This window comes from Bos mutus, chromosome 11 (genome assembly GCF_027580195.1).
Source record: "Bos mutus isolate GX-2022 chromosome 11, NWIPB_WYAK_1.1, whole genome shotgun sequence".
Lineage (NCBI taxonomy): Eukaryota > Metazoa > Chordata > Mammalia > Artiodactyla > Bovidae > Bos > Bos mutus.
The window spans coordinates 96,543,026-96,757,878 of NC_091627.1; the positions used below are offsets into that span (position 1 = coordinate 96,543,026).

Below are 214,853 nucleotides of genomic sequence, written 5' to 3' on the forward strand. Positions count from 1 at the left end.
AATGCTGGGCTGGATGAAGCACAAGCTGGAATCAAGATTTCTGGGAGAAATATCAATAACCTCAGATATGCAGATGACACCACCCTTATGGCAGAAAGTGAAGAGGCACTAAAGAGGCTCTTGATGAAAATGAAAGAGGAGAGTGAAAAAGCTGGCTTAAAACTCAACATTCAGAAAACTAAGATCATGGCATCTGGTCCTATTATTTCATGACAAATAGATCGGGAAACAATGGAAACAGTGAGAGACTTTATTTTGAGGGGCTCCAAAATCACTGCAGATGGTGACTACAGCCATGAAATTAAAAGATGCTTGCTCCTTGGAAGAAAAGCTATGACCAACCTAAAAGCAGAGATATTAGCTTGCCAACAAAAGTTCGGCTAGCCAAAGCTATGGTTTTTCCGGTAGTCATGTATGGATGTGAGAATTGGATGATAAAGCAAGCTGAATGCTGAGGAATGATGCTTTTGAACTGTGGTGTTGGAGAAGACTCTTGAGAGCTCCTTGGACTGCAAGAAGATCAAACCAGTCAATCCTAAAGGAAATCAGTCCTGAATATTCATTGGAAGGACTGATGCTGAAGTTGAAGTTCCAATACTTTGGCCACCTGATGGGAAGAACTGACTAACTGGAAAAGACCCTGATGCTTGGAAAGATTGAAGGCAGAAGGAGAAGGGGATGACAGAGGATGAGATGGTTGGATGGCATCACCAACTCGATGGACATGAGTTTGAGTAAGCTCCGGGAGTTGGCAATGGACAGGGAAGCCTGGAGTGCTGCAGCCCATGGGGTCACAAAGAGTCAGACACGACTGAACTGAACTGAACTTTTAGATCCCTTCATGATATGGCCTCTGGGGGGTCTTGACCTCATTCTCATCTGTAGCACATTCCCTCCTCTCCTGCTTCCTGACTGTTCTTTCTGAACACTTTCCTCAGGAAACCCTTCCCTCTCTCCTTGCTGCAGGAATCCTCTTCCCTTGAGGGTGAAGTCTCCCTCAGCAGGTGTTCTTGGTCCTGCAGTGAGCCTTTCTCTGAGTGTTTTCCATGGACCTCCTGAATTGGAAGAATTCTCTGTTGACCCTGAGAGTTCTTGCCCCATATCAGACCTGGGGGAGGGACCCTGTAATCTGCTTGTCAACAAGGTCTCCTCTTGTCCCTCTGCATCTGGGAGCTGGGAAACTCTTTTTTCTATTGCATCTGAAGTTCCTCAGAACTTTAGCCTCTCAGAATCCTCATCTTCTTTCCCTCCTTTGTTGTACTTGCTTTTCCTCAAGTCCTGTAGAGGTGTTCAGTTTTCCATTGACTTCCACTATGGATGTTCAGTATGTGATAGTTGGTTTTTATAGTCTGCCAAAGATATGGCAGACTAGAACCAGATATGACAGGAAAATGAGCTTGGAATTCTAAACAACCTTTGAAAAATTAACAAAAAAAAATCTTGAGACCAGAAGCCGTGAATCGTCTGGGGCTACTTGTGCAGTTATTGTTGAAATTACTGGAGCTGTTGATTATTTGGAAATCAAATCCCATAAACAAATTGGCTGTGCCATCAGTCATAAAAAGATCTGGCTCTGGGAGATCCTGATGGGCAGGAACAAACAGGGACATGGGAAGAGAATGGGGAGGCTCAGAACTGCATGAATTGAGTAGAAATGTTTGGCGAGCTGCAAGGAGCAGCTGCTCCCTGTGAGCTGGGCCCTAGGGACTTGTGGAAGGAAAGACAAGTTCTGGGAGGGCTGATGTCATCGAAACCACTCTCTGGAGACATAGGTGCTGTTCACTGGGAAGGCGAGTAGCCCTTTGTCACATGAAGGGCTTTGCTGATCTCTGACACTGGATATTCCCCCCAGCCCTGCTGCCAGGAACTAGGGGAGAGAGTGCTTTGGGGCATGAGTCAGGGCCAGGAATGCCAGGCACAACCAGGGAAGGAGCCAAAGAAGATGACTCTGGTATAAACCCTGGCCACTTGGGTGGAAAATAAATCAAAGAGAAGGAGCGGAGACGGTTGTGGTAGGGAGTGTGCACTCACTCCCTCAATCTGTTGCTCCACACGAGTCAGCTTCCCTGTGCAAGCCTGGCAGCAGATGCCCTGCTCCTTCTTGGGGGGCAGGCCAGGCAGAGGGTAGAGCCTCTTCTCTCACTGTTAGACAGACCTGGGTTCAAGTTCCTTTTCTGCTACTTTACTTACTAGTTGTGTGATGCTGGTAAACCCAAGTTCTTCTCAGACTGCTTCTTTATCAGTAAAATGAGGATAACTAAAGTGCCTGTATGCAGGGTTGCTGCAGAATGTGGATGGAGCTTACACATGTAACATGCTTAGTTTAGTGCCTGCTCATGGTTGACATTTGATAATTGTTCAGTTATTATTACATTACTAACCAGGAAAGAAAGATCTTCAATGAAGTATTTGGCCCCCAATTATTAAATCTATCCTTAATCTCTTTCCCTATAGACTGGGATGGACCTGCTATTGAGAGTTAAAGAAATTTCATCTTGTTTCCTGACTCCTTTCAGTGAAAAGGGTTTCTTCTCTGCATTTCTTTTTTACAGAAAGAAAATTGAACCAACATGGTCAGTCTTGAGTTTCACAGAGCTCTCAGTCTGCAGGGAAGAAAGAAGAAGAAAGAAGCAATTTCAGCTCTGTAGGGGAGCATTTCAAAAAGGGAGTGTGAGGGGATTGGGCTCAATTATTAATAATATACGTATTTCTCTCAATTTCCTTAAAATCTGGAGGTCTGGTTTTAGGAAGTTACTAAAACTTGAAAAACTGCAGGCACTGCATAGATATTTGATGGACAGTTATAACATAATATATGTACTCATCACATTTAGAAGAATTATAAAGGCAAGAGTGATATAGTAGGTAGAGCCCTGGTCTTGGGGAGAGAAGAGCTGGGTGTGCATTCTGGCCTACTTGCTGTATAACATAGGGTATGTCACTAAACCACTCTGAGCCTCAGTTTATTCATCTAAAAATGGGGATGAGGACATCTACCACCCAAGGCAATGGAAAGAATACATACAATTGTACTGAAGACAACTGTAAAATGATGAACAAATGGGAAATTGTTTATCTGGGAATTTAAAAACCAGAATCTTCCAAGCAACAAAATGCTGAATATAGCAAAATCTAGTTCAGGTTTAACAGACTGACATTTGAGTTCTTACTGTGTAAGAGCCAAAGTAGACCTATTTAATTTAATTCTCATAAATAACTTGTGAGATAATGCTGTTATCATATCTATTTTACAGATGATAAACCCAAGGCACAGAGAAGTGAGGTAACTCATCCCATATCCCCCAAACTAGCAAGTGTCAAAGCCTGAACACACACTTGGGTGATTTGAGCTTAGAGCACATCCTCTTTTTTAGTAGACTCACTGCATGCACTCATGATCTCATCTCTGGAGTTTCAGCTTTAGCGTCATTCCTTCCAAAGAACACCCAGGACTGATCTCCTTTAGAATGGACCGGTTGGATCTCCTTGCAGTCCAAGGGACTCTCAAGAGTCTTCTCTAACACCACCACTCTAATAGAATGGCTCTAAAATTATTTTTAAAATAAGCATTCACTTTCAAAATCATACTATCAGGTTGCCTGAAGAAAGAGTCAGTATAGCCCAAGAATACAGGGCAATGAGATAACCCACTGGGCTGTAAAGTACCTAGATGATGACCATTGGTATGTCACAGGGGGCATCCTGAGCAATTTAGGCAGGGCAGAGCCAACTGTGATGGAAATCACAGTGACATCATGGTGGTGGCATTAGTAACACACCAGCTCTGACCTATGTGGATCCATTATGTGCTTTGGTGGTGAACATCTGTTTTATTGCACTAAACTGCACTTGTGCAAATATCAATCCCCTTGGAAAAAGAAACCAAAGAGAAACTTCCAGAGGACCCGTGGAGCCTAGACCAAGTCTTCTGTCAACTGTTGTACTCTTTGGAAATAATACGTTTAAACGTCAGTAGCTCCAGTAATCTGGAATATATCCTGTCTTGAAATCCCCCTTCCAGTCACTGGCCACCCGACGGCAGTCGGTTGGCCGCTCGAGTTTTTTCACCAGCAGGTGGCAGCACGAGCGCCGGTCTTGGCCTGGTCAGGACGCTCCGGGCTGCGGAGTTCATGACACAGAAAACTGGAAGATGAGACGGGAGTTAGATACAGAAATAAGACCCATTAATTCTGACTTTGGAAGAAACATGTCATTCATTTAAACCCCTCCGTCTGGCTGAGCTTGAAACTCCCGGTGAGCAGGCCTGGTGGGCCCAGGAGACGTGCAGTGCGGGGCGGGCCCAGGGAGGGCAGGCGCAGCATCATCCTCTGCCCGGCCCACAAGGAAGCCTTTGCGAAAGTCGTGGTGGGAAGGAGCCAAGTCAGTCTCTCCGCGGCCAAACTGCAGCGCCAAGGCCGGCCATTCCCAATTCGTAAGACCGGGCAGAAATGCATCCTCTGCTACCCGGACCAGGGCGGGCCAGCCGCCCTCTCACGTGCCGCCCAGGGCTGAGGCTGCCGCTCGGCGCATCTGAGGGCTGGGCGCCGGCGGGCTCGGCCGCCAGGCCTCCCCACTTACTGCAGGCGCCCGCACAGCGGAGGAAGCGCCCCGGGCCCAGTCGTCTCGGGACAGGAGGCTTTTCCCTTTACCAAGTTATTTTCCCCTTTTCCCAGTTATTTTGTTCCCAATTTTCCTGTCAGGGACTCATCCTCAGTCTCTATGTCCTCTTTCCTCCTCTCAAATGAATGCTAATCACATCCAAACCAAAAGATTGGAGACTAAATGTGGCCCTCCTTAGGAAGGAAAGAACTGGATACAACTGCATGGTGTATAATGGTGTTGCTTCAGGCTTGTGGACAGGCTTTTGGGGGAGATCTTTTAGGGCAATAGTTTTCTTTCTAGGATTCCTCACCTTGCATGTCCTAATTCACAACTGTCTCAAGCTTTTGAGTGTGTGAGTGAAAGCTGCTCAGTCATGTCTGACTCTTTGCAGCCCCATGGACTATACAGTTCATGGAATTCTCCAGGCCAGAATCCTGGAGTGGCTAGCCTTTCCCTTCTCCAGGGCATCTTCCCAACCCAGGGATCAAACCCAGGTCTCCTGCAATGCAGGAGGATTCTTTACCAGCTGAACTCTCAGGGAAGCCCACCTTTACTTAGGACCATATGTATGTGATGTAGAGGGAAGTCTGACTTCCCTGCAAACCTTTTTCTCTTGGATGAAGCATGGGTGACTTTAGAGCCTCAAAATAAAAAAGGCAAAAAACTCAAAAACTTCTTCAATCCAAGTTGACTCCTCAGAAACTGTAGCTACTTTTATTCTGCTACAGGCTTGGGAAATGCCCATTACTCACATGGACTTCTGACAGGTAAATGCTAATCCCTGATGTCTATAGTTATGATAATTACTGTATGTGAACACTGTAGTTGGTATCCATTGTCATCTACTGATACTTCATAGCAAAGAATCCTTAACTTAGTAGGTATCGTATTCCAATTAGCTTATCTCCCTCCCCAATAAAGCAGGTATAATAATAATTCTGTTGTAAAATTATTCCTCCCTCTACTTTCTCTGTCTAAATTCATCTGCCTTCCAGTGAGCTCAACCTTCTAGTGAAGATTTCTGTCTTTGTCTCTCCCCTCCCCACTTTCTGACTCCTTCAAAGACTCCTTTCTAGCTTGACCACCCAGGAAACTGTCTGGATTATATGTTGTGAAATTTGATTACAGTTGATTAAACACATTGCTAAATATTGCCTTGACTTGTTCTCAGTTTTACTTCTGAAAGCATAATCTTCTGAACTAGGCTGTAAGTTTTGATAGGGCAAGAACCATATTCATTAATCCTAGACTTAATAAGAGGTATTAATAAGATTAATAGGATGCTTAATAAATATTTGATTAATAAACAGGTATCAGGATGCAACTTTATTGTTGAGAAACAGGAAATATCATCCACTTAAACTTTTGATTAAAGTTTCCTAAGTTTCAGCTCTGTGACAGACCTTGTGCTGGGCTGCGTAGAGGTTATTAAATATAAAGAGGACATGCACTGTCTTAATTTGTAGGAAGATAAAGCATTCACATAGCTTACCAGAAGGTGGTGTAAATGCCTTAGAAGTATTGTAAGCAAAGCTGAGAGGGGTGAGGATAAAGCTCTTAAAGCTTGTGGTTGAGGAAAAGCTCAGAGAAAGAGCATCTGAGCAGGGCCTTGAATAGGATTTCAGAAGGTGAAGATGGTGGGTAAAAACTGCAGGCAGGGGAACAGTATGAGCAAAAGTAGGGGGATGAAAAATAAACCTCAAAACTTGTATGGGGAGACCAAGAGATTCAGTTTGATTGCAGTGATGTCATAATAGTAACAGTGTCTGATGTTTGTTTATGCCTGATTTTATGTTTTGTGTACTGTATCTCATCCTATCCTCCCAATAACACATGAGGTAAGTGCTGCAAATACTCCTGTTTTATGGATGGTGAAGCAGAGGCTTAAGATAATTTACCCAAGGCCAAAGCACTAGGTTGGATTCTGACTCTGGAGCTATACTATTCGCCATCCAAGATGTGTGTGGGAGGAAGTGAAAAATAAGATTGGGGATGTTATTTGGCATGTCATATTAAATTGGGCCTTAAACATCAAAACTCAGTTTGGTAAGTCATGTGGAGCTGCTGGAGATTATTGAACAGGTAAGCCACGCACTGAAAGCCAAACTTTAGGAAGGTTAATATGGTGATTGGATGTAACATAGATTGGAGAGGACAGAAATAGAAGATAAAAGATCAAGTAGGTGGTGAATGCAAATGGGAGATGAAAATTCAAAGTCTGAGTGGAGCAGTGAGAATGAGACATAAGAAACTGTTGTGGGAAATATCTCAGAAATAGATTTCTGCAGGGCTTGTCACTCGGTGAAGTGGAGGGTAAAGGAAGAGTGGATGGTGACTCTGAGACATCAAGCTGAACCCTGAGGAAGTGGCAGCCACGTGGGCAGGTGCAAGGAGGCAAGCAGGGCTGGTTGAAGATGGCTCCCTGAGGTTGGCCAGTGGAGTTGGTGATTCTATAATGGACTATATTTTGGTGGTCATGCACAATAGACAGGGGAGATGCAGGTCTGGAACCCTGGAAAGAGGTTAGGGCTGAGGGTGGAGGGCCAGAGAAAGAGGCTTTTGGAGAAAACAACCCTGATGACCCCTTGATGTCAGCCTTCTAGCCTCCTGAATTGTGAAAGACATTTCTGTTGTTGATGCCTCCCAGTCTGTGGTATTCTGTTACGGCAGTCCTAGAAAACTGCCAACAGTGATAAAGAGCAGATGTCTTTCAAAGCCAATCTCTAGCCAACAGCTAGGATAAAGCCTCTCTCCCTGACTTGAAGAAGGGCTTCAGTGAGAAGGGAGACCAAGGGGACTCAACAAGAGCAAATGGAGGAAATTTTCAAGGCAGAAGGATGATCAGTAGTGTCATGTACTGTGGAAAGTCAAAGAGAAAGAGGACTGAAGGCTTTGGCAACTAAGGGATCACCGGATCTAGCATAAGAATGGGATAAATACATATAGTAGAGTACTCTGTGGACATGAAAAAATCCAGGTTTTCTAAGAATACTCAAGGATTTGGAAAAGTGCTTATAATATTAAGCAGTAAATACATAGATAAAATAAGATTGAGAGAGAGGACACAAACTATATATAACATCCTAATCTTATTTAGTCTTCACTCCTTTTTTACATGAACAAAATACTAACATATATTGGAGTGCTTTCTGGTATTTTCTGCCAGACTCTTCTGCTCTTGTTGAGCTAAGCAGGGTTATATGTAGCAGTGAGAATTGGAAGGAGTTCAGAAGACTAGATTGAAAAGGGCTTGGAGCTACTTGCATGAAGGATCAGGGAAGATCAGGAAGAGGGCAGGAAGAGGCAAGAGGGAAAGGGTGGTGAAAAAGGCAGATGAGTCTAGGTAGGCCAGAGAGTTTGAGAGGGAATCAGAGAAGAGAGACATGGCCTGAGTTAGTGGGACTTGGAGGAGACACAAGAGTCTTCAGATTTTTGCGCTGATATTTCCAGGTCTCAAACAATGTAATTCCTTGTGTACTTTTTTGACAAATGAAGCAAAAGTTGAAATTCATTTTTAATGAATTTTGAATGTTGTATAGACGAATCTTTTCTTAAAAAGCATTTAATGATGGAAAACTTCCAAGCATTCACAAAAGTTGAGAAAATACTTTAATGAACCTGATTCACTCAGCTTCAACAATTATTAGTACATGGCCAATCTGTTTCATATATACCCGCACATGCTCCTCCTACTTCATTACTTTGAAGCAGTCATATCATCTATAAATATTTCAACAGGTATCTCTAAAATAAATGTCCTTTAAACATAAACATTATCATACTTAGAAACCATTAATAATTCCTTAGATTACCAAATATTCAGCGTTCACAATTTGTCAATTGTCTTATAATAATTTTTTTTTAGTTCATTTAAATTGGGATCCATAGTTTACACACTGCAGTTGGTTACTGTACCTCATAAATCTTTTTAAAGCTACCTCTTCTGTTGTTCCTTGAATTTCTTTTCTGAAGAAATCCACAGTATGGATTTTGCTGATGATATTTCCATGATGCAAGGTCTGGGAGAGAAGCAACAGGAAGTCGATTTCAGGTGGATAGCTGTGAAAGCAGGGAGGGCCCAGATGTGGTTGGGAAGTGGAATGTTTAGCAGGTCCTGTGGAATGGTTGTAATACTTTCTCTAGCAAAACTTGGCAGCTCTGAAGAGAGCAGATGTCCAGTGACCTACAGTGAGGGTTGGTGTTGAGAACACTGGCAGGTAAAAGGGCCAAGGGGGCCAACGATGTTAGCAATGGCAGCACTGATTGGCTTGACGCCAAGATCTCTCTGTAGACTTGCCTGTCCCTGGTCATCATGCCATTGACCTTGATATATAGAGTTCTTGGAAATTCTTTGTCTAGCCAAGGGGGATAGTTATTTCAGCAAAGGCCAAGTTATAAAATTACAGAGCCAGGGTTTACCTTTTTTTGTAGGTTGTTCCACCTTTGCAGCTCTGATTCTTTCTGAATGAGCCACCAGTGAGATGTTAATGGCTCCACAGAGATGAGTTTCCTTTCTCCTCTGTGGTTTACCCACTATCTGAGATTCTTGGCACTGATTACTTTCTCATGTGGGGAGAATGGGCATTTCTGCCTAGCAATTTCCAATCACTAGAGTTGGTTCTTTGACTTTTCAGGTGGGTTCTGGGAACAATTGATCAGTGACCCAGAAAAGTCACCCCCATTCACTCTTTAGGTAGAAGAGGATCTTGTACATGGAACCACTGCTTCTAGTCTTCTCTGCATGTGGCTTTGGGGAATCATTGCTCATGAAAAGTGAAGAAGAAGTACCTTGAATTCAGGAATATGTTTCCAAAAAGATGGTGTATTTTACTTTTCTAGTACTGCCATAACCAAGTAAAACAAACTGGGCGGCTTAAACAGAAATTTACTGTCTCATAGATCTGGAAGCTAAAAGACCAAGATCATGGTGTTGGCAGGATTGGTTCCTTACAAGGGCTGAAGGAAGAATGTGTTCTAGGCCTCTCTCCTTGGTCTGTAATTAGCCATCTTTTCCCTGTTTCTCTTCACACCATCTTCCCTCTATGTGTGTCTGTGCCAGTGACCATATTTCCCCTTTTTATAAGAACACATCATGTTAGATTAGGCCCCACCCTAATAATACCATCCTGACTTAACTAATAACATCTGCAATGACCCTAATTCCAAATGAGGTCACATTCTGAGGTACCAGGGGTTAGGACATCAACATGTGAATTGGGGTGGGGGTTGGACAAAGTTTATCATAACAGATAAATTGGTACACTCCCTTTTTTCTCTCTCCCTACCCACCTCCCTTCTCTAGGCCCTCGTGACCCTCTGCTGGGGGAATTGAAATTGTTTCCAATGATTAGTTGTCTCCTGTTCCTCAACTCCAGTCTACATTGCATATGGTTCATCAAATTCATCTTTTCTAGAATCCCCAATCATGATTCTTGATTCCAAATCATCCATGGCCCATTGCCTAAAGAAGTGGTTCCAAACTTTCTGGTTTGGCAGAGTCAAGTGGCAGGTTTATAGAAATACAGGTTCTTGGGCTTGACTCTCTAACATTTTGATTTATAAGGTCTAGACTGTATATTGTCACCCTGCTTATTTAACTTATATGCAGAGTACATCATGAGAAACACTGGGCTGGAGGAAGCACAAGCTGGAATCAAGATTGCTGGGAGACTTATCAATGACCTCAGGTATGCAGATGACACCACCCTTATGGCAGAAAGTGAAGAGGAACTAAAGAGCCTCTTGATGAAAGTGAAAGAGGAGAGTGAAAAAGTTGGCTTAAAGCTCAACATTCAGAAAATTAAGATCACGGCATCCAGTTCCATCACTTCATGGCAAATAGATGGGGAAACAGTGGCTGATTTTATTTTTCTGGGCTCCAAAATCACTGCAGATGGAGATTGCCACATGAAATTACTCCTTTGAAAGAAAGTTATGGCTAACCTAGACAGCATATTACAAAGCAGAGACATTACTTTGTTAACAAAGGTCCGTCTAGTCAAGGCTATGGTTTTTCCAGTGGTCATGTATGGATGTGAGAGTTGGATTATAAAGAAAGCTGAGAGTCGAAGAATGATGCTTTTGAACTGTGGTGTTGGAGAAGACTCTTGAGAGTCCCTTGGACTGCAAGGAGATCCAACCAGTCCATCCCAAAGGAGATCAGTCCTGGGTGTTCATTGGAAGGACTCATGTTGAAGCTGAAACTCCAATACTTTGGCCACCTGATGTGAAGAGCTGACTCATTTGAAAAGACCCTAATGCTGGGAAAGATTGAAGGCAGGAGGAGAAGGGGACAACAGAGGATGAGATGGTTGGATGGCATCACCGACTTAATGGACATGGGTTTGGGTAGACTCCAGCAGTTGGTGATGGACAGGGAGGCCTGGCGTGCTGTGATTCATGGGGTCACAAAGAGTCAGACACGACTGAGCGACTGAACTGAACTGGGCATTTTTTTCAAAGATCTCCAGATAATTTTAATCATCAGAACAACTGATTTAGAGAAGAGAATCAAATCCGTCACAATCTGATCAAAATTTACTCTCCAACTTCACAATCCTCTATAATCCTCTATTTACCAGGCTCTAAAATTGCTGACAATTCTGCCCCAATATATCTTCATGTTGAACCACCTGAGGAGGTTCTCTCTCCTGACCTACTTCTCCAACTGTCTCTAGTCCTTCTCAAGTCCCATCTTTTCTTTGATGTCTTCCTACAACTCTGTCTTACTGTTACCACCCCTTTCTTGACTTCCTATATATTCTTATCTGTGCTACTTGCTAGGCAGAGAGCTCTACCTTGTGAAGGTTCATAGGCTAGGGTTGAGAAGGCCAGGGCTGAGAAGACCTTAGAGAATACATGTGTCTCAAAGGTCCTCAGAGTTCAGAGGAAAAAATGGAGGCCTCAACATGATATGCTCAGAGACACACAGTAGTATAAAACAAGAAATGGTTCAGGGTATGACTTCAAACAAAATGACTGAGTAAAATCCTTAGGCTTCATATCCTTTTCCCTACTACACACAACCAAGCAGTTATTGACTGACAAGGAAATGGGGCAAATATATTTTCTGCAGAGACTGTGGCAAAGAAGCTCTGGAGTTGAGAACTCAGGTGCAACAGAGGGCAGAGCAGAGTGCCATATTGAGAAGAGTGCCATTAAGTGAGAATCCATATACTTAGCAGGCTCTCCAATCATCAGAAATACCTAAAATAGAAAACTAAATTATTTCTATCTGGAGAAACTGACCAGTCCAAAAATAAATACTGACAGAATGGATTTATTTTAAAAAAAATTGGCTAGTTTTCAACATGCTCCATCCATACACACTGATCAGCCTTTTGGTTTCTTATTTTCACATGTGAGTAAATAGTCATGATCATCAGAGACACAAAGAACCAACCAACCAAAGCTTTTCCGGAGAGGAGTACAAGAAGGAAAAATAGGTTACATATAAAGGACTGGGAGATGGAATGACGTAGGACGTTTCAACTGCAACTTGGAAAATAGAAGATAATGGAGCATTACCTTCATTATTCTGGGGAAAATAGTTTTCAACTTAAATTTTCTTACCCAGACAAACTATCTATAAAGACCGAGACTAGGCCAATTCAGACAAACACTTATCTCCCATGCCATACTTTCTCAGGAAGATACTGCAAGATGTGAGTCTCAAAAAACAATTAAACCAAGAAGAAGAAGCCTAGAATTTAAAATATAGAGGATTCAACATAAGTGAGAAGACATTCAGGATGATAGAAAAGGAAAGTTCCAGCACAACAACCAAGCAACAGGCCTCAAGAAGAAACAGCCAACCTGGAGCAGGCTATAGAGCTCTGGGAGGAAAGAAATTTAAAGAACTAATGGATCATCTGATACATTTGATTTTGTGGACTATTGTATTAAAAGCCTCTCTCTCTCTCTCTCTCACACACACACACACACACACACAGGCTCTTATGGAATATGGGAAGATTTAACCATAGAAATAAAGAAACAAATAGATGAAAATATAAAGTAGGAGGACAAGAAGGATGTGGTCAAGAAAAGAACTGGGCTCATAGACTCTTGATGTGTTTGTTTTGAGAAGAGTTTTATATAGTTCTATGAAAGAATTTTGGGGATAAAATTGAGAACACAGAAAGATAAGACAATTATTAAATTCAAGAAAAAGAGAACGTCATGTAAGAAAGGAAATGTTATCATGTTCAGAACATGACTCAGCTGTAAACAATAGTACATACAAACCATAACATAATTGATAAACATTGATTTAACCAAAAATAGAAATGTATGCTATATTGTAATCATTAGGGCAAGATAAGTGTGTGTGTGTGTGTGTGTGTGTGTGTGTACATGCCAGTTATTACATGATTGTGTCTTAGCTTCGAACCCACCCTTCTGCACTTTGCTCTGTAATGCTGGGACTAGAACCCTGCACACCACAATTTTCCCTTGCCAGCTGGCTCCCTGTTAGTCTCTGTCAAATGGGAACAAGAAGAATATTGCAGAACTGGAGGAGAAACAAGCTTATATCTCCCCCACTTGCTTCCTTTTCTCTCAGTACTCATTTATTCATTCAATTATTGAACGAAGATTTGAGTGACTACTGCAGGCCAAGCACTGTTCTAGGGTGTTTAAAATTCATCAGTGACAATATTTCTGCCTTCTAGTAGAGACAGAGCTTATCTTCTAGTAGAGAGAGAGATAATAAACAATGTGCGTAATAAACAACAGTGTTGTAGGAAAAAAGAAAGAACAAAGCAAAGTAAGAGTGATTGGGAGTGCATGAGTGTTACAATTTTAAATAGGGCGGTCATGATAGAGTTCTTTGGGAAGAAGATATTTGAGTAAAGACTTGGCCTTAAAATGAAAGTAGGCTTGGCATGTTCAAGGAACAGTCCAGGGGTCAGTGAGAACGGATTGAAGGAAGGGAGGATCAAAGAGAGAGAAAGATAAAATTGTTTACCTTTGGGAGAAAGGAACTTGAGGTGAGGAAGGTTTGGGCAGATTGCTTTTCTTTGTTTTAAGTGGTATACAATCTTTTGACTTTTTAAACCATGAATAAGTGTCAATTTTATACAATTAAAATTTAAAACAATGAATTACAAATTGCGATATGGAAAATCCCGTGGACAGAGGAGCCTGGTAGGCTGCAGTCCATGGGGTCGCTAAGAGTCGGATACCACTGAGCGACTTCACTTTCACTTTTCACTTTCATGCACTAGAGAAGGAAATGGCAACCCACTCCAGTGTTCTTGCCTGGAGAATCCCAGGGACGGGGAAGCCTGGTGGGCTGCTGTCTATGGGGTCACACAGAGTCGGACACGACTGAAGCGACTTAGCAGCAGCAGCATCCTGAATTGGATCCTGGAACAGAAAAATGACATTAGAGGAAAAGCTGGTAAAATCGGAATAAAGTCTATTCAACCAAAATGTGCTAATACTATTTTCTTAGCTTTGACAAATATATCATGTACTATAAAATGTTAACATTAGGTAAAACTGGATGAAAGGTATATATTAATTCTCTGTATTATGTTTGCAACTTTTTGGTACATCTAAAATTATTCCAGGATAAAAAGTTTATGTAAGAAAAATTTGAAACAACCAGAAAACTGAATCAGGTGGTAAGATCTTGCCCTTTCTTTACCCCCAACTCCCAGCCCTGCAGCCTTTTCTGGGTTTGAGCAGTGAGTTATTTACCTGGCAGAAAGATATGATTTACTCATGGCCTGGGCTAATCCCCAGATGGAAGGGAAAAGGCTGGTAGGGAAGAATTTTGGATCACACCTATGGAACATCCAGCTCACTGATCCTTGGTGAATGACATCCAGAAGCTGAAAAGAAGAAACCAGGACAGACCTTTTACACATAAAAAATATGAACGTGCCAATTCCCTTAAGCTTTTAAGAAAGCAGAGTACTAAAAATATCTTCACAGAACTTTACTCCTTGTTTCATCTCTGTCTCTAGAGAGCTTTAAAATTAAAGGAGTGGCTTAAAAGTAGGAAAACTCCAGATCCTTGATTCAATGACTTTTCCCTCACTTCAGACTTTCTAAAAGCTTTTGGTGGAGGTGCCTGTTTAGGTGAGTCTTGTTGATGTTAAATATTGTCTTATGTTAGTACTTTCCACCTCTACTTTTATATTCATTGGTGTATGAATTATTTAAAAAAGTTGTTTTAAAATTTTTAGATAATTATTTGATGTTAGAAAAAAAAGCTTACTCTTTGGTGTCATTACTCTGAGACTATCAACTTGCTACTCTTCTCCCTGGTGAGTCTTTTCTTAGTATTGAGGAGATCATTTTCTGTTCATGGTTCTTCCACATATTCTGCTTCTACCCACAATTCCTCTTCTCTTTCTGGCCCTTACCTTTTTGGAAATAAAAGCCAGAAAGAAAGTATTTTGCATACTATTTTTATTTTCTGTCCTTCCTACCACATACCTCCCTTGAAGTAGAGCAGGTTACCCCTTAAGTTGGGGTGAAAGAAAAAGGGGAAGAGAAAATGAGAGAGAGAAAAATAATGGACATTTCAACATTTTATCCAGCCACATTTAAATCCACTTTTCTGGCATGTAGGAGTCTGTATATATATTTATATATATATATATATATATACATTTCTGGGATCATGAGCAATTAAGTGGTGATGAGTAATCAGCATTCAGAAGCTCCTTTTGATTTTGTTTTCCTCATACTTTTAAAAACCTATGTAAGAAACACATATTCAGTGTAGAAAAATAAAAAGACAAATATTAGACTAAATTAAAAATTACTTGAAATCTCAGAAATAATCCCCCTACTCTAACTTACCATCAACCAGTCAATGGAAGAAACCAAGAATAGAAATAAGGAATGAAGCACTGAAGCATGTGAAACTTCAGTTCCAGAAGATTCTGAGACTCAATGCCTGTCTTTCTTGGGGCTTGGTGGTTTCATGTTTTGCCACGGCTGATGTACAGTGTCACATTAACCATCCCTACTGGATAACACTCTTTGGTTGTAAGTGACAAAAAAACCCAACTCAGGTTTATTTATACAAAAATAAATAGAAATAGGATATCTGCTCAAACTGTATAAATCTGAATACCAGCACTACATGATCTTTAGCATGTTACTACCTCTTAAAGCCTCTGCTTCCTCATCTGGAAAATGGCACGTCTCTTCTTGTGAGATTGTTACAGGGAAATGAGGCATGTGCCTGGCAAATAGTAACCACTCCATGAATGGTAGCTAGTGTCTGCAGTAATTAAATAGTATTTGGTTTCTTGAAGAGTGGGGAAAGTTGTGTGGCTAGCATTTTACTGCTAGAGGAAGTTGAAAGGCAGGAAACGGGGAATGAGGCAGAGCTTTCCTTCTCATGTGTTCTTATCCTCATGAAGTCCACCATGACTATGCAAAGATTGCTGGTGTGGACAGCTGTATGCTGACATCCTATCTTACCCACAATGCCCTGAGTGACTATTTCCTGATTAACAGGCAGACTTCTGTAGCCAGAGTCCAGGAAAACTCCATATTTCATCAATCGTGAAGGGAGACTTTGCCAGAGCTTATCTGGAGAGCTGAGAACTCTGCAGTTTGAGATGGTGATTTCTACATCTCAAAAGGATGCGAAACCTGTGTCAGACACCTCTGACAGCTTAAAGCTGCTCCTCCTACCCAGGGTACCATCAGGAAGAAATAAGTTTCCCCCTCTATCCCTCTTGAGTTCTTGTGGCTGAACGAACAATAAAATTGACACAAGAGAGATTAACAGAAGAAGAAAAGATGAGTTTAATTCATGTTCATGGAGGTCTCATTGAAATGGGACCTAAGAAGTAGCCAAAGAAGACAGCTTTTATACTTTCTAGAAAAGAAACAATAATTTTGAGAGGAATTGGCAGGAAGAAGAAACTTAGGTTTGGGTGCTTAATTAGTTAGGAATTTAAGCAAAGTTTGGGTTTGGTTGGAAGATTAGTAAATAAATAATAAATTTTGTCTACATAGGCTTCTTGGCTTTGAATTCCCTGTCTCTGGTCATAAGGATGTCCTACCTTTTGGAGAAGGAAATGACAACCCACTCCAGTACTCTTGCCTGGAGGATTCCATGGATGGAGGAGTCTGGTAGGCTGCAGTCCATGGGGCCACAAAGAGTCAGACATGACTGAGCGACTTCACTTTCACTTTCTACCTCTTAGTATAGGGAGGGCACTTTTCACATGGGAGATTTATTTCCTACTTTCAGGGAGACAGAAAGGAAGGTCAAAGTGTCCCTCTTGCGTAAACCATTTCTTAAGTAACTTTAATTCAAAAATAATATGCCATTGAGACATGTTTTAGGGTGGCCTGCCCTGGGCCCCAACAGCACACTCACACTTGCTGATTATGTCCTATGTCTATCTTTTTGTCTGCTGCTGCTACTGCTGCTAAGTCGCTTCAGTCGTGTCCGACTCTGTGCGACCCCATAGATGGCAGCCCACCAGGCTCCCCGGTCCCTGGGATTCTCCAGGCAAGAACACTGGAGTGGGTTGCCATTTCCTTCTCCAATGCATGAAAGTGAAAAGTTAAAGTGAAATCGCTCAGTCGTGTCCGACTCTTAGTGACCCCATGGACTGCAGCCTACCAGGGTCCTCCATCAATGGGATTTTCCAGGCAAGAGTACTGGAGTGGGGTGTCATTGCCTTCTCTGTTTTGTCTTTAGGGTCTACTTAATAAACCAACCAGAACTTTGTAAAAACATTTTCAGAAATGATTGACTAAAATCTCTAACTCGTAGGTTTTTCAACTTCTCTTACTAAAAATTCAAAGTTTCTTAATGGAATACTTATTAAAGTACACTGGGATATAGTCCATTCTTATCTCGGAACCAAATCAATGTCAATGCCTCAATCAGAATTTGTGATGAACCAACATGTACAAATCTTCAGATCTGCCTTGAAGTGGGCTATAGGCCCCAAAAGGAAAGTACCATTTCTCATGAAGTCCCAGAAACAGGATGGTGAGACCATAAGATGCTGTCTCTTTTCACACACCAGTTCTGTAGTCCAGGTAGAGCTGCCACCCACTTGAATCATGGCAGACAGGTTTTTCCTAAGTATGGCTAACTGAGTTACAAACTATAGCACCCCACTCAGTCCATTTGTGTGTCTTTTTTTCCTACCAAAATAAAACTCTCCATTAAAACTGAACAGCGATTGGACAATTTCTAATCTTAAATCTCTAATCTTATGCATGAAAGGCAACCTGCTATTTAGAGCAAGATTTAAAGAGGTAGACACATCTCTTAGACTTTTTTCTTACCAATCTGCTTCAATAGATGGGAATCTTTGTTTAAACTGACTCCAGGTCTTTCTCTGTGTTTGAAGAAAACACTAGTCTTTTGTGGTTTCTCCATGTCCCAGTTGCAACTTCCGGAACCCTGATAAGTGTCACCAAAGTTGTAATTTATAACTTTTGGGAGGCCCAGGCTTCCTCTGAGTGAGACATTTATCAGTCTTTGTTATCAAACCACTCGTTTCTTTGCTCTATGTGGTAAAGAAAGCATTTTTCTGCTCCTGGCGACTTGGCAAAACTCTGAATAAGAGAGCAGGATTATGGTCATAGCAGGTGCGTACAGCAGGGTTCTTCCCAAACTCCTTCCCTGTGGTCCTTTTCTAAACAGGAGTCACTGATTTCCCTATTCAAAGAGGCTGATCTATTTTGCCCCGTCATGAGACAGAGAGTAGCTTAAGGAATAAATTTAGTGTCCGAATGCAGCAGATTCTACTTTCAAAAGTTTCCAGGACTTCTCTGATGGTCCAGTGGTTAACAATCCACCTGCCAATGCAGGGGACACTGGTTCAGTCCCTGGTCTGAGAAAATTTCACACGCTGAGGAGCAACTAAGCCTGTGTACTGCCAACTACTGAGCCCCTGAGTCTGGAGCCTGTGTTCCTGAACAGGAGAAGCCATTGCAAATAGAAGCCTGCACATCACAAGGAAAAGTAGCTGCCCCCCTGCCCAATCCCCTCCGAAAGCCTGGGCAGCACCCAAGACCAGCACAGAAAAAAAGAGACAAAACCCAAAAACCCACACAGAACGAAACAAAAACGTTTCCAGATTATTATTATTTTTTAATTATCCGTTTTATTTTATTCTGGCTGCTGCACAGGCTTTCTCTAGCTGCGGCGAGCAGGTTGAGTGGTTGTGGCTTGTGGTCCCCAGAGCTTGTGCTCTGTAGTTGTGATGCACAGGCTCAGCTGTCCCATGGCATGTGGGAAGTCCTCCCCACACTAGGGAAGGAACCCATGTTCCCTGCACTGACACGGGGATTCTTAACCACCAGACCACCAGGGAAGTCCTCCAGACTACTTCTACCACAGCCATATTAATTTCTTGAAATTAATTTTTACTTTTGTATAGAAACATATAGCTTTAAATATTAAATTATTCCAAAAGTCTCATAAGGAAAAACAGCTACCCTTGTCCAGTTAACTTTATTTTTTAGTTCTTTCTTTTCTTTAGTATTTATCTCTATTTTTCTATGGATATGCATATATGTAATTGGTTGGATGACTTAACTATGGGCTTTCTCACTAGTTAAATGGATATTGCTTTCTTGCTACTTCCTTCTTTTTTCCAGTACTCAAATTCTTGGTTAAATCCATTTCCAGTATTGTAATTATTATGATTATATAAATACTGTTCATTGCAAAGCCAAAAACTATTCCTCCTTTCCTGTAAACATTTTGATATTATTAGGGTTAATAATTGCTCCTCCACCCCTCTGCCCTCTTTTGCTTAAATGTCTTGTTTCTAATGGTCGGATTCTTAACACAGTTGTTCACATAGTTAAATGTATCAGATAACTTCTCAGATAACTTTCAGACAACTTTTCTGCCTCCATTATCTAGATCCAAGCAAATGTCTTACTCTCTGGGCCAGTTATGTAGCTACAGCTCTGGAACTTCCCTTCATAAACCTGGAAATTGCCTGTGCCTGAGTCTGATACCTAGATGACATGACTTTCTCTTTTGGGGTGTATTAACTGCCTCATTTTTCATGGATCACATTTTCAAATAGCTTCTTGAGAAAAAAATACATGGGAGAAAAGTCTTTTGAGACTTTTCAAGCCTGAATTTTCCTTCATCTTCATAGCTGATAGATAATTCAACCGAGTATAGAATGGACTGAAAATGTTTTTTTTTCCCTTAGAATTTTGAACACATTCTTCCATATTTTCTAGTTCCTTATATTACAGTGGAGGAATGGCCCTTCTTATTCATAGTTATTTTGATATAACTTTTTCTTTCACTTTAGAAACCTCTATTCATCCCTGGTGTTCTGAAATGTTAGCATGATGTGGACCTGTATTCTTTGTACTGGCACTCAATGAGGTCTTTTAATCTTGAAACTCAAGTCTTTTGGTACAAAGAATTGTTCGTAAATTATTTGCTTGATGAATATCTTCCTTTCTCAATTATCTGTTTTCTTTTCTAGAATTCCACTTGTTCTCATCGTTGTTTTTCACCTTGAGGATCTTTTTCAAATGTCTGTGAATCTTTAGCTGTTTGTTAAGGTTTGATTCGATCACTAAAAAGTTAATCAGGGCTCTGTGTGCATATGTAGGATTCTTCTGGTGATCTTCACTGTAGGACTGTGGTTCTCAATAGGGACAGATCCCATAAAAGGCATTTTGGAAGTTGTGAGAATTTTTAAAAGAGTTATTGGGGTTCTGTGACATAAAAAGAGATATACATATTTGGTCTTTGCTCCTGGTTCCTGACACAAAGCTCCAAAAACCTTTCCAATTTCCTGAGTAATAAGCATGCTAGGAGTGTCTTACTCACGATGCAGGATGGTCACCAGAAGGTCCAAGTCATGATTAGAGGCTTGGAAATTTCCTCACCTCCTATCCTCTGGGGAGAGAAGAGGGGTTAGATATTGAATTAATAATCAATCATGTCTACATGCTGAAGTTGCTATAAAAATTCCTAAACTATAGTGTTCAGAATGTTTCTGGGTTGGCAAACAACACTGAGGTGTTGGGAAGCTGTGCGTGTGTGTTAGTTGCTCAGTTGTGTCCTACCCCATGGACTGTAGCTTATGGATGTAACCCTCCCAGCTCCTCTGTTCTTGGAATTCTCCAGGCAAGAATACTGGAGTGGGTAGCCATTCCCTTCTCCAAGGGTTGGGAGGGTGACGCATCCCAAATTCCTTGGGGACAGAAGCTCCAGCGTTCAGGACCCTTCCAGAATTCATCTTATGCACTTCTTCATCTTGCTGTTTGTCTGTATCCCTTATCATACTCTAAAAAATAAACTTTTAAATGTCAGCTAATGTTTCTCTGAGTTTTGTGAGTCACTACAGAAAATTATCAAACCTGACGAGGGGCTTGTGGGAATCCCGATTTGATCAGAAGTACAGGTGACAACCTAGGACTTGTGATCGGTGTTGAAACGGGGGCAGTCTGGTGAGACTGAGATATTAACCTGTGGGGCCTGCGCTAATTCTGAGTACTTAGTGTCAAACAGGGGCAGTCTGGTGAGACTGAGATATTAACCTGCGGGGCCTGCGCTAATTCTGAGTACTTAGTGTCAAACGGGGGCAGTCTGGTAAGACTGAGATATTAACCTGGGGGCCTGCGCTAATTCTGAGTACTTAGTGTCAAAGCTGAATTGTAGTATGACTAATTGGTGTTGGAGAAATTAGTAGGTGTGAGGAGGAACCTCACACATTTGTGACAGTGTTATGAATGTAGAGAAATGAAGCGGCCTGCTAGTACATAGTATATGGGGGACAAAATGCTAGCTGACTTGCCAAACAGTCCCATAAAACAAAGACTGCCATAGGTCTAGGGTTGCCAGATAAAATAAGGTCACTGCATTGAATTTCAAATGTCAGATAAGCAACAAATATATTTTTTGTATCAGTATGTCTCAAATATTGCCTTTTTATCTGGCAACTTCCTCTGTGTTCTATTTCACTCTTAATGTCCTCCTGGACAGTTATGAAGTCATTTTTAGTTATTTGATTCAGGATATCGACACTATTTAATATAAACACACCAAATTTTTTTTTTGCATAGATTTGCTGTACCTTGAGATTTCCATAGATTTTAATTTCTTCTTTTTTTTCATTTCTAAGAATATAGCTACCATATAAAACCAGGGTGACTGGACTTTGTCTTGTTTTGAACTTGATCAGAGGTTGTTGTTCACCATTTAGAGAGACATATCATGGACATAGCCCTACTTGTGATCAAATACACTGATATTAGTTTGCAGTTGTAGTTGTCTTACTCATGGGGATTCAAATATACGAAATACAAAGAATCATAAGAGACTACGAGTAATAGTTACACTCCAACAAATTGAACAACCTAGAAGAAATGAATAAATCCCTAAAAACAACAATCTGTCGGGACTGAACCATGATGCAATAGAAAATATGAACAGGGTAATTACTAGTAAGGAGATTGAGTGATTAATAAAAAAACCTCTTGAGGCTCAACTATTTGCTCCTGCTGAGACACTGGTGTGGCTCCAAGGCTCTACCAGCTCATGATTTCTATGGATTCCAGCAACAGAGAGGACAGGATTGAGGGGATATGGGACTGATGGTGCTGGTCGCCTGACCTTCAGCCTGCTGGGAACAAGACTTCTAAAACAATAAATGTGTCTGGAAGGCTGTGGTCCAAGGCTATTGTTGCTGGTTTTAATCAGGGTCTATGGAACCAGAGGGAGCACACAGCTCTCCTGAAAACTGAAGGTGTGTATGTCCAAGATGAAATTGAATTCTATCTGGGCAGGAGATGTGCTTATGTGTACAAAGCAAAGAACAACACAGTAACTCCTGGCAGAAAATCCAACAAAACCAGAGTTATCTGGGAAAAGACAACTCACACTCAGGAACAGTGGCAGAGTTCATGCCAAATTCGGAAGCAACTTTTGTGCTAAGGCCATTAAACACAGAATTCATGTGATGCTTTTTCCTTCAAAGATTTAAATTTATTGAAAAGTGAATAAAAATGTAGATTAAAAAAAAAGCAAATCTCTTAACAAAAGAAAGTCCAGGGCCAGATGTCTTCACTGGTAAATTCAACCAAATATTCAAAGAAGAATTAGCACCAATCTTTCTCAAACTTGTCACAAAATAGAAGAGGAAGGACTCTTACAATCTCATTTTATGAGGCCAGCATTACCCTGATGTCAAAATAAGACAAGGATTCCAGAAGAAAAGAGAATTACATGCCAATATCCCCGATGTACATAGAGGCAAAATCCTCAACAAAATATTAGCAAATCAAATTCAGCAAAACATTAAAATGATCATTCACCATTATTAAGTGGGGTTTATCCCAGGAATGCAAAGATGGCTCATCATCCACAAATCAGTCAGTGTGATATACTACATTGACAAAATGCAGGGTAAACATTGTATGATCATCTCGATAGATGCAGGAAAAGCATTTAACAAAATTCAATTTATGATTAAAAACTCTCAACAAAGTCAGTATAGAGGAAACATGCCTTAACATGAAAAGGCCATATATGAAAAGTCCATAACTAGCACCATACTTAATGGTGAAAGCTGAAAACTTTTCATCTAAGATCAGGAACAAGACAAGAATTTACCCTCATCACTTTTATTTGACATAGTATTGAAAGTCTTAGCCAGAGCAATTAGGCAAGAATAAGAAATAAAAGTTGTCCAAATTGGAAAGGAAGAAATAAAACCATCACTAGTCGACATGATATTATATGTAGAAAACTCTAAAGACTCCATCAAAAAATTGTTATCTAATGAACAAAAAATTAGTTATCTGATGAACAAATTCGTGAAATTTGTAGGATACAAAATCAGTACACAAAAATATGTTGCATTTCTAACACAGTAATAATGAGCAATTGGAAAGGGAAATTAATAAAACAATGCCATTTGCAATTGCACCAAAAAAAATAAAATATCTAGGAGTAAATTTAGCTAAGGAGGTAGAAGACCTATGTATGGAAAAGCACAAGACATTAATGAAAGAAATTAAAGAAGGTTCAAATAAATGGAAAGATATTTCATGCTCATGGACAGAAATAATTAATAATGTTAAAATGTCCCTAATACTCAAAGCAATCTGGCACAATCTAGCAATCAAGCACATTCAGTGCAATGCTTATCAAAATTCCAATGACATTTTCCATAGAAACTGAACAAACAATCCTAAAATTTGTATGGAACTATGAAATCCTCTAAATAGCCAAAGTAACCTTGAGAAAGAAGAACAAAGCTGGAAGCATCATGCTTCCTGATTTCAAATTATATTACAAGCTGCCGCTGCTAAGTCACTTCAGTCGTGTCTGACTCTGTGTGACCCCATAGAAGGCAGCCCACCAGGCTCCCCTGTCCCTGGGATTCTCCAGGCAAGAACACTGGAGTGGGTTGCCATTTCCTTCTCCAAAGCAATAGTAATCAAAGTAGTATGGTATTGGCATAAAAACTGACACACAGATCCATGGATCAGAATTCTGATAAAGGATCAGAATAGGAGCCCGGTTTATAGCCATACCACCTTGAATGGACCTGATCTTATCAGAATAGGGAATCCAGAAATAAACCATATATTAATTTATGACAAAGGAGCCAAGAATACACAATTGAAAAATTGGACAGTCACATGGAAAAGAATGAAAATGGACCAGTCTTACACCACATACAAAATTAATTCAAAATAGATTAAAGACTTAAATATAAGACCTGAAACCATAAAACTCCCAAAAGAAAACATAAGTGGTAAACTCCTTGACATTGGTCTTGATGATGATTTTTGAATCTGACACTACCAACAACAACAAAAAAAATGAAAGCAAAAATAAATAAGTGAGGTAACATCAAGTTAAAAAGCTTCTGCACAGTAGAAGAAATCATCAACAAATTAAAGTAAACCTACTGAACAGGAAAAAATATTTGCAAATCATGTATCTGATAAAGGACTAATATCCAGAGTGTATAAAGACCTTATAAAACTCAATATAAAACTCCCCACAAACAATCCAATTAAAAAATGAGCAGAAGATCTGAATAGACATATTTTCCAAAGACATACTGATGATCATCATGTACATGATAAGAAGATACTCTACATCATTAATCATCAGGAAGATGCCAATCAAAACTGCCTACCCATGTCACCTTATACTTGTCAGAATAGATATTACCAGAAAAAATCAGAGATAACAAGTTTCATTGAGGATGTGGATAAAAATGATCCCTTTTGTGCTGTTGGGAATATAAATTGATACAGCCACTGTGAAAGTTCTTCAAAAAATTAAAAATACAGCTACCATATTGTCCAGCAATTACACTTATGGATATTAATCTGAAGAAGATGAAAACATTAACTCAAAAGGATATAGGCACCTCCATTTTCACTGAAGCATTGTTTCCAATAACAAAGATAGAGAAACAACCTAAGTGTCCACCAATAGAGGAATAGATAAGTAAATTGTGGTATATAAATGCAATGCAATATCATTCAGCCATAAAAAATGAGTGAAATCTTGCTATTCGTGACAACATAGATTGACCTTGTGGGCGTTATGTTAAGTGAAATAAGTCAGAAAGAGCAAGTTTTTTTCTCTCTTATATGTGAAATCTAAAAAAGAAAAGAACCCACCCCCACCAACCCAAACACATTTATAGAGAACAAATTGGTGGTTGCCAGAGGTGGGGATTGGGGAGCGGGAGAAATGAGCAAACTGTTTGTATTTTAGGTTAAATAAATTGAACTTAGAAATAGAGGAGAGAACTGCCTTCCCCTGAGATAAGAGAAGTGAAGTGAGAAGTGTATGTGCAGCCCATGCTTCTCCACATAGCCGGAGATAGGTAAGCCACTGATTGGAGAAATGATTTGGGAATGAGAACATGAGGAGAGAAGAGTAGATCTGAAATAAATGCTCTGGGAAGTATGAAAGGAAGAAATCATTAAGAAGTGAGAGGCCCATCAGCAAGGGCCAACTTGAGTCTGCAACCTCTTATAAGAATCCTCTACAACAAAGGAGAAGCAGCAGAGAAAGTTGAGTGACCATGAGTTAGGAATTGACATGGTAAGCCTGGCCAAAGATTTTCAGGAGGTGAAGAAATACCAAAAACAGTACTGAGGAGTTTTCAGTGGACTCTGTTTAGCTAGAAAGTAATGAATAGACTGGGTTGGAAGTTGTCCACTCTAAGAGAATCCCCATGGACAGAGGAGCCTGGCGGGTTACAGCCCATGCAGTTGCAGAGTCAGATACGACTGAGCGACTAAGCACAGGTCAGCACATGTTCTTTGCATCCAAATATGGTGAAGCTCTATACAGTTAGTACAAACAAGACCTGGAGCTGACTGTGGCTCAGATTATGAGCTCCTGATTGCAAAATTCAGACTTAAATTGAAGAAAGTAGGGAAAATCACTAGGCCATTCAAGTATGAACTAAATCAAAGTCCTTATGATTATACAGTGGAGGTGATGAATAGATTCAAGGGATTAGATCTGGTAGACAGAGTGCCTGAAGAACTATGGACAGAGGTTCATAACCTTGTACAGGAGGCAGTGACCAAAACCATCCCAAAGAAGAAGAAATGCAAGAAGGCAAAGTGGTTGTCTGAGGAGCTTTTACAAATAGCTGAGGAAAGAAATGTGAAAGGCAAGGGAGAAAGGGAAAGATATATCCAACTGAATGCAGACTTCCAGAGAATTGCAAGAAGAGATAAGGCCTTAAATGAACAATGCAAAGAAATAGAAGAAAACAATAGAATGGGAAATACTAGAGATCTCTTCAAGAAAACTGGAGATATCAAGGGACCATTTCATGCAAATTTGGGTACCATAAAGGACAAAAAAGATTAGCTTAGGGCCCAACAGAAGCAGGAGAGATTAAGAAGACGTGGCAAGAATACACAAAAGAACTATACAAAAAAAGCTGTTAATGACCAGGATAACCATGATGGTGTGGTCACTCACCTAGAGCTGGACATTCTGGAGTGTGAAGTCAAGTGGGCCTTAGGAAGCGTTACTCTGAAGAAGGCTAGTGAAGGTGATGCACTTCCAGCTGAGCTGCTTAAAGTCCTAAAAGATGATGCTCTTAAAGTGCTGCACTCAATATGTCAGCAAATTGGGAACACTCAGCAGTTGTCACAGGACTGGAAAAGGTCAGTTTTCACTCCAATCCCAAAGAAGGGCAATACCAAAGAATGTACAAACTATTGTACAATTGCACTTATTTCACATTCTGGTTATGCCCAAAATCCTTCAAGCTAGGCTTTAGTAGTACACGAACCAAGAACTTCCAGATGTACAAGCTGGGTTTCAAAGAGGCAGAGGAATCAGAGATCAAATTGCCAACATTTGTTGGATCATGGAGAAAGCAAGGGAGTTCCAGAAAAACATCTACTTCTGCATCATTGACTATGCTAAAGCCTTTGGTTGCATGGATCACAACAAACTGTAGAAAATTCTTCAAGAGATGGAAGTAACAGACCACCTCACCTGTCTCCTGAAAAACCTGTATGTGGGTCAAGAAGCAACAGTGGCAACTGGACCATGGAACAACTGTCTGGTCAAACTGGGAGAGGAGTAAACAAGGCTGTGTATTGTCACCCTGCTTATTTAACTTCTATGCAGTGTACATCACGTGAAATGCTGGGCTGGATCAATCACAAGCTGGAATCAAGACTGTCGGGAGAAATATCAACAACCTCAGATATGCAGCTGATACCACTCTAACAGGAGAGAGTGAAGAGGAACTAAAAAGCCTCTTGATGAAAGTGAAAGAGGACAGTGAAAAAGTTGGCTTAAAACTCAACATTCAAAAACTAAGATCATGTCATCTGGTCCCATCACTTCATGGCAAAGAGATGTGGAAAAAGCGGAAGCAGTTGCAGATTTTTCTTTCCCAAATCACTGCAGACAGTGACTATAGCCATAAAATTAAACTATGTTTGCTCTTTGGAAGGAAAGCTATGACAAACCTAGACAATGCATTAAAAAGCAGAGACCTCAGTTTGCTGACAAAGGTCTGTTTAGTCAAAGCTATGATTTTTCCAGTAGCTATGTACGGATGTAAGAGTTGTACCATAAAGAAGGCTGAGCGCCAAAGAATTGATGGTTGCAAATTGCAGTGCTGGAGAAGGCTCTCACTGAGAGTCCCTTGGACTGTAAGGAGATCAAGTCAGTCAAACCTAAAAGAAATCAATCTTGAATATTCACTGGAAGGACTGATGCTGAAGCCAAAACTCCAATACTTTGGCCACCTGATGTGAAGCGCGAACTCACTAGAATAAAGACCCTGATTCTGGGAAAGATTGAAGGCAAAAGGATAAGAGAGCAGCAGAGGATGAGATGTTTAGATAGCATCGCTGATTCAGTGGATACGAATTTGAGCAAACTTAGGGAGATAGTGGAGGACAGAGGAGCTTGATATGCTATTGTCCATGGGGTGCTGAGCACTCCTATTGTTCAGTAGGATTCATGTGAAGTAACTGAAACAATTTATGAAAAGTGCTTAGCAAGGTGCCTCAGTTCAGTTCAGTTCAGTTCAGTTCAGTCGCTCAGTCTTGTCCGACGCTTTGCGACCCCATGAATTGCAGCAAGCCAGGGCACAGAATAATTGCTTAGCAAATGGTTGTTGATATTGTTCAGTTGCTAAGTTGAGTCCAGCTCTTTTTGATCCCAAGGACTATAGCATATCAGTCTCCTCTGTCCTCCAGTATCTCCCTGGATTTGTGGCTAGGCTTCCCTTGTGCCTGCAATGAATCTACCTGCAATGCTGGAGACCTGGGTTTGATCCCTGGTTTGGGAAGATCCCCTGGAGAAGGGAAAGGCTACCCACTCCAATATTCTGGCCTGGAGAATTCCACGGACTGTATAGTCTATGGGGTCGCAAAGAGTTGGACATGACTTTCACTTCATTTCACTTCACAGATGAGGCTACTGAGACTCAAAGATGTGCAGATGACACCACCCTTATGGCAGAAAGCGAAGAACTAAAGAGCCTCTTGATGAAAGTGAAAGAGGAGAATGAAAAAGTTGGCTTAAAGCTCAACATTCGGAAAACGAAGATCATGGCATCCGGTCCCATCACTGCATGGAGAATAGTTGGGAAAACAGTGGAAACAGTGGCTGACTTTTTTTGGGGGGGGCTCCAAAATCACTGCAGATGGTGACTGCAGCCATGAAATTAAAAGACGCTTACTCCTTGGAAGGAAAGTTATGACCAACCTAGACAGCATATTAAAAAGCAGAGACGTTACTTTGCCAACAAAGGTCCATCTAGTCAAGGCTATGGTTTTTCCAGTAGTCATCTCTGAATGTGAGAGTTGGACTATAAAGAAAGCTGAGTGCCGAAGAATTGATGCTTTTGAACTGTGGTGTTGGAGAAGACTCTTGAGAGTCCCTTGGACTGCAAGGAGATCCAACCAGTCCATCCCAAAGGAGATCAGTCCTGGGTGTTCATTGTAAGGACTGATGTTGAAACTCCAATACTTTGGCCACCTGATGCGAAGAGCTGAGACATTTGAAAAGACCCTGATGCTGGGAAAGATTGAGGGCAGGAGAAGGGGACAACAGAGGATGAGATGGTTGGATGACATCACTGACTCAATGGACATGAGTTTGGGTAAACTCCGGGAGTTGGTGATAGACAGGGAGGCCTGGCGTGCTGCGTTTCATGGGGTTGCAAAGAGTCAGACATGGCTGAGTGACTGAACTGAACTGAATGTGCCCAAAGTCACTGAGAAAGAACCATATCCTGACAGACAGGCTCCAAAGCTGGGGATTCCACCTGAATTCAAATACTATGCCCTTAAAAACTGTGAGAATTTTAAGTAGAATTGGGCATTAAGGGAAACCTCTCTGGAGGTCATCCTGGCTAGGGCTGTATGAGGAAAGCAGGCCTGCAGAGGCAACAGTGGGGCCGGAAGCACCTGGCTCCCTGCCCAGGAAGCACTCAGGCAGGAGTCTCCCTGGATTGGTGTGTCTGTCGCATCATGGGCTTGCCATCAGGCGACCCAGGTTCAAGTTCCTGGTCTGCTACAATTTCCCTGTGTGGCTTTGAGTGGTGGCTAATTTCTTACTGCACACTGAGGGGGAAGATTTGACTAGACAGGCCGAGTTTTTCTCAACTTTAAAATGCTGGGATTCCATGTATTACTTCCCCGGGGGTATTTGTGATGTGGAATTAAAGGCCTTTTCCTGATGTCTCAGGGAGGTATTTTTAGGTCAGTGGTCCCTTCCTAATGCCCTGTATTTGAGCATCTTAAGTTTCTGTCTACCCAAGGGCAGGCCTCTCCTGTGCTAGGCCATGGAAACAGAAAGGTTAAGTAATACTCCCTGCTCTGCTTCAGGCTGAGGGGTTCTAAGGACCGACTCTGGTTTCAGCTTTGCTGGCTGGCAATTGTGACTCACTGTGATTAAGTAAACACCCGGGAACAGGCAGCCCCAGACTTCTCACATGAGATTCACTACTAATTTTTTTTTTTAATCCTTTGTTTGGACACAAGCTTCTTTGAGCTCATCTTTGGAATGGAAATGAAAGCATTACTGTGGAACAGGCAGAACAGGAATTGCCCATCAATTGACCTACAACTAGAATATGGAATCCCTGGGCCTTGAGCCCGTGTTGTTTCACCCTGGCTTACTGGTCTCCTTGCCTCCCTGTCTTCTTCCCTCCCTCTCACTCGTGTGGTCTACCCTCCCTCATTGACCCCTGCGAGGTACCCCCACTCCCCCAGGAGCCTCAGAAAAATGAGACCCCACCCCCGCCCCAAGAAGTGACCATCCCTGGGGACAAGAAGTGAGTGAGTACGTGTGTGGACGGGAAGGAACAGGAGCTGGAACGGTGCTGATGGGGCAATGACTGCAACAATATGTCTTCTTTGGTCCCTCCGATCAGATTGCACTTCAACCTCAGCTGTCGTTCCAAGTGAACGCTGTAGCTTAGATTTTAGCTTTCTCCCCATCTCCATGGTCTGACGTCTTTTTTGGGGGGAAGGTCAAAGATTCATCTTACCTCTGGATTTATTTCTCTTTGTGTCTCTTCACCTATCTGAAGCTCATCTTCCTCATCCACTCCCTACAAACTACAAGAAAACAAACAAATGAAAAAGCAAATATGAGTCTCCTCCCCCCCTTAACCGTCACTTTCTTTGCCTCTCCTTTTGCAAATTTCTTGAATGCATGAGTCCGGCCTTGCTCTCTTCACTTCATCATCCCCTGTTTGTATCTGACTCTACAGGGCACTGAACTGTCCTCATGGTCCCCCGTGACCTTCTCATCACTCAATCCCAAGACCTTTTTTTAGTCCTCATCCAATTTAACCTTTTGACAGCATGTGACATGCCGACAGCTGTGCTTTCTCTCCCCTTGGCTTCTGTGACCAATCTTTTTACTGCTTCACCTACCCCTGAGAAATAATCACCTCTTTCTCAGTCTCTCTTGCCATTTTTTCTTCCCTGGCATGGACACAACATATATGTGTACCTACACATGTGTGTTCGTTGCTCAGTTGTGTCCGACTCTTTGCGACCCTATGGACTGTAGCCCACCAGGCTCCTCTGTCCATGGTATTCTTGTCCAGGCAAGAATACCATTCCCTTCCCCAGGGGATCTTCCTGACCCAGGGATTGAACTCAGATCTCCTCATTTGTAAGCAGGGAAGTACTGAGCCCCTGTCTTCTCCTGAAAATAATTTAAACAGACTACAGACATATACACTTCATTAGAATAGCAAAAAAGGGAATGAAATGGAAGTGGTGGGGAAGAGTAAATTGTAGCCATAATAAATGAGGAATGCAAAACTTTATCCAAAAGGTACTATAACAGCCTTAGTCTACCCAACAAATCTGATTGTGTAACTCGCCCATTAAAAAGTCCTTGAGTACCCATTATTGCCTAACTCCTTAGCTTAGCCTTTTATTTGTTTATTTATTTGGTTGCCTTGGGTCTTAGTTACGACACACAGGATCTTCGCTGTGCCACGCAGGATCTTTTGTTGTGGCCCACAAGCTCTCTAGTGGTGGTGTGAGGGCTCCAGAGGGTGTGGGCTTCGGTGGTTGTGGCATGCAGGCTTATTTGCTCCACAGCATGTGGGATCTTAGTTCCCTGATCAGGGATTGAACCTCCTGCATCCCTTGCATTGTTAGACAGATTCTTAACCACTAGACCACCAGGGAAGTCCCCATAGCCTTTCATACTTGGATCCTAGCTTGCTTTTCCAGCTCATTTACTACTCTCGGACCTTGGTACAGCTGATTCCTCTGCTTAGAATATACTGTGCTCAACAAACAGAAAAAGAGCAACCCTAAACCAACTATACGAAAAAGATACTAAACTTCATCAACCATCAAGGAAATATAAATTACAGCCACAATGTACCACTGCACACCCACTAAAATGGCTTAAAAAGACAATGGAAAGTTCCAAATCAAGCCTAGTGAGAATTCAGAGCAAAATGAATTCTCCTGAACTGCTGATAGAAGTGTAAATTGGTACAATTATTTTGGTAAATTGTTTGTCAGTGTTTAGTAAACCTGAACATATGCATACAAAAACTAAAATTGTTTCTGAGGATAAGCATTTCTATGTAGGAACCTTCATGTAGAATACGTGCGTGTCTTTCCTTACCAGGGCTCAGATTCTCCCTGGACCATCTGCTGTTTAAAAATCACAAAACAAATATTGATACAACATGGTGGAATGAAACTTGACAAAAAAACTTTCTGGAAGCTACATTGTGAAGTAAATTTCAACTCTCTGCTTTGTTTCCATTTACTTCAAGTGGTGAATTATTTTAAAAGAGAGTTAATGTTTTCTTAATCATATACTGCAAAACAAAAGACTTTGGAAAACATGTCTTAACAAACTAATAAATCTCTGAAAAGATTTTATTCCATAAAAAAGAATATACTGGGCTCTCTCCCTCTCCCTCACGTTGCCCACTCAATGAACATCAACTCAGGTTTAAAGACAGTTCCAACATCACCTCTTCTGTGAAGCCTCCCCCAGCAACTCCTGTGATAACTTATTACTCTTTTTTGGTAGCAAATAAACTTCCACAAGCTTCAGTTTCTGCATCTGGACAATGGGAATGATAATGGAACCTACTTCATTGTAAGGATTAAATGAGACACACACGAAAAGTGCTTAACACACATCCTGGCATATCGTATGCCTTTACTAGATGTTCACAAGTAGGTATTTTACCCTTTCTGTAAGTGGAGAAGACGATAGCCAACAAGACTAGGCTATTTTCTTAAGCTAATTAGGACCCAAGGACAGAGTTTGGAATAAGTCCCTGATTCCTCTTGCCTGGGCCATACACTATTCAATTCTTGCCCACAAAGTCTTGCAAACATTGCTCTTCATCAGTACCTGGCTGTTCCTCTCTGGAAAATCTCTCCTACCCTGAATGTCAGACTCTTCAAGTTTAGCACTATTAGGGTGTGTGACTTTATCTGTAAGTGTGAGTAGGATCGCTGTTTAGTTCTAATCTAGTTGCCTTGGTCTTGCTGAGATCATTGTCTCTGCAATTCACTGGTAAAATAATCTGGTCTCGGGGTGCACTGGAATTGTCAAATGGATTCAGAAGTCAAGGAGAAGGCATCCCAGTGCCAGTGGTTAGCCAGGTACAGGGGCCACCAGACCCAGTCACACAAGGCATTTGCTGCCCCTGGTGCCAAGAAAGCCTGGATGACCTCATGTCTGGCTTGGCTGCTGGGGGTGGGTTCTCAAGGGCCACCTCCTCAGCAGCCCTCTGACTGTGGGCACGGCTGTGCCTGTACACTTACGCTTGTGTGTGCTTGGTTGTGTCTCTCTGTGTGTAACTATCCCTAGGACTCAGGGACTTTGTGGTTCCCCTAGAGGAATCTCATAATAATTAAGCCAGTACTAAGTGGAAGCTGGTATCCATGCATATCCAGAGAGAGGAAATAGGAGGCTTTGGGAGGCCAACTGCCTCACCCAGAGTCACTTGAATTTTAAATGATGTTCATAAGTGATCTGCCTCACCCTGAGCCCGGGCTGTTTCTGGCATGCTTTATACCCCTTTCAGAAAAGCAGAAGAACACACGAGGGTTCTCAGGTAACCACATGAGACACCCTACTGTATCGTTACCTTCCTTCCCATGGCTCCAGGGCTACCCCGCACTGGCAGTGGGCTCCCAGTGAACATTCCCGGAGTGCCCTGTATGTGAGGCACCCTGAGGAAGGGGGATCACAGGCCTTGGAAAGCAGGAATTGCATATTACAGTTGGAAGAGTGGGCTTAGTGAGCATGTGGGGAGTGGCTTGTTGGTGCTGAGAGGCTGCGAGCCAGCTCTGGGATCTTGGGCAGCTTTCTCTCCATTTGTCCATTTTGGGAGAGATGACTTTAAGGTTCCCTTCTTTAATGAGAGGTTTTCATATGGTATTGAACCTCTCCCTTGAGACAAGCATTATTAAAAATTTACTGTGAGCACGCAGTAGCTTGCATGTGTGTGGAGCTTCATTTATGCTTTCCTTTGCTTGTTTGCATTTGGAAGTGCATTTTAGCTTATTTTACACAGCACAATTTTTCTTTTCATATTATCTGGTAACTGAGTAATGAATTTTTCTGGCACCTTGTGGCAGAACCTCTATTACTTTGAAAGCAAAAATTTTACCACCTATGGGCCTCAAGGAGCAAAACAGGCAGGTGGTATCCACCAAGGGGACAGGCAAGAACAGGCCTGAAGAGGGGCATGTGGTGAGCAGGCATTGAGGACTCCAAGGGGTCACAGTCAGACAGCCCAGAGAGCCAGCGCAAGCGGCTGGTCTGCTTGTGGGTCTGGTCGGGACCACACAGCGTTTTAAAGAAACTAAAAATTGCTGCTAAAATTGAAAATTAGGATATTCCACGTTAAACGTCAGTGCTTTGGAGTTCTGTTGAAAATTAGGAAGGGGCGTATCCCTGTATTCCTACTTGGCCATCTTTTGTCAGATGCCCCTCCGTTAGGGGGTCACACTGTCCAGTCCATCCCAGGGTCTGCTCCTCACGCTTCCCTCTTCCTGTCACTTGCATTTGTGGGCATGTTACCCTCAAATTCAGCCCACCGTGTCCATCTCTGCAGGAACTGAGTCATGATCAACAAACTTACGGACAATTAAAATTCCTAAATATGATTGCAATCTGACTCAATATTAATTGTACCACAAATGAGCTTCCACAAGATGTGAGATTTTGTTCGTATCGGTGGATCTTATTTCCCAGAATTGACTATGAAATCAGGCCCTCTATGCTGGGATCGCTTGTTCCATGTTCTAAGTATTTTAACTGCCACAACCACCACCTACATGAGGTAGCTACCAATAGCCCCCTTTCATCATGGAGAAACTGAGGCACAGAAAGGTGAAGCAACTTGCTCTGTGTCCAGGGAATGGCAGGACTGGGATGGAAGCCGTCAGCAGTCTTACTCCAGAGAGTATCTTCCCACCTAACCCCCCGCCCTGCCCCCAGCCACCTCTTGTCATCTGTGAGAGGCTGCCAGTCATCGTTGCCTCAAGAAGGGAGCAAGTGAGATCATGTGTGGTAAATTGCATCATGCTCTATAAATGTTAGTTGTTGCTAATAATTACTCTAACCTGCAGGTCAGGAGTCAAGCCATCAGCCTGTGGTGGAGGCTACCAGTTTGCCAGTCTCTCTCCAGCTATGACTCTGGTGGCCTCTAGATGGGGAGCGGTTGTCACTAGCACTGATTCTTGACATTCCAATATGATCTGAACAAAGAATCATTTAGACAACACAGCAGGGTGGTAACTGAGGTGTGGGGCCAGTTTTCAAACGCACAGACTAGTTTATTTCAACACTCCCTCCTCTCATCGTGGAGTAAAACCCACCCACGGCCTCTGCTCCTGTTGGGAGGTCCAGGCTTACTCTGTACCATGGAGAACCAAAGGGTCTGTCACCCTCTCCCTGAGCAGTTTCTGAGACATTCATGTTCAAGACACGCAGTTTGTAGACTGCACACAGATGCTGACCAAAGGAGTAAGCAGGCCTACAAGGGTGCCGTCTGAGTCCCTCTGGTTCATCAACCCAATTGGTCTTCCTAGACGTACATCATTTTCAGTTTATATGGGGGCACCATGTAGGCTAGAGGGGCCCTGGTTTTGTAACCCAGGAGCTCAACCTGTATCTCCAGCTCCCAATTCTCCTCCTTGGGCCCCTGAGTCCCCTCCCTGGCAGGCTCATCCCTTGCATATTCTCCCATGGCTCCCAATCTCCTGCCCTCCCCCATCTGATCATAGACAAGGTGATCCAGGGCCAACTCCCAAGGTCCAAGGTCGGAACCCCATTTCCTTCACCTCTGGCCTCTGTTCCTGGGTTCCTTTTTGGGTAACCTCCTAGGACTCCTGCTTATACCTTCCAGTTCCCCAGCCCCAAGACTGGAGAATTCTCTTAAATCTGCAGCTTAGCCACAGACTCCTGGCTGTGGACAACCTGTCTGACCAGACTTCCAAATGTGGCTCTGCTGATATTGCCTGCACCCCACACACCTGTGAGGCTACCCCCTGCTTGCTTCTACATGATTCACAGTCTGCTCCCACCAGAGCTGGGGACTACCCGTGACAGTGACACTGGACCTCATCTGCCTGGCTGAGCGTGTGGGGTCAGGTTGGGCCAAGAGGTCACTTCCCGAAGCACACATACCACCCCAGCAGTGAACTTGTGCTGGTTCAGACCCTCCCTGCAGGACTGATCTGTGAGTAAAAAAGTGCCACGTTCAGACAAGTCAGAGTGATGATCCAGCAGAGCAATAGTTCTTTACCTGTGTCTTCCCAGTGCCCTGAGGGACCCACACAGGGCACCAGCACACAGGAGGTGCTCAGTGAATAGTTACTGAAGCATTTTGGCTGCAGATACTGTAGCCATTCTTACCTGGAAGATGATTCAGAATTTCTGTGGGTGGGTGTGGTGGTGCTTGGAGGAATTCAGAAATTCTCCCCTCCTCCTACTGAGAATCACAAATACCCCTATGTCCCCTTAGAGGCATGTCCTCTTGGAATCACTGCACTAGAGTTTCTTTGGTGACTTTAGCACCAAGGTGACAAGCTCTAGATACGAGAAGGGGTAGGTTCCTCTGTTTCCAACTTGCTGCTTTCTCTAGTACTATATGCTTTTATGTCTATCAGCTTGGTTCCTTGCCTTTGGTCAGCGGATGGTTTTGGAGGACTGAGGTGTTTGTACCCTGAACTTGCCACAAGCTTGGGCTGGTTCTTAAGTCCCCAACATTGAGCTGAATTGGATTAGAGATTCAGCATCCCTCATCTTCCTCGCCTCAGACCCAAGCTGGCCTAGGAACTGAAGGGCAGTGGTATTCAGAAGGGTGCCCTATTCCACTCTGCCAGAGGCTTGTGGAAGCCCCCCTGAGATGTAATGACCTCAGTCTCCAACTAAGGAGTGCCCAGTGCCAGCCAGTGGGACAGGAAGTCAAGCTTGGGATGTCAGGGGTGCTGGCTCTAACACCTTCTAGGCCCTCCCCTTACCCACAGGGGCAGACAGAATCAGGACACATTATCCCTGTTAATGCTCTGGTCTGGGAAGTGATAGGGCACATAAGAGGTTCAACCCAGAAGAGAAGCCAGAAATCCTACTGCCCGGCGGCCCCCCTCTCCAAGGCCTTAAAGGGGCCGCTCTGGGGCTTCTCCCGCAGCCAGGCTTTCTCCAGTGACCTCAGTGCTTTGGGGTTGTGCAAGTCTCTCTGCTTCCTCCCACCCACATCCTACTCAGACCGGCAGGACCCTGACTCATGGCCACGTGATTGGGCAATCGGTTTTTGGAGACTGACCTTGGCAAGAGGAATGGTGAGACGTGACTCAGGGCTGACTGGGTGCAGCACCCATCAGGTGCTCACCCAGGAGGGTGTATGCATGAAATAAGAGACTATAGATGATGTTTTCTTTTCCCTCTTACTCCTCTGACCCACCCCTCCCCCACCCTCTGGAACCCAGGGCCACACATTGCTGCCTCCTTCTCCCCAGTGGTCAGACCTTCTACCTAGTCCCCACCCGGGGCTGAAAACCGTGTGTCCAGCTCTCCTCTTCTCAACTTCCTCACTTGGCCCCGCCCTTCCTTACACTTTCTCTGTGCATCTCACCTCTTTCCAAGCCCTGCTTACCCCATACCTGTCCGTGTCTTCCTTACACGTCTCCTCTTGGCCTACTCACAGGCACACGGGCACACACTTTTCTGGTGTCCTGATTATCAGTATTTCCTCTCAGGCAGCCGTTGGGTTGGAAGGGCACTGACGAACTAGGTCACTCTACCCGGGAAGAAAATCATTGTTGTGTATTGCTATCATTCCCAGCAACATCTGCGTCCCCTAACTGAAAGAGCCGAGAAAGCTCTACGAAGTAGGGTCTCCGTTGTCGATGGGTCAGTTGCGAGAAAGTCTGCAGTTAGAGGAGTCTTCCTCTATTCACTATCACATCAGGCTTTGCACCAAGAGAATTACCCGGATTGCCTAGAGAATTACCCAGATTCCCTGTACTCGGGCTTATCTCTCCAGGCTTCGGAAACCCTGAGCTCAGAAATGCATGTGTTCAAACAGGGTGCTTTTGCAATACTGGCTAATGTGTGTTTGAGGTCTGGTAAAATTCTCAGCATATTCACCCATCTGTTGAAACTGGTGTAGGTCCAACTTTGTCGTTTCAGTCAGATGCTCTCAATCTGACTGTTTAACAGATTGTGAGTGAGAAAGTAAAAAGGGAAAAACAACACTTTTCTGTAAGCATAATAATATTTTAACATGAAGTTGACTAAGAAAGGGCTGTAACACATTAAATGAATATATACATAAATGTCCCAGAGAATCTGGTAATTTCTTAGGAATGAAAGAAATTATTACTCTGTCATGAACTGTGAATGTAATAGAGTTGCAGATAGAAAAACTGGAAATGTTTTTCTGGAATGTTTGATATACACAAATGATCTGAACACATGTACCTAACTGTGTTACTAGTATGATAGAAACACTAAAGAATTGTTAATACGTAATTTTTAGAACTGTTCTGCTTCCATTTTACTTGGGGAAAAAATTGAGATTTTGTCAAAGGGTGACTTATACTGCAAGATTCCTGACTAGGATGTGAATGTGGAGCCACGGCTGGGATGCCTGAAGGCGGTGTGAGGCCCGGCACCGGGATGCAGCAGTGCCCGTGAACCCCACCCAAGAGTTCAGCTCAGTCTGTACAGCAGGTTGTCAGTTTGGAGTTTTGTCGACATTTGTAATCTGATGTTTAGAAAAGTCAGAGACAGTCATGCAAGACACAAAGAAGCCTGGAAACTACCCAGCTCAAGTTGTTGGGCCTGCAGTTGTCCAACTGCAGGGCGCAGTGTATTTTCTGAGCCATTTTTGTTGCTTGAAGTGGGATGTTAGAGGCAGTCAGTATGTGGATAAGAGTGCAGATTTTGGAGCCTTGCTTGGAATCAGCTTCTTATGTCTATACTTGCTAGCTGTGTGAACTTGGGCAGGTTACTTAAGCATTCTGATCTGGATTTCCTTACTTGTGCAGCAAGATAATAATGTTGCTATGAGGAGGAAAGGAATTAATATCACTAAAAGAGTACCCAGCATCTAGCAGGCACTTAACAAGCATTAGTTTTTTAACTTACTTTTACTATTTAAAAAAAGGTCTCAGAAATCACACTGGACTGCTAGCAAAGTCTGTAACTGTGATATGATAACATGAGCTTTATTATTATTCTCATTCTTCTTCTTTGTATTTGGTGGTAAAAAAAGTCTGGAGGTATGAAGTCCAAAATTGGTAAGTGGAACCCATAATAGTCACTGTGTCCATCTGCTCTGCCATCCATAGTGGATGGCTTCCATCTCAGTGTTGTTCATGGTCTACGGAGCTGCTGAAGATTCAGCCATCATATTAATGTTCCAGGAAGGAAGCAGAAGGAAGTGTGGAAAAGAAAAAGAGAGAAGCAATCTCTAGCTGCCTGTTTCCCTTTAGCTTTTTTTTTTTTTTTTCTGTGCACTGCAAGGACTGATGCTTAAGCTGAAGCTCCAATACTTTGGCCACCTGATGCAAAGAGCTGACTCATTGGAAAAGACCCTGATGCTGGGAAAGATTGAAGGCAGGAGGAGAAGGGGACAACAGAGGATGAAATAGTTGGATGGCATCACCGACTCAGTGGACATAAGTTTGAGCAAATTCCCGGAGATAGTGAAGGCAGGGAAGACTGGTGTGCTGCAGTCCGTGGGGTCGCAAGAAGTCAGACATGACTGAGGGACTGAACGAAACTGCCTCCGCAACAGCTTCTACTCCCGTTTCCTTAGCTAACATAGTGTCACACAGCCATATGGTTTTAAAGAGGCTAAAAACAGTCATTTTAAATAATTAAAGTGGGGTTGCTTTACCCAGGAAGAAGAGGAGAGTCACACTGGTGTGTAGACAAACAGTAGTTGTTGCCTAGTTATAGCCAACACAATACGGTTTACTTTTAGATAGTCTTGATTAGTTATCTTCGTATGTTGAGAATTTGGGAAAATGCTGAGATGAAACGTATCTGTAGATACATGAAGGCCACTGATGAAACGGTACTCAGGTGCAGAAACTAATAGGGCTCTTCAAGACTTTATGAATTCTTTTGACAATTGATCTGCTCTGTTTGGTAAGTGTTAAAAACAACAACTGAGGGGAATTTTGGATTAACAGCCCCAGTACAGCATCTCTCGCCTTTTCAATAAAGTGTGGAGCCATGGCTGGAAGTCATGATGGGAAAGCTTATATCTACCCCAGAAATGAAATCTAACGGGCAGCACAAACCTAAAATTTCAAAGGAATCTTTAACATAGACATTAGACAAATGAAAGTTAAGACAAATCTTCATGTTGTTTGGACCATGAAACAGCAGAGGTGAAAACGATAACCTCTTGACTCAAAGACCCAGCTGGCCCTCAACTGTGGGGTTGCTGTGAGGCAATGAAGCGTGATTCTCTTCCTCTCTCCTTGTTGCCTTTCTGTCTGTATTTAAAGACAACACCACCACAGAAGTTAACTAGCAGTTGGTAGTGGGATTGTGTGTGTGTGTGGAGGGGGAACACACTGGGGTGAGGGGCTGCCATAGTGCCTACATTCAGGGGGATATAATCCTTACAAGTAAAGAGCTATTAGAGTTGGCACTGAGAGGAAGAACTCTGTTGGAACCAATCAGAATTGTTGGAACCAATTCTTGTAGCTTCTCAAGAATCACATTGGTTGGAGTGTGCTAGGTTTAAATGGATGAATACCCACTGGAAATCAGAACTGGGCCAGATGTTATGTACGCCAACATGTCTCTCAGCCATGGAGTTTGACCTTCACACGAAATGGAGCCAGGGAAAATCTACACACATTATCTGTTGTTAAATACCAAGTTTAAATAGCATTTACCTTTAAAGATGATCTAAATATGACTGAGAGACAGGATGGCATCGACACTCTGGAGCCAGACTGTCTGTGTCCAAATCCTGATCCAGCATTTATAACTCTGTGACCTTGGGCAAATTACCTAACCTTGGTGTCTCAGCATTCACGGCTATAAAATGAGGTTAGCAACATTTCCTTCTTCACTGTTGTTGTGAGGATTGCATGAGTCAATATATGAGAAATGTTTAGGACAGTACATAGTAACCACTCAATAAATGTGACCTATATTATAATGATGAAGGTTATGATTAAAGAGAAAAAGAATTTAGTATAGAACTTGTAAATAAATTACAGAAACAAGCAAAAGGAAATAGATGGCTGAAGATTCAGAGGTCAAATATATCTTCAGAAATAATGTACTGCAGGCTCTAAAAGAAAATTTCAGGGAGCTCTTTAGTATCTTCAGCAGGGTAAAAGAAGATGTGCTCTTTACAAAACAGGACAGAAACCTGCAATGAGAGATAACAAAGCTTTAAAATATGTGTGGAGCCAATGAGCAGAACTGATAACATAGAAGACGAAAGCAGGAATTTGTGGAGAAAAAGCTTGAGGAACTCTTCCAGAACACAGAGGAAAACAGAAAAAAATCATGTGGGAGAACATGATGGCTGTAGAGAACAGAAATTTGAGACATGACCTATAAACAATTGACTCTGAAGCAGAGAACAGAACAAATGGGACAGAATACTTCACTGTGAGGTAAAAGAATATCTTCTGACTGCCAGAAAGAGAGACCTCTATGTTGATTAAAACAGTTTGCTCCTTCTATACCAAATCAATGATAAGAGACTTAGAATTAGGCACACACCAGCAAAATTTTCAAAGCATCCAGGACGAGGAGGTATGCTTAAAAATTAGACTAGCTACGCACATCACCTTTGTAGCACTAAAAGCTTAGACAAAAGCATGACAGTTTGTCAATGACGTTATTATCTATCTGGAAAATTAAATTCTGTTCATACAGAAGTCGCAGAAAAATTTTTCCAGAATTTATAACCGAGTTTAGCACCATGATCATCTTTTAAACTACTTTGCAAAAATAACAATTTCTTATTTTCCAGCAATAAACAGTTTACTGGAGTGCTTGCCTGTCCTGGAGTGGGTGTTCAGTCTCACAGGACTATAGAACAAGGCCTGGGTTCCAGAACAACCAAAAGGAAGTCTGACGAACACACCTCCCTTTAGGTTGAGACCTCAAGGTCCCTGGGCTGGGCAGATCCCTTGGAGAAGGAAATGGCAACCCACTTCAGTACTCTTGCCTGGACAATGCCATGGATGGAGGAACCTGGTGGACTACTGTCCATGGGACCACAAAGAGTTGGACACGACTGAACGACTTTACTTCACAGTTGATGTACAATATTATATGTTACAGGTGTAAAACACAGTGATTCACAATTTTTAAAGGTTATATTCCATTTGTAATTATTACAAAATATTGATTATATTCTCTGTTTTACAATATATTTTTGAGCTTATTTTATACATAATAGTTTTTATAAATACTCTTAATCCTCTACCCCTATGGTGCCCGTCTTCCTTCTCCCCAGTAACCACTGGTTTGTTCTCTATACCAAACAGGTGGTTTCTAATGAAATTAAATATACCCTTACCATATGACCCAGCAATTCTATCCACTCCCGGGTATTTACCAGAATAAATGAAAACATATGTCCACATAAAGGCCTCCGTATAAGTGCTCATAACAGATATAGGGGCTTGACAAAATAATCCTGTACTTCATTCAAAGAAAAAAGATAATAAAGTTTTCAAAGTGATAATGGAAGAACTTTAACCATTAGCATTTTAAATATATTTTAAAACTACCTGTTTCTAAAACAGTATGATACTGTTTTAGGAATATGTCAGTAGATTAGCAGAACGAAACAGGCAGCCTATAATGTGTATGTGTTTCGTTAAATTGAGATATAGTTGACTTGGCAATATTATATTAGTTTCAGGTACACAACATAGTAATTTGATATTCTCATAGATTATACTTCATTGAAAGTATAAGATATTACTTATATTCCTTGCACAGTGCATCCTTGTAACTTATCTATGTTGTGCTTAGTAGCTTGCACCTCTTAATCCTCCCCGCATTTGGCTCCTCTTCCATCCTCTCCCCACTGGCAAACACTAGTTTGTCTTCTAACCCTGTGAGTCTGTTTCTGTTTTGTTATGTTAATTATTTGTTTTATGTTTTAGATTCAAAAAATGTGTGACTACATATAATATTTGTCTTTCTCTGTCTTACTTCAATAAACATAATGCCCGCCAGATCTATCCATGTTATATAAATAGCAAAACTTGATTCTTTTCATGGCTGAGTATATCTACCACATCATCTTTATTCATTCATCTGTTGATGGATGCTTAGGTTACTTCCGTATTTGGGCTATTATAACACACCGCTATGAGTACCGGAGTGCAGGTGCATACGTACTGTCAAATTAGTGCTTTTGTTTTCTTTGGATATATACCCAGTACTAGAATTGCTGGATAATATGGCGATTCTATTTTCAGCTTGTTGGGAACCCTCCACACTGTTTCCATGGTGGCTGCATCGATTTCCTTTCCCAATAATGGTGAACCTAATTTCCTCTTCTCCATATCCTCAACAACACTTGTTACTTGTTCTTTTTGATGATAGCCATCTGACAGGAGCAGTATCTCATGATTCTGATTTGCCTTTCTCTGATGATTAGTGATGTTGAGCATCTTTTCATGTGTCTGGTAGTCATCTGTATGTCTTCTTCGGAAAAATGTCTTCAGGCCTTCTGTCCATTTTTAAATTGGATTATTTTTCAATTGAGTTTTATGAGTTTTTCATATATTTCAGATATTACTCCCTATCAGACATATCATTTTGCAAATATCATCTCCCATTCAGAAGACTGTCTTTTCATTTTGTTGATGGTTTCCTTCCTGTGCAAAAGCTTGTAAGTTTGATGCAGTCCCATTTAAAATTTTTTTACTTTCATTTCCCTTGTCTAAGGAGATAGATTAAAAAAAAAAAATACATATATAGCTAAAACTGATGTCAAAGAGTGTACTGCAGATGTTTTCTTCTGGGAGTTTTATGGTTTTCAGGTCCTACATTTATTTAGGGATTTAATCCATTTTTTTTTTTTAATATGGTGTGAGAAAATGTTCTAATTTCATTCTTTTACATGAAGCCATGCAGTTTTCCTAATGGCACTTATTACTTATTGAAAACTGTCTTTTCTCCATCATTCAGTCTTGCTTTCTTTGTTATATGTGTGTATGTGCTTTTATACCTAATAAGTATGAGACTTAAATCAGTAGGAAAAAGTATTGGTTATTTAATACCTAGAACTAGAATAAGTTTTAATGCCAAAAGTTGACAGAAATTTTCAGTAAAAATATCAGATAGTAAGTATTTTAGGTTATGTGAGCCATACCATCTCTCTTAAAACTTCTTAGCTGAAACTGTAGAGTGAGAGCAGACACGGATAATACATATACAAATGAGGGTGGCTGCATCCCAATAAATCTTTACTTATAGAAATAAGCAGCTGCCGGATTTAACCCAAGGGCTATAGTTTGTTGACTATATATGCCATATACAAACATATGTTTGCCATATACAAACATATATGACTACATATGCCATATACAAACATAAATAAAACAATAAACATACTAGAAGAAAATTTAGATGGATAATTTCACAATCTTAGGGTGAAGGAGACTATTGATGTAAAGGCAAAAAATAAAGTAAAAGATTGATAATCTAATTTTTTAAGAGCTAAAGCCTTTTTCACATTAATACATAAGAATTTTTTCCCCTCCTTAAGTTAAACCTTCAAACTGTATTTGAAGAAGCAAATCTTACAAAATCCTGGGAGATTTTGGTAATTATGTTGATAATTTCAGGGAAATCAATCAAGTACCTATTTGATTTAAAAGTGTATTATATTCAAGAATTTTGATATCTCACCATGGAAGATACTAGCCCAGTTCGGCAGAAAAGTGCAATATTTATAGCATATTTTGACATTTAAAAATTATATTAATTCCATAACCATTTTAAAGTGCTGGGAAAACTTTAAAAAATCCTGTATGAAGTTATTTGCATTTAATTCAATTAATCAGGCATTTTGAAACCTCATTGAATAAAACACTATAAATAATATTGTTAAATTTGGTAACATTTTAATGTTATTTTTACTCTCCTTTGAGAAGTTTATTATATGACACATCCTCGTTTGTTTTTGTGTCTTATTTTGGGCTTATGAATTTACTATGGATATCCTGAGCCAAGAACACAATTAGGTTTCAGGCCAGTTTGACACTGTCTATTGTTAATTCTCATATGAGAATAGGACTTCAGACTTCAAGTGGGACTGTGCTGTCTGTGGAACTTAACAAATTATGTAATTGTTTCTTTCAGACTTGAGGGAGAATGATAAAATTTGGAGTCATGGAATATTGGTATACAATTTATGGACTAAAATATTTCCCTAAAATTTAAAAACATTGACAAACGTTAAAAGCAAATGAAAAACTGAAGAAAGATCAGTGTATAAAAAGAGCTTTGATAAATCGGGTTTCCACTGAGTCGAAAATTGAACATAAACATTTTGTAGAAGAAAGTTTATAACTGACTTCAAATTCACACTAACATCTTGGAAACATCAGAACACAGAGAATAGCATCAAACACCTGAAATTAATATCCTAACAAACATGGCAGCTTGCCTTTATTCAACTGGTACCTGATGGTAGAATTAAATTGACCAAAAGAAGTCTCCAAAAATATACTTTAAAAGTTTAATGAGCAGGTGAAGTCAAAGCTATGGTTTTTCTAGTAGTCATGTATGGATGTGAGAGCTGGACTATAAAGAAAGCTGAGCACCGAAGAATTGATGCTTTTGAACTGTGGTGTTGGAGAAGACTCTTGAGAGTCCCTTGGACTGCAAGGAGATCCAGCCAGTCCATCCTAAAGGAAATCAGGATGAATCAGAATTCTGAATATTCATTGGAAGGACTGATACTACAGCTGAAACTCCAATACTCTGGCCACCCGATGCGAAGAACTGACTAATTGGAAAAAACCCTGATGCTGAGAAAGATTGAAAGTGGGAGGAGACTAATTGGAAAAAACCCTGATGCTGAGAAAGATTGAAAGTGGGAGGAGAAGGGGATGACAGAGGATGAGGTGGTTGGATGGTGTCACCGACGTGATGGACATGAGTTTGAGCAGGCTCTGGGAGTTGGTGATGGACAGGGAGGCCTGGCGTGCTGCAGTCCATGGGGTTGCAAAGAGTTGGACATGACTGAGCGACTGAACTGAACTGAACTGAAGTCAACTCATGAAAAACCTTTTAAGAAATCCTGCCGGGAATAAGCCACAAAACCAGAACAATGTGTTTGAATTTTATTTTTAAAATAATGGTATCCTATACAAGAAAAAGAATGCATTCTTTGTTTATAACTCAGGCAGGAACAATTTTTAATGTAACATTTGATAAATATGAAATTCACACATCTGTACAAAATAAAGCATGGTGATCATAAATCTGTGAGGCCACCACCCAGTTTATAAACTAGATTATCACCCTTTCTGTTAATGATCTGTGCATGCTGCTTTCATTCTCCTGACTTCGTCCTACCAAGAGAGAACCTCTATCCAATTTTGTGTTTTTCATTTCCTTGCTTTTTCTCCCCCTTAAAGTCAGAGTAGTATTTATTTAGTTTAAGATTAAATCTGATAATTAACAGTTTTGTTTCATGACTCCTACTAAGAGTGAAAGAAGAAACATGATTTGGAAAATAGTTATGTTTAAAATTTTAAAACTCTATATAGCCTAGAAAGAGTTTATGTATACACAACCATGCACTTTCCGATGTTCAAGCTGGTTTTAGAAAAGGCAGAGGAACCAGAGATCAAATTGCCAACATCCGCTGGATCATGGAAAAAGCAAGAGAGTTCCAGAAAAACATCTATTTCTGCTTTATTGACTATGCCAAAGCCTTTGACTGTGTGGATCACAATAAACTGTGGAAAATTCTGAAAGAGATGGGAATATCAGACCACCTGATCTGCCTCTTGAGAAACCTGTATGCAGGTCAGGAAGCAACAGTTAGAACTGGACATGAAACAACAGACTGGTTCCTAATAGGAAAAGGAGTATGTCAAGGCTGTATATTGTCACCCTGCTTATTTAACTTATATGCAGAGTACATCATGAGAAACGCTGGGCTGGAAGAAGCACAAGCTGGAATCAAGATTGCTGGGAGAAATATCAATAACCTCAGATATGCAGATGACACCACCCTTATGGCAGAAAGTGAAGAGGAACGAAAAAGCCTCTTGATAAAAGGGAAAGTGGAGAGTGAAAAAGTTGGCTTAAAGCTCAACATTCAGAAAACAAAGATCATGGCATCCAGTCCCATCACTTCATGGGAAATAGATGGAAACAGTGGAAACAGTGTCAGACTTTGTATCTTTGGGCTCCAAAATCACTGCAGATGGTGACTGCAGCCATGAAATTAAAAGACGCTTACTCCTTGGAAGGAAAGTTATGACCAACATAGATACCATATTCAAAAGCAGAGACATTCCTTTGCCAACAAAGGTCTGTCTAGTCAAGGCTATGGTTTTTCCTGTGGTCATGTATGGATGTGAGAGTTGGACTGTGAAGAAGGCTGAGTGCTGAAGAATTGATGCTTTTGAACTGTGGTGTTGGAGAAGACTCTTGAGAGTCCCTTGGACTGCAAGGAGATCCAACCAATCCATTCTGAAGGAGATCAGCCCTGGGATATCTTTGGAAGGAATGATGTTAAAGCTGAAACTCCATTACTTTGGCCACCTCATGCGAAGAGTTGACTCTGATGCTGGGAGGGATTGGGGGCAGGAGGAGAAGGGGATGACAGAGGATGGGATGGCTGGATGGCATCACTGACTCAATGGACGTGAGTCTGAGTGAACTCTGGGAGTTGGTGATGGACAAGGAGGCCTGGCGTGCTGCGATTCATGGGGTCACAAAGAGTCGGACACGACTGAGCGACTGAACTGAACTGATATACACACACACATATATATATAACTTCCCTGGTGGCTCAGATGGTAAAGAATTGCAGGAGACCTGGGTTTGATCACTGGGTAAGAAAGATCCCCCGGAGAAGGGAATGGCTCACCACTTCAGAATTCTTTCCTGGAGACTTCTATGGACAGATAAGCCTGGAGAGCTACAGTCCATGGGGTCACAAAGAGTCAGCCACGACTGAGTGACTAACAACTTCATATATATATATATATATATATATATATATATATACATATATATACACACATACATATAAATATATACACACATACATACATGTACATCCTTAATGTGTTTTCTAATGCTGAGGAACATCTCCTTGAATTAATATGGGGTAGATCATGATGTCAAAATTTGTTTGATAAGAATGGGATAGTTTTGGTTGTGATTTTTTTTTACTTGGTCCTTTTTGAACATGCTTAAGAAGGACACGACTAAAGCGACTTAGCAGCAGCAGTAAGAAGGATTTGAAACTAATCCACTGACAAATATGCTGGCCAGCTTTAATTTAACTGCCATCTGCTTGTAGAGATAATTGACTGACAGAGGTCACCAAAAATAGAGTCTACCTGAAACTATTAATTAATATGGGTTAAGGTTAAGGATAGGATGTGAAGAAATAAAAGTTATGCTTTGGGGTATGAGAATTTAAACATTGCATATGTATTTGTCCAGTTGCTCAGTCGTGTCTGACTCTGCGACCCTTTGGTCTGTAGCCCTCCAGATGCCTCTGTCCATGGGATTTCTCAGGGAAGAATACTGGAGTGGGTTGCCATTTCCTCCCCCAGGGGCTCCTTCAGATCCAAGGATCAAACCTGTGTCTCCTGCATTGCAGGTGGATTCTTTACCACTGAGCCGTTGGAGAAGCCCTTGGGGGCGGGGGGCGGGGGGTGGCGCGTGCAGAGAGAACAAATTAGCCAAGATGGAGTGTTCAGGCTCTCTCGCCCCATGTTTTGCAAATAATGACTATGTAACAGCTGAGGTCAACAAAGGTCCGTCTAGTCAAGGCTATGGTTTTTCCAGCAGTCATGAATGGATGTGAAAGTTGGACTGTGAAGAAGGCTGAGCACCGAAAAATTGATGCTTTTGAACTGTGGTGTTGGAGAAGACTCTTGAGAGTCCCTTGGACTGCAAGGAGATCCAACCAGTCCATTCTAAAGGAGATCAGCCCAGGGTGTTCTTTGGAAGGATTGATGCTAAAGCTGAAACTCCAATACTTTGGCCACCTCATGCGAAGAGTTGACTCATTGGAAAAGACTCTGATGCTGGGAGGGATTTGGGGCAGGAGAAGAGGATGACATAAGATGAGATGGCTGGATGGCATCACTGACTCGATGGATGTGAATTTGGGTGAACTCCGGGAGTTGGTGATGGACAGGGAGGCCTGGCGTGCTGTGATTCAGGGGGTCGCAAAGAGTCGGAGATGACTGAGCGACTGAACTGAACTGAACTGAACAGCTGAGGTCATTCGTAGCACCGTGCACGTGCATCACGAAGTACTCGCTTGGTCTTTGTGCGGTACACATGTCTGAACTCCACCTAGAAAGAGGTGGCATTGTACTGCTGCATCACGGCTGTGTCCATTGGGTCAGTCATGAGAGGAGAGAATATAGTGTGTCTACCGCTACGGCGCTGAGCCAGCCAGGAGAGAGGCTGTGTTGTGTTATGCTATGGTATGCTGCTATGGTTGCTATGCCAGCCAGAAGAGAATAAATGTGTCTGCAGTTCCTATGGCTCCTCAAATCTCCTTCCAGTCTCTTAGCTTGCACCTTGCCTACTCTGGGTTCAGCGAACACTGTGGACAGTGTGAACAGTGAGACAACTGGCGTCATGAACAGGATCACTGACGCATTCCTCCATTAATGAATCCAAACAAATGCCATGTGGTGTGATGCAGGTCTCAGGGCATGTGTGTGTGCTCAGTTGTGTCTGATTTTTTGCAACCCCATGGCCTGTAGCCCACCAGGCTCCTTGGTCCATGGGATCTTCCAGGCAAGAATACCAGAATGGGTTGCCATTTCCTCCTCCAGGGGATCTTCCCAACCCAGGGATCAAACCAAGGTCTCCTGTATCTCCTGCATTGCTGGAGGATTCTTTACTGCTTGAGCCATTGGGGAACTCCCACAGGTTTCAGGGATCCAGGTCATAGTCTTATATGTAGAAAGTAAGGGCAAAAAAATGTAAAGACCCCTTTGGGAGTAGTTACTAAAGTTGGAAATTTGATTGTCTTAGTAGCAAAATGTCAGCTTTATGTTTATGGCATGCTGAAATCTCTCAGTTCAGTTCAGTCACTCAGTCGTGTCCAACTCTTTGCGACCCCGTGAATCGCAGCACGCCAGGCCTCCCAGTCCATCACCAATTCCTGGAGTTCACTCAAACTCATGTCCATCGAGTCAGTGATGCCATCCAGCCATCCCATCCTCTGTCATCCCCTTCTCCTCCTGCCCCCAATCCCTCCCAGCATCAGAGTCTTTTCCAATGAGTCAACTCTTCGCATGAGGTAGCCAAAGTACTGGAGTTTCAGCTTTAGCATCATTCCTTCCAAAGAAATCCCAGGGCTGATCTCCTTCAGAATGGACTGGTTGGATCTCCTTGCAGTCCAAGGGACTCTCAAGAGTCTTCTCCAACACCACAGTTCAAAAGCATCAATTCTTCAGTGCTCAGCTTTCTTCACAGTCCAACTCTCACATCCATACATGACCACTGGAAAAACCATAGCCTTGACTAGACGGACATTTGTCGGCAAAGTAATGTCTTTGCTTTTGCATATGCTATCTAGGTTGGTCATAATTTTCCTTCCAAGGAGTAAGCGTCTCTAGTAAGGGCCAATGAATCTCCATGCCAGAACTTTCATATACACATTGGAGGGGAGAAAGAAAGCATAGAAGAAAGAGGAAAAGAGGAATTTTGAAGTAAGTCGAAGTCGAGGAAACAATTGGGCCACAGTGGTAGAATCAGTAAAGGATTAAAAGTTTCCTGCATTAGTTCTTTTACCTCTTGCTACTTATTTAGATTCTTTCTTTTGGGACCTCTTGGCTCTTGGTCCTCTTCCTTTAGAGCAGCTGGCTTAATTAAAGACTTTCTGCTCTGGGACAGGCCTTGGCTGGTTCTGTTTTAGAAGTTAGAAAAAAACACTGCTACTTGGGTTAAGACTAAGTTTGGTCCAGGATTAATTTTGGCCCTGTATTTAGTCTGGGCTTTGGACTAAGGGATTCAAAATCTTTATTGTGTCTATGAATGGCCTGGCTGAGTTCACAAAGTTTAGGAAATCCATGTGGCAATTAGCAGGACAAAATCCTCTCATAATACACTATATATATTTTATTTTCTCAGAAACTTATGGAAAGATGAGTAGCTGAACATACATTTGGAGATTTGGTGTTACAGGAATGTCTCTCACTTTCTATTGGGAAAGATTAACATTATATGACCAAAATAGTTTGCTGAGAATTTTTTTGTTGTTGTTGCTGCCCAAAATAGGATTATTTGACAGACAGGATCAAGGAATGGATTCTCTTGAAGAAATATGATGGAGAGAAACCAATCCTTGATGCCAGCACCCTAGACAGTTGAATTGACTTAAATAACACAAGTGAATCCAAAGAGTAAAAAAAATACCCAAATCTGTATGAAAATACTTGAATCATGGCTATCTCAGGCTGTCATGCATGACTTTCTTTGGGAAGCTGATGGTCATGGCATATATGATGGAAAACAACCCTGGAAGCACAGAGAGGCTGATGCTCACAGACTATAAAGGAGAGAGAAAAACTGATCTGCTTAGGTAAACAAAGTGCATGCAGAAGAGAAGGGAACGTTCACATAGTTCTTATTCCTTTTGTCCCCTGCATCATCAACTTCTCTTTCTATACAGACATTCTCCCGATGTCATACAAGCATGCCATAGTGTATCTCTCATTTTAAACACATAAAATCTTCAAGTCACTCTTTATCACATTGGTATGTTCAGTTTCTTTAAAGCACTTGTTATCTGAATGTTCTTATGTATGTATTTGCTTATTATTTTCCTTCCTAACCTAGGAAATTAGCTGCATGAAGGGAGAGATCTTGTCTTTCTTGTTCACTGTTATTTCATCATAGTCCTAGAATAGTATTTGACATATGCTGCTAAGTCGCTTCAGTCATGTCCGACTCTGTGCGACCCCATAGATGGCAGCCCACCAGGCTCCCCCATCCCTGGGATTCTCCAGGCAAGAACACTGGAGTGGGTTGCCATTTCCTTCTCCAATGCATGAAAGTGAAAAGTGAAAGTGAAGTTGCTTAGTCGTGTCCGACTCTTAGCGACCCCATGGACTGCAGCCCACCAGGCTCCTCCATCCATGGGATTTTCCAGGCAAGAGTACTGGAGTGGGGTGCCATTGCCTTCTCCATTTGGTACATAGCTAGGGCTCAATAAGTACTTCTTGACTGACTGCAAGAGGTTGAGTGGCATGAAAATATGGGATATAATTTCGAATGTAAAAACAGATTTCTTTCAAAGGTGATTATAGATCCTAAGGACAGAGGCTAAACTGTAATCCTAGGAATAATAGGAAAGGCAATTCTATAATCTAGTTGGTTATAGACCAAGGATGGCCAACACACGGCATACCACGCTCTGTCACTTCCCCATTCTGATTCTAAGACAGACATCACTAACATATCATGGTTCATTTTCTTACATAGAGTGTCTACCTCCTCTCTGATGAATGAATCCATAGTTCAAGTGGACAGATGAGATTTTTCCCTAGAAAAACAGTTGGGGGAAAACCATATTAATACAGAAGGCGAAAGTCCTTTATAAATAATGCTGCCTGATTATCAACTCTAGATTGCAAATAAGGAAAAGAAAGAAATAGTTTCATGACTTTACTTTTACTTTTTTTCCTTCCTAAATAAACCAAAGGACACCACAGTGCATTCACTACACACGCACGGATCAAGGGGAGCAGTTAGGCAGCGCAGCATTTAGCCAAGGGCAGATGCCAAAACCAAGTGAAGAAAACCTGCTTGGTGACTTCCAAAAGTACTGGACAGAAATATGCCCCACTGGCTATGACTGGCAGCCGTAACTCACCTATTTGAAGAGCTGCTGGCTTCAGAGACGTGCTTGGATAGAACAGGGAGAATGAAAAGAAAGCATGGGTGAGACTCAGAACAGGCAACTCTATGCCAGTTTCTGAATGTTTTTATTGGGTTGGCCAAAAAGTTCCTTTGTTTTTTTAATGTAAAAACTAAAGACACATGTTTTCATTTTTGTCAAGAACTTTATTGAACAACATATTTACCACTTTGTTCCACTGCCTTCTGCCATTTTTCAGGCAACTTCATAATTACATCTCCCCAAAACTTTTGACCTTTCTGAACAAAGAAGTGTTCCAAGTGCCTACTACAGTCTTCCAGGAAATTGAAATTTTTTCCATTAAGAAATTTTGTAAAGACTGAAATAAATGGACATCCAAAGGTGCAATGTCTGGGGAATAAAGAGCTTCCCAGTCAGAAGCATGTGCTCTTGCATTACCCTAATGGAAAATTATGCTTTTTATGTTTAGTTCTGGATGCTTTTTGTCAAGTGCTGCTTTCAGTTAGTCTAATTGGGAGCAGTACTTGCTGGAATGAATCACTTGGTTTTCTGGAAGGAGCTCATATAATAGAGAACTCCCTTCCAATCCTACCATAAACACAGCATCACCTTCTTTGGCTGAGGACTGGTCTTTGGGTGGTTGGTGGTGGTTCATTGCAGGTGCTCCACAATCTCCTCCATTCCACATTAGTGGACAGTATCTTCTTTTCATCACCCATCACAATTTGTTTTAAAGAGGGGATGTTTTTGTTACACTTCAGTAGAGAATCGCATGCAGAAATACAGTCAAGTAGCTTTTGTTTTACTTATGTGGAGCCCAAACATCAAAGCAATGAACATAACCAAACTGGTGCAAATGATTTTAAGCACTTGATTTGGATACTTTGAGTACATTGATTATCTCCTGTATGGTTTAAGATTGATTGTTCTCAATCAATGTCTCGATTTGATCCCTATCAACCTCAACTGGTCTGAGGTTGACCATGGTGTATCATCCAGTGAGAAATCTCTAGCATGAAACTTCACAAAGCACTTTTAACCTGTAAGACCAGTTACAGCACCTTCTCCTTACACTGCACAAATTTGTTTTTGCATTTCAGTTGTGTTTTTACCTTTCTTGAAATAGTACAGCCAAAATATTGATTTTTTTCTTCTATCCTTACTATTACAGTGGCCATACAAAAATTCACCAATATTAAGTTTTTTATTTAAATGCATGCTGATATGACAGCTCTCCCAATACAGTCTAACAAAATTATTTCACGTGAAGTTAAGAACAACTAAGCACTACTAGGGCCATTTTACAGAAAAAAACCAAATGAACATTTTGGCCAACACAATATTTGGGGAAGGAGGCAAATGGGGTAGGGATAGCAGCTGGGATATTGCCTTTCATTAAAGAGTGGGCACTAACACTTAAATTGTAAAGTGGGGCTTCCTGCAACAAGCAAGAGCCACCCAGCATTTAAAACTTACAAGGGCCTGCATGGGAATCAATGTCAAGAAGCAGAGTCCCTCCTATTGTTCTGCTGCCTCCTCCACCACATACCCAAAGCACTGCCCAAGAACATGCAACTGATACATGAGTGCCTCCAGAGCAGAACACTGCTCACGGCCAGTGGAGGAAAGTCTTTGGCAAAGAAGCAGAATTCTGCCCAACAGAAGTGATCTGAAGGAACATCGCAGAAATCTTGTCAAGATAGTTAACATGTCAAGCAAACAAAGAAGCAGAACTATAGAGTAGAAGTAAACTCTCCATTTGCTTGAATTCCCTGCTCTTGTCCCTGCTCTTGACCTCATAATCCAGTGATGGGGCCCTTAGATGAACTTCCAAGAGAGGTTAGGCAAATGGCTCAGTTAGACACTGCTGAGATTCTGCTGTCTCCCTCCAATAGGTCTCTCTGTGGATGAATCATCTGAGGCAGGACCACCAAGGGAATAGGTCTGCAAGTCTCCTCTGGAGTTTGGCACTAGATTCACTAAACAGGTGAAGGTAAAAGTAGGGTGAGGTATCATGAAGGATGTGTTTGCTTAGGGGAATCTGTGTAGGAAATGAATCGCACTTTGGGTATGCCATGAACTAGGAATAGCATCTGTGTGTATCTTCTTGCCTGGATCATTTCCCTTTTGTCCTCTGCTTCACCTACTGTGCCTTCTTCTCCCCTTCTCATTCCTCAGTACCCTTTACTTATTCTTCAAGAAGCCATTTTCTTTTCCCAAGTCACCCTACATCATCTTTTTCCACGCTCAAACTGCTTGGACTATGTTGTCTACACTGACCATCTCTTTTTAATATCCAGATTTTCAGACACTCTGCAAGGCAATATCTAGAATCACTGCATTTAGTCCTCTCAACAATCCAGCAATACCTCAGTGAGCTAGCTATTATTTACCTCATGTTAGGAAGCTCAGAGTTGTTGAGCTTTCTCATGGTCCAAACAGCAAGGTGGTAATAGCTGGCATTCAAACCTAGGAGTGTCTACTGTTAGCCTCTATTCTTGTGTTTCCTAAAGTATGTCATTTAGAAAATAAGTATCCAGTGACATTTAAATAGGGATGCTACAAAGGCATTTGAAAATTTTGGGCTTTGAAAATGAACATTATGTACTGTGCCTTGTTATCATGAAAAAAAAATCTGCCTCTAAAAATGGTGTCATATTTAACACTACTAGTATTTCCTGATGGGGGTGCTTTGGATGTGGAGTTAGAGAGCGTACAATGGCCAGTGGGGTCCTTAGTATGCAACTAAGAGTGCTCCCCTAAATCCAGGTGTCCCCTGGGGATATGAATGCTACTGCCTCCAGTAGAGGATAACTGATCCTGGGCTATAATTACCAAGAAGGCAGGGTCTGTGTCTTTTTACTCATCACTGCATCCCTAGCATTTGGCTCATTGTAGGCCTTTAGTAGACACCAGGAAGTGGGCTAATACATGAATGAATAATAGATGGGCAGCATTTAGCCATGATGTTGGATGTTATCTTATCTGATCTCGCTGGATATCTGGTTTAAATAACCTGAGTATGCCTATGATATTATTTGATGTTTGTTATATATGCTATGTATGAATCAAGTCTTAAGTTGTTTCTTGCAGCAATTAAATCATATGACTACTTTAATCTAAGTGTTGACATTTTCTATCATGTGAGTTTTTTTGTTGGCCCATCCATATACCTTAAAGTACAACACTGTTTCATTTTAGCCATTTTTTTGTTTTTTAGTTATGAAAGTACGACAACACATTTGTGGGAGACTTGGAAAACACAGAACAAAGTTACATTTAGTTCTACTCTGCTGTTGTTCAGTTGCTAAATCCGTTCCAACTCTTTGCGACCCATGGACTGCAGCATGCCAGGCTCACCTGTCTTTCACTATCTCCTGGAGTTTTCTCAAATTCATGTCTGTTGATTGGTGATGCTAATCTAACCATCTCATCCTCTACAACCCCCTTCTTTTGCCTTCAATCTTTCCCAGCACCAGGGTCTTTTCCAATAAGTCAGCTATTCTCATCAGTTGGCCAAAGTATTGGAGCTTCAACAACAGTTCTTCCAATGAATATTCAGGGTTGATTTCCTTTAGGATTGACTGGTATGATCTCTTTGCAGTCCAAAGGACTCTCAAGTTCTACTATATATTACAATTAGTTTTTAAGTAGACAAATTAAGATTTTTAGTTGGAGTTTTAATACCAAACTCTAAAAAATTAATAGAATAAATAGACAGAAAGAAGGATACAGAAGACCTGAAAAGCACTATGAACCAATTCAACATAATTAAGATTTATTTATTTTCATATAACAGCAGGATACAAATTCTATTCAAGTTCCTATAGACTATAAACCTGGAGACACTGGAACATATCCAGGGACATAAAGTGAGATGCAAAAGTTTCATGGACTAAGGGTACTGAAATCAAAAGAATCTGTTCTCTTATCACTGTGGAATTATGTTAGAAATCAATATCAAAAGGTAATTGAAAATATTCCACATATTTTCAAGTGCAATGTGACATATGCCAAAAGAGATCTTTGATTTAGCCATTGAAAGTCTCAATAAAGTTAAAAGACTGAAAAAACCACAGAGGGTGATTGCAGAGAAGAAAGTAATTAAATGAGAAATTAATATCAAGAATACTTTAAAAAAACCCATATATTAGAAAGTTAAATGTCCACTTTTAAATGATGGGTGTATCTTAGAAGCCATAGCAAGGAGAATTAGAAAATATTTGTAACAAAACAAAAATGAAAAGTGTATTTATCAGAATTTGTTGCATGCAGCTGAAGCTGCTCAATGCAACTAAATCCAAAGTGGAACCTTGACTAAAGTATGAAAACAAATAATGTACACTAGCATAAATTTTTGTGAAATTTGAGAAAAATCTTACTTTAGTTAATGATACTGTAGCACATGTTAATTTCTTGGGGTTGTTGTTATTGTTGTTGTTTATCCTTTATTTCCTGCTTTGTTTTCCAGGTTTCCTGCTTTATTTTCTTACAATGTATTATTTCTTTATAGTCTCAGAATTGGATTAGAAGTTTCAAGACTCATTCAAAAAATTTTTTTAAAAATCACTAAGATAATAAGCTTTTGAGATTTTTAAGTTATACTAGATCCCAGAAAAAAGGGAACTATATCAAAGTTTTGAGTGAATATGAATTAGAAATCTAGTATTCTATTCTACTTAAATAAGTGAAACCAAAATGTCACAGTTTTTAGCTAAGCAAAAATTCATAAGTTTTGAAAAAAAAATGTACATATATATGTGTGTGTGTGTGTATATATATATATATATATATATATATATATATGATAGGCATACAGGCAACTTCACTGTAGCTCAAACGTTAAAGAATCTGCCTGTGATTCTTGACCAGGGTTCGATCCCTCCTGGGTCATAAAGATCTTCTGGAGAAGGGAATGGCAATCCATTCCAGTATTCTTGCCTGGAGAATTCCATGGACAGAGAAGCCTGGTGGGATACAGTCCGTGGGGTTGCAAACAGTCAGACAGGACTGAGCGATTAACACAGTTCAGTTCACTCGCTCAGTCCTATCCTACTCTTTGTGATCTCATGGACTGTAGCATACCAGGCCTCCCTATCCATCACAAGCTCCCGGAGTTTACCCAAACTCATGTCCATTGACTCGGTGATGCTATCCAACCATCTCTTCCTTGTCGTCCCCTTCTTCTCCTGCCTGAGTCCTTCCCAGCATCACGGTCTTTTCCAGTGAGTCGGCTCTTCACATCAGGCGGCCAAAGTATTGGACTTTTAGCTTCAACATCAGTCCTTCCAATGAACACTCAGGACTGATCTCCTTTAGGATGGACTGGTTGGATCACCTTGCAGTCCAAGGGACGCTCAAGAGTCTTCTCCAACACCACAGTTCAAAAGCATCAATTCCTCAGCGCTCAGCCCTCTTTATAGTCCAACTCTCACATCCATACATGACTACTGGAAAAACCATAGCTTTGACTATATAGACCTTTGTTGGCAAAATAATGTCTCTGCTTTTTAATAGGTTGTCTAGGTTGTACTCATCTCACTCGCTAGTAAATTAATGCTCAAAATTCTCCAAGTCAGGCTTCAGCAATACATGAACCGTGAACTTCCAGATGTTCAAGCTGGTTTTAGAAAAGGCAGAGGAACCAGAGATCAAATTGCCAACATTCATTGGATAATTGAAAAAGCAAGAGAGTTCCAGAAAAAACATCTATTTCCGCTTTATTGACTATGCCAAAGCCTTTGATTGTGTGGATCGCAATAAATTGTGGAAAATTCTGAAAGAAATGGGAATGCCAGACCATTTGACCTGCCTCTTGAGAAACCTGTATACAGGTCAGGAAGCAACAGCTAGAACTGGACATGGAACAACAGACTGGTTCCAAATAGGAAAAGGAGTACGTCAAGGCTGTATATTGTCACCCTGCTTATTTAACTTCTATGCAGAGTACATCATGAGAAACACTGGGCTGGAAGAAGCACAAGCTGGAATCAAGATTACCAGGAGAAATATCAATAACCTCAGATACGCAGATGACACCACCCTTATGGCAGAAGTGAAGAGGAACTAAAGAGCCCCTTGATGAAAGTGAAAGAGGAGAGTGAAAAAGTTGGCTTAAAGCTCAACATTCAGAAAACAAATATCATGGCATCCGGTCCCATCACTTCCTGGCAAATAGATGGGGAAACAATGGAAACAGTGTCAGACTTTATTTTGGGGGGCTTCAAAATCACTGCAGATGGTGATTGCAGCCCTGAAATTAAAAGATGCTTATTCCTTGGAAGGAAAGTTATGATCAACCTAGACAGCATATTAAAAAGCAGAGACTTTTTTGTCAACAAAGGTCCGCCTAGTCAAGGCTATGGTTTTTCCAGTAGTCATGTATGAAAGTGAGAGTTGGACTGTGAAGAGGGCTGAGCGCAGAAGAATTGATGCTTTTGAACTGTGGTGTTGGAGAAGACTCTTGAGAGTCCCTTGGACTGCAAGGAGATCCAACCAGTCCATTCTAAAGGAGATCAGCCCAGGGTGTTCATTGGAAGGACTGATGTTAAAGCTGAAACTCCAGTATTTTGGCGACCTGATGTGAAGGGCTGACTCACTGTAAAAGAGCCTGATATTCGGAAAGATTGAAGGCAGTAGGAGAAGGGGACGACAGAGGATGAGATACTTAGATGGCATCACTGAGTCAATGGACATGAGTTTGGGTAAACTCTGGGAGTTGGTGATGGACAAGGAGGCCTGGCATACTGCGGTTCATGAGGTCACAATGAGTCGGACACGACTGAGCGACTGAACTGAACTGAACTGAACTAGGTTGGTCATGACTTTCCCTTCAAGCAGTAAATGTCTTTTAATTTCATAGCTTCAGTCACCATCTGCAGTGATTTTGGAGCCCAAAGAAATAAAGTCTGCCACTGTTTCCACTGTTTTCCCATCTATTTGCTATGAAGTGATGGGACCAGATGCCATGATCTTCGTTTTCTGAATGTTGAGCTTTAAGCCAACTTTTTCACTCTCCTCTTTCACTTTCATCAAGAGGCTCTTTAGTTCCTCTTCACTTTTTGCCATAAGGGTGGTGTCATCTGCGTATCTGAGGTTATTGATATTTCTCCTTGCAATCTTGATTCCAGTTTGTGCTTCATTCAGCCCAGTGTTTCTCATGATGTACTCTGCATATAAGTTAAATAAGCAGGGTGACAATATACAGCCTTGATGTACTCCTTTTCCTATTTGGAACCAGTCTGTTGTTCCATGTCCAGTTCTAACTGTTGCTTCCTGACCTGCATACAGATTTCTCAAGAGGCAGGTCAGGTGGTCTGGTATTCCCATCTCTTTCAGAATTTTCCACAGTTTCTTGTGATCCACACAGTCAAAAATAGATGTTTTTCTGGAACTCTCTTGCTTTTTCGATGATCTAGTGGACGTTGCAGTTTGATTTCTGATTCCTCTGCCTTTTCTAAAACCAGCTTGAACATCTGGAAGTTCACAGTTCACATACTGTTGAAGCCTGGCTTGGAGAATTTTGAGCATTGCTTTGCTAGCGTGCAAGATGAGTGCAATTGTGAGGTAGTTTGAGCATTCTTTGGCATTGCCTTTCTTTGCGATTGGGATGAAGACCGACCTTTCCCAGTCCCGTGGCCACTGCTGCCTTTTCTAAATTTGCTGGCATATTGAGTGCAGCACTTTCACAGAATCATCTTTTAGGATTTGAAATAGCTCCACTGGAATTCCATCACCTTCACAAGCTTTGTTCATAGTGATGTTTCCTAAGGCCCACTTGACTTCACTTTCCAGGATGTCTGGCTCTGGGTGAGTGATCACACCATCGTGATTACCTGGGTCGTGAAGATCTTTTTTGTACAGTTCTTCTGTGTATTCTTGCCACCTCTTCTTAATATCTTCTGCTTCTGTTAGGTCCATACGATTTCTGTCCTTTATTGAGCCCATGTTTGCATGAAATATTCCCTTGATATCTCTAATTTTCTAGAAGAGATCTCTAGGCTTTCCCATTCTGTTGTTTTCCTCTATTTCTTTGCATTGATCACTCAGGAAGGCTTTCTTATCTCTCCTTGCTATTCTTTGGAACTCTGCATTCAAATGGGTATATCTTTCCTCTTCTCCTTTGCTTTTCACTTCTCTTCTTTTCACAGCTATTTGTAAGACCTCCCCAGACAGCCATTTTGCTTTTTTACATTTTTTTTCTTGGAGATGGTCTTGATCCCTGTCTCCTGTACAATGTCATGAACCTCCATCCATAGTTCATTAGGCACTCTGTTTATCAGATCTAGTCCCTTAAATCTATTTATCACTTCCACTGTATAGTTGTAAAGGATTTGATTTAGGTTGTACCTGAATGGTCTACTGATTTTCCCTATTTTCTTCAATTTAAGCCTGAATTTGGCAATAAGAAATTCATGATCTGAGCCACAGACAGCTCATGTGTGTGCTGACTTGTTTTTGCTGACTGTATAGAGCTTCTCCATCTTTCACTGCAAAGAGTATAATCAATCTGATTTTGGTATTGACCACCTGGTGATGTCCACGTGTAGAGTCTTCTCTTGTGTTGTTGGAAGAGGGTGTTTGCTATGACCAGTGCATTTTCTTGGCAAAACTCTATTAGCCTTTGCCCTGCTTCATTCTGTACTCCAAGGCCAAATTTGCCTGTTACCCCAGGTGTTTTCTTGACTTCCTATTTTTGAATTCCAGTCCCCTATAATGAAAAGGACGTTCTTTTTTTTTGGGGGGGGGGTGTTACCTCTAGAAGATCTTGTAGCTTTTCATAGAGCCATTCAATTTCAGCTTCTTCAGCATTACTGGTCAGGGCATAGACTTGGATTACTGTGGTATTGAATGGTTTGCCTTGGAAACGAGGCAAATGCTCTGGTGGCTGAGGACTTTAGGCAAATCATTCTGTCATTTTGAGATTGCATCCAAGTACTGCATTTTGGACTGTTTCATTGACTATGATGTCTACTCCATTTCTTCTAAGGGATTCTTGCCCACAGAAGTAGATGCAATGGTCATCTGAATTAAATTCACCCTATCCAGTCCATTTTAGTTCGCTGATTCCTATAATGTCAATGTTCATTCTTGCCATCTCCTGTTTGACCACTTCCAATTTGCCTTGATTCATGGATCCCACATTCCAGATTCCTATGCAATATTGCTCTTTACAGCATTGAACTTTACTTCCATCTCCAGTCACATCCACAATTGGGTGTTGTTTTTGCTTTGGCTCCATCTCTTTATTGTTTCTAGAGTTATTTCTCCACTGAGCTCCAGTAGCATACTGGGCACCAACTGACCTGGGGAGTTCATTTTTCTGTGTTCTATCTTTTTGCCTTTTCCTGCTGTTCATGGGGTTTTCAAGGCAAGAATACTGAAGTGGTTTGCCATTCCCTTCTCTAGTGGACCACATTTTGTCAGAACTCCCGACCATGACCTGTCTTGGGTGACCTGTGTGTCTACATGACATTGCTCATAGTTTCATTGAGTTAGACAAGGCTGTGGTCCATGTGATCAGATTGGTTAGTTTTCTGTGATTGTGGTTATCATTCTGTGTGCCCTCTGATGGAGAAGGATAAAAGGCTTATGGAAGCTTCCCATGGCACAGACTGACTCAGGGGGAAACTGGGTCTTGTTCTGATGGGCGGGGTCATGCTCAGTAAATCTTTAATCCAATTTTCTGTTGATGGGTGGAGCTGTGTTCCCTCCCTGCTGTTTACCTGGGGCCAAACTATGGTGGAGGTAATGAAGATAATGGTGACCTCCTTCAGAAGGTCCCATGCATGCACTGCTACGCTCAGTGCCCCCAACCCTGCAGCAGGCCACCACCGACCCATGCCTCTGCTGGAGACTCCCGGACACTCACAGGCGAGTCTGGGTCAGTCTCTTGTGGGGTCACTGCTCCTTTTTCCTGGGTCCTTGTGCACAATGATTAACACACACGTAGGCATATATATGTATATAGGCTTCCCTGGTGACTCATATGGTAAAGAATTCTGCCTGCAACATGGGAGACCTTTGTTCAACCCCTGGGTTGGGACGTTACCCTGGGCAAGGCCACCCACTCCAGTATTCTTGGTTGGAGAATCCCCATGGAGAGGAGCCTGGTGGGCTACAGTCCATGGGGTCACAGAGAGTCAGACAGGACTGAGGACCTTTCACTTTCACTTTCAAGGGACAAAAGAACACAGAAATTGTTATGGCAAGCAAGAGAACTAAAGATAGCAAAGATAACATATCAGTTCTAAAGACTCCCAGTTCTGTTTCAGTGATAAAGATTAGCCTAAAGTCCTCAACCACCAGAGCAACTGGAACCCAAGGGATAATGATGTTGACCTTCTCTGACCCAGTGACTTCCATCAACTAAAGCTTAGACTGTCCTGCCCAAGTCCCTTCATGAATATGCATGTCTCCATAAACTTTCCTCAAAGGGAGAAAAATAAATTAAAAACAAGCAAGAAAACTTCCTCAATTTGCTGTGCAGGTAGACACTGCTTTGGGAAAGATCCATGGTGTTCTCCTTATTTGCTGCAACTAATAAATCCTTCTCCTGATAGTAGGCTTGGTTGTATCTTTTGCTCTGACATCCATTAAGAGGCAAATCCAGTTTTTAGGTAACATAACCCTGGCTAATATGTTGGTGTATTTTTTTGCTCTACTTAATGTATACTGATTTTTATCTGGTTAAGTTAACTTTATATTCTCTTTTCACTGAAACTGAACTCTTTAAGTCTGATTTTTAATGATTAGGGATTCCCTGGTGGCTCAGACAGAAAAAGTGTCTGCCCATAATGCAGGAGACCTGGGTTCGATCCCTGGGTCGGGAAGATCCCCTGGAGAAGGGAATGGCAACCCACTCCAGTACTCTGGCCTGGAAAATCCCATGGACGGAGGAGCCTGGTAGGCTGCAGTCCATGGGGTCGCAAAGAGTCGGACACGACTGAGCGACTTCACTTTCACTTTGTAATGATTATGCAACGTTACATGATATCTGTGTTGGCCCTGCATGTGTTCATTTGTTGAACTGAAACAAATAATAACAATGTTAACAGTGCCCTATCAGAACTTCTCTGGTTCAGTGACTAAGATTCCCTGTTTCCAATACACAGAGCCTGGAATCAATTCCTATTAAGAGTTCATGTGCTGCAACTAAGAGTCTGTATGTCACAACTAAAGATCCCGTGTGCTGTAACTAAGTCCGGATGCAGCCAAATAAATATATAAACATTTTTTTAAAAAAGTTTTTAAAAGTGGCATATTGATATGGTAGTTTACTAAGGCCTAGATATTGTTCTAAGTGCTTTAAATTTATGAACTTTTGAAATCCTCAAAGCAACTCTATTATTATTATCCCCATTTTATAGCTGAAGAAAATGAGGCAGAGAACATTTCATTTGCCCCAAATCACCCAAATATTAATTGGTGGGAGCAGGAATTTCTCTCTTTTTTGAAGTCAGTTTTGATAGTTCATATTTATTAAATGGTATTGGAATAACTGAATAATCATTTGGAAAAAATGAGGTTGGCTTTCACATCAAACTTTACCTTAAAATTACATATAAACCAAAGGCGTAAACATAGAAGATGAAATTGTAAACATGCGAAAACAGTAGTTCTCAATCTTGGCTGAGCTTTAGAATCATGTTATTGGAAAAGACCCTGATACTGGGAAAGATTAAGGGCAGGAGGAGAAGAGGGGCTATAGGGGATGAGATGGTTGGATGGCATCACCGACTCAATGGACACGAGTTTGAGCAAACTCTGGGAGATAGTGAAGGACAGGGAAGCCTGGTGTGTTGCAGTTCATGAAGTCACAAAGAATTGGCCACAACTTAGCAAATGAATAACAACAACTGGAATTTAAGAAAAACCATAAAGAGAATACAATTTTGCCATTTTCAAAATGAATAGATTTGGAGGGCATTATGTAAATGAGGGCTTCCCTGGTAGTTCAGCTGGTAAAGAATCCGCCTGCAATTCAATTCTTGGGTCAGGAAGATCCCCTGGAGAAGGGATAGGCTACCCACTTCAGTATTCGTGAGCTTCCTTGGTGGCTCATATGGTAAAGAATCTGCCTGCAATGCGGGAGACCTGGGTTTGATCCTTGAGTTGGGAAGATCCCCTGGAGGAGGACTTGGCAACCCACTCCAGTATCCTTGCCTGGAGAATCCCCATGGACAAAGGAGCCTGGTGGGCTACAATCCATGGGGTTGAAAAGAGTCAGACACGACTGAGTGACTAAGCACAGCACAGCATGCTAAATGAAATTAGTCAAAGAAAGACAAATACTGTATGATATCACTTATATGTGGAATTTAAAAATACAACAAACTAGTGAATCTAACCAAAAAAGAAGCAGACTCATAGATATGGAGAACCTATAGTAGTTACTAGGGGAGAGATGGAAGGGGGAGAGGCAGAAAAGGGGCAGGGGACTAAGAGGGGCAAGCCGGTAGTATAAAATACGTTACAAGGACAGGCTTTATTGTACAATATGGGAAATATAGCCAGTACTTTATAATAACTATAAATGAAGTATAACCTTTAAAAATTGTGAATCACTGTATTGTACATCTGTACCTTATACAACATTGTATATCAACTATACTTAAAACAAAAAAAAAGAATTATAAGAGCTTGGGTCCCATCCCAAGCTATTTAAATTAAAATCTCTAGAGGGGAAGCCTAGGCACTTGTATTTTTCAAAAGTTCCCCTGGTAATTGGAATGCAGTCAGGACTAAGAAGCACTGACCAAGAGAAAAAAATATGTAGATTAAAACATATATATCTGGGAAAAGAGAAATCTTTTCTATGTGTTATATAAAATTCAAAAGTTCAAAAGCAAAGGTGAGTAGAGGGGAGTTACTGTTTAATGGACGTGGAGCTTCAGGTTGGGGAGATGCGAAGTTTTGGAGATGGATGGTGACGATGGTCGCACAACGTGAATGTATCTAATGCCATTGAATTGTACACTTAAACGTAGTTAAAATGACAAACTGCATGTTGTATATACATTTCCACAATAAAAATTGCATTACAAAACCTCATAGGCACAGTCAAGCTACAAACAACAAATTGGAAAAAATAAGGTAACTCATGCTAAAAAGGGACTTACAAAGAACTTCCACAAACCAATAAGAGCAACCCAATGTAAAAACTGGTAAAAGAGATGAACAGAAGTTTACAGAAAAGGAAATAGAAAATATTCTTAAACACACGAAAAAAAAAGATTATTTTCACTAATTGTAAGAGAAAATAAAATTAAACCTACACTGAAATATCATTTTCACTTAGACTGAGAAAGGTAAAAAAATGTTGGACAGCTCGTTTGTTGGTAAGGACCTTAGGAAACAGTCATTCTTATTCCTTGCCGGGAATACTCCTTGGTGGGAGCGTAAATTGGTATATTTTCTAGAGTGGGCTTATTTGGCAACATCTATTGAAATCCCCAATGTGCATACAATTTGATCCCATAATTTCACTTCTAGGAATTTATGCTATAGAAACATTCATATTCAAAATAACATAAATAAAACTGCAATATTGTTTGAAATAGCAAAAGACAGATCCAAACATCTAGCGATGGAAGACATGTCAAATAAATGTTGAGACGTCTGTTTTGTGTACTTTGAAGTACTCCGTGGGATGTTAGGAAAAATAAGGCAGCTCTATACATACTATTACGAATGATTGTCATGTGAAAACAGCAAGAAAAAAGGTAAAGATAGATGTAAATCTATGCTTGTAAGGAAATGGTTTAAAAAAAAAAAAAATAGCCTCTGGGAAGAAGACTGGGATATAAAGAAGACATTTTGTACTTTAAAAAAATATTGATTTAAAAAAATGCTTATAAATATTTAACCTTTTTTCTTTAAAATTTTTTAAAAATTTAATTATTTATTGTTTTTGGCTGTGGTGGATCTTTGTTGCTGTGAGGGCTTTTCTCTAGTTGCAGTGAGTGGAGGCCACTCTCCAGTTGCAGCATGCGGCCTCCCATTGCGTGGCTTCTCTTGCTGCGGAGCTCAGGCTCCAGGGCGTGCGGGCTTCTGCAGCTGTGGCACGCGGCCTCAGTAGTCGCAGCTCCTGGTCTCTAGGGCACAGGCTCAGTAGTTGTGGCACACGGACTTCGTTGCTCCTCAGCATGTGGGATCTTCCCAGACCATGGATCAAACCCACATCTCTTGCATGGGCAGGCAGATTCTTTAACACTGAGCCACCAGGGAGGCCCCTAACTTTTTTTTTCTTTAAATAAAACTTCACTGAGGAGCGAAAGTGCAATATACAACAGCATCTAGAAATGACAAAGGGTCAGGCGTCTGTCTTTGCCCATCGTTTTTAAACAGCTGGGAAGACGGCGGCATGTTCATGTGATGCAGGGATAACACCAATCAACAGGAAAAGTCTCCGGGAGCCCGTTATTGGAGGAGTGAAATTAAGATCAGGCAGGAGGCCTTAGCTTTGGGCAGGAGCAGACACACCTCCTTCCCTGGGCCAAGTGAGACAGGGAAGGACTGGTACTTAAAAAGATGAAACTGGGTGCACGGAGTGGGGTTGAAGGAGCTCCAGCCTCAAGGTCTCTATTTTCTCTGAAAAATATAAGATATCTGTTGCTAGTGAGGGAGGAGATGGTGGCCCCAGGGGCATGAGGAGAGTAGTTAAACTTTACAGCAGTTTGTGAAAGCTAGCAAGCCTTGAGGAGGCTCAGAAGATAGCAGTGGGCATAGTGGACTGCTTTGAGGGCCTCATAAACCGTCAGTGACGGCAGTCTGAGGGGCTAAGTTTCCTCTAGCAGTTTTGAACAGCCTGGGACACCCGGCAGAGGGCCAGCAGGGTGAAGAGCAAAGGGGATGGCAGTTTTGGGGTGTCAGAGTGGATGAGGTCTGAGGCCAAGGAGGGGAGCCGATGGGTTAGGTACTTCTCGTCTGTTCTATGGACTGGGACCCCATTTATCCTTAGGGCAGTGAGCCCCATCCTATCCCAGGCCTATTTTTCATTGTCCCCAGGGTCTGATAGGGTACCCGATCATGGGACACATCTACAGAATGTTTCCTGCATTATTCATTGACTTTGCAAAAATAAAAACAAACAAAATCCAAGTCTCACTTTATTAAACCTGTAAAGAGGCTTTTATCCCAAATGGCATTATCCCATTTATTCACCTACTTTATGCACCAGAGTTTGCTGTCTTCAAATATGAAAACCACTCTCAAAGATATTGAAGATCCATGTTTTTACATATGCTCCACTGAACAACAGGCTACAATAATGATGACAAATAATTTGTGGGACTCCAAACGTCCCCTCGCCTTTGCTAAAAACATTTTCATCATTGAGCTTAATATTCCACTCTGATGATTCATTGCTGCCTACCTCTCTCCCAAAGTGTGTGTGTATGATTTTAGGGGGCAGAGGGGGCTGGTATGGGAGGAGGGTTCTGCAGAGGGAGGGGAGCCCATACCCCTGAGAGGGGGAACACTTTGGTACTGACTCAGTATTGGTGGGTTGCAGCTCATAGGGGTCAACAGGCACTCGATTTGTGAGAAGTGAAGCGGGGAGGTCCTTAGGGCTGATCTGGAGACCAAAATGTGTCTTCTGTAATTGGAGAGGGCCAAGCTTCCTCTCCTCCAGCCTTTGGTTTTCTCTCACTTCTATAAGCAGAAGAGCTTAGACTCAGAGCAACTGATTTGTTCAGCCCTTCATTCAATAGTTTTTAAGCAGCTGCTACATGCCAGCTCCGTGGCAGGAGTAGAAAGGGAGAGGTGCCCACGTCCTGGACACTACCGAGATGGCCTGCAGACACGTGCGTCCAGCTCCGGATGGTTCAAGGGCCCACAAATACCTTTAGAATACCAGTATTAGAAACTCACTGCGGAACCGTGAGCGAGCGAGAGACAGCAGTGCCCTCCAGGGGCCGGCAAAGTGCACGTGCCAGGCAGCACGTAGCTGCTAGGGCACAATGGAGGCGTTGCCACGGAAACGGCCCTGGCAGCCTTTCCTTTCCAGCACCTCTAGGTTCCTTTCTTCGAAACCCTTTATTCCAAAGAGATACTTGCACAGCTGTCTCTCCTCCTTTTTCTCATCTCTGGGAAGCAACAAAGTTGAGGAGGGGTTGTTGGCAAGAGGCCTGGGGAGAGGTTGAACACAGCCTGGGTAGGAAAACAGCTGTGGGGCGGGGGGCGGGGACCGGGGCAGTGCTCCCAGCAGCCCAGTGGGATGGTGGCTCGCTCCAGGTTTACAGCTCTGCCACAGAGTTTGGAGAAACCCCTCAGAGCTGATCACATTACATCACACCCACTGCCCGCCCCTCTCCCTGCCCCCACAGGCTGCATGGCGTTTGGGAACAAGGCCAGGCAGAGCAGGATTGCTGTGATTAAGCCTTGCGCAGCTTCCCAGAAGCCAAGCACAAGGGTCCGGGAGCCTCTGGGGCAGAGCACTATAGTTGAGAGAACACTGGAACTGGAGTCGGGAGGCCTGTATTCTGGCCCTAATCCTGGCACAGTGTGACAATGTCTTAACTTTTCCACCCTCCCTGGCTGTTTGCTCATTTGGAAAATGAGAGGACTGGAGTAGAGCAATGATTCTGGAGTGTGATACCAGATCCCTCCAAGAATCTTTATGAAGAAATGATTATTTCTAGGCTCCAGGAATTTGTATTAAATATGTCTGGGGGTGGGCCCTGGGAATCTGTCTTAAGATAAACATAAATTCAAATCATTTGGAGAATCTGTTAATATACTTAAGACAGGACACCTTGAGAGCAATCACATCAGGACTGTGAGTCAAAGAGATAAATATCAAAGATACTCAGAAAACTGCAGAGAGTATATACACTAAGAGTATGTTATTTGATTAGTCCCAGGCTTTTATGGCAGTGATTCCACCTACCTCATTATGTAGTATCTTTTGGTACAAGACAAAAAGACCAAACCTGAAACCCTCTTAGGCAGGAGTAACTTCAAGGGAGTACTTTGCCTCAGGAATGATGACCTTCACTCACCAACTGGCATACCAGAGCTTCAAGAAGGGAGGGGCAAAGAATAGAATTACTAATAATTTCTTGAAACTTTCCTTATTTCACTTTAGTAAGTCAGTTTCCTCTGAGTCTTTCCTGAGGAAAGGACTTTTTTCATTTATTTATTCAACAAATATTGATTGAATGCCTATCTGCAGTTAGACTCTGCTGAGAACTGGAGAGACAAAGAAAGACAGGGCTGTAGGTCAAATATAACATAATGTCATGAGTGCCATGAAGGTACCTACAGGGGTTCTCAACCCAGGCAGACCCCAAGTATCTTTTTGCCCTTCTCCTGCCTCTGAGCATTCTCCAAAGCTCAGCTTTACTCAGACATTATGGCATTTACTGGCAGAGAGATGGAGCAGAACAAGGTTGGCCATGACCAGTACACTGGATAGACTGAGGAAAAGAAGGTGGCCCAGCAGGAAAAATCTCAGAATTGGTGGCAAGAAATTCAGATTGGAGGGCAATCAGCATCCAGATACTCCAAAGAGCTTGAAACAGATGGATTATCCTGATATGCAGATAAAAACTAGAGAGGTAGGTATGTATTCCATGCATCCAGCAGTGGTCCTATGGATAGTATCAGGGTCCTAGGGCATAAACTAGAATGGTGTCTTGGGCAGGGAAACTGGGAGACTGAATAGGACATCAGGCATGAACAGAGACAAGGATTGTCACAAAGGAAGTAGCACAGACTTTCCTAGCCCCAAGGCCTAAGATAAACACCTCCTGGGGTGCTCAGAAATAGTTTTGTAGAATGACTTGAAACTGCTCAGTGAGAGCCGTAATAGGAGCGGTTAAAACAATGTAGACTTACCTTGAACTCCAGGATCTCTTGGTGATTTCCAAACTCTCCTGCCAGAGTACCATTATATCTAGATGAATGGGTGATTTGCATACCTTCAAGCGAGGGTGACAAACGTCTGTAAAGGGCAAGATAGTAAATATTTTAGACTTTAGGGCCCTTAGGTCTCTATTGTGTGTTAGCCACTCAGTTGTGTCCGACTCTTTGCAACCCCATGGACTGTAGCCCGCCAGTCTCCCCTGTCCATGGGATTCTCCAGACAAGAATACTGGAGTGGGTAGCCATCCCCTTCTCCAGGGGATCTTCCTGACCCAGGGATGGAACCTGGGTCTCCTGCATTTCAGGCAGATTCTTTACTGTCTGAGCCACCAGGGAAGCCCTAGATCTCTATTACAACTACTCAATACTGTCATAGGGTAAAAGCAGCCATAAAGAATCTGTGAACAAATGAGTGTGGTTGGATTCTAATAAGACTTTATTATGTTATGGAACATTGAAATTTGCATTTCTTATAATTTCCATATGTCACAAAATATTATTTGGAAGTTTTTCATTTTTTTCCACAGCCATTTAAATGTGTTAAAAGCCATTCTTAGCTTGTGGACTGTAGGTATACAAAAACAGGCAGAAGGCTGATTCGGTTCATGTGCTGTTGTTTGCTGACCTTTGCTTCAGGTGTTCCTCCATAAAGAGTATTTTTTTTAATTAAAAAATGTTACTTAATTATTTTTGGCTGTGCTGGGTCTTTGTTGCTGTGTGAGGGCTTTCTCTCATTTCATTGAGCAAGAGCTACTCTTTGTTGTGGAGAATGGGCTTCTCACTGTGGTGGCTTCTCTTATTGCAGAGCACTGGCTCTAGGTGCTGGCTTAAGTAGTTGTGGCCCACAGGCTTAGTTGTCCCTCAGCATGTAGGATTTTCCCGGACCAGGAATCAAACCCAGGTCCCTGAATTGGTAGGTAGATTCTTTACCACTGGACCACCAGTGAAGGCCAAAGAGTAATTCTTATATCTGATTAAGAAATCAGGTGGTGAAGAGTTTGGATACCATTAGCTACTGTTACAAACTTCAGAATCTCAGTGGCTTACCATGAGTGTATTTCTGCTTATGTAGAGTCCAAACAGGTATTCCTAAAGGGTAGGCAGCTTTCCTCCAAAGGGTGACTCAGAGACTTGGGCTCCATACACTTTCTGGCTCTCCTCCCCGTCAGCAGATGGGGAAAAACAAGTTGAAGATGGGGCTGCTTCTCAATCATTTCAGCCCAGAAGTGGCACAAACAACCACGCCATGTGTAGGTGCAAAAGGGTGGATGGTGGAAATGCTGAGAAAGACAGTCACTGGCCATGTCTGGTAATGATGCTCCCCTATGGAAGAGAGTGTAAATTTGTTGGGTTACTAGCTGCCCTACCACAGTGACGTTCTTAGGTAAGAACTTGAGTATTGATTGTGATGCTGATTAAAGGTGGTTCTGTGTCCAGCAGACGAATGGATAAGAAAGCTGTGGTACATATACACAATGGAGTATTAGCCATTAAAAAGTATACATTTGAATCAGTTCTAATGAGGTGGATGAAACTGGAGCCTATTATACAGAGTGAAGTAAGCCAGAAAGAAAAACACCAATACAGTATAATAATGCATATATATGGAATTTAGAAAGATGGTAATGATGATCCTACCTGTGAGACAGCAAAAGAGACACAGATGTATAGAACAGTCTTTTGGACTCTGTGGGAGAGGGCAAGGGTGGGATGATTTGGGAGAATGGCATTGAAACATGTATATTATCATATGTGAAACGAATCGCCAGTCCAGGTTCAATGCGTGATACAGGATGCTCGGGGCTGGTGCACTGGGATGACCCAGAGGGATGGTATGGGCAGGGAGGTGGGAGAGGGGTTCAGGATGGGGAACACATGTATACCTGTGGAGGATTCATGTCAATGTATGGCAAAACCAATACAATATTGTAAAGTAATTAGCATCCAATTAAAATAAATAAATTTATATTAAAAAAATAAAGGTGGTTCTGTGAACCAAGTTGAGTATAAAGAGCACATTCTTTTATGAAAGTTAAAGCTATTGACCAGGCCACGGTGTGCCTGAAGTACATGGAGGGCCAAGATTTTTCTCTGAAAACCACTTTGGGTGTGCCCAATACAAATTCTAACATGCCGATGGTGGAAGTCTCAACATTCTTCACACAGAATCATGACTATAACATATTTTGTCTGGAAAAGCTTCAAAGAGTGGTAACCTATTATCAAATATGGCCATAAAAAATCATCAACAAAGAATTCAGAGAACCTATAATATTAAGCAATATAACCTCCTGTTGAACCTTCCAAAATGCAGTCATCTTAAAATGCATTTCCAGGTAACTCAAGGATTCTCAGCTTTGGTATTCTTTACCTTTTGGACTAGATAATTCTTTGTTGTGGGCTTACCTGTGCACTATAGGATATTAACTAGATGCCAACGGCATCCTCTGCCACCCTTCCTCAGTTGTGAGAACCAAAAATGTCCTTGGCATTGCCAAGTGTCCCTGAAGGCAAAACTGTCCTGAGTTGAGAACCACTGTGTAACTAAATGATAGAACTTATTGAATGAAATTATTTAAAATGAGCCAACTAGATATCAGAGGTGTAAATGTGAATAAAAATGTTAATTCTAGAATGGTTGGTCTTGTGTTATGCTTTCTGACAATGACTAGGACTTAGGCTAAGACCTCTCTTGGTAAGAGATGACACTCCATCAGCAGCATAGACAAGAATAGCTGCCTGCAATATGTCACGCGAGTGTATGTTCCTCAGTTCTTTGTCTCATCACAACAAAGATTTGGAGCAACGGACATTAAAGCCTTTGGCGCGTCATAGCTCTTGGGTCTTGAACAAACCGTGCTACAGCTCTTAGGCAAATCAGTGTTACAGCTCTATTTTATTTAGAAGATAGCAGGAGAGTGAGAGAGAGAAAGAGAGAGAAAGAAAAGAGCGCACGCAAGCAGGAGAGAGAGTCTGAGAGAAAGCACTTTGGCTCCTCCTTTTATATGTTTTTTCCTCCACCTGGGCCTGCCCTATGCAAATTGGGCTTAGCCAGGAGTACTGTTTGTTCTGCCTGAAGTCTTCACTCTGGTCCTTGGACCTTCCTTGTCTTTTAGCCACCACAATTTTGGACTCCTTTTCCCTATTCTACCTACCTAACATTCCCCCCTCAAGAGATGGGAGGCCCAATTCTTTGGGAATAGGGGCGTCGAGGTCTTTCTGGCTACTTCCTGCTGAACTGGGGCGGCGAGGGGTATTGGGCCTCCGCCTCTTGCTAGTCTCAATCCTCAGAATCCTTATAGTGGTGTCCAAGGGTGTGTGATATTTTCCGTGGTCAGCTGTAGTTTTATATCTTTGTTGAACTGGCACTGCATGTTGTAGCTGGTTGACCTGGTGGCAAAGGCTTAGCCTCTATGGTCTCAAAATTGGAGACTACTGCATACCCGGCTCTTCTTTTTCCATCCAAGACAAAGCTGCTTCCATCAGTGTACCAGATTTCCTCAGGATTGGTCAGAGGATCTTCTGACAGTCCCTCTCAGGGTTTTGTCCAGTGGTCCAAGGTTTCTAGACAAGAGTGAAACGGGAGAGAGCCCTTGGGGGTAGGTAGGAGGGTGGCTGGGTTAAGGACCTCACAAGGGGATATAGTGAGGCCTGGATTTTCCATCAGCATTACTTGATATCTGAGGATTCTTTGATCAGACATCCATACGTGGCCTCTCCCATTTAGGAGTTGTTTTACTTGGTGGCTGGTAAAAATAGTTAGTTTGCCCCCAAAGGAGAGTTTTAAAGCATCTTCTATCATGATTGCAATAGCTGCAAGATTTCGAAGGCAGGGGGGCCAATCTTGGGTAGTTGGATCGAGCCTCTTGGATAAGTAAGCTACAGGCTGGGGCTCAGATCTCAACCTTTGAGTTAACACTCCCAAGGCTATTCCCTCTCTTTCATGGACATAAAGTTGGAATGCTTTTTCTGGGTCTGGCAACCTCAAGGCAGGTGCCTGAGTTAAGACCTGTTTTAGTGTAGCCTCTGCCTCCTTTTGAGGAGTTCCCCGCATCAGTGGGATTGAACCATCTCGTCCCTTTAAGCTTTCATATAAGGGCTGGGCAATTAGACCATAGTTGGGTATCCAGATTCTACAATAACCAGTTAGCCCCAGGAAAGCTCGCAATTGTTTTCGAGTCGTGGGGGAGGGCAACTGGAGGATTCCTTGTACCCGATCAGAGGACAGCCTCCTGGACCCGTGTGTAATCTGAACTCCCAGGTAAGTGACCTTTGTCTCGACCATCTGTGCCTTAGCACGGGAGACTTTATATCCCCTTTCTGCCAAGAAGTTTAGAACCTGAATTGCATGTTGTTGGGCACTTTTCTCATCTGGAGAGCAGATTAGTAGGTCATCTACATATTGTAATATTTTCCCATTAGGTCCCAGGTCCAGATCTAGGAGATCCCGGCTAAGGGCCTGTCCAAACAGGTGGGGGCTATCTCTGAACCCCTGAGGTAATACTGTCCAAGTCATCTGTTGGTGTTTTTCTCCTGGGGCCTCCCACTCAAAGGCAAAAAGGTATTGGGATTCTTTAGCCAGTGGTATGCAAAAAAATGCATCTTTGAGATCCAAGACTGTAAACCACTTGTCACTGGGTGGGATTTCTCCCAAGATTACATAGGGATTGCGTACTGTGGGATGGAGGGGGACTACAGCTTCATTTATGATCCAGAGATCTTGAACCATTCGCCAGGTTCTGTCTTTTTTCTTTACTGAGAGGATTGGGGTGTTACATGGCGAACTGGTGGGGACCAATAGCCCACACGCAAGGAATTTATTTATTAAAGGCTGTAGTCCCTCCCGAGCCTCTCTTTTGAAAGGATATTGTTTCTGGTTAGGAAACCGAGTGGGATCTCGGAGGACAATGATGACCGATTCAGCTTGGTGGGCTCGTCCAGGAATCCCCTGCTCCCACACCTGGGGGTTAATTTTGTCTTCCCATAGTTTTTGGTCCTTCTCTATTGAAGGTGTAATGGGTTCTTCAGTAGTAACCAAGAGCTGTAGAGCTCTAGGTGCTGAAAAACTTCCCATCACAAGGGTGGTCCCCAGTTTAGTGAGTATATCTCTTCCCAATAAGGGGGTAGGACCCTCAGGGACCACCAGAAACTGGTGGGAAAATATTTATCCATCCCAGCAACAAAGAAGTGCTCAGGTGAATCTTTTAGTAGTTGCTATTCCTGTAGCACCCAAAATTGTACAGGTTTGGGAGGAGAAGGCTCCGGAGTAGGAGATCAAGACAGAGTAGGTAGCCTCTGTGTTAACCAAGAAATTCTCAGACCTACCTGCCACATCCAGCTGCACCCTTGGCTCCAGCCCCGTGATGGTTATCTGTGACAGGCGGGCTGGCTCTGGAGCGGGCTGCTTCAGTCCTCTTGAACCATCGTGAGAGTAGGCTTGGCGCTTGACCTTGAGGCTCTTGAGTCCCGAGGGCAGAGTGCCACCCAATGTCCAAGTTGATGGCATTTGTGGCAAGCTGTTCTAGGAGACTTGTCATGGTTTGGACACTCTTTGGCCCAATGCCCCGCCTGTCTACAGATCAGGCATCTGTCTCGTGCCTTGTCCCTCAAGGACTCGGGGTTTGCCATAGGGCTTCTCTGGAGGGCGGCCAGCATCTGGGCATGCCTTGTCTCTTTCTTTCTCTCCTTCTCCTGGGCCTTGGCCTCCTTCTCCTGTTCTGTTATAAAAGGTATTGGTGGCTGTCTGGACCATCTCATCTAAAGAGGCAGCAGGGTCCTGCTGTTGTAGCTGCTGTAACTTAATTCTGATATCTGATGCACATTGGGACAGGAATTTGTCCTTTAAAATCGCCCGTCCCTCGTAAGAGTCTAAGTCCAGGTTGGTAAACTTGCCTCTTTTAGCCTCTCCAGAAAGGCAACGGAGTTCTCATTGGGCTCCTGAGTTATTGCTGAGACTGGGCACAGTCCCACAAGTAATAGGCTTCTTTATGTTTCCATGGGTGGACTTCCTTAGGGGTGAGTCTTTCTAAAGCTTGTCCTACCCAGAACTGTTACAACCTGAGAGCCAGGTGTCCCCGGGTCAGGGTGCAGATCCCCAGGCAGACTGAGGCGTGACAGCCTCCTAGAGATCGAATCCCTGGGCAGGTCGAGGCGTGACAGCCTCCTGGGACCTCTGGGACTAGAGGATCCCCGAACAGGTTGAGGCGTGACAACCTTTTGAAGACCGATCCCTAGGCAGGTCAAGGCGTGATGACCTCCTGGGACCCCCCGGACTGGAGTTTGGGCGTCCTCAAGATCTCCAGTGTGACCAGTATTGGGTAGGATTAGGGGTTGGATATTATAGAGTTTTTCCCTCCCAAGGCCAGCTATTTTCTGGTTGTCTCTTCAGAAGATTGTAGAGGCAACCTTGTGGGTCTGGATGGGGCTCAGGAAAAGAGCATGAAACAGGAGGGAAGGGGGCAGAGCACAACCTTTGAAAGAATGACATAGCACAAGGGTACAATGTAAACAAATTAAAATCAATTGGGTCCAAGATGATAAGTCAAATTCAAGTAAACCTTAATCCCCAATCTATAAGCCAACAGACCCACCCAGAGGTGGCAGGACAGCTTCAAGGCACAAGGTCAAAAGAGGGAGGAGTGGGTGGTTCCCCAATGGCTGGGATGATCCTCTCACTCATTAGCATATGAATTCCATCCCCTCACAAAACCTAGCCAGGCCTAATACCATGGCCGCAGCCCTTGCCCTTGCAATGGTTCACACCCTGGAGGGTGGCTTCTCTCTGGATCCTAACAAATCTACCTCTTATCGCTTTGTCTCTCAATGAATTTTTGCAATGAGACATCAGAGCCTGAGTTTCATTAGTTTTGGCCGGGCTTGAGTCCCAGAAGAGAGCTGAAGACAGGAGGAAAAAGCAGTGGGAAAAACATGCCAAGGAATCCCCTTCATAGCCCGCTGGAAAATTTGTTATATATCTGACTGGTGCTCACAGTTTCATTGGTCTGATCCTTCGCACAGAGAAGAAAAAGGACAGAAGAACCCCCACCGGCTTGGGTAACAGCTACTGGGGCTCAGCAGATAGCGCCTTTGGGAGATGCTGAGGAGTAGCCTCTCCAGAGTCCCTCAATTGTGCCCCTGCGGCCCGCCTGTTTGCAGGAGGTTCGAGGAAACAAGAAACGAGAGATTGTAAAGGTCCCTCCAGCCATAGAAGCAAGGACCTCTTACCTTAACCGGAGGTCTTCTGGAATCTGAGACTGGGCCGCGTGAGCTTTCTGCTGAGTTCGTTTTTCGCTGTCCCAGTTTCCAGCCTATGGGCCTTGCCCTGCACTGGGTCTCTTTGCCTTCTGCTTCTAGCGCGGGAGCTTCACTGAGCTGGACTCCTGCTGTGTTTGGCCTCTTTCATGCAGAGACTGTTTCAGCCAGGTTATATCCAAGTCATGGCACCATAGATGTCACGCGAGTGTATGTTCCTCGGTTCTTTGTCTCGTCACAACAAAGATTTGGAGCAATGGACATTAAAGCCTTCGGCGCGTCACAGCTCTTGGGTCTTGGACAAACCGTGCTACAGCTCTTAGGCAAATCAGTGTTACAGCTCTATTTTATTTAGAAGATAGCAGGAGAGTGAGAGAGAGAGAGAAAGAGAGAAAGAAAAGAGCGCACGCACGGAGGAGAGAGAGTCCGAGAGAAAGTGCTTTGGCTCCTCCTTTTATATGTTTTTTCCTCCACCTGGGCCTGCCCTATGCAAATTGGGCTTAGCCAGGAGTGCTGTTTGTTCTGCCTGAAGTCTTCACTCTGGTCCTCAGACCTTCTTTTGACCTTCCTTGTCTTTTAGCCACTGCCATTTTGGACTCCTTTTCCCTATTCTACCTACCTAACAAGTACATTCCTTATTCTCAGTAGCAAGAGGGTATTTAGCTACACTTCTCAAAATGGTTTCATGTCAAGGATATGGACTGGGGCTAAAACGTGCCAGAATTAACTTATTTAACTTAAGAGTTTTAAACTATTCTCTGATCTTCCAGGTTGTTCCTACCAACTCTGACCCTGGAGATGGCTCTAAATCACAGGTTTCAAATACATGAATATTGCTCAGAGCCCTGAGCTTTACTATTTTCTGGCTGCAGTATCCAAGGTCAAGATATAATCAATAAAGGCTGAAAACTGAATCCATTTCTGAGCATGTGCTCCACAGTGTGATGGAGAATGCATTTAGCCTTAAGGCTGAAACAAAACAAACGACAAATTGTTAGTTCTGTCATTATTAATGGTAGGCACTGGGGTGGTGGCTGTGTAGTGCTGGAACAGCGGCTGCATGGCACTGGAACAACTTTGAGGAGATAGCCCATGTCCAAGGGCAAAGGGGAAGCCCCAAGAAGATGGTAGGAGAGGTGAAATCGTGTTTAGAATCAAACCCCATATCTGCCAGAGACGCTCAGAGGGCTCAAACAAACCCTGTGTGCACCAAGACCCAGAGACCCCATAGAGACTGAGCTAGAACTGTGTGTGAGTGTCTCCTATGGAGGTACGAGTCAGCAGTGGAGTGCTGCAGGGACAGGGCTCTGGGTACAGGAGACCTGGGTATGGCATAAGCCCTCTTGGAGGAGGTTGTCATTAACCCCAACATAGAGCTACCAGAACTTACACAGGACTGGGAAACAGACACATGAAGGGCACAAACAGAACTTTGTATACACCAGAACCCAGGAGAAAGGAGCAGTGACCCCACAACAGCCTGACCCAGACTTGCCTGTGAGTGTCCAGTGTCTCTGGTGGAGGCGTGGGCCGATGGTGGCCCACTGCAGGGTGGGGGGCACTGAGAGCAGCAGTGCCTGCATGGGACCTTCTGAAGGAGGTCACCATTATCTTCATTACCTCCACCATAGTTTGGCCTCAGGTCAAATAACAGGGAGGGAACACAGCCCCATCCATCAACATAACATTCCATTAAAGATTTACTGAGCACGGCCGCCCATCAGAACAAGACCTAGTTTTCCCCTGAGTCAGTCTGTCCCATTAGGAAGCTTCCATAAGCCTCTTATCCTTTTCCATCAGTGGGCAGACAGAATGAAAACCACAATCACAGAAAATTATCCAATCTGATCACATGGACCACAGCCTTGTCTAACTCAATGAAACTATGAGCCATGCCATGTAGGGGCACTCAAGACAAATGGGTCATGGTGGAGAGTTCTGACAAAACGTGGTCCACTGGAGAAGGGAATGGCAAACCACTTCACTATTCTTGCCTTGAGACCCCATGAACAGTATGAAAAGGCAAAAAGATAGGACACTGAAAGATGAACTCCTCAGGTCGGTAGGTGCTCAATATGCTACTGGAGATTAGTGGAGAAATAACTCCAGAAAGAATGAAGAGATGGAGCCAAAACAAAAACAACACCTAGTTGTGGATGTGACTGGTGATGGAAGTAAAGTTCGACACTGTAAAGAGTGATATTGCATAGGAATCTGGAATATTAGGTCCATGAATCAAGGCAAATTGGAAGTGGTCAAACAGAAGATGGCAAGAGTGAACATCAACGTTCTAGGAATCAGTGAACTAAGATAGACTGGAATGGGTGAATTTAATTCAGATGACCATTGCATCTACTTCTGTGGGCAAGAAGCCCTTAGAAGAAATGGAGGAGCCATCATAGTCAACGAGAGTCTGAAATGCAGTACTTGGATGCAATCTCAAAAATGACAAAATGATCTCTGTTCATTTCCAAGGCAAACCATTCTATATCATGGTAATCCAAGTCTATGCCCTGACCAGTAATGCTGAAGAAGCTGAAGTTGAACGGTTCTATGAAGACATAGAAGACCTTCTAGAGGTAACAGTCCCAAAAAGATGTCCTTTTCATTATAGGGGACCGGAATGCAAAAGTAGGAAGTCAGGAAACACCTGGAGTAATAGACCTTGGAGTACAGAATGAAGCAGGGCAAAGGCTAATAGAGTTTTGCCAAGAGAACACATTGGTCATAGCAAACATCCTCTTCCAACAACACAAGAGAAGACTCTACACATGGACATCACCAGATGGTCAACACCGAAATCAGATTGATTATATTCTTTACAGCCAAAGATGGAGAAGCTCTATACAGTCAGCAAAAACAAGACCAGGAGCTGACTGTGGCTCAGATCATGAACTCTTTATTGCCAAATTCAGGCTTAAATTGAAGAAAGTAGGGAAAACCACTAGACCATTCAGGTATGACCTAAATCAAATTCCTTACAATTATACATTGAAAGTGAGAAATAAATTTAAGGGACTATATCTGATAGACAGAGTGCCTGATGGACTATGGATGGAGGTTCATGACATTGTACAGGGGGCGGGGATCAAGACCATCCCCAAGAAAAAGAAATGCAAAAAAGCAAAATGGCTGTCTGAGGAGATCTTACAAATACCTGTGAAAAGAAGAGAAGCAAAAAGCAAAGGAGAAAAGGAAAGATATAAGCATCTGAATGCAGAGTTCCAAAGAATAGCAAGGAGAGATAAGAAAGCCTTCCATAGTGATCAATGCAAAGAAATAGAGGAAAACAATAGAATGGGAAAGACTAGAGATCTTTTCAAGAAAATTAGAGATACAAAGGGAACATTTCATGCAAAGACGGGCTCAATAAAGGACAGAATGGTATGGACCTAACAGAAGCAGAAGATATTAAGAAAAGGTGGCAAAAATACACAGAAGAACTGTACAAAAAAGATCATCACGACCCAGATAATCATGATGGTGTGATCACTCACCCAGAGCCAGACATCCTGGAAGGTGAAGTCAAGTGGGCCTTAGGAAGCATCACTATGAACAAAGCTAGTGGAGGTGATGGAATGCCAGTTGAGCTATTTCAAATCCTAAAAGATGATGCTGTGAAAGTGCTGCACTCAGTATGTCAGCAAATTTGGAAAACTCAGCAGTGACCACAGGAAAAAGTTGGTTTTCATCCCAAAGAAAGGCAATGCCAAAGAATGCTCAAACTACTGCACAATTGCACTCATCTTGCACGCTAGCAAAGTAATGCTCAAAATGCTCCAAGCCACGCTTCAACAGTACATGAACTGTGAATTTCCAGATGTTCAAGTTGGATTTAGAAAAGGCAGAGGAACCAGAGATCAAATTGCCAACATCCTCTGGATCATGGAAAAAGTAAGAGAGTTCCAGAAAAACATCTACTTTTGCTTTATTGACTATACCAAAGCCTTTGACTGTGTGGATCACAATAAACTACAAAATTCTGAAAGAGATTGGAATACCAGACCACCTTACCCAGCTCTTGAGAAATCTGTGTGCAGCTCAAGAATCAAATGTTAGAAGTGGACATGGAACAATAGACTGGTTCCAAATCAGGAAAGGAGTGAGTCAATGCTGTATTTTGTCACCCTGCTTATTTAACTTATATGCAGAGTACCTCGTGTGAAATGCTGTGCTCGATGAAGCACAAGCTGGAATCAAGATTGCCGGGAGAAATATCAATAACCTCAGATATGCAGATGGCACCACCCTTATGGCACAAAGTGAAGAGGAACTGAAGGGCCTGTTGATGAAAGTGAAAGAGGAGAGTGAAAAAGTTGGCTTAAAGCTCAACATTCAGAAAACGAAGATCATGGCATCTGGTCCCATCACTTCCTGGAAAATAGATGGGGAAACAGTGGAAATAGTGTCAGACTTTATTTTTTTGGGGTTCCAAAATCATTGCAGATGGTGACTGCAGCCATCAAATTAAAAGACGCTTGCTCCTTGGAAGAAAAGCTATGACCAACCTAGACGTCTAGCATATTAAAAAAGCAGAGACATTGCTTGGCCAACAAAGGTCCATCCAGTAAAGCTATGGTTTTTCCAGTAGTAATGTATGGATGTGAGAGTTGGACAATAAAGAAAGCCTAGTGCCAAGAATTGATGCTTTTGAACTGTGGTGTTGGAGGAGTCTCTTGAGAGTCCTTTGGACAGCAAGGAGATCCAACCAGTTCATCCTAAAGGAAATCAATCCTGAATATTCATTGGAAAGACTGATGCTGAAATTGAAACTCCCACACTTTGGCCACCTGATGTGAAGAACTGACTCATTGAAAATTACTCTGATGCTGGGAAAGATTGAAGGCAGAAGGAGAAGGGGATGACAGAGGATGAGATGGTTGGATGGCATCACCAACTCAGTGGACGTGAGTTTGAGTAGGCTCTGGAAGTTGGTGATGGACAAGGAAGCCTAACTTGCTGTAGTCCATGGGGTCGCAGAGAGTTGGACATGACTGAGCAACTGAATTGAACTGCTTATTACTATGTTTTAGTCACTCAGTCATGTCCGACTCTTTGTGACCCCATGGACTGTAGCCCATCAGGCTCCTCTGTTCATGGGGATTTTCCAGGCACGAATACTGGGGTAGGTTGCCATGCCCTCCTATAACAATGGGCAATGATAGAGTGGTTTGCCTTAAAGATATGCAAGCTGGTAAGTATAGAATATCTTGGTACCTTGTAGCTCATTAAAGAGGAAATTAGAGCAGAATGCAATCCAGGCTCTTTAATGTTGACTTCAAGACCCTGAGTGATCCAGCCCCTAACTTTCTAAGCTTATCTTGTCCCACCCTTCCCAGGGCTCACCCTCTTGGCTTTTAAAAGTTCCCCTCTACCCTGGCGATTTGGCTTCCATAGGTCCAGGAAGGGGTACTTTTTTAGAGTCTTCCAGTGGTTCTGACAGACTTGTGGCCTGTCAGTTGTGACAATTGTGGCCATGAGTGGTATGTGGCGCAAACTTGCATCAGCTCCAAAGTAGACAGTTGACCAGTGAAGTGAAAAGCAGGGACTCCGTGAAGTGAGGACTTCCTATCCATGGATGGGAAGATTGTTGTTTTAGTAGCAATGTAGGCTGAGATTGCCAGATGCCTGTGACTGTTTGAGGGTCTCCTGCAGAGGCACAGGTAAGCAACGGCCTGCCATGTGGACAGGGGCTCTGGTTGCAGCAGACCTGGGTGGTGCAGCATGTGGCATAAGTCGTCTTGGAGGAGGTCGCCATTAGCTCCACTGTAGAGTTGCTGAGCAGGAAATTCACAAACTGGAGAACAATTATACCAAAGAAATTCTCATTGCAAAAGTTCTAGGGCCCATAACAGATTTCCCAACCTGGGGATTTGGCAAAGGGACTGAGAACCCCCAGGGAATTTGACTTTGGCCACCTGATGCAAAGAGCTGACTCATTGTAAAAGACCTTGATGCTGGGAAAGATTGAAGGTGGGAGGAGAAGGGGACGACAGAGGATGAGATGGTTGGATGGCATCACTGACTCAAAGGACATGAGTTTGAGCATACTTTGGGAGATGGTGAAGGACAGGGAAGCCTGGCATGCCGCAGTCCATGGGGTTGCAAAGTTGGACATGACTGAGCGACTGAACAACAACAACCTCCCATCAAGAAGCTTACAGAAGCCTCTTAGCCTCATCCACCAGGGGGCAGACAGAAGACTCAGGAAGAACCACAATCCAACAGTGGAGGCTAGAACAAAAATTACATTACAGAAAGTTAGTCAGGATGAAAAAGCAGAGAGTTATGTCCCATACGAAGGGATGAGATAAAACCGCAGGACAACAACTAAATGAAGTAGAGATAGGCAACCTTCCAGAAAAAAGAATTCAGAATAATGATAGTGAAGATCCAGGATCTCTGAAACAGAATGGAGAAGATGCAAGAAATGTTTACCAAAGACCTAGAAGAACTAAAGAACAAACAAAGATGAACAATATACTAGGAGGAATCAGTAGAAAAGAATAACTGAGGCAAAAGAATGGATAAATGACCTGGAGGATAGAATGGTGGCAATCACTGCTGCAAAACAGAATATAGAAAAATGAATGAAAAAAAAAAAGTGCTGCTGCTGCTAAGTCGCTTCAGTCATGTCCGACTCTGTGTGACCCCATAGACGGCAGCCCACCAGGCGCTCCCATTCCTGGGATTCTCCAGGCAAGAACTCTGGAGTGGGTTGCCATTTCCTTCTCCAATGCATGAAAGTGAAAAGTGAAAGTGAAGTCGCTCAGTTGTGTCCGACTCTTCTCGACCCTGTGGACTGCAGCCCACCAGGTTCCTCTGTGCATGGGATTTTCCAGGCAATAGTACAGGAGTGGGGTGTCATCACCTTCTCTGGAAAAAAAAAATGAAGACAGCCTAAAAACCTCTGAGACAACATTAAATGCACCAACATTTGCCTTATAGGGGTCCCAGAAGGAGAAGAGAGAGAGAAAGGACTCAAGAAAATATTTGAAGAGATAGTAGCTGAAAACTCCTCTAACACGGGAAAGAAAATAGTCAACTAAGTCCAGGAAACACAGAGTCTCAGACAGGATAAACCCAAGGAGGAACACACCAAGACACATGATAATCAAACTGACAAAAATAAAGACAAATATAAAATATTAAAAGCAATAAGGGAAAAATAACAGATAACATACAAGGGAATACCCATCAGATTATCAGCTGATTTCTCAACAGAAACTGTACAAGCTAGAAGGGAATGGCACAATATATTTAAAGTGATGAAAGAGAAGAACCTATAATCAAGAATATTTTATCCAGTGAGAGAGTCAATTTCTAGGTAGGTTGATAAGATGTACAGGGTGCCCAAGGAGGAGAAAGGGGTCCGGAGCCCTTGAGAAGGAGAAAGGGGTCTGGGGCTCTCAAGGAGAAAAGGACAAACATTTTTTTCTACATTGCTTTGTCTTAATCAATATAAGAAGGTATCTTTCTGGAGGACATGTTTCACCTTAACAAGAACCTTCTGGCTAATCTTGTTATCTTAAGATATATTGTGGGAGTGGGTCTGGTAAGACCTTTATATTGTTAACTTTAATCTTGTTAATTTAAGATGTATGTTGTGGGAATGGGTCTGGTAAAAGTACATAGTCAGTTCAGTCACTCGGTCATGTCCGACTCTTTGCAATCCCATGGACTACAGCACGCCAGGCCTCCTTGTCCATCAACAACTCCTGGAGTTTACTCAAACTCATGTCCATTGAGTCAGTGATGCCATTTAACCATCTCATCCTCTGTTGTCCCCTTCTCCTCCCACCTTCAATCTTTCCCAGCATCAGGGTCTTTTACAATGAGTCAGCTCTTTGCATCAGCTTCAGCTTCAGCATCAGTCCTTCCAATGAATATTCAGGGCTGATTTCCTTTAGGATTGACTAGTTGGATCTCCTTGCAGTTCAAGGGACTCTCAAGAGTCTTCTCCAACACCACAGTTCAAAAGTATCAATTCTTTGGCACTCAGCTTTCTTTATAATCCAACTCTCATATCCATACATGACTATTGGGAAACCCATAGCCTTGACTAGATGGACCTTTGTTGGCAAAGTAATGTCTCTGCTTTTCAATATGCTGTCTAGGTTGGTCATAATTTTTCTCCCAAGGAGTAAGTGTCTTTTAATGTCATGGCTGCAGTCACCATCTGCGGTGATTTTGGAGCCCAAAGAAATAAAGTCTGTCACTGTTTCCACTGTTTCTCCATCTATTTTCCATGAAGTGATGGGACCGGATGCCATGATTTTTGTTTTCTGAATGTTGAGCTTTAAGCCAACTTTTTCACTCTCCTCTTTCACTTTCATCAAGAGGCTTTTTAGTTCTTCTTCACTTTCTGCCATAAGAGTGGTGTCATCTGCATATCTGAGGTTATTGATATTTCTCCCAGCAATCTTGATTCCAGCTTGTGCTTCATCAAGCATAGCATTTCACATGAGGTACTCTGCATATAAGGTAAATAAGCAGGGTGACAATATACAGCCTTGACTTACTCCTTTCCCTATTTGGAACCAGTCTATTGTTCCATGTCCACTTCTAACAGTTGCTTCTTGAGCTTCACACAGATTTCTCAAGAGGTGGGTAAGGTGGTTTGGTATTCCAATCTCTTTCAGAATTTTGCAGTTTGTTGTGATCCACACAGTCAAAGGCTTTGGTATAGTCAATAAAGCAAAAGTAGATGTTTTTTTCTGGAACTTTCTTGCTTTTTCGATGATCCAATGGATGTTGCATTGATCTCTGAGGAAGGCTTTCTTATCTCTCTTTGCTATTCTTTGGAACTCTGCATTCAGATGCTTATATCTTTCCTTTTCTCCTTTGCTTTTTCGCTTCTCTTCTTTTCACAGCTATTTGTAAGGCCACCTCAGACAGCCATTTTGCTTTTTTGCATTTCTTTTTCTTGGGAATGGTCTTGATCCCTGCCTCACGAACCTCCATCCATAGTTCATCAGGCACTCTGCCTATCAGATCTAGTCCCTGAAATCTATTTCTCACTTCCACTGTATAGTCATAAGGGATTTGATTTAGGCTATACCTGAATGGTCTAATGGTTTTCCCCACTTTCTTCAATTTAAGTCTGAATTTGGCAATAAGGAGCTCATGATCTGAGCCACAGTCAGATCCCAGTCTTATTTTTGCTGACTGTATAGAGCTTCTGTATCTTTGGCTGCAAAGAATATAATCAGTCTGATTTTGCTGTTGACCATCTGGTGATGTTCATGTGTAGAGTCTTCTCTTGTGTTGTTGGAAGAGGATGTTTGCTATGACCAGTGCCTTCTCTTGGCAAAACTCTGTTAGCCTTTGCCCTGCTTCATTCTGCACTCCAAGGTCAAATTTGCCTATTACTCCAGGTGTTTCTTGACTTCCTACTTTTGCATTCCAGTCCCCTATAATGAAAAGGACATCGTTTTTGGTTGTTAGTTCTAATAGGTCTTGTAGGTCTTCATAGAACCATTCAACTTCAGTTTCTTCAGTGTTACTGGTCAGGGCATCGACTTGGATTACCGTGATATTGGATGGTTTGCCTTGGAAATGAATAGAGATCATTTCGTCATTTTTGAGATTGCATCCAAGTACTGCATTTCAGACTCTTTTGTTGACTATGATGGCTACTCCATTTCTTCTAAGGGATTCCTGTCCACAGTAGTAGATATCTGAGTTAAATTCACACATTCCAGTCCATCTTGGTTCGCTGATTCCTAGAACATTGATGTTCACTCTTGTCATCTCCTGTTTGAGCACTTCTAATTTGCCTTGATTCATGGACCTGACATTCCAGGTTCCTATGCAATATTGCTCTTTACAGCATCGGACCTTGCTTCTATCACCAGTCCCATCCACAGCTGGGTGTTGTTTTTGCTTTGACTCCATCCCTTCATTCTTTCTGGAGTTATTTCTCCACTGATCTCCAGTAGCATATTGGGCACCTACTGACCTGGGGAGTTCATCTTTCAGTGTCCTGTCTTTTTGCCTTTTCATACTGTTCATGTGGTTCTCAAGGCAAGAATACTGAAGTGGTTTGCCATTCCTTTCTCCAGCGGACCACCTGTTTGTCTTGGGTGGCCCTGCTGCTGCTGCTGCTAAGTCGCTTCAGTCGTGTCTGACTCTGTGCGACCCCATAGATGGCAGCCCACCAGGCTCCCCCGTCCCTGGGGTTCTCCAGGCAAGAACTCTGGAGTAGGTTGCCATTTCCTTCTCCAACGCATGAAAGTGAAAAGTGAAAGTGAAGTTGCTCAGTCATGTCCGACTCCTAGCAACCCCATGGACTGCAGCCCACCAGGCCCCTCGGTCCATGGGATTTTCCAGGCAAGAGTACTGGAGTGGGGTGCCATTGCCTTACACAGCATCAAAAGTATAGACAGCCTTGGTAAGACTAGTGAGGGGGGCACTCTCCATCCCCCTTTTGATGTCTATGTCAGAATCTTTCTCTGTCCCTTTTTCACTTTAATAAAACTGTGCTACACAACAGTTCTTGAGTGATCGACATTGGTCCCTTGTCCCAAAGCTAAATCTTCTTTGGAGATCATGAATCCGACATCATTCACTGTAAGCTATCACCAGCAAGACTCTCATTTAGATTTGATGGAGAAATAAAAAACTTTCCAGACAAGTAAAAGTTAAGAGAATTCAGCACCACCAAACAAGCTTTACAACAAATGCTGAAGGAACTTGTCTGGGCAGGAAACACAAGGAAGTAAAAGATTTACAGAAAGTAAACCCCAAACAATTAAGAAAATGGTAATAGGATCATACATATTGATAATTACCTTAAATGTAAGTAGATTTAATGCACCAACAAAAACACATAGACTGGCTCGGCAAATGAAAACATGTGCATGAACACATTTCCACTTACCGCATCACTCCGCTTGACCACCCCTCCTCCCAGCCCCGTATTTTGTGTAATTATTCATATTGTAGGAATTGGGAAGGAGTTTTCCCTAGTGGCTCAGTTGGCAAAGAATCCACCTGCAATGCAGGAGACCCAGGTTCAATCCCTTGGAGGAGATGATCCCTGGAGAAGGAAAATGGCAACCCACCCCAGTATTCTTGCCTGGAAAATTCCATGGACAGAGTAGCCTGGTGGGCTACTGTCCATGGGGTCACAAAGAGTCGGACACGACTTAGTGACTAAACCAGCACCGTTTTGTGTTGTTAGGTTAATTGTGTTCCCATTATGGCTTGCAACTGTAATTATCCATTTATTTTTTGTCTGGCCATTGATTGTGAAAACTGGTAAACATCTTTTACTTTTTGATTATGTAATTATTACTCATTTAATACCATTGTATCATGATTGGTCAGCAGAAAAATAATAGAATTCTATATCACCAAAACTACCATTTAATAGAAAAACCTGTAATCACTTTTTAAAATCCAGATGCACTTCAGAATTATCTTGGAATTTTTGAAAAATACCAATGCTCAGGTATTGCTTTGTTTCTCCAAAGCTCCAGATATGTTTCTAATGATCAGCCATGTTTAAAAACTTCTGGGCTATATGGTGATCTTTTACTTTTATCTAGTTTTTTTTCACTTTTTCTATTTCATATTCAGTGCTCCCATTTCATTTAGTTTATGTTTTCCAATTTCTCCATCTCTTTTTTTGTTGTTGTTCTTTCTCAAGACTTTATCAAGTGTAGTGGAAAAGCTTTTGTATACATATATGTAAATAGTATGTATAATATGACATTTGATTCCATTTGTTTGACTTAGTATGAACAGAATGCTACACTTCTAATCAAAACAATAGATCTGCAACAAGCAACAAAGGTTTACTGTATAGCACAGGGAACTACAGTCAAGATCTTGTAATACCTTATAATGGAAAATAATCTCAAAAATAATATATGGTATGTGTATAACTGAATCACCTTGCTGTGTACCTGAAACATTGTAAGTCAACTGTACTTCAACAAAGTATATACACTGAGAAGAAAGTTCCTTTCAATGGCTTGGATCTGCCTGTGAAGTCCAACATCCAGGATAGGCATATCTCACTCTGCTCAGGAATTCATTTGTACACTAATGTTTAACACTTAAGAGCCACTAATGATGATGGTGCAGTCTTAGAAATGTAATGAATGCCACTGAATAGTACACTTAAAAATGATACATTTTATGTTATATGTATTTTACCACCTCCTGCTCCTCCCAAAAAGAACCACTCAACTGGACTAGAGTATGTGATAAAAGGCAAATCTGTATGTGGATGTGGGACATTTAAATAATTCCCTTTAACCTCCAGAAGGAGGATGGGTGGTCAATTTCAAAGAGTTCTTGGCTTGTCTGCAGGATTTATTACATTGTGACCTTTTTCTTATTGAACTTTTTATTATAAAAATTTTAAAACACATTTAAAAAGTGGAGAGGATTGAACAATGAACCCCCTTTGAATCTGGGTCCCAGCTTAAACAACCATCACCTTTTCCTGTTCTTAATTATATAGCCCTCTAGCATTCCTCTCTTTCTTTCTTTTGGAGTATTTTAAAGCATTTCACAGGCGTATTAATAGTTCATCCATAAACACTTCAATTTTCCTATTCTATTTTACCATTAAGTTTCATAGCTTAAATCTCATTAAAGGATTCACTTGCTGCTGTAAGGATTAAACAAAATAAGATTAGGTTCAAAGTCAGCTCAGTTTCTAAATTAGTATTCTACTTATTCCATGTGATATGTGGTCCGACCTTGAAAAACTTTACCTTCTACCTGAAAAAATGAACCATGGATATAAAATAAAATTGTGAAAAATTAAAGGCTACAATCACTGAGCCATAAATGTCAAAGGGCAGCCAGCACAAATTCTGTAATAAGACTTGAATCTTTTGCATGTCAGCAGTGCAAGAATTCAGGAGAGTGGGCTGGCTCTCCGAGCCAAGCAGTTGGAGAGGTCAAGATAAGAAGATACCAGGAATGGGTCTGGAATCTGTTGCCTTGGCACTCAACATTTGGTGTTCCTCACAAGATCATTTGTTAACTGTAAGGTTTACAGATCTAGATTGCTGGTCTTTTGCTTTCAAATCCTTTGCTAAATACATTCTGTTCATTTCTCCTATAAACCTCTCATGCCAGTGGTCCCCACAACAAACTCTATTTGGTTCTCTCCTTGCTTCTTCTACCCCAGACCTTCAAGACTCTGCTCACATTGAGCATCAGCTTTTCTCCAGCTTCCTGGTTCTTTAGTGAGGCTGTGGTGGAGCCCACCACTGCTGTTTGAAACTGGTGAACTTTACTTGTGTTTTGGACTTGACCTAGACCATGGACCCAGAGAGAGAACATGATGGGCAAATCCATGAAGGTCAGTTCAGTTCAGTTCAGTTCAGTTGCTCAGTCGTGTCCGACTCTTGCAACCTCATGAATCGCAGCACACCAGGCCTCCCTGTCCATCACCAACTCCCAGAGTTCACTCAGACTCACGTCCATCGAGTCAGTGATGCCATCCAGCCATCTCATCCTCTGTCGTCCCCTTCTCCTCCTGCCCCCAATCCCTCCCAGCATCAGAGTCTTTTCCAATGAGTCAACTCTTCGAATGAGGTGGCCAAAGTACTGGAGTTTCAGCTTTAGCATCATTCCTTCCAAAGAAATCCCAGGGCTGATCTCTTTCAGAATGGACTGGTTGGATCTCCTTGCATTCCAAGGGACTCTCAAGAGTCTTCTCCAACACCACAGTTCAAAAGCATCAATTCTTCAGCGCTCAGCCTTCTTCACAGTCCAACTCTCACATCCATACATGACCACAGGAAAAACCATAGCCTTGACTAGACGAACCTTTGTTGGCAAAGGAATGTCTCTGCTTTTGAATAAGCTATCTAGGTTGGTCATAACTTTCCTTCCAAGGAGTAACCATCTTTTAATTTCATGGCTGCAGTCACCATCTGCAGTGATTTTGGAGCCCAGAAAAATAAAGTCTGACACTGTTTCCACTGTTTCCCCATCTATTTGCCCGGAAGTGATGGGACTGGATGCCATGAACTTCGTTTTCTGAATGTTGAGCTTTAAGCCAACTTTTTCACTCTCCACTTTCCCTTTCATCAAGAGGCTTTTTAGTTCCTCTTCACTTTCTGCCATAAGGGTGGTGTCATCTGCATATCTGAGGTTATTAATATTTCTCCCGGCAATCTTGATTCCAGCTTGTGCTTCTTCCAGCCCAGCGTTTCTCATGATGTACTCTGCATATAAGTTAAATAAGCAGGGTGACAATATACAGCCTTGACGTACTCTTTTTCCTATTTGGAACCAGTCTGTTGCTCCATGTCCAGTTCTAACTGTTGTTTCCTGACCTGCATACAGATTTCTCAAGAGGCAGATCAGGTGGTCTGATATTCCCATCTCTTTCAGAATTTTCCACAGTTTATTGTGAGCCACACAGTCAAAGGCTTTGGCATAGTCAATAAAGCAGAAATAGATGTTTTTCTGGAACTCTCTTGCTTTTTCCATGAAGGTGGTGAGGGCTTTTTAGTGACTAAAAAGCAGTGGCAGGGGAAGGAAGAAAAGAAGGACCGGAGGAAAGGATGAATTTGGAGTCTAGCAGAGGGTGTAGAAGAGACTGCTGGCAGGAATCCAGTGCTCTGGGGGCCTGGGGCCCAGCTCAGTCAGAACTAAAGCAGGGCCTCATCATTACCACTTGATGGCCTCCTGGTCTGCCCAGGGCCTATCAGGGAACATTCAAGCTGAAATTTAAGGCAAGGCAGGGTGAACCGATTCTGGAGGGAGACTGATGAAAGGTAAACTGAGTTGGCAACAGGCTGGTGTCAGGTAGGAACTGTGCTGTGGGATTTAGGACCCCAGCACTTTGTAACATCTAGCTTCCTGTTCTAAACACTTGCTATTTACAGTATGATTTGGGGATTGAGAGCATCTGTATCACTCGGAGGTTGTTAGCAGTGCAGAACCTCAGTCCTGCTCAGACATACTGAATCAGACACTTTGGGGTGGGAATTCCCTGGCAGTCCAGTGATTTCACGTTTCTGCTGCAGCGGGGCCTGGTAGAATCCCTAATTGGGGAACTAAGATACTGCAAGCTGCATAGCATGGCCAGATTAAAAAAAAAAGAAATTCTGGGGGTGGCATTCCTTGGCTTATGGCTACATCACTCTAAACTTTGGTTCTATTGTCATCATATCATTCTCTGAATCTGACACTCCTGCCTCCTGCCTCTAAGAACACTTGTGATTACACTGGGTCCACCCAGATAATCCAAGATAATTTATCCATCTCAAGATTCTCAACTGCAGCACATCTACAACACCCCTTTTACCATGTAAGGTACTTTATTTGCAGGTTCTGGGAATTAGGATGTGACATTTTTTGGGGTCCACTATTCAGCCAACTTCACTTTCACTTTTCACTTTCATGCATTGGAGAAGGAAATGGCAACCCACTCCAGTGTTCTTGCCTGGAGAATCCCAGGGACGGAGGAGCCTAGTGGGCTGCCGTCTACGGGGTCGCACAGAGTCGGACACAACTGACGTGACTTAGCAGCAGCAGCATTCAGCCAACTATAGGAAGCCATTAGAGCTTTTGACACCCATTTGACACCCATTAAAAAAATAATTTTATTTGTTTATTTTTGGCTGTGCTGGGCCTTCGTTGCTGCTCAGGCTTTTCTCTAGTTGGGGCAAGTGCTGGCTTCCCTTGTTGTGAGACATGGGTTCCAGGGCACACGGACTTCAGTAGTTGTGGCATGCAGGCTCTAGATCACAAGCTCAATAATTGTGGCTCACGGGCTTAGCTGCTCCTTGGTATGTGGGATCTTCCCAGATCAGGGATTGAACCCATGTTTCTTGCATTGGCAGACAGATTCTTTATCACTGAGCCACCAGGGAAGCTCTTGACAAACATTTTAAGGGTAATTATAGCTGCTGCTTTAAAAAAATGTTTGTAATTTTTGGCTGTTCTGGGTCATCATTGCTGTGTTTAGGCTTTCCCTAGTTACAGAGGAGAGGAGCTGCTCTCTACTGGAGGCGTGCAGGCTTCCCATTACTGTGGCTTCTCTTGTGAAGCACAGGCTGCGGGCACACAGGCTTCCGCAGTTGTGGTGCCCGGGCTTTGGTGCTCTGCAGCATGTGGAACCTTTCTGAACAGGGATCAAACCCATGTCTAATGCATTGGCGGGTGGATTCTTAACCACGGGATCACCAGGGAAATCCTGGCTGCTGTTTTGAAAACAGTTTTGTGGTGGCAAGAATGGGAACAGGAAAATTAGTTATTGTGTCAGAGTCAATGTTTAACTTCTAAAGACCTTGTTGTCTGTTCCCACGAAAATGAGCATATAATTCTTTATGGGCTGAATTTTGGCCCCTTAAATTTCTATGTTGAAGCCTAATCCCTGATACCTCAGAATGTGGCCATATTTGAATATAGGGCCTTCAAAAATGTGATTAAGCTAAAATGAGCCTGTTAGACTGGGCCCTAACCCTTGTGACTGGTTTCTTTATGAGAAGTGGAAGCTTGGTTGAATGGAGAGACATCAGGGATGGATATGCACAGAGAAAAGCCCCTGTGAGGACACGGTGAGAAGGCGGCCATCCGTAACCAAGGACAGGCCTCAGGAGAAGCCAGCTGTGCCAAAACCAGGATCCTGAATTCCAGCTTCCAGAACTTAAAGAAATACATTGGTAAGCCCCCCAGTCTATGGTGTTTGGTTGTGGCAGCCCTAGCGAACTGATACAAATCCAAACTGTCTTCCTGAAACCAAGATACAGATCTCCTCCTAACCCCTCAGTTTATGATTCTTGTCAGAAAAGGAAATCACGTCAGAAAAGTAGTTGGCAGGTCCTTTCTGAAGTAACCCTACCTGTATACCAGGGGTGAACATTTAAAACAATCTTAGTTATTTAAAAGATGTTGTTCACAAAAGGGAAAGAAAAGCCAAAGACTTGGAGAAACAGTTTGTAAAACACTTATCTGATAGAGGCTTGTATCCAGAATACATAAACCATCTAAGGAAGACAGAGGCAAACGATTTGAACAGATACTTCACATTAGACAAGGTACAGATGACAAACAAGCACACAAAAGAACGTTCAACACCATTAGTAACTAAGAACGCAAATTAAAACCATAATGAGCCATCACTGTATACTTACCTACTAGACTGGCTTTTAAAAAACTGACAATACCAAGTGTGCGCAGGAATTCAGAGCAATAGAAATCTCATACACTGCTGGTTGGAATGGCCACCTGGGACAACAGTTTGATAGATATTTATAAGGTTTAAGCATACTCTTATCATATGATCCAGCAATCTTATTCTTAACTATTAAACTAAGAAAAGTAAAAATGCTTTACTGAAGCACCTGGGTAGGGATGTTTATAGAGGCTCTATTCATACTGTCTCAAGCTGGAAACAACCCAGTGTCTCTCGGTTGGTGAGCAGATGAACAAGCTATGGCATATCCACTCAGTGGAATACTACTCAGAAAAGAGAAGGGATTATCATTATATGCAACAAAATGGATGACTCTCAAAAGCATTATGCTAGTGAAAGAAACCAGAAAATAAAAATTACACACTGTATACCCCATGACTTTTTGAAAAGGCAAAACTATAAGGATGTAAATAGATTTGTGGTTGCCAAGGGCAACCCAGATACCTGGGTGAATTTTGGAGGGGTGATATATAATTCCATATGATTGTAGTAGTCCTTACATGACTGTATACTTTTGTCAAAATTCTTTAAATTGTACACTTAAAATTGGTAAATTTAACTTAATAGGGGAATCCCACGGACAGAGTAGACTGGCAGGCTCTGGGCCATAGGGTTGCAAAGAGTCAGACATGACTGAAATGACTCAGCATGCGCACACACACAGGACTGCTGTATCATATGGTAAGAGACTGTTTAAACCTTAAATTAGTAAAGCTGTTTTGATTTAAACCTTAAATCAGTAAAGCTGGACATGGGGAGAGGATAACTAAGCTGTAACTTGGGATAGACACGGTCCTTGTGTCTTGAGTTCTCATGGCTACTTCTGTGCAGGTCACTCTACCACAGTGGTGGAGCACTGAGCCCACGGCTGTCCTGGTCAGTGGAGGAGACACTGGGGTCACACACAGGCAGCTGCGACAGTATCTTTTTCCACGAGGTGACTGAAGAGCAGAGGAGTGATTTTCATGTATAAGAGAGTTTGAGAATCATTGGTTTAAAAGAGGGGTCTTTAGCAGTAATGTATGTGTGCACTCAGGAGGCACTATCTCTGTGTGTATGTGTGTACCTGTCTGTCTCTTCTGTTTGCAGGAAGGAGGCTGAGGGCGAAGGAGTGGGGACAAGTGCAAGTAGGGAGGAAATCTATGAGATTTTAATATCCTTAGATAATCTGGGCCCAAACAACTTTGGGAGAGTTTAGAATTTGTGGACAGCTGTTACCTTCGGCTTCAAGGCTTTTCCCCTGTGACTCCAAAGCCTCTCCCCCATTAGAGGCTTATCCTTTCACCTTGGGCTTTAGAGACCTTGCTGTTTTCATCGGCTGTTAATGAGAGTTGCTGAAATCTGCTGCTCAGTTTCTCAATGTTGTACCCGATTATCATCCACCTTGAATGGATACAAGAACCTACGAAGAAATAGGAGCCTTGCCCCAGTTTACCCAGTGAGTAAGTGGGTAGCTTTGAGGCCTCCAGCTCCAGCATCTCCTGGGCCAGATGGCTTCCATAATTTCCCACTACCCTTCACCATCCAAGAGTCTATTTCCTTTGTGACCACCATTCAAAATAAGGAGGGAAAAGGGTGGTGGGGTGAGGAGGACTGGGCAACAGGGCACAGAGGTGACCAGGAGAGAGTGACTTGGAGGGGAGGGTTGTGAGCTCCCTGCAGTTTCTGCCTTGGGGTATTTGGCTGGGGACTGTGAGGGGCAGAGCTGGGGAATTTATACCCATGTAAGAGAAAAAGCTGCTAGAAGTGGCAGACGGTGTGACTGTAATTGTCAGGAGACCACCTCAGGAAATGGACAACACATGGGGGTCACAGATGTGAGACCTTGGTAGAAAACCTCTGCATGTGGGAAGAGGAGAGCCCGGAGCTGGGAGACCAGGATTTCTGGCTGGACTTACACTTATTAAACCTTGAACAAGTAACAGACCCCCTTTCAGCAAGCAACACAAATAAAGCAACATATTCCAATGTGTTTTATAAAATGCTACACAGGAATGAGATTTGATTCCTAAAATTGGCAAACCTTCATCAGAAGAGCAGTCCTTGTGAAATGAAAGAAATGAATGAACGAAAGTCTTGTACCACCTTTCCTGAGGCAACGTGCTGCTGCTCTACACCTGAGCATTTAAAAACAGGCACTTGAAAGATTTATTTGTGATCTTTGATCCAAAGTAACTTGCTGCCAACTCATTGATTCTAACCAGGCCACACCCAGATGTCAGTGTCAGTCATCTCTTGGGTAGCAGAATTCTTATTTTACTTTTTATACAGTTTTGCGTTTAAGAAAACAAAGACATAGACATGTGAAATAGTGGGGAGGTTTGGAGGAACTACAAGAGGTCAGGTGTGTCTGGAAGTTGGGGTATTTGCAGAAGGAGATAGGGCGGGAGCTTGATGACAGCCATGCTAGGGACTGTGCTTATGACATCCTCTTTTCAAAAGCCCTTAGCCTACTCTGCTTTGGGTTTAAAGCTGTGGCCCTCAAAATGTGATCTCCAGACCAGCAGCATTTGCCTTGCCTGGGAACTTGTTAGAAATGCAAATCTTAGGCCCCAGCAAAGGTGTATTGCAGCTGAAACACTGGGGCTAGAGCTCAGCTCTGTTTTAATAAGCCTGCAAGTTGAAGCCTGAAAACCACTGGTTTAAAGTGAAAAAAGCTGACGAACTCAACATTCAAAAAAGCAAATATTATGGCATCTGGTCCCATCACCTCATAGCAAATATCAGATGGGAAACAATGGAAACAGTGACAGACTTTATTTTCTTGAGCTCCAAAATCACTGCAGATGGTGACTGCAGCCATGCAATTAAAAGACACTTGCTCCTTGGAAGGAAAGCTATGACAAACCAAGATAGCATATTGAAAAGCAGAGACATCACTTTTCTGACAAAGGTCTATATAGTCAAAGCTATAGTTTTTCCAGTAGTCATGTATGGATGTGAGAGTTGGACCATAAAGAAGGCTGAGCACTGAACTGATGCTTTCAAATTGTGGTGATGGAGAAGACTCTTGAGTCCCTTGGACAGTAAAGAGATCAAACCAGTTAATCCTAAAGGAAATCAACCCTGAATATTCATTGGAAGGACTGATGCTAAAGCTCAAGCTCCAATACTTTGGCCACCTGATGGGAAGAGACAACACATTGGAAAAGACCCTGATGCTTGGAAAGATTGAGAGCAGGATGAAAAGTGGGTGAGAGAGGATGAGATGGTTGGATGGCACCACCGACTCAATGGACATAAGTTTGAGCAAACTCTGGGAGTTAGTAAAAGAAGGGAAACCAGGCGTGCAGCAGTCCATGGCATCACAAAGGGTCGGACATGACTGAGCGACTGAACAAGAGCAACAAAACTAGGCCAGTGCTCCTTGCTCTTGGTGAACTGGTAAGAAAAAGTCAGTTGCCTCAATCATCTATTAGCCCACCCTATTGTGTGGGGTCCCTTGGATTGTTTTTCCAAGCCCTAGATAGGCCCTCTTCTCTGACATAATGGCAGTGTAGGTGAAACCTTGTTGTTGAATAATCAGCTGGGATTTTATTTACAGTCAGAGAAGTGTCTGGGAGGGACAGACTTCACAGTGCTTGCTCACATTTAGTTGCTTCTCACTCTGGGTTAAGGAAGGTCTGGAAAGAACCCAAAGGAGGTTCTCAGAGGCACTGGGTCAACTAGTTCTAGGGTGTTACAGTATGTTCCTCGCTGGTTTTTCAGCTGTTGTTCCCTACTTGTTCTAATTATCCAAGGACAGAGCCTCCCACCTGGGCCTCCTGGCTGAGAACAAAGAGGCCAGGGTGCATTGAATTTCCTATAAATCCCTCAGGGCCAACAGCTCCAACACCTTTGACTCTCAGATCCCTCCGCTGGAAACAATCTATGCTTTACTTGCACTTACTTTACTCTGAAACTCTTACCTAGAAATACAATTATCCCTGTGGATCTTATCTTCCTTATAGTCTAAAGTGCCTAGTATACAGTAAAGAGTTCAGTAAATAATAGTTACAATTATTGTTATTATTATTTTGTGTTAAACAGGGAGAGAAGAGGTGGAGGGCATCCCAGTCAGAGGAAATAGCAGGGTCGGCTGCATAATTTGTAGGCCTAGTGCAAAGTAGGAAGTCAAGAAACACCTGGAGTAACAGGCAAATTTGGCCTTGGAATACGGAATGAAGCAGGGCAAAGGCTAATAGAGTTTTGCCAAGAAAATGCACTGGTCATAGCAAACACCCTCTTCCAATAACACAAGAGAAGACTCTATACATGGACATCACCAGATGGTCAACACCGAAATAAGATTGATTATGTTCTTTGCAGCCAAAGATGGAGAAGCTCTATACAGTCAACAAAAACAAGACCGGGAGCTGACTATGGCTCAGATCATGAACTCCTTATTACCAAATTCAGACTTAAATTGAAGAAAGTAGGGAAAACCACTAGACCATTCAGGTATGACCTAAATCAAATCCCTTATGATTATACAATGGAAGTGAGAAATAGATTTCAGGGCCTAGATCTGATAGATAGAATGCCTGATGAACTATGGAATGAGGTTCGTGACATTGTACAGGAGACAGGGATCAAGACCATCCCTGTGGAAAAGAAATGCAAAAAAGCAAAATGGCTGTCTGGGGAGGCCTTAGAAATAGCTGTGAAAAGAAGAGAAGCGAAAAGCAAAGGAGAAAAGGAAAGATATAAGCATCTGAATGCAGAGTTCCAAAGAATAGCAAGGAGAGATAAGAAAGCCTTCCTCAGCGATCAATGCAAAGAAATAGAGGAAAACAATAGAATGGGAAAGACTAGAGATCTCTTCAAGAAAATTAAAGATACCAAGGGAACATTTCATGTAAAGATGGGCTCGATAAAGGACAGAAATGGTATGGACCTAACAGAAGCAGAAGATATTAAGAAGAGGTGGCAAGAATACACAGAAGAACTGTACAAAAAAGATCTTCATGACCCAGATAATCACAATGATGTGATCACTGACCTAGAGCCAGACATCCTGGAATGTGAAGTCAAGTGGGCCTTAGAAAGCATCACTACGAACAAAGCTAGTGGGGGTGATGGAATTCCAGTGGAACTATTTCAAATCCTGAAAGATGATGCTGTGAAAGTGCTGCACTCAATATGCCAGCAAATTTGGAAAACTCAGCAGTGGCCACAGGACTGGAAAAGGTCAGTTTTCATTCCAATCCCAAAGAAAGGCAATGCCAAAGAATGCTCAAACTACTGCACAATTGTACTCATCTCACATGCTAGTAAGTAACGCTCAAAATTCTCCAAGCCAGGCTTCAGCAATATGTGAACTGTGAACTTCCTGATGTTCAAGCTGGTTTTAGAAAAGGCAGAGGAACCAGAGATCAAATTGCCAACATCTGCTGGATCATGGAAAAAGCAAGAGAGTTCCAAAAAAACATCTATTTCTGCTTTATTGACTATGCCAAAGCCTTTGACTGTGTGGATCACAATAAACTGTGGGAAATTCTGAAGGAGATTGGAATACCAGACCACCTGATATGCCTCTTGAGAAATTTGTATGCAGGTCAGGAAGCAACAGTTAGAACTGGACATGGAACAACAGACTAGTTCCAAATAGGAAAAGGAGGACGTCAAGGCTGTATATTGTCATCCTGCTTATTTAACTCATATGCAGAGTACATCATGAGAAACGCTGGACTGGAAGAAGCACAAGCTGGAATCAAGATTGCCGGGAGATATATCAATAACCTCAGATATGCAGATGACACCACCCTTATGGCAGAAAGTGAAGAGGAACTAAAAAGCCTCTTGATGAAAGGGAAAGTGGAGAGTGAAAAAGTTGGCTTAAAGCTCAACATTCAGAAAACAAAGATCATGGCATCCGGTCCCATCACTTCATGGCAAATAGATGGGGAAACAGTGTCAGACTTTATTTTTCTGGGCTCCAAAATCACTGCAAATGGTGACTGCAGCCATGAAATTAAAAGATGCTTACTCCTTGGAAGGAAAGTTATGACTTTGTCAACAAAGGTCTGTCTAGTCAAGGCTATGGTTTTTCCTGTGGTCATGTATGGATGTGAGAGTTGGACTATGAAGAAGGCTGAGCGCTGAAGAATTGATGCTTTTGAACTGTGTTGGAGAAGACTCCTGAGAGTCCCTTGGACTGCAAGGAGATCCAACCAGTCCATTCTGAAGGAGATCAGCCCTGGGATTTCTTTGGAAGGAATGATGTTAAAGCTGAAACTCCAGTACTTTGGTCACCTCATGCAAAGAGTTGACTCATTGGAAAAGACTCTGATGCTGGGAGGGATTGGGGGCAGGAGGAGAAGGGGACGACAGAGGATGAGATGGCTGGATGGCATCACTGACTCGATGGACATGAGTCTGAGTGAACTCTGGGAGTTGGTGATGGACAGGGAGGCCTGGTGTGCTGCAATTCATGGGGTCACAAAGAGTTGGACACGACTGAGCGACTCAACTGAACTGAGTGCAAAGTGAAAACTTAAGCCCTAGCCAGAGGGCTGAGAAATCATCCTACAGGAGGAGTAGGGGATGACAGAGGATGAGATGGTTGGGTGGCATCACCGACTCAGTGGACATGAATTTGAGAAAACTCCAGGAGACAGTGAAGGACAGAGGAGCCTGGTGTGCTGCAGTCCATGAGGTCACAAAGAGTCAGACACAACTTAGCGACTGAACAAGAACAATTGAGAGGAGCATTGTGAGCCAGGCAAAAGTATTGGCAGTTGAATTTTAGAAAGATAATAACTTTAGAAATATAAGAAATATAAGACTTCCTTTTGGACCCAAGCCTAGCTAGTCTCTACAAGCTTCAAATGTCTTTCATGCTCAGAATTCAAGACCCATTCCAAGATGTCTCTGAAACCACTGGTTATGGTAAACAAACCTCCTTATAGCCTGGATTTCTTTAAAAATAAACAAAGAACAAACAACAAAACCTTCCCCCGCCTTTTGGAAATCTGATTCTCTCCGGAGAGCACTGGACTGTTCATTCACCAGCTGCCATCTGAGGAGCAGGGGCACATTGTCAAAAGTCTTCTGGCATTATGTTGCTCCCCAGCCCCCCAGTTTTTCTTTATCTTCTTCTAAAACCCTTTCTCCTTAGGAACAGTACCCGCCTGTCTTAGCAGTGTGCTCTGTGGTTCCTATTCCTAGCCCTTGAGGTTCTAGAGACCCAGATCATTGTGTTCCTGCCGAGCTCAAGTTCTGTGCCATCTTGCACTACCCTAACCGTAAAGTCGACAGACCTATATCTGGATTCAAAGTTTCCTGATCTAATGATATAGTCAATAGATATATTAATGTGTTAAATTTTGTACCCTATAAACAGAGAATACACTCTATTTTCCAGAATTCCTGTTTTTTTCTTTTTAAAAATTAAACAGGAAGCAAAACTTACCACTGCTCTCCAAAGTTTTTCCTAGGATCTTACTCCTCTGTTATCTTCTTTGTTTTTCAGAAACCAGCTCTTTTGAGAACCATGTATTTTGTCCCTTCGCTAACACTGATGGTTTGGACACCTGACCTGGATGGCCCCAACAGGGCTCCTTGCTCAGAGGGGCCCCATACTTGGCTTAATGGTCTGCTGTTGCCATCTTGAAATTCTTAATAATTTTATCTTTGAACTTGTGTTTAGTAAGTGATGTCCAATGAGATGATGGAGCATGAACATGAATAGAGAAGATACTCACAACATGTGTCCACCATTCCTTGCTGCCCATTCATATAGCATTCATGATGTGCACATAATTTTATTTTATAGCCCCAGAGGCCACAGTTTCCATTTCAGCTAGAACTTGCTTCAAATGCAGAAAAGAAGGCATTTTAAGAAACAGAAACAATTGAGGAACCCTTTCATATCCTTTCTTACTGCCCGCCACTTACTCTGAAAATGATGACATAGAAAGCAAAGATTGGTCAACCCATAGTTCCTTCTTCTAGTTCTCTCTTACTCGTCAGAAAGCCTAAGGTAAGTGGAATTGTATACATTACGAAGTTAAGTTAAAACAGGTGAGTTAGTTTTCTTCTGATAAGATGAAATACACATTCTGTAGCATGTACCAACTACAAAATACAGATTCTGTCATTTTAGTGACTCTGCATATGAGTTACATGAATTAAATGCACTTGTGTTCACCTTTAAATAATCATTGCACATAAAGATGAACAGTAAAACTCATACTAATAAGTTAAATTTTTTATTTTTTATTTAGAGTGACATTAAATAGCAAATGAAAAACATCATGGCAAGTCAAGAGAGAATGTGGGGGGAAAGGTAGCTTTATCAATTTAGGATCATGGCCCATATGATTCCTCTTCACCTAGCATCAGGCTCTGCAATTTCAACATTCATTTGGTTGAGTCACAGTCCAAAGATATATGTTTTAGAAAAAGACGGTGTGTTGTCTTAAGATATAAAGTTGTTTATTCATGAAAGAGTTAGAAAAATTGACCTATTTTATTTACTTATTTTTAATTTTATTTTCTTTTTAAACTTTACAATATTGATTGGTTCTGCCATATATAGAAATGAATCCACCACAGGCATACACATGTTCCCCATCCTGAACCCTCCTCCCTCCTCCCTCCCCGTACCATCCCTCTGGGTCATCCCAGTGCACCAGCCCCAAGCATCCAGTATCGCGCATCGAACCTGGACTGGCATCTCGTTTCATTTATGATATTATACATATTTCAACGCCATTCTCCCAAATCATCTCACCCTCTCCCTCTCCCACAGAGTCCAAAAGACTGTTCTATACATCAGTGTCTCTTTTGCTGTCTCGTATACAGGGTTATTGTTATCATCTTTCTAAATTTCATATATATGTGTTAGTATACTGTATTGGTGTTTTTCTTTCTGGCTTACTTCACTCTGTATAATAGGCTCCAGTTTCATCCACCTCATTAGAACTGATTCAAATGTATTCTTTTTAATGGCTGAGTAATACTCCATTGTGTATATGTACCACAGCTTTCTTATCCATTCATCTGCTGATGGATATCTAGGTTGCTTCCATGTCCTGGCTATTATAAACAGTTCTGCGATGAACATTGGGGTACACATGTCTCTTTCAATTCTGGTTTCCTCAGTATGTATGCCCAGCAGTGGGATTGCTGGATCATAAGGCAGTTCTCGACCTATTTTAGATAAGAATGTTTATTCCAATACTTCTTACTATAGTAAAAATTTGAAACAATGTATATGGAATATAAAGTATATGGAATGGAACATCAACTCTTCCCTGGGTCTCTGTCCTACAGATCTCAAATTTGCCTGTCCTAACAACCACATGAGCTGATTCCTTAAAATAAATCCCTCTCTTTATCCACAGACATCCTTTTGGTTCTGCTTCCCTGGAGAACCTTACTAACAGAAGTTTCTACGCTTTATTTGCTTGTGCATGTCTGTGACTAAATCTAGACCGTGCCATGATCAGAAGCAGCATGCTTACCCCTACCCATTCAGCACCCCAGGTGCCGCTCTTCTCTTACTCAAAGACCTGCGTCTGCACACCTGCTTCTTCCGTCGCATTGACATCTCTAGTCCTGTCATCCTTGCATTTTCTCACCATCCATCTACCCCACTCTGATTGACTCCTTTGTCCTTCCCACCTAGCTTGAGCTTCCACAACCCATTGTTTCAGTCACTCTCATGCCCCAGATTTCAATTCCCTTACCGTTGCCCTTTTGCTCCCACTGCCCTTGCTGTTGTTGTTGTTCAGTCACTCAGTTGTGTCTGACTCTTTGTGACCCCATGGACTGCAGCAGTCCAGGTTTCCCTGTCCTTCACTATCTCCTGGGGTTTGCTCAAAATCATGTTGGTGATGGACAGGGAGGCCTGGTGTGGTGCAGTTCATGGAGTTGCAAAGGGTTGGAGACTGAGCGACTGAACTGAACTGAACTAAAGTATAGGGCTTCTGAGGGTGGATTAGGAGACAAGGGCTTTGAATGAAAAGCTAAAGGTTTGAAGTTTATCTTTCAGGCTAGCACTTTTCAAGAATTTTGGAGCAGTGGAACTCTTTCATTTTTTCCCCTGAAAATAATCTTAACAGAGGTCCAATATTTCAAATGGATACAACATATCAAATATATCAGGTTTGCCTGGTTTGAAAGCCCCTGATGAAGGTGATGAAGATGTGAGGAGTTGTAAACTCTGATGTCCATATAGAACCACGTTGGAAGGGAAGAGGGTGAAAGCTGAGAGGAAGGTTAGAAAGAGAGGAGAGTGTGGACTATGGAGGAAGCAATAGAGATGAAAGGAGCAGGCAGATTTGAAGGATGTCGGAGGAATAAGCAATGAGTGGTGGAGGAGAGAGTCCAGTTTCATTCAGGAGGGGGGAAAGAGAGCTTTAGTGTGGTGGTGGGCTGAGGTTCTTGGCTGCCATCAGGGAGGAGAACTTAGAAACATCTGGCCCAGCTGTATGGCCACTGTTCCACGTGGTCATTATTTCTTGTCCCCCAAACTTTGTTCAGTGGTGGGACGTTTTGGAAGAACTTTTGAAAGAAGTTTTTGAATTTAGTCTCATGAAAAGTGCAGGACTATGTATTTGTTCATGCAGTTTGACAATCTGAAGAAGTAAAAGAACTACATCTGGGCTGTCAGGAAAGTTTTATTTGAAAGACCCAACGTAGTTCATGATATCGCTAACACTGCTGTCAAGTCCTGTGCTAAAATTGCTCTTACAGGTGCCCAATAGGCAAGAATACTTAAGGGTTTGAGATTTTACCTGACTTGAAAACTATAAGACTTCCTCATGGATGCTGGCATAAGACACAAGATTCCTGGGTCAGAGACAAAGGACAGCTTATTACTCACAGCAATAGTAGTAGCTACAATTATATCCTTTTGGGGTTGGTTAATCAAAACTCAATTTCCACAGGATGACATGAAAAAGCCAAGCAATGCCTGCAAATCAATGCCTGCACATGTAGTGGGTACATTTTAACAGAGGAACCCCGAGTTTGGGGAACTTGGATCTCTTATGGGGCTTTCCCGGTGGTTCAGCAGTAAAGCATCTGCCTACAATGCAAGAGATGTGGGTTCAATCCATGGGTGAGGAGATCCCCTGGAGGAGGAAATGGCAACCCACTTCAGTGTTCTTGCCAAGAGAATTGCATGAACAGAGGAGCTTGGCAGGATATAGTCCATGGGGTTACAAATAGTCAGACACAATGATCTTTTATAATGAATAGCAAGCCTACCTGAACTTTGTCCTGAAGGGAGACAATATCTTTTTTATTTATTTTTTTTTTTAATTTTTTTTAAAATACAAAATCTTTAATGCCATTCTCCCAAATCTTCTCACCCTCTCCCTCTCCCACAGAGTCCATAAGCCTGTTCTATACATCAGTGTCTCTTTTGCTGTCTCGTATACAGGGTTATTGTTTTCATCTTTCTAAATTCCATATATATGCGTTAGTATACTGTATTGGTGTTTTTCCTTCTGGCTTACTTCACTCTGTATAATAGGCTCCAGTTTCATCCACCTCATTAGAACTGATTCAAATGTATTCTTCTTAATGGCTGAGTAATACTCCATTGTGTATATGTACCACTGCTTTCTTATCCATTCATCTGCTGATGGACATCTAGGTTGCTTCCATGTCCTGGCTATTATAAACAGTTCTGCGATGAACATTGGGGTACACGTGTCTCTTTCCCTTCTGGTTTCCTCAGTGTGTATGCCCAGCAGTGGGATTGCTGGATCATAAGGCAGTTCTATTTCCAGTTTTTTAAGGAATCTCCACACTGTTCTCCATAGTGGCTGTACTAGTTCGCATTCCCACCAACAGTGTAAGAGGATTCCCTTTTCTCCACACCCTCTCCAGCATTTATTATTTTTTAAATTAAAAAAAAATTGTGTTGAAGTATAGTTGATTTACAATATTATGTTAGTTTCAAGTGTATAGCAAAGTGATTCAATTATTTTTTTTCAAATTGGTCCATTGTACTTTATTGCAAGATATTGAACATAATTCCCTGTGTCATACAATATATCCTTGTTGCTTACCTATTTTATGTATGCTGATTTGTATCTGTTAATCCCATACTCTTATTTTTCCCTCCCTCCCTCTCCCCTTTGGTAACCATAAGTTGTTTTCTGTGTCTATGAACCTGTTTCTGTGTATGTGGATTTATTTGTATATTTTCAGATCCCACAGATAAGTGACATCATTTGTCTGTCTGGCTTACTTCAACTAAGCAGGATATTTTCTGGGACCATCCATGTTGCTGCAAAAGGCAATATTTCATTCTTTTTAAAGCCTGAGTAATATTCCACTCTAGGTATATATACATCACATCTTAAGCCAATCATCTGTTAATGGACACTTTGGTTATTTCTATGTCTTGCCTATTACAAATAGTGCTGCTGTGAATATTGGGGTGCCCATATCTTTTCAAATTAGAGTTTTCCTTTTTTTTCCAGATGTATACCCAGTAGTGGAATCACTGGGTCAAATGGTAGCTCTATTTTAAGCATTTTTAAAAAGGAAACTCCATTCTGTTTTTCATAGTGGCTACATTTATTTACCAACAACATACAAATGTTCCCTTTAGGGAGACACTATCTTGATCATACTGGACAGTAAACAAATTTGCCTCATGCTCTTGAGGGAGACACCATCTCTGTCTTCAAGGCTGTTTGCTATATAGACATCCTTGAAAAGATATCTGGAATAAAGGCAAGTAGAGCTCTGATCCCAAGATACGCAGAAATGCCAGAGAATGTGTTAGACTTGTCCCCTAACAGGACAAGGCTCTGATAATGATCAGCTAATGGGGTGATTAATTTCCCTTCACTTTCTATCTCTTTCTCCAATTGCACCTATAATACACAGGTGACTTTTCCAGTTGTCCTAAAAGGTCAAACCTTCTTCTGTTACTGGCATTCTGTTGACCACTATGTATCTTCAGATACTATGTATCTGAAGTTGTCTCCTAAAGGGACTTTCAAATGATCCTTCACTGTTCAGTTCCTCAAGCTCCTTTGCTTCATCTTACTTCAAAGCTCTCAGGTCCTTTGCTAGCTTGAAATATGGTAAAACTTGGTCAGTTTTATTTGCTTAGACTCAAATCCTGAGCTTATAATTAAGAGATGTATACGGACTGTTCAAAAACACTTATAAAGGTTTTTTTCAAGTTGGAGAGAAATAAAATGCATATAGAACTTGGCAGAAGAAGAGTTGTAAAACAGAGCAATACACCCTGATGAAAGACTTTATGAGGTAGTTGGAGAGAGTAAGCTAACACCTGGAATATCTTTCTAAGTCACTGGTCTGGACACTTTACAATCTCACTGGAATGGAGGTTCTCACTCTGTCACCTTCAGATGAGGGTGAGTTACAGCAACAGCCCAGACCAATGCTCCAAAGGAAGGTATATCCTCAGCCTCTTTTGAGGCTAGAGGGCTAAAGCGGAGGCTGCATCCAGAATTGGTCAACAGCAAATGCACAATCTTCCATCAGGATAATGCAGGACTACATATTTGTTTGATGACCACACAAAAGCTGTTACAGCTTGGCTGGGGAGTTCTGATTCCTCTGCCATTGCACCTTCAGGTTTCCCTTTGTTTCTGTCTTTACAAATTTCTCTTGATGGAAAAAATTTCAATTCCCTGGAAGACTAAAAGGTACCTGGAATAGTTCTTTGCTCAAAAAGAAAAAGTTATGGGAAGATGGAATTATGAAGTTGCTTGAAGATGGCAGAAGGTAGTGGAACAAAATAGTGAACTTGTTGTTTAATAAAGTTCCTAGTGAAAATGAAGAATTTGTCTTTCATTTTTACTTAAAAACTGAAGAAACCTTTTGGCCAACCCCATATGTTGAATCATGTCACTCACTTGCTTAGTACCCTGTAGAACTCGGACAAAATTTCCTCTGTAGCCCTCCAGAGCCTCATCTCACACTCCGTCCTTCATGCTGCCCCTACTCTGTACTTCCCACAGGGACTTGTCATTGCCAAACTGTTTCCTATTCTGTTGCCTTTGAGCACACTGTTCCCTCTCCTGGCAGGCTCTTTGGCTCCACTCTGCCTGGTGGCATCTGAGACGCCATGCAGGTTATGCAGTGTCTGCTGAGGCTGTGCACCCAGGCAGCCCTCTTTCATTATCACACAATTCAGAATGGGCTGTCGGCTTCTCAGTCGCAGAGCACCACACTCTTCCCTCATAGCATGTCTCATCATTTGAATTATATACATATTTCAGTTTTTACTTTTTCTGTCTGGAGAAGGGGGTAAGTTCCATGAAGGTAGAAATCATATTTGACATGTTAACCACTGTCTCTGTGGGCTTAATACACTGCTTGGTATAGCAGGTACTCAATAAATTCCTGTCGAAGGGATGGATGAAAGCCGACAGGGTAAGGGCAACGGTGTCTTACAGTCTGGGTAATGAAGAATTCAGTGGCAGCATGGAACCAATACTGAGAGAACCTGAAGCATGAGGATGTGACATACCGGGTCCTTCTCTGAGAGTCCCATCTGTCAAAGCTCTTAGAATGCGTACTGATCATTCTCTAAATGGGGATAAGCATTAACACACCATTATTACACTGAATGTGAACTCAACCTGCACAATACTAGGCCTTGTCTCTTGAGATGATCACCAGATACAAATGAAGAGAGATGGGTATATCCCTGTTCTTTGTTTTTTAGCTGAGACAGTTATTTATCCAGTATCTCTCTGGCCTGAAAACAAAACCACTAATTACAAAGACTAACCTTTTAGGACACAGAGCAGGGTTGATATACCATCCTGGAAACTGTGTGTGTCTGTGTGTATTTCTGATTACTAAACCTCTGGAAATATCTTGAGAACTAGCTCATGCCTACAGAATGGGCACAAGCTTCTGGTGTCATCAGGACTCAGCCACCACCAGTGGATGGCGGCTGTTTTCCATGGCAACACGACTCTCTCCCAGAGCTCTGTTCTATAACTTACTTTTATTAAACCTAAAACTTCATCCACCCCATGGCTCACACCCCCACAAATTAGTCACTCTCTGTGGTAGTTCTAGTCACAAAATAGTTCTAGTTCTCCAAGTTCATGGTAGGATTGCATAACCTCCTCTCTTTAAATTTAGATGTGATCATGTGACTTGCTTTGGTCAATGAAAAATTCAGCAAGTGTACACCAAAAATTGAACATTGGCTATATCATGGAAACACAGAGACAGCTTCTGTCAACCTGGATGCCTAAGTGAAGATGACATGAAACAGAGGTAATGTCAACCTGTAATGTAGGAATTAAACACAAAGATAAAATTATTAAGAATTTCAAGATGACAACAGCAGATCATTCAGCCATGCCGAATCTGCCTTTTCTCCTCCTCTTACACCTCCATTCTGTACCCTGATATCTTTGTCCCTTCAAGCTGCTGTGTTCTGCCTTTACTATTTATTTATCTTTTTGGTACACTCCATACCCAGAAGGCTGCCCTCTCTTTTTGGCCCCTGCATTGCAGGAACATTCTGGCCCTTTCCTTGAGGATGACTGCTGAGTCAGCTCTGTGCTGAGACCTTCCCTCAGGGCTTGCTGACAGTCTTGGCTGGAGAGCCCCCACCTCTTGCCTGCCCTCACTGGCCAACACTACTCTCACCAACAGTATGTCAGCTTTGTGACCTGACACCCACTCTCTAAGGCTACATTGTAGCTGTCTCTGATCAGGGAGAGAGTGCTATTCCTTATGCTCTTGTGGATTAAAAAAAGCAGGTATTACTTTATCACTAAATGCCTAGAGAAACCAAATCCTAGAATACAAACAGAACTCTCTCTATAGTCTCTTTCTACTTCCTTAAAAAAAAAAAATTTTTTTTTAAATTTCTATTTCTTTTTTTCTACTTCCTTTTTAAACTTCCTTTTCTGTTTCTTTGTATCTACAGTCAGTGGACATCATAACTCAGTGGACATCAAAGTTTCTGCTGAAAAAACTGACAGCATTTGATAATTTATCATCATTTAAAATTTTAATTACATTTTATAATGATGTGCATGATATAAAATTCAGTGGGTGTGAAAAGGTAAACACAAAATGTTAAATCCCCCTCTCCTGCTCACACTGCCCCCACTTCCTCTCTGTGAGGTTCTGGCATAACCTTCTGCAGATCCTCTGCTGCTGCTAAGTCACTTCAGTTGTGTCCGACTCTGTGAGACCCCATAGACAGCAGCCCACCAGGCTCCCCCGTCCCTGGGATTTTCAAGGCAAGAACACTGGAGTGGGTTGCCATTTCCTTCTCCAATGCATGAAAGTGAAGAGTGAAAGTGAAGTCGCTCAGTTATGTCTGACTCTTAGCGACCCCATGGACTGCAGCCCACCAGGCTCCTCCATCCATGGGATTTTCCAGGCAAGAGTGCTGGAGTGGGGTGCCATTGCAGATCCTCTATGTACTTACAAATATACATGTATTTTCACTCTCCTTCCCCTCCCTCCACTCTTACATTGTTCTGCAGCTTTTTCTCTACTCTGAACATGTTCTGTAAATAATCCAAAATCTTTACAACTTTATAGTATTCCCTTATTTAGGCAAATCATAATTTGCACTAATAAAATGATGTATAATTTCATACATATTCAAACATATTAGTGAATACTTTCCTAGAAGTCAAAGGGTATGTTCAGTTTTGATTCGATATAATGTCAAATTGCTGTCTGCAGTAATTTACAAGAGTGCCTGTCCCCATACGTCTTTGTTAGTATAGTCTCTTAAATCTTTCAAAGTTGTCAATTGATGTGAGCTGAAAAATGTATCATCATTGTAACTCTAATTTGCATTTTTTATTATAAGTGATCTCAACTATGTTTCCATATATTTAGAGCATTTATGTTTTCTTTTCTATGAACTCTTCATATTCTTTCCCATTTTTCAAATAGGATAATGCTCGTCTTACTGATTTTTAAAGAAGTTTGTTTATAGAAGGTTTGGAAGAATTAAAAATTTTTTAATGTAGCTAAATTCATCTTTCTTTTAAGGCATCTGGGTTTTGTGTGATGCTTAGAAAAGTTTTAATTGGAGGTTACTGCAAAATTTTTCCCACAATTTTTCCTAATAATTTTTTAAAATATAAATCTTTGTTTTATCTGGGATTAATTTTGTTGTAAGCACTAAGCTAAGAATCCAAATTAATTTTTCTACACTGATCATCACCCTGATGTTCCAACACCATTTATATATTAGTTAATCCACCTTTTCCTCACCGACTTGAAAAACCACCTTTAACATATTAGTCTGTGGATCTGTTTCTGGATCTCTCTCTGGTCTGTCTAATCATGATTTAAACTCTATAACTTCTATTATTATGTCAAAGGGGTTAAACAGTATTTTAGGCTAGTGTGAGGGATGCTGCTAGTATATAGCAAAGCTAACTAGGCCATATGGAGACAATTCTTAATCCTGGCCTAAATCATTCATCATTTCGCTCTTTGCCAACTACAAGAGAGGGTCTGACACTTAAGGAGCAATGGGTTAGGGATGTCTAGACACCACATCCTGCTCTCCGTTAAGCTCATAACCACCCTGTGAGGTAGGGTGCTCCTTGAGTTATTTTGGTCACAAGAAATAGAGATTCTCTGGAGCTGATTCAAATAATAAGGGGGTCATTCTTTTCCTATATAAATAAGGGGGACATGAATCTCAGCCACCTCATCAGGAAAAGCCCACAACAAGATTTCCCAAGAAGATCTCGAACTTTTTTCTTTGTAAAGTGCACATCGTTTATGTAGTTTAAAAACACAAGCATACACAACTCACCTTCCAAGGTTGAATGCATGCATACTTAATGACCTATAGCAAACATACTAGAGTGCTGGCCTATGGCAAAAGCTGGGGAGGAAAAAGGTGCAAGTATCAAGATGGAAGGGTTAAAAAAATGAAAATGAAAAGAAATAAACTGCAAGTAATGGGACTTTTATGAGCTGATGTGAGTATGCTATGCATTGAAGAATTGTGAATCAATTGAGATTTTTTTAAAAATTAAAAGCCATAAGTCTGTTCTCTGTATCTGCATCTCCATTGCTGCTCTGCACATAAATTCATCAGTATCATCCTTCTAGATTCCACATATATGAGTTAATATATGATATCTCTTTTTCTTTTTCTGACTTACTTCCCTCTGTATAATAGGCTCCAGGTTCATACACCCTACTAGAACTGACTCAAATGCCTTCCTTTTCCCTTATGATTATACAGTGGAAGTGAGAAATAGATTTAAGGGCCTAGATCTGATAGATAGAATGCCTGATGAACTATGGAATGAGGTTCGTGACATTGTACAGGAGACAAGGATCAAGACCATCCCCATGGAAAAGAAATGAAAAAAAGCAAAATGGCTGTCTGGGGAGGCCTTACAAATAGCTGTGAAAAGAAGAGAAGTGAAAAAACAAAGGAGAAAAGGAAAGATATAAGCATCAGAATGCAGAGTTCCAAAGAATAGCAAGAAGAGATAAAGCCTTCTTCAGCAATCAATGCAAAGAAATAGAGGAAAACAACAGAATGGGAAAGACTAGAGATCTCTTCAAGAAACTTAGAGATATCAAGGGAACATTTCATGCAAAGATGGGCTCGATAAAGGACAGAAATGGTATGGACCTAACAGAAGCAGAAGATATTAAGAAGAGGTGGCAAGAATACACAGAAGAACTGTACAAAAAAGATCTTCACGACCCAGATAATCACGATGGTGCAATCACTGACCTCGAGCCAGACATCCTGGAATGTGAAGTCAAGTGGGCCTTAGAAAGCATCACTATGAACAAAGCTAGTGGGGGTGATGGAATTCCAGTGGAGCTATTTCAAATCCTCAAAGATGATGCTGTGAAAGTGCTGCACTCAATATGTCAGCAAATTTGGAAAACTCAGCAGTGGCCACAGGACTGGAAAAGGTCAGTTTTCATTCCAATCCCAAAGAAAGGTAATGCCAAAGAATGCTCAAACTACCGCACAATTGCACTCATCTCACATGCTAGTAAAGTAATGCTCAAAATTCTCCAAGCCAGGCTTCAGCAATATGTGAACCGTGAACTTCCTGATGTTCAAGCTGGTTTTAGAAAAGGTGGAGGAACCAGAGATCAAATTGCCAACATCCACTGGATCATGGAAAAAGCAAGAGAGTTCCAGAAAAAACATGTATTTCTGCTTTACTGACTATGCCAAAGCCTTTGACTGTGTGGATCACAATAAACTGTGGAGAATTCTGAAAGAGATGGGAATACCAGACCACCTGACCTGCCTCTTGAGAAATCTGTATGCAGGTCAGGAAGCAACAGTTAGAACTGGACATGGAACAACAGACTGGTTCCAAATAGGAAAAGGAGTTCGTCAAGGCTGTATATTGTCACCCTGCTTATTTAACTTATATGCAGAGTACATCATGAGAAACGCTGGGCTGGAAGGAGCACAAGCTGGAATCAAGATTGCCGGGAGAAATATCAATAACCTCAGATATGCAGATGACACTACCCTTATGGCAGAAAATGAAGAGGAACTAAAAAGCCTCTTGATGAAAGTGAAAGAGGAGAGTGAAAAAGTTGGCTTAAAGCTCAACATTCAGAAAACGAATATCATGGCATCCAGTCCCATCACTTCATGGGAAATAGATGGGGAAACAGTGGAAACAGTGTCAGACTTTGTTTTTGTGGGCTCCAAAATCACTGCAGATGGTGACTGCAGCCATGAAATTAAAAGATGCTTACTCCTTGGAAGGAAAGTTATAACCAACCTAGATAGCTTATTCAAAAGCAGAGACATTACTTTGCCAACAAAGGTCCATCTAGTCAGGGCTATGGCTTTTCCTGTGGTCATGTATGGATGTGAGAGTTGGACTGTGAAGAAGGCTGAGTGCCGAAGAATTGATGCTTTTGAACTGTGATGTTGGAGAAGACTCTTGAGAGTCCCTTGGACTGCAAGGAGATCCAACCAGTCCATTCTGAAGGAGATCAGCCCTGGGATTTCTTTGGAAGGAATGATGCTAAAGCTGAAACTCCAATACTTTGGCCACCTCATGCGAAGAGTTGACTCATTGGAAAAGACTCTGATGCTGGGAGGGATTGGGGGCAGGAGGAGAAGGGGACGACAGAGGATGAGATGGCTGGATGGCATCACTGACTCGATAGACGTGAGTCTGAGTGAACTCTGGGAGTTGGTGATGGACAGGGAGGCCTGGCGTGCTGCGATTCATGGGGTGGCAAAGAGTCGGACACTACTGAGTGACTGAACTGAACTGAGTATTCCATTGTATATATGTACCACAGCTTCTTTATCCATTCATCGGTTGATGGACATTTAGGTTGGTTCCATGTCTTGCTGCAATGAACACTGGGGTAAGGGTTGGGGAGCAGAAGGATAGGGTGAGATAAATGGAGAGAGTAGCATGGATGCATATACACTAACATATGTAAATAGATAGCCAGTGGGAATTTGCTGTATGACTCAGGGAACTCAAACCCAGGCTCTATAATAACCTAGGGGTAGGGGAAAGGGCGGAAGATAGGAGGGAGATTCAAGAGGGAGGGGACATATGTACACCTATGATTAATCCATGCTGATGTATGACAGAAATCAAACCAACATTGTAAACCAATCAGCAATTAAAAATAAATAAATATTAAAACAACAACAACAAATTAAAAGTCAAAATGTGAAACTCCAGGCAGTTCACTGGAGCCCTTAAGACAGGGCTCCATTTTGGGGGGCAGGTTATACAGGGATTGATTAGAACTCAAAGAAGCAGTGGTGAGCTCTTCTCATAGGAAGAATAGAAAGAACAGGGCAACCAGGTCTCATGGACACTTAGCTCCTTGGGACTCAAAGTAAGGTCCATGAACCAGAGGCATGGCTATCACCTGGGAGCTTGTTAGAAATGCAGAATCTCAGGTCTCACACCAGACCTGCTTAATCACAGTCTGCCTTTTAACAAGATACACAGGTAATGGGAAGAAATCATTAAAATTTGAGAACCTCTGCTCTAGGATATAGTTTGGAAGAGGAATGTTGCTTAGGATCCAGTACAACTCAACCTACTGAGCCATTTCCTTGTCCATCTGTGGTGGTCCTCACAGCTTTTACTGCAGAAGGGAAATAAGTTTGAGAGGGTTCAGGATGTGGCCTCAGAGAAAGTGATCAGAATACAAAGAAGATAGAGATCACTGGATTTGGTAAGGACTGGAAGCTATGAAGCCTGGAAGCTATGAGGCCAGGGTGTTTGGTAGTTGTCCTTAGGGCCGTTGAAGTCTCTCAGGAATTTGCAGGACTTGGCGAAGATAAGACTATATTCTAGGAGCCTAAAAGGGAAGGATGTCAATAAAATGAAAGACTGGGGGTGACCCAGCAGGAGGCCATGACTCTTAATGGTGTGGGACTTTTACTCAAGGATAGAGCCATCACCGGCCATGGGAATTCCAATGTCACTTACCCACCCTCATGTCTGAAGTGTGTGGGAAGAGAAGCCTCTAGAGGAGAGCTAGGATTCAGGTAAGGTCCAGCAGTAAAGGACACATTCTGTGGGGAAGTTGAGGATGCAGGAGAATCTCCTGGTACAAAATGGGGCTCCACAAGGCACATTGTAGATACTGAGATATGAAAAGAGAGGTAGAAAATTAGATGGAGGACAGCAAACTTGGAGTAATCCACGGAAAAGATGTAGGAGGAAATGGCTGGAGGGAACCCAATATTTGGGGAACAGTGTCAGTCAGGATAAAGTGGGTTACACTCCTTAACCCCAACATTACAGGTTGACATTACCTCTGTTTCATGTCACCTTCACTTAGGGATCCAGGTTGACAGAAGCTGTCTCTGTGTTTCCATGATAAAGCCAAAGTTCAATTTTTGGTGTACAACTGCTGAATTTTTCATTGACCAAAGCAAGTCACATGATCACATCTAAATTTAAAGGGATGAGGTTATGCAATCCTACCATGAACTTGGAGAACTAGTACTATTTTGTGACTAGAACTAATGACTACCACAGAGAGTGACTATAATTTGTGGGGATGTGAGCCATGGGGTGGATGAAGTTTTAGGTTTAATAAAAGTAAGTTATAGAACAGAGCTCTGGGAGAGAGTCATGTTGCCATGGAAAACAGCCGCCATCCACTGGTGGTGACTGAGTCTTGATGACACCGGAAGCTTGTGCCCATTCTGTAGGCATGAGCTAGTTCTCAAGATATTTCCAGAGGTTTAGTAATCAGAAATCTACACAGACACACACAGTTTCCAGGACGGTATATCAACCCTGCTCTGTGTCCTAAAAAGTTGGTCTTTGTAATTAGTGGTTTTGTTTTCAGGCCAAAGAGATACTGGATAAATATCTGTCTCAGCTAAAAAACAAAGAACAGTGATGTATTGTTCTGGATGTTTTAGCTGATACTTTAATCTCGACTCCCTGAATTCCCGTTTCTTCTTGAGACACCACCAGTGTTGCAAGTGGGAGCAGCCAGCCACGCACGTCCTCTAATGGCTAAAATCCTATCGAGTGATGTCACACTGACTTCTTTCATATGATTTCGAGAAGCAAAGTTTTAATGTTCTTGGATTGACCAATGAGCAAGGGTCCTGTGGCTGTTTTGAGTGCCAGCCTACTATAGTGAAGTCGCTCAGTCATGTCCTACTCTTTGCGACCCCATGGACAGTAGCCAACCAAGCTCCTCTGCCCATGGGATTTTCCAGGCAAGAATACTGGAGTGGGTTGCCATTACCTTCTCCAGGGGATCTTCCCAATCCAGGGATCAAACCCGAGTCTCCCGCATTGTAGGCAGACACTTTACTGTCTGAGCCAGCCTACTAGTTCTGCAAAAATATAAATATTAAATCACAAATGTTAGCCTTTCTGGGTTCTGGAACTACAGATCTATATAATCTGTTGTGATTAGGCCATCAGTTTATAAATTTCCTATTTGGATTACTTTGAAGGAAGCAGATGGTGGACCCCAAGACCTTTGAAGCAGTCATACAGGGGACATTGTTGGCTGCCTATCCTTAAAAAACCTGATATTGTTGGGATCCACCAAACGACTAGGGGAAGGTAACCCTGTCATTAGCTCCAGGGATGGGCCCTGATTGATCTAAGCCAGGTGTCTCAGTCTTGGTACTCTCGACGTATTGGATTGGATAATTCTTTGTTGTGGGGACTTTTGTGTGATTACATGATGTGGGCAGCATCTTTGCTAGTAGTATTTCCAATCCTAGTTGAAACAACCCCAAATGTCTTCTTCTGCTGCTGCTGCTGCTGCTGCTGCTCGCTTCAGTCGTGTCCGACTCTTCACGACCCCATGGACTACAGCCTACCAGGCTCCTCCATCCATGGGATTCTCCAGGCAAGAGTACTGGAGTGGGCTGCCATTGCCTTCTCCGAAATGTCTTCAGATATTGTCAGATGTCCGGTAGGAGGCAAAAATCACCCCCCTAGTAGAGAACCACTGATGTAAACCAGCCATGATAATCTTACCCTTCTTTTAAGATAACTGAGTTTAGAATGGGTATATGGCAATTTGATTAATGAAATTAAGGGAAAAGAAGGCTACTGGGGAGTTTCAGGATATGTTTTATTCCCTTATAAGAAAGAGACCCAGGAGGAGACAAGTCCTTTCTCTTTCTTTGGATTTTATAGTTTGTGGATGAAATCTGGATACGTTGCAGCATGAAGATGAAACAAACTCAGAGAGAAAGATAAACCAAGAGATTCTCCGAGAAGTGGGGCAAGAGCCCTGATACATCCATCCTGGAGCCCAGCCCACCACCAGGGAGATTTTTATTAGAAACAAGTATTTTTATTGTTAGAGCCAGAGCGTTTTGTTCCTTGCACCTGAAATCATCTGAACTGAAGTCATCAGGGGAGAGTGGCACAGAGAGAGGTAGGGCCCTCTCTCATTCCTGCTGGTACAGTTGCCTTCTTAATTAAAAGTAATAGATTTCCCATAATGGCAACCCACTTCAGTATTCTTGCCTGGGAAATCCCGTGGACAGAGGAACCTGGCAAGCTACAGTCCATGGGGTGGCAAAGAATCAGACATGACTTAGTGACTAAACCACCACCACATTTCCCATCATTGAAGCGATAGGATGTTAGGAAGTTTACTTGGATTTTTGGCAAGTTTATAAATAAACTGCGCTCCTGCTGTCTAGAGTACAGGGATAAGGCAGCTACAAAGATAAGGACTAGATGACGCTGGACCAGGAACAGATACAAAGATCAGAAAAGCGCAAACGGGTCAAGTTGTGCTTAGTGGGTGGAGGAGTCAGATTTCAATGCCAAGACTGACGCAGGCTCAGCGGATCCTGCAGCACTGAAGCCAAAACACCCAGGTTTGCTTATACCGTGCTTTTTTTTTTTTTTTTTTTTTGGCTGCACATTGGAATCACTCATGGAACTTTAAAAAATGTTGATGCCTGGGTTCCCTCCACCATCCCCGCAAGCTTCTTATATAATTGGACGGCTGTGTGGGCTAAGCATCATTTTTTTAAAACCTGAAACTTCACAGTTGGTGGATTCAGGTGTCTAACCCCAAGTGCTTTCCATTCTATTGTGTTGCCTTTGGACTCGTAGGTACGTTTCTTATTTCTATCTTTGTGTGTTTGTGCAAATAGATAATTCTTGCACCTGGTGCAAAAGAATACACAAACACACACAAAAAGACTACACAATATAGTTTCTCTCCCATGCCTGTCTCCCAATTACCTAGGTCCTCTACCTAGAGGAAAGTTTATGACTGTACTACACAGGTATATGTTTATTTTTGGTTCTTTTTTATACACTAATGATAATTTTGTACGCATACTGCTCTATATCTTGAGTTTTTGACTTAACTGTATCTCATAGATCATTCGATATTAATACCTAACCTCTTTGTTTTTTATTATGTGATGACTAAGTAGTTCCATTGTATGGATGTGCTTTAACTTACCTAGTGAAAGTGAAAGTGAAGTCGCTCAGTCATGTCCGACTCTTTGCGACCCCATGGACTGTAGCCTACCAGGCTCCTCAGTCCATGGAATTTTCCAGGCAAGAGTCCTAGAGTGGGTTGCCGTTTCCTTCTCCATTAATTTACCTAACCAGTCCACAGTTGATAGGGCTCAGGTTGGTCCCGGGCTTACTATGATAAATTATGCCTGAGTGTATAAACTTACTTGCATATGTAGGTACGTCTGTAAGAAAAATGGGATCTCAAGATCAATGGGTAGGAATGCTTGTAATTGAGGGACTGTGTTAAACTGACTTCATGGAGGCTGTGTTCCCCTGTCAGCAAATGTGCTGGAAGAAAGAGCACCTCCTAGACTTCCCTGCTGGCCCAGTAGTTAAGATTCTGTGCTTCCAATGCAGGGGGTTTGGGTTTGATCCCTGGTCAGGGAACCACAATTCTACATGCTACGGTCCATGCCGCTCCCCTCCCCACCAAAAAGAAAGAGTACCTCTGTCCTTGTGGTAAGGGGTATTATCATTATTTGATTTCTACTGAACTGATGGGTGAAAAAATGGTACAACGATATATTTAAAATTTGCATTTCACTACTCTGAGTGATGTTAATCATCTTTTCATACGCCAAATAGTCATTTGTTCCTTTCCTATGAACTTCTGTCTGTATCCTTTACCTAAGAGTTCTTGATTTCATTTTCTTATTAATTTTAAGAAGCTCTTTACATAGTCACCACTGTTTCCAAGAGCAGTCCAAGGGTGAGAATCACTGTCTTAAGAGTTTTTCCTGTCTCCATCCCTCACATTCAATCACTGATCATGTCCTGTTTGGGCTCCTTCATGCTTTTCTCACTAATTTCACATCTTTGTCTTCTGTCCTAAGCCTAGTAGTGGCAGTCAGCATCTTTCCCCAGGACTCTGGTCTTACTTCCCACCAATCTGTCCTCCACATTGCTTCCAGCCTTGGCACTATGCTTTTGCGTGCTGACGGGATTCTATTCCTTCCCTTTTGTCTGAGCCTTCCTTGCCTACCTGCCCAGCTTCCCTCCTGCCAATCCCCACTGAAATCTGCTCTCTAGACCAGAGCACTGCATGCCATTCAGAACAAACCAGGCCTTTCCATGACTCCAAGACTTGGCATTTGCTGTTTCTGACATGTGAAATTTTCTTTAATCACTGAGTTCTTATTAGATAGAAAACTTGATATTATGAGTGATGTGCTTAGGTAACTGGTATTCAAGATCCACCACGAATGAGGCTCTGAACTAAAGTCTTTGCATATTGTGTCTCATGATCTCCACTTTGCAGATAAGAAAAGCAGAGCTCAGAAAGGCTTGAGACCACACAGTGTTCCCATATCAGTTTCAGCATGCTGCCATGCTCTTCTCAGGCAAACTGTTTGGGGGATAAAAGCCCTGTGGCCTTCAGGATAAGGGGATTAAGACACAATAGCCCTCACATTTAGAGTGGCACTGCAGGAGGGCTTTCTGGCAATATTTCATAGTGGCCTTTTCCCCATTTACTGTTGACATGGACTATATCTGTGGACCTTGGACAAAGGGTATCTCCTCATGGCCGCCCCTTCTGACCTTGAACGTGGAGTAGCTTCTCTCGGCCGCGGCCCCTGACCTTGGGCGTCTGGTAGCTCCTCTAGGCCGTTCCTGTGCCATCGCAGCCTGGCACTCTCGGTCTCTGACCCTGACCTTGGGCAAGGGGTAGCTCCTCTCTGCCACGCTTCTGCGCGGTTCGTTGCAGCTGGCGCGCCAGCAAATTTGGAAAACTCAGCAGAGGCCACAGGACTGGAAAAGGTCAGTTTTCATTCCAATCCCAAAGAAAGGCAATGCCAAAGAATGCTCAAACTACCACACAATTGCACTCATCTCACAGGCTAGTAATGCTCAAAATTCTCCAAGCCAGACTCCAGCAATACATGAACCGTAAACTTCCAGATGTTCAAGCTGGTTTTAGAAAAGGCAGAGGAACCAGAGATCAAATTGCCAACATCCGCTGGATCATCAAAAAAGCAAGAGAGTTCCAGAAAAACATGTATTTCTGCTTTATTGACTATGCCAAAGCCTTTGACTATGTGGATCACAATAAACTGTGGAGAATTCTGAAAGAGATGGGAATACCAGACCACCTGACCTGCCTCTTGAGAAACCTATATGCAGGTCAGGAAGCAACAGTTAGAACTGGACATGGAACAACAGACTGGTTCCAAATAGGAAAAGGAGTACATCAAGGCTGTATATTGTCACCCTGCTTATTTAACTTATATGCAGAGTACATCATGAGAAACGCTGGACTGGAAGAAGCACAAGCTGGAATCAAGATTGCTGGGAGAAATATCAATCACCTCAGATATGCAGATGACACCACCTTTATGGCAAAAAGTGAAGAGGAACTAAAGAGCCTCTTGATGAAAGTGAAGGTGGAGAGTGAAAAAGTTGGCTTAAAGCTCAACATTCAGAAAATTAAGATCATGGCATCTGGTCCCATCACTTCATGGGAAATAGATGGGGAAACAGTGGAAACAGTGTCAGACTTTATTTTTGTGGGCTCCAAAATCACTGCAGATGGTGACTGCAGCCATGAAATTAAAAGACGCTTACTCCTTGGAAGGAAAGTTATGACCAACCTAGACAGCGTATTAAAAAGCAGAGACAGTACTTCTCCAACAAAGGTCCGTCTAGTCAAAGCTATGGTTTTTTCCAGTGGCCATGTATGGATGTGAGAGTTGGACTATGAAGAAAACTGAGCGCCGAAAAATGGATGCTTTTGAACTGTGGTGCTAGAGAGGACTCTTAAGAGTCCCTTGGATTGCAAGGAGATCCAACCAGTCCATCCTAAAGGAGATCAGTCCTGGGTGTTCACTGGAAGGACTGATGCTAAAGCTGAAACTCCAATACTTTGGCCACCTCATGGGTTTATGTCTGGGCTCTCTATTCTATTCCATTGATCTATGTTCTATTTCTGTTCCAGTACCATACTATTTTGAGGACTGATGTAGCTTGTGGTACAGTTTGAAATCAGGGAGTGTGATACCTCCAGTTTTGTTCTTTCTCAGGATCACTTTGGTTACTTAAGGTCTTTTGCGTTTCCATAGTTTTAGAATTTTAGAAAATTTTAGAATTTTTCATTCTATTTCTGTGAGAAATGCCATTTGTTTGATAGGCGTTTGATAGGGATTGCATGGAATCTGTAGATTGTTTTAAACTTTGGAATGCTGCACATTTAGTGGCTATTGGGTGTGGTGAATGTGTTGCCAAGCTTTGGGCCTGCCCAGCCCCTTTGAACACCCTTCTTAATTTAGGACTTCTCCAAGTTGTGACTCCTGACCCTGTGGGCCTGTTTCCCCAGCTTCCCTTGAATCTAGGGCATTAGTATGTGGCTCAGGTTCTGGCAGTCAGTTGTAAGATGTCAGTTCAGAGGCAAATACCATAAAGAAAGGGGTGCCATGCAGAATTCCTTCTAGCAAGGATGCTGACAGATAGCTAATCATCAAAGGTGGCTGTGGCATATACCAGCTGTAAAACCCTATGCTTAACATCAGGTGCTGGGCAAAGAGGCCTGAGCCTGGTAGCCACAGTAATAGCATATTCACCAGCAGAGTTTGATGATATAATTTGCACATATGCTTAGCTGGCTAGTCTCTGAATTTGATTCTCTGGTCCTCCTGAAGATCCTGAAAGGGGCCACAGATTCTTCAATAAACTCTTCTTCTGCTTAAGTTAGCTTGATGGTGTTCAGTTTGCAACTGTGACAGATAAAATTAGATTATTGTGTACCCTGTGGCTTCAATTTTTAAATTGTAACTGCTTTTAAATGACTCTTTTCCTCGATCTCTCAAATTCATATGTTACAATTGAACTATGAAACATAAGACATTTATGCATATCACTAGGGCCCAACATTAAAGACAACACAATGCAGGTGGTCCTAAACATTTATATTCAGGGCAGGCCCACTCTCAGTCTTAAAATTCTCTGAGTAATCCCATCACTTACAATGTGTTGCAAACTTGATAAATCCCCACTAGTAAAAGGAATATTTGGCAAATAGAGTAGCCTCTTGCCAAAGTGGTCTCTTCCCAGGGCAGCTCCCTGAAGCCTAATGGTCAGGCTCAGGTCAGCCCTGTGTGAGGCAAGAGGCAGCCTTGTGTAAAAGCTGGCATTGAATCTATCAGACATGCCTTGGCTGACTTTGGCCTGTGGCTCTGTCTCTTCCTCCTCCAAAACTCCATCACATATAAACACACACATGTTTTGCTCTTGAAAGTGAAAGTGAAGGTCACTCAGTCATGTCCGACTCTTTGCAACCCCATGGACCATACAGTCCATTAAATTCTCCAAGCCAGAATACTGGAGTGGGTAGCCTTTCCCTTCTCCAGGGTAATCTTCCCGACCCAGGGATTGAATCCAGGTTTCCCGCATTGCAGGCAGATTCTTTACCAGCTGAACCACAAGGGAAGCCCAAGAATACTGGAGTAGGTAGCCTATCCCTTCTCTAACGGATCTTCCCAACCCAGGAATCAAACCGGGGTCTGCTGCATTGCAGGTGGATTCTGTACCAACTGAGCTGTGAGGGAAGCCCATTTTGCTCTTAGTGATAGACTTTTCCATTCTGTAATAATGCTTTTATATCTTTGATTGAACAGTTAATCCCTCAGAGGTAAGAAACACATTTTGTCTTTCTTTTGTATTTCTCACAGCACTGAACAGACTATCCTGAACAAAGCAAGGTTTGTTAAAACGTATTTGCTGATTGATTTCTCTTTGGGTTATGGAATGTAAATTACATGGACGTGTCATGACTCCTCAACGTTTGTGTGTGTTTGTGTGTGTGTGGGGGCTCTGAGGATCAATAAATAATAAATCCCAGGTGTAGAGTTTGGAGCCAGAAAAGTCGAAGATGTAATTCCTGGCCTTGAGTGAGCAATACTCTTTATTTTGTCATGTACGTGCAGGGGCTTGTACCAATACCCACTCCAACCACCTCCCAGCATTGGGAGCTTTGTGAGATAACAGGCACTTGAAGTACCTTGTGACTGTTATCTGGTCCACATAAAATGGTTCGAAAGAGGGGAGTGGGGAAGAGGCTCTACAATTACCGTGTGGAGAAAGAATCATAGATGACATGACCTACTGGGCAGATGGTGACTGCAGCCATGAAATTAGAGACGCTAGCTCCTTGGAAGAAAAGCTATGACCAACCTAGACAGCATATTAAAAAGCAGAGACATTACTTTGCCAACAAAGATCTGTCTAGTCAAAGTGACGGTTTTTCCAGTGGTCATGTACGGATGTGAGAGTTGGACTATAAAGAAAACTGAGTGCCGAAGAATTGATGCTTTTGAACTGTGGTGTTGGAGAAGACTCTTGAGAGTCTCTTGGACTGCAAGGAGTTACAACTAGTCCATCTTAAAGGAAATCAGCCCTAATATTCCTTGGAAGGACTGATGCTGAAGCTGAAACTGCAATACTTTGGCCACCTGATGGGAAGAACTGACCCACTGGAAAAGACCCTGATGCTGGGAAAGATTGAAGGCAGGAGGAGAAGGGGACGACAGAGGATGAGATGGTTGGATGGCATCACCAACTCGATGGACATGAGTTTGAGCAAGCTCTGGGAGTTGTTGATGGACAGGGAAGCCTGGCGTGCTGCAGTCCATGGGGGTGCAAAGAGTCGGACTCGACTGAGCAACTGAACAAACTGACTGACTGGGTGTGGTCCCACCTGCCTGGGGCCAAAAGGTTTTGTAAGACTGTACTACTGGACAGTATTTCTAGACAGTATTTCTAGGCAGCAGGTATCCTCCTCTTCATCTCCCACTCCTAGCCAAAGCCATCAATACCACCTCAGACTTTAAAACACCTAACCCTATTGCCTGACTCCCTAACCTACCTTTACCTTGGTTCACGTCCTGATACTATCTTACAGCTTTAGCCTCCTTCTGTCTCTGGTCTCTGACCTCCTTCCCCTGTATCCACATGGAGGGCAATTATTGCTCTAAAAAAGCCAATAAGATCACATCACGTCTCTAAGAATCTCTGTTGGATAGCTAAACCTATTTATCTGTGGCGTTTCTATATCTAAAGAGGGAAACCCAGTTATGAGACTATTGTAGTCCGGTGAGAGATCTTGGGTGTGTGAATTGTTATACAAAATGTGGACAATGGTTATCTCTAAATTTTTTGTATTCATTTATCAAACAAATATTTATTACATGCCTACCATGTGACAGGCACCATTCTAGGCCCTGTGGAAATGAGGAAACAACACAGGTATAGATCCTGCCTTCTTGTGGTTCATAGTACATAGAATGGTTTGTACTTTATAGGTCACTTTGGCCCCTGAGTGAAGAACTGACTATAGGGATTGGGTGGAGATAGGCATGAATGGGAGCAGGGAGCAAGGCAGGAAAGCATGATATTGGCTCTGGCTGAGTTGCTGGTGGCTTGGGTATGGGTCAGATTGACTGCTCGCTGACAGACTGGCTGGAGATGAAGGTGAGTAGTAGGAAGGAATGGTGGATGATGATGCAATATGCTGAGACAACTGGGAGAGGAAGAGATTTGAAAAGACAAGTTGAGTTCGGCTTTGGACATGTTAGATGAGAGATGCTAGTCACTTCAGTGGGAGATGACAAATGGCAGTTGGAGAAATTAGTCTGGAACTCCGGGAGAGGTCCTCGCTGCGGATCTACATTTGTGAGTCATCAGCACGTAAATGATATAATAGTCATGGGGCTGGCAGGGAACACCAGGGAGAGAGTGTAACTAGATCAGAGAAGAGGGTGAAGGACAGCCCTTGAATATGCCAGCATTTACCAGTGGAGAAAACAGGGGCTAAGGAACCTGGAGTGAGGTTTGAGGGAAACCAGAAAGGTAGAGCTTCCCTGGCTCAGCAGAGGAAGGTGTGTCCAGATGAGGGATTTGGTCAGTTGTGCCCAACATCCCTGAGAGATGGAGTAAGACAAGGGTATAAAAGAGATAGGAATGGATAACCAACAAGGACCTACTGTATGGCACAGTATTCCAAATACTCCATATTTTGGAATAACCTATCAAAGAATCTGAAAAAATATACATATATATATATATATAATTGAATATATACACAGTTTTATAGATATATATGTATATCTATATACATATAGGGAGAAGGCAATGGCAACCCACTCCAGTACTCTTGCCTGGAAAATCTCATGGATGGAGGAGCCTGGTAGGCTGCAGTCCATGGGGTTGCTAAGACTCCGACACGACTGAGCGACTTCACTTTGACTTTTCACTTTCATGCATTGGAGAAGGAAATGGCAACCCACTCCAGTGTTCTTGCCTGGAGAATCCCCGGAACGGGGGAGCCTAGTGGGCTGCTGTCTGCAGGGTTGCACAGAGTTGGACATGACTGAAGCGACTTAGCAGCAGCAGCAGCAGCATATACATATACATATAGAGCCACTGTGCTGTACATTGGAAATGAACATGACACTGTAAATCTATTGTGCTGCAGTTGTTTAGTTGCTAAGTTATAGCCAGCTCGTTGTGACCCCATGGACCCACCAGGCTCCACTGTCCATGGGACTTCCCAGCAAGAATACTGGAGAGGGTTGCCATTTCCTTCTCCAGAGGATCTTCCTGACCCAGGGATTGAACCTATGTCTCCTGCATTGGCAGGCAGATTCTTTACTATAGAGCCACCAGGGAAGCCCATAAATCAAATACATGTCAATAAAACATTTTAAATGATAAAAAAAAAAAGAGATAGGAACAGAGGATTTGACAATATGTACATCATCATGGTGACTATGACCAAAACAGTTTTGGACCTAAGCCTGACTGGAGTATAGGGAGGGAAGGGTGAGAATGTGTAGTTGGCAAGAGTACATAGCTTCTGAGAAGTTTTGCTGAGAGGCTAGATCATCGATGTTTTTGTTTTTTCTGTATATTTGCATACAGAAATTTGTATATAAGTTTGTTTATTTCCCAAGAATGAGAGTTTAATACTTCTGTTTTATTATTATTATAGATTGCAGATAGTACTCCCCTGTTTATAAGAGAAGGACGAACTCCTCAGCAGAACACTGCAAACCCTCATCTTCCCTCCTCTGTGATCTTTCCAACCTCAGGCTTGCTGTTCTCCACAATCACGGATCTCCCATAGGCTGCAGTCACTCTTGCCGGCTTCTATCGTGAATCAAAGTCTGGTGCCAGCATATGAGCCAGCAGTCCCACTCCTGGGCACATACCCAGACAAAATTGTGGTTCGAAAAGATACACACACCCCTATTTACAATAGCTCAAACATGGAAACAATTTAAACACCCATCTACAAATGAATGGGTAAAGAAGACATGGTATGTATATATAATGGATTACTCAGTCATAAAAAGAATGAAATAATGCTATTTGCAGTAACATGGATAGACCTAGAGATTATCATACTAAGTGAAATAAGTCAGAGAAAGAGAGAGAGAGAAAGATCAATACCATATAATATCACAAATACCATATAATATCACTTATATGTGGAAGCTAAAATATGACACAAATGAAACAGAAACAGACTCACAGATACAAAGAATAGACTTGTGGTTGCTAAGCAGGAGGGCAAGGGGAGGGAAGTATTGGGAGTTCAGGATTAGCAGATGCAGACTGTTATATATAGTATGGATAAACAATGAAGTCCAACTGTGTAACACAGGGAACTGTATTCACTATCTTGTGATAAAGCATAATGGAAAAGAACAGGAAAAAGAATATACATGTATAACAGCATCACTGCCATACAGCAGAAATCTACACAACATGGTAAATCAAATATATTTCAATAAAATTTCTAGAAAAAGGAAAAAAAGTTTGATGCTGGACATTAGCTGTGGCTCCTATTTGTCTCAGAATCCCTAAGCCACCCCACTCCACACATGGCCAGGGTCATTTGGTTACACACTTACCACCCAGTTTCACTCACGCATCAGTCCCACAGTTGCAGACAAAAGTTCTTTTCTGCTTTCCACTTCCTGGCTCTTAGAATGGCAGGATGGAATAACTAATAGGGAAAAGAATAGGGCCTCAAAGTCAGAGAGGGAAGTGGGTTCCTTCCCTTATCTGCCACTCACTAACTGTGTGATCTTGGGCAAGTTTCTTAAGGGCTCTGTATCCTCATCTGTAAAACCAAGTTAGTAAAACTCACATTCATTCAGTTTTCTGAAGCTTGGCATAAAGTAAAGCAGTAGTTGTGGCGGCTAACTTTGCGTCAGAACTGCGCGGACGCCAGTAGGTGAAAACTAAGATGCTTCAGAAATGTGACCCAGTAGCAGGGGCCCCTCGCATGACCCCGAGATGCCAGACAGTGTCTCTCTCCCCGCCCAGGGCGTGTGCAGGTCCGCTGACCCGTCTTTCCAGTCACCCCACACTCCGGGTCTGTGATCATGCACCCCCCCACCCATAGCTGAGCCTGACGCGGCGTTGGCTCATGCGCCTTTCTGCCGCAGCCTCTTGCCACGGACCACACGTCTCATCCTCGGCTCCTGGCCCCGCCCCCCGCCCCAGGCGCGCCCCTTCAGCTTGCCCACTCCGTGTCTGAGCGGCCGCGCCCGCGGGCCGTAAGCTCCGACTGGCTGCGCCGCGGCGGCGGGCGGCCCCTAGGCGCACACACCCTCCCGGCGCAGCCAATGGGCGTGCGCGCGTCACTGACCCGGCGGCCCGCGAGCCGGCAATCCCTCAATAAGCCACATTGTTGCACGAAACTCCGGCACAGGAGTCCCAGGCCGCCGCTAGCACCGCCGTGACACCTAGCCGAGAAGATCCGCGGGCGAGCGCAGCCCACGAATGAGGCCGAGAGGTCCGGTCGCCCTAGTGAAGCCGCACTTCGATTCTTTCTCAAGTTGAGCCTTAGTGATCTTGTGGCTGAAGTTAGTACTTTGACAGTGGGACATCCCAACACGTCGCCGGGAGTGACTCTTGGTCTCCGTTCAGCAGTTGGGACTACCAAAACCTGTTTTTAGAGACCCGAAACCCTCCAGCCGGGCGCGCCATCGTGTGCTTTCTTTGTGTGCCTCCCGGACTCACCAATCCCGGCCGGGCCGCCAAGTCCAGGTACAAAGCGGTCCGACCGCGCCGCTCTCCTACCCCGCACGCGCTCCGGCCTCGGTTTCCCAACTCTGTTCCGTCGGGAGTTGGCAGGATGATTGCCTCACATCTGCTCGCCTACTTCTTTACGGAGCTCAACCACGACCAAGTGCAGAAGGTAAGTAAGCGCGGGAGGGGCGGCTGGCTCGCCTCTGAGAACCTTACTTTGTCCGTGGCTCTCTCTCCGGGGTCCCGGCCGACTAGGAATCTTCTCTTAGAACCGTACGGGGACCCGCTTTCTCCCCATTCTGGGCCGCAGACGCGGAAAATATCAGGACGGCGGGGAAAGCCCTGGGCTGGAGGAGCCACGTCCGCTAGGCACCGGCAGGCGTGTGCGCGCCTGCGAGGCTCCGGGGCTCGTGCACCGCGCGCCTCTCCCTCTCTGCTATCCCGAGCGCACTCGCGCTCCCGCTTCCCAACCCCGCCCCTGGAGGGGCGGGCCACCCTGCACGTAGTCTGTGACTGCTGGTTCCACGTGGGAGGAACCCCCCTTTCGCAGTCTGTGTTCCGGCCGGAGCACGTGGGGAGAATCGTGGCGGGGTTGGGGGAGAAGACTCGGCTGCCTGGGCTCCTCCAGGGTTAAAGACGGCATTTCGGCGTTACGATTCCCTCTAGCGTTCCTCACGGCCTCGTGGGAAAAGACCACACGGGAAAAAGCTGGGAAACGGGCAGAGGAACTTCGCCCGCCGCGCCCCTTTTCCGGAACTGAGGCGCCCCCCCTCCTCCCCTCATACCCAGCATCGGGCTCCGGACTGCCCCTCCTCGAGTACCCCACCTCCGGTCCCGCCTCCAAATGGGGGGCGGACTTTGGATATTACTTTTGGTGTTCCCAAAAGTTTCTCCAAGAGGACCAACTCCACAACCCCCTGGTTCCTTTGCCGTCTTCCTGGGGATTTTTGTCGTTCTGGAGCCTTTTTCAGTTGTAGGCCTCGACCAGTCTGCCCACTTTCTCTCTCAGCAGTGCCCCCAAATCCGAGCTCTTTTTCGGGCCAGGTCTTTTACGTAAGACAAGCCTCCTGCCTCGCCGGGGAGCCTCGCTCTCTGTGCCTCTGGGTATGGAGTGGGGGTGGGGCTAGCCAGGGCCCCAGGCGCTCTCTGGGGGAGAATTGAGTTTCTGAAATGCTCGAGATTGCGGGATTGGCTCCTGCCCTGGGCCTCAGCTAGGATTTGAGACGAAGGGGTGGGCGGGGGTAGAGGGTGTCCAGATCTGTGAGTCAAAGACGGAACGTTGCTCAATTACATGCTTGAAATTTCTGTCTTAGTAGGAACACATTTTGGGGAAAATGTTTTGACATTATCTTTCTGTGGGACGACCTGCTCATACTCTCTTTCTGGTTGATCGTGAGAGCGAAGGAGAGGATGATGGTGGGTTGCCATCACAGTGTTTTCAGAGCCGTGGCAGATGAATTCCAATATAACATGAAGTTTCCTAGCCTCAAACTGGAGTAGGGAGCAGACGGCAGCTGGTTTAGTTGTGTCAGAGGCAGGACCTTAGCTTTGGGCTTATTTGCCCGAGAAGTGAGTTAACCCTTGTGTAAGACTCATTTCTTGGCAAGTCCTAGAATTCAAAACTTGCTGTTGTTCAGTCACCCAGAGTCGTATCCGACTCTGCAACTGCAGGATGCCAGACTCCTCTGTCCTTCACTGTCTCCCGGAGTTTGCTGAAATTCGTGTCCATTAAATTGGTGATACTGGGGCTTCCCAGGTGGCTCAGTGGTAAAGAATCTGCCTGCCAATGCGGGAGATGCAGAAGATGTGTGATCTCTCTAAATTTAGGTAATTCCTCTAAATTACCTGAGTCGGGAAGACCCCCTGGAGGAGGAAATGGTAACCTGCTCCAGTATTCTTGCCTGGAAAATTCCATGGACAGAGGAGCCTGGTTGTAACCTCATGGGCTACAGTCCATGGGCTAGCAGAGTTGGACACGACTGAACAACTAAGCATGCACGAATTGGTGATGCTATCTTACCGTCTCATTCTCTGCCACTGCTTCTTTTGCCTTTAGACTTTCCCAGCATCAGGGTCTTTCTGATGAGTTGACTCTGCATCAGGTGGCCAAAGGTGTTGGAGCTTCAGGTTCAGCAGCCCGCCTTTTGATGAATATTGAGGGTTGATTTCCTTTAAGCTGGAGGGTTATTAATTCAGGGATGGCCTTCTCAGTTGGGTAAAGTATTGCCCCAGGACTTCTAAATTTACTCACTCCTTGTTCAGAGGATGGAACCTAGGTCCACAAGTTTACCCCCCCCCGACCCCCGCCGCCAAGCCACAGGATGAAAGCTAGGACTGGAAACTTACTGGCCTGGAATGGGGAGTGTCCGTTTAGTCCCAGATTGTAAAGAGAATTACCCAGGATATGTAGACATGAGTTCTAATCTCTGTTTTGTGCTTTATTAACCACAGGACCCTGAGCAAGTCACTGGCTTCTTTGGACCGCCAACCTTTTTTTTTATTTGTAAAACAAGAATCATAAACCTCAAGTTTCTCCGCTTTAGGAAGTTGTGATGATTAAGCACAACAATGTAAAAAGTTCTTTATTGTGAGATTGTCTGCACTTGCAGCTACCTTTCAGCCAGTGAAGTGCCTCAGGGACACTTGGGTGTATTTCCTCTAAATTACCAGTGGGGGCAGAATTGAGTCAGGCCTTAACTCAGCAGTTGCAGAAGCTGGAATTTCAGTTCAGTTCAGTTGCTCAGTTGTGTCCGACTCTTTGCGACCCCATGAATCGAAGCATGCCAGGCCTCCCTGTCCATCACCAACTCCCCGAGTTTACCCAAACTCATGTCCATCGAGTCGGTGATGCCATCCAGCCATCTCATCCTCTGTCGTCCCCTTCTCCTCCTGCCCCCAATCCCTCCCAGCATCAGAGTCTTCCAATGAGTCAACTCTTCGCATGAGATGGCCAAAGTACTGGAGTTTCGGCTTTAGCATCAGTCCTTCCAATGAACACCCAGGACCGATCTCCTTTAGAATGGACTGGTTGGATCTCCTTGCAGTCCAGGGGACTCTCAAGAGTCTTCTCCAACACCACAGTTCAAAAGCATCAATTCTTCGGCACTCAGCCTTCTTCACAGTCCAACTCTCACATCCATACATGACCACTGGAAAAACCATAGCCTTGACTAGATGGACCTTTGTTGGCAAAGTAATGTCTCTGCTTTTGAATATGCTATCTATGTTGGTCATGACTTTCCTTCCAAGGAGTAAGCGTCTTTTAAGTTCATGGCTGCAATCATCATCTGCAGTGATTTTGGAGCCCGGAAAAATAAAGTCTGACACTGTTTCCACTGTTTCCCATGAAGTGATGGGACGAGATGCCATGAGCTTCGTTTTCTGAATGTTGAGCTTTAAGCCAACTTTTTCTCTCTCCACTTTCCCTTTCATCAAGAGGCTTTTTAGTTCCTCTTCACTTTCTGCCATAAGGGTGGTGTCATCTGCAGATCTGAGGTTATTGATATTTCTCTCAGCAATCTTGATTCCAGCTTATGCTTCTTCCAGCCCAGCGTTTCTCATGATGTATTCTGCATATAAGTTAAATAAGCAGGGTGACAATATACAGCCTTGCCATACTCCTTTTCCTGTTTGGAACCAGTCTGTTGTTCAGTCTCCCAGTTTAGGTGAGCAGTAAAAAAGTTGGAGAAAAAAGATGAGAGTGAAAAAGTTGGCTTAAAACTCAACATTCAGAAAACTAAGATCATGGCATCCAGTCCCATCACTTCATGGCAAATAGATGGGGAAACGATAGAAACAGTGAGAGACTTTATTTTCTTGGGTTCCAAAATCACTGCAGATGGTGACTGCAGCCATCAAATTAAAAGACACTTGCTCCTTAGAAAAAAACCTATGACCCACCTAGACAGCATATTAAAAAGCAGAGACATTACTTTGTCAACAAGGGTCCATCTAGTCAAAGCTACGATTTTCCCAGTAGTCGTGTATGGATGTGAGAGTTGGACTGTGAAGAAGGCTGAGCGCCGAAGAATTGATGCTTTTGAACTGTGGTGTTGGAGGAGACTCTTGAGAGTCTCTTGGACTGCAAGGAGTTACAACCAGTCAATCCTAAAGGAAATTAGTCCTGAGTATTCATTGGAAGAACTGATGCTAAAACTGAAACTGCAATACTTTGGCCACCTGCTGCAAAGAACTGACTCATTGGAAAAGACCCTGATGCTGGGAAAGATTGAAGGCAGGAGGAGAAGGGGACGACAGAGGATGAGATAGTTGGATGGCATCACTGACTCGATGGACATGAGTTTGAGCAAGCTCTGGGAGTTGGTGATGGACAGGGAAACCTAGCATGCTATAGTTCATGGGGTTGCAAAGAGTTGAAATTGACTGAGCAACCTAACTGAACTGAACTTAGGTGAACAAAGCTGTTTGATTCCAGCTGCATTTGGGAAATAGGAAGAGAATCAGAAAGAATATTTTGGAAACATAAACCGTGTCTCTTACATCTCCAGTATTGTCAGGAAGGGTCTTTATCAGTAGTGCCACCTGGGAACATAGAGCAGTGACTCTTAAACTCTTAAAAGTTGATCCTTGAAGGAAGAATTAGGAGAGAAGGTTGAAGCTTGAATTTTAGAGTTTTTTGAAAAGGCCTTGGTTTGAACTCTTCTGAAATCTCTATCATTTTATATATTCTGGGTTGTAGTCTGAGGCAGGGAAAGTTTAGGTTCATCTGCCCAAAACTAGCTCCATTGGAATCACTTGTCTCCTGATAGACAAGTCCAGTGTTTTGTGCTGTTAGGAGAGTAAGGGTTATTTGCTCACTTTTGCTAATTTGACAGTTTGAAACTCAAGAGCAAACACATATAGCATCTACTGTGTACCAGTAGATCTTTACACCTGTTATTAGCATTTACTCTTTACAGCTGCTCATTAGCATTCACAACAACACCATGAAGTAGATATTATCAGCATCGCTGTTTTACTGGTAAGCAATTGAGGCACAGGTGACTTGTTCAAGGTCACTAACTTTTTTGTGAGAGCAGGGAATTGAATCCAAGCCAGTTGGGTTCCAGAGGCCCTTGCTCGTGACCACAGTCCTGCCTCTGGGACCAGTGGAAGACTCCATCTGGTCGGTGTCTGGCCACTTTTGGATGCTGGCGGCACCTGCATCCAGCACGTCTCTCCTCTTGGTCAGATTAATGGCACCAGTACTCTCTGACTTTTCTGGTTGGGATCCCTGGACTCATTTAATTGAATTTCCTTTCTGATTGCTATACCTTTGTCAGCTGGTCTCTGGGTTACTTCAGAGGCTTCGTGGGCTTTGTTTCTAGTCTCTTTCTAGAGTTGGACTAGATCATTTCAGAAGCCTTTTAAGCCCTTGTACTATCACTTTATATGTGGAATCTAAAATATGACACAAACGGACTTATGAAACAAACAGACTCACAGACAGAAAACGAACTTATGGTTACCAAGGGGGAAAGGGTGGGGAAGAGTAAATTAGGGGTTTGTGGTTAGCAGATACAAACTATATAAAATAGATAAGCAAGGTCCCATTGTATAGCACAGGAACTATATTCAATATTCTATAATAGGGCTTCTCTGGTGGCTCAGTGGTAAAGAATCCACCTGCCAATGTAGAGGACATGGGTTTGATCCCCGATTCCCGAAGATCCCACATGTGGCGGAGCAACTAGGCTCATTCACCCCAGCTATAGAGCCTGTGCTCTAGAGCCTGGGAGCTGCAACTGCTGAGCCCCTGTGCTGCAGCTACTGAAGCCTGCATGCCCTAGAGCCTGTGCTGCGCCACAGGAGAGGCCACAGTGATAAGTCCGCATGCTGCATCTAGAGAGTAACCCCTGGTCCCTGAACCTGGAGAAAAACCTGTGCAGTATCAAGCAGCCAGCATGACCAAAAATAAATAAATGAACAAATTTTTTAAAATGCTTTAAACAATATCCTATAATAAACCATAAAGGAAGAGAATATGAAAAAGCATATATATTTATCTGAATTACTTTGCCGTATACCAGAAACTAACACATTGTAAACAATTATACTTAAAAAAAGACTGCATGCTGATTGCCCTCTGACCCCAGCTCCCACATCAGCCTCATCTTCTCTATCTTCCATTCCCCAGAGACTTGCATCACCATTCCTCCTAAGTGTCACACCTGCTCACACTAGGTGCTTTTGTGTGGCGTTTGTGTCATCCCATTGTACACTGGAGTTGGTAGTTTCAGAGAATGGAGAATCCTAGCTGTCCACCTTTATAGCCCGTTTGTAGCCAGTAGTGAGGTACTCAGTGAATACAAGAATCAAGGAGTAGACCTTTCTGGGAAAAGAACCTGAGTAACTGCTGCAGGAAGCGGAGGAGGGTGAGAGGCAGCTGGGGGAAGTGCTGGCACTGGACTGAAGGGGTGAGTGGATGGGCGGACCATTGGATTGTGAGCTATTCCCTCATCAAGGCCTGAGGCATGGTGTGAGGCTGATCCTGAGAAAGGGTGGCCCGGAGACATGGAAGGAGAAAGAGGGTGTTTCCTATCTTCTACCCGTCAAAGGTTTTGTCCTGTCTGGAGACTTAGAGGATTCTTTTAATTAATTGAACTATAATTAATATACAAGATACAGGGTTTTTTTGTCTCTGAAGGATGAGAATCAGGATTTACCATGGAAGTGAAATGAAGGACGCATGCCTTAGTCATTAACCAGTTGTTTTAATACGCACAGACTGGTGACACAGTCTTGGAATACAGATAGTTAATTTAGGCTCTTCACTAGATTAATGAGGGTAGCTTTCAATTCTGAACTTAATGAGAGGGGGAAATATCTTGGAAGCAGAAAGGTTTAACAGAACCCCCAAGAGACAAGAGTTTAATGTTTTTTGAGAACCTGCTGTGTGTACAAGGCCCTCTAGATAGTATATCGAAAATTGAGACTAAGACACCTTTCAGCTCTCTGGTGAGATAAGACTCTAGGAATAGATACTTTACATCTGCTGAAGGGTTGTAGCAGTTATTCCCATGGGATGGGGAGTTGACTGGTAGTTTTTGAGCACCTACTCTGTGTCATTAATCTTCAGATAGGGGATGAAAGTGTGGGAGTAAAGGGATTGATTAAACTTTAATGGCTCAGCAGTAAAGAATCTGCTTGCAAAGCAGGAGACACAGGAGATGTGAGTTTCACCCCTGGGTCAGGAAGATCCCCTGGAGAAGGGAATGGCAACCCATTCCAGTATTCTTGCCTGGAGACTCCTGTGGACAGAGGAGCCTGGTGGGCCATAGTCCATGGAATCTTGGAGTCGGACACGACTGAGACAACTTAGCACAGGCACACACAAGATTACTTTTGGCTGAGGTAACTGACATTGACAGGGAGGTACAATTTGGCCCATTCAACTTTAACTTAGTTCTTAGTATCTTAATACTAAGCCCCTTTCCTGCTCAGAAGACAATTGATGCTAACAGGAATGTTTTGTAGCTTTTTTAATATGCTTTTTAAATTTATTTAAATATGTTTGGAAAACATTTTTACAATGTTATTTTGTAGCTTTTACTCATCATCCATTTGTTTTGTATTGTCAAATTGATATTTCAGAGAGTGGCCAAGAAGCACTTTTTTCTTTACCCCTGAATGAGTTAATATTCTCTCTGAGCTTCCTTAGACAAAGCCAATATATATTTTTATGTATCACTTTTCAAAGTTGAACTTTTCTATCACTCTGAAGAGTTTGAAGGCAAGCAGGGGCCATTTTCCAGGGGGCCTCAAAACAGCACAAGCCCTAACAGTTTTCTCAAAAACTAGCAGCCTTAGTAAGGAGATCTGGTACATTAAAAGAACTCAGGAACCCCAGAAAACTGGCTTCCTCTGTTCAGATACTTCCGGTTTAAAAGATGACTGCTGATAACTGGTTCCTCTTTATCATTGTTAAGTTTTGAAATCAGCAAGTTTGGTTTGTTTTCCAACACTGCATGTTATCTGTCTTTGACTTTCCAAAGCAGTTGGGTTGGAGACCTGGCAAAGCAAATCAGAGTTCATTGGCTGTGAGTTAATATCGCACACCATAGATCACAGGTGGCTATTTCTGCTTACTTTTAAAGCAATTCTCTCAGCCTCAGTGCTGTTGACATTTTGGGCTGGATAATCTTGTGAGGGGCTACCTAGTCTATCATAAAGAGCAAGAGTTTTTCTCCTGGTCCAATTTACAGGGGCAAAGACTGTGTTTTTTGTTTATTTGTTTTTAAAGTACTCCTTTAGAGCAATGGTTTTCAATGATTAGTGATTTTGTCCCCCAGGTGTACTTTGGTGGTGTCTGGAGACATTTTTGGTTGTCACAAGCAGGTGGATGAAGATGTGCTATTGCATCTGGTAAGCAGAGGCAAAGGATGATGCTAAACATCCTACAATGCCCAGGACAGATTCCCCTTCCCCACAAAAAAAAAAAAACTTTTCTGACCTCAAATATCTATGGACTGAGAAGCTACATCAATAGAAGCTGCATCAAATGGAATAGTCTGTCCCCCATTCTAGTATTACAGTGCATCACTAACTGGTCATAAAGCTACTTAGTAGTAGCTGTGATGAGGACCGTAGTTCTTCGCTCTCAGTGTCCATGTCGTGGGATAGTCATGGGGGGAAGTGGCCTTTTACAAAAGGTGAATTTACAGTGAGGTCTGCAGACCTCAATAATTAACAGATGTCCATGGCCCCTGGCTGAAGTGTGGGTTACCTGAGTTACTGTTTTTGTGTCTTCAGAAAAATATGGGCAAGGTAAGCACTCCAGAAAGCCATGGGAGAGAAGTTTGTTCAGCTGACCCCAGAAGAATCTCACCCTGACTTTTGTTGGGGTTTCCCTGAGGGCCAGGCATTGCCAGGCTTCTGAGCAAGGCAGGCACATGAGATGCTGAAACTTCTATTGCTGGGGACAGAGGAAAGGGGCTGTTGGTGCCACTGAGGGACAGTCCAGCAGCCTCTGGGAGGGTCTCCATGGTGACAAGTAGAGCCAGGCTTCCTGGGGTTGAATCCTGGCTCCTCACAAACCAGCGGTGTGAACTTGGGCCAGTTATTTAACCTCACTAGACCTCAGTTTCTTCTACTTGTGAAATGGAGAGTGGATAACACCTTAATAGGTTCTTTGTAAGGATTTAAGAGAGTGCATATATGTGGAGTTCTTAGAGCTGTACCTGCCAGAGTCAGCACTCAATGTGTCAGATATTGATGGTGGTGGTTTAGTGACTAAGTTGTGTCCTACTTATTGCTACCCCATGGACTGTAGCCCCCACCAGGTTCCTCTGTCTGTGGGATTTCCTAGACAGCTGTCAAATATGCATACATAAAGACATTCTCAGATACCCAACTGTGCTGCCCATCTGCGTGGGAGCAAAAGAGGCCCTGTTTCTAAGAGCTTTCAGGGCAGGGGGGTTCTGGCCCATTTATGTTCTCTGTCTGATGTCAGATTAGCGCAGAGGACAGGGAGGATAGAAGGATGGAAAGTTCCTAAAGCTGAGGAGTAAGGAAGCGTCCTCACTGCTCCCTCCAACTCCTAAAACCTTCTCTTTCCCGGGCAGAGGAGACCCGCTTTTGAACTCCTGTTCTAACTTGCTTTCCTCCTGATCCTCTGGGGAGGAGGTAGCAACCCCATCGGGTGGGTGGGTCTTTGGGATGCCTGGGCTGTTTTGGTGTGCCTTAGTTGAAGCGTCCTCCTTGGGAAGTCATGAGAGACACAGTTGCACTGAATAGTCATAGCATTAGTTCAAACCTCTTTTCGTTGTAGAAGCCTGGTCCTCTCTCCATTGGTACCTCCCCTGGAGGGCAGAACTGCAGACGCTCCAAGGGCAGTTGCTGAGGCCACTTATGCTGAAGTTGGCTTGTGAGACGCTTGCTCACACTTCCTCACATCTGCCGCAGTCTCTGGCTTCCCACTGGGGGAACCACTTGAGGTGCCTTGTGCTATTGAGTCATAGGGCTGGGTCATAGTAGGTTTTAGCCCCACTGACCCTGGAGTTTCCATGAAGTGAATGGTCTTTTTGTTTTTTTTTTTGCACATTGAGTGTAGAGTCCCTGGCCATCTTGGTTCTCAGCAGAGAGTGCTTTGCCCTTCATATACAGACTCTGGGCTGTCCAGTTTGGCCTCTTCTGACATTAGGGTGCCTGGGGTTCTTGACAAAGCCAGAGAGGACCCTCTGTGTGGGACCCGTGCTCTACTTCTCTTGTTCCTGTACAGCCTTTGTCTTGTCTAGATTGTCATGGCTAGAAAATCTCCTTTTCCCTGGAAGTGTCATGCTTTTTGCATTTTTGTCTGTGGATCTCTAAGCACTTCCTTAATAGTCCTTCCCTGGAGTGGCATTGTTGTCGTTGTTCAGTCGCCCAGTCATGTGTGACTCTTTGGGACCCCATGGACTGTAGCACGCCAGTCCTCCCTTTCCTCACCATCTCCCTAAGTTTGCCCGAGTTCATGTCCATTGCATCAGTGACGCCATCCAGCCATCTCATTCTCTGATGTGTCTTCTTCTGCTGTCAGTCTTTCCCAGCATCAGGGACTTTTCCAATGAATTGGCTATTTGCATCAGGTGACCAAAATACTGGAGCTTCAGCTTTAGCATCAGTCCTTCCAATGAGTATTCAGGGTTGATTTCCTTTTAAAATCAAAGATTTTGTTTGACTGGTTTGATCTTCTTGCTGTCCTAGGGACTCTCAAGTGTCTTCTCCAGCACCACAGTTCGAAGGCATCAATTCTTTGGCACTCTGCCTTCTTTATGGTCCAGCTCTCACAACCGTACCTGACCACTGGGAAGACTAAAGCCTTGACTATATGGACCTTTGTTGGCAGAGTAATCTTGGAGTAAATGAAGAGAGTGAGTCAGGTCTGAGGACCTGGCTCTGGGAAACCTTGGTACCTACCCACCCAGCCTATTTCCCTCTCCTCAGCTTAGCAGTGCTGTCCTGGAGGCTTGGATATGGTCTATGTTCTTGGAAGGCTTTATTCCCAACTTTTTCTTTCTGGCATCTCCATATTGTCTGATAAAGGAATGAAGCCAGATGAGCTATTGAACAGCTTTAATTTGGGCTGAATAAGGGAATTTGAAGCTGTCACTTTTCCTTTTTCCCATTTGAAGGACTTTTTCCTCCCAAATTTTCCTATTTCAACCCCTTCTAATGAAGTCTTCCTGCCATTTCCCATTAGTTCACTTTTCCCCTCAATTCCCAAAGGCCTTAAAATAGCAAATGTGTACCACTTACTAAGTGCTGGACTCTGTCTAGGAACTTGACCACAACACAGGCCACCTCAGGCAGCCCTCCAGGATAGCCATTATTGCTGCCTATTAGTCAGAGGAAGACACCAAGACACAGAAAGGGCAGTACCTTGCTCAAGGACAAGCCAGCATTCAAACCCATGCGGTCTGATTCCAGAGCCTTGGCCTCTGGCCCCAGCATGGGGCTGCCTGGGACAACTGGGGACGGCCAATTGTCTTTCAGTTTCATGGGGTTATGAGGCTGGTGTCCATTGAGAGAGATCTTTGAGCTCATCTGTTCATTTTGCAGTTGAGGAAAGCAGGTGTCTTGTCCTAAGGGACCAGCCAGGAACCCAGTCCCACGCCCTGCCCCGTCCTATCTCCTTTCAGCGCCGTTGGTGTAGCATGAGCTCTTCCCGTCGTTCAGATGTGGGCTCCCCAAGGACCACAAGCAGAATTTGCTCTGTGGCCTATTCCTATGATAACCCCATAATTTTTTTGTCCAAACTGGATCACTTGAGAGTAAAAGGGGACATTGTTAACAGTTATGCTACTATCACACTGGGCAGATTATCCTGGGCAAACTGGGATATATTAGATGGTTGCCCTGCTTATGGTGGGTGTGACAAGGGTGGGTGGGAAGGTCTGGGGCTGGACATGGTACAAAGGGACAGACCCAGAGGAGTTTGATCCAGCAGGTTACAGTGGGCAGCACACAGGAGTGGGAAGTTTAGATGCCCCTGTGGGACTCTGGGCTCAGGCGCAGAGTCTGGTCCCTGGTATAGGGCTGTCCAGAGGAGGCAGAGTAAAGGGATCTGGGGGACAGGCCAGGGCAGCCAGGTAGACGGAGAGGAAGCTCTGCTGCCAGGATCACATGCAGTGCAGGCCCAGGCCTGAAGAGCAAGGCCAGGCTCTGAGCACCTGGGCAGTCTGCGGTGGCCAGCGCTTGTTACTCTCTCACTCTTTCCTCGGTGTTCCCTTTGCCCCTTTATGTCCCCATAACAGATGTGTCTGGAGTGCCTGCTGTATCTCAATACTGCAATAACGCTGGTATCACAGACACAAATTTGGGAACAGTGCCTTCAGTCCTCTGGGACCAGTAAGAGCAAGAGACGCTTTTTAGTCAAAAGTGTGTTAATGTAACCAGCTGGGAACTTGGGGAAGATATTTGTGGAGAGGCTATTTGTATTGGGCCCCTGAAGAACAACTGGGAATTTGGTAGGCCAGAGTAGGAGAACATTCCAGGTATGGGTTCAACACACATCTCTAACCTTTTCAAGAAAAAAAAACAAAAAACAAAACTCAGAATTGTATTGATGTGTGCGATTTAAGTGATTGTGAATCTATATCTTATTGTAGTGAAAGAAACTGCTTACTATCTGTCCTTACTGCTTCAGTTGGTAATTAGTAATATATTTGCCTCCTACTGATAGTCTGAGCATTTGTAGGCAGAAGGGTCCCCTTTATCCCAGTATTCTAAGTGCCTGGCACACTCAATGTAGCAGCCAGTATGTGTGGGAAAAAGAACTGTCACAGGGTCATGCACACCTGGGACATATTATTCCTTTGAACTGATGTCCTATAGTCTGCGGATAGGAGGGTCCCAGGACAGGGGTCCCAAAGCCCTGTCTCCTGACCCCCTGACAGGTGCTGTTGCCTGCAGTCTGTCTGGCTGTAACTTGATGCAGCTGAGAGCAAGAACTGGAAGAACAGGAAACCCTGTGGCTCACGTGCAGCAAGATCCTGGAGGAGTGGCCTGTGAGCCTGGCTCCACACTCACCCTGCCCTCCAGGCTGTGAGTGTGTCAGCTGCCATCTCCCTGAGGTGGCATGATGACCCTAGTGGGGGTCTGCTTTGTCCCATCTGAAAAAAATGTCAAGGTAGATCTGTAGCTTTTGGTTAACTGCATTTCAGAGGACAGGAGCCTTAAAGAATCCAAAATCTACTGTGTCTTTCCTCCCTAACTCATCCTCTTTTTTTTTTTTTTTTGTTATCTTATCGGGAATATCTGGCTTTGGCTTGGCAACTTTACAGGATAAATCTGCTGCTGTTTGTACAAACTTGGTCTTCCCAGGAGGAGTCTGTGAAGACATTAGTATTAATGAGGTCACAGATAGCAGTTACCTAGCTTTCCCTGGATGAGCGCACACCTGTGCCCCGGGTCAGGGCATTCATCTGGCCTGGATGTTACGGGACCTGTTAGGAACTTGGCCTATGGTTTGCGGAAGCTTTTTCAGACTTTGGTTTCCTTGTCAAAGATTTGCAGTAAAACACTGGCAAAGGAATAATGTGAAAACATGAAATTCTTTCAAAACTAAGTTGCAGGCATATATTAGCAGATAGAGTCACCAGAAGGCTTTGTGTGGCTGCATTTAGGTTATGGCTTTCCCTTCCGATTTGACCTCTTTGGCCCTACCATGTGCCAAAGACTAGGACCTAGTCAGTACCTTGTCATTTTTCCTTCCTTTATTTTTAAAGTGAAGTATAATTTGCATAGAGAACTGAGAACACTAAGTAACTACCACCTAGATCCAGTAACAAATTATTACCAGCAATAGCAAGCATATGTGTGTGTGTGCGCGCTAAGTCACTTCAGTCATGTTGGGCTCTTTGCGACCCTACGGACTGTACCAGGCTCCTCTGTCCATGGGATTCTCCAGGCAAGAATACTGGAGTGGGTGGCCATTTCCTTCTCCAGGGATATTCCCGACCCAGGGATTGAACCCGCATCTTGTGCATCTCCTGCATTGGCAGGCAGGTTCTTTACCACCAGCACCACCTGCTGCTGCTGCTGCTAAGTCGCTTCAGTCATGTCCGACTCTGTGCGACCCTATAGACGGCAGCCCACCAGGCTCCCCGTCCCTGGGATTCTCCAGGCAAGAACACTGGAGTGGGTTGCCATTTCCTTCTCCAATGCATGAAAGTGAAAAGTGAAAGTGAAGTTGCTCAGTCGTGTCCGACTCTTCGGGACCCCATGGACTCCAGCCTATGAGGCTCCTCAGTCCAAGAGATTTTCCAGGCAAGAGTACTGGAGTGGCACCACCTAGGAATCCCTAATAGCAGCTATGTGTACTCCATGCTAAGTTGCTTTAGCTGTGTCTGACTCTGCAGTGGTATGGACTGTAGCCCGCCAGGCTCCTCTGTCCATGGGATTCTCCAGGCAAGAATACTGGAGTGGGTTGCCATGCCCTCCTCCAGGGGATCTTCCCAACCTAGGGATTGGACCCAGGGTTTGAACCGGAGTTTCTTACGTCTCCTGCATTGGCAGACAGGCTCTTTACCACTAGCGGCAGCTGGGAGGTCCCAACAGCAAGTATATCCCCCATTAAATGTAATTACTATCCTGACTTCTACTGGCGTAGATCTGTTTCTGTACTTATTATAAGTGGACTCATATGATCCGTTCCGTGCTGTATCTGGCTTCTTTTACTCAACTTTATGTTGTGAGATTCATCTACACAGGCGTGTAGTGACAGATGGGGCATTCTCATTGCTGTAGAGTACCCTGCCCCTGCCCCTCCAATCCTGTTTTAACTGTAGTTGAGTTAAAGCGGATGAAACTAGCCAAAGTCCTTCACTTCAAGGGGGTGTGGTCCTTCCTAACTTTCTTCCTAGGAGACTAGGTTATAGAGCCTTGGAGTCTGCCCTAACACAGTATTTAATATATATACACCTGATTGTATCTTTGGGACAAATACAAAAGTGCCAGGAAAGTTGAAATTCAGTCAGTTGGTTTGCTTGGGGGCTAGAAAAATCTAAAACATAGGAATTAGCTAGTGTTCATTCAGCAGCTCTTGGAGAGAAGGTTCTAGGTACTAAATCAGAAATACCCAAAGACTGGAGAAAGCAGTTTGGCATTACAGCAGTACCTCAGGGTGCCCCTGTGTCCTCAGGCCAACTATGCTTATGGAGTTCCTTTCTTATCCAATTTGGTCACTTGAATTTGCCCTTCTACCAGGAGGGTGTATCCTGTAGGAATGACTGATGAGCATTTGCTTGTTCTTGTATTATTTATTTTCTGCCTGCTTACTAAAAGGATTAGATGATATGGTTTAACTTTCATTGAAAGGACTTCTAGAATAAGAGTCATGGAACAGGCAGGAATGATTAAAACTTAGTTCATTAAAGTTGAGTACAGAGCCCTGAGCTTCCTAATAGCCAAAGCAAAAACAAACAAACAAAAAAAAACAAAACAAAACAACAACACAACCCCACAACAACAACAACCAAAACTGACTCTTCTTGAGTCATTGTTTTAATTTCATTGGCCTGTATCAGGAAGTACAGTGACTCTGGGCAGCAAGACTTTCCCCTGGCACTAAATTCCCTGTAAATTCCCTGTAGGGAATTGACTGGCCAGTGAACAACACAGCAGTTTCATGCAATGGGGTGATTTTTATGATTCTCCCTTCCTGTTACTCCTTGATTAAAGGTAACTAGGATTAAGTCATACTGATATGGAGGCATTGCAGTAGGCAGCCTATGCAGGGTAGTGAGGTAGTGAGCTAAGGCAGGGTAGAGAATGGCTTTCTGCTCCTAGAGTTCATAACCTCCTTCCAGTATCCTGGGCTTGCCCACACCTTCTGAGCCTTTTCACATGATCTCTCTACTGTCTCCATGTCAACACACATCCATTGACATGTATGTTGGATATGTATGTTCTTAGCCCAGAAGCAATCTCCTCTGAATGCTAGTCTTACAGGCCACTCACTCATACCTGTGACAGTTCCCATGGGCCATTTTACATTAACACCATCTTCCATTCATTTCAGAAACACCGGGTCTACAATGAGTTGAGTTCTGTGCTATATCTTATAAAGTCCTAGAGAACAGGAATCTTGATTTCTTAAAAAAAATTTTAAAAACATTTGTGTGTGTGCGTGCGTCAGTTGACCCTTGAACAATATGGGTTTGAACTGTACGGGTCCACTTATTGTGGATTTTTTCAATAATAATGTGCTACAGTACTATATCACTGCATTATTCACAGTTGGTTGAATCTGTGGATGAGAACTATATATAAGGAGTGCCAACTATGGAGGATCAGCACCCCAGCCTGCGTGTAGTTCAAAGACCCAGTAGATATATATTTAGAGTGTACAATTCAGCGGCATTAAGTACATCACATTGTTGTACAAGTATCACCACTATCTCTGCAATTGATTTCTTTTAAAATTATATTCTTGTATGCTATCGTGCTTTGCATGTAATTGATTTTCAACAAAGGCTTAAAATGGGAGAAGCTTGGGTCAGGGATTCAGCAATTGAATGATAGAAAAGAATCTTACAGATTTAGATGTTGAAATTTAAGGTTTCTTCTATACTTTCTTTTGAGACCTCTTAAGGTATTCAAGGTAGGGTTTATGGCACTGTATGGAACAAACTGTCAAAGTTGGAATATTGTTCTTTTCTGGATGTAAGTAGTTTGATGAGGACCATTTCTTCCCTGGGACCTGTTAGGTTGGCCTCGGGGAAGGTCACTAGTCATTCAGTTGAAATTGGCCTGCAAGATGACAGTGAGTTCCTGAGGACGCTTGGGGGTAGGATTGTCATTTACCATTTTTGACACTGTAGTAAGGGATCTGGGTGATCCAGGTTCTAGTTTCAACTCTGTGACCTTGGTCAAGGCTGTTCCCCTGACCTCAGTTTCTGTGAGTTTCCTTTCTGGCTCTCACCTCCAGGCCTTTCCTCTCTGGGCTTCCTCATACCTAACTGGGGCTGTGTCTGCCACACCTGAGCCACTTCACACTTTGAAGTGCAGCCTCTGCAACAGTGATCTTCTGCTCCCTCCATTCCTTGCATTGTTGCTATGGCGCAGTTTCTCCTTTTAGTGCTAGTCTAGAGGAAACTGTGGGCACTTAAGGAGATGAGCTTTCCATTTGGCTGTGTTGTTCAGTTGCTCAGTCATCTCTGGCTCTTTGTGACCCCATGGACTGCAGCATACCAGGTTTCCCTGTCCTTCACCATCTCCTGGAACTTACTCAGACTCATGTCCATTGAGTCGGTGATGCCATCCAACCATCTCATCCTCTGTGGTCCCCTTCTCCTCCCGCCTTCATTCTTTCTCAGCATCAGGGTCTTTTCTAATGAGTCAGTCCTTTGCATCAGGTGGCCAAAGTATTGGAGTTTCAGCTTCAGCATCAGTCCTTCCAGTGAATATTCAGGCCTCATTTCCTTTAGGATTGCCTGGTTTGATCTCCTTTCAGTCCAAGAGACTCTCAAGAGTCTTCTCCAACACCACAGTTCAAAAGCATCAGTTCTTTGGCATTCAGCCTTCCTTATGGTCCAACTCTCACATCCATACATGACCACTGGAAAAACCATATCTTTGACTAGATGGACCTTTGTTGGCAAAGTAATTTCTCTGCTTTTTAATATGCTGTCTAGGTTTGTCATAGCTTTTCTTCCAAGGAGCAAGCGTTTTTTAATTTCATGGCTGTGGTCACCATCTGCAGTGATTTTGGAGCCCGAGAAAATAGTCTGTCACAGTTTCCACTGTTTCCCCATCTATTTGCCATGAAGTGATGGGACCAGATGCCATTATTTTAGTTTTTTGAATGTTGAGTTTTAAGCCAACTTTTTCACTCTCTCTTTTACTTATCTTTAGCTAAGCCTGAAGTTACTATTCTCCACCTAGATGGGGGCCTTAGTTCTTGCAGAAAAACTCAGGAGAACTCCAGAGATAATTGTTATGTGTATCCCTTGAGGAGGAACCAGGACCCTGCTTTATTGCTGCACTGTTATTTCTTGGCTGCTCCTCCTTCGTTTCCAAATTCCCTCCCTTCCCTAGTTAGTAACTGTTCGAATCTGTTCTTTAGAACTCTGGGGAAGTCTAGGAGGTCGATGCCTTTTTTTCTGCAAACATGAACAGGGGACTTGGAAAGGCTTTTGCACCCGGGAAGGCCCCAAAGGGTCCTGCTTGTTTTCAGCTTCTCTTTAGAACTTCTCTTGCCTGAACCCACAGTTCTAGAGAGGAGGCAGGCATAGACTAGTGTGTTATGCGAAGAAAGAAACTGACCAAAACTGCCCAATGAGGAATTTCTAATCTTGAGATTGCTAAACAGATGTGTCTAAAACTACTATCTCTCTTTAATACACACCCTTGCCTCTGGTTAGGCAAGTGACCTTCTCATACTGCAACCAAGCTTTGCTCTGGCCTGCCTCTTTATCCCCAGCCTGGAATTCCCCTCCTTTCCATCTTTTTTCCTAATAGAGATTTAAAGAGAAGTAATCCAGGGTGTCAGGCCACACACACTCCAAAGAAAAAGAAGGAAGAATTTGGGGAAACAGCTCCTGTTTTGCTAACCCCCGTGTGACTAAGTAGGGTTAAGAAATGTCTTTGATCCTCTGAAGGTGCCACTTGGCACAGGGGAGTCTGGGAGAAAAAGAGGAAAGGGGATAGACAAAAAGGTTAGATATTAATAGATAGCTTTACATTTGCCACCTCATTTATGCTAGTGACTCTGAGTGTTAGTCCTCCCATTTTATAAGGAGGAAACTGGGACTCAGATGCCTGTTTTGAACACTGATTTTTCTGATGCCACAGCCTACAGTTCCCCACCACCAGCTACTAAATAAGGGATAACCTGAATGATTCTACTTTGATAGCTTCCAATAACTGGAACTTTTCCCCAACAACTTCAAATTTGTCTTTGCAACTCTCAACTTGACCCAGGATTGATGAAGAATTGTTTCACAGTTTAGCCTAATGTCTTAAGTACCGACTTTCAAAGATCCCAGGCTGAAAGTGGTAACAAATGACCTTGAGCAGTATTGACTAGAACACTATCCATTATTGTCACATTATTGTTAAGGTAGATACCAGCCCAAGGAGAGGGGAAGATGTTTGAGCACCCAGACAGTAATAAAGATGTCAATTTGATTAGTCTGGAATGGGTCTTTGGGATTCTTAGCCAAGTTCAGAAACTCTTATCCCAAGTGGCAGAACATAGACAGAAGTTATCAGAAAGTAGATTTATCTTAGAGAAAAAACTTTCTAACAACTAGAACTGACCAGCAGTAGAAGCTAACCAATTTTGAGAAGTGAGGAGTCTGTCATGCTTGGAAGCATTCAGATCTAGGCCTGATGCCTATTGGGGTAAGAGGGACAAAGGAGATAAACTCAAATGCTGTCTACTTTCAACGGGATTTGAATTGTCATTACCCCAAGGTTCTTTATAAGAGTTAGTATTTTTTAGCCATAATGTTACTGTGCTGTGTACATTTGGTAACTCCTAAATGACATTCTCCTATGACTTTGGGCCTGCTTGTGTTCCCTCCTTCTGGTTGCACTGTGAGAGAAAGTTGGCAGGATTCTGCATTTACTTCCTTCCCGATCCAGGAGAAAGGTCTTTGTATGGAGGCTGCTTCTTGCTTCCGACTCCTGCTTCCCTTGGCTACCCTCCACTCAACACAGCAGTGCTGGCCAAGGCTGGGTGGGCCTCAGTGGTGTGTTTAGGAAGTGATAACATCAGGTGATTAATCATTCCTTCCTGAGTGGCCCTGAGAAACTCAGGGTGGATACATCATCATGTCCATCATTGTGGCCCAAAGAGAGGAGGTTTGGGCCAAGGTGCTGTAGCTGTATTTTTCATAGCTGTCCCGTATCCTTTTTCTTGGTCTCATCTGATGGAGATGTAAATCGAAGTACTTTGATGATAAAACAAAGTACTGAGGTCATCCAAGAAGCTGCAGAGCAGAGAGTCCCACCCAGATAAGGAGGGTCCACAGGAAAAGTGAGGGTGATAGGCCTAAGGGCCTAGCTTTAGAGCCAGACGCCTGTGCTCCTCACCGAGTGAGCTATAAAACAGGGATATAGAAGTTTTACAAAAGAACAATGGACGTCATGTCAATAAACTTGTAGGATGGGTTTTGGGAGGTAAGAAATGCTTGGTAAATGTTTAGCTACTGTAATGGTGATCATCATGACCATTTTCATCTGTTACTAAACACTGAAGAATGGTTATAATCTCTTGGGTAAAGGGCAACATGATTTGAGTAAAGGCTGACCCTTTAACTTGTTAGGTCCTTTTGAGAGTTAAGGATGAGGAGTGTTGACTAGATTTCCAACAAGCCTTGTAGCAGCTTAAACATCAAAGTTAAGTTAAGCATGACCACAGTAGAATTACGGCCATCCTAACTTGGTCTTTTGTGTACATGACCTCACACTCCAAGAAGTGATAGGGCAGCTCTTTAACAGGGCAGCACCACAGGCTCAGCTTGCCCACAAAGGAACATCTGGAGCCTTTGCAACATCTGGAGCCATCTATGGAGGCAGGAGTGGGTGGCAGTGAGGCTTCTGGGCCTGTCTTCTTTTTGGGAAAGTAGTAATGCAGGAGCTCCAACTTAGTCACATGTCAAACTCATGATAATGTCCAGAGATATGTCTGCTGCCCTCTGACCTGACAGGGCAGCCCTGTGCGTGTCTGTGTGGTGGGATGACTGGTTCAGAAGATGGCCTTTTAGTGGATGTGGCCAGCCTGCATGCACTGTAGTGCCATTTGAGCTGTACAGACTTTGCTGTTCAGCAGAGAGGGGCATCCATCTAGTAGAGTGGACAAAAGCATAGTGGGCTGCCCCGTCCAGTCCTGGCTTAATCTTTTGCATCTGTGTGATTTGGGACATGTTGCCTTCCCCTTTCAGTTGAATGGAGAAAATAACACCTCAAAGGGTTGTTATGAGGATTCAATGAGTTAATGGGTATAAGACCTTGAGAACAGGTTTTGCCGAAGGGTTTGCTGTTATTACTATTGCCTATGAGGCTGTACTTGGATGTGGCTTGGCTTTAGCCTTTGTTTGGTCTGGTGGCTAGGACTTGTACGTTAGCACTGAGATGCATTAAGCCCTAATTTGTTCCTCGGCCAAGCCAGGCATCACTGACTCTGAAGCAGGAGGCCTCTATGGTGGTTATAGTTGCTCTGGGCCCAGAGTCTCCTGCGTTTTGTCTCCCGTGGAGCCAATAGGGAGAGAGAGGACTTGTCTGAGACCAAACACTTTTTCCTCCTGGGAGCCTCATGTGTTGTAGGGGAGGCCAACCTCCTCAGGAACACCCTGGCTCCCCAGTATTGTAGGAAGCCCAGATCAGTGACCCTGCTCAGGGAAGAGAGCTAGTGCCCCACAGACCTGGGAGGCTAAGGCAAACAGGGGGTTTGCCATGAACCTGAGGTGCCATGAACCTGAAATTAGGAAATAGAGTGGATGATTGAAGTCTTTCTGATTTCGACCAAAGGAGTTAGATGTCTACGGTAGCTCTCTAATAAATGCTGGCAGCAAGGGAACTTGGGGATATCCTCATTTCTGCAAATTTCAAACTATAACAAGCCTAGTCCCTCTGCTGGCTGGGGAGGGAGTGGAAAAGTGGCTGAGGGGCTTTCACCACTCTAGCCCTGCTTTGTCCTTTTCCATCCCACGTGAGGATTGTGTCTGTCAATTTTGTTCTATTTTAACCACATGCAGTTACGAAGACGGGTGGGCTGATTAACCACAGTCTCTTCTTTGTCTTGCTTACAGCTTCTTTCAGCATTTTATCCAGTCTCTGATCTTTCAACTTGTGGTATTTTAGAAGAATGATGAAAGATGAGTAGTGATCAGGATGCTTGAAATGATCTGAGAAGGGCCAATCTCATAATTCCTCAGGAGAGAGGGATGGACCCCAAACCCCACAGGGAGTTAGGATGTGGCTGCAAGAGAGAACCTGTGAGTAAGAGGACTGTCTCTCTCGCTCTCTAATTCTCCCCACCCCCCAGCCCAAAAGAGGGCAATGGGTCTGTTCTTTCCTTAAAGTATTAAACAACTTTTGCTGTTCCTCTGGGAATCTCAAGCTTCAAAATTTGTTTAAAACCTTTGGTTTTAACTTAGAACCAAAAAAGTTTGGTTCTAAGAAGATCTGACAAAAAAAGTGCTGGAAAATAGAACAGTCTGTTAATACTAATGAGCACATTTGTCAGGGAAAGCTCATTATAAATGTTTATGCTTCTTGGTCAGAGTTGGGCAGAGGACTGCTGCTGCTACTGCTGCTAAGTCGCTTCAGTCGTGTCCGACTCTGTGCGACCCCATAGACAGCAGCCCACCAGGCTTCCCCGTCCCTGGGATTCTCCAGGCAAGAACACTGGAGTGGGTTGCCATTTCCTTTTCCAGTGCATGAAAGTGAAAAGTGAAAGTGAAGTCACTCAGTTGTGTTCGACCCTCAGCGACCCCATGGACTGCAGCCTTCCAGTCTCCTCCGTCCATGGGCTTTTCCAGGCAAGAGTACTGGAGTGGGGTGCCCAAAGGATAGGTGGGCGTTTACTTGTGATTCCCACAGGAGTAACAGTGATGGTGGTCATCAGCCCAACCAAGCCAGTCAGGATTCCTTTGGGAATCCTGAAGTTTGGGAGCTGGAAAGAACAGGGTCTCTTCACCCCCCAGTTTGCTGATGAGGCTAGGAGGACCAGGCCCACCGCCCTCATACCTTGAGGGCACAGCTGTAGCCTGGCCCAAGGGTCCTGATTCTACCCCCATCTCCATGGCCAGCAACCCCACCTGGCCTGGACGTTGCTGCTGCGAACAGGGATATTGTGGAAACTTGAGTGCCTCCTTGGATGGATTTCTATCAGATCTTTTTCTGAGAAGAAAACTGGGAATATCCACAGCCAGAGCAGATGAGAGCCTTCAAGAAGCAGGCTGTCTGAAGGGGACTCCTGTTGTTTCTCCTTCTCTCAGTGTTAAATCTGGGAAAAGTTCACAGAAATTTATGTTGAAAACAAGATAAATGAAATGACTAGGGAGAGCCGCCTCTGCCTCTGTGGATGGGGGAGGACTTTGGCTTTGCCATGTGTATCAAGCCTCTGTCAATATGTCACATGCTGTGCTGGGCTTCAGGGATGCAAGCGTGAACAAATAGTCATGGTTCTTGCCCTTGGTGCTTATGATTTGGGCACTAATATATGTTTCCAAATTGAGGTTGGTGATGTGAAGGGAAAAGTCTGAGTTCACAGGAAAAACAGGGAGGCCTGATTGTTTTATTAGGAAGGTCAGAGAAGGCCTCTGTGCAGAGAGACCTGAAGGATTGGTAAGGGATCCGTAGATGAAGAGCAGAGTGAGGTGCTGTGTGGCCCATGTGAACAGTCTTGCAGGCAGGGAAGGGCACGGTTGGTGTGTTGGGGGGCTGAGCCAAGGCTGGTCTGCACAAGGAGTGCAGAGGCACCTGGTAAGATGAGCAGTGGGCGAGGCCAGGCTGTATGGTAGGGCCTTGGAAGGGTTTCAGATTTGGTGCCAATGGGAGACCACAGAAAGGTTTTAAGCATGGGAATAGTATAGACTCTGTCTGGGGATGGAAAATGGATGGCAGAAGTAAAAGTAGAATCAGAGACTCTTATTAGTCTAGGAAGGAGGCAATGGCTGAGGGGCAATAGGGTTGGCGCAACTGGCCTTGAGTGCAGAGGAAAAGAGATGAGCCTCTCCCCTAGCTGGCCTTTCCCCTGGTCTTCATCATTCTCCAGAAATAAAATTAGACCATTTTTCTAATTTGAATTTTTAGTTAATTTTTTTTTTTTTTAAGACAAAGTCCTGTCACAGATTCTGGTTCAATGGTCTTAATAACCTTCTGTACCTAATAGATTTTACCCTTTTGAGAAGCTGAATGATGTTCCATGACATAAATGAATACCATAATTCATTTAGTATATATGTCACTATGCACTTTCCCTTCTTTCAGGTTGACCAGTATCTCTACCACATGCGTCTTTCTGATGAAACTCTTCTGGAGATTGCTAAGCGTTTTCGCAAGGAGATGGAGAAAGGGCTTGGAGCCACCACTCACCCTACGGCTTCAGTAAAAATGCTGCCTACTTTTGTGAGGTCTACTCCAGACGGAACAGGTACTGTACCCACCGGGAGGGGTCTGGAAGCTCCTTTGCCTGGGGGAGATTTGGATGACTTTGCTCAGGGACCCAAAGAACTATGTACACCAGGGATGGTACTTTGGTTTTAAGCCTCAGAAGCCAACGCTGGCTAATTTAAGCATGTAGGGATTTGAATGGAAGTTTGTGGCATGGGATAGAGGGGAAGACTGGGAAAGGAGGTAGCCCTGGCAGTCAAGGGAGAAGTAAATCTTTGTCATTCCTGCTGGGGTAACTGCTATCGGCCATTTGATTCCATCCATGGCTCAGTAATGGCAACCCACGCCAGTACTCTTGCCTGGAAAATCCCATGGACAGAAGAGCCTGGTAGGTTATGGTCCATGGGATTGCAAAGATTCGGACACGACTGAGTGACTTCACTTTCACTTTCACTTTATACCTTCACAGAGACTGCATACAGTGAGGATCATAAACAGCAAATATGCCTAAGATGCTTACGGCCATACACCATGGCAGTCACTCTTGAGCCCACCTAACTGGTACATTCCACAGGCATGCTGGAGAATCACTGTGGTACAGATTGTTCTAGATTGTTTCTTGAACTCCATGAATAAAGACTACTAGAAATCCAAATAAACTTGGGATAATGTAAAAGAGACATGGTACATATTAAGGTATGAAAGTCTCTAAAATTGTGCAATTAGAACTTGTCGAGCTTTGTTTTATCCCCTTGTTTGGATACAGTCTGTATTTCACGATGCACCTCCCCAAAAGTGATTTAACTAAACTGGAGAAAAGCGTCATGGGGAGACTGAAGTTGGAAGGTGGATTCGGGCTAGATTCAGAAATCTTGTATGCATACCTGAAACACTGAGTCTTTCTTCAGTAATACGCACTGGGGAGTAGCTGAAAGTTTTTGAGAGGTGTGAGCAGAGCTGTCTTGGTAACACACGTTGTCAGCAGGTTATGTAGAGTGTGTGTGCGTGTGGGGTGATGGATGGTTAGTAGAGCACGGGGCATGGCCCTGGTGGAATGTAGTGGGCAGAGACCAGAGAGAATTCAAAGATCATACCAGGGTGTGGAGCACAGCTGTCCCAGGGTGGCAGCATCCTCAGAGAAGGGAATGGAGCTAAGTTGTGCCAGTGCTTTCTGCAGACAAACTTGCCACACAGTTTGTTTCATTTAATCTTCATGACAACCCTCCATTTTAGAGATAAAGTATCTCTGGGGCCATGAGGAGTGAAGGATGTGTGATGGCTACCTGCATGTAGAGGGTGAGAGAAAGAGCCTGGAGGCAGCTGCCAGGGTAGTGGAGGAACTAGGAAGTACAGAGGCTGAGCCACCTGAGAGGAGACGAGGCCAGGAAGGCGATGGTTGGTGAAGACCCGTACTTGCGGAGAAGCTCCGGGGGTGGGGAAAGGCACAGGACAGGGCTTGTCCACGCACCACGTGTTTTCAGTGTTTGCATCATGTCTGGGTCCCTGAGGCTTACCTTTCTACAGTCCCTAAAAGAAGTACATGTCTGCTAAAGCCTTGGGTCCCGGCGCTGAGAGTGTGGCCCTGTTCAGGAGTGTTCTGAGCAAGCGTGTCTCAGCCTTTCAGAGAGCTCCTTGATTTGAGGAGCCTCCTCCAGTTCTCGTGTGTCTCTTGTGTGCCCTCTGGAATGGCATGTTTACTCCATCTGCCACTTACTCTGACTGGCAGCCACACCCGCTTTTATTGTTTTTATTGGACATTCTGATAAATTTACTAGCTCTTTTAGTCCAGGGACCTTGTCTTTGTTTCAGGCACTAGCACTAAGCAAGTATCCTAAATATTTTCTAAATATATATTATGGGCTAAAGGATTTTTTCTGAGCACTTAATGTAGTAATTTATTTACTTTTCACAAAACCTTATAAGATATGTACAAATTTTACCTACTTTTTTTTTTTTTTTAAGATGAGGAGTTGGGAGCCTGAATGGTCAGATAATTTGTCTACGGTCACACAGCTAAGTCAGGATTCAAACTCGTAAATGCCAAAGGCTAGGCATCAAGGCTGCTGCACTTGATCCATTATGTGCGTACGTGCACATGTGAGCCTGTCCACTCAGCAACAGAGCACACCGCACATGCTCAGTTAAAGTTTTTTGAAATGGAGTTGGGGGTGGATGTCTGGCCTGGATTATAGGCAGGTGAATAAGCTTATTGGGGAGAACTAGGTATGCGGCCAGCTTTTTCTGTTCTTGTTGCTTTCCTGAGATTGGAGCATGGAGATCTCCCCTTGCCTCTTAGAGTTTGAACCAATCGCCATATTGTGTGGTTATAGATTCTACCGTGCTAATGGAGACAGCACCTAACATGTAAAAGGAACACTGTGTATTATGTTAGTCGCTCATTCATGTCCAGCTCTTTGTGACCCAGTGGACTGTAACTTGGCAGGCTCCTCTGTCCATGGAATTCTCCAGGCAAGAATACTGGAGTGGGTTGCCATTCCCTACTCCAGGGAATCTTCCCAACCCAGGGTTTGAACCTGCATCTCCTACATTATAGGCAGATTCTTTACACTCTGAGCCACAAGAGAAGCCCCAACTGTGTATTGGAATGGTTTATTCACTTGAGCAGAGCAGGTGACCCCTAGAGTACTGGAGACCAGACTGTAGGAGATGGGGTCCCCAGCCCCATGGTTTCTCATTTCCTGAGGTGTCCGTGGGTCAGCTCCTCACCCCAGCTGTCTGAGACTCAGCCTTTTTTCCTTCGTAAAAATAAGAGGTAGATCCAACAGTTCCAGTCTCTTCTATATGTCCTGGAACTAGTGTGTCACTGTGCAAAGTTCCTTGAATTACTGTAATGAAGGAAAGACCCATAATGTCCATCAGTTGGCCACTGGTCAATTAATGCAGAAAACAGTCCTCTGTAACCCAGCATAAACCATGAGACAGTTTTATCTAAATTCATGTTAAGATCATATATATATATATATATATACACACACACACACACACACACACACACACACACAGGTGTGTAAAGTCTCAAGGACATGTATTAAGTTATTGGCAGGGTTTGCCTGGACTGTGAGGTTGGCAGTGACTACATATACGTGTATATGACAACTCAGCAATTCTACTTCCAGCTATACCTTAAACAAATTTCCATATGAACTCAAGGAGACATGTCTAAGAATGTTCAGGGCAGTGCTGCTTATAATAACAGTGTATTGGGAACCATTTATAGACTGTGTGTGATGGGATGCTATGCAGCATATTACCAGAAAAAAAGTGTATAAATATGGATACATCTGAAAAAAAAAAAAAATGAATGAAAAAAGCAGGACATGTACCTCATAGTAGTTGAATGTAATTTAAAAAAAAAATCCCTCCAAGCAATGCTATATGTTGCTCATGCACACATCCTAAAATTGTTAGGGTATAAACTGGAAAATGTGCACCAGATAAATGTTAGGGTTGCTTCTGGAGGGAAAGAAAATTGAACTGGGGAGGGGAGCATGAGGGAATATAACTGAACGTGGTCAACATCAAGGCTTTGAGTTTTATGTTTTGTTAATTGGGGGCTGTGAGTTCTGGAAGGTGGCAGAGAGGACCGCTAACTCTTCAGTCAATAAAACTTGCCACAATGAAGATTCTTCTTTGTAAAGTGCTGAGAGAAGAAATGAGGGAGAGCTGTGTTCAGGGCTGCTGCCTTTCTCCGAACGTGTCACGCAGCTGGTGAGGCTTGGCTGGAGCACCTGCTTGCTGGTCAAGGCTGCGATCCAGACACTGTAACTGCTGGTGGTGACTGCGCTTCTCTGCTGCAGAGGGCTAGAGGCCTTGCGCAAGTGGTGCCTGATCCAGGCTAGCCTTCTTCAGCACCCTGATCAGCCCTTTCCAGTGTTACTTTTCTAATGTGGGAAATTAAACCTCAGATCTAAAGCTGTGATCTAGAGGGACATAGTCAGTGGCTGTCTAACTCTTCTGGACTACATACTCACAGCAAGAAACTCATGCATAGGAATGTTGATAGACAACTGAAACGAGTTTTAGGAATTAATGTGTATTCTTAAATGTGACACAGATCTATTATCTTCTCTACTTTAGAACTGTCTGTAGTCAGGACTTAAATAATTTTTCTTCAGCTTGCAGTGTGAAAGCCACCATCTTAAATGCTCCTCACCCAGTTTTGCCCTGGTCAGGCCTTTGTAAAATTGGCTATTTCTTGCCAGGGGTGAGAGGTGGTTTCAGCGCAGTGTGTGGTAAGGGGCAAAGATTAGAATTCTAGGTTTAAAAGACTGTGAAAGTTGTATGCTTTCAAGTAGTTCATTTATGCCCCAATCCTCCATTTTCTCATTTGTAAAAAGAAGAAGCATCGGAGGGTTGGCTCTCAGAATGAAGGGGGAGTCAGTCACGTAACTTTCTCAGTGTGTTGTAAGCCCAGTCATATGTAGCCACGACAGCAAGGTGCACACCCGGCACTGATTTTTGTTGCTCAGGGAGCAGGTGTGAGGGTTCATCCCCATCAAATGGTCCTGCATTTTGGAGCATGGACTGAGTTCCAGCTTTCTTAAGTCAGGTCTCAGCTATCTAATGGTAATCAGAGACCTGGTAAGAGAATGTGGGAGAGACTTCAGGAAGTTTCAGGCCATTCATTTATGATGGAGGCCTCCATTACACACAAGAAAAAAGAACCTCTAAATTATGGTTTGAGTTCTCTGTGAGAAGGAAGGGAATGTCAACAGTCAGAGTCCCATGGCGGCTGACTCAAAAATATCTGTGCTTCATAGTTTGTGTAGACCATGCAGTACAAAGAAACATAGTTGGGACAGATAAAAATGAAATATTTATAAATGATCCAAGGATTTCTTTGTTGTTGTTTTAATTGCTAAGCTGTGTCTGACTCTTTTGGAACCCTGTGGATTGTAGTCTGCCCCTGGTGACTCAGTAGTAAAGCATCTGTCTGCCAATGCAGGAGATGAGGGTTTGATTCCTGGGTTGGGAAGATCTCCTGATGGAAGAAATGGCAACACAGTCCAGTATTCTTGCCTGGGAAATCCCATGGACAGAGAAGCCTGTCGCGCTGCACTCCATGAGGTCACAAAGGAGTCGGACACAACTTAGCAAATAAACAATAACAAAAATATCTTGCTTGGTGACTGAATTTGGTGTCAGCACGGTATGTATATGAAAAATGCTCGTGATTTGTTTTTTTTTCCTGTAAGACAGTTTTCAGAGAGGGCAGTGGCACCCCACTCCAGTACTCTTGCCTGGCAAATCCCATGGATGGAGGAGCCTGGTAGGCTGCAGTCCATGGGGTCGTGAAGAGTTGGACACGACTGAGTGACTTCACTTTCACTTTTCACTTTCATGCATTGGAGAAGGAAATGGCAACCCACTCCAGTGTTCTTACCTGGAGAATCCCAGGGACGGGGGGAGCCTGGTGGGCTGCCGTCTATGAGGTCGCACAGAGTCGGACACGACTGAAGTGACTTAGCAGCAGCAGTAGCAGCAGCAAGACAGTTTTAGGAAGTTGAAAGAACAATATAATGAACACCCATATACAGACTACCTAGAGTCTACATTTATATTTTAACCAAATCTGTTTTATCACATTCCTCTATCCTTTTGTCTCTCAGTCTAGCTTGTTTTTCTTGAGGCATTGCAAAGTACATTGTAGCAATCAGTTCATTTCAACCCTAAAATTTCAGCGTGCTCATTGTTAACTAGAGGTCAATGCTACTCTTTTATCTTTTGATGTAAAATTTCATACCAGATGCAAACCTTAAATATCATATGATGAACTGACAAATACATACACCTATTTAATACAACATCTATCAGGATAGAAAACATTACCATCAGTCCAGAACTTCCCTGGTGCACTTTCCCAGGCAGCTCCTGTCCCCAACCCCCAGAAGCAGTCCCTGTTTTAAATCCACATGTATTACTAGTTTTTCTTGTTTTAGAACTTCCGTTATATACAATCATACAGTAGTTACTCTACACAAGGCTTCATTTACCCATCATAATGCAGGCTTTATCCATGTTGTGAATATCAGTAGTTCCTTTTTGCTTGCTGATTCTCTAGTGTGATTGGGATCCTATATGACATCAATTCTATGGACACCTGGGCTGTTTCCAGTTTTCCCCTAAGGCGATGAAAGCTACTATAAACATTGTTGCACAAGCCTCTATGTGGAAATGTTTCCATTTTCTTCCTTTTCTGGAGTAAACAATTAAGAGTGGAATTTCTGGGTCATAGGGTTTGGGATGTGTTTAATTCATAAGAAACTCCTGGACCAAAATGGTTTGAATTTTGGTTTCCAAAGTGGTTAAGCTATTTTATACTCCCACCAATGCTGTATGAGAGTTCCACTTGCCCCAATAATTACTGTCTGTAACTACCACTACCTGTTTTGCTTTTGGCAGTGCAGAGTTGAATAGAGAAAGTGTTTATTTGTATCTGCCAGGAATCTCACCATCTTGAGCTCGCAGTAGGCAGCCCTAACCTAAGCTTGGCTATGCATGTGATTGAGGTAATAGCCCCAAATACAGCCCGATTGGGACCTACTACATGCCTTTCAGGAGCAGTTTCATCTTGAGAGGAAATGCAAGAATAATTGATATCATTTAATGATCACCCATGATGTCTATTTATGTAAACAATCTACTTTATGCTCCATGCAAAGTCTACAAGAGAGATATTCCCAATTTAAAAATAAGACAGCTAAGGCTAAAAGAGATTGCCAAAGTCACCTGAGTCCAGTTAGTGACAGAATTGGACTTTAAGCATAGGTAGTCTTGACTCCAAGGCTGTAAGATTCATGTGTACATTGGCTCATGTTGCTGAAGAGAAGTTTCTAAAGCAAATCGAATTATTAGCTTTTAAAATTGACCATAAACATGGATTTGCTTTGTACCATTATAATCAGAAGCTCAAGTAGAACCCAACTAAAAATCTACAAATATTCCAGCATTCCAATTAATTATTTGTTAAATAATTTACAGTTTTAGCAAGTTCTTTTTACCCTAGCATTCCAACTTAGAAACAAGCAGTCTTTGTAGTGTGTCTTTATTGCCCTCGTCGTCTTGGCAAGTTTGTTTAGATACAAGCATGTCTTAAGGCAGAGTAGATGAGATGGTTGGATAGCATCACTGACTCAATGGACATGAACTTGGGCAAACTCTGGGAGATAGAGGGGGCAGGGAGGCCTAGGGTGCTGCCATCCATGGAGTTGCAGAGTCAAACATGACTTAGCAACTGAACAACAGCAAGGCGGAGTAAGATGAAGGTTTTGCTGTTTTGATCGTTTGATACTTCCCCACTTACCTGAATTGTGAATTGTTTATTTGAGTATATCTCAGTGGCAACCCACTCCAGTGCTCTTGCTTGGAAAACCCCATGGACGGAGGGGCCTGGTGGGCTTCTGTCTATGAGGTCGCAGAGTCGGACACAACGGAGGTGACTTAGCAGCAGCTTAGCAGCTACCCTCTGAAAAAGTGAAAGTGTTAGTTGCTCAGTTGTATATGAATCTTTGCAAACCCATGGATTGTAACCTGCCAGATTCCTCTGTCCATACAGTCCTTCTCTAGGGGATCTTCCCAACCCAGGGATCAAACCTGGGTCTCCCGCATTGCAGGCAGATTCTTTACCATCTGAGCCACCAGGGAAGCTTCAAGAATACTGGAGTGCGTAGCCATTCCCTTTTCCACAGGGTCTTCCTGACCCAGGGATCGAACTCATGGCAGGCCAATTCTTTACTGTCTAAGCCATCCTCTAGCTAGATTTAATTCCCTCCAGAGCAGGGAGTGATGATGATGATGAAGAAACTAGACTTAACTAATCTAAGTTGCATAGTGAGCAGATTGAAGCATTGGGATTTGAACCCAGCCAGCTGTGTTTCAGTGCCTGGGCCATCAGGCATATCGCTAGTGCTGCATTTGTACTTATCTGCCCCCGACACTGCTAGCACAATGCATTCATTCTTGTGTTAGTAACTTAGGCCTAGCTATTCAGTTCATTTAATAGAGTCCCCACTGAGTCTGGTCCTCTATGGGGCAGCAGTGTGCTGAACTACCTTGTGTCCCATCTTTGGAGAGTGAAAATTATCCTGGGGACATAAGGCTTGAGCAGATGAAATGATTACTCAATGATATGGGGTCACATAATGCAAGCACATGATGTGATAAAGAGAGACTAGCTGTGATAGGGTACACGGAAGCCGGCGTGGAACCCTGTAAGGAGCTCTTATCTTGGTTACTCAGCATTGCAGCAACAGCTGCGTAGTGAAGACATAGATCAATAGCTTTCATACATGCAGCTTAATAAGTGGATTTATATGGTACCTACAATATAAAATGAAGATTGTATTGATAAGCCTCCATATCGTCATATAATCATATAACTGGAGTTTATTAAACATTTACATGTGCCAGGCAATATGCCAAACACCTTTACGCCTTCATTGCATTGATCCTTGACCAAAAACTATATGTGTCTGTGTGTCTTTGTCCCTGTGTCCTAGGGAGAGATGGGGAGGTCCTGGCTAGATAGGATATTATGACTATCCCTTTTTAACAGATGATGAAACCCCAATGTTGGATTTCTAATAATTTGCCCAATTATATGGCTCATATTATGGCTGAATGTTAAAATGGGATTTGAACCCAGGTTGGCCTGCCTGAAAACTTTTACACACTCAATGCCTACACAGTATTGTAGCAATCATATTTTAATCCTTTGAAGAGTGGTTTCATATCTATGGAACTAGTATAACAGCTCTGAGTTTCTTAAGAAACATTTCCTGAGGATAAAAGTACCAGAGTGGTGCTTCCTGATGGTGTTTTGGGAGTTCTGGGGGGCACTTAAAAAGTGTTATGTGCTCCAGGCCCCTTTAATTGGAGCAGGTTTATGTTTCTCTATTTGTACATTTTTGCATTCAGTATCCTGCTGGTGTGCTATAATGGAGTATCTGAAATCTTGGAACTTAAAAAGAGACCACCAGATGTGGTGATGACTGTGGTGTTTCCAGGTATGTAGGAAATACATATACATGCCTTGAACCGATTGTCTGGCAAAGTTAGTTTTGCTGGCTTACGTACCCAAGACCTGGAGATTTTTAGTTGTCATCTCAATTGGAGTCCATGCCATATATTCTTAGAGTAGACCGTCACAGCACCATGCTACCTTCCAGGATCCTCAGAGCTCTGGGAACGCTGCATCGAAGCTACTTATTTAAAGAAGGCTTCTGGAGCTTGTGGTTCTGAAGAAGTCCATTTAGTCACCAGAGGAAGCCCCAGGGTCGGGAGGTGGGCCCAGTTTTCAGCCTTAACAAGGCAGGGCATTGCCACTTTTGAACACAGCTGCCTTTGAGAAAAGGGTATACTGCTAGTTAAAACTTCAGAACAAAACCAGACCTGTTCTATTTGCAAGTCACCCTTTATGCACTGGTTGGCAAACTGCTCTGAGCTCCCTATGGGAGGGGCAGGTGGTGATCTATTTTAGTTAGTGGCAAGTACCTAGTGATTGAAAATAAACTGTTGGGAAATTCAGCTGGCTCTCACCCCTCACAAATTACGTGGACATTGGGAGTGGGTGACTTGAACAGTGCAGGAGATATGGCCTGCTCAAACACATTACTGATGTCCCATCAGCCAAGATATGGTGAGTATCACATTCGGGCTGTTAGTTACTCAGATGCCGTTTTAGTCCTCTTCAGCCTTTCCCTGGGATGGGTGAGTTCCCAGGAGAAATTGAAATCCCTTTATCTTGCTGATCTTAGGTGTTTGATAAGAACCTCAGTGAAAGTGCGGCTTCCCTGGTGGCTCAGACGGTAAAGAATCCATCTGCAATGCAGAAGACCTGGGTTTGACCCCTGAGTCAGGAAGAGCCCCTCCAGAAGGAAATGGTAACCCAGTCCAGTATTCTTGTCTAGGAAATCCAATGGACAGAAGAGCCTAGTGGGCCACAGTCCGTGGGGTCACGAAGAGTCGGACACAACTGAGTGACCAACCCTCACTGAAAGTGGGCACAGTGGTAGTTCAGGATGGGGACTGAGTCAGCAAACAAACTCTACCGGAGGGAACACCTTGAATCTTAAACCACTGGGCAGTTTGATGGAGGGTGGCAGGACCTAATACTCTATTGCTAGTTCCTTTTTTTTTTTTAATTTATTGATTTGTCCATATCAGGTCTCAATTACGTCATGCAGGACCTTTCACTGTGGCGCATGGACTCACTAGTTGTAGCCCTTGGGCTTCAGTAATTGTGGCATGCAGGCTCCCCAGCTGCGGTGCTCGGGCTCTGGAGTGCGCAGGCTTAGTTGCATCATGGCATGTGGGATCTTAGTTCCCTAACTAGGGATTGAACCTGCATTCCCTGTGTTGCAGGACAGACTCTTAACCACTGGACCAGGGCTTAGGAGCAGGGAAGCCTGGCCTGTTCCTCTTCACCGTGAGTTATTTGCTTCTGATAGAGGGTTGTTACCCCTTCTTTTGTCTGTTTTTGGAGGGGCATGTTCTTAATTAGGAGGTCCTTCATCGAAGAGGGCTTGGGGAGTGTCCAGTAAGTTGGGAACAGGCGTTTGGTGTAATGGTATGAGACAGCACCAATTTGCGGCTAGCGGAAATACCTGCCTCAGAAAGCTTTAGTAGGTCCTGGGTTCCTGTGAGGACAGGGGTGTGTCACCTCTCCAGTGGATGTCTGTCTGCCACCTCCCACTCAGTTTTGAAATCATTAGGCCCAGAGGGGTGGGGCAAGTTACTGATAGAGATAAGGGTGTTTTTGCTTTCTTTTTCAACACTTTATGGCTTATTGCTTCCATCCTAGACTCTGCGTCAGGTAATCCTCAGCTTCAAGGAAGCAGCCCCATGAGAAATATGGGTGAGGTGCGTAGGGACCGTAGGTGTTGGGGTCAGATGAACTTGGGGTCAAATCCAGCATGCCTTTACCCCTGAACGATCTTAACCAAGTGACTCAACTTCTGAGCCACACTCTCACTTCCTTTGCCACCCAGGCCAGCTTAGAGCGTGTGGCAACCTCTGGGTTTTATGCTTTTGGCATTGATAATGAAGAATCCCACCCTCCCACACCTTCCCACCCCCTGCTTTTTTGGCCGTGCCACAAAGCTGGTGGGATCTTAGTTCTCCAACCAGGGACTGAACCCAGGCCCTCAGCAGCAAAAACTCAGAGCCCTAACTACTGGACCGCCAGGGGAGCCCCAGAAATTAATAATTCCTTATTTGAGAATTTATAATTTTCTCATGAGCAGCCTCCTTGCTCACTACAATAGAAAACTTTGCTGGAAAACTAGACCTGAATTTAAATTTTGGTTTTAGTTTTTCTTGACTTGAGCCTTGGCTTTCTTATCTGGAAATGGGGGTCATTGATGATTAATGCAGAGAAGGCAATGGCACCCCACTCCAGTACTCTTGCCTGGAAAATCCCATAGACCGAGGAACCTGATGGGCTGCAGTCCATGGGGTCGCTAAGAGTTGGACACGACTGAGCGACTTCACTTTCACTTTTCTTTCATGCATTGGAGAAGGAAATGGCAACCCACTCCGGTGTTCTTGCCTAGAGAATCCCAGGGCCGGGGAAGCCTGGTGGGCTGCCGTCCATGGGGTCACACAGAGTCGAACATGACTGAAGCGACTTAGCAGCAGCAGCAGATGATTAATGAGATTATGTTTGTAAACATCATTTAACAAATTTCTCTTCTATTAAAAATATCTACATATTGGGCCTTAAATTAACTGAATCTCCTCCACACCTGCCTCTGTCTTTTCATTGTTTTATTACCACAATAATTCAGATGCAAGTAGGGAAGTCTGAGCTGTGTCCTGGAGACCAGAGGTGAAGGCAAGGTTCTGGGCTTCAGTTTTTCAAAAAAGTCACATAAGAAAGTATAAGATGAATTTGATCTTTCAAATAAACCTATAGTAAAACCTTGCTTCTTTGATTTTTTGTAGTGGTGGTGACACCATTTAGAAGTAACTGGAGAGAGAGATTTATAAAGGAGAGTGAATGCAAATATCCAACTGGAAAAAAAATTGCAGATATACAACCAATGAAACTATCCTTTTTAATATACAAAGAGCTCTTTTAAGTTATTAATAAAGGATATATGTTTAAAAGGCAAGACATGTGAGTAGAAAATTCATAGAAAAAAGAATTTACACTGCCAGTTGGTAATTCAAAATGTCTAACCTACACAAAGGAAAGAAGTGATTAATTGTACGTGACATAGACACACTGGTAACAGTGAAACCCATTTGTTGGTTTATCTGGAAAGAATTTTTAGGAAGATAATTCGGTGATATCTTTGGTTTTCCTGGTGGCTCAGATGGTAAAGAATCTGCCTGCAATTCAGGAGACCCAGGTTCGATCCCTGGGTTGGGAAGATCCTCTGGAGAAGGAAATGGCTACCCATGCTATTATTCTTGCCTGGGAAATCCCACGGACAGAAGAGCCTGATGGGCTACTGTCCATGGGGTCACAAAGAGTGGGACACGACTGAGTGACTAACACACTTGGTAGTTAAAGATATAAATCCTTAGAACCAGCAATTCAAATCCTTTTCACAGAATGTGTCAGCTAACAGTCTTCTGTGTTTTTTTTTTTTTTTTTTAATAATTTCCTTTCTTTCTTTTTGCCTGTGCTGGGTCTTATTGCTGTGAGAGCTTTTCACTCGTTGTGGCGAGCGGGGGCTACTCTCTAGCTGGGGTGTGGGGGCTTCTCTTGTTGCGGAGCCCCGGCTCTAGGGCGCACAGGCTTCAGCGATTGCAACATGTGGGCTCGGTAGTTGTGGCTCCCAGGCTTGAGAGCACAGGCTCTGTGGTTGTGGCTCAGGCCCTTGGTTGCTCCGTGGCATGTGGGATCTTCCCGGACCAGGGATCAAACCTGTGTCTGCTGCATTGGTGGTCAGATTCTTTCCCACTGAGCCATCAGGGAAACCCTGTTTGGTTTTTTGTTGTTGTTGTTATTTTTAGTATTTATTTATTTGGCTGTGCCGATTCTTACCTGTGGCACATGGGGTCTTTCAGTTGTGGCCTGTGGGATCTTTAGCTGCAACAAGTGGGACCTAGTTCCCTGACCAAGGATGGACCCTGGGCCCCCTGCCCTGGGAGCATGAAGTCTTAGCTCCTGGACCACCAGGGAAGTCCCTGGCCTTCCCTGTTTTTATAGTATGAATATATCTAAGGACACTCAGGGCGTCCCAGGTGACCCAGTGGGTAAAGAATCCACCTGCAATGCAGGAGTCATAAGAGATGCGGGTTCAATCCTTGGGAAGATCCCCTGGAGGAGGGCTTGGCAACCCACTCCAGTGTTCTTGCCTGGAAAATCCCACGGACAGAGGAGCCCGGTGGGCTCCAGTCCATAGAGTCTCAAAGAGTCAGACATGACTGAAATGACTGAGCACACACAAGGACACTCAGGAAACATTAATAATGGTTGCTTTGGGGATGTGGAGAAGAAAAGAGATATCTGCTTTTCACTTTTTCCCACTTTTGTACTGTTTGAACATTTTGAAAAATCAGATGTTAAAATTGTTTTCTAGACATAACAACTTGCTTAACAATAAAATACATCTTACCTCTGATCTTAGGATCTTCTTAAATATTTTGTTTAACAAATGAACCGTCAATGAGCAAATGAAATATGAGATGTTTTCTTAATCTATTGCCTCATACACCAAATATAATCATTCAGCAGAATAATCTTGCTGGGCCTCACTGGGCCCTATGCCCTGTGGCTGTGTACTTAAGAAACCAGCTATAGGTTTCTCCTGTAGATTCTCCTGCCCCAGAGCCTTGCTCCTGCCCAGCCAGTCTGACTGTCCCAGACCCACAGATACCATCCCCTTTCATACCAAATGACATAGCCTCTGCTCTGGACTTCTAGGATGTCCTGGAAGGTAAACAGTGGTGGTAGGACTTGGGCCAGGAATAGGATAGGAGTAGGCAAGACTTAGAGGGGCTGAGAACTAGGAGAGAGGAGCCACGTAATCAAAGAAGCCATGACAGCGACAGCAGTAACTGCCGACTGACGGCTTACCGTGGACCTGTATACTCAGTTACAATGTGTTCTGTATTTTGTGTAAGCTCATGAGCCCTGGGAAAGTCAGCATTATGAGCCCTGTTCTGCAGGCGAGGTGACACGCTCAGACCGTCCATACAGGTACTGAAGCAGCTGAGCTGGAATTCAAAACGGAGCCTGCTGCTGCTCTGTGTGAGCAGCTCATGCATGGTGGGGAGGTGGGCACTAGGGAAGGGGTCCATTCAGTGTCTCAAGGGGTCACCTTACAATTTAGCTCCAGGCGTCATGATGCTGGGCCTGTCTCAGAGATATTGGACTCTGGAAGGACTAAAGTCTTTGGCTGTGTTAGTTGTGATTATGAGTGTTTGTGGAGGGGCATCAGGCAGCAGAGATGAAGAGGAATGTCTGAACTGGCGGAGTCTGAAAAGAATGACATTCCTTCTTGGGAATGGATTTATCAGCAGTACTTTATTATTTGTGATTTCCCTACAGTCCATCAGCAAATACTGCAAAACCACCATTCTTGATGGAGCTATCCCCTCCAGTGAATCCAGCTGGGCTAGCCTTGAATCGTGACCAACCAGGGGCAGCCTCGGCTGCCTCAATCCCCCGCGGTCGCCGATTCAGCAGATTCACTCATCCTGGGCTGCAGAATGCTGAGGCAGGCGATTCATCTTTGATTTTCCTTTTCATCCCCCATGAGAGCCTCACATAGTTTTCCCTACAAACTGGCTGATGTCCCACTGCCAGGGGAGGCTCAGAACTGGTATGCCTGGAAAAGTCACCCATGGCCACAAGGGGAGCAGTCTCTCTAGATGGGGTTGAGGTTGCCCTAGCTATCTAGCAATGGTGGCTAAAGGGCTGGGGGACCGCTAGATGCAATGGAAGGGACAGAAAATTAGTACTTCCTGAGGAGGAGTGCTGAAGTCTCTGGCAAAGATCCTGGTGGCTTTTCTTAGACAGATTTCTTCAGTCTTGCCTCAGGATGTTTCTTTTACTTTTTTTCAGTCTGAGAAGCAGCCCTGACGCTGGGCCTGGGGGACTCAAGTGTGAGTGTCAGGCTGTGTTTGCCAAGAGCCTGGATGGAAGGTTTCTAGTCCTTATTGAGTGTGTTCTGAGTTCTTGGTATTGTGCTGGGTACTTGAGGCATCTTACTTGGTTTTCCCCTTACCTTAGCCACATCAGGTAGGAGGCTCCTGCTCTGGAGATGAGGCAGCTGAAGCTCAGAGGCTCAGGAATCTGCCATGTCCCCAGATTGGCTGGAGTTCTGGTGTGGGTAATGTGGGAGCCAGAGCCAGTCTCTCTTATGTATTGTTACCAGCAAACCAGGATTGTGTGGAGGTAAGGCCCATGTAATCTCAGGGGCATGATGTCCACTTCAGGCTGCCCCTCTGGATGATAGGGACTGTGTTGGTGAGTGCCCTCAAGGACCTGGGCAGAGGTTGGCCTTTCTCAGGACCAAACACTCCTTGCTGCTGAGAGCGTGTGGGTCAGAATAACCCCTTGTTTCTCTTAGTCAGAGTGCATCCCAGATCCCTTGATCCGTTCTCCCTTACTTCAGTGGCAAGTCTCCCATCAGGAGAAGGGCTGAGTATTGACAAACATGCCAATAAGTGAATCCCCCTCCCACCCCCCGAAATAATCATGTATCCTTTCAGAAGGCGTGTGGCGGGGCACTGGAAGACTGGTGGAGCAGGCCTGGTTGAGGAGACTGCTCAGGGGACAAGTCCACCTTGTCCCAGTCCTGGCCTGCCCCCTGAGCCCCAGCCCCGGCTTGGGCCTCCACGCCTCTTCAGCACTTCCATTCTGCACCGCACAATGGTGTGTGTCCCTGCAGCCCCTATTATCTGGAATCTAGATGTTTCCTGTTCGGCTCTGCTTATTTCCTGGAGGGACTGTGCCTTCCCGTGGCACCTGGAGCTCTTGACCCACTTGTGTCTGTGGAGTCTCCCTCTCTCCCCTCTCGCCCGCGCCCTGTGGCTTATCGGAGTGGCCGGACTCTTGTCTCATATACTCTTAGGTCAGCATTCTCTCACACTTGAGTAAGCCTGGCAGGGGGCACCTGCTAGACTTATTTACGAGGCCTCTTAATTTACAGTTAGCTGGATTCCATTCCACTCCCTTGTGTGACTCTCATTCCTGCCGAGGCATTTTGCCGTCACTGTGTACAAACTTAAAGACTACATTTTGTTCAGAGATCACAATTTGGCCAAAGGCCCAGGGGGGCCACGAGCTTGTAGCAGTGTATTGGGTGTCCTTGGGGCATGAAGAACAAAACCGAGGCCTGGTCTCTTGATGCAGGGCTTGATGGGCCCTGTGAGCTCAATGGGGACTTGGGTGAAAGCCCTTGGGAAATAGTCAGCTTTTGTGAGGGGGGTGGGCACCCCATCATTGGATAGGAAACTGATTCTTCATGTGTATCCTAAAAGTAATATACAAGTGCTTAGCATTAAGAAAAAGAATGAGGCAATACATAAAAGTGTGTAGAAAAAACTAAGACCCACTTTTTTCACCCACATCTCATCACCCAGAGATGACCTGTCCAGTGTTTATGGCAGGATTCTTGGGTTTTATGTTTTGGTCTCTGTGAAACAGTTACACTTTGTCTCCTGAACTAATAGTGGCCCTTCTCTCTGCAGAACATGGAGAGTTCCTGGCTCTGGACCTTGGAGGGACCAACTTCCGTGTGCTTTGGGTAAGAGTAACAGACAATGGACTCCAGAAGGTTGAGATGGAGAGCCAGATCTATGCCATCCCCGAGGATATCATGCGAGGCAGTGGCACCCAGGTATGATGGCCACTGGGGCTCTGGGCCCTACAGGAGCAGATGATGCTCCTTCTCTGTGGTCTTGGAGGGAGGAGACCTTGACTCCCCTCTTTGCCGGGTGATGCCCCTCAACGCCTGGAAGCTAGGTGGGGGCCTCCATCAGGAGAGGTGCATGTGGCCAGAGAGCATATGTATGAGACCCCAGGGTCTGGATATGCTTTAGTGGGAGGGATTTTGACTTTCTGTCTCATCTGAGCTTTGCTTGCATGCACTGGTGATTGAGGAATCTGATGTCAGGAGGCTGGACCAGTACACCTGGATACCTATGATTAGTGGTGTCATTGAATAGCAAGTCAGGAGAAGACATAATTGTGGCTTGACACTGCCACCTGTCACAGTGATTGTTCTGACTCACTGTTGTTAGCATAGCAAAACACGGAATGGAACCTGCTTCTTAACCTTTTTGGTTATTTGCTCTCCCTCTTTTTGACGTTCTAAAACAGAAGAGGTTTTACACACAGGGATAGGAGCCTGTTGAAAAAAATCCAGCTTTGGGGTGTCTCTTCTACCTGGCGCTGCAGTGGGCTCTGTGTACTTCCACACTGGCCCCAAATCATACTAAGTCATCCCCACATCTCTGTGACCCCAAGTCACGTTCTGTACTCGGCACATACGACAGAAAGAGTGGATGGAGAAGAAATGTGAAATCCAAGTAAGAGTCGTCTCAGTGATAGCTAGAAGAGAACAAGCAAGGATGGGCTTGCCATCATGATAGTGTCCGAACGTGTGTTGAGCACCTACTGTGTACCGGCTCACGGATCCTTGCTGGGAATCAAAGTCCTGGTCTGATACAGATGGCTAACAAACACTTGAAAAGATGTTCAACATCACTCTTTATCAGAGAAATGCAAATCAAAACCACTATGAGGTACCATTTCACACCAGTCAGAATGGCTGCGATCCAAAAGTCTACAAATAATAAATGCTGGAGAGGGTGTGGAGAAAAGGGAACCCTCTTACACTGTTGGTGGGAATGCAAATTAGTACAGCCACTATGGAGAACAGTGTGGAGATTCCTTAAAAAACTGGAAATAGAACTGCCTTATGATCCAGCAATCCCACTGCTGGGCATACACACTGAGGAAACCAGAAGGGAAAGAGACACGTGTACCCCAATGTTCATCGCAGCACTGTTTATAATAGCCAGGACATGGAAGCAACCTAGATGTCCATCAGCAGATGAATGGATAAGAAAGCAGTGGTACATATACACAATGGAGTATTACTCAGCCATTAAAAAGAATACATTTGAATCAGTTCTAATGAGGTGGATGAAACTGAGACTATTATACAGAGTGAAGTAAGCCAGAAGGAAAAACATAATACAGTATACTAACGCATGTATATGGAATTTAGAAAGATGGTAACGATAACCCTGTGTACGAGACAGCAAAAGAGACACTGATGTATAGAACAGTCTTATGGACTCTGTGGGAGACGGTGGGAAGATTTGGGAGAATGTCATTGAAACATGTGAAATGTCATGTATGAAACGAGATGCCAGTCCAGGTTCAGTGCACGATGCTGGATGCTTGGGGCTGGTGTTGGTATGGGGAGGTTGGGAGGGGAGGAGGGTTCAGGATGGGGAGCATGTGATTTTTTTAAAAATGAAAAAAAAAAAAAAAAAAACTCTTAAGGTGAATTAAAAAAAAAAAAAAAAAAAAAAGTCCTGGTCTACCCTTTCAGTTCTTCAGATCCAGCGGGGCCACCAAGACACACACATCGGCCCACCAGAAGTAACACACGTTTGTGTGGATTTCCTCCTTTCGTCCTCACACTAGCCCTAAGGCTGGGTGCTTCTATTCTGTCCACTTTTAGATGTGGAACTGGGCTTTGAAGGATTGAGTGACTTGGCCTTAGATTACAGAGGAGGGAGGGGCCAGAGGCAAGGCGCAAAGCCAGATCCAAACAACCAGAGCCTGTGTTTGTCCGGCCCTAGGAGGCTCCATCCGCTTTTCAGGCCCCGTGATGTGGTCTGTGGGAATGGTGCTTCCTGGAATTAGGCAGTATGGTGGTCTAGGGTCCCTACTACCTGCCCCTGCTTCCAAAGTAGAAAGCACTCCCCAGAGGGGCTAGTGCTGACTCTTGGGGGCTCTCCCCCTCAACAGTTCCCCCAGGAGAGCCTTCCTACAGAGGGTGCTCATTGCCATGACAGCAGAAGTATCTGGTGGGTGGGTGGGTGATGGCCACAGGCCCAGCCATTGTTCTCTGTTCTTCGGTATCCAAGGACAATGGTGACCCTTTCACCTGCTCTGCACAAGCTTCCTCAGGATGCTCTTTCTGCTCCTACTCTAGCTGCTCTCAGTTCATGGAGAGGAATCACCTAAAACATTCCTGGATACTTGCACAGCTATAGGGATCACTCTTGAGTGCTGGCTATTCCTGCTGTGTTTATTATACCTAATATGTACTCAATAAAAGTGTGAATGGAGGAGGTGATATCTAAGTAAGGAGCACATCTTGCATGGTCACCTCTTGAGCCTTAGAGCTTAGAAGAGGTAGGAACTTCTCCCTTCTAATGCACTGTTCTTCCCGCCACAGCAGACCACCTCCTGGGAAGGGAATTTCGGACCATGAGCAGGACATGTAGGGGAGAGAGTTTTAGACCCTTTGTGTGTCCTTGGAGACGGCCCTGAGGAAAAACCTGCTTTCCTTGTTTTAATGCTGGGGCTGGGCTACAGTCTCTGGGACTGTAAGATCTGAGCTCCACTGAGGTTGTCACCTGGCTCCAAAATACAGAAACAAAATGTGTTAGTCCAACAAATCTATGAAAGCCATCTGAAAGAAATTATGACTCGATTGCAATACAAAGGCTTCCAGTAGATTAAAAAAATGCTATATAAAAATGAAACAAAGAAAACTAGAAAATACAGGTGCTCATTTCATCCCAAGGAAGGGAAAGAATGCTATCATCGTAAAAACTGCAGAAAACTGGGATGACCCAGAGGGATGGGATGGGGAGGGAGGTGGGAGGGGAGTTCAGGATGGGGAACACGTGTACACCTGTGGCAGATTCATGTCAATGTATGGCAAAACCACTACAATATTGTAAAGTAATTAGCCTCCAATTAAAATAAACAAATTTATATAAAAAAAAAAACTGCAGAAAACACTTGGTAAAAAGATTGGAAGGAGAGTCATAGTGGCTATTTTAGTGGTAGAATTATTGATGCTTTTTCCCCTATCTTTTCCTTTTTCTTTCTTTCTTTTTAAAATATTATCTATCAACCTTTAATTATAGGAAAACAAATAAAATTTAGTTAAAACCATGACCAAATCACCATACTCAAAACTTGCAAAGGTTTTTGAAGATCTGTGAACCCAGGTAGTATGAGTCCCAGACAAAGTCTGTCTCGTGGCCCATGAACTTCCACTTGGGAACAGTGAATTACAAATGGTAATAGCAGCCAGTTTAGATTTTTTAGTGTTTCCTGTGAGAAGGGGAGTGAGCAGAGTCTCAGATCAGTAATGGAAAGGAAGCCTTTTTCCCTTCATAAAATAATGCCCTTTGAGCCTTTTTATGGTAGGAAAGTGTTAGCTCTTTCTCCCAGTATCTTATCCTTAGATCATCAGCTAACAGAAAAGGAGATAGTCTTCCTTTAAAGGAAGCAGATGGTCTCCTCCTCCCCTCTTTTAAAGAGCTGCAGGTTCTTCTAACCCAACACTGTCCCATAGAACTTTCAGAGTGGTAGAACTGTTCAGTATCTGCCCTGTACTGTGAGGCAGCCACTAGCTACTTGCAGTATTGAGGCCTTGCATATGACTAGTGTGATTGAGGAAGTGACTTTTTAAAAATTCTAATTAATTGAAATAGCTACAGATGGCTAGTGGCTACTGTATTGGGTAACACATTATCTAATGCCTCTTCACTGCCTCTCTCTCTGTTTTTTTTTCCTGCCTACCCCTGTTGGTAGTGCAATTGGACAGAGCAATGATCAGGGCTGGGAGAGGGGAAACCATTTCTCTTTCTTCAAACCCTCCCCCTATCTCTGATGATTGGCCTTATCTCTTTGCACAGCTTCTGTAACTTCCTTTTTTTGGATCACACTATTGTACTAAAGATAATTTTGATTAGAGTACCAGGAAGAAGGTTCTGGGAATTTGTTTAACCCTATTGTAAATTGTGTCACTGATCAACTTGCCAACAGAACAGAAGTTGCTGAATATCTATCCAGAAACCCTCTTTCCACATTAAAATCCTTGATCTCTGCTCAAAGGAGTTGGCATTTAGGCACTGGGGATCCTCTTAGTGAGAGAGCCCTGTCATTACCCAGCATGTACTCTTGAGAAAGTTTTGGCTTGGAAATTGAGTGTTTCAGCATTACCTGAGGTTAGTTTTACACATGACCAGACAGAGACAGGATCCACTGGGAAGTTCAGTTAGAGCCAGTCCCTTCTAGAAGGGGCTGGCCTTGTCTTCCTAGATTCTTCCCACTGACTGAGCATACCCCAGACATCTGGGGGGCCAGTGCACCTCTTATCCTACCCTGTCACCCCAAGCCTCTCAGTCCCTTTGTAAATGCAAATACTTTTGGTGGTTTAGTGCAGTGGTTCTCAAACCACTGCTTCAGGATTACTTTGAAGGCTCTACCACCACCTTCTGATTCAGGAGGTTTAAGTTTGGACATGATGATGATGCTGTGGACTACACTTTGGGAGTCCCTGGACTAGTGGAATCTTCCTTACTTCTGCCCAGAAAAGAAAAGAAACATCTCCTTTCACCTCTCTTGGCTTTTAGATTTTGCCATCTGGTCAACCTGGCTCTTTGAATCTGCTCAGTCTTTTGGACCTTTGCTTACTTTTTGCACCAAAACATTCCTAGCCTCAGCCTCTGTGTCGAAGGGGTCACCAATTTCTCTTTGAGGATTTTGAATGGGGAAAAAGGAAGCCAAGGGGCTATGGGCTTTGGGACAAATGGAAAGTGGATGATTTCTTAGGCTTACAAGTTTTCTTGGGAGCTTCAGATCCTGCTTACAATAGTTATATTGTGAGTGAAGCTGCGCATCCACAAACCCTGTTTCTTTTTCAGTGCTCTTTGTGAACTCACTTAGGTTCTCATATTGAAGTTAGAAAACAAAGGTAACTTCTTGGAATTGCCCCCAGAAGACTGGTTTTTAGAATGGAGGAAAGATCTAAAAGTTACTTTTGTTAAGTTCATTTATAGAATGCCAACAGAGAATCTCTCATCCCCTCCCCCAGTCACAAGAGACCGGATTGCTAAAATACTTGTTGGCAGTCAGATGGGTTGCCCTTTCTGGTAAGATAATCAGCTGTGCCTCCTTGTCAAGGGAGATTCTGACAGAGCCACTAAAGGGTACTCTGTTCCTAGGGCTTGCGATGACTTTCTGATTAGCTTTGGCTGCGATTTTTCCCTGCCTAATGTGGTTATTTTGATAACCCCATTGTGGTTTTGATAAATGGTCTAAGTGGAAGACAGAATTTAATAATCACTAACTAGTGTTAAGTCCTTATATGTGTTGACTTATTTAATCCTTTTGGTAACTTGTGAGCAGGTCCAGTTATCACCCCTATTTTATAGATGAACAAACTAAAACTTCAGAAGGGATACATATCTTGCATGTACTCAGCCAGCCTAGTTCCTTTCTGAGCCCAAAGTCCATGCTCTTCATCTCTATGCCTTTCTGCCTCCCTGCTCATCTTCCTGTGTTGTGTGCCCTTAGCTGTTTGATCACATTGCTGAATGCCTGGCCAACTTCATGGATAAGCTACAAATCAAAGATAAGAAGCTCCCTTTGGGTTTTACCTTCTCATTCCCCTGCCTTCAAACAAAACTAGACGAGGTAAGATGAATCCTTCAGACATTTTTGTTGCTTCATTCTTTGGACTGGGGGGACTGGAAAGAACTCTGAGCCACTTGCTACTATGGTGATGGAGCTTGCTCTGATGGATTGCATGGACAATGTTTGAGTATTGGGAAATCTGTCCTTCTAGGAGAGTGTGTGTAGGTGTATGTGAGAGGGATGGTAAAGAGGTATTGGATAAGTGGGGAGTCTTAATCACTGTCCCCTCAGATGACTAAAAGCAGGCCGACATACATTGCACATTATCCATATCCCTCTTAGGGAAACAGGAGTGAGAAATTAGTCAGGGACTCCTTTGTTCTAAAGTGTCATGATAAACATCCTTGAAAGTTTACAATGTTAGGATACAAGAATCTTATTTTGGCAGTTCTACAGCCTGCTTCTTGGGGACAGTAAATCATTCATTTAACCTCCTTACTTGGTCTCTAACATAGTTTCTCCTTCACAGGCTAATAAGGAAGACCTGTATAAATTCAGTCAGGACTTTAGTTTAGTTTAGCCCCATGGCAGAGGTCTCCTAATGATGAGGAGTACAGACTGAGTTTTGTGGGAAATCAATATTTCTTGGTCCTTTTCCAGAGTTTCCTGGTCTCGTGGACCAAGGGGTTCAAGTCCAGTGGTGTGGAAGGGAAAGATGTGGTTACTCTGATCCGGAAGGCCATCCAGAGGAGAGGGGTGAGTAGGGGCAGCAGAGGGAGATGCAGGGGCTTGGGGTCTGGAGGCCCTTTGCATTCTTTTGAGTCCACTCTGAAGTCTTGCCTTGTCGGGTCCTTAAATTGGCATGAGAATTTTCTGTGGGTCTTAAGGAGAGGTTTTCTTTTCTTCTTCTCTGTTATGTCACCCAAAAATCTTCGTTTTTTTCTCCCAATTTTATTAAGAGTTAGCTCCCAATAAAGTATAAGTTTAAGGTGTGCTGCATAATGACACGCCTATATATTGAGAGACAATTAGCACACCAGTGACCTTATATATGATCAGATGCCTTTGGGGTCTTTAGATTAGCATGATGGACAACTAATCATAGCCTTGGTGAAAGAAAAACCCTCATTTTCAAATGAGAAGTTTGGGATTTATGTTGGTATCAGGGTGGAATGGGGCAGAGAAAGGACACGATAAAGGTCTAGTCACAGAAGGGCAAGACCTACTGGGAGGGAGGGAGAGATAGAGAAAGAAAAGAAGAAAGAGAATGAGAAGAAGACAATGATAACAAGACACGCTCTTCTTATCGTAGTAACGGCTGTGAACTACACTGCAGGCCTGCTGTAAGGGAAGTCCTCTGTGATGAAGACCAGTGGGGTGGGCAGTGAGATGCTGTCGTTAGACTGGATCTGGACCCAACTTCCAGCTCTAGCCCTGCTCTTGAGCTGTGTGTCTTATTACTCTTCGTCTTCACATCTGTAGTCTTTCTGTGACAGTGAAAGTTAGGGTTCCCCTTTTATCCCTGCAGGACTTTGATATTGATATTGTGGCTGTAGTGAATGATACCGTTGGGACCATGATGACCTGTGGCTATGATGACCAGAACTGTGAGATTGGTCTCATTGTGGGTACGTGAACACTGCGTGTGAGCATTGTGGGTGTGTGAACAGTGCTGGCCAATGGAGTGCGGGTGTGGGCTGCAAAGAGAGGAGGAGTCCATGGCCTGGATCTTCCTTTGTACTTCCTGTTAGAAGATAATGGTATGGTCACTTTTGAGGGCTGAGCCAGGACTTGAGGAGTTGTGGGTGGTAGTGGGTTGGACCATGTCGAGATGCCCCAGGAGCCTCCAGGGAGGAATCCCAGTCACACTGAGCGGTCTGAGGACAGAGTTTTAAGAGGGAGATGGGGGCTGGGGGCTGGGGGAGGACAGTGTGAGTGGGTGCTGAGCATTCTCTTGTTTTGTCCAGGCACAGGCAGCAATGCTTGCTACATGGAAGAGATGCGCCACATCGACACGGTGGAGGGCGACGAGGGCCGGATGTGTATCAATATGGAGTGGGGGGCCTTTGGGGATGACGGCGCGCTTGATGACATCCGTACGGAGTTTGATCAGGAGATCGACATGGGCTCTCTGAACCCCGGGAAGCAACTGTGAGTGGCCCCCTGTGTGCAGTGGGCTCAAGGGCTGGGCTCAGGAGCTGAGGTGGGGGCTGGCCAGGGCTAGGGGGTGGTTCTTATTTTTACTTTACAGCTTTATATATAGCCCCTAAAGTTACCAAGGCACCCACTGCTTATGGAAATGTGCTTGTTACATATATTGTGACTATCAGTTGCTGAGAGCTGTCTACAAAAGATAGAGCAAGTGGACAAACCAGAGTATGGCTAATAATTTGACCCTCAAGAGTGGTCATTTTAGAAGATCGTATTCTAAGTGTGCTGCCCTGCTCTTTCACTCTGCCTTCAGGCTGTATGTTGTCCATAGAAACAATTTGTGCACCACATAAGAAAAGCCATGATGAGATAGCAAAGATAAGGGATCTGAAAGCTCATTTCATAGCTCCCACCTCTGTCACTGCCCAGGGCATGAGGCTGAGAGTTGGCTCCTAATTGCTGCCTATTATGAACTAGGCTGAGTTGCAAGAGTCCCAGGGCCTCTTGCTATAGCTGTAGGCAGGCTCAAGGCCTATAGAAAAGTTGGTTAAGGAGCCCCTTTGGCCTCCTTCTCTGGACCTGTGGTCCAACCTCGGTCCTTGGGTGGACTGGAGGAGGGGCTCTAACTTTTTTTTTGGTCCCTGGATGTTATATTCTCCAATCTGGTCAGACTGAGTTTTTGGTTACTTCTGGCTCTTATAAAACGTTATTTCAATCTCACAAACATTTGCCTAATGTCCTTATTAAAGATCTTGAAACAGGGATTGCCGCAAGCTCTAAAGGCAATTACAAAACATTTTGAGCAATCAAGTCCTCTCTGGCCTTTTTTTTTGAGCCTTGCGGGATCTTAGTTCCCTGGCCAGGGACTGAACCAGGGCCCTCAGCCCAGAAAGCTCAGAGTCCCAACAACTGTACCGCCAGGGAATTCCTAGGCCCTCTATGGTCTTATTGGTGCTGTGACTATTGTAGGAAATCTAGTACTTATCCCTGCTAGAAAGAAATAAAATCCAACCTTATAAACCAGCTTTATAAGAGAGTCTTTTGCTCTATGGGGGGGTGTCCTTGCTTCCTCAAAGCACAGCTTATTTAAGTCACAAGCTTCTCTCACATGTTGAAAAGAGAGTCCATTCATAGAATACTGGCTGTGTCTACCACGGCTGGTGAGAAATTCATGGACTGAAAAAACTGCTCAACAAACAAACAAAAACAAAAAAGGCTGGGAGGACATTTTGCCAATGGATCAACTATCCCTGAAATTATTGCTGGGCTTGAATACGAACTTTTTTCTCACTCGTTATATTTCTAAATAAATGCGTTCCAAACACCAACTGAAACAAAGTGTTTTTAAAACCTGAGATAAAAACTTTTACCACTCACACTTCAGAGCCCCACTGGCACCCTCCCTTATCTCTCACAGAACCAGCTGTTTTGGAGAAGGTACGGAAGTAGACATGTGAGTTCCTTACTGCCGAACCTGGGCTGCCTCTTAGGCAGCGTGCCTGTGCGGCACTTAAACATTTTAAACATACCTCCTGCTCAAGCAGCTTTGCCAGCTCTCCACTTAGCTCTAGTTCTGCCATACCTGTGTTTGGGTCTTGGGCAAGTCACTTCCTGAGGGCCCGGCTTCTTCTCTTGTAGTGTGCACCAGGTGACTTTGGAATTTCTTCACACCCTGCTCTGGGCCTTCTCTGAAGGCCCTGTGTGGGACCTAGATCCTTTCTAAGATACCAGGAAAGGGCCTTTTTTTTTTTTGGCTAAAAAGAATTGCAAGGGCGGTTTCGCCTGTCGTATATCTAAGCCAGGAAGACTTTATAAGAAAACACTGTCACCTAGTGTTGAAAAAATAAATTACCCAACTTCCCTCTCGGCTATCTTGTCGCCTTCCTGCTCAGAAACTGCCAACATGTCTCACTTCCAGATTCCCCAAACCGTGCAACACTTAGAGCTCCTTCTCATCTGTCCCTATTCTTGCCCAATCCCCCTTCCATCCCACGTTGTTCTGTTTTCTCAGGAAACCACAGATGGCCTGCAAGGGGAAGGAAGTTTGAGGTGACGAGTTGCTAGCCCTGTGCTCCCAAGTTTAATTAGAGTGACCTGTGTTTTTTTTTTTTTTTTTTTCCTGCTTGAGATAAATACTGAGGTTTTGCATAAGAATTCATTTTAAAAGAGCATTTCCTTGCTAGAGAAAAAGTTTATTAAAAATTGCTACCCTACCACATAACCCACTACACCTCAAATTCAAGCTTTGGGGGAGTGTCCCACACTCCCTGGGTGTTTGGTTTGGCTGCTAAAGGACCCTCCTTCTCCATAGTTCGAGGCCCACCTGCCTGCAGAGGCAGCCTAAGCTCCCAGTGCCTCCAACCCCGTTTGTGCCCAGCTGTCATTTCTCTACACATCTCACTCCTGGTCAGTGCCGCACACGTTTGCCTTTGTTCTGCATAGGCGCCATGCGTGCCTGCTGCTTCTGCAAGGACGGGTCAGGTTTACTGGCAGCAGAGACTTATGTTTTTTTGCTGTATCTCTCTCTGCAGATTTGAAAAGATGATCAGTGGAATGTACATGGGGGAACTGGTGAGGCTTATCCTGGTGAAGATGGCCAAGGAGGAGCTGCTTTTTGGGGGGAAGCTCAGCCCTGAACTTCTTGCCACAGGCCATTTTGAGACCAAAGATGTTTCAGATATTGAAGGGTAAGCTTTGGGTCCTTCTCTGTTTGCTGGGACCTCAGAAGGGTGGACAGATGGCTGGGGAATGAGGAAGAAGCTCAGGCTGTTGACCCTTCAGATGTGGACAGCAGGAAGGTCTCACCCAGTGTGAGGCCTTGGCCTCACGTGGCAGGCCTATGGCTTGATGTCACTTGCCACATATTTTCCACTTGTGTCTGTTTTGAATGTGCTGACTACCAGAGTGACTCATGGTGCTGGGGAGAGCTGGCCCCCATGCAAGGACTTTCACTTTTGTACTCGAGTTCCTGCCTGGCACAGGGATCTCAGCTTTATGCTAGAGGTTCCCTGTGGACCCTTCAATGATTTATTTTCATCTACTTCTCTTTCCTGAAGCCCTGGCATTTCATTCCTTTTGTTGTTTAGTTGCTAAGTGGTGTCTGGCCCTTTGCGATTCCATGGACTGCAGCATGCAGACTTCCCTGTCCTTTACTGTCTCCTGGAGTTTGCTCAAACTCATGTCCAGTGTTCAGTGATGCCATCCAACCATCTCATCGCTGATGCCCCCTTCCTCTCCTGCCCTCAGTCTTTCTCAGAATCAGGGGCTTTTCCAATGAATTGACTCTTCACATCAGGTGGCCAAGGTATTGGAGCTTCAGCTTCAGCATCAGTCCTTCCCAATGAATATTCAGGGTTGATTTCCTTTAGGATTGACTGGTTTTATCTCATCGCAATCCAAGGAACTCTCAAGAGTCTTCTCCAGCACCACAATTTGAAAGCATCAGTTCTTTAGCACTCAGCCTTCTTAACTCTCACATCTGTACATGACTACTGGAAAAACCATAGGTTTGATTATATGGACCTTTGTCTGCAAAGTGATATTTCTGCTTTTAATATGCTGTCTGGGTTTGTCATAGCTTTTCTACCAAGGAGCAAGTGTCTTTTAATTTCATGGCTGCAGTCACCATCTGCAGTGATTTTGGAGCCCGAGAAAATAAAATCTGCCATTGTTTTCATTTCTTTGCCCATCTATTTGCCATGAAATGATGGGACCGGATGTTATGATCTTTGTTTTTTGAACGTTGAGTTTTAAGCCAGCTTTTCCACTCTCCTCTTTCACCTTCATCAAGAGGCTCTTTAGTTCCTCTTTGCTCTCTGCCATTACGATGGGACCATCTGCATATCTGAGGTTATTGACATTTCTCCTGGCAATCTTGACTCCAGCTTGTGATTTATCCAGCCCAGCATTTCACATAATGTACTCTGCATAGAAGTAAAATAAACAGGGTGACAATATATAGTCTTGACATACTCTTTTCCCAGTTTTGAACCAGTTCATTGTTTTATGTCCAGTTCTAACTGTTGCTTCTTGACCTGCATACAGATTTCTCAGGAGGCAGGTAGGTGGTCTGATATTCCCATCTCTGTAAAAATTTCCACAGTTTGTTGTGATCCACACAAAGGCTTTAGCATAGTCAGTGAAGCAAAAGTACATATTTTTCTGAAATTTCCTTGCATTTTCTATGATTCAACAGATGTTGGCAACTTGATCTCTGATTCCCCTGCCTTTCCTAAATCCAGATTGTACATCTGGAAGTTCTTGGCTCACATACTGTTGAACCTAGTTTGAAGGATTTTGAGCATTATCTTGCTAGCATGTGAAATGAACACAATTGTATGATAGTTTCAACATTCTTTGGCATTGCCCTTTTTTGGGATTGGAATGAAAACTGACCTTTTCCAGTCCTGTAGCCATTGCTGAGTTTTCCAGGTTTGCTGGCATATTGAGCCCAGCACTTTAACAGCATCATCTTTTAGGATTTGAAATAGCTCAGCTGGAATTCCATCACCACCACTAACTTTGTAGTGATGCTTCCTAAGACCTACTTGACTTCACCTCTAGGATGTCTGGCTCTAGGTGAGTGACCACACCACTGTGGTTATCTGGATCATTAAGGCATTTGTACAACTCTTCAGTGAATTCTTGCCATTTTTTAAAAATCTCTGCTGCTTCTTTTAGGTCCTTGCCATCTGTGTCCTTTATTGTGCCCATCTTTGCATGAAATGTTCCCTTGATATCTCCAGTTTTCTTGAGAGATCTCTAGCCTTTCCCAGCCTATTGTTTTTCTCTATTTCTTTGCATTGGTCACTTAAGAAGGCTTTCTTCTCTCTCCTTGGTATTCTCTGGAACTTATTTAGTTGGGTGTATCTTTCCCTTTCTCCTTTGTCTTTCACTTCTCAGCTATCTGTAAGACCTCCTCAGACAATCATTACCTACTGGCGATTTTCAGAAAGGGCTTTATCCTGACTCGTGCTTCATAACAGAAAAAGAGGTCCTTGGATGACCCATTAGTTCCAAAAGTTAGAGTTGAGGCCTGCATTTTCACTGAGCAGCGGGAATGGGAGTGAGCATGGCCTGATTTTTGTTTTCCAATCAACGATATCCAAAAAGTTGGACTTGGTTTCCTGTTGTTGTTGTTTTTTTAACTGCATCTTTATTTATTTATTTATTTGTTTTTGACTGTGCTGTATCTTCATTGCTGTGCAGACTTTCCTCTAGTTTCAGTGAGTAGGGGCAGCTTTTCATTGCTGTGCGTGGGCTTTTCATTGTGGTGGCTTCTCTCGTTGTGGAGCGTGGACTCATTGGCTTCAGTAGCACGCAGGCAAAGTAGTTGTGGTTCCCGGGCTCTAGAGCCCAGGTTCAATAGCAGTGGCACATGGGCTTAGAATCTCTGTGGCATGTGGAATCTACCCAGACCAGGGATCGAACCTGTGTCTCCTGCATTGGCAGGTGGATTCTTTACCACTGAGCCACCTGGGAAGCCCTGGTTTCCTCTTCTTGAGACTTCCACTTGTCACTTGAGGAGGCCTTGTTTCAGGCACCAGATGGTGGAGAGGAGATGATTCTGGTGCTAACAGGAGCAGTGAGACAGTCCAAATGACTTTGTTATTAGTGGGATACTTGAATGAACTGTACCTCCTTGTTAAACTTGGAGGAAATGACAGTGCTCGATATTTGTGGACACTTAGTTCCCCCTAAAAAGAGGGCTAATCTGAAAGCATCAACCCTTGACCAACATCTTTAGATGCAAGTTAAAGCACTGCCAACTGCACTGTGAAATGCAACAGACTGACTGCTTGATAGAGAGAAAGTAGGGTGGGCTCCACAGCTGGGTTCCTGTGGTCAGAGAGAGTTGGTGGCAGGGACAACATTCCCACTATCCTGAGACAAGCAAACTGGTGATACACACACAACTTGGTGTGTAAAGCCCCAGGAACAGGGCCTTGTCCTCCCATAGTGTGTGCATAAGGAAACTTGGTTGTTCTCACTGGGGAAACAGGGGCACCTGAAGTACTGCGTGTGTTGGGGGTGGCAGGGGGGAAAGAAGATGTCAGCTTGTGCTTTCTTCGCCTCCTTGTTCCATAGATGGGCAGAACAGTGAGGCGGGTGTCTGCCTTCCCTGGGACGTGGCATTTGCCGGGGCTGAGGGCTTTCTCTGTGGGCACACATCTTCCCTCCCACCGGCCACGGTGAGTAGATGCCTGCTCACACGCTGTTTCTGATCCCCAGGGAGAAGGATGGCATCCAGAAGGCCCGTGAGATCCTGGTGCGGCTGGGTCTGGACCCAACACATGAGGACTGTGTGGCCACTCATCGGGTCTGCCAGATCGTGTCCACACGCTCAGCCAGCCTGTGCGCGGCCACGCTGGCAGCCGTGCTGTGGCGCATCAAGGAGAACAAAGGCGTGGACCGGCTGCGCTCCACTGTCGGGGTCGACGGCTCAGTCTACAAGAAGCACCCCCAGTGAGTCAGCACGCGGGCCCTCTGAGAGGCCTGACTCCGCAGGAACTCAGGGTTGCACTGTGAGGGTGGTGGAGATGGGCCATGGCGTCCAGGTTCTTTGTGGAATGAAAGCTCCCCACTGGGCAAGTGGGAGCTGAAAGTGTACTGACCTCAGCATGGGTGGAGGCTTTCCTCGGAGCTCTCCTGGCTTTTGGGGGCTCTTTTTTTGTACTTTCTTAGTTCCAGTTTCTCTGGCTCACCTAGGTATTGAATTAATCCTGCCCTGCCTTCTATGTTTTGATCCCTTAGTCATAAGTGCTTAAATATTCAAATTTCAGTTGGGACTTGAAAGATATTTTTTTCTATGGTACCCACTTAGCTCATCATTTTCACCTAATAAGAACACCAGGTCAATGGCCCTGCATTAACTGAAGGGGAATGCGGAGGGTCTCAGCTCTTCCATGTCCTAGGCTCCTGGCCCAGTGCTTCAGAAACTTTAAAGTACACACAGATGACTAGAGGATCTAGTTAAGAGGCAGATTCTGGTTCAGAAGGTCTGGGTTCAGCCTGAGATCCTGTGTCTCTGATAGCACCCAGGGATGCTGCTGGCCCATGGGCCACACTTGGAGTATTAAGGCCTTGGAGATGGTGGCTCCAAGCAGCCACCACACAAATCCTTAGCTGTTCAGACACCTCTGGGGTTCTTGGCAGAAAGCAGCCAAAGAGAGGCCGAAGTCTAGAAGAGCATTTTGACGTTTCTGTTTTTGGGTCTTTCCTAGGGAGCATCTGCTGAATTGATGAAACATGAATAGTAGTTGGTGTCAGAGTCACCTGAGGCTGATAAGTTGGGCAGAGGAGCTGGGGCCTGTGAGAAGGGGGTCTTCTGTGAGTGTGTGCAGGAAATGGTGGTTTCCCAGAAGGGTCCTTTTCTTTTCACAGGGTGGTTGCAGTTAAATATTTTGAGCTTTTATGCAGTGACCCCTAACCTGGGAAAGAGTAGGGAGAGAGTGTTTAGGGTGTCATTTGGGCTGAGGTGGTGAGCTACTGCCCTAAACATTTGTACCACTGACCCTACCTGTGGGCACCCAACTCTTACCCCTCTCTGTGACTGCAGCTTTGCCAAGCGTCTTCACAAGACCGTGCGGCGCCTCGTGCCTGACTGTGACGTCCGCTTCCTCCGCTCTGAGGATGGCAGTGGCAAGGGGGCAGCCATGGTGACGGCAGTGGCCTATCGGCTGGCTGATCAGCACCGAGCCCGCCAGAAGACCCTGGAGTCTCTGAAGCTGAGCCGTGAGCAGCTGCTGGAGGTCAAGAGGAGGATGAAGATAGAAATGGAGCGAGGTCTGAGCAAGGAGACTCACGCCATTGCTCCTGTCAAGATGCTGCCCACCTACGTGTGTGCCACCCCTGATGGCACAGGTATTCAGAAGGGCTGCCACCCAGCTCACCGCAGGGCTCAGTCACTCCAAGAGGACTCCCTTAGCCTTAGCATTAGGTGTTCAGGTCAGATTGTCGAATGTGTTTCTTCAGCTGTAGTACTGGGAAATTCTGGTGTTCAGTGAGCTCAACCAAGGCACTCCTTTGCTAAAACTGAACAGTGATCATAGTAAATACTTGCTTATTATGTAAATGAATGCTTACTATGTGTCAAACGCTTCTCTAAGCATTCCACATGTATTAATTCATTTAATCTTCAACTGTTAACAGACACTAGTAGTTAATTTTGTTTGTTAATAAGCTATTATGTTTTACACAAAACCTAGGCACAGGGAAATTAAGAAACCTGCCCAACTAGACAGAGAATGCAATGGCACCCCACTCCAGTACTCTCGCCTGGAAAATCCCATGGATGGAGGAGCCTGGCAGGCTGCAGTCCATGGGGTCGCTGAGGGTCAGACATGACTGAGCGACTTCACTTTCACTTTTCACTTTCATGAATTGGAGAAGGAAATGGCAACCCACTCCAGTGTTCTTGCCTGGAGAATCCCAGGGATGGGGGAGTCTGGTGGCCTCCCATCTACAGGGTCACGCAGAGTTGGGCACAACTGAAGCGACTTAGCAGCAGCAGCAGCCCAACTAGAAGATGGTAGAGCTGGATTCAAATCTAGGAATTTTGGTTCCAGGGTTAGCTCATATAAGGTCAGGGGTTGGCAAACTAAAATCCATGGTCTAAATCTAGCCCACTGCCTATTTTTACAAATAAAGTTTTATTAGTACACAACCATGCCCATTTGCTTACATATTGTTTATGGCTGCTTTGTGCTACCAGGGACAGTGTATTGTTGCACCCTAGTTCAGCCAGGTCTCGCTCCTCTATAGAGGGGAACGCAGTGCCTCCCTCTTGCAGCTGCCTGAGGGTTGCATGGAAACTGTGATTGAGGCATGCAGTGCATTGTGACTGTCCTACAAAGGAGGGTTTTCTCATTTAGAAAGATTTCCCTTCAGTTTTCTTTAAAGAGTTGGACTCTGTTGTTCCTTCTCTCTTCTCTATTCTGGAACCTTATGTAAGGTGGCCTTTGATTTTGTACAGGTGGCATATTTGGATATTTTGGAGTGTACCATATCACCATTTCTTTCCTGTGTTCTGGAGCTCATTGTAATTCCTGGGATCCTGCAACTTGAATTCATTTGAGAACCACTAAGGAGCCAGGAAATCTCTAATCCCAGGGTTGTTATTTTCTTTATCATTAGGTAGAGCTTACTGTCTATCATGGAGAAGGAAATGGCAACCCACTCCAGTATTCTTGCCTGGGAAATCTCATGGACAGAGGAGCCTGGCGGGCTACAGTTCATGGGGTTGCAAGAATCAGACACAACTTAGTGACTAAACCACTGTCTATTATGCTGAGGTTGTCCAGGGCCTCCTGGGAGAGCTCCTCATTAGGGGAAGGTGACTGTCAGTCTCTTTAGCCCCAGTGAATTATCTTCCTGGGCTTATTTTCCAGAGAAAGGAGACTTCCTGGCCTTGGACCTTGGGGGTACCAATTTCCGGGTCCTGCTGGTGCGTGTGCGGAACGGGAAGCGACGCGGGGTGGAGATGCACAACAAGATCTACTCTATCCCACAGGAGGTCATGCATGGCACAGGGGACGAGGTAAGACAGGGGCTCCTCTGGGAGGGGACTCCGGGAGATACCCGCTTCTCACCCGGGAGGACAGTGCTTTCTCTGCTTTCTCCTGTGGTCCTGGGGAGGAGTAGGTGGGCTAGGGCTCTGGCTGGCCTTTACTTAAGGATGTGCCCGAGCTGGCTTTTCTCTTGGGTAAAGGCCCAGAGCCAGTGTTCTGGCCCTGCTGGGTGCAGCCTGCCCTGGCCCACCCACCACCCCACTCAGAGCCCAACTTCTCCTTACAGCTCTTCGACCACATCGTCCAGTGCATTGCAGACTTCCTGGAGTACATGGGCATGAAGGGTGTGTCCCTGCCTCTAGGTTTCACTTTCTCCTTCCCCTGCCAGCAGAACAGCCTGGACGAGGTAACAGTGCTTTCCTGGAGGGCTCTCCATGGGCTTTACTAACTCTGAACCAGCCAGAGTTTTGAGCAAGGGAGAAAGCTGACCCAAGAGGAAGAAAAGACAGGCATTAGGGATCAGTCATGGGGAAGGGCTTTTTGATGGGAATGAGCAAGTCAGAGCTGGTGAGAGTGAAGTAGGTAACAATCTTTGGGATGACGATGATGATACTGATAATATCAACAACTGACATTTTTTAAAGTATTTTGTGCAAGGTACTCTGCTAGGTTTCCTCATTTAACCCTCACAGCAACCATATAAGGTAGGTGTTTGTGTGCCCATTTTGCAGAAAGGAGAACCAGGTCTACAGAGAGGCCAAGTATCTTGCAGGTCATGTAGCCTGCGAGTGGCTAGGCCGTGATTTCATTCCAGTTTCTGGACACATGAGTCCATGCTGTCAGTTATGCTCAGCTGCGGCCCCTGTTCTGGGCTTGGGACATTTCACTCCATCCCCTGTTTGGATGTCGTGATATTTCCCTATTGTCGCCTTTGATTTTTATTCCCTGCCAACTTGCCTTGGGTGACTGAAGCAGGGGATAAAGATCTGGTGCGTTCGCAGCAGCCCTTATGTCACTCAGCTGAGTTTTGTAAATGCCTCCTAGTCCTCGCTCTGCGAGTTAAATTTACCCCGTGCACTGCTAGCACAGGTCAGGTGTTAGGAAGTCCTGGTAAAAACCCTGCCGAATCCGGTATTTCCCAACATCTGTTAACATTTGTCCAGTGTTAGTCTAGGATTGCTTTTAGTTTTTCCAGCTTCTTTGTCTCAACGTAGTATTTTTTTCATTAATGCATTGGTTTTCAAAGCCTTCTCATTTGCATCAGTTTACCAAAAGTACTTATCAAACATGTATATAAGCATTTATGTGATATTTAATGAAACATTGCTTATTATAACAGTCATTAGAAACAAATTAAGTTATTCAACAGTTGGGAAATAGTTAAGTCATGAGTCATTCACTGCCTCATATTAGTGACTAATTTTTTGGAAGGAATCTCAATGATTTGGGAGAACACTGGTGGTAAGACCAGAAAAATATTTTAAAGAAAAGTATAAACTCTATAATACAGAAATGTACAAAATGTGATTAATAGGAAGATAAAAAAAAATTCCAGTTTATATGCTTCTAGACTTCTAGTGAAATATTTTTAACAGACTTTTCAAGTATACTTTTCAAGTATAGCATGTATATATATGTTTATAGACATATATATTCTTATATATTTATCTGGTGGCCCCAAGACATGTCAACTGTTTCTTTTCATGCCTGAATTGTAAAGTTCCAGGTCATTGTATTTCATTTATGCCATATGTTCTAAGTTTCTGTAAGCATCTGTAAGCATTCAGTCTAGAACTGTGAAAGCTAAGAACAAGAGACATAGAAGCTGGGTTCTATCTGTTGTTCTGTCTATAAATTGGGTTCTGCTCTGCTGAGATCAGTCTGTTGATGAGGAAATCAGCAGGTTCTGAAGCCCAGAGGCCGCAAGATGCCTGGCTTAGCTGGTGGCCATGGGCAGCTCTCCCCAGCTGTTGGGGCCTCTGCATGCCGTATTATTTAACGACCACTTACAGTAATGTTATTTCAACATTCCGAATGGTTGAAAGTACCAAATACAAAATTTCATCAGAGATGTCAAGCTAATTTGTAAACAAGAAAATCAGAGTGGTTTGGATATAGGTGTGTAAACTAGGTCACTACTGAGATTGAACTTTGTTTTTCTGAGTTTCCTGGGATCCAAACACAGTGGGACTCGTGATATTAAACTCCTGGGCCGTGAGAAACCAAGCAAGTCCTGGAAAAACCATGCAGTGGGTAGATAGTAAGCACGTGGCCCTTGTTTGGGTTCCGGCCTCTCAAGAGTGGCGTGGGGGTCCTGGATGCCTATTCCCTGATGGACTGAAGCAGCACAGAGGGAACCAGGGAGCAGTATATGAAACAGCCCCCCATATTCAAAGCCATCATATATCTGCTCCTGAAAGGCCCTGTAACTCAGCAGAGGGTACTTGTTCACTTCGTAGTGGAGTCTGAAAATTCAGAGACACAAACCGACCCCTCTGTGTAATGTTCAGGCAAACTGTTTTTCATGGTGAGGGCAACGAGCGTATGGAGCTTAGCTCCTTGGCAGGGGCAGTTGTGTGGTGCTTATGAGCCCGTGCATTGGAGTTGGTGAGCCTGGGGGTGAGGGCCTCCTCTGTTCCAAGCTGCAGGCCTTGGGCAGTTTACTCCAGGGCCAGAGTTACCTGTAAAATGGGCACGATAATGACAGACATTTCACACAGTTGCTGTGAGGATTAAATGGTGTAACATATGTGTTGTGCTTAGCCCAATACCTTTTGCACAGTAGGCCCTTCTAGTAGGTGAGACAGGTTTAGAATAACTTATGGGTGAGATGATTGGTTTTCAAAGGGCCTCTGATAACCTGTGAGGTTGACAACTAGAGAATGAGCCAAGAGTCCTTCTCTGATATCCACCTCCCTGCCCATGTGTGATTTTTAGAGCATCCTTCTGAAGTGGACTAAAGGCTTCAAGGCGTCTGGCTGCGAGGGTGAGGACGTAGTTATGCTGCTGAAGGAAGCCATCCACCGGCGAGAGGTAGGGGAGGCAGAGCACGAGGCCTGAAGGGGTCTCTGTGTACAAAAGCGGGGGGAACTGTTAAGTGCAGTTGTGCTGGTCACAGGGATAATTATTGTAGTCCTTCAGCAGTTTGTGAGTGTCCATGGTCTGTCAAGCCTTCCTCTAGGCAACTGGGGATTCAGGAATGGCCACAAGCTCTCATTCTATAAACAAACCGTGAGCTAATGTCAGGTACTTTTGTGCTATGAAGGAAATGAAGTTGGGTAAGGACAGGGTGAGTGGGGCTGGGGAAGCGCATTCTTTTAAATAGTATAACCAGGGAAGGTTTCTGAGGAGGTGACATTTGAGCAGAGCAAATAAGCCCTGCTATATAAACTGTCAGTTCAGTTCAGTTCAGTTCAGTCGCTCAGTCGTGTCCGACTCTTTGCGACCCCATGAACAGCAGCACGCCAGGCCTCCCTGTCCATCACCAACTCCCGGAGTTTACCCAAACCCATGTCCATCGACCATCCAGCCATCCCATCCTCTGTCGTCACCTCCTCCTGCCCCAAATCCCACCCAGCATCAGGGTCTTTTCCAATGAGTCAGCTCTTTGCATGAGGTGGCTGAAGTATTGGAGTTTCGGCTTTAGCATCAGTCCTTCCAATGAACACTCAGGACTGATCTCCTTTAGGATTGACTGGTTGGATCTCCTTGCAGTCCAAGGGACTCTCAAGAGTCTTCTCCAACACCACAGTTCAAAAGCATCAATTCCTCAGCACTCAGCTTTCTTTATATAAGCTTTGAAAGTGAAGTCGCTCAGTCGTGTCCAACTCTTTGTGACTCCATGGACTGTAGCCCACCAGGCTCCTCCGTCCATGGGATTCTCCAGGCAAGAATACTGGAGTGGGTTGCCATTTCCTTCTCCAGGGGATCTTCCCAACCCAGGGATCGAACCCAGGTCTCCTGCATTGCAGGCAGGCGCTTTAACCTCTGAGCCACCAATAAGTTTTATACACATCTAAATCTCCCCTACATGTGTCTGAGGGAGAATATTGTAGCTCATTTGGGGATTGGGATCTGCTGTTGTTCTCAGGAGTTTGACCTGGATGTGGTTGCTGTGGTGAACGATACAGTTGGGACTATGATGACCTGTGGCTATGAAGACCCTCACTGTGAAGTCGGCCTCATTGTTGGTGAGGACTTGGACTATCTTTCCCCTGCAGGGTCACAGAGCCTGGGAGGTGGGGGATGGTGCTGAGGGAGGCCCTGACTGACCTCTCTTGATTGGCAGGCACAGGCAGCAATGCCTGCTACATGGAGGAGATGCGGAATGTTGAGCTGGTGGAAGGGGAAGAGGGGCGGATGTGTGTCAACATGGAGTGGGGGGCCTTCGGGGACAACGGATGCCTCGATGACTTGCGCACAGAGTTTGATGCAGCTGTGGATGAACTTTCCCTCAACCCTGGCAGACAGAGGTAGGCGCCCAGCTGCGTGTGGGCTCTGGTATGTTTATCTCAGAACTGAACAGTGATGAGACACCCACAACAGCAAATCCCAGGATGCTCATTCTCTTGAGATGTTAACAGAAGAGATTTCTTTGGAAAGGGCTTCTTCTCAGATACATCTGGGAAGTTCTGGGTTAAGTCCTTTTTGCCCTGTTGAACTGTGATGGTCTCGAAGTCCATTTGGGAAAACAAAATCACAACAGTTATGTTGCAAGGAGAACTGGAGTTGGTCACCCAGGTTTTAGAGGGATGAAAAGATCAAAGGGGGTTGCTGAGTAGCACAGAAGTTAGTATACATGTAGGAAGCAGCTCCTACTGTGAGGACTGGACAGGTGAGAGAAAGTGTTAAAACCTAGGTGTGGGACTTGAGGGAAAACAGACAGTTGAACCACTTGTTGCCATCAGGGTGAAGAAGCATTGCTGGGCCAAGGCAGGTAGGACCAGGAAGCGAATAGGAGCAAGCCTTTCTCCATCCATCCAGTGTATAGCATCCTCTATTGTCATCCTGGACAAGGGGGCAGCCCCAGCATCACCAAGCCCTTGTTGTTGTGGGGTCCCATTAGGAAGAGGTTGAATGTAGTGTTTCCTAATTGGATTAACCAGGGACTGTACTTCTGCGGATTATCCTTTGCAAACATTTGTCTATAGTAGAGGCCACAGGCTAAAGTGCCTCCAGGAACCAGCCAGACAACATTAATGAAAGAAAACAGGCTGGAGTAAGACAAGATTAAATGATGATGGAGTCTTGGTTGAAATCGAGAATGCTGATATTTTTAAAGGCACTAGGCAGAGCCGGAAGACCCTCAAACTATTGAGTAGTCACGTCCAGTTCTCTTGGCCAGTTTAGTTCTCAGCTGGCACTAGTTATTTAAGCAATAAATGATTAGGTTGAAGGGAAAGCATGCTAAATTCTCAGCAACATCAGGGATTAAGATTCAGTATCCTGCTCTTCTGGAAGTGGGGTGGGGTCTGGTGTGAGTTCCTTCTTGAGAAGTCAGGAATAAGCCTTGGAAGGAAAATGAACCCATTAAATGGAGTCAATTCAGGGAATCCCTTAGGCCTCAGGACACATTTTACTGAATGCTATGAGTCAGTACGTGTGGATGCCAGGAATCCTGCCTGAGTGAGTCAGATAGCATTTCCTGTTCCACTAGCGGGAATCTGTATGCTCTCTACCTTCTAATGTAGTGAAGACTGGTCTGTATCAGCACATCCTACACTTCTTTTTTAACCTCCATGAACATTACTTGCATTGCAGGTTTGAGAAAATGATCAGCGGCATGTACTTGGGCGAGATTGTTCGTAACATCCTCATCGATTTCACCAAGCGTGGGCTGCTCTTCCGTGGCCGCATCTCAGAGCGGCTCAAGACAAGGGGAATCTTTGAAACCAAGTTCCTGTCTCAGATCGAGAGGTGAGAATTTAGGGCCTGGAGTAGGATGGGCCATGTGTCCTTTTCATGGACAGACAAGCTGGGATTTTCACAGTTCAGGTACGATCAGGGTGTGGCTTACATAAAGGTCAGTTTAGTAGCTAACGTGTTTGTCTCTATATAGTGCTGTTTTAAAGTACTTTATGAACAATTGGCATTTTAAGGGAAAATATATGATATTCTCGTGAAAAATCATGCTGACCTGGATGAACCTGTGCAAAGCAGTATTGCTGGTTCTACACTAATTTCAAAGGTAGAAAGAAAGATAGCTGCTCACAGAATGTAAATGGGAATGCACAGCAGAAGATAACTCACTGAAGCCCCTGTGCTTGGCAAGAAGGACCTTCGTAACCACTGGCTGCAGTAATAGGCAACCAGGATCAAGTGGCATCCTGTGGTGGCTCATTAAAGCGAGGCCTTCTTCCCCAGTTTAATGGTAGAGAAGAGAAGTCTGCTCTAAATTAGAATGCTGAGTTTCAGAGCCTTCTGGGAATTAATGCTGTCATTAATATTACTCTCAGGCATATTGAAAAACAGGAACTAGACAGCCTACATGAGGGGGCCCTAAGTTATCTGCACCAGTAAACAGAATACTGTTCCAGTTTACATGTCTATTTTCTTCTTCTATATATAGAGCACAGGTAGATTCAGACCACTCAGAGTGGGGAGGAGAAGTAGAAGAGGCATCTAATGTTGTTGTTGAGGCTCGTCCTGCTGGGCTGTGGACAATGAGAGATTGGACAGGAAAGGGCTTTGCAACTGAAAACTGTCATATATTAGCATCATCACTGTCTTTGCTATTTCCAAATAAGTGGAATCATGGCCAGTCCTTTTGAGTATCAGTTTTGTAGCAGCAGATACACTTGCCTAGATAAAGTGGCATGGGGAGCTGTTTCTTTGTGTTCCTGTCCATGTGGGCCGGTGTGATAAGCACTAGTTCCTGAATTGAGTTTAAAAATGGAACCACCTCTCACGGATGGTAGCTTTTACCCCCAGCCCTTGGAAGTCCAGGTCCCCCAGAACTGCTTCTGATGAAGGAGCCAGGCTCTGGAGTGGCAAGCCATCAGGCCCTCTGGGACGTCACTGACCACTGGCTGTCTCCTCTTGCCCCAGTGACTGCCTGGCCCTGCTGCAGGTCCGTGCCATCCTCCACCACTTAGGGCTCGAGAGCACGTGTGATGACAGCATCATCGTCAAGGAGGTGTGCACCGTGGTGGCTCGACGGGCAGCCCAGCTCTGTGGTGCAGGCATGGCCGCTGTAGTAGACAAAATACGAGAAAACCGTGGGCTGGACACCCTCAAAGTGACCGTGGGTGTGGACGGGACCCTCTACAAGCTACATCCTCAGTGAGTGCCCAATCGCCACTCTTCCTGCCCACCTTTCTCCCCACATCTCTTCATTCTTTGCCTGCTTTCCTTTCTCTTTATTTTATGGCAAATTTTCAGACATTCCAAAGAGTATATATAGTGCATATATTATAGTTTAAAGATTAATAACTAGAAGTAGGTCTGTGTTTTACCATCCAGCTTGGAAGCCCCCTGGGAGCTCCTCCCAGTTGCACCCTTCATTTTCCCCACCATAAGTGCTGAGGTGATTAAGTTTGTCACTTTTTTCCTCCCATATTTTATATATGCATCTATAGTGTTTATTTTTACTTAATTTTTTTTGGCTGCACTGAGCAGCATATGGGATCTTAGTTCCTGGACCAGGGATCGAACCTGAGCCCCCTGCATTGGAAGCACAGTCTTAGCCACAGGACCACCAGGGAAGTCCCAGCTTTACTCAATGTTGAATTTACCATAAGGGGAATCCCATGGCATCTTTTCTTTTGTGACTGGTTTTTCTCACACTGCATGTATGGTTTTTAGATGCCTCAACACTGAAGTCTGCAATCATAGTTCATTAATTTTCAGGGCTGTAACCTTTGAGTGACTAAGCTATAATTTATCCTAATGATGAGTATTTGGGTTATTTCTAGATTTTGACTATTTCAAACAGTGCTTCTGCCAATGTTCTCGTATGCGGGAAATCTGGAGCATTTTTTCCCATCGTCTAGGGTAGGAGTTGGCAGCTTATAGCCACAACTTTTTGTAAATAAACTTTTATTGAAACACAGCCATGCCCACTTGTTTATGTGTTGTCTATGGCTGCTTTTGGCTATTAACAGCAGACTATATGACCACAAAGCTCAAAGTATCAATTGTCTAGCCCTCTATAGAAGCAGTTTGCCACCCTCATCAAATTCAGTATGGAAATACTGAAGTCCTTTTTCTTTTTACTCTTTCTTCTGTCTTTGTCCATCTCTTCCCCTTTTGTCCTCTCATCACTATTTCTCTTTTCCTTTCTTCTCTCACTTGCATATATTTTGAATAAATTGTTTTAAAATCAGGATATACCTCAGTTCCTTTCCCGTAGAAGCTCTTCAACTAAAACTTAAAAGAACAGAGCTGTGCCCCTTGCTCAGCGGAAGGTAGGATGGAGAGACTCATTGATTGACTTGTCATCTGTGTCACCATGATTGTTTCAAGAAGTTGAGAAGCTTGCCCAGAGTCTACAGTTCGTGCAAAGAGTGGACCCTGAGAAGCTCTAAATTTCTCTTATTGATGTTCAGTGTCATTGTGAAAACAGGAACCTCAGTCTCAAGTGAGGGTTGGAAGTGGGACAGAAGTCCAGCCACTAGCACTGGGGCTTGATGTTAGGACCTCCATTCTCAGCTGCCAGTGGGGAGGAGCAACCTGACCCTGCTCTAGTGGGTAGATAATGGCAAAGGGTCTCTTCCTCTAGTCCCATGTCAGGAAGAATCTTTGATTCTTGTCATCTCCCAACAACACACTCCTAAGTCTGCTCCTTTTGCCTTTAATGAAATTTGGGGTGAGACATGACTCTGATATGAGTTAATATCTCTGGAAAGTGTAATATCACATGTATGGGACTTGGTCCTCCCCTCTAGAGCTGATGAACAGGCACTTCTGCAAGCCATGCATAAATGACTGCTCTTTTAAGAACACAGCTGGCCATAATCTCAGGCTTTTGTCCTAGAGTTGAATCTTAGCTTCTCACTTAGCTTCTCTTGCCCACTGTGACATAGAACTTGGGCATGTTGCTAGTCTCTCCAAACCTCAGTTTTCTGAAACACAATACATAGTGTTTAATACTATGGTATTTAATACTATGGTATTAAACTAGGATGGTAGCTATCATCCTCTTCTCCATCTCAATTATTCCTAGGTTTCCAGCATCACTTCTTAGGGCACTATCTTTCAGGACACAAATCTATCGTGACTAAGATATTTTATTCTGTCTTCCTCCCAACTTTTTCAGCTTTGCCAAAGTCATGCATGAGACGGTGAAGGACTTGGCTCCAAAATGTGATGTATCCTTCCTGGAGTCAGAAGATGGCAGTGGGAAGGGGGCAGCTCTCATCACTGCTGTGGCCTGCCGCATCCGAGAGGCTGGACAACGGTAGAGCCCCTGCAATTGGAAGGACTTTCTCTCGTTTTCCTTCTTTCCTGCTTTAAATTATAAGATGCCATTCCCCTTGTGTCAGAAACAGACCCCTAGGCTTTTCCTTGGCAGAGAGGACCTCATTGGACTAGGTTTTGTCTCTGTCTACTCAATGTAGAGTTTGGTTCCCAAGCCTTGGCTCTCCTGAGATAAATACAATTTGTTCACACTTTTCACAACCATTACCATTGATTTTCTTAAAACTCGAAAAAAGGATTTAATCTTTAGTAATCCCCCTGGCCAAATTCCATGCCCCTGTATAATCCTACAGGATGGGGACAATAATAAAAAATATGTTTGCTTCACCTTGAAGCCTGACCATGACATTTCTATGTGGAAAGCATCCCCCAGCTTGAAGGTTGGTGCTATTTCTCCTCTCAGAGAGCTGAGAGGTCTCCACTGACTTGAGCCTGATCCTCCCACAGGCAGGGAGGAGGGGCGGCAATGGAGGGGAAGTCCATGGATAGCCATCTGGCAGCCCCTCTTCAACCTCATCTATAAGCATTTGCCTAGTGGGTTCCAGTGGATGCCGTTCCTGGAATCAAAGCATCCTGAGTCTGATCAAGCTAAACCAAAGCCTAGAGTCCTGGGAGTAGGTTCACAGGTCATCAGTAAGCAGTGGACCTTTGGGGGCGGGAAGACTTTTTGGTCTGTTTTAAAATTTTTTCCTGCAGAAGTGGAAACACTGTATTTTCATTTTAATTTATATTTGAAATGTATTTAGTTCATGAAGTGCATCTGCTCCTTCATCTTGACACTGTATGATCCTTTATATGTAATGTATTTATATGTTCATTTGTTATGTCTATAAATACACAGGGTCTCAATAGATCAATGTAGTTAAAAGGATGGAAGATGAAGATATACTGATCGGTTACTAGAAATACCTCATTCATATGCAGAAAGAGAAGGAAAACATCATTAAAGTGAGCGAACAGTCAAGCAGCTCCTCCTTTCCCTGCAGACTCAGAAACTTGGAAGGTGTCTGGGGATAGCGTGAAGGGGGTTGTGACTGTGGACTGAAGAAACCACACCAACTGATTGCTCCGTCTAGAAACTTTTCTGGCCCAATATTACATGAGATGTTAACAAAGGAAACAGGAATCATTCACTGCTTAGCAATCTTCTGTCTTAGGGCAGTTAGTAGTATTTTAAACCTCTCTAACAAGATAAAGGAAGTCACCAAAAATATTTGCAAAATGGTCTAATTGTTGATAGCAAACCAAAACCAAACTGTTAATCAAACATAAAAAACTTCAGGGACAACATGTTTGGTGGATTTGTACCCTTCTAGCAAATTTCACCTTGGGTTTGTTTTGTAAATGTTCTATAAGAGCTATTGTCCACAGACTTCTAGGCTAAGCTGTTTTTAAGAAGTATTTATTTCAAACTGCTTGGGTAGAGAGGGAAAGGGACCTAAAACCTTCCTTACCCTACTTTTTATAGTGCAGTTAATCCTGAATCTGAGAGCCCACTTCTGCCCTAAAATATTAAATCATTTTAATATTTTTATTTAACCCATATACTTCATAATAAAGAGGGGAAGGCCTTTTAACAATGTTGAGTAGGATACAAGGATCAAAACAAAAATAGAACGACACAACTCAAAGCACCCAAATTTTGCACATTTATCAAACTTGTAGTGAGAACAGTGTCTAGATTTGTGTATCACTAAGGGATGCCCAAGAAATAGAAGTGAACTTTAACTTTTAAACTTGAAAGATTAGGCACCATCTATGAAATTGCACATTTTTAAAAGGTAGAGCTGTGTGTGTGGCTTCTAAAACGGAACGGTGGAAAATGTGTTTTGAATGGTTGTGTTCCCAGTTAGGTGATAGTTCCTTGCTGACGCTGCTTTGCCTGTGTAAGTATATTGACTCAATCTATGACTGCGATGTACTCAGTAGCAGATCATCTCAAACCCTTGAGCACTCAGTCTAGTGAAGATGTTGTCATGTACAATAAAGAACTAGTTGGATTAACTGTGTGATGTTAACTATTATTAATAAATTTTAACATTTTTCAAATATTTCACGTGTGATTCATGAGACTTTTCAAGAGTGCAGTCATCTTTCAAGCATATTAGTATTTCCTAACCTATCTGAGGGGCTTCCCTAGTGGCTCAGAGGGTAAAGCATCTGTCTGCAATGCAGGAGACCCGGGTTCGATCCCTGGGTTGTGAAGATCCCCTGGAGAAGGAAATGGCAGCCCACTCCAGTATTCTCGCCTGGAAAATCCCATGGACCGCAGAGCCTGGTAGCTACAGTAATTGCTGAGGGTTTTGGTTTTGACTACACGTGCTTGACAGGCATGTGGCCAACACTTGGCCTTGACGCCAGATATTTCTCACTCCGGAAACACAGTGCCAATGGAATGGGAAGCTAGATGATTTTTCCTAGGCTGTGTTTGAGCCCCTGGATTTCAAGCACCACTGAAACCATGGCTGGTGCAGCAGTCTGCTGTTTTAAAGCAGTTTGGCTGAGATGAGGCAGAACCCTCAGGGACTCTGGCTAGACTCTGTAGGTATATATGATTCACATTCAAGATATAAAGCCCTTACTTATATGAACTCTAAAAAGAACTTGCCTCTATCCTCTCCTTACCATCTTTTAAAACCCTTTCCTTAATAAGCAAAATACAAACCTGGTAAATAAAGTTCTTTCAATTTCTTAAATTTCTTACAAGTTCTTAGTGATACCCACTGATGATATTGACATGGCCCTGCTTGACAATAGCTGAAGAAGGAGCAGATAAAGGCTGACAGAATGATAGAGATAGGCAGAACACAAAATTCAAACTTGCTAGTGGTGAAGGAAAAGAAATTAAAATAGACGCTATTTTTCTGACTTCAAATTGGTGAGCTTATAGGAGCATACTTATATACTATTGAAAGAAGTACAAAGTGCAGTCATTTAGGAGAGGAATAGGCAATGTCCATTAAAAAAACAATGTTCTGTACAGTTTTCTAGAAATTTGTGAGAGGAAATAGACATAGTTGGAGACATAGATTTATCTTTTAGGGTATTTGTGATTGCATGACTTAAAATAACAAAATAGGGGTCTGCCTAACTTGTACCAGGATCTGGTCAGGAAGACAATCTACTACAGTTAATTCAAACAGATTTTAACACAGGGACTTGGTTACAGAGGTAATAGTAGAGCTGAGAAGTTCCACAGTGTAGAGGAGCAACCCAGAGATTAGCAACATCAAACAACTCCACTTCTATCCTAATGGCTGGGTCAGAAGCTAGAACCATAGAGCTGGGGTGGAAGGTGGTTAGAAACACCTGACTTCTTTCTAATTTTATGCAGTGTCTCCCACTGACCCTACTTGTGAGGCAAATAGATTCAGGAGATTAGATCTGATAGAGTGTCTGAAGATCTATGGACGCAGGTTCATAACATGGCACGGGAGGCAGTGATCAAAATGTCCCCAAGAAAAAGAAGTACAAAAAGGCAAAGTGGTTGTCTGAGGAGGCCTCACAATTAGGGGAGAGAAGAAGAGAAGTGAATGGCAAAGGAGAAAAGGAAAGATAGACCCATCTGAATTCAGAGTTCCAAAGAATAGCAAGGAGAGATAAAGCCTTCTTAAGTGAGCAATGCAAAGAAATAGAGGAAAATAATAGAATGGAAAGACTAGAGAGCTCTTCAAGAAAGTTAGAGATACCAAGGGAACATTTCATGCAAAAATGGGTACAATAAACGGCAGAAACAGTATGGACCTAACAGAAGCAGAAAATATTAAGAGGTGGCAAGAATACACAGAAGAACTGTACAAAAAAGATCTTCATGACCCAGATAATCACAATGGTGTGATCCCTCACCTAGAGCCAGATATCCTGGAAGGTGAAGTCAAGTGGGCCTTAGGAAGCATTACTATGAACAAAGCTAGTGGAGGTGATGGAATGCCAGTTGAGCTATTTCAAATCCTAAAAGATGATGCTGTTTAAGTGCTTCTCTAAATATGCCAGCAAATTTAGAAAACTCAGCAGTGGCCACAGGACTGGAAAAGTTCAGTTTTCATTCCAATCCCAAAGAAAGGCAATGCCAAAGAATGTTCAAACTACCACACAGTTGCACTCATTTCACATAACTAACATGCTCAAAATTCTCCAAGCTAGGCTTCAACAGTACATGAACTGAGAACTTCCAGATGGACAAGCTGGATTTAGAAAGGGTAGAGGAATCAGAGATCAAATTGCCAACATCCATTTGATCATAGAAAAAGCAAGAGAATTCCAGGAAAACATTTACTTCTGCTTCACTGACTATACTAAAGCCTTTGACTGGATTACAACAAACTGGAAAATTCTTCAAGAGATGGGAATACCAGACCATCTTACCTGCCTCCTGAGAAACCTGTATGCAGGTCAAGAAGCAACAGTTAGAACCAGACATGGAACAATGGACCTGTTCAAAATTAGGAAAGAAGTACTTCAAAGCTGTGTATATTGTTACCCTGCTTGTTTAACTAATATGCAGAGTACATCATGTGAAACGCCGGGCTGGATACAGCGTAAGCTGGAATCAAGATTGCCAGGAGAAATATCAATAACCTTAGATATGCAGATGACACCATACTTATGGCAGAAAGCAAAGAGGAACTGAGCCTCTTGATTAAAATGAAAGAGAGTGAAAAAGTTGGCTTAAAGCTCAACATTCAAAAACTAAGGTCATGGCATGTGGTTCCATCACTTCATGTCAGATGGGGAAACAATGGAAACAGTAACAGACTTTATTTTCTTGGGCTCCAAAATCAGTGCAGATGGTGACTACAGCCATCAAATTAAAAGATGCTTGCTCCTTGGAAGAAAAGCTATGGCCAACCTAGACAGCATAGTAAAAGGCAGAGATATCACTTTGCCGAAAAAGGTCCGTCTAGTCAAAGCTATGGTTTTTCTAGTAGTCATTATGGATGTGAGAGTTGGACCATAAAGAAAGCTGAGCGCTGAAGAATTGATGCTTTTGAACTGTGGTGTTGGAAAAGACTCCTGAGACTCCTTTGGACTGAAAGGAGATCAAACCAGTCAATCCTAAAGGAAATCAGTCCTGAATATTCATTGAAGGACTGATGCTGAAAATGAAGCTCCAGTACTTTGGCCACCTGATGCAAAGAACTGACTCATTAGAAAAGACCCTGATGCTGGGAAAGATTGAAGGCAGAAAGAGAAGGGGGCAATAGAAGATGAGATGGTTCGATGGCATCACCGACTCGATGGACATGAGTTTGAGCAAGCTCCGGGAGTTGGTGATGGACAGGGAAGTCTGATGTGCTGCAGTCCATGGGGTTACAAAGAGCTGGACATGACTGAGCGACTGAACTGAACTGAACTGAAGATGCTCAGAAGAAAGTTATCTCAGGTTTCTGCACTCAGAGACCCTGTAAGCCTCTGGGCCACCCATACTGACAGATTTCCCTCAGGCTGCTCCCTATACAACTCCCACCTCCTCCGTAGGGCTCCTCACCACTGGGGAAATCGGTTTCCTTCAAACAAAGGACAGTGCACCCAGGTTGTGTCTGGCTTGGAAGTAGCTTTTCCAGCCTCTGCCAGCTTGTCTTACCTCTCTCTTGCTTGTTTGTTGCTGCATTTCCTTCAGTTTGGGCACCAGGGGCAGAAGGTTAGATTACTTGAATGCCCACCGCCCCCATCCCCCAACCCCCATCATTCAAGACATTTTCTAGTCTTTGCAAGGACCTTTCTTGCTTTTTTATTTTCTTATTACCTTTTATCCTTTTGCCCATTTTTCTCTCACAAGTGGCAATCATGTTATTGTATTGATGTGCAACTTATTTGTGTGTCTCGTGTGCGTGATTTTTAATTTACAAAATGCTGTTGGCTAAAAAAATCACTTTTTGCCTTAAAAAAAGAAAAAACTCGTGGATGCTTCTATTGTGCGCATTTTAAGTCATTACTTCCAGTTACTGCATAAAAATCCTATTGTGTGCTTTCCCACCCGTGCTTCCAGTAATAGACTTGTGGATTGACTCAGCCCAGCTACACAAACATCACTGCAACAAGCAGCTTTGCACATTAATTATCTTCGTAATTATTTCTCTGGGCATGTACCCACCCAGGAGCAGGAGAGCTGGATCATACGTTGTGCATTTGCTTAATTTGATCCTGTCTTGCCAAATTACTCTCCTAAAAGGCTACCCCCGGCCACTAATAACCCTAGTGGCAACTTATCTTGTGCTCTACATTTTATTAACGTGCTTAGTATAAAGTGAGATAATATGATTGTTTTAATTTACATTTCCCCACTATGACGTTCACCATCTCTTTTTATGTTTCCTTCAGTTAACTGCCTGGTCATTTTCTTTGCTGATTTTTCAACCAGGGTTCTTTCTTTTCTTTTGCTGATTTGCTGGAGTCTCTTACTTAATCTAGATTATCAGTCCCTTGTTGGCTTCAGGTATTGAATGTAACTTCTCCCAATCTATTAATTTTGTCCACTGTATTCTTTGTTGACTAGGAATCCTTTCTTTTGGAAAAACCAAACCCATCAATTCTTTTTTGCTTTATGGTTTGTAACTTTGACCTTTCTCACCCTTATCCCATTAATATTGTCTTCTATTAAAGTTATTAATAGTTTTACTTTTTTTAAGGGTTATTGTAAAACCCTTAAGTACAGTGCTTTTTTTCCTTTGTGTCCTTAGTAAGCCTGCTCTTTCTCACTGATCCATAACTCTTCTTCTGAATATATTAAGTTCCTGAGGGTTTGTTTCTGAGGACTCCTTTCTGCCCCATTGATTTGTTTTGTTTGTCCTTGAACCACTAACAGACATTTTCTATTACCAGGACTTGCTAGAGTGCTTTATCTAGCAGGGCAAATCTTTCTTCTTTTCTTTTCCAAATTTGTGCTACTCATAGTCCTTTATTCCTCCATACAAATTTTAGAGTAAGTTTATCAAATCCCTGAAAAAAAAAACAGCTTAAATTTTGTTTAGAGGTGCAATGAAATTACTGATTTGAGGGATAGAATTGACCTTTTGAATGTTTATAAGAACATAGAATGTCTCTCTGTGCATTATAATCTTTTCTCCTTTTCTCAGAGTTTCAAAATTTTCTCTTATAAAGGCTTTATGAATTTTGTTGATACCTAAGCCTTTGACTGACATAATAAACTGTGGAAAATTCTGAAAGAGATGGGAATACCAGACCACCTGACCTGCCTCTTGAGAAATCTGTATGCAGGTCAGGAAGCAACAGTTAGAACTGGACATGGAACAACAGACTGGTTCCAAATAGGAAAAGGAGTACATCAAGGCTGTATATTGTCACCCTGCTTATTTAATTTGTATGCAGAATACATCATGAGAAATGCTGGGCTGGAGGAAGCACAAGCTGGAATCAAGATTGCCGGGAGAAATATCAATAACCTCAGATATTCAGATGACACCACCTTTATGGCAGAAAGTGAAGAGGAACTAAAGAACTTCTTGATAAAAGTGAAAGAAGAGAGTGAAAAAGTTGGCTTAAAGCTCAACATTCAGAAAACGAAGATCATCGCATCTGGTCCCATCACTTCATGTCAAATAGATGGGGAAACAGTGGCTGGCTTTGTTTTTTTGGGCTCCAAGGTCACTGCAGATGGTGACTGCAGCCATGAAATTAAAAGACGCTTGCTCCTTGAAAGGAAAGTTGTAATCAACCTAGACAACATATTGAAAAGCAGAGACATTACTTTGCCAACAAAGGCCTGTATAGTCAGGGCTATGGTTTTTCTAGTAGTCATGTATGGATGTGAGAGTTGGACTGTGAAGAAAGCTGAGCACTGGAGAATTGATGCTTTTGAACTGTGGTGTTGGAGAAGACTCTTGAGAGTCCCTTGGACTGCAAGGAGATCCAACCAGTCCATCCTAAAGGAGATCAGTCCTGAGTGTTCATTGGAAGGACTGATGCTGAAGCTGAAACTCCAATACTCTGGCCACCTGATGTGAAGAGCTGACTCATTTGAAAAGACCTTGATGCTGGGAAAGATTGAGGGCAGGAGAATAAGTGAACGACAGAGGATGAGATGGTTGGATGGCATCACTGACTCAATGGACATGAGTTTGGGTGGACTATGGGAGATGGTGATGGACAGGGAGGCCTGGCGTGCTGTGGACCATGGGGTCACGAAGAGTCGGGCACTACTGAGCGACTGAATTGAACTGAGACAGTTTACACTTGTGCATGATCCCTGATTTTCATTATATTTTCTGGTTGATTACTGCAGGGATTCTTAGCCTCAGCACTGTTAAGGTTTGGGTCTGGATAATCCTTTTCAAAAGAAAGTGTCTTGTGTGTTGCAGGATGTTAGTACTATCCCTGTCTTACACCATGGATGCCCGTAGCAGCCCTTCCCTTTGATATCTGAAAATGTCTTCAGACATTGTCAGAATTCCTGTTGGAGTGGGATTCTCACATAAAACACTAACACTTAATATTTTGTCCCAGTTTTTGTACAGGACATGTTTAATTGTGTATTGCTTATCTAAAATTCAAATTAAACTGGGTGTTGTTTTAAAATTGATTTGTCAAATTTATCAATCCTACCTGCAAGGCAAAATCACTCTTTGCTGGGAGGCACTGGTGTAGAAAAAAGTTAGAAATTTGTGTATATTGACCTTATTTCTAATAACCTTGCTTAATTTTATTATTAATTGTAATAGGTTGTTTATTTTGTTGTTTTTCTATGCAGATTATCATATTTTTAAATAAATAATTGCAGTTTTATTTTTCCCTTCCAATCACTAAAACTTTTTTCTTTTCTTACCATATTGACTAGGATCTCTAGCTCTGCTATATAGTAGCAGTAATAGTACATTTTGTCTCCTTCCCAATCTTAAAAGAAATGTGCCCAAATTTTCTCCATTAAGAAAATTTTTTGATGTCAGTTTTGGGGTACCAATTTAAGGAACTTCTTTTTTCTATTCCTAGTTTGCTAAGATTTTTTAATTATAAAATCTTCAATAGATGTACATTAAAGGCTTTGTCTGCATTTATTGAAAGAGATGATGGTTTTTTCCCTTTAGTCTTAACTATAATGAATAGCACTATGCATTCTCTGGAAAATCTTCCTCTATTTCTGGGATAAACCATATCTTTTGGTGTATTATTGGATGGAGATCACCTAGCATTGTACTTTTTGCATTCTCATTCATAAGTGAAATGGGGCCTTCATTTTTTTTCTTTTGTATTGTCCAGATTTGTTTTTAAGTAAAAATTACATTAACTTCACAAAAAGGGCTGGGCCATTTTCTCCCTTTTTTCACTTACACATGTAAATGTATACAGAATACTGAATCCTCTGTGCTTCAGTAGAAGCACAAGGCCAATTTTATTTTGTCTATACCTCCATTCTCATCCCCTTTCATATTATTTTGAAGCAAAGCTCAGACTTTTTATCATGACAACTACAAATGCTCCAGTATTTTTTTCAGTCTACCCATAATGCCATCATCTCCTCCCCAAATATTCACAATTTCTCAATGTCAAGAAATACCCAGTGTTTAAACTTCCAACTGTCTCATAAATATTACAAAAAAAAAAAAAAACAGAATCCAAACAAAACCTACCTATTGGGCTTGGTTGCCTGTTTTCTAATCTCTCGTAACCTTCTGTTCCTTTCCAACTGTTTTCCCTCTCTTATGAAGAAATCACATTGCCTAGGGTTTCCCATGACTGCATCTCTAGATTGATCTGTCCTCTGTATTCCTGTAAATTGGTAGTTTAAACTCAATTCTTGATCAAATGTAGATTCAGTGTCTTAGCAAGACTGCTTCAAAGTGGTTATTGCATTATTCTTTTATTTTTGTATGTCTGTAATTTTCTGCGTTTTCATTGTATATATGTCCATTTTAATATATAATGTCTCTTTCTCACCTCTTTCCTTAACCAGTTTTGCCAGAATTTTGCTTCATTTATCTTTTTAAAGAATTAGCTTATGAATTTTGTTATTTTTTGTTTTTTTTTTCCCATTCATTGATTTTCACTGTTTATTTTTTTTTTTCCTTCTTGTTTCCTGAGCTTGCTTTGTTGCTCCTGTTTCAGCTTCTTAAGTGAACAGTTTAGCTTATATTTGAAGTTACAAATTCTGCTCTATCTACTAAGTTCCACAAATTTTAATACATTGCCATTTCATTGGAATTCTAAGTAATTAGTAATATGGTATATGCTTTTTTTTACCTTATAAATTTTAGTACTCTCATTTAGTTTCCAGTATTGAAATTTATAAGATAAAAAAAATATATATATGTATATATATATTTAATTAGGGAATCATTACTTTACAATATTGTGATGGTTTTTGCCATACATCAACATGAATTGATATTAGGTGTACATATGTCCCCTCCTTCGTGGAGCCCCCTCCAACCTCCCTCCCCTTCCCATCCCTCTAGGTTGTCACAGGGCACTGGCTTAGGGCTCCCTGCATCACACCTCTAACTCCCAACTCCCACTCTTTTGTGATTGATTTCCAATTTTTTGGCATTATGGTCTGAGAACATGATCTGGTTGATATTCAGTCTTTGGAATTTATCAAGTCTTCCTTTGTGACCTAGTAGATGGGCAATGCTGTAACCCTTCAAGAAGTGACTAAAAACTCTGTATTCTCTGGTGCAGAGCATAGAATGAGACAAAGAGAGAGGTGTGAGAACACAGGCAGAGTGACTGTGGATGTGTTCTAGAGTGACATGTTACTTATGAGTTTCTTGGTGGTAGAATTATAGGTGGCCTTTGATTTTTTCTTGGACAACAGTTTCTGTTTGTCTGTTTCTTAATGTTCTTGAAGTCCGTGTCAACCACTTCACATGGCACCCACTGCCCCAGGTTGGCAAGAGCACTGGTGTGGACAAGGATTACATTTGCCACCATAGGTTGTGTGGATGGCTCATCCACCTTTCCTGGCCTGCCATCCTGCTCTGTAAAATGAGGAGATTTAAACTCCTCACCCAGCTTGAACATTTTTTGTCTGTTATTTGTAAGCACCATCTGCTGCTGCTGTGGTTACCTGAAAACCCTGGCACTGTGGCGGTCACTGCAGGAAACCTCACAGATCTGGCCCACAGGGTCCCACCCACAGGCAGTGGGGGCAGGAAGGTCTTCCTCTCTGTGTTATCAAAAGATGATGTCACCTTTTGCTTTCTATCATTTAGTGATAAACATGTTTCTTTCTCCAATCATGGTCTCTGTTCTCCAGGCTGCAAAACCATATCCGGGGAATGCAGACATGAATGGTGCCAACTGGAATATGGAAATAGGAATCGGTACCTTTGACTGTACTGGGACTTCAGGTCCCCTGAAGGACAAACCTATACTCTTTGTTTTATTATAAAAATGTTTTCCTTTTAAATAAGCAGAGGGAAATGCCAGAATCATCTGCAGCTACTTGCTGACCCTTGGGACTGAAGAGGGTGCATTTGTAAGATTCCATTTTTGGTTTACTCAGTTATGCCAGGAATATCCTCATCTCGGGGTGCAAGAATTGCCCCAGAGGACCAGCTCTGCCTTCATGGTCAAGCAGGATGAAGCAATGCTTTCCTTGGCAAATTTCTACAAATTTCTAGGCCTTATATGTGGCCATCAGGCCATTTCTCCATGCTTCACAAAGCAAAAACATCAGGAAACTGGCATTTATACATGTGTATTATTTAATTTATATACATTATGTATGAAAGTTTTGGTCACTCAGTTGTGTCTGACTCTTTGCAACCCCATGGACTGTAGCCTTCTTCTGTCTATGGAATTCTCCAGGCAAGAGTACTGGAGTGGGTTGCCATTCCCTTCTCTAGGGATCTTCCCTACCTGGGGATTGAACCTGGATCTCCTGCATTGCAGCAGATTCTTTACTGTCTGAGCCACCAGGGATGCTTGAAGCAAGTATGAATTTGTTTCACGACATTTGGATGCAAGAAATGTCACAGTACTGAAATTAGCTCTGAACACTCCCTCACCAAGAGAATGAGATGTCCAATATCAAGTATTATTGGGATAGTTTTCCTCTCACCAGGATGAAGTGGGAGTCCCTGGGAGTGGCACAGTCCAGTGGCATCTGGGAAAGGCCTCCAGTCTTTAAGCACACTGTGGTTCCCCTACTTCTGAGCCAGCCCAGGTGGCTCATTGGGGAGCCCCTGCTGCCTGGAGACTCTAGTGTTCCCTGTCCAGGAACCCATCCCACTTCTCCCCTGACACTGCTCAGACGCTGCTGAAGAGATGACAGCCCAGGAGGCCATACTGGCACTCCATCCCTGGGCTGTCAGGAACTCTGCTTCGGAGACATCCTGTGTGATTGGTTGCATATAAGAACTGCCATTGCTGTAGAAACCACCCCACTGTTTGATTTCTGTGATTCCTGTCCCCAAATTCACCTTTGACTCTCTGATTCACCTTCAAGACTGGTCACCACTCATAGCAGTGACCAAAACCATCCCCAAGTAAACAAAATGCAAGAAGGCACAATGATTGTCTGAGGGGGCTTACAAATAGTTGAGAAAAGAAGGGAAGCAGAAGGCAAAGGAGAAAATGAAAGATATACTCATCTGCATGCAGAGTTCTAAAGAATAGCAAGGAGAGATAAGAAAGCCTTCTTATGTGAGCAATGCAAAGAAATAGAGGAAAACAATAGAATGGGAAAGACTAGAGATCTCTTCAAGAAAATAAGAGATACCAAGGGAACTTTTCATACGAAGATGGGCACAATAAACGGCAGAAACAGTAAGGACCTAACAGAAGCAGAAGACATTAAGAAGAGGTGGAAAAAGTACACAGAAGAACTATACAAAAAAAGGTCTTAATGATCCAGATAACCCAATGGTTTAGTAGCACCTAGAGCCAGACGTCCTGGAGTGTGAAGTCAAGTGGGACTTAGGAAGCATTACTATGAATAAAATTAGTGGACATGATGGAATTCTAGGTAAGCTATTTCAAATCCTAAAAGATGATGCTATTTAAGTGCTTCTCTCAATATGCCAGTAAGTTTAGAAAACTCAGCAGTGGCCACAGGACTGGAAAAGGTTAGTTTTCATTCTAATCCCAAAAAAGGGCAATGCCAAAGAATGCTCAAACTACTGCACAATTGTGCTCATTTCACATGCTAGCAAGGTCATATTCAAAATCCTTCAAGCTAGGGTTCAACAGTATGTGAACTGAGAACTTTCAGATGTACAAGCTGGATTTAGAAAAGGCAGAGGAATCAGAGATAAAATTGCCAACATCCAGTGGGTCACAGAAGAGAATTCCAGAAAAACATCTACTTCCGGTTCATTGACTACACTAAAGCCTTTGATTATGTGGATCACAACAAAATGTGGAAAATTCTTCAAGAGATGGGAATACCAGACCACCTTACCTGCCTCCTGAGAAACCTGTATGCAGGTCAAGAAGCAACAGTTAGAATCGGACATAGAACAATGGACTGGATGAAAATCGGGAAAGGAGTACATCAAGGCTGTACATTATCACCTTGCTTGTCTAACTTTTATGCAGAGCACATTGTATGAAATGCCAGGCTGGATGAAGCACAAGCTGGAATCAAGATTGCTGGGAGAAATATCAAAAACCTCAGATATGCAGATGATACCACCCTAACAGCAGAAAGTGAAGAGGAACTAAAGAGCCTCTTGATGAAGGTGAAAGAGGAGAGTGAAAAATCTAGCTTAAAACTCAACATTAAAAAACTAAGATCATGGCATGTGGTCCCATCACTTCATGGCAAATAGATGGGGAAACCAGGGAAACAGTGACACTTTATTTTCTTGGGCTCCAAAATCACTGTGGACAGTGACTGCAGCCACAAAATTAAAAGATGCTTGCTCCTTAGAAGAAAAACTTTGACAAACCCAGACGGCATATTAAAAAGCGGAGACATCACTCTTCCAACAAAGGTCCATCTAGTCAAAGCTATGGTTTTTTTGGTAGTCATGTATGGATGTGAGAGTTGGACCATAAAGAAGGCTGAGTGCTGAAGAACTGATGCTTTTGAATTGTGATATTGGAGAAGACTCTTGAGAGTCCCTTGGACAGTACGGAGATCAAACCAATCAATCCTAAAGGAAATCAGTCCTAAATATTCATGGGAAGGACTGATGCTAAAGCTGAAGCTCCAATACTTTGGTGACCTGATGTGAATAGCTGATTCATTGGAAAGACCCTGATGCTGGGAACGTTTGAGGGCAGGAGGAGAATGGGGCAACAGCGGATGAGATGGTTGGATGGCATCATCAACTCCATGGACATAAGTTTGAACAAACTCTGAGAGATAGTGAAGAACAGGGAACCTGGCACGCTGCAGTCCATGGAGTCATGAAGATTTGCACATGACTGACCCACTGAACAACAACAAAGGGTTTTGTGGTAGTTGTGATAATATTTAATAGCTCATGAAATCATCTTTGTAGCCCTTGCCTCTTTTTTTCTGGAGTAAATAAGCACACACAACAGGCATTACTCCTTGCCTTGAGTAAGGGGCTGTGAGACTTTTCAGATATATCATTCTTGGTTATATAAAATCAGAATACAATGCTTTTTAAAAATATTTGGTGAATTTCAATTATCTGGAGGATAGTTTGTTACTGATAAGGGGAGCCTTTGGGTGATTAATACAAAAGCAGCTGAATATCACTAGAAGTTTGGGACTTTTCTATCATACGCCATTTCATTTCTTCTTGTCAAAAACAGTGCCTCCACTTCACCCCCACAAATTATAGCGGAAGCGATTTGCCCAAGTTGAGCTTTGGTGTAGAGGGATGCTGTGTCTGAGGATCATCACCAGTTTCTCAGCATTATTTTTTTTTTGGAATGATTTTTAAAACTATGTAAATGGATACAAGAAAGAATGAAGGATAGGTAACGGCCCAATAGCAAATAGAAGGGTGATGAAAGTCAAAAAACCAGGCACATGGGCACGAAAGCAAAAGGACTCTAAGCCACTTTGGAGGGCAGAGGGGGAGCAAGCAGCTCCATGTTTATGTAGCTCACTAGGTTCCGAATTGTTCCTTCTACTAAATTGGGGCAGAAAAGTGCTACTGAATAATGAAAATTATAAAGAATTCGAAAATGAGATTATTCTTGATTTGTACTATTTAAGGAAAGAAGAACATAAAAAACAAGAGCATAAATTTTGACATTGAGACCATTTTTTAAAGGATTATTAAAATCAGGACATTTTACCATTTAAGTTTGTCAGTAAGTGTAGCCATTTTCCCTATACATCATGTAAATATCCCAAATACCATCTAATACATGAAAATTACATATTTATAAATTATATGAGAAAACTACTTTATGAAGAGGATGATAAAAATTTTTGTCCAAGTATATTTTATCTCCATGAATATAAAGATTAATATATTGGTGACTGAACAACAACAGAGACAAATGGAAATGGAAACACAATGGTCCAAAACTTGAGACGCAGCAGAAGCAGTTCTAAGAGGCAAGTTTATAGCAATACAATCTTCCCTCAAGAAACTAGAAACATCTCAAATAAACAACCTAACCCTTTAAACTAGCCATTAAAAAGAATGAAATCATGCCATTTGGAACAAAAGGCAGAGGAACCAGAGATCAAATTGCCAACATCCGCTGGATCATGGAAAAAGCAAGAGTTCCAGAAAAACATCTATTTCTGCTTTATTGACTATGCCAAAGCCTTTGACTGTGTGGATCACAATAAACTGTGGAAAATTCTGAAGGAGATTAGAATACCAGACCACCTGACCTGCCTCTTGAGAAACGTGTATACAGGTCAGGAAGTAACAGTTAGAACGGGACATGGAACAACAGACTGGTTCCAAATAGGAAAAGGAGTACGTCAAGGCTGTATATTGTCACCCTGCTTATTTAACTTCTATGCAGAGTACATCATGAGAAATTCTGGACTGGGAGAAGCACAAGCTGGAATCAAGATTGCTGGGAGAAATATCAATAACCTCAGATACGCAGATGACACCACCCTTATGGCAGAAAGTGAAGAGGAGCTCAAAAGCCTCTTGATGAAAGTGAAGGTGGAGAGTGAAAAAGTTGGCTTAAAGCTCAACATTCAGAAAATGAAGATCATGGCATGTGGTCGCATCACTTCATGGGAAATAGATGGGGAAACAGTGGAAACAGTGTCAGACTTTATTTTAGGGGGGGCTCCAAAATCACTGCAGATGGTGATTGCAGCCATGAGATTAAAAGACGCTTACTCCTTGGAAAGAAAGTTATGACCAACCTAGATAGCATATTCAAAAGCAGAGACATTACTTTGCCAACAAAGGTCCGTCTAGTCCAGGCTATGGCTTTTCCTGTGGTCATGTATAGATGTGAGAGTTGGACTGTGAAGAAGGCTGAGTGCTGAAGAATTGATGCTTTTGAACTGTCGTGTTGGAGGAGACTCTTGAGAGTCCCTTGGACTGCAAGGAGATCCAACCAGTCCATTCTGAAGGAGATCAGCCCTGGGATTTCTTTGGAAGGAATGATGCTAAAGCTGGAACTCCAGTACTTTGGCCACCTCATGCGAAGAGTTGACTCATTGGAAAAGACTCTGATGCTGGGAGGGATTAGGGGCAGGAGGAGAAGGGGACAACAGAGGATGAGATGGCTTGATGGCATCACTGACTCGATGGACGTGAGTCTGGGTGAACTCCAGGAGTTGGTGATGGACAGGGAGGCCTGGCGTGC

At 43.4% G+C, this 214,853-nt stretch overlaps 1 protein-coding gene, 2 long non-coding RNA genes and 1 pseudogene across 5 annotated transcripts; 2 read left to right on the forward strand and 2 right to left on the reverse strand.

Annotated features, from left to right (window-relative positions):
- Positions 1 to 10,156: 10,156 nt before the first annotated feature.
- On the reverse strand, positions 10,157 to 37,897 carry LOC138990009 (uncharacterized). Of its 2 annotated transcripts, XR_011466201.1 has the most exons (5): positions 37,732 to 37,897; positions 30,606 to 30,675; positions 20,414 to 20,482; positions 14,308 to 14,441; positions 10,157 to 13,971 (listed from the first exon to the last, which is right to left on the reverse strand). It is a non-coding gene; the product is annotated as an uncharacterized lncRNA (long non-coding RNA). The 2 variants fall into 2 exon arrangements; XR_011466200.1 differs by lacking the exon at positions 37,732 to 37,897 and having other exon boundaries at positions 30,606 to 30,776.
- Positions 22,014 to 22,571, forward strand: LOC102275375 (large ribosomal subunit protein eL33 pseudogene; annotated as a pseudogene).
- A 26,755-nt stretch (positions 37,898 to 64,652) lies between the features above and the next one.
- On the reverse strand, positions 64,653 to 130,217 carry LOC138989927 (uncharacterized). Of its 2 annotated transcripts, XR_011466128.1 has the most exons (5): positions 130,078 to 130,217; positions 129,335 to 129,429; positions 72,099 to 72,374; positions 71,025 to 71,130; positions 64,653 to 70,203 (listed from the first exon to the last, which is right to left on the reverse strand). It is a non-coding gene; the product is annotated as an uncharacterized lncRNA (long non-coding RNA). The 2 variants fall into 2 exon arrangements; XR_011466127.1 differs by having other exon boundaries at positions 129,335 to 130,086.
- HK2 (hexokinase 2) lies at positions 130,139 to 200,233 on the forward strand. The gene is made up of 18 exons (XM_005906747.3): positions 130,139 to 130,629; positions 154,383 to 154,545; positions 171,177 to 171,325; positions 177,046 to 177,165; positions 177,766 to 177,861; positions 178,634 to 178,733; positions 179,073 to 179,256; positions 181,788 to 181,943; positions 185,488 to 185,721; positions 186,815 to 187,119; positions 188,646 to 188,794; positions 189,052 to 189,171; positions 191,703 to 191,798; positions 192,856 to 192,955; positions 193,054 to 193,237; positions 194,526 to 194,681; positions 195,813 to 196,046; positions 198,022 to 200,233. Exons 1-18 carry the CDS (start codon positions 130,567 to 130,569, stop codon positions 198,164 to 198,166), a joined length of 2,754 nt encoding a protein of 917 aa, XP_005906809.1. The 5' UTR covers positions 130,139 to 130,566; the 3' UTR covers positions 198,167 to 200,233.
- The last annotated feature ends 14,620 nt before the right edge of the window (positions 200,234 to 214,853 follow it).

Bases quoted from the DNA above. Each gene is read 5' to 3' on its own strand.
- HK2 (XM_005906747.3), top strand. From the start codon at position 130,567: ATGATTGCCTCACATCTGCTCGCCTACTTCTTTACGGAGCTCAACCAC. The intron at 171,326-177,045 runs GTATGATGGCCA...GTGTGCCCTTAG, and splicing joins TGCGAGGCAGTGGCACCCAG to CTGTTTGATCACATTGCTGA. The intron at 187,120-188,645 runs GTATTCAGAAGG...CTTATTTTCCAG, and splicing joins TGCCACCCCTGATGGCACAG to AGAAAGGAGACTTCCTGGCC.